This window comes from Erpetoichthys calabaricus, chromosome 4 (assembly GCF_900747795.2).
Source record: "Erpetoichthys calabaricus chromosome 4, fErpCal1.3, whole genome shotgun sequence".
Lineage (NCBI taxonomy): Eukaryota > Metazoa > Chordata > Cladistia > Polypteriformes > Polypteridae > Erpetoichthys > Erpetoichthys calabaricus.
Window position 1 is genome coordinate 41071337 of NC_041397.2, and position 288358 is coordinate 41359694.

Here is a 288358-nt window from a genome sequence, read left to right on the forward strand (position 1 = left end):
CATTGAAGGTGAAAGCGGGTGTTGACTAAACAGCAAGCCATAAAGCATCGAGAGATGAGCGCTCCGAATTGCGAATATAGGCATGTTTTGATGTCATTAGCGTTATATTTTTTCTTTCTTTCAACTTTTTTCGTTGTCGGACGCCAGTTCAAATATCGAATGTCGCATATCCTTATAACGAAAAAGCGAATAAATTAAAGACGAGCACAATACACGACGTTCCTTGTGGTTGTTTGCACACACGTAGCGGCTCTCCGGCTCAGAGTGCAGGGCGGCAGTGCCAATTGTGAGATATTTATTATTAATGCCTTTCAATCGGAAACATTGACGCTCTGATGCGCTTTCCCCTCACCTGTGCGTGCCTACCCACTCTATGGTGGTCTTACCTGTGGAGTATGGAGTGGGCTGGTGGTCCCTGAGGGCGCCAAGTGTGCAACTTGCTGTGCTCAGAGGTGGGCATCCTGGGTTGGCACCAAAACTGCTCCGGATTGGATTATACTGGAAAGTGTTCGCTTGACTGCACGAGCTGAAATCCGCGTAGGCCGACGCTTCCATCGCTGCCATGCAGGAGTCGTAGGTGTTCAGGTAAGAGTAATCCATCTTGTACATGAGAGCCAACACTTGAGCCTTTCGCTGTTCTCTTGTCCTTGCGCTGCTTTCGGACCCCTGACTTGACTTCCTAGACTTGGACTGTTTCAAAGCAAACGATGAAAACACGGACGAGATGTAGTTGAGATGGCTGCCTGAGCCGACTGCGGGGGCAGGTGCGGGTCCTTCTCACACAACCTGTGCTCCTCTTGGCTTCACGGAGTGTCTCTTGCCTGGCTGCGCAGTGTGCTCGTCAGTGCTGCTCCCGCCCGCACACACGCACTCCTCCCTCTCTCCTCTCTCTCTCGTCCCGACGCTCTGTGCTGCCGCTTGCGCTCCTTCCACCTTACTGAGTGCAATGGTCCTCGCGGACTTCGAGGGCTGTTTATAATAAACTTGGAAGTCGTGGAGACAATCGCGAGGCGGTGGTCTCTTTGCATGACAATATCTCCTCAGTCTATTGGGGGGCACTGCCAGAGGACCCCTCCCTCCAGTCCTTATGCATCACTAAGTCTGATTAACCCTTTCGTATTGGCCTTCCTCTGGTTGGACTCCTGTAAGCAAATCACTTCGCAATCTGATTTGCTTCAAGCGCGCAGCTGACAAAAATCTATCAAAATTAGTCCATCTGTATCTATGTTATAGAGCTTTTTATCAATCGATATTATATTTGCCGTCCATATGTATCTCTCTGTTCCCGTCTATACGGCCTGTCTGTATCTGTCACAGTGCCTTATTAATTCATACAGGGTCTTTCACGTGTATTTTGGGGTATGTATTACTAGTGTAGTGCTTTTCAAAATTAAACGCAATGGAATCGCACGGACATTTCCGTTATTTTCGTCGCCCGCCTCCTTTTGGACGCCTGACTTCGTTACGGTTTTACATTAAGGGGCTCGATTGTGTCAGACACGTCATCTATAGCAAAACGCGGGGTCGGGCGGACATGGAATTATTCGCAATTTGTCTTCATAACACAATAAAAAATAACAGTTGACTCCGTTTTTTTTTTTTAACTCTACAGTCTGCGCTAACGAAGTTAAATGCTTGTGGCGATAAGAATGTTAACTTTATCTGAGAAATGAACTGGGGAATTGTAGCATATTTGCCACTGCCTATAGATTGCCAGTTAACAGAACTTAATAACATTTTACTTTCCAAAATTAAGTGACTGACACTCTTGTTGCATTCCGGTGCCACAGTGAAATGATTTTTTTTTTCGCAAAACGATGACTCTTAACGTCGCACGGGCTCGGACTGTTGCTTTATTTTATTATCAAAGTAACATCACTAATATCTGAATTTTAATAAGGTTTGCTTCCTTATCTTGACCTTTAAACTGTATTATTTTGATTCATTTTTTGACATACTTTACCAGAGTGATTTTTTTTATACCAACACCAGCATCGTTAACATAAAGCATATTTAAAAAGATAGACTGGTCACCTCACACAATTATAAGGGCTAATTTACAACATGCTGTTTTGAAGCGTGTTTGCATATCTTTTCATTCTATAAAAATCATCTGGTGTTTTCGTGGTGTGTAGAATTCAGTTGTTATTACGCCGGGCATATAAAATAGTTTTTTTTTTCTTTTCTTATTATACTTGATGAGGGTAATAACGTTGGATATCTCAAATTAGCGCTCGGAATGTCCGCGACTCTGAAAAAGAAGAAGGGCGTTCACAAACAAATAACATTAACAGATAAAGATTTGGTATTTATTTATTTAACTAAAAACGCTGGGAATGCAAGAGGCTTCATACACCGTAATTGACCTGAAGCCTTTTAGATTCCCGTTATTCTATCCTTTCTTCCCCACTATAACTGCTCGTTTGGTCCTTTAAGAGAACACATATTTTTAGACCTAAGAATGGTTACTTCCCTAGACAGTTTTGGGGAAGGTAGGTCCTGTTCACCATTAGCTTACATGAGTTTGACCTCTTCTTTTAGTAATTTCAAAATTGATTTGAAAGGCATTGCATATTCTATAATTCTATACAGATATAAATTGCACAATACAATTGATGGATTGATATGAATGGCGATATATAATCGCTAGATGTGAACGGCTCTGCATACCAGGAAAGCGTGAACGGAGGTGTGAAATAAATGTGTGAAAGTCTTATAATACGCAATGATGCAAAAGGCACTATAAAACAGATTTATAAAAGGCATTATTGAATATATATGTCAATGGCACTAAATAACAAATAGCTAGATATGAAAGGCGCTATATAATAAATAGATTTGAAAGGTACTTTATCATCATATAATTATGTCGGTCTGGTGTGTCAGTTCAATTACATTTTAAAGTGCTACTACTCTAAATGGATACAGACATATCAAGTATTTATTTTGTCAAAGGTCGATTTCAAACTCCTACAGTCACACCCCGAACTTTAATATTCACGCCAGCGCATTTGTTTTCCCTCCTCGCGGAGTATAACGAGTCTCTGCTCCTTTCAACTGCATCCCCGCTCGTGCGCCCTTTAATTCAATTATCGGCCTCGGCCTGCGCTCGTATGTTCATCGCATCAGGTTGCACACGGCTGGCTGGCTGGCTGGCTGCCTTACTTACTGAGGCCCCCTGTCCCCTGCCCCTTTCCACATTTCGGCTTCGACTGGACGGGTACCAGTCGCATATCCTCAGGGCTGGGGAAGTGTAACCAGGTTAGACACGGGCTGCTTCCAATGCTGCTGCCACGGTTCATTTGGATAATTCGAGAGCAAATAGCAGGCAGACGTCTCGGACCCCCTACTCCGTCACATCCATCATTGAAAGAAACGCTGCTTGCACAAAACGGCCTGCACACACCACACACACACACGTGCACAACTGTACACCCCCCACCACACACACACACACACACACACACACACACGTAGTAGGGTTGACATCTTCAACTGGTTGAAATCCTTCCAAATTATTTAAACAACTATTTTTTAACAAATACTCTCAATAAAACCGAGTGTTTCTCTTGCTATTTAACCCGTCCGCTTCTTTCCCAGTCACTACCGAGGGATTAAAATGATCAGATCTAAAATAATAAGCTGTCTTTTATTTACCATTAAGACTTTCGGGGAGGTAGGCCGGTGTTCAGGAATCAGAATTAATTTAGCTTTTTACAAATCTTGAGGTTGACGTGACTTAAAAACTATATTTGTCTGATGAAAATGTCTTGGTTTTAGTTAAGATGGATTGCTTTGTGTTTATTAAAAAATACACAATACAGTTAGTTGTTACACAAAAAGAGTCAACTCTGTTAACCTCAATTTTCTGAACAAACAACGAGGTTTTTAATTTTTCCCAGACAAGGTTGAACGGGTTAGCAAACTAATTTATAAAGTCGTAATTAATTTAAATGGCAAGCCTATTTCAAATACTTGCTAACATTTTAGAAGAGGGGGGCTTTCGCGCACCTATTGGCCAGTTATCAATACGTAATACGAGAGAAGCCTTTGTTAAAGCGGCGTTACGTGACGGTAAGGCGACCAGCGGATGATTATAGGCAGCCCCGTTTTAAAATGTCACTGCTGCTTTGTAAGCCTTCGTGACACGTTCGTTAAGTCGTTACTGGCCACTAACGGGCTAATAGACTAAAGCAGACTGACCCATTCGAAAGTGTTAACCAAAGCTTTTAAAACTGAATTCACATTGGAATAGTCCGGCATTGCAGTTCTAATGACCGCCATTGAGATCTTATGCTTAATTTATTTTAAAGCTATTATTAGATATTATTGATAATATTGGTAAAAATTGTGACGCTTATAAATAGCTAGATAAATGGGTAAAAATAAAACACACTTATCAAAGCAATTAATCGTCTTATTGGGTAGTAATTATTTTTAACAAAATAAAAACTAACCAGTGTCCGCGACAACCTCAGTTTGTTTATGGAGGAGTAGCTTGAAATACAACTTGAATTAAACGTTCACTCGGAGACTACTTGGTATTTTGTTGATTGCACCTCTTAGAATAAATATTTTGAAAGAATTAGCTCAATTGCATTTTCTCTGAGAGGTTTGCTGTATAACTCGATTTTTTATCCTTCCTGCACGTTACCCTGCAGAGTGGACATCGCTATTGTGGTGTTTAGTCAACGGTATAATGTGCAAAGGAAAAGTGCATGAAGGAACGAAACAAAGCAACAACACAATATAGCATAACAAACACAATAGATCATAATAAAACACAACGGCAAAACAAAGCAGTGACGGTACAACCCAATTTATGAAATAATGAATAATACGACACGAAATATTACGCTTAACTCAAACATTCGTTGAATATTCTAATTAAAATGGAGTGTTGCTCTTGAGACAGAACGCAGATGTGAATCTCTTAACGGCGAGTCACTTTTACTAGAACGTGGCTACAAGTTAAAGTGCTACTCAGGGTCTTATTTAACACGTTTATATAACAAGAAGAATGAATCAAACAAATACACAAACTACTTCGCAGGTGTATAATGTATTTGATGCATTTTTTTTTCTTCAAACATACTTATCGAATGTAGATGAAAAAGAAAAAAAATGAATATTAACATTATGAAAGCTTCTCTTAACGGGCGTGCACAGGTATCGTCGCGCTGGTCAATTGGTGTTGCGACCTGCCAAGGACGCGCCTTCAAATCTTTCACAGCATTGAACGGTTATTTTGAAATGAATGTGAAACGTAAAGCGTTTGAAACGAGGAGCCTCATCGAAAAGATGAAACGGTAAAAAAAAAAAAAGAAATCCATCAAGCGGTTGAAATGCGCCGTGCTTTGTGGCCGCCATGCAAGGTGGGCAGCCCCGACTCGGCACGGTCAGCCACACCGCTTGTTCTCCCCAATGTTTTATTGCGTTTGATTTGCTTTACCCCACGTGTTTTCAGACTCCCATGGTGTGCGGGGTTATTTTTCAGCTACCCAATACTACAATTTAATTTTTTCTCGCTTAGCAGATAGTGAGCTGCACGTTCACCACCGGCATCGAGATCGGTGCTCACAGCTCAAAACGAAAATAAGGGTGAAAGAATATCTGAGCTGTGGAAAAGCCCCAGCCATTGCAGACTATCTTTTTTAACTAAATATCTTAATCTAATTCCAATTTACGGCTTCTCCGCAATAGAAAGTCTTCTGGGGCTGACGGCATACTGTCCCCTTGAAACTATTCCAACAACCACCTCACCCCACCCCCCAGTTCTTTAATGCGTACATTTTCACCCATTCAGCCCCTCATCTGTCTTTACACCAGTCTGGGTCTCTTTACTCATCGATCTCCCCACTGTCCTGTTATGCGAGGTAACTTGTATTTAATACTTTCTGGATTCACATCTGTCTATGTTCTGTCACAGTCCGATTTGCATTTCTATCCAAAGCAGGAGTCTTTTTGTCCGGCCTTTCTGGTTTCGGGGCAGTCTGCAGCTTGGTGCTGTCAAGCCAAAGGACGTTTCTGTCCTCTAAAGGATTGAGCACCGACATCATTTCTAACTGTCACATAAGACGGCCAATGGGGTGAGGGTTCGCCAGAGACCTGAACTATAGAAGGCGGTGGATACGATGCCAAAACATCGAATATTTTTAAGACGTATTTTAAAAATGAATTAAAGGATCAAGTCACTGCTGATGTTAACATAAACCCATGCAGTAGACTTTTGTGGATTTTTGTGCACGAGAGCCCCAGAAACGTTGTGGTGCAGAGGCCGGGCACGTCTTTAATAACCGTCAACTGAAAAGAGAATGTACACCTGTGTCAAACTCGAAGATAATGCTATACTTCATTATCTTTATCATCTAATCATGTAATTACTCATATTAAGCAAGATTCCTGCAGGATGATTACGTTTATTGGACGTGACGCATTAAAATATTAATAATATATATGCATGCAGTTTGCATGTTTTCCCTTAAGTGGCACGTACTCGGTGTTTCCTCCTGTATCCCAAAGAGGTATAGGTGTAACTTTACAGTCCCTGTGGGAGTGCCAATGTTTGCGTGCCCACTGGTGCCCCCTACTCAGCTTGCTCCTGGCTTGTGGCCGATAGTATCCCATAACTCCTATAGACCAAGCAGATATGATAATGTTATGTTGAAGAGGCAATGACGGTAATTATCGACCGCTTCTGAAAATTAAACGAATATAAGTCACAACGGTTTATTGGATCAATGAATTGAAAAGTGGGCGGTGAGGCCAGGTTAGTGTCTGGCAGAATGTAAAGTTCTTCTTTTAGTGTACCATCTCTAACCAAAACCGCCGAGTGAAGGCCAACAAAAGAGGAGCATTGTATTCGGAGAAAGGGGTCTCGCTATATTCCCTAGTTTGTCTAGTCATAGGCCTATTGATTCATGTATGTGTATCTTATTTAATACATTTCGTTTTCATATCTTTGCATTTCGTGAGTTATTATTCAATATTTGCACTTATTATTTTCTTGTGCTAACCCATAATTTTACGTTTAATTAATTTATCTTTTATATTATTTACCGTTTCACTTTTTAATACTTGTGGAGGAGCCTTGGGCATGGAGAAAGGCGCTCTGTAAAGTGTGTCACTACATATAACTGAGCTGAATCATTTATATAAAACACTGAAAGTGAATAGAAAACACAAAACGTGTACGGAACTTGCGCTTTTAAGTTGCAACGTGTTTCTCGAGTGGGTTTAAAGGCAGTCCGACTAAATGTTAATTTCCACCAGATGTACAAAACCGATCAGAAAGCCTTAATGGGCTCGAACAGACGAGCAACACCGGTTATCCATTCTTCATGGCCGCTGCCCACTGTCTCCGATTGATATTTAATGTCCCTTTCCAGCCCTTGGCTGTCAATCTCCATTCCTGGGAAGGCATTTTCTTTTTCACTTCTCTCTCCGCCTTTATTTATCTAAATCTTAATGAATTTGAATGGCAAGCTCCAAAGTTGCACTGATAGCCAATGAATTTTAAAGTCCAAGTTAAACCCCCTTACATCTATTCAGGTCCCTCACAAGAGGGAATTAGCTAGGATTAGTGCCCATTTTCACGACAAACACTTCGGCTGCAGTGGATTTGAAAGTCTAATAAGAGTCAAGGAGATACTTTCCCTTTGAGGGTATTAAAAAGTTTCTGTTCTCTGCTCGTCAAGTATCGAGGTCACAGGACAGCGACTTGTATCGGCCTCTCGCTCGGCAGAATCAGCGCGCCCACGTCATTAGCTTCGTCCGCACTCGACTTACTGAGAATGAGCAGACACCGTCGATTGTCTTCGATGGGCACTTACTTTTACAAATGAAATGCACCTTACGCGTGTCGTTTTATGCTTTTCCACTTACATTTATCGTCTAAGCAATAATCTGTCAAACACACAATCATACTATCTTTAATAATATACATACCCTTTAAAAATAAATCTCGCTTGCATGCCAATTTGCCAGTGTGATGGATCATGGAACCAGTGGGTCTATGCGCCCGTCAAGTGTGAAATGGCTTCGGTTATAGTTTTACAATGCAATCAAAAAAGCACAAAAGAGGATGCTATACGCCTAAGTTTATTATATTATGTTATGCTTTGCTGACACCTTTTTCCAAGGCTACGTTACAAATGTTTTTTTTCTCTTTTAGAGTTTGATCACCGACACACAATATGGCAAAGGCAGGAACTGAAAAGACATTTCAGCATATCGAGCACAATACGCCGCTTTCTTATTTTATAATAAACAAGCTAGCTCTTTTTACACTTCTCTTTAAAACATTATATACCACAGTATATGATGCTGATGTTTTTTTATATGTTTAATGACGACCTAGCTAGATGGACTTAATAATGTTGTGCCCTCCATCGCCTTCTAGGCTGCGTCTGTTCCCGATATCTCCAGTTCCTGAGTACTCCCAGTCCACGGCCGCGCTCGCTTTAAAGGAGGGTCTCTTGTGTGTTTGCCGCTCCTTCTCTGTTCGCTTTGACAAGAGCTCGTATACACGTACTGGTGCAGTTCTTCATTAAATGTATTATTATTATTATTATTATTATTTACATGTTTGCAAGTCCAGAAAAACTGCATTGTAAGCTTGCTGCACGCAACACACTTGGAAGTATTTACTAAGAATCGGCGGTGTGAGGACGAAGTAAAAACGGCACGCACTGTATTAACTGTTCTGTTAGGTTGCTTTACATTTCATCCATGACTGACATGGCTACTGGTGTGGCAAACCACGCATACAAAGTACTCTAAAAAAGATCCTATTTATCACATCTAAAACCAACAGTGTGCAGTTTTGATACAAATGCTTCTTACATTGTATTAAGAACGTTCGGCAAATATATCAAAAAGTCGAAAAGATTTTCGATGAGATAATAGGTAACAACATATTCATATCCTTTTAAATGAAGACTGATGAAAGGTAGTATATAATAGTTAGCTAGATATGAAAGGCACTCAACAACAGACTAAATGGTCAGTGGATTTTGCTTAAACTTACTGTCCGGGGTGGCAATTAACATTTCGATATCTTGCCGCGAAGATGAAGTGAAGTGACTGAAATGCGCTATACTTGTCCTAAACTGTAATACTAAAGGCAAACAGACAACAGCGTGCATAACGATTAAGCTCCATAGTGCATCTTCGAAAGGAGAAAAATAATCCGTACAAAACAGTAAATCATATCTACTGTTATTGATACGAATAAACAGTGTACCCTTTCTCTCACTTATATTACATATATAAATACGTGTGTGTGTCCATATTTGTAAAGTCTGGGGCATTATTTCCTAAAGCAGTCCATCACCCACCCCACCTGCCCCTTCTGCATTTCAGCTTTTAAACTTGAAATGATCTAGGGGAGAAACGGCAGCTTTTCCAAACAAGTTAATTAGATCAGAGGATCTAGGCTGTCCTTCTAAAAGGAAGACCCAACTGTCAGGGCTCTGGAGTCGAGGAAAGTTAATTGAATTAAGTTTTATCTAAACTAATTAGGAAGCAATCTGCCACGCGAGCTGTTTCAGAGAGTAAGGCGAGAGAACAAGGGTTTTGTTTCCCGAAAATGGAAAAAAAAAAAAGTTCACTTTAGGACACAGCGGTTTAAAGACGGCAATATTCAGCCTTTACGTAAAGCGTTCCCAGATTTTTTTGTAACTTTTTAAATATTGATCTCGATTTTGTTTTCCTTTTGAGTTTAATGATGCCAATGATTAAGAAAAATCTTTCAATTCTGTAATAAATATCAGGGCTTGAACGTTTGATGCATAGATAAAAAAAAATGATATTCATTCATTCGCGTAAATTAAAGCGCAACCTACAGTTGAATATAAACGACTGTATTCATGTCCACTAAAAAGTCATATTCATTTACGAAAAGAAGCCATATCATTCAGACTCAATAACACATAGCAGCAATTTTATTAAAAAATATCCTTACATCGATTTGAAAACGATAGTAAAATATCTTTAATGATCAGTTCTAGTAATCATTGGGATTCTACTGACTTTGCACATTATTATTCATTTTCGTCTTTCTTGACACTTTTATGACATTACTAAATAACGCGATTCAAATCGCCTGAGGAAATTTAGCGTGCCGAATCATTTTGAAGTGTGTGATGTAACTCTTACTGTACCCACAGCTTTGTATTTCCAGGTGAGATCGCTCTTTGCTTTAGTTTAAAGCTGATTTAATAACTGCCCAGTTCGTTTCATTTTGGCAGTAACCCGCTGCTGTACCCCTGGAGCTTCTTCTTTAGTGAACCGTCGCCTCTACAAACATTCGTCACACGAACTCGAAGACGCCTCTTGTTTTAATGGCAGTTCTTTACTTCGTGGATATAAACATTAATCAGATAACTGCGTGCGAATAGCAAACAATCATGAAGCTCGAATATTTCAAAATACACTGTACCCGATTACCTTCCCGTCTGTGAAATTGCAGTTTCCGAAAATTATACGCACATAATATAAAAATACATATATAGGCTATTCATTTCCAAAATAGGGTTTAAGCTAATGTTTGTGTTGTGACACTGGGTCTGTTTCAGTCCGCTGTTACTCATATAAAAATCATTCAATTTGTGTCATGAAACCCGTCTAACAGGATTTATGACTGGCCCTGCCTTAATTGTATTGGTGTCACACTTTTTCTTGCTGATATTAATATGAAATTTCATTTTCTGTGCTGTAAATATAAAAAGAGAGAAATGTTAGTAAGTCATTCTTTTATTCCGTTAATATTCCGTTAATAATGAAGGTACAGTGATCTTAAGGATATTAAAAAAAATCATAATTAAGAATTCAAAAACGGTCAAAGAATTACAATAAACAATACGAGGTATTTGGTCACTTTTAAACTTTTAACAATATTTAGAGTTTTAACCCTGAACTTAAAACCATTTTTAATTTTGACTTGATCCTAAACAGAACTTCTTAGCTTGATGTTTTAAAATGGAAGTTTAATAGTTAATAAAATAAAATGTATTAAACCTCAGTGCTACAAGTCTGAGAAGTGTGTCCTCTTAAACTGAATAAACAATGCGAATTTTGGACTTCACAATGTATTAATAATTTCAGAGCTATTTCCATATTTTCTGCTACTGTTTATGAATGAAGTTAAATTAACGATCTCCCGGCTGCTGTTGACTGTGTGGCCGACCTCGCGTTTGGCTCACCGCCTGACCTCCAGCAAGTCGCTTCACCTGCTGGCACTATTAGAGTGCGGGTCTGTGGCGGTGCCCTTTGTGATGGTAATGGCTAGGATTTTGTAATTATATACTACACGGTACACAGGAGTTATTTCATAAACTTAAATCTTGTTCCACCTATACACAGATGAACTACAATCTCTCCTACCGTAATAAGACTATGCTTTTGCAATGAGGTGGGCAAACTGGAAAGTTCATATATTTCAGAGAGCTCAGGCTCCACGACCTCATTCCAGTTTGCAGCCTTTCTGAAAGACAAGAAAAGAAAAAGAAAGCTTCCATATCAGTCTGCAAGTTGACTGCAAAACACCTCTAGGCTAATCGCATTTAGACATTTTCCATCCATCCATCCATCCATCCATTTTCCAACCCGCTGAATCCGAACACAGGGTCACGGGGGTCTGCTGGAGCCAATCCCAGCCAACACTGGGCACAAGGCAGGAACCAATCCCGGGCAGGGTGCCAACCCACCGCAGGACACATTTTCCAGTTCCTCTATAATGTTATACTTTTATAATAATATTTTAAAAAGACATGTAAATTTGTGGCCTTCTAGTAATGTAATGCATTTAGCCAACATTGTGGCTCCTGTGTAAGAACTTATTTGGCCAAATCGTCTTTGTTGTCTCCTTAGCCCTGAAGAATACATGGAATTCTTATTGCTGCATTGCTGATTTGTTTCTGTATATATCTCATATAAAGTGCAAGCATATATAATTCCTTGTGCAACTTTATGTATCTCACTTACTTACATATTATACTATTATCTGTATAACAATACGGAGTGGTGGCTCTGAGGCTAAGGATCTGCGCTGGTATCCCGAAGGTTGCGGTTTCGAATCCCCGTCAGTGCCAAAAGAGATCCTACTCTGCTGGGCCCTTGAGCAAGGCCCTTAACCTGTAACTGCTCCAGGGGGCGCTGTACAATGGCTGACCCCAAGAGGTATGCGAAAAAAAAAAAACTAACAAAGACTGTTGTAAGTCGCTCTGGATAAGAGCATCTGCTAAATGATGTAAATGTAAATGTAAATGTAATACCATATCTACACTGAACCTGTCCCTCTTGTATTTGTCTCCAGTGACATACCTGTGCCTGATTTGCTGAAATTCTGTCAGTCACTATAATAAAAGGGTGCCAAGTGACTCAGAGAGCCACCTCAAACTTTTCAGATTTATATTAGTTGCCTTTTGTGTGTTTCTGCATTATCTTCACCTACCAACCTTTTGAAATAAAAATCCCTACTATTGAGATCTCCACATTTCTTTTGACTCTACAATCCTTTGCCCAGAATACATTACACTCTACAGCTCAGTGCTCCTGGATCTCTTTCTCTGACTACATCATTCAGTCATCTCATTTATCAACTCTCTGACAAGCAATTTTATTGATATTCATGTGTGAAGATTATCTCTGATATTCTTGTTTCTATCACGATCAGGTCCAGTTATAAGAGTCTGGAGTCTATCTTGGCAGCACTGATATAAGGAAAGAGCCACACCAGAATGGAACACCGTTTGGTTACAAGACACACTCATTCATACCCCTGCCATTCAGAGGGGCTGATTAGTGTGAGTGGGTATACTCATGTGCCATAGGTGGGATGCCAGTCCTTTACGGAGGACACTCATGCACCCTCTCCATTTGGAATTGCCAAATAAATGGTACTCATGCTTTTAGGATGTAGGATGAAATCACTTTGTGTCCACGCAGATAACCAGAAAATTGCAGCAATTGATTGTTGGCCTCAGCAGATACAGTCTGTGCAGATGTAGAGTTAAATTCAGATTACTGCCATTGTACCATTTATAAGTATCATAGGAAGTGCTGCACGGGATTATCTAATGGCTCCATTATTATGCAGGGTAGGCCACAATACTCCAAAAGAGAATAACAAGACAATGAGATTCCATGTGCAAATGACCAACCTGGTCGGTCAGTACTTGATGGAATGGAACCAGAATTTCCTGAGTGTTTCATGTAACCACGAAAATACAGTTTCTGTCTAAACCGAGATTTAATCAAAAGGCAACCTTCACTCAGTGAAAGAATGTATAATCTTTTTTATGAGAACCAATGTTAAAATATGACATCAACTACATATACAAATAACAGAATGCCATAGAATACCAAGATCTGTGAACTGATCACATGAACACAATCCACATTTGCAAAACCAAATGCAACATCTTGTAGAATGCATAAAGTATTTACAGTACATACATTTCTATATAGCTCTCTGGACCCAGAGATGAATTAAAAATTGGCTGGAGGGCTATACATACAAAGATGTTTGGGTGTATTATACTGTTAATACTGTATATACTTCACTCACACACACACAATGCTTTCTATGTTCTGCTTAGTGCTGAGAATTGTGTGTGGCCCTCTAAACCAAAGTAATTAACATGTCATAAATATAAAGTGAAATTAGACATAGGAAAAATGCACAATTCATTTAGCCAAAAATTCAATTCAGAGCAAGGAGGAATGTAGGAAAGTAATAAGTATTGGTTAAAATATGAAAAAATAACCTTCCACAGACCAAAATCAGTTGGAAGGCAACACAAAATGTGCACGGCATAACTAAAACAAAGCGGTCTCAGACTTCTTTCTGTAGTTAAAATCTGATGTAATCCGCCATGCCAGTGTTTCAAGGATCCTCTTTTATGTTTACTTGAAGATTGCAGACCTGACTACTGTACACAGCAAGTGTACTGTAACCTCACATGAGTGCCATTGGAAGAGTTCAAATAAAAAGACAAGAACGATGCCACTTTTTGCACTGTCCTACCTGTAGACAAGTACTGTTTAACTGAGCTCTCATCCCAATTAATTTTGGGGGACAAACCAAGCAGGACGTGGTCCAGTGCTAAATGTGCAGAAGTGAAGCGAGTGTAGTGGGCTCCACAAAGGCTGGAGGGCAACGCAAAATGGCGGACTGTCTCCCGCAGTGTAAGTGCTGGAGTAATGTGCAGTATGGGTGGAGGTGGGCAGCTTGTGGCTCTTTAGTGTCCGTCTGCATCACTTAACTTACAAATCTACAGGAACCTGACCAAGCTGTATTCTTGAAGAGGATGCACGCCTTCATATCTTCTTATCCTGTTTCATGTCTAAAAAGAGTCACTGTCACGTTCAGAGAGCCCACAATGTTGCAATATTCTTTCTATTCAAAAGCCTTCTTCTTAATGGATTAGAAAATGACTGCTGACATCCCTTTACAGCATGACCTACACTTTTGCAATATCCTGATTCCCTGGTTTGTTTTGTTCCCGGAATTACGAGCTCTGGAGTGGCATGAGCTTAAATTGGAAATTTCCAATAAATTCTAGCTATCATTGAATTTAAGAAATTGCATTTTTATCATTTTTTTAATAAAAAAAGTTGAAAATAAATAGCCATCTGCAAAGGGACAGGGGAAAATCTCCCTCACGCATTTTTTTTAACACAATGCTTCTAAAGCTTCCTGTTTAGGAAGGGCAGGGGGAGATTCAGGGGCTGGGGGCTGAGTACATGTATGTGTCTGTGTTACTGGAGAAAGTGAGCTAACTGAATTACACTGGAGCCACGTGGGCAAAATGTTCATTACTAATTGAATTTTCCTGCCAGACAGTCTAATGTTTCTGGCACAAAGGCTTTGCTCCTTTTCTCTTGTGCTGCAAAGCTGCTATCTTTATGTCTAATGCATATGGGGTGCATTCATAATATTCATTTTGGCTGAGAAAAGCAAAAGGCCCTTCTTCATTCCTGACATTCATCTTCTTACTTGAACATAATCTAAAGCATCTCTTCTTGCCTTGGTCCTTTATTATTATTAACTGGGGCAATTGTTCATAGGCAGAGTCACTGCAATTTTCACTTTAGCCATTTTAGAAATGACCACCACCAACTGCGTAGTTTGATTTTAAGGCTCTCCCAATTTACAATGGCCATATTATCGTGAACAATTTTTAATCACAACTCACCTCCCAGATATCTCTTTTCTGAAAACACTATTTTTGCAGTACAGAGTTACAATGAACCTGAATGTTTTCTGTCAAAAGCCGGGCTTAGAGTAGGGTTCAGGTATTAGATGGGACATCAGAGCAGCACAGGACAAATGTACACACACACACACGTCAGGTCAAATTAAAAGGGTCAGTTCACCACATTAAAGTGTCATTAGACGGAGGGTGAAAAATGGACCCCAACACTAACACTCGCTGAAACCAAATGACTATGGAAAGACTACCAGTCTAAATTCAGAATTAGGTAGATAAAGTTTAAAATTAAGTGTCATGTGCAGTAAGGAAAATATTAAATGTAATGAAATAACAAGAGATTTGAATCTAAAAGGCAAACCTGGAAGAAAGGTTTATGGAAAGCATTCAGGGATCGTCGAATGATCCCAAATCTGAAAATATAATTATTTCAGAAAGAATTCTTACACGATTTATAGGTTTAAATTCAACCCATTCATAGCCTGTTTATAAACTACAAATCATCTTTAAATTGTCAAAACCATAAAAAAATAGTATATTATTATATACGACATCATATTCAGTGCCAAATAAACATGAAGAGAATCGTCCATGATTAACTCCACTAAAATGTCAAGTGAACGCCAAGTTTGGAGCTTTTCTATGAGGTGCACAGCCTGTTATGACACAGGAAACGGCCACAGCATTGATGTTATTTGGCATCATGGGCACTGAAATGACTGCAAAATCAAAATATATTGTTTGGTAGGCTGTGGCAATGGTAGTCAGTAAAGCAGGCAACCAGAAACACACAAGTAAGCAAGACTGGGCTGAGCCTACGCCGAGATACTTCCCACCTATCTGCAGGTTATATCCAAAGGGTACAACAAAGAACCCAAGCACAGGGAGTCATGTCGAATATGGGCATCCCTGTAAAGTCTTCATCACGTCGAAGCATACAGTATCGTTTTGTGAAGTCTATGAAATGGACGTTTTTCCACATCCGAAAGAGCGAGTGTCAGGGAGTCGAGAGAAGAGCAGATATTTACTTCCGGTACAGAAAATCTAGAAATGCTGGCCCTGTATTGTACCGTATTGAACTTTGTTTTTTTTTGGTACTTTTCCAGTACTGGTATACTGCGCAACCTTGGCATATACACAAATATCCATCATTTATAACTGATGTAATTAACATAAAGTAATGCCTTCTGTAAGTATTTCATCCATTTTTTTTTTCATATGTTACTTACGCCATGAAGATTGTAGTGATGGCCAAGAAAAAAATACAACGTTTATGATATAATAGAAGCCAACAGTGACCGAGGCTGGACAACAGCAAACAATTTCAAAAATGTCCATGACAAAATCTCATATTACTCACGTCACTGAATCAACAGTTCACGTCACCCAGTCATTTGTTCACAAGGTACAAAACACATGCATTTTATGCTAAAGTACTTCTAAAGAGCTACAGAAAATGTAGTTTGCACTTTTGAATTGAAGCCAGGACTCCTGACCAGTGAATGAAGGGAGAGGCAGGTCTTCAATTCAAAAGTGTGACCCCGTATGAAGGGGCTTCCTCTTTGTGGACTAGTTTCATTTTCTAGAGTTATTTATGTAACAATATTAGAGCAAAAAACACAGGTACAGTACAACTGGATATCTTGACGTGTAGAATAGGCGACACAAGATTTTTTTCATGGATGTTTTTGATATTGTTTGCTGTGGTCCAGTGTTGGTCACCATTGGGTCTAGTTTTAACAAGAACTTTGTTATGGCCATTCTCCAGGAAAATATGAGATTCGATTGTTTTCTTGGCCATTACTATAAGCTACTTAGGTGGATAAATAACATATAAAAATCCTTTGAGTGGAGTATTCCTTTAAGTGTTGACTGTCTGGTATATCCTGGTGTTCCGGGAAAACTGACATTAAAGAAAGGAAGTGAAGGCCATGTGTGTCGAGTTACAGCACACCTTCATTAGGTCCCATTTGAAATACTGGCTATTTTTGGTCTCGATGTTACAAGGTTATGCCTAAACCATCCATGTTGATATAAAACAAAAATTACTATATTTTATGTTTCTAACTCTAGTCACTTACAGTATCTTCTACATTTCTAGCTTCCAACAGCAACACACAGCAGATGTTTCATGTCCACCTCAGTAAAAGGAGGGCCACTATCACTCATTTGAAAACACTCACTGGGCCATCTTTATGTCAATCCCACGTTTCAAGCCATTAACAGCCAACTACTGCGATCTGAGTAATCTTGCAGGCATAAGTGGAAGGAAGCTGCTCTTACACTAGCATCAGGAAACTGGCCAAGCCTGATATTTTACTCCCCATTATTATTTTTTTTTTTAATTCCTGAAAACCATACCTTTGGCTGGTCATTGAGCGTTAAGTGTGACCCTTGCCAACCTGGGAAAACTTTAAACAAGGAGTGGACCCTTTGGATCACAGAACTGTTTTCTGCAGCCAGTGAGGAGACTGCAGTAAAGCTGGGGTGGGTCTACTAGGAAACTAATGAAGCTTAAGCTTCAGGGCCCCAGAAGCGACTTTAGTCCACATTGCTTAAATATTTTGGGTGTTCACTGTATGAGAAAGGGCTTTTTTAACTAATAATATTAATAACAGTGCAATTCAATACAAAATAATAGTTTACAATAACAAGGTTATTAAAGTATCATGAAGGCTAGCTGTAAACAAGAAAACGTTCAAATTAAGGATATTTCATTCTAAATATATTTAACAAATTATCAATAATTTATAACACTATTATCATTTGTGACAGAAATTAGATTTTTTTCTTAAAATTATTTAGCTTAGGCAAGCCATAATTTTAAACAAATGAAAGCACATTTCATTGATTATGGTCAGTGCAATGGTCACTTACTTAATTTTGGTTTTATTTTAATTATATTTACATGAACAATCTTATAAATACTTACAATATACTAAACATATAATACTATTGCAATAAATAACAACAACGTTACCAATGTATAATTAGAATACACTTAAATTAAAAGGTAATAAAAATATCTATAGATACAAACGGTAGAAGAGCCATACTGTCATAATGCTAATGTGATATCGCCTTTTCAATGTGATACAATATTTTAATTACCCCAACTTAAAAATAAATTTTATATTTAGAAAAGCAAGACAAGTAATAAGCGTGAAATATTGTTTGATCAGCCTAAGCCTATTGTTTTCATGAAGAGTGGTTATCCAGACCTCTTGCTGGTTGCAAAGGGGCCCCAAACATGTTGGTCTGCCACTGCAGTAAACCTCTGCGTTGGGTGCTTTTTCTCCACTCTCCTGACTTACTTTGAATAGTTTGGTCTTCTGAAATCCTTACTTTAACACACAAGCAGTAGCGAATGTTCTGGAATGCACACGTGCAAGCTCTATGTGCAATGCGATTTGGAAAATTCTAAAAAAACTAAAAAGGTGGCACAATTACCCCCACAGTAATGCCCTTCATATTAGACAGACTGTAGATAAAGTAAAGACCTGTGTGTGTATGGAGCAGTCTACTCTGCTCACGCTCAACCTCAGCCACTAGATGGCGCATGCATGCACTTTTAATGTTTTTCGGCGCTTCCATGCACCTGAGCTTTGTGGGACATGCAAGTTGTAAGTTCACACAACAAGCTACCATACGTTTACCTGAGACAGGCTCCAACCAGCCACAGCTGCACTCGACTACATGTCCATCATGGAGAAGATACAACCTGTCCCGGCCCAATTAGCAGACGCCTCTGCAAGTTCATCAACTTAGTAAAATTGCTTGGGGAATCTTTGGGTGTTTTTTTTTGTCCCGAAGACCACAAGCAGCTAGTCTACAACAAACGTTAAGTACTCGAACATCAAAGGCCTGTGTTTAACGCAGTTAAACTACAAGTAAAATCTGGGGTCAGTAGAAACGCACCCGACACTAGTACCTCAATTACACCTTAACTGACACATTTCCCTAAACATGGGTCATTCATATAAAGAAATGAAACGGAAATGCAAAGGGTGAGCGTCGAAACCTCTCTCTTTGCTGACACGCACCGATGACAGCTCCTCTCTTCAACACACAGTATGGGAACCGAAGGGGGTGTGGTCTCAGAGCGTGGCCGGAAGAGGCGTGGCCTTTGTGTAAGTCCTCCTTACAGCATCGCGCCAACAGCTGCCAGGATGAGAACGTTAGCTTTGCTTGACCCTAAAACTCGTTGAAATGGGTGGACCTAGGGAGATGGGCACCCTTGGGCTTGAACCATTGTTCAGCCCCCCCGTAAATGTTCAAAGGGAACCATGGAAAAATTAGAATGCAATATCAAAGCTTAGGAGTTGAACCCAGTCACAGGGGATGCACAAACCAGTGTGTTTCTTCATGCCTGTCCCAAGCCCGGATAAATGGGGAGGGTTACGTCAGGCAGGGCATCCGGTGTAAAATTTTGCCAAATCAATATGCGGACAACAATACAAATTTCCATACCGGATTGGTTGAGCCCTAGGTTAAAAACGACAGTCACCAGTACTGTTAGTCAACAGGGTGCTGGCGGAAATTGGGCTACTGTTGGCCGAAGAAGAAGAAGAAGGAGAAAAAGAGGGGGGAGACGTGTCCGGAGGCAGGAGGAGAGGAGGAAGGTAAAGAGAGTGGAACTGAGGGTAGGAACTTCGAATGTTGGTAGAATGACTGGTAAGGGGAGAGAGTTAGCAGATATGATGGAGAGAAGGAAGGTTGATATATTGTGCGTGCAAGAGACTAAATGGAAGGGGAGTAAGGCCAGGTGGATAGGAGGTGGATTCAAATTGTTCTATAATGGTGTGGATGGGAGGAGAAATGGGGTAGGAGTTATTCTGAAGGAACAATATGTCAAGAGTTTTTTGGAGGTGAGTAATTATTATGAAGCTGGAAATTGGAGGTGTGATGATGAATGTTGTTAGTGAATATGCCCCGCAAGTTGGATGTGCAATGGGTGAGAAAGAAGATTTTTGGAGTGAGTTGGATGAAGTGATGAACAGTGTACCCAAAGGACAGAAAGTGGTGATTGGAGCGGATTTCAATGGGCATGTTGGTGAAGGAAACAGTGGAGACAAGGGGGTGATGAGTAGATATGGTGTCAAGGAGAGGAATGAAGAAGGTCAGAGGATAGTGGATGTTGCCAAAAGGATGGACATGGCTGTGGTGAATACGTATTTTAAGAAGATGGAAGAACATAGGCTGATGTACAAGAGTGGAGAAAGATGCACACAGGTAGATTACACACTATGCAGAAGAGTGAATCTGAAAGAGACTGAAGACTACAAAGTGGTGGCAGGGGAAAGTGTAGTTAAGCAGCATAGGATGGTGGTCTGTAGGATGACGTTGGAGATCAAGAAGAGAGTGAGGGCAGAGCCAAGAATCAAATGGTGGAAGTTGAAAAAGGAAGACTGCAAGGTTCAGTTTATGGAGCAGGTGAGACAGGCACTGGGTGGCAGTGAAGAGTTACCAGACAGCTGGGAAACTACAGCATAAGTAGTAAGGGTGACAGCAAGAAGGGTGCTTGACGTGACTTCTGGAAATAGGAAGGAGGAAAAGGAAACCTGGTGGTGGAATGAGAAAATACAGGAGAGTATACAGAGGAAGAGAATGGCAAAGAAGAAGTGGGACAGTCAGAGAGATGCAGAAAGTAGACAAGAGTACAAGGAGATAAGGCACAACGTGAAGAGAGAGGTTGTGAAGTCTAAGGAAAAGGCGTATGATGAGTTGTATGAGAGGTTGGACACTAAGGAGGGAGAAAAGGACCTGTACCGATTGGCTAGACAGAGGGACCGAGATGTGCAACAGGTTAGGGTGATAAAGGATAAAGATGGAAACGTACTCACAAGCGAGGAGAGTGTGTTGAGCAGATGGAAAGAGTACTTTGAGAGGCTGATGAATGAAGAGAATGAGAAAGAGAAGAGGTTGGATGATGTGGAGATAGTGAATCAGGAAGTGCAACGGATTCACAAGGAGGAAGTAAGGACAGCTATGAAGAGGATGAAAAATGGAAAGGCCGTTGGTCCAGATGACATATCTGTGGAAGCATGGAGGTGTTTAGGAAAGATGGCAGTGGAGTTTTTAACCAGATTGTTTAATGGAACCTTGGAAAGTGAGAGGATGCCTGAGGAATGGAGAAGAAGTGTACTGGTGCAGATATTTAAGAACAAGGGGGTTGTGCAGGACTGCAGTAACTACAGGGGGATAAAATTGATGAGCCACAGCATGAAGTTATGGGAAAGAGTAGTGGAAGCTAGGTTAAGAAGTGAGGTGATGATTAGTGAGCAGCAGTGTGGTTTCATGCCAAGAAAGAGCAGCACAGATGAAATGTTTGCTCTGAGGATGTTGATGGAGAAGTTTAGAGAAGGCCAGAAGGAGTTGCATTGCGTCTTTGTGGACCTGGAGAAAGCATATGACATGGTGCCTCAAGAGGAGCTGTGGTGTTGTATGAGGAAGTCTGGAGTGGCAGAGAAGTACGTAAGAGTTGTACAGGATATGTACGAGGGAAGTGAGGTCTGCAGTAGGAGTGACGGATGCATTCAAAGTGGAGGTGGGATTACATCAGGGATTGGCTCTGAGCCCTTTGTTATTTGCAATGGTGATGGACAGGTTGACAGATGAGATTAGACAGGAGTCCCCGTGGACTATGATGTTTGCTGATGACATTGTGATCTATAGCGATGGTAGGGAGCAGGTTGAGGAGACCCTGGAGAGGTGGAGATATGCTGTAGAGAGGAGAGGAATGAAGGTCAGTATGAACAAGACAGAATACATGTGTGTAAATGAGAGAGAGGTCAGTGGAATGGTGAGGATGCAGGGAGTAGAGTTGGCGAAGGTGGATGAGTTTAAATACTTGGGATCAACAGTACAGAGTAATGGGGATTGTGGAAGAGAGGTGAAGAAGAGAGTGCAGGCAGGGTGGAATGGGTGGAGAAGAGTGTCAGGAGTAATTTGTGACAGATGGGTATCAGCAACAGTGAAAGGGAAGGTCTACAGCACGGTAGTGAGACCAACTATGTTATATGGGTTGGAGACGGTGGCACTGACCAGAAAGCAGGAGACAGAGCTGGAGGTGGCAGAGTTAAAGATGCTAAGATTTGCATTGGGTGTGATGAGGATGCATAGGATTAGAAATGAGTACAGCTCAGGTTGGACGGTTGGGAGACAAAGTCAGAGAGGCGAGATTGCGTTGGTTTGGACATGTGCAGAGGAGAGATGCTGAGTATATTGGGAGAAGGAGGCTAAGGATAGAGCTGCCAGGGAAGAGGAAAAGAAGAAGGCCTAAGGTTTATGGATGTGGTGAGAGAGGACATACAGAGCAAGATGCAGAGGACAGAAAGATATGGAAGAAGATGATCCGCTGTCGCAACCCCTAACGGGTGCAGCCGAAAGAAGAAGAAGAAGATCAAAGCTTAGGAGTCCCCTAAACCCCAGCCGCTACACAAGACATTTTGAATGAAGACAATGTAGAAGCTTAGAATTATACTTGGTAGACATCAGTGTACAGTCACATATTAAAAACAGAGTGTCTTCTCGTTTAAACTGTTTTGAAACAGAATAGAGAGAAGGGGAGAGGGAGGAAAATGGTTTTAAAACACTGTTCTGTCCCGTTTTTACAATATCAGGTAGTTTTAGCTGTTAAGGAAAAACTAAGAAAAGAATGAAAATAAAAATAAGTGTAAAACCTCAGCAGGTTTGGTTTATCACAAGTTTGCAGACTCGGGGCACTTTTGACAAACCACCAATAAACTTGATTTGCCGCTCGGTGGACATGGGACCAACTCAGCAGTTGTACGAGCTTTGTGGTTCAAGAACAACATTCTACTCAGGTATGTCAAGGGCGGAAAGTGATTTTCTTTTAAAAAAAGGATTTCTCACGAATCTCACTACTGTGTGATGTGACAAGTAAGTTGTAAAAAAAAATATATAAACACCTGGCAATTATAAGCTGAAACGCTTTCAACTCCTGGTTCATATCCTGGTTTGCGTTTTAAATATTTTCTTGATCAGTGCAATCAATCAGACTTTTGAATTATTATATACAAATAACTGCAATGAAAGACATAACTGTCTTCAGATCTCATGCACACCAGTCATTTGATTTCAGTTGCTGCGCACGTCTCAGTCACATTACATCTGCCGTACCGTCACTTACGAACAGGCTGAAATTCTATAAGGGGTCATTCGTACCTAATGAATGTGCCTTGTACTCTGGACATCGTTGCCAAAAGCTCTTGCATTCAGAAGTTGCGTCAGGGCTTCCTGATTATCCCAAATCATCGCCGTAGTTTGCCTTCCTATCACTAGACCTCGACTCCATAACGCTGTCACTGGCCATTGCTGACAGAACTGTCACTGTTATAACGCGCTTTCTGTATTCCCCTCTCCTGCTGCAGCAAATGCTGTCGGGCAAACCCCGTTGTCACTACGTGCAGTCTACTGGAGTCAAGTTCGCTCAACTATAATGGAAACGGGGTTAAAGAGAACGTAGCAGGCACATTCCTCTTTTTCCATACATCTCGATTAATTTCGAGCCCCCCGTAGCCTGGCGGACACTCGTGCAGAACTCTTAGTGGAAGGACAGATCACCAGTTTCAAAGCTGATGCCAGCCACAGTTCATCTACGCTGTCAAAGTCATAAATAAATTTAAAAAATATATGCGTATTCTTTTCTTGTGTCCTTGTTAAACGTCGCCAGGTGCGCCAAACACCCTGGGAGATATGCCTACCGTTACAATGGCAGGCAGGCAGGCATCATTAACTGGAGCCTTAACGTGAAATGCCAAGTGTTGCATGATTTGTGTTCCATGCGGCCATTCACCTCAGGACTCAGGACAGGGTGGGAGTTGCTTTTAAATTAGGTGGTTCTTAATTCCTGTCCTTTTGTGAATAAATATATGCATGTCAGCCACTCTTTAAAGCAGTGACCGGTTATTGCACACAGCGGGTCGTTGGTTTTGATGAGCTGACTTGCTGCTCTTACTAGTAGTCGAGGGTTTTACATCTTGAGAAACGTGGCCATTCCAGGATCATTTATAGGCCTGTTATTGTCACGTGTGCAAAATACGGTGACATTCTGACTTGGATGTGCTTGTCAACAAACAACACGTCGACAGTCGGTGGGAATTTGTACGATCAAATCTGAATGAGTGAAATGTTTTTATAGCACCTTTCTGATCGAACTGCACTTTATGTAACACGCAGGTTAAGAGGGCGAGAGTCGCCACGTTCGCTTCACATCATCAGCTGCCCAATGCCCGGGGGAGTTTAGAGGCGGACGCAGGTTGAAGTTCCATCTGCCCCTCGAGGGAGTGCGAGGCTTCTCGTGGGGCGCGATGGGCACTCGAGTTGAAGAGTCGACCAGACAGGTGATATCCCGGGGCACCTCCAGCACAGCAGGTGGACGTCACTCCGCTAGGTGTGGGCTGAAGTGCTGCACTTCCGAAGTGAATTCACGGGTGTAATTTAACTCTGAGATAAGCCGGGGCCGGCGGTCTGAAAAAAAAACAAACAAATTTTAATGCTTTATATAACGCATTACCAGGTGAGCCGCTCCAAATAACGTTCTGTAGACTCGGTATACATTCAGGGGGGGCGATATGCTCCGTAATCAGGGCCGGATTTTCCTATAGGCTAACCAGGCTTCAACCTAGGGCCTCAAGATCAAGAGGGGCCTACATTCAAATTGATAGCAAAATTTTATCATCTCTCATGTAATTTACAAACTTAAAAATGGAAGGTGAAAGGGCCTCATAAGTGGAATAGCCTAGGGCCTCTTTTCATATAAATCCGGCCCTGTCCGTAATCTATTAAAAAACTGAATTCACCCTGGAATTAGAAATGGGCCTGCCTTTCTTTCGTTCACAAAGGATATTGTAATCTTTTTAGTTAGCCAATAAAAGGTGTCATTTTGCTTGGCTTTTCTCTACATTCATAATGGCTAACACGGTACAACACCCCTAGTATTTTCGTTCACAACGAAATTGGACTTCCATAAAAAAATATTCAAAACCAGTGAAGCGATGGCATTTCAGTGATAAAGGTTGCCATCTGATCCCATTATTAACCTACTTAAGATCACAAACACCACTGAGCAAATGAGCAGCACGCCACCAGGCCGCTGTTCTATCAGGCTGCGCAACCTATCGAAATGTGCACCGACGCTGCGCGCGCAGTATAGATTGCATATACATTTACTCTAAAACAAGTCAATAATTAAGTTACTTAAATAAATAATAATAATAATTCATTACATTTATATAGCGCGTTTTTCAGTACTCAAAGCGCTAAATAATGGAAATAAAGTGAATTATAACAGTCTCTTCTAACATTATTATTTGTCGTTTAAACCATTAGTAGCACATTTATCCAATGCCTTTCCCATTTTAATGTTTTTTTTGTTCAGCATTATTGTGATTGTAAGCCGAAAATGATCGGTTTATGCAACCTTAGGACAAAAAGTTGGCTAATGGTAACACCATAAAAATCTTGTGTTCATTTAGACGTTTTGACTTATAAACGTGTAAATATTTGGATGTGTAGAATATTTTGATATGGCAGCACAATCGTCAGAACACCGGCATTTACGCGCATTGATATTCGAACATTATATTGCAAAACATACGGCAGACCCCCTAAATGCAGTTCAAGGAGCCCACTCGGCGTCACTGTCCATAAGGCAGGAGACATCTGTGGTTTGGATGCCAGTCCTGTGCTGGGCTCACTTTTTTCCTCGCACGCGCACGCGCATAGCGCCAAACTGGACAAAAGCAAATCTTCCGAGGTGCCTTTAACGTCTGTCCCTCTGTCTACTGCCCGTACCTACAGTGGATTCAGAAAGTATTCAGACCCCTTCACTTTCAGCACACTTTTTTGGGTTGTGGATTTGATTTTAAATGGATAAATCTGCCATTTTTGCCCATCGCTCAGTAAGTAACTCATAATGACAAAGTGACAGTGCACAGTGTCTCCTGTACCCCTGGCTGCCACACAACTCCAAAGCAGAGCAGATCCACCATCAAACTTCACAGCTCAGCTAGCAAGGTGTTCTTTTCTTCAATTGCTGCCTCTTATTTTCTCCAAACACATCTTTGTGAACTAAGAGTTTGATTTGAAGTTCCTCTGTCCACAGCACTTGACTCCCAAAATGTCTCGGACTTATGCAGATAATAATAATAATAATAATTCATTAGATGTTGTCTTGCACGCTTTGGGATCTCCCATGAAGGCCATTTGTCTGTGTAAGTAATGCTGCACCGCACAGATGGCACCAGCACTCCTTCCCCATCTACACCTACCTGCAGACCCCCATACAGTACGGTGGTCTTGCTGTGTCTTTCTGCACAGTACAGCAGCTGTTGTATCTGTGAGTTTTTGACCGCCATGGTTCCTCTTAACTGACATTTCGGACTGAGGACATGTTTGACACCTTTTTACATTGACATTGATTTGCTTAGCAGAGGTTTTTGTCCAAAGTGACTTACAAAAGAGGTGAATATAATCGAGTAGACATCAGTCCAGAAGACTGTTCAGGAACAAGAGCTACAGGACAAGATTACGATACTGATCATCACAAGTGAAGAACTCAGAACAAACTACAAGCTGGTTACAAAACCCAACGGCTAATATCAGCCTGGAGCCTCGCCCGGCGTTGTAGGCATCCGTTACTTTCATTTCCAGATCAGTTGATTCGAAGAGCCCATGGTTGTTGATCGACCGCCATGTTTGAAGAGTTGAATTTGTTACAATTCTTGACCATACTAACACCTAATGAGTTCTGAGGCCTTATAACTGGAGGGTGCCGAAGCCTTTGCAAATGCCTCATGTTTCAGTTCATCAAGTAAATCGTAACCGCATTTTCATAGACATGCTATTAATTTTCGTTCTTTGCTGTCAGTGTTGTAGTTAGTACTTTTTTAGTTCAAGTGTCAACAAAATGTACTGCTCGATTGGCATTTGGCAGAGAATAGCACAGTTGGCAGCTCCGCCATTGGCGCCCCATTCAGATTCACACTGAGCACACGTGACAGACATGTTGGTGAATGTCATCCAGCGTGACTGGTTTGGTGGTCGGGTCAGTGAGGGTCATATAGGGCAGGGGTCGCCAACTCCGGTCCTGGAGGAGCACCGCGGCTGCAGGTTTTCATTCTGACCCGTTTTTTAATGAGTACCCTGCTTGTGCTGCTAATTAACTTCTTGTGAATTCATTTTAATTGACTTGTTTTTTAAGATTTGTTCCCCTGAATTTCTTCCTTATTCCCCTGAATTGCTTAATTTCTTTCCTTAAATGGCACCCAAACAGAAATGAAATGTGAAGTGAGGGAGCCAACAGAAGACCAACTAAGTCAGGGCCTCAAACTCCAACCAGTTTCACTCCAACCAGCTGCTTAATGAGGTGCGGAGTCTCGTCTTTAATGAAACTCGTTCTTTAATTTCGTGGCTTGTTGCTGCTCTCGTGGTGCATTAGCAGACATTTCTGAAATTGTTGATTTTCTCTTTTCTAAGAGCTCTGGTCAAATGTTTTGGGGACTTGAGACCTTCATCTTTCTTTATTTTCAGATGTTGTATGATGGACACCAGTTGTTTTGGCTCATTTTGTATCTCATTATTGTTTGGCTGCTAATTAAGGAAAGAGAAACAATTAAGGGGTCTGAGTCTTCAAGAGCAAGTCAATTAAAATGAATTCAGAAGAAGTTAATTAGCAAGAAAAACAGGACACTCCTTAAGAAAAGGGTTAGAATGAAAACCTGCAGCCACGGTGGTCCTCCAGGGCCGGAGTTGGGGACCCCTGGTATAGGGTACCCTGACCGCAGAGCCATTGTCAGACCGTACGCTGGTGCAGTGGGCGTGCAGGCCTCATGTGGCAGTTCGATTGATGCCATTGGCTGGCCCACACGTTCTCCAGACCTGAATCCAATTGAGTACTTGTGGGATGTTATCTATCGGTGTATCCAACACCTCCAAGTAGTGCCACAGACTGTCCAGGAGCTCACTGATGCCCTGATCCAGGCCTAGGAGGAGACCCCCCAGGACCCCATCCGCCATCTCATCAGGATCAGGCCCAGACGGTGTCAGGAGTGCATACTTTGATGTTGAATCAGCTCTCAATGGGTTGGTGATTTTGGTTTTCATTGACTGTTGTTGCATCGTTTTGTTCTCAATGGATTATCAGTAAAGATTTTCCACTTGAACATTTTGATCATTGAGATCTGAGGTGTAATTTAAGTGCCCCCTTAATTCTTTTGAGCAGTTTATGTAAGGTGTGTCCAAATGTTTGCATACAACTCTATCTATGTAGTGCGTTCAGATTTTATAGTGTCCTTCACTTCTGTATATTTATTATGTATATCTATTAGAATATTCAATATGTATTCCATTTATCCATCTGTTCTACCTTGACATGACATATGCCATTCACGTCCTCGTAGTCTCCTTCATTTTTATAAACGTGACTTTTCACGTTATTATATTTATATAGTGCCTTTCACGTCTATCTCCCCTGTGTCCCTTCTTATCTATCGTCTATTATTAATCCAGCTATTGCGCTCACACATCCACTTAAGAGCTCGTTTGAGAGTCAGTCAGTCCCCAGCGCGTTAACGGCATCTGAGGTGCGCGATAATGAGAAGGGACCATGGAATCGATCCAGGGATCATAAATGCCGTAATTGACAGCCATCGATCTAAAGAAGCCTAATTGCAGGGTTTCTGCGTCTTTGCTTGCGAGAAACGTCACTCACATGCCGGCAGGACGAGCGGCTCCCTCTGGCTGTCCACCGTGAGATGTCGACTCCGCTCTGCATCTACAACGTTGGGTATAAACGGTGCTTTAGACAATTTCGATTAAAAACTTTCTTTTAATATATTTTAATCATCAGACACTTAGTATCCTTACTCGAAGACACGATTTCTTCGTGTGTTCATCTTTTATTAAATTTGATCATTATGTCAGAAAACGACTAATTCAGTTTAAAACAGTGTAGCCGTGCAATGACTCTGTTAGAAGAGAACATTAAGGACAACGACAGATGTGCGCCTGCACAGAACAGGCGGGTGCGGCCAATCGACAGTCTGCGCAGGCGCTCTGAGGCTCATAAGCCGAGGCTGACAGAGTCGTTCGCGTCTCAGGAGCTGCACACCATTTTGACTTGACAAGAAACACCGAAACTTAAGAGATCTGGCAAATGAGAGGAGACCGTTCAGTCCATCAAGCCCGTTTGTTTTGCAAATAGCTAAGCTATCCCACCTTCTCATCCAGGTAGTTTTTGATTCTTTAAACTCAGCGTCATTTTGTCCATTTTCTGCTGCTTTGACTTGAGTGTCTGTAAGTTCATTACTCTCCACTTAATATTAATATTTTACTCCTCAAAATAAAGGTCAGACATTTTCAGAATTTTTACACCTCGAGATTCTACTTTTATTGTATAGATATGCTGTATTTCAGCAGAATAAGTTGACTAAGGATTTTACTAAACACATACACTTTGTTATTCTTATATCCATACATGTTGGAATAACCTTCCAAGCAATATTAAAGTGTATCAGGAACACCATGAAAAAAGTTGTTATGAATATCTACAAGTATATATCTAGTTTTACTGTTTTGAATCGGTACAAAAGACAATTTTTTCTCCACTTTTACTGTTTTCAGATAAGTGTCCATAGCATACATACTGTATCTACTGCATTATTGAAGAGCAAAGGCACTGCACTATTCTGAACGGCAGGTCTTACTGTCAGATTATATACAGTATAGTTGGAAAAGAAATGATGCTGTGTTTCCAAATTATAACGCTAATTGTTCCACGATAGATTGTGGCGTCATTTGAAAGTTGAAACTCATTTCGCCGATAATAGTCTGTCCATCAAACTGTACACAATTGAATCAGGATGTTCAAAAAAGCCAATTGTTTGAGGTCAGGTGTTGCAATGTGGCATCAGAGTATGCAATGTAACATTTTAACAGCAAAACACTGTACTTTAATTATTGTAATGAGGAAATTTATCATTTTTATTACTCAGTCCTGCCGGCTTGTCCAAGACAATGGCTCGGAGTTTAAAGGGTTAAAGGTTGTCAACTCCACGTCTCGGTATTTTGTTCCAGGGTCTCACAACTCTTTATACAAAGCAGGGGCTTCCTGGCTTCAGTCTTAAATGCTCTTCCCCTTAATTTGCACGGAGGTCCTCGAGTGTGGGATTCACCCTTACTGTAAGCTGATTGAGTGTTGCTGAATGTACTTCATCAGAGCCTTTGAGGGTTTTAAATACCTCGATTAGGTCCCCACGCCGTCTTCTCTGCTCGAGACTACACAGATTTAAGTCTCCGAGTCTGACACAGTGGGACATGTCCTTAAGTCCTGGGGTGCGCCTCACTAGCCGGGGCCCCCGATGTTTCTGATGCCTATGTATGTTTCTGTTTTGCAATCAAAACGGGGGCACCAGCGCACTACTTTGGCCCAGGGGCCTATAATGCTGTTAAGATGGCCCCCAATGGTCGTTTTCCTTCGCTCAGCTTCAAGTGCCGCTTTGTCTTTCTTGCACTGTGGTGACCAGAACGGCACACAATACTCCATGAGACTTCCTCGCTCTGTCTGAGCCCTGATGCCAGTCCCAATTCCATTTAATGGGAGCTGACCGCCAGTCGATCGCACACACTGACACGCAGACTTTGAAGCAGCTTGCTTTCTGTGATGTTCTTCAGCATGCCGCCATGTCCAACTGACCTTCAAAATGTCCAAAGCAGTGGCGTCATTAGGGAGCTTTAGCCCCTGATCTTTGAGAGCCAAGTCCTTCTTCCTCCTGTTCTGTGTTCCAAATAATTCTCATCAACCGCACGAGAACTCCACATTTCCATCTAACAGATTTTTAAAGTGGTAGCATGATCAGAGAGGCGGGGGCTAAGCCCCCCATAATTGCCACAGCTAGCGATGCCCCGGTCCAAGGTAACTGCCCTGCACCGAGAGCCCCAGCTTTGAAGAGTCAGGACATTGGGTTCATTCAACACCACCAAATGCACACGCATGTTTTGTGATTGATTGCTGTGTGGTCACGGATTGTGTCGGTTCCTGTCCTGCCCAGTTCAGAAAACGACGGTATGTCCATATTTCCAAAATGACCATTGAAGGCTACTTTTTTTAGGAGTTGCTTACTGTGCATAACGTACAAAATGTAACGTATGTTAATAGTCTTTGATGACACCTCACATAAATATAAAAATCTTTGGAGCAAAGAAGCAAGTTTCATTCACTGACCAGCACAAGGGTCTTCTAAAAGTGAAAGCCACAGCATCAGAGAGACTAGCCGGACCTGGTGGAGGAATATGACCCCGGGGTCCATGTTATGACCATGAAGTTGTCAGCTGTGTACAACTACCTCTCTGTATGAAACCTCACCAAGCAGAAGGGACAACGGTTGGCTGGAAGGGGTGAAGAGTTGCAGGCCCCATTCTGATAGTCCATCCAAAGCAGGGTGAGGTGGTTTACTTAATTGGAGGCCACACACCAGTGCCATATCTTTAAAGATGAACCACAGCCACCTCAAAAGTGTATCTGCATCCATGGAAATGAGTAAGAAAGCAAAGTGATCTGGGGAAACTTTGGATGATTCTACTTGGTTCCATTTTGGTTTCCATCTCATCTCATCTTTTGAAAACCACTTTTCCTGGAGGGGTTGTAGTGGGCATCAGGCTAAGTCGGACAACCCACAGACTTTCCTGTCTCCAACTACAGAGTCTAGCTCTTCCTGGGGAATTCCCAGGTGTTCCCAAACCAGCTGAGAGATAAAATCCCGCCAGCATGTCCTTGGTCTGCTACAGGGTCTCCACCAAGTGGGGCATGCACTGAGCAGATCTAGGGGGAGCTGTAGGGTGGGGTCATCCATATGGCACGTCCAAGCCAAATCAACTGGCACCTCTGAATCCAGAGGAGCAGCGTCTCCCAAATCACCGAAGTTCTCACCCTATCATGATGTGTCAGCCCAGCCATTCTGCAAAGAAACCTCATTTCCGTTGCTTGTACATGCAATCTCATTCTTTCAGTCACTACCCACAGCCACTTGTGAGGACAAGGATGTCAATCAACCAGTAAACCAAAAGATTCATCTTTAAATTCAGCTCCAGCTTCGCCCCCATGGACTGGTACAATGCCCACAGAAGAGATGCCACCACTCCAATACGCTTGTCGACCTCATGTTCTCTTTTTCCATTACTTATGAACGAGATCTTTGGACACTTGAACTCCTCCACTGTTTCCCCCCACCACCTAGAGTGAGCAATCTACTATTTTCTGAGTGAAGACCATGACCTCAGTCTTGGAGGTGCTGATCCTCATCTCAGCTACTTCACACTTGGCACTGAAGTGCATGCTGAAGGTGGTCATAGTCAGGTGAGGCAAAGAGGTCAACATCAACATCCTCTGCATAAAGCAGCAATGGTACCCTTAGACTCTCCATTTGGACAACCTCACATCCTTGGGCTTCACCTTGGTATCCTGTCCAGGAAAGCCACAAATAGGAGTGGCGACGAGTCACGGTCTTGACAGAGCCAGACACCCACTGTAATTTACTTCAATTCAATGCCAAATATTCGGTCAGAGCCCTCAGTGAATTTGTTTTCGGGGACAATTAGCACGCAATAGTGACCCCTGCGGCACCTCCCACAACACATGCTGAGGGACGCATTCCCCCAATAAACACATGTAGACTGTGTGTGGTTTCCATTTTCTTCCTTGATAAGTTTACCACCGCATTGACCCTTTAGGCCCACAGCCAGTCTTCACAGTATATACACTGACCAGCATGTCAATTGGGAGGGAGCTGGCCACAGGTGCCAGCTCCCTAGTGGTCATTCATTAATCTGTTGTATGCCCACTAAGTGGGCCAATATGTCACCCAAAGTCAACAAAGCCGACCTCAGTAGTTTGTGACTTTTAATGGCATATTGAGGGACAGTAACAAGGGGGATGTCAGAGACACTCCGGCCTGTCACAGATTAGTGGATTGAAGTGGACTGGCCAGGTGGAATGGTTGGGGCAGTCCCACTACAACCTTTAGAGGAATGTGAAAGCCAGCAAAGCTAAGAGAACTGAGAATGCTGGGATAGACCCAGCCAGAGGTGAATGGACAACAGAGGATTATCAGACGTGACAGGTACAAAGAATCAGGAGAGCCCGTGAGGCGGGTACAGAGCAAATCAATACACCGCTTAATGGAACGTCAGCAGCGATCAGACAGAAATGGGAAGAGCAAATCGGATTTGCCTGTTCTTCAGGGGCAGTGTCATTTGGTGCCATCTATCATCTGGGTTAACCATTTCATGAGAGAGTAGCTGGGGGATGGCAGAAGACATTTTGTGATACTTAAACAGGCCGGAATGGGATTTAGAAACGAATGTGTCGGACAAAGTGAGGGTGGCGTCTTCATCGGACCGTTGGACTGGATACTTCTGTAAAGAATTAATTTGGCAACATGGTGGACAGCACTGCAGCTTTACAGCCTCAGGCCACTGGGAGTGAATATCAGCACATCCGATACCTGAGTGGGTGTTCTCTCCGGGTTGGACAATTTTCTGCCTGTGGGTCTGGCTGTTGGTTGACTTGACATCAAATGAGGGAGTATGGGGGCGGGGGCTGTGCCTTTTAATGGGATGGTGCCCCATCCAAGCTTAGCGTTGCACTCAAGCCTTCTGTGGTAGACTCCCGCTCCCTGCTCCCCAGACTGGTTTAAGTGGGTTTCCAAAGGGATGGAAAGATGGACACATCTTGGGGTATGTTGGACTCTAAAATGGATCAGTCGGTACAACAACACATCCTGATGTTCCCGGACTATCATGAGCCGTAATTCAAGCTGTCTTGGATCTCCTGATGACCGAGTGGCAGCAGGTCACTCAGTAGCAAAGATGTCAGATACCCCCAGAAAATGAGACCTGGCCTTTGGACACTTAGCCCCCAAATTGGAGTGCATGTGCTGTACAGGGTATGGACATGCAGTTGGGTGAAAGCGAGACGCCCTTATTTAGTTATACTCTAGGGAGCCCGTAGAAGGGCCACATTTTTTAGAATAACACAACAGCGGGGGCAACAATTAAGAGGAGGGTAGAACAACCAAGCAATGGCTTCTTACTGTGGACACTGGTAAACTGTAGTGCCATCCAGGTGAGAACACCGACTTAGGTCAGGCATAGAAATGATCTCTGCTCAGGATGACCCGGGGGTTTGCAGGGGGTCTGTGGCTGTAGGAATATCCGGCTGTTGGCTGGTAGCCCGAGGGAAGCTGCCTGAGATCAGAGGGACTGGCACAACAGCGCCAGAGATGGCTCATGACGGAGCTTGTTATCCATCACTCGGGTGAGCTGGAGGAAAGAGATGAAGGGGGCTCGACGCATGACGGAGACAGCTTCGGCGCAGCTGGAGGTCCGGGCCCTCGACTGTGGGAGGCCTCTACAAAATGCAGGGCTTTCCGATGCTAATGCAGCCCCACAGGAAGAATTCCTGTTCTACATATGTATGGAATGGGGCAGAGAAAGGCTGGAATGCGCTCCTCCACATTCCTCTTTCTCCCCCCAATTCTCGCTGCACACACGCTGACATTTGGTGAGACGTGCTCATTAGATTTTTTCCCAGGCAGGCAGCCTGGGTAACTGCTGTCGGGTGCCAACTGGGGGAACTCGAGTGCACACACTTTGACAGCTGGGACTTCCCATTGACTTGCTTCACTTTCTTGTTCCTCTTGTACTGTAATCACATAAAGAGCTTTGTGACAGTACTCACTGTGAAAGGCATTATATGAAACACTGATCTCATGGCGGACCCCCAACTCAGACATCAGTCCATTGTCTATTATAAGCCGATAGGTTCATATGGTCAATATTGTCATGTGTGCTAATCAACATGCAACATGTCACCACTCTCCAGCACTGTGATTAGTAATGAGTCCGTCTTGGGGTACTGCCAACACACACTTAGGGAGCCAGTCACTTCTCAGTAGGGGGAACATGGTTAGCAAATCAAGTTCTTCATATTGACGTTTTCATGTTACAAAGTGAGGATGTGTTCACAGACTTTATAAAATGTCCTGGTGCAGTGGTTGGCAGAGCTACAGGAGCCTGGGTTCCAGTCTTGGCCTGGTTATGGTCAGCATGAGTTCCAGTTTGTATGCAAGTTGATTAGTTGGGGCCCACAATTTTCTGAGCACCTTGCGCCAGACTGGCACCCCATCCATGGTTAGTTTCCTTCTAGCATATTCCCTGCCCCTCCAAGACCCTAAAACTGGATTAAGCAGGTGCTTTATTTTGGATGGCTGCCCTACATTGTCAATGAAATGGGGTGCCTGATCTATGGGGGTTCAAATATCTAACCAATGTGCGGACCTGCTTGACCTGGACATGGTCCCTCTGTAATGATTCAATGGATTCCAGATTATCTGCCCATTCACATATCTTGGTGTTATCTGCAGACTTAACCATCTTGTTACTTACATTCCTATCTAAACCATTTATATATATATATATTAAAAATAGCAGCGGCCCCAGCTCTGACCCCAGTGGGACACACCTTAGCATCACCTAATTCTTGTAAGGTTCCTCGCACCATCACCCTCTGCTTCCTGTGTCTGAGCCAATTCTGCACCCTTCTAAAAACATCACCCTGAACTCCCACTTCTTTTAGTTTGATGCCCAACCTCTCATGTGGCACCTTATCAAATGCTTTCTGAAAGTCCAGATACAGTAAATAATATCATCTGCTCCACTTTGATCGCATCCTCATAAAATTCCAGCAAGTTGGTAAAACACGACCTCCCTCTTCTGAACCCATGCTGACTGTTCAGAACAACTCCCATACTTGTCATGTGCTGCTCAATCTTCTCCTTAATAATTCCTCCCCCTAATTTACTTGGTTGTTAAATGTTAACCTTATGGGCCTATTGGTGTTTGGATCTGCCCGATCACTCTTTTTATATACACGGATTTGTCATTTTCCATTTCTTTGAAATTTCCCCAGTATGCAGAGACTTTCTTAAAAATAATATGCGTCAAGGGTGTATATCAATATGTACTCCCTAACTTCCTTAAGAACTCGAGGATAAATATTATCTGGTCCTGGTGATTTGTTTGATTTCAGCCTATTTAATCTGAGCAGCACTTCTCCCTCTACAATTTCCAAATCCCTCAGTACCTCCTTAGTGGTCCCTTTTACCGCGGGGTGCTTCTCCACTTCCTTCCATGTGAACATCTGCTATTTCACGGACTGTATTTTTAAATTTACTATCACTTCACCTTCTCTTTGACTGTTCTTTTACTACTAAAATACTTAAATATCTTACTCATTTTCATTTTTTTAAATTATTCAAAACAAGTTAATGGGTGTACATACTGCAAGTTTTACTCTTGTTAATTATATACGGGGATTAAATATGCAGTTTGTGAAAGCACATGCCGGTAGTTTTACCCCTTTGTTTCATCATCTTTTTAATCTTTATATTACATTGGCTTTTTTTATCTCTCTTTGGAAAACTGCCCAGATTTTTTATGACTTTTAAAGCAGAGGATCCAACCCTTGTCTCAAATTATACTGTACATCTATTTCTATTCTCCCAGTTAGTATCTAAATTATTAGGGGGGGGGGGGATCTTGCTAATCAATTAACTAAACATGTTGAGCACAGGAAATTGCTGGCTGAATTTCAATATGGGCTTCCATTAAATTGATGTACGATGTCTGCTTTATTATCCTTTACTGAACAAATTCACACCTCTCTTAATAATGGTCATATAACTGGAGCTATATTTATTGATTTTTGGAAAGCTTTTGATATACCCTGACCATCAAATTCTTCTTGATAAATTGCGTTTTTTTTCCACTCTCCCTGTCTGCTGTAAAGATGTTTTCTTCATATCTGTCAAATAGGACTCTGGTGGTTAAAAGTGATCTTCTCCGGCTGTGTGTCATATTGGGGTACCGCGAGGCAGTTTGCTGGGTCCTTGACTCTTTCTTTTGTGTATAAATGATATTCCATCAGCTTGTAAATATTCTAGTTGTCTGGCGTATGTTGATGAGGTCAACATGTTCATGTTATTAACTCAAAACTTTCTTTTCATCTTTGTGTTTTTTGTATGACTTGCTGCAGCTCAGTCAATGTCTGTTCATGTAAAGGTAACTGAAGGTACGTATCTTCAATTCTCAGACAAATCTCTATCAACGTCTTTGCAAATTAAGTTTTAACAACTACAAATACCTTGGTATTTAACTTCCTTCTCATATTACCTTTCAGATCAATATTTAAAAACTTATTAAGAAACTCTTTACAATAAAATTAGTTTGTTGCCCATATTTATCAAGCATCTCAGAGTGGAAAAACGGTCGTAACTGGCACAAAAATCTCCAGGGTGGTGCAACTTTAGTCCTGCTCTTAGGAGTCCAAAGTGAAAACATTTTATCAATTTGCTTAACGTAGGTAACTACTCCTAACTCCACCGGGATTTTAGAGCGCTTGTGAGCCATCCTAACTCCCTAGGAGCCCCCAGAAGATGGCGTTCAGGCAGAGGTCAGCTGGGAAAGGCAGAATGTTTTGGAAAAGCTGGACCATGATGAACTCGTAAAAAGATATTGATCTGACAGGGATGGGATATTATTTGTAACAAATCTTGTACGTCAACTGGGAAAATGCAGCTTTGCAATAGCAATAATTTGGATACGTCACAACCAACCATTGAAGACCCTTACAATGTGCAATGTAATATGCAGTATGACCAGCAGGGGGTGCTGCAGCAAACCCAAACCCCCCAGACAACGCCACACCAAAGACAAATCCCAGGCTCAAACACAAGGTTTATTAACCTCAATATTTTACAAACCGATGTTGTTTTTCTGTCTTCTCTCTGTCAGGTGAGTGTCCAGCTCCTCTCCTGACTGTAACTTAATCTGAATGAAGCAGAGCTGCTCCTCTTATACAAGACCCGGAAGTACTTTCCGTAGCAAGACATTGTCCATAGGAAGTCCTTCCGGGTCAGCCACCTAAAAGTAGGGAGGACAAAGCCCTGCAGCACCCTCTGGTGGCAGTGTGACGGTGCGGGCCTGGCTCCAAGCTCCCTCTTCCAGTTTTGGGAGCCTCTTGAACCCGCCACTGCTGGATGAGCTGGCAGGTGGGGACAAAACACTCCAAGCAACACGATGGTGCACAGTGCAAAAGTGCTTTTATTAAACAAAAGAAAAATCAAAACAGTTTGTTTCCAAAAGAAAGCGCAGTGCTCCTTAAACAAGGAAAAATCCAAATATTTAAAACAAGGCTAAAAACGAGAATAAAAGCCAGCAACTGTCATTGGATCAAACGAGCCAAGCACAAGTCCTTCCATGTGTCCCCAGCTCACCCATGGCTCGCTCAACTGGTGGAGACTTCAGCAGCCACTGTCCTCTCAATCCAGACCGCCATCTTGGCTACCTCGGCCGGCATCTGCCAGACCATTCGTGGCCGGTTGTCCTCTCGTCATCCTTCACGCCCACACAGTTGTCCCTCGGATCCCTGGAGAGGATGCCCCCTCGATTGCACCCACTCCTCAGCACAACTGAAGCAATTGAGGAAGATCGCACCCTCATGCGCAGGTGCGACTCGCCCCAATTCCCTCATCAACTTCCTGCAGCTGTGCAAGCGTGGCCACGGAGACTGACACAGGCAAATGGATTATTTATTAAAAACTGACCATTCGCTTGGAACCACAGACCCACTATATCACAGGCACCCCCGGAACCTAACAGGGCCAGTCCACAGAACTACAGCTCCCAGGATGCCCTTCAGGTGTCCGTACAGGTACTGTAGTCTGGGGATGCTGCCATCTAGTGTCTCAGGGAAGCAAATAGCACACATAAGTTATGTCCCCGTCGTTGCAGCATGCTGGTTTCCTGGCAGGGTAAGGATCCTAGACTGAGTGTTTCCAAGATGGCAGAATCTCCACCCTGGTGCTGCCACCTTCTGTCAATCTCCTGGTTGAGGCAGGGAATGTGCTTCTTGTCCAATTAGTGGTCTGATCTCCTGGCTGGGTAAGGAATCTTGAACAATCCCGGCTGGGACGCCAGCCCATTTTTGTCATCCTTTAATAGCAGATTTATACAATTCCCCACCACACCATGTAAGGTAATATTAAATCAAGCTGCATTCATGCAAATCATCAGGCACACAAAGATCATTGCCCCAAGTGTAGAATTGCGAGTAATGGCCAAGGATACAAACTGTATTGTTGTAACCTGCAATGAAGATATGCAGAGCTGGAGCTGGGTGAGTGATAACCGCGAGATGTCACAAAGGTATGCTGAGCTGTGCATTCCATGACACCCTGGAATATTTTTTGTTATACTTTACAACACCATGAAGGTTCAAGGCGGCAGGTGGTGGCCTACTCTGGCATTGGATAAATGTAACCTCACAGAAGAGAAGTGAGCATTCACAGAGATGGAGAGACACATCATGCGACTCTAGAAGACCATCAGTATCACTGGAAGACAGAGTGCAGGAATAGCCGTGGTTAACTTCAGTAACTTATTTTACAAGGTGTCTACCATGGAAGCAGGAAGGGGATTCTACTGGAAGTGCAACGGTCGATCACTCTGTTACATACATGTTCCTGTCATTGGGCTTAACTCTCTTCTGAAGTGTGTGTCTTGGGCTATCCAACCTGATGCTCGCTCTAGAATACTTCATGAGAGTGGCCATAAACCTTTAACTCGAACTTTAGAATGTTCACAGAGATGTGATAATTATTATTTGGTGTAGCCTTATTGTTAGTATCAGAAACTACAAAACATCTTCATACTGTTGTGCTTGAAAGTTTGTGAACCCCTTAGAATTTTCTATATTTCTGCATAAATATGACCTAAAACATCATCAGATTTTCACTCAAGTCCTAAACGTAGATAAAGAGAAACCAGTTAAACAAATGAGAAAAAAATATTATACTTGGTCATTTATTTATTAAGGAAAATGATCGAATATTACATATTTATGAGTGGCAAAAGTATGTGAACCTTTGCTTTCAGTATCTGGTGTGACCCCCCCTTTGCAGCAATAACTGCAACTAAATGTTTCCAGTAACTGTTGATCAGTCCTGCACACCGGCTTGGAGGAATTTTAGCCCATTCCTCCGTACAGAACAGCTTCAACTCTGGGATGTTGGTGGGTTTCCTCACATTAACTGCTCGCTTCAGGTCCTTTCACAACATTTTGATTGGATTAAGGTCAGGACTTTGACTTGGCCATTCCAAAACATTAACTTTATTCTTCTTTAACCATCCTTTGGTAGAACGACTTGTGTGCTTAGGGTCGTTGTCTTGCTGCATGACCCACCTTCTCTTGAGATTCAGTTCATGGACAGGTATCCTGACATTTTCCTTTAGAATTCTCTGATATAATTCAGAATTCATTGTTCCATCAATGAAGGCAAGCCGTCCTGGCCCAGATGCAGCAAAACAGGCCCAAACTATGATACTACCACCACCATGTTTCACAGATGGGATAAGGTTCTTATGCTGGAGTGCAGTGTTTTCCTTTCTCCAAACATAACTCTTTTCACTTAAACCGAAAAAGTTCTATTTTGGTCTCATCCGTCCACAAAACATTCTTCCAATAGCCTTCTGGTTTGTCCACATGATCTTTAGCAAACTGCAGACGAGCAGCAATGTTTTTTTTGGAGAGCAGTGGCTTTCTCCTTGCAACCCTGCCATGCACACCATTGTTGTTCAGTGTTCTCCTGATGGTGGACTAATGATCATGGACATTAGCCAATGTGAGAGAGGCCTTCAGTTGCTTAGAAGTTACCCTGGAGTCCTTTGTGACCTCACCGACTATTACACACCTTGCTCTTGGAGTGATCTTTGTTGGTCGACCACTCCTGGGGAGGGTAACAATAGTCTTGAATTTCCTCCATTTGTACACAATCTGTCTGACTGTGGATTGGTGGAGTCCAAACTCTTTAGAGATGGTTTTGTAACCTTTTTCAGCCTGATGAGCATCAACAACTCTTTTTCTGAGGTCCTCAGAAATCTCCTTTATTCGTGCCATAATACACTTCCATAAATATGTGTTGTGAACAGCAGACTTTGATAGATCCCTGTTCTTTAAATAACACAGGATGCCCACTCACACCTGATTGTCATCCCAATGATTGAAAACACCTGACTCGAATTTCACCTTCAAACTAACTGCTAATCCTAGAGGTTCACATACTTTTGCCACTCGCAAATATGTAATATTCGATCATTTTCCTTAATAAATAAATGACCAAGTATAATATTTTTGTCTCATTTGTTTAACTGGTTTCTCTTTATCTACTTTTAGGACTTGAGTGAAAATCTGATGATGTTTTAGGTCATATTTATGCAGAAATATAGAAAATTCTAAAGGGTTCACAAACTTTCAAGCACAACTGTAAGTGCCATTTTGTGGACTGGAGTACTGAGAACTGCTGTGTTCCTTTTGAAATAACATTTTCACTGATACACATCTACCTTTACAATTGTTATTCTAAATACTGAAAAATACACACAGCAAACAAATTTACAAAATCCCACGCTGTAACCCAACATCCAAATACATGGATTACAATACAAAACAAAACTTAAGCCACTAATTTACAAATAGCAATAATAGTAATGAATTAACAGTCGGAAAAAATTAACATTCCAAAGAATGAACGTTTTCCTTAATGTTTGTTATTGTGAGGGTTTCGGCGAGCCATACCTCTAATCCAGGGAGATATTGTCTTCCACACAGGTCCACCAGGCTCTCTTCCAAATTCACAATCAAAAAGGAAAAGGGTCCTCTATTTCTTCAAATCCTTTTGCCTTCTGTGGACATGAATTGAGGTTCACCTGATGGCTCACTGTAGGTGTAGTAGTTTCCCCAAATTCAAGTGACATCCTCTCGTCTCTGGTACTGAAATTCCTGTTGTCTTCTCTTTTGCTACTGTTCTTTAACCTCCCTCTTTTAGCCTTCTGAGCCAGGTGCTCCTTTGAAGGTAGTTAATTGGTTTCCAATGCATATTCAGATTCTTTATTATTTACAGAAATGATGAATGGTACAGATACGGAAACTAAATACACATGACAACTGTTAAAAAGTCCACGCCTGAAACCCCCCTTCGGTTCAGAGTAGGGTTTCATGTTGGTTATGTGGTGTGTACGTGTTAATGTCACTGTCAGTTTGCCATTGAACTTGGTAAGGCTCTAATTGTTTGAACTTATTAGCTGGACCAAAACCTTGGAGAGGTAGTATGTCCCCTTCAGAATATTTCACACTCAGTGCCTATTATAAAACTTGGCCTGTTTGGCCCTGGAACACACCAACATTTCCCTAAAAAAATCCTTTTAGTTTTTCAAACGACAAAACTTTGAGGTATTGTGATGAATCACAAGTTGGAGGAGTGACAAGCTACTCTTGGGGACCTAATAATATGTATCTTCTAAAAGGCAAGTGAGCAGGCAACTCACCAGCGTTCTCTGGTTACGCCGAATTTAGTGCCGTTCTCAACTTTGCAAGCCACTAATCCCAGTCCTGGTGGGGTATATCAACATAGGAAGCTATCATCGTCTTTAGCGCCTGATTATGGATTACTCCCCAGTGCTTTATGAAGACCTCAATCACCAAGCTCATAAACTGCTGACCCCTGTCGGAAATTATGAGGACTCCCCAAAAGGTAAACATCTTATTTTTTTAGGTTGCAGTAGTTCAGTTGTGGAATTAGGCAATGCAAAAAGTTCCACCCATTTGCAGAAATCACCACCACCATCACCACCAGGATAGTCTATCTTGTACTATCTTAAAAAAATGTTTTGGAATTTGTCTACAAAGAAATAGAAACAAAATTAAGGTCATGTTTATAAGTTGGCTGCTTTGAGAATTGTACCACACAATGACAAGAATATTAAATTCATGTCCAAAAGAACGCTAAGTTCACTTCTAATGACCTGTTGATGTTACCCATTTTTAAACAAGCTAAATAGCACTGGCATTCAAGGGATAGCTGCCTGAAGACCAACTAAGCTCTTAAAAAAGTATATCCTTGCTAGCATTAGGACTGGAAAATATGGCATGAGGGGATCCTACGGGTTGTTTTAACAATATAAGAAGTTTGACAAAAGAGTGGAGAGCATTCGTTCCATCAAGCTTGTTTGTTTAGCTAATAGCTAAGCTGTCTCAATATTTTATCCAGATACTTCTTAAAGGTTGTCAAGGTTACTGCCTCTTGGAAGTTAATTCCAGATCCCTACAACTGTTTGGAAAAAGAAGTGCCTTCTGTCTTTAGTTCTAAATGCAGTTTCCCTTAATTTCCACTGCTGTCCTCGAGAATGCGATTCTCTGTTCAGCTGAAGAATTCTGCTGGGTCTACTTTATTAATACCTTTGAGAATTTTGAAGCCCTGGAATAGGTCTCCACGCAGTCTCCTCTGATCGAGACTAAACAGGTTTAATTCTCGGAGTCTGTCAGGGTATGACATGTCCTTAAGTCCTGGGATGCACTGGTTGCTCTCCTCTACACAGCTTCAAGTGCCACTACATCTTTCTGGTAGGGTGGTGACCAGAACTGCCCACAATACTCCAGATGCAGTCACACTAGGGCATTATGTAGTTTGAGCATAGCATCCTTTGATTTATATTCAACAATTTTTACGGTATAACCTAACAATTAGCTTTTTCAATTGTTTTTGCACTTTGCTTAGATCAAGGGTGAGCAATGTTGGTCCTGGAGGGCCACATGTGCTGCAGATTTTTGTTGTAACCCACTTTCTTAATGAGAAGTCAGTTATTGCTGTTGAAGCACTTATTGCTCTAGCAACATTTTTCTGCTTCATTTTAGTTGTCTCACTTGTTAAGATTCCCTACCCCTAATTGCTTATTTTAGTCTTAAACAGCTACATTCACAGCTTTTAATTGCTCCTTATTACCAATAAGATGAACATGACAAAGGAAGTAACAGTTCACTATAAAATGTGTTTCCATTTAGAACTATGTGAATTCAGTGTTAACTATCTTGTTTAATAAAATATCTGGAAGGAAGTCATTTGGATGATACCATTGGAAAGGAAAACATCTACGATATAAGAATGACATGACATGGCAGAGTTAAAACACTAACAAGCTATTAAATTAAATAAGATCAGTTATTGGCAAGGATTAGTTTCTAGTTAAGCAACTTGGTTGGAATAAATGCCTACAGCCACTGCAGCTCTCCAGGTCCGATGTTGCTCACCCATAGATTAGTTGATAAAAATGTGGTGTCAATATAAACCTCTAAATCCTTTTCACAGATTGCTTCCTGTAGGGCAGTGTCTCCCATCTTGTATCTATAATTGATGCTCCTTTTGCCCACATATAGCAGTGTTGTACACTAAACTGCATTTTCCAATTGTTCGCCTAGTTCTGAAGCTTGTCCAAGTCCTTCTGAATTGTTTATGCTACATCCTTAGGGTCTGGCAGTTGTGAAATTTAATGCAAAACAAGTTTTCCCTGAATGGATTTTAAACTGATCTTTTATTTGACAACATAAAATGTCATTTTAGCAAACATCTAACACTGCAGAGCACATGAAGCTGTTTGTGAGATTAACTAAAAATATCTTTTTATCAGCATAAATAATTTCAGCAAATTGACCAAAAACTATAGAAAGAAATGTAATGTTCTAGAAAAATTGCTTGCAAGACCCAGCCTCAGCCAAATAGCAACACAGCCAACAAGTCAATGGCAGGTGCAGTGTTTTAGTGAGAAACAATAGCCAAAGATTCCTGAAAGTGGACGACAGCGAATATTCAGGAACAATGGGAAGTGTTTGACTGCTGTCATGGCTGTTGAAGGATGAACCACTGCTTATTAAATTAAAAGGATCGCTTACTTCTGGACACAGGGATTGCTGAATTTCTTTTAAAAATGTGTTATTCAATATGTAATGCAATAATATAGCTTTTTGTATGTTTAACCATTATATGGGTTGTCTTCATTATATAGTGGAGAAGAGATGCAAGTTGTTTTTCGTTATTTATCTACTAATATGAAAAATGAAGACTTCACATACTTTAACATATAGATAGATAGATAGATATGCTGTAATCAGCAGAATTACTATGTGTACATTCAATGTTTTATGGTGTTTTTCTGCTCTTTCACATTGCATTGTTTTATATTTCAATGCCTTGAGCTTGCAAGTGAAAAGCGATAAAACAAAAAGTATACTAAATGTATAGAAAATCAGTAAATAATATTAAACTAGTGATCTTTTGTTCATTATTTTACAAACAGTTGAGAACAATGTTTAAAATATTGCCTTCATTGTGTTGCTGGTAAAAATCCCAATGAAATAAGACCCAAACATCAGTCAACAAAGAGTGACAAGTCCTTGGCTGGTGGGTGGTGAATGTTTTTATAGCCATTGAAATTAAGCACTTACTTACCTAGAACAGGTGTCTATGAGTTGTTACTTTGGGAGTACAGCACAGTATTAATAAAGTATCCCTGTTAAATTTAGCAGTGCTTGAGAAACAAAATCATGAAACAGCAGTGAAGATTGGCTCTACCTCATCTATGAGTTGAATAAATATTTTGAACATTCAGTTTTAAGCAAAAGCATAGTTTAAACAAAGCATACTTCAATATACCTGTAAATCACAACAATTTGGATTTAATCTGTAAAGTTACTGATAGTGCCCATGATCTTCCAAAGCCACTTTAATCCAACAGATGATGCACATCCACATGTTTTACAGAATGCCTATAGTCTGGAATTCCTAATAATATGGAAGGTAGCATATACTTGAAGAATGTGCAGGTTTTAACATCAGAGGGAGAACTGCAGTTCATCTGGGTTCAGTGGAGATCTAATGTCCAGTTTTCGGGATGTACTATCATCTCCCACAATTTCAAGGTGCAAGCTAGGACTATGAGTGTCTGAATTTTTGCCTCTGCTACCCTGAAGGTTTTGCTGGTCTGTGTAATCCACTGTGACACGAAGAGTGCAGCCATGAGGAAGAAGTTCCTGTTCATATGCTGCGGCCAACTGATTCACAATCCGTCGTTCCACCTTTGGGAGAATAGGTAGAGAAAATATAATTTTTAACAAATTCCATCTCAGTACTACAATATATCCAAAATATCTTTGAGTCTTATATAATTAATTATATAAACATTAAGGGCCCCGATTTGTTAGAACTGAACATTTGTAAACACCATTTATTAGTGCTTCACCTTTAGTTGTTTAATCTATTTTGCATTTTAGGCTAAGAAACTACCATACATGTCAAAAACATTGAAGGGCTGCATGAAGAATTCTAGATTTAAGCATGTATTCAGTATTTTAGTTATACTATAACCAACTGCATGGTTGCATTTACTAAAGATTATAATGATTCAGTATTTCTCTGACACTCTCAGCAAAGCACCACAATGATCTGCTACCTATCATGGCTGGTCATAGCCAATAATTTTAGTTTAAGGCTTCAGGCCAGATTTTAAATATCCAGTGGGTATTTCTTTTAAAAATTTGAAATTTAAGGAATTTGAACTCCAATTAGCCACAGGCCCTTGACATTCAATAGCAACTAGCAATAGCACATGAATCTTTTCATCACTTGAGTTGATATTTGCTGTCTATGAAAGCAATTTTAGCCAAATTATTTTTGTTAAAATTATGTCAAAAACATTTTACATACACCATTAGTTGATGCAATTCATTTTTTTCCCATCACTGTTATTTCTGAATAGCACTCACTGGTAACAAAAATTTGCAAATGTCAAAATTGTGATAACAAGCACTTTAATGAAGTGACTAGAATGTAAAAATACTCCAACTTTCAAACAAGCAAACCACGTCTCTTAATACACCTGAATGTTACTCAGGTGTACATTTTCTGATTTACTCTGTTTTGCTTTCCTTTAATGACTACTTTTGAACTTTTTATCTCTAGAAATTGGTGTCTGTGGTCATTTTGGTTTTGAATCCAGATGATAAATATTTTGTCTTTTCTCCACATTTGTTACATACCTCGTGTTTGATAGAACGTGCACCATAATGCAGGTTGTAGCCTCCTGCTAGCACATCCATTACTTCTCTGTCCCAGAGCAGGGTGATGTTGTGTCTTTGTTTTGCCTATGGAACAATATGCACAGAATTACTTCCACTTAACTGCAGTAAAAAATTATGTACTGTGTATCAGTTGTACTTGTACTCTAATTTGAGATGCAAAACTTTAAGCAACACAGCAGTAGATCTGTTGCACTGTAGAGTTAACAATTGAATCTTGACTTTGCTTATTGGAGGGCAGGATCAGAAGCTGTTGAATGTAGGAAAATTTCTATTACTGGAATTAAAAATTATTAAATAAATGATATTTTAGTTCTGGATTTACATGGACAGAATATCAAGTCAACAGAAAATTCACCTTTTTGGCCCAAAAGTTTAACTCCTTATTGACCAACTGTATGAGCTCTGGGTGGCTGAATGGAAGAAAGTAAACAATCTCGTTGATTCGACCAAGAAACTCATCTCTGCGAAAATGGGCCTGAAGTGAAACACATAAATCTGTAAACAGGGTGCAACATCAGTTACATAGATGAGTCAAAGAGAATAGCATTGGCTAAATTTGCATTCAATATAGCAATGTCTACCTCATCCAATTCTCAACAGTACAAATTCCATAAAATACATAACAAAAGTCCAATTCTTTTCATTTAGAAAACCAGACTAAAACATTTCTATAATACAGTTTCATAATATCCAGATTTTGTCCAGTAGCAATTACGTCATTAAATATTCAACCTCATAGTTTTATATTTTTCTATCCCATTCACATTCTCCACACTAAAGATTCAGAGGCAAGACAATTTGAAATATCAATAATATTTGCATATTTACCTTCAATATGGGGCGAATAACATTTTCCTTGAACTTTTTGGATATTGCAATTTTATCGTTGATCTGTATATCATCTGTTTAAAGAAAAATAATTGACAGATAAATGTAGCAGAAACCCCAAATATATAAAGGCTAGTTTTTTGTGATCAAATTTTTATTAACAAAGTATAAATTGTAAACAATTGCAATAGCTCACAGAAAGGTACACTATAATATACCAATAAAACACCGACCCCTCCCATCACAGGCTTTATATGAACAAAGATAGCCCTAGAGTAGAAGACACAACAGAAAAAGAAAAAAAAACTAAACTAAATAAATAAATAAATAATTTTTGGTATGCAGTTTCCCTCTATATGACTTAGGACAAGTTGCAAGGCTGACTGCCAGTTTAAAATACAGGTGCTAGATAAACCATTAATCTGTGCTGCAGATAATTCAAGCAAAATGAAATTAAAAAAGAAGGTTTTCTATAAATCAAAAGATAATAAACTAGACGATTTCCAGCAAGAGGCTAAGGCTAAGTTTGCAGCAAATATGCCTAGAGAGAATAACCTTTGCTGGAAAGAAGAAAAGTCCAGAAGAAGAAATAATTGAGATAATAAAGGCATTTTATAAGAGATAATAGATAAGAGAAATTTTGACACATTACCCAAAAGAACCCTAACGGTGGGACACTCCCAGAACATGTGTAGAAATGTACCTAGGGACTTACAAGAACAAAGGGAGCACAGCGGGTCAGCTGATAAACCTCATAGCAAAGCATCTGCAGGGCATTAGATACAAACGGTGTGCAAATTTGAATTGAGTACAGTATGTTGATAATTGAGGTTCTTAGATGCTAAGGTAATTTTCTTAAAAATTATATTCCAGTCAAGAATAGTAAGAGAGGGGGGATCTCATTCCCAAACCAAACTAACAGGTAATGTTTTAAGAGTGGCTTTCCGCAAAGTTGTATATAACGTAGGGACAGACTTTGTTTTAGGAGACAGAGACTGAATAAAGGAAAGCAAAGGATGAAAGGGTAAAGAAGAAGACAACAAAACACAGTGAGACTTAAGAACAGACCTAATTTGAAGATAAAAGAAAAAGGAAGAAGATGGAATAGAGGACTCAGATCTTAGTGAATGGAGCATTCGGAGCCCATAGCCATTAAAATATTGCCAAGCGTGTAAATACCATACTGCCTCCAGGCTGGGAAAGCAATAGGGTTGCCGCCAATAAGCATGACTGGATTTTGGAAAATGGGAGTGAGGGAATGTAATTTTGGGCAGGGGCCTAAATGTTTCTCCACGTTACGCCATATAGTGAGAGCATAAGTAATTAGAGAGTCCAAATTTAGTGATAGCTGTCTCAAACTCTGATAGACAAAAGGGAGAAGTAAAAGAGATCTGGGAAAAATCAATTTGACTTCAACTGGGAGCCATGATGGAGGGAATACTGGAGGGTTCCAACCAAAGCCAAATTGATCTAAGTGTAAATGCCCAATGATACATCTCAAAATCTGGCAAGGTAATACCTCTAACCTAACACAAATTAATGTGGAATGTGTAATAGAAGGTTTTTACCATTCCAAAGAAATCTTGATAAAAGAGATCTGACACCAGACCAAAATTTATTTGGAGGCGAAAGAGGGAGCAAAAGAGGGAGCATGCTGCTAAGACAATAAACAAAACCAGGGTGGGGACAATGTTCATTTTAATAATAGCCTGGACCTGAAAGCTAGAGGCTGGGAGGACCTGGAGGAGAGGGAGTCCTTAGCACTCCTGAAGATATGTTTATAATTTGATGCCGCAATGTCATGAAGCGAAGGGGAAGGGGAAATATCAATCCCCAGGTGTCTAATAGACTCTGAATGGGGGACTGCTAAGGAGGAGCAGGACTGATGACAAGAAGATTTACGAGGATGGAGAGCTTGAACCAACTCATTTCATAACCAGACACAGACTCATAAAAGTCAAATAAATTAAGAACATATGACAGATCAGAAGGGATATCACTGAGAAAAAGCAGAATATCATCAGCATAAAGGGCGACTTTGTGGGGAGTACCATGCAAGATTATGGGAGAGATTAGGTGTGACTCATGTAAAGCAATAGCTAGAGGCTCGAAAGAAAGATTGAAGAGGGGAGGGCAAAATGTGCACCCCTCTTGGCTCCTTCAAAATGACTGTGAAGTAATTGAGTTAGTGAGAATAACAGCAAATGGAGATGAGTAAAGTGTCTTCACCATATTGATGTAAGCCTCCCCAAACACCATGCAATACATGACTTGCCAAAAGAAAGACCAGGTCATTTGGTCAAATGCCTTTTCAGCATTTGCTAAGTACAGCAAAACTGGGACACGGGGAAGTTGGTGCGCTGTGTCAATAATGTGGTGAAGGTGTCTCATATTGTCCACTGCCTAGCCCGAACGAATAAAGCCAGTCCAATTGGGGTCAACTAGCTTGGAGATTACTACCTTAAGGCAGTGTGCCAAGCGTTTAGCAAGCAATTTTGCAATAGGAAAGTTAGTTAAAGATGGGATCAGAGGAGCTCACCCAGATTCTCAGCTATTCTTCTTCGGCTTATTTCTTGGGCTTCCTGTCTTAGCTGTAGAGCATGCTGGGCAATTTCATCACTGGCTACATTAGAAGTCATTATAAATATAGCATCTTTGCATTCTATAGTTTTTCCTTTTCCATCTGTTAGCCGACCCTGAGATAAAGAGAGAGATAAAGAGCAGTTTTAGCATTTATAAATTAAAATCTTTCCACCTGTGCATTATGTAGCATTAAATAAATGATCAAGCAATCACTTACTTGTTACCCATTACTTTACTACACTTGACGCTGTCAAATAATTAGCTCAGCTAAGTATTGTTTACTTTGCAATACCTCTCCAAATAACTGACCTTTTCAAGCCATCTTTCAAAAACTGCACATTTAGGATCTTAGAATACTTCTGATGAAATCTATAACATAAATAAGCATGCATCTATGTGTTATGTTCATACTGCAGCAGAGGTTCTTGTGTTCTGCTGCGGAGGATCCCTTTGTTGGAGAGGCTTTGTCCCAATCAGCTTCTAGTTTTAACTGGACACCTACTTTAATTAAATATATTGGTATTTCCCAGTTACAAACTTTTTAACCTTAATGAACAACTTATAAATTGGGTTTGTTAAATTTGATATAGGAATGTACCAAAATGTGTGTGACACAAAAGGATGAATATTTTTCTACATATTAACCTAAACGTAAGTATAATTCATGCTTTTTAAGATTTTGCTGTCTTTTATGAAATGTTCTGATTATTTAAGCCTTTTCCTTCTTCCTCCTCTTTATTGTTTCCCACTTCTATGTGGGGTTGATGTGCTTGATCAACCTACCTCATACAGCTCAGTCCTACACCTCTTCTTTTACTTTATCTGTCAACCTCCACTTTGGCGTCCCTTGCTTTCTCTTACCCTGTACATCCATTCCTATTACTTTTTTGCCCACATATTCATTGTCTCTCCTTATCACATGTCCAAATCACTTCAACCGACTGTACTTTCTTAGATATTTCTACCACTTTTGTTATACCTTTAAATTGTCTCAATTCTTATTCTGTCCTTTTTTGTAACTTCACGCATCCATCTCAACATTCTTTTTTTTCGCCAAATCCAACATCTTCTCCTGCCTTCCCCCTTTACTATTCAAGTCTCTGTTCCATACATCATTGCTGGTATTATGGACTGTCTTAAGAACCTTACCTTTAACCTTTGCCTTAATTTTTTGATCACAAAATACTCATGATACCTTCTTCCATTTATTCCATCAACACTGCACTCTATGGGTTATCTCTGCATCTAATTTTCCTAGATATTGAAATTTATCTGCTCATCAATAGCTCTCCCTATAAGCTAACTTCTTAATTCTGATCATCTATTTATCTTTAATCCTTTATCTTCCAAAGCCCTTCTCCATTCTTCCAACTTCCTCTACACTTTCTCATTTATGGTGCTACACAACACAATGTCGTCAGCAAAAAGCATTCTCCAGGGGGATCAGTCTCTTATCCCATGACTCAACACATTCATATCCAGATCAAAGAGGTAAAGACTTAAAGAAGATCCCTGGTTCAGACCTTCTCTAAGTGGGATCTTGTCGGTTACACCAACACTGCTTTTAACCTAAGTCTTTACTCCGTCATACATATCCTGGACAATACCCACATATTGTATGTCTCTGGTACTCATTCTTTTCTCATGAACCTCCAGATCTTTTGAAGTGACAATCTATCATAAGCCTTCTCCAAAACAATAACCTTTGTTTTTCTCGTTGCTTCTCTATAAGCTGTCTTAATGCAAAGACTGCATCAGTTGTTCCACTCCCTGACATAAAATCAAACTGTCTTCACCTACGGTGGTGTCTTCCCTAAGCCATCTCTTTCTAACCGTTTCCCAAATTTTTATTGTGTGTGCCATCAGCTTTATCCAGCTATAGTTTTCATAATCCTGAATATCACCCTTCTCCTTATAAATGGATACAATCACACTGTTCCTCTTCTCCCTAGTTTTCTCTCCTGGTCATAGGTATTCTGCATGAGATCCCACTACATATCTATTTCCCTTTCTTCTAAACTATTTCACACTTCTGCTGGCACTCCATTCCCAAATACTACACTTGGATTTTCTTCATTCAACAGCTTTTCAAAGTACCTCTTCCATCTATTCTTGATCCTATCATGCTCACTTATATATATATGACACTGAAGTCATTGTTTTAGTTTAGAGTATTATGTTATTTGAGCCCCTGTCTAATCAGCTCTGTTCTAAATATCACAATTTGTACTAAATTAAGCAAAAAAAAATCACCAGAGGGTAAAAAATAAAAGGAACAAAATAACAAAATGATGAAAGAGTATAATACAATACAATTACTAAATTACTTATAAATGTAGTTCTGTATGTACCAATACAAAGGCCTGGTAATTAAACAAATAATTTAAAATAACAACTCACTGATTGTGAAACTAGTCGGACAAATCCCTGCATCTACGGTGTCCCCAGTGGTTGAATCCAAAAAAAACACTGTCATAGAGAGTGAAAAGTCATATTGCAGTTGGACTCATTATAGCTTTTATCTGAGCCATTATGTGCTGGAGGCTATTTTTTTTCTTTCTTTTATTTCTTGTTCCTTCTTTGCACCACAGGTTTGAGCATAGCAAGGGATCAAGTATTCTTTGATCTGCAAACCTATTTATTTTCACATGGAGTTACAGTTTCAATGCAAAAGGACGAATGCAAATAGTAAAATACTCTCTTTGCTTTATTACTGGTTCAGTGAATTCTCATAGATTACATATGCAGGATTGCTGTATATTACTTGTCCCTTGTGGTTTGGTTCCAATAAGTACAGTAAACAGAAACTAAATAAATCTTGGATTTCTGGAAATAAATGTAAGTTTTCTGAAAACTATGTATTTTTAGCACGAAGAACCTAACTATTCATGAACAATTACTGAAGCAATCATTGTAGGATGAATAATAATTTATTTACAGAAAGATAAAGCTATAAGACATACTATAGGTTATAAGGTGATTCCTAAAGCCCCAGAGGAACAGGCTTCTAGAGTTTAAACAATGTGGAAAGTATACCTCCACAAATCACAAGGTGCATTATTGCTCTCATAAAAATGACTTTGAATACAGCAGTAAAATGGAAATGAATAAAACAACTATGAAAACATTATAAAGTGGCTATGATAGTATATCTTAAGATAGAGTATAGCCAATAACATCATAAAGTCATCTGGCATACCACACTATTAAATATTTAAGTAACAATCTGAATAATGTCAGAAAGTAGCAACACACTAAAACTATACAGCGACAGTAAAGACGTGTCTTTAATCTACAAATCACAGCTCCTCTTTAACTATTTGATCTTTTAACTATTTGAACACTGAAGACACAGGACATTTGCTATTTCTGGGAAAAATAAAATAGTATCAGGCCTTGAAATGATCTGTGACCATAGAAAAGAGATGTCCATTTGGTTTAAGCACTAAATCCAGGTTGAAGACCATAGTCTAACATAGCTCAAGTCGTTAGTGTCCAGCTGTTTATTCTGTATTAATCATGTTTCCCTGTCTTTACTATACACACAAACTCTCTAAGAAGAACTAAAAATGTTTGATTTTGTATTTGAGATTTAAATGAATAGGCTTGCATTTTTTACATTCCCTATAGACTGACTGCACTGTGATCATGTGAATAGTGAGTATTTTAGAAGAAAAGTCCAGATTCACTTAATAGCATCTTATCAAAGAATATTGTGATTGTGCTGTGATCTATGAAAACTCAATCAGATAAGTGCATATATCTGAAAAAAGCCAACCAACTAAAGTGACCACAGGTAGCCTCCATTCAAATTATGAAAATACATCACAAGGAAATTAAATGCTTTTTAACCCAGTCCCAGTTATCACAGTATGTAGCCTGAATAGCGCAAAACATTTCAATTAATTATTTTATATTACATGCAGAAGTGTTACAGTTGTTCCATTTCATTTTATTATTATTACAAAGCAATTTCTGTAAACAAATATTAAGACATGCCATATAAATGTCTGACATTTGTAATACCTCAGAATGTGAAAATGTCTAATGGACAGGACATTGCTGATCTATTAACAATTCAGCCCTCTTACTTGGTTATTGGTTAACCTTCTGTCTCAAATACTGATCTTTCGACCATACGGAGCCAACACAAAACAATAAAACTGACTTTGACACATGTCACCGTTCAAACCTTTTCGAAAATGCAGTTATCCAGAATCTAGCCACGGGGGATGCACAAACCAGTATGTTTCTTTGAGCTGGTCCCCAACCTGGATAAATGGGGAGGGTTATATCAGGAAGGGCATCTGGTGTAAAATTTTCCAGATCAATATGCGGACAACAATACAAATTTCCATACCGGTATAGGCCTGGGTTAACAATGGCCGCCACCCGTACTGTTAGCCAACAGTGTAATGGGGGATATTGGAAAAATGTTAGCCAAAGGAGAAGGGGAGGGTGTGTCCAAAGGCAGGAGGAGAGGAGGAAGGGTAGAAGAGTGGAAGTGAGGGTAGGAACTTCAAATGTTGGCAGTATGACTGGTAAAGGGAGAGAGTTGTCTGATATGATGGAGAGAAGCAAGGTTGGTATATTGTGCATGCAAGAAACAAGATGGAAGGAAAGTCTACCCTGAAGGAACAATATGTCAAGAGTGTTCAGTATGTCTAGTATGTTGTGGAGGTGAAAAGAGTGTCGGACAGAGTGACAATTATGAAACAGGAAACTGAAGGTGCGATGATTAATGCTGTTACAGCATACCCCCGCAAGTTGGGTGTGTGATGGATGAGGAAGAGGATTTCTGGAGTAAGATGGATGAAGTTGTGGAGAGTGCACCCAAGGGAGAGAGAGTGGTGATTGGAGTAATTTTCAATATACATGTTGGTGAATGGAACATGGGCGGCACGGTGGCGCAGTGGGTAGCGCTGCTGCCTCGCAGTTGGGTGATCTGGGGACGTGGGTTCGCTTCCCGAGTCCTCCCTGCGTGGAGTTTGCATGTTCCCCCCGTGTCTGCGTGGGTTTCCTCCGGGCGCTCCGGTTTCCTCCCACAGTCCAAAGACATGCTGGTTAGGTGGATTGGCGATTCTAAATTGGCCCTAGTGTGTGCTTGTGTGTGTGTTTGTGTGTGTCCTGCGGTGGGTTGGCACCCTGCCCAGGATTGTTTCCTGCCTTGTGCCCTGTGTTGGCTGGGATTGGCTCCAGCAGACCCCCGTGACCCTGTGTTCAGATTCAGCGGGTTGGAAAATGGATGGATGGATGGATGAATGGAACATAGGAGATGAGGTGATGATTAGGTATGATGTCAATATGAGAAATGCAGAAGGTCAGATGATAGTGGAGTTTGTGAAAAGGATGGACATGGCTGTAGTAAATACCTATTTTAACAAGAGGGAGAAACACACAGGGTGATGTACAAGCGTGGATGAAGATGCATGCAGGTCAGTATGAACGAGACAGGAGACTCCAAAGTGGTGGCAGGGGAAACCATAGTTAGGCAGCACAGGATGGTGGTCTGTAGGTTGATGTTGGACATCAAGAAAAGGAGGAGAGTGAGGGAAAAGCCAAGGAAGCTGAAAAAGGAAGACTGTAAGGTGGAGTTCTGGGAGGAGGTAGGACAGGCACTGGGTGACAGTGAAGAGTTACCAGATAGTGGGGCAATTACAACAGAAGTGGTAAGCCAGACAGCTAGAATGGTCCCTGGTGTGACATCGGGACAGAGGAAGGAAGACAAAGAAACCTAGTGGTGGAACGGGAAGTACAGGAGAATAAACAGAGGAAGAGGTTGGAGAAGAAGAAGTGGGATAATCAGAGAGATGAAGAAAGTAGACAGGAGTATAAGTACAAGGAAATAAGGCATCAATTGAAGGGAGATGTGGTGAAGGCTAAAAGCATATGATTATTTACATGAGAGGTTGGACACTAAGGAGGGAGAAAATGATCTGTACTGATTGGCTAGACAAAGGGACCGAGCTGAGGAAGATGAGCAGCAGGTTAGGGTGATAAAGGATAATGATGAAAATATACTCATAAGCAGAGAGAGTGTGTTAAACAGATGGAAAGAGTACTCTGAAAGGTTGATAAAGAGAATGAGAGAGAGAGAGAGAGAGAGAGAGAGAGGGTTGGATGATGTGGAGACAGTGAACCAGGAAGAGCAACGAATTAACAAAGAGTAAATGGGGACAGTTTTGAAGAGGATGAAGAATGGGAAGGCTGTTGGTTCAGATGACATACCTGTGACTTTTATAAATTATTTCCTGTTATTAACTTATGCGTGATAATGCTAATTTGACCAAGGTATTCTTTTTGGCCATGAAATGAAACATCTGAATCAACACCAACCGTAACAGACAAAGATGACGACTGGGACAGAGTGGATGGCCAGTTAACATAAGTCAGACTGATTTGGACTTTACTTATTCTAAGGAACCACTGCATATTCTAGGTGTTTATATTCCAGGGTCACTGTCAACTACACCTTTGTTTTCCTTTATTCTGTCTTCTGTTTCTACTTACTGAATATATGTTTTCAAAGTATTTTATTTAGGAAGAACAAATTAAATATTGTAACAACAACAAAATATTTAAATCTTCTCTCTGAACATCAATACAATCAATCACATATATAACTATGAGATGCATGTAGTTTATTAGCATGTTTATTCAGCAAAAACACAATGATTCCCACATGCAAAATTGAGTGAAGTTTATACAGTTCAATACGTGTTGGCACATTCTTTAAGAGTTTCACACTCACTAAACATATTCTTATAGTTACTAATTGATCACTCACATCTATTTTGAGAAATTACTCCCAGTCTTCCTTAGAAAAACCTTTTCAGCTATTCAGTGTGCTTATCCATCTTGAAAAAGTTATGCTTTTATGGATGTCAAGGATGAAATAAAGACAAGTAATTTCTGACCTTTTTATTTTGAGAGAATAAAAAAATAAAAAACTCCAACTTTTACAAGTACCATAAATTTACACCGGCTATTACAGACTCAAATCAAATGTATGTTTTTATTCTATAATAGTAACAATAAGAGCAGCTCACTACTCAAAACAGATGTGCCCGGAATCGAACCGGTGACCTCTTGATTATGAGTCAGTAGTTCTTACCACTGCACCACCCAAATGGCTGTGTCAGCCTCGTACCCTAACCTGATTTCTTTTTCTACGGTTACATTCATGAATAAAAGCGCACTTGTTTTGTTATACTGTATTTGTACCTTTTGTGAAAGTGTTTACAGTCATCTGAAAATGTTTGGGAACCCCTCTCAGACTGCATAATAATTTACTCTACTTCAAAAAAAAAGATAACAGTGGTATGTCTTTCATTTCCTAGGAACATCTGAGTACTGGTGTGTTTTCCGAACAAAGATTTTTAGTGAAGCAGTATTTAGTTGTGTGAAATTAAATCAAATGTGAAAAACTGGCTATGCAAAAATTTGGGTACCCTTGAAATTTTGCTGATTTGAATGCATGTAACTGCTCAATACTGATTACTTGCAACACCAAATTGGTTGGATTAGCTCGTTAAGCCTTGAACTTCATAGACAGGTGTGTCCAAACATGAGAAAAGGTATTTAAGGTGGTCAATTGCAAGTTGTGCTTCCCTATGACTCTCCTCTGAAGAGTGACAACATGGGACCCTCAAAGCAACTCTCAAAAGATCTGAAAACAAAGATTGTTCAGTATCATGGTTTACGGAAAGGCTACAAAAAGCTATCTCAGAGGTTTAAACTGTCACTTTCAACTGTAAGGAATGTAATCAGGAAATGGAAGGCCACAGGCACAGTTGCTGTTAAACCCAGGTCTGTCAGGCCAAGAAAAATACAGGATCGGCATATGAGCAGGATTGTGAGAATGGTTACAGACAACCCACAGATCACCTCCAAAGACCTACAAGAACATCTTCTTGCAGATGGTCTATCTGTACATCGTCCTACAATTCAGCACAATTTGCACAAAGAACATCTGTATGGCAGGGTGATGAGAAAGAAGCCTTTTCTGCACTCACGCCACAAACAGAGTCACTTGTTGTATGCAAATGCTCATTTAGACAAGCCAGATTCATTCTGGAACAAAGTCCTTTGGACTGATGAGACAACAATTGAGTTATTTGGCCATAACAAAAAGCGCTTTGCATGGCGGAAGAAGAACACTGCATTCCAAGAAAAACACCGGCTACCTACAGTCAAATTTGGTGGAGGTTCCATCATGCTGTGGGGCAGTGTGGTTAGCTCAGGGACTGGGGCCCTTGTTAAAGTCGAGGATTGGATGAATTCAACCCAATATCAACAAATTCTTCAGGATAACGTTCAAGCATCAGTCACAAAGTTGAAGTTACGCAGGGGTTGGATATTCCAACAAGACAATGACCCAAAACACAGTTCGAAATCTACAAAGGCATTCATGCAGAGGGAGAAGTACAATGTTCTGGAATGGCCGTCACAGTCCCCTGACTTGAATGAATATCATCGAAAATCTATGGGATGATTTGAAGCAGGTTGTCCATGCTCGGCAGCCATCAAATTTAACTGAACTGGAAAGATTTTGTATGGAAGAATGGTCAAAAATACCTCCATCCAGAATCCAGACACTCATCAAAGGCTGTAGGAGGCGTCTAGAGGCTGTTATATTTGCAAAAGGAGGCTCAACTAAGTATTGATGTAATATCTCTGTTGGGGTGCCCAAATTTATGCACCTGTCTAATTTTGTTACGATGCATATTGCATATTTTCTGTTAATCCAGTGTCACTGCTGAAATACTACTAATTCCATAAGCATGTCATATATTAAAAGGAAGTTGCTACTTTGAAAGCTCAGCCAATGATAAACAAAAATCCAAAGAATTAAGAGGGGATCCCAAACTTTTTCATATGACTGTATTTGATATTTGGACTTCAATCTTCACACATTATACACTTCATGTCTACATTTTGTCAATTATTACTAAAATATGAAAAACATTTCTTTTTTAGTTATGTGTTCAACAATTCCTGCCATCCTACATTTACATAGACCATTGCAGACATGGAACACACATGAAATGTATGTATTCCAAAAGATTAAACATTATTTACTCTCTACAATTCCAGGTACCTCACACCCAGATAAAGAGACTTTAGCTCTGAGAATCTTCTCTGCGTTGGTGGGGGGGATGGGATAGCAGATTGCTTGCTGCTTGTGCTGATCGACACATTTACAAAACAAAAGACGCTAATGGAGAGGTGGAAAGGAATTTCAGGTGGCCCGGAATTACGAGTTTTTTTCGTAGGCTTCAGGGATTCTAGTGTTAATTTACTAGGAAACAGAACTTTACAAACATGCACAGAAACCTCTTTTTTCCTCTTGTACCTACAGCCTCATTCCTTTGGTCAATACCTACCAATGATGGCAAGATGTGTTAAGAGTGGCTTATGCAGATGGACCTGAGTTTATTTCACTAACAACCATCCAATAAAACCCCACAGCCTGCTGCCAATGTATTAATTCATTTTCAATTTCACAATTAACTTTACCCTAATTTGTGAAAGACATTCTCAGAAACTTAAACTCCTCCACTTGGGATACTGCCTAACCAATACAGTACAAACTATTCTAATCAAGGACAACATCTCATTGTATGCAAACAGTTTGACGGTGCACTAATCATACTCAGATGAAGCTTAAAGGACTAAATTTTCCAAAATTGGAAGACATAAATCCATAGTTCTGAAGCTGGATACTCTACAAACCTTGGGTGTTACTTTATGCCCTACCAAGAACATTATCAGCAAGAAGGGAAACAATACATACCATTTCAATAAGTCATATGCACATTTTATACTAGAGAAACAAATATCATAAATCTCAACAAATATATAAAATAAACTGTGGCTTTTGAATCCTATATTGCTGCAGCCCTTTCAGTATGGGGAACATGCTCATAAAGCTTCTGCCAGTCTAGAAAAGATAATGCAGATGAAAACGATAAACTTTCACCACCCCAGAAATATCTATGTAAGGACAGTTCACTGTTCGTTAGCCAAGATAGAATCTACACTGTTTATTCTGAATCCTAGAATTAATTAATCTGATTTTCTTTCAAGAATAATGGATTTTCAGGAAAAATTAAACAGATACCCAAATTGTACATTCAGAAGTATTACTAATGTTTCAAACAACATATACTGTAAGTGGCATGCTATTCAAGACATTCTAAATACTTTCAACTCCTTCAGTATTTCCAATTGGGTCTAATTCATTCCCAAATTCCCCTGCCAATGTGGACGTTTTTAAACACTGCAGTGACTTCAGCCAAAGAAAGGGTCCCAGTCCCACCAGATTCTCCTGGATGTCCAAGTTCACGAGTTTAACTATTTCTTAACTGTTTTTAGGTGAGTGACTTCAGTGTTGTTGAATATCTATTCAAGAGCAGTGTTTCTACTATAATTTCTTCTGTGATTTGTTATTTGTGCATTACTCTAGGGACCTGTGCCAAGTTATTAGTACTAAGGTTATTTTACAGTAAAGCTTCATGCATTTAAGTATACTGATCGACCTGTGTCTTGGTTTGTTTGCTTGCTTATGGACTAGTTTTGGTCCGTTTAACAAGTATCACCCCTTACCTTTTGTTGCTAGTTGCTTGATAATCACAGCAGGGCTCAATTAACTGCTCTTTACTTAACCAGATCTAAGTGTCAGCCTTTGTGTGCAGCCATACTGTGTAAAGACTGCAGGTCTACATGTACAAGTTCATTGAACAAAGACAAAAGACAAGGCAGCAGACATTCATACATAACAAAAGTACTGTTTTTTCTTGAAATCATCATCCTATCATGTGCCCATAACCCATTCCTGTTGTTAAATAAAGATGTTTCTCTTGCCAGCTTACAAGAAGATAAAGAAATGCTGACTATCTTCATCTGCTTTGTCAAGCTACCTCTTTAGATACCCTCTTCTCCTTTGGATTGTCATATTAAATTAAGATGGATTTAGAGACTAGAAGTGTTAAAAAAAACTTTAGTACAGAAAAAGACACTTAAATGATTATTAGAGTTTCAAAACAAATTGTGGCCTTAATCGTTACATATTTACTGAAGCATTCAATCATAAGACACAACTAAAATCAGTTATATTTTGTCACTGTACAGCTGGGAAAATTATAAATATACAAATGTTTCTTTTACGTCTGATAAATCTCTGATGTCACTGTTTAGAAACTACGCACTGTAAGCACTAGACATAATTGTGATCAAAACAAAGCAATGGTTCATAACCAGAATTTTTCTATAAAACCAAATTTCTTCAAATAGGAGCAATCTGATTTTACAGTCAGAGAATGCAGAAGTCAGATCAAAAGAATACTCAACATTCATGCTTTAAACAAGGTAAGAAACCAGTATTCCAACCAGGCATGTGTTAAAGTGAGAGTTATTAAAGTAAACATATGTCAATCAAGATGGCAGGGAAAACAAAAACAGCAATCATATTTTAGATGGAGAGCTGACTGGACTGAAACAAAACAGTTGCCACTAGACTGAGGATTGACTAGCCACATTGGTAAGAGTAAAGTAATGGAGCTGCCACTTAGGTTATGAATCAGCTGGCTGTGCTGATAAGGCATAAACAAAACGGCTGCTACTTCAGTTGGATATTTGGCCTGCTGCACAGACAAAACAGTTGCTATTTTGCTGAACATAACAGGTAGTTCTACAGTAACAATTTCCATGAATGCATGCACATGTACATAAACAAAGTGTGTGGCATGGTAATACACACCCACACTGTACTCAGGTGACAATCTCAATACTTGAACCTGTGGAAACAAATAACACAACCCAAAACAAACAGTACCCAAACGATGTTTACAGTTACAACTTCTATAACTTGATTAACGAAATAAATCATATTAGTAGTGCAGTAAAATCATACCAGTAAAAGCAGGTATACTTTGTTGTTATTTTAAATCTCAATTTAAATATATTAGAATTGTAGATAATACAGGTTGATACCTCTTGTTTATAAAAAATTGGTTGTCTTAGACATGCAGGACTACACCTGCAGATCTTTATTACAATGGGTTTTTATTTATATTGGCTATAGCGTAATGTATCTTGGCATAATATTGTCTGTATTGCAAAACAGACTCTTAGGTATCGATTTCCCATTTTCTACTCTTTTTAATATATATGCACAACCTTTAAAGAAGAGGCAGTGTTATTAATCCTCAAAGTTGTCTGTTACTAAAATGACTGAAGGTAGGCACAATTACAGCCTTATGTCTTACAATTCCCTTAGCTAGGTCAGCCTTTTCCTGATTTACATGAATTTATAGATTCTTTCTGCCAGAGGAGAATATCAAAGCTCTTCTTTCAAACATGCCAGATGTGAATGATACTTATTTTTTATACGGATAGTTAAGGTTTGGAACTACTTAAACCTGTTCTATTGAAGGACTAGTCATTTAGCCCGTTACAATAACAGGCGCTAGAACAGTAGTGCATAAACATTAGTAGGAACAGTCTATATTAAATGGCAAGGGATTTTGACCTCATTCTTTTTGTTGGTCGTATTTTTCTTTCTTTCAGCCTTTCTTTTGTTGATGTTTACTTGCTGGGCTGACCGTTCTTCGTGGGCTGCCGCCATGTATTGTGTGTCTTTAATTTTCTGTGACAGTAATACTGTCTTGTACGTCCGTAATATACCTTTAATTTTCTCTGGCGGTAATACAGGCGTGCGTGTCGGTAATATGCCTTTAATCTTCTCTGACAGTAATACTGGCTTGTATGTGGCTGTAATATGTGTCACTGTATTGTGTACCTTCAATTTCCTCTTGCAGTAATACTGGTTTGTATTTCCGTAAAATGCCTGTAACTTTCTCTGACAGTAATATCGCGCATTGCACCGTGCCCCGCTCATGCGCACTTCACCAGAAGCCCCGCGCATGTGCACATCACCAGAAGACACACACACACGGACACCTGGACGCACAAAGGGATTTTATTAAAGAGGATTGTTTTGGCACTTTAACATCAGTGGGATAACGAACTTGCAGGTTAGACTAACTTAATACTACTAAGTTAACCACAGTACATACATAAGACAAATAATTAAATTCTACACTTTAGTTCAAGGACTGGACTTAGCAATTTAGTGGAAAAGAAAAAGAGAAGCAATTGTAGCCTTCTCAAGAATTTAATCTACAATATATCTTTAATATTTTAAAGATCTCAAATATAACAAAAATACAGGAATGAAACTGAGGAGCTATTTCTATTCAATCAATATCAGTAACCAGGCAATCAAGTCAAATTTCAGAATCTTTGAAGCCTATTATTGGTTTAATTATTAAGATTGGAATTTTAATTGTCAAACTTGTAGACAAAGACAGCAAAAAACGGTTCAGAAGAACAGAAATAAAACAACACTACAATTGGGTTCAATGTACTTATGTGCATCACCTGTAATAAAGTGACACATTGCTAATTTTAACAAAAGACAAATGATAATAGTGCATGAAAACTATGAAAATGTTTTAAGGAAAAATACTTAAAAGCCAGTAGATTAAATATTGGTAGATGTAGATTAAATGCCCATGAGTGTGACCAGTTAGATCGGACTCCCAGACTCTTGACTGTTTCTGTCTAACTAACCATGGACCATCCAGCTAGACAGGCTAGATAGACAGATAGAAAACTGAAATATTTCATGATAATGGGACCTCTCATCTTGATGTCATCTTGCTAAAAAGAACACAACATACAACAGTAACACTTTCATATTATTGGCAAATTCTGTAAATTATACAGTGATCCCTCGCTATATCGCGCTTCGCCTTTCGCAGCTTCACTCCATCGCGGATTTTATATGTAAGCATATTTAAATATATATCACGGATTTTTTGCTGGTTCGCGGATTTCTGCGGACAATGGGTCTTTTAATTTCTGGTACATGCTTCCTCAGTTGGTTTGCCCAGTTGATTTCATACAAGGGACGCTATTGGCAGATGGCTGAGAAGCTACCCAGCTTACTTTTCTCTCTCTCTCTCTCTCTTGCGCTGACTTTTTCTGATCCTGACGTAGGGGGATTGAGCAGGGGGGCTGTTCGCACACCTAGACGATACGGACGCTCGTCTAAAAATGCTGAAAGATTATCTTCACGTTGGCTACCTTCTGTGCAGCTGCTTCGTGAAGCGACATGCAGCACGGTGCTTCGCATACTTAAAAGCACGAAGGGCACGTATTGATTTTTTTATCTGTCTCTCTCTCTCTGCTCCTGACGTGTGAGCTGCTGCCTTCAACAGCTTTGTGCCGCGGTGCTTCGCATACTTAAAAGCAAACAGCCCTATTGATTTGTTTGCTCCTTTGAAGAGGAAGATATTTTTGCATTCTTTTAATTGTGAGACTGAACTGTCATCTCTGTCTTGCCATGGAGCACAGTTTAAACTTTTGAAAAAGAGACAAATGTTTGTTTGCAGTGTTTGAATAACGTTCCTGTCTCTCTACAACCTCCTGTGTTTCTGCGCAAATCTGTGACCCAAGCATGACAATATAAAAATAACCATATAAACATATGGTTTCTACTTCGCGGATTTTCTTATTTCGTGGGTGGCTCTGGAACGCAACCCCCGCGATGGAGGAGGGATTACTGTATTCAGAAAAGCATCATGGAAGTGGACATTTCTAAGAATAACACAGTCTTTTAACAGTCATTAATAATTTAGAGGAGAGAGGGCATAGTTAGAGAATTCAACAGTTACTTCCCTGCACATAATGTACAATTTAATTAATTCACAGTTACAAATGAAGGTAGTGAAGAAAACACATACAGTACTGTGCAAAAGTTTTAGGCAGGTGTGGAAAAATGATAAATATTATAAATAATGAATGTTTATTGTTATCAATTTACAAAATGCAAAGTGAGCAAACAAAAGAAAAATCTAAATCAAATCAATATTTGGTGTTACTACCTTTTGCCTTCAAACCAGCATCAATTCTTATAGGTACACTTGCACAAAGTCAGGGATTTTGTAGGATTCTAGTCAGGTGTATGATCAACCAATTCTACCAAACAGGTGCTAATGATCATCAATGTCACACGTAGGTTGAAACACAATCATTAACTGAAACAGAAACAGTTGTGTAGGAGGCTTAAAACTGGGTGAGGAACAGCCAAACTCTGCTACCAAGGTGAGGTTGTGGAAGACAGTTTCATGTCATGGCAAGATTGAGCACAGCAACAAGACAAAAGGTAGTTATACTGCATCAGCAAGGTCTCTCCCAGACAAAGATTTCAAAACAGACTGGGGTTTCAAGATGTGCTGTTCAAGCTCTTTTGAAGAAGCACAAAGAAACGGGCAACTTTTAGGATCATAGTCGCAGTGGTCGGCCAAGGAAACTTAGTGCAGCAGATGAAAGACACATCAAGCTTATTACCCTTCGAAATCGGAAGATGTCCAGCAGTGCCATCAGCTCAGAACTGGCAGAAACCAGTGGGACCCAGGTACACCCATCTACTGTCCGGAGAAGTCTGGCCAGAAGTGGTCTTCATGGAAGAGTTGCAGCCAAAAAGCCATACCTCCGACATGGAAACAAGGCCAAGCGACTCAAGTATGCACGAAAACATAGAAACTGGGGTGTGGAAAAATGGCAGCAGGTGCTCTGGACTGATGAGTCAAAATTTGAAATATTTGGCTGTAGCAGAAGGCAGTTTGTTCGTCGAAGGGCTGGAGAGTGGTACAATAATGAGTGTCTGCAGGCAACAGTGAAGCATGGTGAAGGTTCCTTGAACGTTTGGGGCTGCATTTCTGCAAATGGAGTTGGAGATTTGGTCAGGATTAATGGTGTTCTCAATGCTGAGAAATACAAGCAGATACTTATCCATCATGCAATACCATCAGGGAGGCGTATGATTGGCCCCAAATGTATTCTGCAGCAGGACAACAACCCCAAACATACAGCCAAAGTCATTAAGAACTATCTTCAGCGTAAAGAAGAACAAGAAGTCCTGGAAGTGATGGTATGGACCCCACAGAGCCCTAATCTCAACATCATCGAGTGCGTCTGGGATTACATGAAGAGACAGAAGGATGTGAGGAAGCCTACATCCACAGAAGATCTGTGGTTAGTTCTCCAAGATGTTTGGAACAACCTACCAGCCGAGTTCCTTCAAAAACTGTGTGCAAGTGTACCTAGAAGAATTGATGCTGCTTTGAAGGCAAAGGGTGGTCACACCAAATATTGGTTTGATTTAGATTTCTCTTTTGTTCATTCACTGCATTTTGTTGATTGATGAAAATAAATGATTAACACTTCCATTTTTGAACGCATTCTTTGTTTACAACATTTTTTCACATCTGCCTAAAACTTTTGCACAGTACTGTAATTTGAGAAAAATGACAATAGTTCTATAGAATATGTAACAACATATCAAAATTTGTAGGAAGAAGCATTGACTGTGGGGTCTGCATTAATTTTCCCTGATACTCTGGTTTCATTCCACATCCCAAAGATGAACAGGTTAAGTTAATTGGGGACTCATAAATTGGCAAGACCTAAATGTCATGTGTTCTGTGGTAGAAAAACTTCATGTTTAGTGTTGGTTTTGCATTGTGCTGAAAGTTCCAGATGCCTACAGCCTTGCATTGGATTAATTACGTTCAGAAAAAAGACACAAACAACTTTATTTGTAAAAAGAGGAATAGGAAATTCATTGTTATAGTGGTTCATGTTTGCAGGGTAAAAAACACACACATTTTAGGGCCAAATTAGCAATGCCAATTCACCTTACTTGTATGTTTTTGGGATGAAACTGGAGCAGATTGAGGAAACCCACAAAGACATGGGAAGAACTACAGTGGTTTACTTTTCCTCTTACACTTTATGCCTGTTAATATTTGTTTACTTTCAGAACCTAGATTTCAAATAAAGAAGACTAATTACCTCAAGACATTCTAAGATGCTACATACTTGGTATTGACAATGCAAGATAATTCATTACCTCATCAAATAGTTGTAGCATGATTGTCAATACATCTGGATGAGCCTTATCAACTTCATCAAATAGTACAACTGCATTTGGACACTGCTTCAGACGTTTTGTTAGCTGTCCGCCTTCATCATAGCCTATATAACCTGGTGGGGAACCAATGAACTTTGCAACCTGATAAATATAGCATATGTGAAAGAAAATAATGTGTTATATCAGTGTACTTAAAAGCAAAATTAATTTTGTAAAAACTGGTTTCTGAATTGTAAATCTAAAACATTATATTAAGGAGGTAGTGAATTTATTCACAGAAATACAGATTTTTATTAGGCTTATAAATCAGCATAGCTAGTTGGAAAAACACATTTCTCTAGTATTATAATAATATATGTTACAGTTAAAACATCTTCATTTATTCACTTGTAGCACTAATGTAAAATGTACCCACAGTTCAGGAATCAGCTATTCCTTCGCAAATCTGCTTAATCTATCAGGTTTGTTAGAGACATCACACAAGAGTAAATAATTTGCAAACTCATATACTGTGCCTTGAGCATGGGAAAGGCGCTATATAAATAAAATGTATTATTATTATTATTACTGTCACACACATGCGTTTGGGAGGCAGGCTAAGAGCTTAACCGAACACAGGGATTGACAAAGCGTACTAACCTTTCTTCTTTCTCTTCTGCAGATCTCCTAAACAGAAGCCCACCTAAAACTTCACCAGGTCCTGCACTCCCTTCCTGACCACACCTTCCCCTGACTTCACTTCCGGCCTGATCCCTCACGGACCCGCCTCTTCCTCCCCAACAACTATAAAAGCCAAGCACCTTCCCTTCCTTGTCTGTGCCTATTTGGACACTGACCCAGACACTACTCTGGAGCAAAACCGTTTTTTCTGTTGTGGAATTGTTCACAATATACGGGATGGACCCCCAAGTCTTTTTCTGTTTCCTGTCTCTTGTTTTACAATACATTCAAAAAGTTGTGCAGCAATACCCATTTACTGTTAATTATTTCCTTTTTTTAAATTTCCTATATTTAGGGTAACTAACATGTTCCCTGAAAGGTCTCAAACTGAGTGATATTGGTGCTTTAAGAGGGATACACATATTTACAGTATTGCTTTAGGTGACTGATGTGATTTGAAAGTTTTGCCTTTTAACATACTTCATGTTTTTCCTGGAATTCTGACATGTCCATTCGAATAAAGCCCTGCAAAAAAAAATGGAATAAATACACTGAGTAATATCAGATATATCTTGGATTTTAAAGCATTATATCAAACCTGGTCAAAGTGATGGAAAATTTTCAGAAGACTACTTATATCTCAGAAGTACAGTGTAGGCATAAAAAGATAATCCAGAGCTTTTACTTTATTATTTTTGAGTTTCATCAATATCTGCATTAGTTATAGTTACTTATTTATTTAAAGTATGAAACAATTACCTGCCCTGGATTATAACATCATCAGAAAATATGTAAAGTCACAAATATGCTAGTTCTATAGAATGTAATTCAAGTAAATTAACATGATGTTGCTTTTGTGCAGGCCTATTTGTATAGTGCCAGTATCATTCAAGCCATGGTATTTTCACAATTTACCTGTTCAGTCCAGAGTATTTTAAACTTTATCAACTATTTGGAGCAGAAAGATAGGCATTAATTATATTAAAGGATTAGGAAATGGCATAAAAGCCAAGCTTCAGTCTGACAGTCAAAGCTCGAAGTTTGCTCTTTACTCCAAGTAAAAATAAAAGAGCAAAGACCTAAGTGAATGTCAGTGGATCCAATCACTGTTCTGTACAAAAATAAGATTTTCTTGAAATTCTGCTTTACCTAGCCATAACTGAACTGTAGAGCTGAACTTTGGGAAGGATCAATGATACAAAAAGCATACTTAACCAGCATTAGTACACATGCTTAAGGAATCACACAGCCTATCTTTTGCTTGCAAGTATACAGAACAGGGCTACTGGTCCCTAGTGACAACCCATTCCATTGGCTGGGCAAAATGAAATGTCTTTCCCTTGCATGACACATTTTAAAGTTAAAGAGCATTCTGTGGCTTCTTCTACTATTTTAGGCAAAATGTTTTCAGTTTTCTTTAAATAATATATATTCTTCACAGTTAGGATTTCTCATACTTAAGGGTGGGCATTTTCTTTTTCAGTTCTGACCTTGCATGTACATTTTCCAAATACAATAAATATATCATCTACAGGAAATCAACGTATTAATATTTAATCCAAACTAAACGGTCAAAAAAAATGTTCACACCTTTTTGACATCTTTATGCATGTATCTCGCCACCTGCTTCGCTAGTTCTGTTTTACCTGTGCAAAAAAGACAATCTTTTTAGACGTATAAAAGACAAATAACAACCAAATACCCAAGCAACCTCATCGTAACTATACTGTACCTCACATAACCCAAACCCGTTGTATAGTGTTCATAGTTCTGAGTGACAAATGAGGTGCAGTACACATCAACACCAGTAAGGAGATAACAAGCAGCTGTTATGAGTTTATATAATATTGCACAGAGGTACTAAACTTGAACAAAGCTTGTGAAATTATTTCATGGTAACTTGCACATTTATCTCTTTGAAAAAAATTCATTAGTATAACTTTATTTTTGTTTGCTTTGTAAAGTACCTTATGGTAAGAATCATGAAAAGGTTGAATGACTGAAGATTCCTGACAAAATTATCCTACTAAAAGACAATAATTCAAAATAATTTACAAGAATAAATTAAAACAGTAGGAAACTTTTAATTAACATGTTAAGTAAGCAAATTGTGACAAAAAAGATAAAAAATAAGACTGATGTATATAGAAATATAACATCATTACACTGTGTCATGACAGTACTATGGTTAGCACTGCTTTTCATGGATCCAGTATCCTGGATTTGAATCCCATGCCCATGACATGCACTGGTGCCAAGGCTCTTTTCTTCCTTGTTCCCAGTGCTGTTGGGATAGGCTTTGGGCATACCAAGACACTGCACTGAAGTACATGGGTTTGAGACAGCTAAGTTTTATCTAGCCATCCATTCATCTTCTGTGCTTATTCTAAAGATGATATTGGATTAGTGAGATTACCAAGGTAGAGTTGGCAGATTTTCAATTGCCTAGCTGTGAGTAAGCACATGTAGTGTTGTCTTTGCATTCCCCATAATAGTCTGGGATCGGTCCCTCTGTTGCCAAGAGAAAGGTTACTGTGGCTAATCATGTTAAGGAAATGAATAAATGAATAGATGGATAAGAAGGTTAATATTAAAATACCACCTTTGTTGAATACTTCAGAGTTTAAATATTTCACATGTAATTTGTGAATCAAGATTTACAATAAGTGCGCAGGACTAGTTTAACAAAAATAAATTTTACTAAGGTAAAAACAGAAAAGGCAGCTAGCTAATAGATATCTTTAAAAATGACTAGTAAGTATAAAATGGCTTAAAACAGTCTCAGATACTGAGTTATTTGAATACTACTCTGTATAGAAAGTATTTTTTAAACTACAGTATACACATATAAATAATTGAAAACTAGGTCTACTGTAGCAAATAGCTTTGTGCATTCAGGTTTTTTCATGTAAAAGCAGTGTATCTTTTCCAAATAATATGTAGTAAACATGTAATTTAATGAAAGTAATTTCCCTTGGCTTTGTTTAGGTTTTCCATTATATTAGTGAGATATATACATAACTGTCTAGTCTACTGCTACATTTAGCTGAAGAATATCATTCTTGCTGCTTTTAGTTATAATGAAATGACTATCACTCACCAGCCTTTGTGGTCTGTGAAAACAGTAGCAGTTCTGAACAGTAAATGTAAAATATTCTCCTTATAAATTTTAATATACATATAAGGAAAAAGGAAGACTTGCAGTTGCATAGCTGTTAAATATTCATATCCTCTGGCAGCCTGTTCATACATTGCCAGGGGCTAGGAGAATATGAAAGCCAGACAATTTCCATAAATATCCAAGAATATACTTGCAAAGCCCTTAACAAGCTAGGGAATTGGTTAACCCTTTGCCAAACAGAGTTACCTGAGTAAATTCTGTACAAGTTGATGAGAACTTGTAGTATAGCTAAAAGTAAACAAAGTGAAAGTCTTAATTGTCATAATAACTGAACATTTTAAGATAGGATGAGCTTCAGGCCTTTTTAAGAAAGTGGCTTTTTTATCTCATTTTATGTAGACTTATTTTGAATACTCATTGCAATAGCATTGCTGATGTTTGGAAAAGAAAATCTCATGGTTAAAAATAACTTTAGAAGAAGGAATACTAGAAACTGATTGGAATTTGGAAATGTTCAGAAATGTCATTAAAAAGGTATACTTCAGAGCCTAGTAAACATAAAATTAGGTGCTGAATTCATGTAATGTTAATGACACTGCATATGAGGCATTAAAAGACAATTCCTGGTTGAAAGTTTTAATACCAAGTTATTAATAATCTTTTAAAAGTATGCAGATGTGGTGGACATCACATCATCTCCTAAACTAGCTAACAGTATAAAAGCTATAATATGGGCACAAAACAACAATAATGTGAAGTACTGTATTTAATAATGAAAGAACTAGGCTAAAAAAGTGTCTGGGGCTACTGGTGTAGGTATTCAATAAAGGAGGACAGGACTTTTTAATTGCATGGTGAATATACTTATTGGCAAGCATCATAATTTATAATTAATGCATTTATTATATATTTTAGTCTATTTAATAACTCTTGATTCAATGCAAAAATGTACATATTTCTTTTTAAAACCAAATCAGAAGATGAAACATGTAAGAAACATAAGATAATTAAATTTTCAAGCAACTAAATTTACTTCTAGCACAAGTTCCAAGCTGTGTTTGCTTATTATGAGATACAACAAATGTGAAGTTAAAGCTAAGGCTAATTACACAAATTTCAGAGAGGATTGTATACTGTATATTTTGGGACAAATCAGGTTAAAAACAACATATTTGAATATGATTTAGGACTGTAATTTTTACTTATATGTAACATATTAATAATATTGAAATCATTAAAATATCACATCATGAAAAATATTATGAAATGATTTAAAACAAAAATAGGTATCATAGAACACCTCATTCCCAAAGATGAATACAATATGTTACATTGACAGGCAACTCTTTTGGCCCTAATTAAGTAAGTGCATATGTGCAACTACCATGGACTAAGATCCCATCCAGGGCTGGCTCCTTTCTATAGCTCAATGCTTTGAGGAGGGGCTGCAGGGCCTCCAATAACTTTTGAAAATGGGATGATAAACTACTTGGTCGTTAAATTAACATACAGGTAATATTATCATAAGATCATAAATCAGAGAAGAGATAATAAGATACTTGTTTAAAAAAAGTTTACAAAAATTGTGAAAGCCACAATGATGTATACATAAACTGACAAAAGCATAGCAGACAATTATATACTATAATCAGTATATTAAAAATACCTTCTATACAGTGGCATACTTTTCTTTTACATAATAAACTTGCCTCACACAATAAAGAGTCATGATGTGGCAGAGCTTAGCCTGGCAGCACTGGGGAAGTTGGTAGCAGGCCTCAAACACATTCATACGGACCCAGGACCAATTAACAATTGACAGTTAAACAGGACATCTTTGTGGATGTGGGTGGAATACCAGAGCACACAGAACACAACCTAAAAAACCATGAGAAGAACTTGCAAATTCCACATGGACAACGACTAGATGGGGGATTCATATCCAAGGTTCTGGATCCATCACAAAGAAGTGCTAATCACTGTACCACTGTCCTACCTTCTTCACTTTCATATTGTTTATTGATAAAAATTAAACTTCTGAGTATAAGATTTAATGGGATAATGAGAAAAAGGCACTCATTGAAATGGGAAAAACATTTTACATGAAATACATTCAGAGGATGCAGAAAACTAGTTTGGATTTAAACCCAAGTAACTGGAGTTATTCATGCCAATGGAAAACAGAAAAGTTAAGTATATTTAGAGAATTACAGGGATTTCCTGGTACTGAAAAGTGAAATACCCACTTTGGCAAAGAAGTCCAAAAGCACACTGGCCAAGTGATTCATTAAAATGTTTCAAAATGTCATCTCACCTATATCTTGCTGGGGAAATGAGAAAGAGGGAAGTAGAAATGTAGACAAGATATGGCGATATGAAACAAATGCAAAGAAATACCAGGAAAATTACCCCACTTGATGAACAAACTCCGCACTAATGTAAAGAGCCCAAAATGTATGTCTTTTTTATTGTTCACTATGCTTCTTTACTCACTCTTGTGAGTGATAAGTGGTACACAATTGTTTAAAAGGAGAAAACTTCTTTTTTAGAAATAATTTTCTGTCTCTGAGACTATGCTGGCTTACAATAATTTAAAGATTAAATAAAATGAATATTTAAATAAAGACAAAAAAAATGTCCATTGATAGTGGCTTGTTGGTCTATACATACATACTTAACACAGACACACATCATATACACATAAAGATAAATTAATTATTTTTCTTATGAAACAATTAAAATTACCAATTCCAGATGACCCAAGAAAAAGAAAGACTAAAGGGTGTTCTTCATCATACCATCCATTCTCTTTTCTCCGGATTGCTGTCAAGAAAAAAGCAAGAGAAAATCAAAAAATGAAAGACACACAAAAAAATCCCTATAAAAATACATCAATGACACAGAAGCCCAGATAATTATCGCAGACTCGACACGATGTTCTGACTGCTTTCTGCCTCCACTCTCAGTCATTTGGACCATTAGCTTGCTGTAATTTAATTAGCCATCCCGGCGCTGGAGGAACCAAATTGAGTTAGCATGGATCTAGGAGAGCAGCCCAGGGAAAAGGGTTCGGATAATGCTGTGTTGCTCTGGCAACAAGCTTGGAAATAAAGCAGAGTAGTAATGACAAGGTAGAGGAAGCAAAAAAATAAAAATAAGTAATTTAGTTTTACACAGGTATTAGTTGGAACTTTTTAAAAATGAAAATTATAGTTAAATCTTGTCACTTTAATTAGAATGTATTTAACACTACAACATCTGTTTTTATAAAAAATATATATATTTATATAATATTATGAATGCTTTTGGCTTTACGAAAAATATAGCCTGCAACAATTCTGTTCCTGATCCAAAGTATTTGTTCAGATTAGGAAAGAGAAGAAATTTTTAATGGCCTTAAGCTACTCATATTCCTTTGACTTAAAGACTGCAGACTGCCATCATCACCGTCAACTAATGTACATTTTCATAATGTGATACCACTCACTTACTGCTTGTCACTGGAAAAAGCTGTAATATTTTATTCCTATGTAATCCTTTCTCATGCACAGCAAATATGCAAGTATATATATATATATATATATATATATATATATATATATATATATATATATATATATATATATATATATATATACATACATACACACACACACAGTATATTTGCAATTCAACTATTTAAGTGTCAACCACTAACACCCCACTTTTTCAATTATTTTTATTTATAAATTTTTAACAGAAATACCACAACCAAGGAAATAAAAAATGTTAACTTTCCACATGGGCTTTTGCAGAATCATATTTATTATTAAAACAATTTATTTGTAGGAGGGTTTCCTGTTTGAAGTCTTAAAAAAGAAAACAGTCAAATTAGCAATAGTTTCATTTACCTATAATGAAATGATGACTATAAACTGGAGTTTTAAGGAGAATGCGGATTTCACTGTTTTTTTTATTTAAATTGAAAGGAGAGAACAACTGTTTACACATTTCTATAACTGACACACTGAAAAGTAAACTGGGGCTGAAAGAGAATAATTGGTGGGGAGTGAAATGACAGACTTGTGCTGTACATTTCAAACACTTTGGCCAATAGCCTACACTGCCTATAATGGAATTTTGTTTAGATTTAAGCTATAGTAACTGGAACAGAGTAGAGAAAAGCAGAAAAACTATTTCAAAGATGAGCAATTGTGAACAAACACATTGGGAAAATAGTCTTTGCAATGTTAAGTCAGTATGTAAAACATGAATGCTGAGCACAACAAGTCAAGCAAGTTCAGGTGTCTGAAGTAAAGTTACCTTAACAAATGACACAATTACATCAACAGTTTACATCTGGATAGCTGTAGTTTACTAAATTGCAAATTACACCCACCAGTCTTGATAAAATCTCTCACTATTACAGAGAACTTTAGATTCTTTAGATTTAGAACTTTAGAATGGATTCCAAGAAACTTTCAAAACATCTCACAGATAAACCATGGTTCATTTTCCTTAAAGAGTGTCAATTACTATAAAGTGGATGCTGAATTGTACCCATCAAACCCTGTCCAAATCATGTCCTTCATTTGAACCATGCAGCCAGCTTTACACTAGCACTAATATACATTTTTACAATAAAGGTACATGTCTCACTTTTCACTGCATCTTATAAAAAACAAGTTGATAGTTACAAAAAAGAAGGTACTACAAAAGATGCCTAAGCCAGGAGAAAGTGTACAGGACATATATTAGAAATAGCCACTAGAGTTAAAAATGAATGATAATCTATTGCCATCAATGTAATTGAGAAGGTCTTCACTCTTTTTGGTCTCAATTAGTGTTTAAAATAAAATCAGTCGGCAAAAGGAATGAAAATTTTAATTCTGTGTAGCTTTCTGTGTCATGAATTTCTCCCACATACATCCATACTCCTGTTAGAATGATGCTCAGGTTAACACAAAATTGTAAAACTACAAGAAGTAACAGCCTGGTTTGAAGTGCAACCATTAGATCAATTGCAATGTTGAAAAATGATAATATTAAGAATCTAAAACTGGGACAGGACACACTCTAAATAAAATAGGCTAATCTGATATTTTATAAAGCATCATTGAGTGACAGGTTAGCAAGCAATAAATTTTAGACTTAGCATGAAGTGTGTGACAATGCACTGAACAGCTGACACTGTTTTGTGGTAATCTGAGATAAACTTTGAACTTTTTGTTAAACCATTCTCATTGGCACAACCTAACACAGTGCACCCCTTGGTCAATATTATGTTTACTGTTTAGGGAATGCATATGAATGGACCAGTCAATATATGAACCTCAATCCACAAAAACAAAATGTGTTTGTGCAACAGAGGGACTTATTAAAGAAAGAATCAGAGAATTCTGGACAGTTCACTGCTTTTTGATTTTTCTTTAATAAGTAAAGAGAAGTTCCATGGAAGAGGTTCTTGGATAACTGAAAGGAAAGATTTATAAAAGCTGTGTAAGTGGTAGTGTTATGGAAGGGAGTGACATGTGATTAATGAAACTGGAAAGGCAAAGATCATTTGAAACTCAGCCCAACATACTGTATACATTATATTTCATTAATACTAAAAAAGATCAATCTTTTAAAAATGTCCCAATTCACAGTTACTATTATTTAACAAACTGCTATTTTTGTGAACTGCTCTGATTTACTTTGATTCCTGTAATCACAACAAGCAAAAAGCATTCACTCATGGATGTAATAGCAAGAAGGCATTTAGGGGTAAAATTCTATATGGCTATTTTTCACTTTGAAATCATCATGGTCAGTTTTATGCTGCATTCAGGGTCATTATCATGCATAATAAGACTGCTGCCAGTTAGTCAGATGCCAGATGGTATTGAATGATGGATCAATACATGTTAACATTCAAAAGTATTCACAATGCTTTTGATTGTACAAACATTGCGTTTTCTGTACTAGAATATCATAGTCAGTCATTCTTTGTTTTTACAGTATGCCTCATTGTGTACACTATAGGAACCTTACACTTGATCTGCTAAAATAACTACAATGATACTACGTTATCATCTACTGTAGCAAATAATGTCTTGAAAAACCATTTCAACATTTAATTATTTTTATGTAACTATTTAACATCTGTAAGAATGTATACAACATCATTCCATATATTTTGTTTAAAATTTCTTATCTGCCTGCTTCATTATGTGTACATGAGTTTTGTTGTAGCACAGCATTAACCACTTCTGTTTATAGTTTCATTGATCTCGGTTGAAATGCTGGCTATGTCGATGCCTTATGTTTTCAATGGATACTCAGATTTTCCTCATACATCTTAAAGACATGCCTGTTATGTTGGTCAATGACTAAAAGTTTGCTTGTGTAAAAGCTGATTCAAGGCAAACAAACTGATTGTTTCAAACTGTGTCCTACAGATTTCATAATACATTCCATTCATACATGAAATTTTATAAAAATAAAAAATATATACTGTTAACCTAAATTATTTTACTAGTATTAAAATGACTTTTCAATAATGACAAAGCACAGTCCTTGTGCAGTTTTAAATCACTGGCTACAATGTTGGGGTTATCTGATAAGAAACTATTTAATGAAGAAAGCCACCCTTTATAAAGATTTCTCTCTGTATCTATCTATAACAGTAACTGTAAAAAAAACTTTTCCCATCTGTACAAAGACATATGTTCTAGTAATTGTCAACTCTAAATTAGCCCTACATAAATGAGTGTGTACATGTCATGAAATAGATGGTGCCCTCTCCAGAGCTGGTTCTTGCTTTGTTCCCAGTACCATGGGATAAGCACTGGCTTTTTGGCAGCCTGAAATGTAGAAATTGGTTAAAAAATGGATGGATATAACAATCTCCAGGGAAATTTGTCAGGTACTCATCACAGTGCTGGATATTTATACCCTTCTTCATGTATAATTAACTTTTCTTAAATTCATGTAACAAACCATTAAAAGTATACAGCTAATCTACACCCAGTGATGCCAATGTGGTAGCACGTTACTTGCAGAAAGGTGACACAGGTCATTAATCATTTAAACTCTACTTGGAGATGTGAAAAACCTTGGTTCATTTCACTCAAGTAGCAGCCCTTTCATAACTTGTGTTAATATCTTAAGTAAATTGGTTCATATAATATATCCTACAAGGATACCAAATATAAAAATAAAATATCCTGTTATTACCTATACAGAATGCATGTAATACCGGTATAGTTTTGAATAATGGACTGTCTTAAAGTATAAGATAATTATTTACATAAACAAAATAATATTTATGTTGTATAAATTATGTAAATTAATGATATACCGAACAGGAAAATGTTAAAAAAGACTAAATTTAGTTATATAGAAAAGTTCTTTAGTAAAAGATGCTATTTGCTTCTAATGTGGAACATATTAAGAAGTAACAATACAATACCACTCTTCACTACTCACCCACATTTAGGTTATCCATTCAAACTCAATTTCACTTCTCCTCTGGCAAAGGTCAACTAATAAAATTAGAATGGCATAATGGTATTCAATAACTTTTAACTCCTAAAAGCTAAACAGACAAACAAGATGTCTTCTTACATGTTAAAACTAGAAAGATATATGTGGGAGGGATTAAACAATTGTGACCTATATCTACAATCTAAAACTTAATTACAGGCTTACTTGTAGGACAATAATTGGACACCCAGGGGAATATGCATATGAACAGCTTTCAGTATAATCGATTGCCAAATACAGTTGTAAACTTCACAGCAGCATCTCACCTGTTATGTTTTTTGTTATAACACAAAGCAATATTTTCTTGTACTTAGAGAGCATAACATCCATTTTACAGGTAATAGTGTAACCGATCATTACTTGAAGTGGATGCTTAGCTATAAATGAAATTACTATAAAGGGAAGAGACTTTACAGTAGCTACAGTTCAAGCTATAGTTAAGAAACTCTGTAATGATCAAAATAAAAATATAAGAGACACCCTATCAGTCTTCCCATTTAAATCAACACTTAAGATTTGATATTTTAGCATATCACAGTCTTGTTTGAGCTGCTGGTGGGGCTTTTCATATTGCTTTTAAATGGCTGTACCAGCTCAATTGATTGGCTGTTACTATGTCTTTCCTACTCTCTTTCTTTAATTGCTATCCTGTGGTGGCACTTGGCATCCTTGTGCATTTTTCTGAAGATACTCATCCTGATGTTGGAATGGTACCTTGTAGTAAAAGTATTATCATGATTTCACAGTTTGTACTGTGCAAAAGTGCCCCATAGCAGGACTGGATATCTGACGGACTTAAACTGAAGACATATGTAACTATAAATGTGGCATGGCTCTTTAGGAAATCATTTAATATGTTAAAAAAAATGCATATGTGTTTATGTTATTGCATCAATACTGAAAGGAGCATTTATGCTAAATATTATGTTTTGTTTGATTTTTATGTTGCCAGTCACTTTTCATTGGAATTTATTTGTATTTAATACTTAATAATGTATGGTATTATGGAATGTAGAGAGTTGCTGTTAGGGTTTAGCTTGCATATTCTCTTCATTTTGCTCAAAGAACTCTGTTTTTTCTTCTACAGGTTTAGAATGGGTCTGTGCCTATGTAACAGAACCCTGTCTAGGGCTGTTTCTTGCCTTGTGGGATGCACATCATGGCCTTTGTAGAGAGGCCAAGTGTATCCCATATCATGCAAGAATCAAGGCTGGAACTAACCTTGTTTTAGTACTATAGAACTCATCAAAACCAGGGTACACCCATGTACAAGCTCACTCATATACAGTAAGGCTAATTATGTAATAATCATAAAGAAAATTCAAACATTAAAAATAACATATACAGTATGTGTTGCACAGTCTATAGGCTTGCTCAATAATACTACAAAACATTTACAGTGTTATAAATACAGGTATAATTTGCTTATAAATTACTCCATAAGTTTCCAAAAAAAATCTACAAATATGTTGTATTTTCAAAAACAAAACAGGATTTGAAAGCCATGACAGCACTGAAAACTATTACAGTAGTAAGATGTTAATGCATATGGATTTAAATAAGGTACTATGATGACAGCAACACATTTCAGATCTAATGTTGCATGTTGATCTCACAATACACTCAGAGTTATTACTAGAAAAAATACCGATGATCATGAAAAGCCCAATACACTCTTTGAAGACACCTAAAGTGAAAGAAGTATTTAATACAATTAAATGACTGATTTCATAATGAAACACAATAAAGTGTAAACTGAACTTAAGTCAATCTGACATGCAAAATTACAAATAAGAAACTAATTATAGCAATAGATTAAGATTATATTAACAAAAACGTTTGTAATGTTTAAAGGATATAATTTGTTACAACAGAAGTCAAGGAAATCTGGACAAGATAAAAACTGTAAGAAGGCTAAATGTAGAAAACTGATGTATAGCATAAACTGCTGGAAAATTAGTGAAAGGGCAAAAATAAACATCAGTATAAATGAAAAAATAGGAAAAGTCAGTAAATATCTGCCAGGTACTTTTAGAACTGCAACTAAAAAATATGTAGGATAAACATAAAATTAATTATCACTAATATATGTTAGTTCAGAAGCCATGAACTGTCTTAAAATGATGAAAGGTTAGAGGTATTTCCTAATCTCAGATTTCAGTTATACTTCCCTGCAGATTACAAAGACGTCAGATCTCTTTGCTATTTTTCATTCATTATAATTTTTTTCTGAATGAGAGTGTGCCAATTATGCATAAAGGCGATGATGATTATAATAATAACAATACCAACAATAAATAGACAAGTGACAAGAATGTAACGGTCATGTTTTGTTTTTTTTTCCACAGGCCTAAGATGTAGGTTCTGTCTCTTTAACTGGTCAAAAGCAGAATGCTACAGGGAAAAGAAAGAGCAATTCCCTATAATTTAATTACAAAGCAGCACAACTGCCCCCCCCCCATCATCATCCCACCCCACCAGCTTCACCAGCCGGCAGCAACGCACGCAGACACTGCCACCTGTGTCATACATAGGGACTACCCATTAATCACAATTAGCCAATTAGCCAGCATTGCCTGCCCAGTTGAGACAAAGTGTGGGCTTTGGATTGAAATGGATGATTAACCTTTAAAGTGCATGGATTTCAGAGAGAAAATACAGAGAAATTCAAAAGCAGAAAGCACTAGAGGAAAGAAATGAGTTTAATATGAATAAATAAAAATGGTATGAATTTTAAGAAAGATTAAACAAACCCAACAGTTTCTTTATTTCTTTAAAAAAAATAATTCGGTTTTTACAAGGAAAGTTTTAAATCCAAATTCTTCATAAGCAGTGCTTAGTCTTGTGACCTTTTTGAAGTGTTCATACCAAAAGAAGTCATTGGCAAAGTTTAAGAGGTAATTTATAGTTTCACATCATCCTAATCTGAGCAGAAATATCATATTGCTTCCTCTACTAGTCCTCTGGTTTGGAATATACTTGGTATGATGCACAATCTAATATATATATATTTATATACATATATATTATATATAAAAGAATCAGAATAAACAGAAGTCACAAATGGCTGACAAAGCCACTATAGAGGACCAGTGACCATGGCTGTTTAAGCAAACTGTCCATGTTATATTTTGCAAACATGATTTGGAAGATCTAAACATAGACCAAGGCAATGGAGAGGTAGGTGATCTTTTCTATAAATCATCATACTATTAAATACAAATACTCAAGCATGTGTACAGAACAAATACAGTACTGCTGATGTGGACTTTACATAAACACTGATTTCCCAGAGATTCCCCATGTTCCCTTTCTGTGGAGGGAAGGAAAATGACAAAATTAAATTCATAAAGTGACACTATTGCTCATAATCTGTTGTAGCATAAACTCACAAAATAATTAATTTCAAGTTTTAAAATGAAAATGTACTCACCTCCTGTGAGTGTGACACAAGTGAGGAACTAGGGGTAAAAAAGGAATAAAGACTAGACCCATTTGCTAAAAAAATTATTAACACTGGGTAAGTTTTATTTCTGTGCTCTGTATAGATGGTAGTGCAAATATGTAATGATTTTTCCATATTATTTATTTTTAATCAATTCGCCATTATAAATCATCAGGCTCTCATTTAATGTGTCTTCCACATTAGAACTTGGTTCAGGCTGAGTAAGAAAATGTATTGGGAGGAAAAACTTGGGCCAAGTGTATTTTTCAGAGTCAAATAGTGTTCATCTTTGGAGCTATCCTGAAAAGCAAAGCATTATATTTAATGTGCAACAGTGAACACACAAAGCCACTGAGCTAGATGGGGGAAAGAAGTGAATCAAATTATAATAATTACAATTTTTCTGAATTGGTAGAATTTGGTATTTAATTATTAGTCATAAAATATGAAAAACAATTCTATAATGTTTGATGATTATTGCTAGATAGAAAACGGTATTTTAATGAATAAACTGAAAAAATGAAGCTTCACATATTCATTATTCCTTCTTTTCATTATGACAGAAATACCTAACATTGTATGAGTATGTTTTTAAAAATGTTACATGATATTCATATGGATGAATACATATACACTGGGTCCTCTTCATCTAGGTGGAACCGCCTTCACAGGTTGCCTTCATTGGGTTCCTGGGATTTGAACTGGGGTCTGCACCTGTCTTAGACAGCTGTGCCCAAGCAGAACTCTGTTGGATAAAGCTGCTAATTCAGCTTCTGTCTTAGTGCAGATTTACAATACTTTACCAAGAGTGAATATTAGGCTGGAGGTTCAATAAAGTTATTTTGTTGGCTGCAGGCAGATGGTAGGTTAGGCTAAAAAAGAGATATTCTTGATATTTTTTGCCTGCATTTATTTTTAAAATTTTTCCTTCATTTTACAATCACTAGACTATATTCAGTGTTGTATATTGGGTTTTTCATTAATGCAGCCTCTGCTTGGCTTTCAGCTTCCTGAGTACCAGCACTAAAATGTGGTGATGCATTGTGTAGAATGAAGTCCGTTTGTATATGCAATCTCAAGTAAACTAAAAACTACTGGAAAGAGCACTACTGGTTTAGTAATGTAATCACGAATCATCCTTGATGTCTGCCTGCTAAATTTGTTCTGGCAATGACCCTGACTGCTTCACTGTGTGAGGTTTTCAGTACATTGGGTTACAGTTAAGGTGTATACAATTTGATATTTAATTTGTCTTATAATGTACAGTTAAAAAATTGTTAAGTGTTGCCTTTAAAATTTTGACAATTTTGCAATATTTACATTATGATCACAACATATTTCTAGCTATTATTATTTTTGCTGCATTAGGTTTCAATATTACTTCATTGTGGTTGTGTTTTACTTTGAATTCAAAGCAATTTTACCATCTTCCAATGATCTTAGGACTTTGTTACTGAAATGTCACCCTAGTATCTCAGCTTATTATAGGTAACTAAAGCTTCCTGTCTTAGCAAAAGGTTTCTCTTGGTTCACAACATAAGATGCTTTTCCTTTCTAATGAATATTAAGGAAAGCCTTTGAAAGTAACAGTGGATGAAACTATACTCAACAGATAATGCTATAAGAACTTAGTATTCATACACTTACAGTTATTTATAGTATGGATACAAAGTCTCTTTTCATGCAAGAATAAAATAAACGACACTGATTAGAAATAACTTTCCAATGGCAGAAGAACTGAAATTAAACTTTTATGAATAAAAATATGAATAATATAAGACAGAAATGTTAAAAAAAAATAAATCTTTTGTAACAAGGACTGTCTACTAGAGGGTAATGATTACAAGTTACTGTCAAACAGGGACTGACAAATTCCTGAACCATCAAAAATATTGGGGTGGAGATTCATTCACTTGTTACTTGTTCCAAACAGCCAGAATGTCTGTCATGAAAATTTAGAATATTTACTAACTTCAATCCATGAGTCAGAAAATGCACTGTTTTAATTAATTTTGTAAACATATAACCAAAAGGTTTAAGAGGTGGTGAATTACTTTAAAATGGTTGAAATATATTATTGAAAGGTGTGTACTGTTCAAAAACATTACAAAAAGACAGTAATGAATTGCATTCGTCATGATAGCAATTCTGCTACAAAAGATATATACATGCAGTATATATTTTTTTCGAGCAGGTAAAGCTGAATAACTTTTTGAAAAATATCTATATGTGTGTGTTTTTGGTGGTACAGCCCAGCAGGTGCCCCTGCTTTCAAAAGGCTGCTGGTGTGCTCAGGGCTACTGATCACCCTATTGTCAACACTCATCAATCTCTCCTTTGTCCTTACACTCTCTTACTCTATCCTGGAGGCCTGGATAACCAATCGTTAAGACAGCACATATCTAAGAGTAGATGATTAATCACTAAATATATGAATCTCTTTACTTCCTCCTCTGCTGCTGCTGTCTTTTCCTAACATACTTGAATAATCTAAAACTTTTCACTTAATGGTTAGATTTGGTCATTGCTTCACTCATTTATTTGCCGATTTCTTTGAGTTTGCTGTGAGACATTGCACTATAATGCTAACTATTAGACTGCTGTGAGCATAAGGTAATTAATTATCCATTATATAGAATAGAATAATTTTTTTATATTTTATTTTAGAATAATGTATGTTATACATCCCATAAAATGTTTTTAGTTTGCAAGGTTTGCTACTCCCACCCATAAACAGAAATACACCAAAAAGTCCAAAAATAATAGTATATTTAATTTAAATTAAACAAAATCAAGACTGTCAAACTGAATCCAACACATTCATTAAACACTTTTGAAACCCTTTAATTTATATGAAAATTAACACTGTTTACATTTCTTTTATATCAGCTACTACTTGGGTACATTTTAATTGTAAAACCAATGTAGCCAATGAATTCATAATCTCTCAGTTATAAAATAAAATTGTGGAAGGTTGTAAGGAGACAAGACGTGATTTTCTCACAGAGACACTTTCATGTCCCGCGAGACGAGTCTTTGTGCCAAGAGATTTAACCACGCCCAGGGCTGGAAATAAAACAAAGAGTAGATGACAAAGTAGAACATTGTAAAGAATTCAAAAACGTTGGCACGGTACACATGCAGAGCAGGTTAGAGATAATGGAAGGACGAAAATTCGAAAGACTCAAAAAAAGGACAGTAAAGATCACATTAGTGCAAACAAACGGAAAATATTACTCGGTGAACTAACGGAACAGTGAAAAGAGATCAAATATATTGTTCAGATTTAAACTAAGTCAGAGACTTGTAGACTGTCTAGTTCGTGTTGCCATCAGGGGAAAAAAAAAGTACTGTTTCTTCCCAATGAAGAGGCGTATCCACGAGAATTAAAAGATTTGTTGTTTGGTGAAAGTGAAATCCTGCGAGAGAAATCATTTCTCATTTGTGTGAATGCTTTTGTCAGACATATTTCTTGTAGAGAGAAAGAAACGATATTCACTCACGGGCAATTATATGTTGCGTTGACACAATGTAATTCCAAACACGGAATCAAAATTCAAAGCTATATCGATGAAAAGGTAAAAGCGAAAAGAGATTGAACATATGGACATAGGTGATATGACAAAAGTGCGCCGCGCGAGATGCAGATCACGCGGCATGGCAGCAGAAGCAAGCCAGCAGCTGATCGAGCAAAGAGGAGGTAAAATATATATATATATATATATATATATATATATATATATATATATATATATATATATATATATATATTTGTTTCCCATTGTATCACTGTTTAAGAGGAGGTTTCGGAAGGAGTGACCTCGTCTCCTTGGGGTGCGTTCAGCCCCCCTCTTCACAACGCGAGCGGCAGAGATGGGGGGGGGGTTGGCAAGTGAAGTGAGCAGGGGGCAAAGCACTGCCATGGCGGGGGTGTTCAAGCAACATGTACATGCATTTCCTTCATCCTTGAAAAGCAACAGCAAATTACAACCTGGACATTAAGTAATATCTCTTAGTGTTACTAAAAACCTGGCAAGTACTCAGTCACTACGTGCATGTGCAAAAGAAACACTTTATATATGTTGGTTGCTTCAAGTTGCCTCTATGTGTCAAAAAGTATGTTGACACCCCTCCAAACTATTATCGGGCACATTAAATGAGGCATACCGTATAGCTATGCAATCCCTACTGACAAACACTAGCAGTAGAATGGGTTGTACTGAAGAGCTTACTTTAAACTATTATTACTTTAAACATGGCGCTGACATAAGTTGACACCTTTACCACAAGTCAGTAAATTAAATTTATGCTGTTAGATCTTCACTGGTAGCTTCAAGAAATGGGTTCCATGGCCAAACAACTGCATACAAGCCTAAGATTAAATTATACACTGCCAAGCATCAGCTGGAGAGTTCCAAAATGCTACTGGTAACAAAATTAGAACAAAAACTGCACATTGGGAGCTTCATGAAAAGGGTTTCCATGGCCAAACAGCTGCATACAACCCTAAGATCAAATTGTGCAATGCCAAGCATCAGCTAGAGGGTTATAAAACACACTACACTGCCATTGATCTGTGGAACAGTAGAAACACTTAAACTGAGTGATGAATCATGCTTCACTCATTATCTGCCAGTCTAATTGATGAATCTGGGTTTGGTTGATGCTAGAAGAACATTACCTTACAGACTGGATAATGCCTACTGTATAATTTTGTGGAAGAGGGATCATGGTCTGGGGCTGTTTTTCAGGGTTTGGGCTAGGTCCCATAGTTCCAGTGAAGGATATTGTTAATACTACAGAATGCAAACACATGTAGATGAGTGTATGCTTCCAACTTTGTGGCAACAGTTTAAGGAAGGCCCTTTCCTGTTCCTTCATGACTATGCCCCTGTGCACAAAGCCAGGTCCATAAAGACACAGTTTGAATGTTTCATGTGGAGGAAATTGAGTGGCCTGCACAGAGCCCTAACCTTAAATATACTGAACACCTTCGGGAAGAAGCCAGAACTTCTCATCCAACATCAGTACCTGACCTCAGAAATGCTGTTTTGACTAAAGGGGCCCAAATTCTCACAGACACGCATCAAGATATTGTGGAAAGCCTTACCAAAAGAGTAGAGGCTCTTATAACCACAATAAGAGTGACAACTCAGTATTATTGTCCACAGTTTTGGGATGGGATGTCCAACAAGCTCATATAGGTGTCCACAAACCTTTTTCCATATACGGTATACTGGCTGCTTCCAGATAAATGCTTTCTAAATAAGGTACTTTGAATATACAATTTAAATTTAAAACACTTACAAGTGCTTTAAGGGATAAAATCACAGTAACTGTGGAAGTGAGTTACCATTATGACATGTTTTCACTGAAAATCTAACTTTGTGTTAAAATATGCAGGTGATAGCTTTGAGTCTTTACTTAAATACATAAACTACTGCATTCAACTAATAGAGCACATACACATGCAAATTAGGCAGATTTACCTACTCCACAGTTTGATTTCTTGTTACTCTTTTGAAAAAAGAGAAAATAAAAGAAAAATCAGCTTTTCCTGTGTAGGACTCAGTCATTTCTATTAAATTCCTTTTACACAAATTACATTGTTCAGTGATATAATGATTGCATCCTTTTCTGTTTCAGGAAATCGACCCATTCCATATTGCATGTTTTATCCAATTACATATGAGATTAAATTCCTTGCACACCTATTTTTTGTTAAAGGGTTTCTTATAATTTGTTCCAAGTCTGGCACTATATGACTGTCTACTCCACAAACACACATTTTGACCAAAAAACATTTATGGTTAAAAATGTAAATAAAAAGGATTGACATAGATTATATACAAATATGTAATAGTTTTTAATGACAAATTGGATTTTTAGCCATCACATAATATTTTTCTGTTAATCACATAATTATTTTCCTATCACCTGCATGCTAAATTGCACTGTCAAGTTAGTCAAATGTCAAACATTGTTTGTTATATTAGCAGTTTTAAGTAAGTAAATTGAGAATATAATCACTGATACTTGACTCACCTCTACATATAATACTGGCACTTTGGGTGGTTGCTCTCTTACTGTGAAGATGATACATAAGGGAAGCCCAGAAGGAATACTCAAAACCTCCAACTAGTGTCTGTAAGTTTCTACTGATTGATGAGAGTGTCTCCTCAATGTGGCTTCAAGTAGAGACAAATGTTTTTTAGAAAGTAATTTTGTATTAGGATGCTTCAGCACTAATGTTAAGAATGACAGAGTTACGTAAAGAGGAATGGCCTGAGCTATTTAAATATTAATAGTAAATTGTTACTTGCTTTTGGTACCAGTCATGGGTAAAGTAGGAGCACATTTTAAAGAATAAAGAGCCAATCCTTTCTCTCTGGAGAGTTTTTTTCTGCATCTAAACTGAAAATTACCCAAATCGAGACTTCAACCTAGGATCACATCACTGGACACAAACAATGTGGGAAGCCATTAAGTTCAAAAAAAGAAGGATGATAAAGCAAGTGGGTCTCCAAAGTGGCCCAAGGGATACTAACATGGAATGAAAGTGGAAGCTGTAGCTATGGCAGAAGTGAAAGTGTGTGTGTTGGGAGAGCTCAATAAGGTCATTAACAATGATTCTTAGGTGGCTCCAGTTACAGTTCTGAAAAACTACTTGTTTACTCCTGAAGCTGGAAGAAGGGTGTGTGAATATGATTGGACACTTCCACCACTTCACGCACTAGCTCAAAGGTATCTGCACTGCACTTATGTGTCTGAATTCACTTGTCCAAATAATATACAGCTTATATGCACCATCCTTATGGTTATGGACTACAATGTCATTTTACCAGCATTGCTCATCTCACTTCTTTTGCACAACAATGGAGGAGAAACATGAAGTAGAAGCACACAAGGCCAACATGCAAACCTTGCCTTTTTTGCCCCATGCTTCATTATTAAAGTATGCCTGTGTTCAATTGTTTGGCACTGTATGTTCAATATACTATGAAAAGGAAAACAAAACAGATTAGTATCACTGACTAAAGGAGAGACAACTTTTGGAAAACAAAAAGTTTTTATAAGATGTATAGATATGTAGCAATATTTGGAAAGGGTCCTATATAAAATGAATTTTAAAAGCTTTCACATTTTAATCCCTCATGTATTTGTTGTAAGCACTGCTGTCAATAACTGCTGTTAACATTTAGATTTTGTCAAGTTTAAACATACATAAAGATTTTTCAAAGCTTGTTATCTTGGGAATAAGTGTTCATTTGCTTATGAAAATGCCACATTTCATTAAAATGAACAGGAAATAAAAAAAATAGATACAATAAAAATTGACAAACATTTTTTGCATTTATAAAATATGCCGGTATTTTATGTGGCGTCCCTGCTTTGAAACACTGCTACAATTCCACATATACTATACTATACAGAGAAAGAGAGAGACTTAAGTTTAAAATAGGATACAATATGGTACTGTCACATAATTAAGAGATATGACAAGTTTTTGCATGTAATAACTAACACAAAGCATTTAGAAATGCTGAAAATCTCTGGGAAGTTAAGTATTTTGGGGCTAAAAAATTCACAATTGTACATGATTAGGAAAATGTTCCTATTTTACATGCTGAAGAAGTGAGTGAAATCAAGGAAACACACCTGAAAGCAAAAAGGTTTTCTAAAATTTATGTTTTGTCTTGTAGATCTTAACAAAAGGATACTTAATCGTATATGCAATTATAAGTAATTTGGAAGACACCTTTCTAATACTACATTGAAAAAGCAACATGGCACTTCAGGTATGTGCTTGGCTAACAACAATAAAAGTGTGAAGCTACTGTCAAGTGCAATATGTTCCATGATATTAGCCAACAAATGTTGGACAACTGTAATCCTAAATCATATTAAAAATATCCATCAGTAATTATCTCAAGAGGATAAAACACTTTTAATGTTTGGCATGTACAGGTAGCAGTGAAGACCAATCAATATTTAGTGCATCACTGTGGTCTGTGAATTTAACAACTTTGAACTCATAAATAGCAATCCTATGAAATATTATTTCATATACATTTTATTTCTATTTATTATTATGATTATGTTACTTTGATTTTCCTTTATGTATTCTTGCTTTTTGTTTTCATTTTTACATTAAACGTCTGTGAGGAAGTATTTTTCAGGCTCTTCAACTAGAAACACAGACATTTCGTTGTGAAAAGAAAAACTTGTAGTTGCACAATGATTAGTTTATTGTACAAAAACAAAATTGTGTTAAAGTTACAAAAAAAGAATTACCATACTCTGGAATTTTGAATGGTGGTTCTTCATAAACATCCACCCTACAAACTTTTCTGCCCACTATGTAACATGTTAACATGCCTATAACAAATTAATTTACAGCAGGGAATCCATTATATACTTAGAAATAATTAAATTTGTGGCACCCAGCAAAAAAAAATATTAGTGTAAGTAGCTTTCAAATTAAAACAAAGAAGTAAAAATAAGCAAGTACCAAATTTACACATTAGGACTGAGTCCAATTAAATAATAGCATAAAGACAAGAGTTACAGTGACTTGGGCAACCTGCTAAACATGTAATAGATAGGAGGAATAAATGTATAATTAAATAAAGTGGATTAAAGTGATATGATGATTAAGATGTGACAAACTGCATGTATATTACCCAAAAGCAGCATCAACACAATTGATTGTTTGGGGACTGGTCACGTAATGTCTTGACTACTGCAAATCGTTATCGGCAGGGGATACCACCATGCTCTATAAAGCCATTGTACATGCTCCAAAATGCAGCAGTGTGTCTACAACCAGCTGAGATTTGCACATGTGGCTCCTTTTCCCAGATCACTCCACATGCTCCCAGCAGTAGCATGCATCAAGTTCAAATCACTGACACTTGCTTATAGAGCAGCCAGTAGTTCTGCACCTACTTATTTCTGAAGATACCATCATAATTGCTTATGGTCTTGATGCTACGGTCTTGTGTAGTTAAGATATTATTAATTAGTTTTGTGGTTTTATTTTATTAATGGTTGCTTACTTCTAAGATCTACAGAACTTTTCACTTGTTTTGGTGAAGTTTGTGACCTAGTCTTGTAACACTTGTTTCAAAACAGATCTTGTGTCATGCTGACCTCATTTGTAAGTAGCTTTGGGTAAACGTATCTACTGAATGAAAACATGTTATTGTTAAAAGGAGCATAAAAATGGCAAAAAGGTAATATTTAGTCTGAACAACTTTATTGTTTGGGCTACCTGAAGCCACGGTGGTAATAGCACCCTCCTGACCAATAATGTGTTCTTTCAATCTTCGCTCCAGGGGGAAGCGTCTTCTTTCCTCTGCTTCTCGACGATGCTGTAACTCCTGAAACTAAGGATTAAACAGAAAGTGAAAATTGATTAGGTGTGTGGTATTACTTTTCAAGAACATAAGAAACTAATATAGTTCTTAATATGTTTTCTATCTAATATTAGAAATATTGAGATGAGATATATATGTCTCCAAGCGGCTACACTCAACTAAATGACTTGATATCTTATTTTATAAATAAATAGTTCTTTGTGGGGAAAATTTTTGCAAAATGTACTGCAAGATGAAAAGATTCAACTCTTTCAATTTTACTTTCCAGATTATACCCCCTTAGTCCTTGAATTGGCATATAATATTATCTCTTTCTTCACGACTTCTACTACTTTTATATCCTTTTTGAACTATGAAGACCAAAAGTGTACATTCTATTCCATACGTAACCTTGCCAGTGCATTAGAAAGTTTAATTAATCTTATAAACATGTTATACATTAAAACAAACAATTTTCTTTGTTAAATTACTTGAGTAAATGGTCTAAATCTGGGCAGCGGCAAGTCCAATAGGACTTCTAATCTGTTTTCTATCAGTGCTTTTGCCTCTAGATCCTCTATTGTGGAATTATAGTTAAAGTATTTGATTCCTGTGTGTAGGCTTTTAGATTTACTTATATTAAAGTATAACTGTCAGATATCTGCATTACAATGAGGTCTACCTGTAGATATTTTACCTATCCTAGAGTGTCTACTAAATTAAGATTTGTGCAATCTGTAAACTAAATCTACTTTGATTTCTATGACCTCCGAATCATTTAGTACCTAAAGTATTAGTATTAGTATTGAGATTTTAATTATATTTTCATATAAAAAGAGAAATAAATGGAGTATTAGGGTATTTCCTTTTCTACGGATTTTATTCCTATCTAATTATTTTAATATATTACAGGTCTACAAATATACTGTAGATTGTTTTCTTCTAAAATGGTGAAAACCATTAAACCTTCTGTGACTATTTTTTTGGCATTTCTAGGTTCCTTTTCCAAAATTGCTATCTAGTGCTTATAAGCCCTACTATTGACATGGAAGCAATTTTTCCAATTGTAATCATCATAATGTTAATTTTTCCAAAATCATTTCTTTCCTATCACCTTACACATTCACTGGGGGAAATCTCTTTTAGTTAATATTGCTTCTAACTTATGGAATGAACTTTAACACTTTTCCTTTAACACGGCAAAGACAAGTAAGCAAGATTAACTAGTTACTCTAAATTGGTTTGGGAGAATGAGTATGTGAGGGTGCCCTGGCACTCCGCACAAGGCTGAAAGCTGTCAGGATAGGAACCGGCTTTCTACAACTCTTAATTGAATAATTGGGTTAGATAAAGGGTGGATACATGCTCCTGATCTACAGATACGTCAACATATGTGTCCCAATTTATTTCTTTAAGGCGTTTTACAGTTTTTAAAATTGGTTTGTTCTGAAATTTGATTAATTATATTTTGGCAAATTCAATCTGGCAAAACACAGGGACAGTTCTCTTATTATGATCGTTTCACATAAAAGTCCTATACCTTTACCGACATATTCCATAAAGAATATTAATGGAGTGCAAATGAATTTTGTTTTTGTGCTGCATTGTTCATCATATCTGGATAACATATTAACATGTTACCAAACCAAGCAGTTATTCTTCTAGAAAAAAATAAACAAACTATGTATTACAGAATGGACCAAATCATACTCAGCTGGCAATATTAAGTATTAATGTCTAAAGATTAATTTACTTTGTTTTATAGACGCTTTAGAAAGTTTAAAAGAGATAAATAGGTGAGGAAAGGCAGAAACATCCCATACTCCAAACAAATGTGCTACTCTTCTTTTTGTATTTCATGCCTTAAATATTTTGTCCTATATACTCTTAGGACTGCTGCTGGAGTAGCATCATTTATAGATTCAAGGTAGGTGAAGGGTCATTCAATGCTGAGACAAACTCTATAGTAAGCTATCATTTTCTAAATCTCTCAAAATACATCATCTAAAAAACCTTTGAAAACTCTGACTATTCTTCCAAAGGAGGCATAGTACAATATTGCATGAAACTCACAACAAATACAGAGAGCAACAGGTGATGGGTGTGGAAGTTTATAACTACTAAAACATGCATGGTATTAATATCTCTCATTATGCTCATGGAGATTATTGTTAGTATTGATGTTTAGTCATGCAGTTGTTGCTTAAATGGCTACATTTTTTTCATATGGCAATAAATGTAAAAACGTCTGTAGCTCATTTGAAACCAAAAGCAGTTTAACCTAGCATCCACAACATGATCAAATTAGACTGATTAGTGAGTCTAAATTGGCTCAGAGTAAGGGACTGTCCGAGTGTACCTTGTATTACTCTGCAGTGTGATGAATTGCCAGCCTGTTGAGAGTTGGGATCCTAAATTGCACACAATGTAGCAAAGGTACTCTTCTACTCCCAAAGACTCAAAAAGTGGATATTACAATATTAAGCAAACCACAATAAGGTCTGCCATTTCAAACCAATTAATCAGTCAGAGTAATATGTAAGGATGAATGATCTCTCAATATATCTCTAAATGATCACTGCACAAAATACAGTATGAAAGCATGCCTATTCTGTAAAACTTATTCTCTTTGATTTTCATATGTCTAATTTTTAAAATGGCAATTTTTTACTGACCCAACTATGCTTGTATTTTACTTTCTTGCTCCACACACAGAAGGCCAATTGCTAAAATGAAGGGATTGATTGTTTTTAAGGGTGAAATAAGCTGGCACTCAGGAAATAGTTATAAAACACTGAATTATTAAATAGAAGTATTTAAACCTTAACTGTAATTTTAAAAGAGTTTGCATTACAATAACCTATCATTTGTTAACTATTTTATTGTATTACAGAGTCAGAGAGCTGGAGGCTATCCAAACAGCATCGAGAGGAAGGAAATAAACCTCCATGATACATGTGCTGTAGAGAAGGAAAATGTAGGCAACATTGACAGTTTAGCAATTACTGGTGTCTATACTCAATAATTACTTAAATTTAGTGGTTTCTTTAAATAAACTGAAGGTCAACTATAAATATTATAAATATAATAAAAGTATATTTTAAAATAGGTTTCAGTTTTACATTAGTATATATGGAACATTAGGTTACAAGTTTAAGTTTATTAATCTTTTACTTGTCAAAAAAAAAAAAGGATATAATGTAATTTAAGAAATAGACATTTATTCAGTTTTAAGCACCACTGGACCCAAGACTAGAAATCAGCTCTGGAAGGAGTGCTAGTTCGTTGCAGAACATAAACACATCCACACTTACAGTGCCATGAGAACGTATTTGCCTCCTCCCTAATGCCCTCTCTGAATGGCCTTGGATATTTAGACAAAATATAAAATTAGAGGAAAAGGGTAAATACAGAATACAGTTTTAAATCATTTCTTTCTTTACCAAAGGAACAAAGTTATTCAACACCCATATAATTGATGTAAAAACGTAATTGTGCTCATGGTTTCAATATCTGGCTGCAGCACTTTTAGCTGCAATAATCACAAATAAACACTTCCTATAATTTGATATCAGTCTTTCACATCACTGTAGAGGAATTTTAGTCCACGCCTTGTTGTAGAATTGCTTTAATTCAGACACATTGGTAGCTCTGAGAATTTGAACTGTTCATTTCAGGTCCTGCCACAGCATCTCTTTTGAGGTCAAGTCAGGACTTTGACTACTTTCTACTATAAAATTTTTATTTTTCTTTTGAGCTATTTAATTATAGACTTGCTTTTTGTTTTGGGTTATTCTGCAGCATAATTCAATTAAGCAGCTTCAGGTCATGGACAGTTGACCAGAAATCTACTTAAGTCAAGTTAGTTTTATTTATAGAGCACATTTAAAGCAACCAAAGTGCTGTACAGCTTCCATAAATACATCAATACATATATACAGGGTCAGCCAAAATGAAGTACCACATTTCTCAAGGTCATTGCGTGAGGTAGAGGGAGCTGAGTGGGTTGGGGTGGGAGTCTTTTGATAAGTGATCTCTTGTAGTTTTCAGTTGGCAACATGCCTTGGTCTGGTGCACACCTTGCTTTCATTGTCAAAGCATTCTTCAAAAACAACGAATCCATCATCACTATGCAATGCGCCTTCCGAATGCACTTCAGCATTCCTCCTAACAATGACGTCCCAAATCGGAAAACATTTCTTCAGTGGGTGGCTAAATTTAGGCAGATGGGTACAACATTGAACAGAAAATCTCCAGGCCATTCTTGGACTGTACGAATGCCTGAAAACATCCAGGCTGTTAGGGTATCAATTTTGCAGTCTCCTAGATGTTCAGCATGCACACATGCTTCTGCCTTGGGTATTTCTAACATGTCTTTTTGCATGAGGACCTTAATTTCCAACCATACAAAATAATGGCAGTGCAGGAACTCACTGAGAGATACTGGGAGAGCCACAAAGTTGTGAGCGAACATTGTGCAAACCATTCATCGAGATGTCATCGTCATGTACAGCGATGAGGCACATTTCCATCAGAATGGTTGCGTAAATAAGTAAAACTTTCTCTATTGGGCTGAAACCAATCCTCGTGAACTTCATCGGAGACCCCTGCACAGTGAGCATGATACAGTTTGGAGCAATGTTGCAGAATTTGGCATTGAAGGCCCTTACTTTTTTTAAAAATGGGGGAAGCAATGGTCACCGTTACTTCAGAAAGTTACATTGGAACGCTAAGGAACTTTCTGCTGCCCCAACTGGAAGAAATGGATGTGGTGGATTCCTGGTTTCAACAGGATGGAGCAACAGCTCATACGGCACAGAGATCCATGCAAGTTTTGTGGGAAATGTTTCCGGGGAATCTGATCTCCCTGCATGGAGATATTGGGTAGCCTTCACATTCACCTAGACTTGCTACGTGCAATTTCTTCTTGTGGGGCTATCTCAAATTGAAGGTGTGTACACACACCAACCTCAAAACCTTGAAGCCCTCAATGACGCTATTCTCTACAAAATCGCTACTATTCCCCTTGAAATGGCTGAATGAATCATGAGAGCGTTCAGAAATCGTCTTGTGTCATAATGAAATTTATTTTATCTTGCAGTGTTTTTGTAGAATAAATATTTGAAATGGGGTACTTCTTTTTGGCTCACCCTGTATATAAATATACATATATATTCATATACATACATATACACAGTAAATAGCTACTTTCACTAACACATTAAAATGGAACAAGCACATCACCTCCAGGCAAGAAAGCCAGGCAGAGATTATATTTCCTTTGCCAACTTAAGAAGCTTGGTTTAACAAGGTGTATATTGTTAAATTTTCACTCAGCCATTATTGAGAATATTGTGACAACCTCAATCACCGTTTGGTTTCCTTCTGCCTACTCCATTTCTAAGAGTCAGCTGCAATGGGTGATTTGTTCAGGGTCAATCACTGGCTGTTGTCTCCTAGCAATAAAAGATCTGTTCATTGCCAGAGCAAAAAAAAGAGCACAGGAAAGACTACAGCTGACTCCATTCACCCCAGCAGCCATTTCTACACTAAACTGCCATCAATGAGGAGGTACCGATCTATCATGATCCGAACTACACGCTATCTCTGCAGCTTCTTTCCTCAAAGCATTCAAATCCTAAATAAACTTACATAGGGTTACTCTTAACTGATTTTACAACATATAACTGTGCTGGTTATCTGTTCATAAATACTTCATACTTTATCAACTTGTACTATTTGATAGCTATATTATTTTGTAAAATTTTACTATTTATTTGACGGTGCTATTGAAGTTTGTAAATGTATTTGTTCAAGAAACTTGTATTTGTATAGTTGTTTGCACAATGTCAGGTTAATGGTGGGTTGAAATTGTGTTGTCTTGAGTGGGTATTGTCTGATATCCCATGTTTCTGCACCTGACCAAAGTCAATTCTGGTATCTTTCACATGCTAGCAATAAAGTGATTCTGATTCTAAATACACCAAAATAAATACTCACATACAAGTTTAAAAAGCTAAGGCAAAAAGACAGGGTAAGGCAAAAAGATCCATGTAGTCAAGGTAGAAACAAATCTTCACACAGACAATGATCATAGTTTTGAACTATCAACACTTCCTGATAGATGTAAATACTTTATTGTATTTGCGTACTTTTGGTTAAAGAAAAGTTTTGCTAAATAAGAATAAGTAAACATTAAGTATTTGATCAAATAACGTTTATTGAATATTACATTCAGTTTCTTGTTTTGTTATCCTAAACAGGTTACGGCTATTCTGGCAAGATGCCAAAGCTTATAATACACATACCAGGATATCAATTTAAAATTTAAAGAACTAAACTAAAAAAAGTATCAAATTTTATTCTTTCTCAATAAATACTACATAATAGTCAACATGGATAAAATATAATACAGTATTAAACTAATCTCAGCAAAATTAATCCAGCAAAAAGAAACAACTTTTATTGTGTGCTTGTTTATTAAAATAAACCTTACTAAGATGACTAACAAAAGACGCAATGAAGTAGTACTTCACTTCATTTGCAATTTGAATATCTTACATATGCCTGAATCCTTAAAGTATTGACACGTTCTGATTCTGGGAATACATTCTGTTTTCCACATTACTTAGTAAAAATGTGTGACAGATTATTCTTCAGCATCCATACCATTTTATTTGTACTCTTAAAAGTTTAATTCATCCAATTTTTGTTCCTGAGAAAGATCAGGCAACTGTGTCCCACTATACAGACTTATTCTATGATCTGATTTAAAGTCATATTTAGTCAATGACCATCCCAAAACACTTGTAAATGTGTTACATGTATTTAGGCTGAACTTTATTAATAAACCAAACAAGTAAATGTGATAGGATGTGTCTTTTTTGGCTTTCAGTGTGAAGGAAGAGCATACTTCCAACAGAAATACTACTCATATGGACAGATAAAAGAAAGTATATCTGAATGCAAACTATTTTCAGATTAATAAACACTAAAGGCTTTAATGTATTTACTGCTAACTGAAACACACAACATTTTATCCACTGCGAATATTTTTAAAATTGTAAACAATGACATAATGCTTTTGTAGAGCAGCTTTAGTATCCATGGAATATTATTTGTGTCCTATACATCTTTAAATTGAATTAAACAGTAATAAAATACTTTTGTTAAACAGGAATCCCCATTTTACTCATTCTTGCTAAATCTGAGAATAATTCAGTTTTATAATGTCTGCCTGCTTCAGTCATGACATTGCCCTTTAGATGCCTATAATTAAAATAAATAAAAAACAAAATGGCCACTAGGTAACCAACAAATCATCTATCTTTCAATGAGAATAAATCTTCACCCATTCTCCCAAAATTACTGCCTTGACCTGTACATTAAGCAGTGATTTCTCAGTGTCTTGACTGAAAATAAATAAACAGCAATAAATAGAAAGAAAGAAAAATGGCAGAAATAAAGATGAGAGTGTCAACATTCCTTACTCATGACTGCCTTTAGCACAGTTTTCCCTGTTAGGATTCTGGCCCTGACAGAAATAAGACAATAAATTGGCTGGAAATGCAATTTTCTAATGGTGTCATTTGTCTCACCCTACGAGGAACGATCCATCCAAACCCCTGCTTCAAATGAAGCAATAAAGTTTCACAGTTCTGCCTCAAGAGGACTATGGGTTAAAAAAAAAAACAAAAAAAAAACACTTGCCTGCCACTGCTTCACCACTCAACCACTCAGCATTCACTAGCCTTCAGGGCAGAAATATTTCATTGTTTCCTTTTTTCTTTAAACAGCTGCAGGATAAACAAGACTCAGAAGCTTGACCAATCCCATATCTTTAAAACAGCTGATTGTTTTTTTTTCTTCTCATAATATCTTTGCAAATCTTTGCTCAAAGTTCTTTTTTCACAGGGGGAAAGTCAGGAAGCAGTGGAAATCAATATTTTCTTTGTACTGATTGTCTTCTGCAGAAGACCAATTAAAATATAACAATCAACCATCATTGCAATGAAACTGTTAATTAATTGTAAGAAGTCAAGCCATCTACAATGAATATAACAATAAAGACTTTTAAAGTAAAATAATATTAATCTATGGTCAATACCTCAACTGCTCAGTGTGATGTTATACCAAAATATACAATGAAAAATGTTTAAAAAACTATTTAAATGAGGCTTAAAAAATATGTTTAGTGAAATGTTGTTCGATTTTTATGCAATATCAAGCAATAGTGGACAGATTACTAAACGGACATACCCCCAAAAAAAAATCATAACTAATTAGTGGTTAAAGGATTGGTGCTATTACTTCATTTTGATAACCACACACTCAATAAACAAGCTATACAAACTTTAACAAAATATATTCATCATCTGTGGATTTTTTAATTTTTTTTTACATTTTGGCTTTTTAACACATGCAATGTAATGTCCACAAAGAAATGAAGTATTCAAGGCCAAGACCTAATAAGGATTTTTATATAGATTTTTACTGTATTGTTACAGACACTTGATGTATGATCATATAAAGTTCTACCTCTTTATAGAACTTCTCTAGTTCATCCATACTATGTTTAGACATTTTTTCTTTACCCATATTTAAATCATAATTCTTCGAAAACATGAGGATACAAGGTTTGAAATATATGAGTTCTATTTCTACCAACACTCAAGATATTTTATTTTTCAGCAGTATGTCAGCATTCATGTTAGCTTATTTCTGTATAAATAATCTTCCTTTTTGTTGAATTGACTTCTGCTTACCCCTTAATATAATATTACATATTAATATCCTGGCACCAGGATGAGAAATGTTAGTCTGTCTTATGAAAATGTAATTGCAGTCCCTTTGTCAAACATACTAACAATCATTTTCAAACAAAAATCGACGGAAGGGATGTCGTTTGTGAAAAAGATTTTTGTAAAAATGACCCACAATGAAGGCTTATATTAATATCAGACTAGTTTGCTTTATTTAATAAATTTCTAGCACATTTTCCTCTAAAGACATTAAAACATCAGTTTTAAAAATATTGTACTTTAGTGTGCTATATGTATATAAAAAGTAAAAGCTGTGGCTCCTATGCTGTCATTACATTCCACAAGCACAAGACTATCTTGACAGTTTATAGAAAAATATTTTAGGAATGTACTCCAACTAAATCATGAAAGAACATCTGGTCACAACCGATTTATTAATTGGTCAATTTTACATTAAGGTCCATCCATCCATTCATTCCTTTACTAAATGAGTCTAACTGAATTTTAGGTTTTTTGAAAGTAGGAACTTACCCTGTCAGCACTGGACAGAAGGCAGTATGTGCCATTCCAGAGCAGGTGTGTGTATGTACATTGAAAATAGAAAACTAAATTTGTTAAGGTTATTTTAACTACTACACAATGAATATTATCAGTATCTGTACATCAAACAATATTGATTCTGCAATAGGTTTATGATCATACATTAGACTACATTGTGAAAGTTAATTGTATATGTGGGAGTTGTAGCACCAAATGTACTTTTTTAGGAAATAGTTATATGCTAAAAAATACATATTGTATGATTTGTGTTGTTTTCAATTAATATAACAATAACTAAAATACAAAAAAGTTGATTTAAAATGGTCTCACATTTTCTTACTGCTCATCTTTATTATATGTTTTATAATCATTTACATTATTTTCATAATTTCATCATAAATGAACAAAGATAGAATGTAAGACCACCCCATTTAAATATAATATCTTAAAAAGCAGTAATTAAAAAAGACAGTATAACTATATTACAGTACATTGACATGTCATGTTTTTCTACAACTATTTACACAGACAACCCAGTACTAATAAAGGATAATACAGACATACTAAATCCAATTAATATTTGTTTATTCTGGCCATGTCCATAAAGTCTTCTTCACCAAGTGTATACATACAGTATTGTGCAAAAGTTTTAGGCAGGTGTGAAAAAATGCTGTAAACAAAGAATGCTTTCAAAAATGGAAGTGTTAATCACTTATTTTCATCAATCAACAAAATGCAGTGAATGAACAAAAGAGAAATCTAAATTAAATCAATATTTGGTGTGACCACCCTTTGCCTTCAAAACAGCATCAATTCTTCTAGGTACACTTGCACACAGTTTTTGAAGGAACTCGGCTGGTAGGTTGTTCCAAACATCTTGGAGAACTAACCACAGATCTTCTGTGGATGTAGGCTTCCTCACATCATTCTGTCTCTTCATGTAATCCCAGAGACACTCGATGATGTTGAAATCAGGGCTCAGTGGGGGCCATACCATCACTTCCAGGACTTCTTGTTCTTCTTTACGCTGAAGATAGTTCTTAATGACTTTGGCTGTATGTTTGGGGTCGTTGTCCTGCTGCAGAATAAATTTGGGACCAATCCTACGCCTCCCTGATGGTATTGCATGATGGATAAGTATCTGCTTGTATTTCTCAGCATTGAGAACACCATTAATCCTGACCAAATCTCCAACTCCATTTGCAGAAATGCAGCCCCAAACGTTCAAGGAACCCCCACCATGCTTCACTGTTGCCTGCAGACACTCATTACTGTACCGCTCTCCAGCCCTTCAACGAACAAACTGCCTTCTGCTACAGCCAAATATTTCAAATTTTGACTCATCAGTCCAGAGCACCTGCTGCCATTTTTCCGCACCCCAGTTTCTATGTTTGCATACTTGAGTCGCTTGGCCTTGTTTCCATGTCGGAGGTATGGCTTTTTGGCTGCAACTCTTCCATGAAGACCACTTCTGGCCAGACTTCTCCAGACAGTAGATGGGTGTACCTGGGTACCACTGGTTTCTGCCAGTTCTAAGCTGATGGCACTGCTGGACATCTTCCGATTTCGAAGGGTAATAAGCTTGATGTGTCTTTCATCTGCTGCACTGTTTCCTTGGCCGACCACTGCGTCTACGATCGTCAACGTTGCCCGTTTCTTTGTGCTTCTTCAAAAGAGCTTGAACAGCACATCTTGAAACCCCAGTCTACTTTGAAATCTTTGTCTGGGAGAGACCTTGCTGTGCAGTATAACTACCTTGTGTCTTGTTGCTGTGCTCAATCTTGCCATGACATGAAACTGTCTTCCACAACCTCACCTTGGTAGCAGAGTTTGGCTGTTCCTCACCCAGTTTTAAGCCTCCTACACAGCTGTTTCTGTTTCAGTTAATGACTGTGTTTCAACCTATGTGTGACAATGATGATCATTAGCACCTGTTTGGTAGAATTGGTTGATCATACACCTGACTAGAATCCTACAAAATCCCTGAATTTTGTGCAAGTGTACCTATAAGAATTGATGCTGGTTTGAAGGCAAAAGGTAGTAACACCAAATATTGATTTGATTTAGATTTTTCTTTTGTTTGCTCACTTTACATTCTGTAAATTGATAACAATAAACAATCATTATTGATATTTCTGAAAGCATTCTTTGTTTACAGAATTTCTTCACACCTGCCTAAAACTTTTGCACAGTTCTGTATATAAACACACACACACACCCATATACATACATACATACAGACACACCCATATATATATATATATATATATATATATATATATTTTCCCCCCATGTAATTTTTTTTAGTACAAATTTGTCATTAACTGTTTTTTTCCACAGCAAGATCAAAATAAGTAGATTTCCTCCCAGACTTCTTTCACATTCACTTCCTCAGTTACGCATACTTAAAGAGCATAAACTAACTTATTAAAGTACTGTATGTGAGGGGGTGCCCAGCTACAATGAGTCTACCAGGGGACAGCAAAATAGAAGAAAGTTCCACAGATGAACACCACTGGAGATATTGGAAATGATATTAGCAAAATAGCAATAACAGAAAATACCAGTTTGGAAAGACAGGGACTGCAAAAGATGACTGAACCCTGTAAAGCACAGTGCTCCTGAAAGGCAAAGGGTAGTGACAACAGTCTGATCTAACTGGACCCATGTTTGTTGAGAGTTTAAAGGTTTGATTTTTCTGGAAACAACACATTGTTCCTTAACTACTGGAACATATTGTGCAACCATGTAGTGGTTTATACCTTTCTGCTCTGCTGTAAATCTTGTTTCTCCCACAGATGATATAGGAAACAGACAGGTAGCAGATGTTCTACTGTTCTTTATGAAGTAAAAGAAATGGTCCTGGTCCTCGTCCTGGTATCCCCTTTCTTCATTTGAACCATACATCACAGAAAACAGCAGAATTGACTCCCAGGAACACAGTGCAATGAAAATGACACTTTTCCCAGATATTTTTAGGAATTTCTTTTGATTGTGGCATGAAGTGCTTCTTAAACACATGTGTTGACAAGTTCACTCCGACTGTGAGGACTAATTTAACTCAAATTTATATGGAGAATGACAAAGAACTTTATAAGGAGTACTATAATTAATGCTTTTTTACTTGGCTTAGTTAATAAGACTGCAGCAACTAGTATGGACCTATACTGCTTTCAAATGACTCTAAAAATTTCCACTAGTTCCACTTGTGGCTTAAATCAGCAAGATGTTTGAGCTAAAAGAGAAAGTCCAGATTACTTTATGGAAAAAGAAAATAGATTATACCAGGATGACTTCGATATTAGCTAAACAAACGAGCCTAATAGACTGAATGGTCTCCTTTTTGCTTGTCAAATTTCTTATGTTCTTAGAATTCACGCAGTACGTATATTTTAATAGTCTCCTCTTGTTTGTCAAATTTTTTATGTTCTTAGACTAAACAAATTATGTATATTTTATCAGTTTTAGCCTCTATACCTAAACTGAACAACAGTTGGCCTCTAATTTTCTCATTTGGCATTAAAAGCCAGTTTAAAATTGCAATATTGTCAGAATCACTTTAAATTAACTTTTACAAGTATATTTACACTAGCCAACCCGCCGCATAATTATGTGTTGATGGGTGAACACTTCCTGAAAGACACAGTTGTCCAAATGGGGTGGGTTTCAGGATACAACTGTAATTGTATGAAAAGATGGAACTCTGGAGAGAGCAACATACAATTTTCCGTTGCCTTTGCAATGACAATTAATAACAGGAAATTGTCTGCGTGTAAACGTAAAAGGCAAATTTTAATCTGATGGGGTCAGGGATTCTCTCTCTCTCGCGCCTGTGTGTGTGTGTGTGTCTCTCTCTCTCGTACGCGCACCTGTGTGTGTGTGTGTCTCTCGCGTGCGCGTGTGTGCTGTAAGTGAATGAAAAGATGGAACTCTGGAGACAGCAACATACAATTGTCCGTGACTGAAAACTGGTTTTGGCAGATACAGGCATATCTTTTTGAAAGTTTGTCCCTGCGCCTTATTAATTGTCATTTCTGCGTGTAAAAGTAAAAGGCAAATTTGAATATGATGGGGTCATGGAAATCCGGGGAATATGAACAGTTTGTGAGGTAGGAGCTGCGATTATTTTACACTCCAGTACATTGCGGCGAATGCTGAGAACAGTCAGTCTAGTGCCTTTACAGAGCCTTCTTGCTGGCATGAGGTTTCTGAGAAGCATGATGACTGAACCAATTTTAAGTTTGACTTTATACGGAGGCATGCGAGTGGGAGTAATGGCTGCCCGGTGGGTCATGGGAATAATGCCGCCAGATTGCCAGTCGGCATCGTTTATGGTCGGAACTACGACGGTATGTGATCTTCTTCGAACCTCCGACTTTCGTTCTTGATTAATGAAAACATTCTTGGCAAATGCTTTTGCTCTCGCGCGAATTGTTGGCTCTGTAGTGCGTGTGTCTTGCTTGCCATGGACTTAGTGAATTATATATATAGATATTGGCCTTGTATTAGTTTGTGTACTAGAAGTATATGTTTGAGAGTGTCCGGGGATGGACTTGCACCCAAATTCAGTGTTTCATCTTGTGTCCAATAACTGACAATACAATAATAATAACAATTTATTATTTAGTGCTGCTCCCTCATGACATAAAACTCTTGGCTCTCCTGGCCTGAGCAATGTATGTGTGTTGAAATGGATTTTTTTGGGTACTCTGGCTTTATCACGGGGTGGCACGGTGGCGCAGTGGTAGCACTGCTGCCTCGCAGTTAGGAGACCCGGGTTCGCTTCCCGGGTCCTCCCTGCGTGGAGTTTACATGTTCTCCCCGTGTCTGCGTGGTTTCCTCCGGGCGCTCCGGTTTCCTCCCACAGTCCAAAGACATGCAGGTTAGGTGGATTGGTGATTCTAAATTGGCCCTAGTGTATGCTTGGTGTGTGGGTGTGTTTGTATGTGTCCTGCGGTGGGTTGGCACCCTGCCCAGGATTGGTTCCCTGCCTTGTGCCCTGTGTTGGCTGGGATTGGCTCCAGCAGACCCCCGCGACCCTGTGTTCGGATTCAGCGGGTTGGAAAATGGATGGATGGATGGATGGATGGTTTTATCACGCATTCCATTGATATACAGGTTACACTTACTGGAAACTTGAATTGTTGTTTATAAATACTGCACTTTTGTTCTAACTTGTAGAAATGTTTAATCTTTGTACTTGTCATTTACTCCATTTAATATACTTTTTCCATTCATCCATCCATCATCCAACCCGCTATATCCTAACTACAGGGTCACAGGGGTCTGCTGGAGCCAATCCCAGCCAACACAGGGTGCAAGGCAGGAAACAAACCCCGGGCAGGGCGCCAGTCCACTGCTGGGCGTGCACGTACACACACACACACACACACACCCACACTCACACTCACACTCACACACCAAGGACAATTTAGGATCGCCAATGCACCTAACCTGCATGTCTTTGGACTGTGGGAGGAAACTGGAGCACCTGGAGGAAACCCACGCAGACACGGGGAGAACATGCAAACTCCATGCAGGGAGGACCCAGGTTCACTTCCTGTAAGGCAGCAGCGCTACCCACTGCACCACCGTGCTGCCCTAATATACTTTTTAATGTTGTTATACAAAGTAAAGACTGACAGTTTGAAGTCTTTTATTTTGGTGCCCTCTGCTCACAAGGATAAACCATATCATTTTAATCAGCTTAAAGGACATATAAAGAGTAAATGAGGGAAAGTTTAATGAAAATAAACATGAATTTCTAATTAATATTATAAGGGAGTTATAAAAGTAAATTATGGCAGATACTTTTCATTTCAGCAAACAATTACTTTTTTAAACTTCTTTAAACAAATCTTTTTACAATCCACCCTACTCTCAGTCTGAATGCAGAATTAAAGATGGGCTACTGGGTATGATTTAATTAGAAAAATTTCACAGTTCTGTTCCCTCAATTCTATTAGTATATTTTTTTAAAATTTAAGTTTCATCCTAATTGCAATTTTTAATTCAAATACACTAGTGGGATGCTTTGTGGTGCAGTGGTAGACCCTTAATGCTTCACAGCTACTGATTAGTGATGAGTGAACACCACAGAGTTCGCTTGCTGTGAATTGGGTGAAATCACACAAATGTATGGGAACTTCATGAAATGCACTGAAGCAAACAGAAAAGGAGGAACTGGACTAGTTTTAAGTGTGGATTATAATGGTGCAAACGTCTTTTAAGTGTCCCTGAAGGCTAAGGAAGCATCTGCCAACTATGCTGGGTAAACTATTGTGGCCAAAAATGTGGTCTGTGCAGTCCTAACTACTGTGGCACCATGTCTCCAACAACAAAAGACGCAGGTGGAATGATAACCACAAACAAAATTCAAACAAATAGAAACAAACTATTCATAAGTAAAAATGTTCACATATATAAATGCGCTCACAGAATTCCAATCATGGAGAACACATTGGGTGGCAGCATGGGACTGGCTCATTACAGTGTTTGAAATCACAGCTCTGGGAGCAGCTGGAACATCTTTTTTGTTTCCCCATATCTGTGCAGATATTTCACACATTTTTCTTCCATCAAGAAGAAGCACCATGTAAATAGTTGTAAATCTTTCACTATTATTATTTTATAGGGTATTCTGTGTTCTCTGATAAGGAGAGGGGGAGGGCTCTTGTAAGACTTATTTAGACTTCTAGCTGTAGCACATGGCTAATTATGCATGCAAATTAGCAATGCGGCTCTAGGCTGTGAGCACAAGGATCAGAGTTACCTATCCAGTGGTAGTACTCATGATTTTCTAATTATGGTAATATAATGTATCCCTCAAATGAAAACACTGCAAGTTTTTTTTTTCTTAATGTATACTAGGGGGCTCTGCCCCCTGCTCACTTCGCTCACCAACCCCCGGGTTTGGTCCTGTGGAAATACAATTTAAAGTGTTTTTTCTTTCATGGGAATTTTACATATGCATTATGTTCACTTTTGATAATGCAACGTATAACTGGTTCTGAGTGAATATCGTTTCAATAAAAATAAGACTTTCTGATAAAACAATCTACTTATGAAAGTGGGAACATTCAGAGCCGATGTAGCCAGAGCTGTGGAGTCGAAGTCAGAGTCGAGGAGTCAGTGACAATTTTGGGTACCTGGAGTTGGGGTTAGAGTTGGCAAAAATGTACTGACTCCGACTCCTAATAAATTTAAATTGTAATGAAAAAAAATACAGCAAGTTCAAATGTCCCATTTCACAAGCAATAGTCATAATTAAGAACTTCTCTGATGTAAGAATAAAGCCCAGTGCATAGTTGTGTTACTACTAGTATGAAGTTCAGCTGAGCTATTATACAACCAGACGTTCACATATTGTAATCTGGATTATGGTACATTACAAAAAGTGTTTTCTTGTTATTTCAGATATAATGTGTTTAACAAGTTCATTTGAGTGTAAACAAGTGTAATGATGTAGGTGTAGGTGTGTGCTATGGTCTGATGTGTGTTCTGGGGTTCTGTCTGCACTCTCCACATATGCACCCACCAGGGCTGAACTTTAGCACAACTTTGCATCTGTTCTAGAAGGTTTTGAAATTAAAAAGAAACAGATTCTATGTATTGTGACAGATAATGCTTCTAATATGTTAAGCACAACTGAGAAAATGAATAAAGTAGATGAAGAAAGTGACAAACAGATATTAGAGGAAGACAGTTCTGTAAGTATTAGAGAAAGTGAAACCGAAAAGAATAGTGAAATTTTGGATAACATTACTGAAGAAGCATCTAAGCTTACTACTATTCAACATATGCATTGTGCTGTTCATACTCTGCAACTTGCAATAAGAGATGGACTGAAAGATTGTCATGCAGCTACTCTAATTGGCAAATTGAGGCAAGTAACTGTTGCAGCCAGGGCCAGTAAAACAGATATCATTTTGAAAAGATGTGCAGGAAAAGGAGCCATTTTGGATCAAACAACACGCTGGGGAAGCACTTATTTGAAGGTAAAGCGTTTGCTTGAAGTAAAAGACTTTCTTGAAGAACTGGAAAAAGAAAACGTTTTATTAACTGAAAGCCAGTGGGCACAAGTAAAAGAACGGGAAAGTCTACTTTCTTACCCCTTTACTGTCACCAAGAGGTTGCAATATGAAGATTTAACACCCGGTAAATTTTTCTTGGAATGGAAGAGCTTGATATATTGCCTGAACAAAAGTGGAGGGTTAACAGCTGATAGCATCGTATCTTCAATGAAGAAAAGTGAGAGTCTCTTACTGGATAATCAAATCTTGTTACAGTGGTACCTTGAGATACGAGTGCCCCAACATACGAGTTTTTTGAGATACGAGCTGTCACTAGGTCGATTTTTTGCCTTGAGTTACGAGCCAAACTTTGAGATACGAGCCAGCTTCGGTGACGTCACAGCCAGTTGCCGTTGATTCCAGAGTCTTGCGCGTTCAGTTCACGTGTTTACCTTGCTGGAGAAGCATTTCTGTCGTGTTGAGTTTTAATTTTGTGTTTTTTTTTTATGGTACAGTTATTTAGCTAATTTTTTTTCGTATAACCATGAGTCTGCGGTGGGTTGGCACCCTGCCCGGGATTGGTTCCTGCCTTGTGCCCTGTGTTGGCTGGGATTGGCTCCAGCAGACCCCCGTGACCCTGTGTTCGGATTCAGCGGGTTGGAAACTGGATGGATGGATAACCATGAGTCCTAAGAAGTTGAATGTAAAGAACAGTGGCAAGAAAAGGGAAAAGGTAATATCCATGGAATTAAAGCATGAGATAATAGACAAACATGAGCAAGGCGTAAGAGTAATAGACTTAGCAACGCAGTACAATCGCACTACTTCTACGATATGTACTATTCTGAAGCAGAAGGACTCGATAAAGGCTATAACTCCAGCTAAGGGCGTTAAAATTATTTCAAAGCTATGCAACTCTGTCCATGAAAGGATGTAGAACCTGCTGTTTTTGTGGTTGACAGAGAAGCAGCTCGCAGGAGACATTGTGACAGAGACTATAATTTGCGAGAGGGCACGAGCCATTTACGCAGATTTGCTGCAGCAGACCCCAGGTACTTCAGCACAGGAGGCTTCACAAGAGCAGTTCAAAGCCAGTCGGGAGTGGTTAGAAAATTTCCGAAAAAGGACCGGCATTCACTCCATTGTCAGGCATGGTGAGGCAGTGAGTGAAAGAAAAAATTAATACAATACGCTAATAGGCTCTGCCAACATCTGTTTATTTCTTTAGATTCTATTATATGTATTAGGTTTTATTTTGTTTGTATACAATATTTGTTCATTATAAATACATTTTTCTTATGTTGAAAACATTTAACAAAAAATGGGGATGGTTTTTTGGGGGCTGGCACGAATTAATCTCCTTTCAATTAATTTCAATGGGGAAAATTGATTTGAGATACAAGCATTTTGACTTACGAGCTTGGTCACAGAATGAATTAAACTGGTATCTCAAGGTACCACTGTAGCTGCTATTTATATTGATCCAATGAGCCGAATTTTGTTGAGCAGTGACCAGATTGCTAATGGATAAAAGGCACTCTATGATGTAGCAGTTCACATGAAGGGATTACTACTACCTGAAACACCACCACTGGATGAAGCTATAAGCACTGGTAACTCAGGATCATCATCTTCAAATGAAGAATTAGACTGATTCCTACTTGGACAAAATGGAAGTTTCAAAAGCAAACCGACATCACCTATGCGTGAAAGATAAATGACCAGTAAATGTTCAAATAAAGAGATTCCAGCAGGAGTTTTTTAAAAAATTAAAAGAAGTTGAAAAGTATGATCACTCATCGAAACTGACTGTAGAAGAAGCCATCCTTGTTGATCCAGAGATTATTAGTGATGTGGCTAGAACTGTAACAGCAATGCCACCCACCTGTCAGTGTTGAAAGACTATTTTCAGCTCTAAAAATAATCAAGTCAGATTTTAGAGCTTCTATGAAAGAGGATCTGGCAGAAGCAATTCTGTTTCTTAGAACACTGCATTGAGTTAATTTTAGATTGCATTTAATGCTATTCTACTCTACAACTGTATTCCAAGTTTAATATGTAAACTGTTTTTTGTTCATGTAGTTAAGCTTTGTTTTTGTTTTAAAACTACCTAAGAATGTGGTTTATATTTTTGGAACTGGTAAAGTTCTTGTTCCTGATTTTTATGCATGCTGCTACTTTATAGCCACTTGATAAAAACAATAAATAAAACCTTATTGTTTTCATTTTTTTGTTTAACTGGCCAATACGGTAGAGAGTCAGCTTCCTAGCCAGTAGTTATGTGGTTAAATGACGTGTATGTTGCCTTCCTTCAATCAACATGGAAAATACATTAGCATAATAAATACAGAGGAGTCAGAGTCAGAAGTACCGGAAACTAAGGAGTCGGAGTCGAAGAACTTATCTACCGACTCCACAGCCCTGGATGTAGCCGGTGGCATTGTTCTCAAGAAGCTGCAGATTTCTGGCCATTATGGACTGCACATCATTGAAATAAATCTGGTTGACCGATAGTTCTGGATATTGCCATTGCATCATGATATAACTGTTGCAGTGCTCTTGGACTACCTTGATATGATGATGGTAATATTACTGCTGTACCTATTTTGAATTTGTCTGAACTATTGATATTTGAATTTTGAACATGATCAATGAGACCTTGCATATATTCCGTTCTAAGTTTAGCTTGATTCGATTTAATAAAGAACAGACGATTAGCAGTGACTTTTACATACGCATTAATAATGTAATGTCGTGATAGACGTTGAGATGATAGAAGTGGGTTAAATACATGGGAACGCATCGCTAATTTTGACCCGAAATATGGTGTGGGTGTTATTCGTTTTGCTCAATACGTTTGTTTCATATTGTATGACCTGTTTCGCCACCTGGGAAAAGCAAAGGAAAGAGTAAAGGGTCGGCATGTGCAGATGTATTTGACATAAATGACGAAGCATGCTTTTCTTTTGGATATACACGAATATCCACTCTGTCTTTGATATCTCCGTCTTTCAAAAGTATTACCACTGACAATTCATCACATGTGGGTTTACTATAAATGTGACTGTGACCTTTCAGATTCATATAGATATCCAAGAAAATGTCTTTGTCCGTGTGTCTGCCAAATTACAAATGCTAAAAATATAAATGAGACTAAATACTTTAAAGGGGAGTCAAACATAACCATCCTTATCTTCTTCACAATTCACATAAATTATTATTTCAAGATTTGAACATGGGGAGAGAAATACGCCAATCATGAAACATAAAGATGAATTACAAGGTATGAATTCACCTGATTAAGACATAAACTAAAATAAAAGATGCAACCTCGCTATACCCTGAAGACTGAATCTGCGAGTCAGAGCAGCTGTTTGAATAAATGGTTTAAGAAAAATTTCACCATTTGTTTAGACTTTTCATTTTATTTTAATTTACCAGATAGGGCAAATGAAAATGTGACAATCTTTTTATTAAGAGTTTGAAAAGTAAGGCTTCCATGCAAGCTATTCACTTTACTAACTTTCTCAAAATATAATTAAAAAATATAAATGCTTGAAAAATGTTATGCTGATTTCATAATAATAATAATAATAAAAATATTAATAACATATGTTATTCAAATGTGTTTAGTAACAGTTGTTTAGAACTAATGTAGTGCTTGGCAAATATTAATTTGTCAGCTTCCACAAATGTTTTAAATGTGTGCATATAGTACAGTACCTTCACTTCCCATGACTTAAGCAACTTAAGTAGCTCTCCTTCTTTAGCATATGCTGCTGGAGTGTGTTCCATTTCATTGAACAGCAGGGGGTTAGCACCTGGAAGAAAGAACAAGAATCAGGGAGAGAAAACAGGTCAGAGGTTAAGAAGTGTTGACTTCTCGTCCTTTTTGAGGTCAGTTAGTTGCAGTTATCAGTGCATAAAGAAAAATAAGAAACACATGGAAACAATAGTCATAGGGAGGAGTCTTTTCAGACTGCCCACTGAAATTCTGAATGGTGATAACAAGTGAACAATGACATTCATGTCAAAATAAGTTTCAGCATTTTTTATTCGTTTAACAGAAGATACACAGAAAGGTCACAGAAGTCATGAATATCCAGTTACAACTTTGGTAAGGAAAAGCTTTTTGATGCTTAATAAAGGAAGATGACGCAAAGCCATTGAACCTGTATTCATTGGGCCAGTCTTGACCTTGGCTCACTCAGTCATAGCAGTATTGATTTGCAATTAAAAAAGGGTGCCCATATATATTTAGATAGCCTGAAATCTAAAATCTCTACTAATGCTTTAACAGTAATGTTTGGAGTAACACAAGGTGAGATAATGCTGTGCTATGGGGAATCTATTGTAGTATCCTATACCCCACTACTTGCAGGAAGATTTGTCCATCAGGAAGAATCCTAATCCAAGCTCTATAACTCAGTGGAAAAGTGATGTTCTATTTTATCTCTATTAGGGAAAAAAGTCTTAATTTTCTTTAAAAGGACACCTTCAGAAGTTTATCAGAATTTGGCAGATTCATTAATTTAACTGCAAAGTAAGCACTCCACGCCTGTGATGAACCTCTGTATTTGTTTGCTGTTTTATTCTATATGAAAAAAACACTTTAGATGGGGTTCTCTTGTCATATACTGCAGCTATCCAATTTTGTTGGGAGCGGAGTACTCTGTTCTGTTTTATGGATTGTCTCTGGAACATATTATTATTGCACTTGCTTTGTTTTTTCTTACTGGATTGTGTTTTCTTATTGCATTTTATTCTTTAAATAAAAAAGAATTTAAGACTAGATCTTAAGACTAGAGGATAATAAATAAATTTACTAACTAGAATTTTTTCAGAATTTTGACCAGAAACTGTAATATGTTATTAGTTATTTGTAAGACAGTTAATGAATACACAATTACCTAATACCTAATACAGAACCAGACCACACATCTTAAAAATGTATTAGATTTACTTAAAATATAAAAAGCTTCATACTGTAAGCATATTTTAAAAGCTGGAGTATTTTCTGTACATTTTAGGCTGATGTAGCATTACACAAGTTCTAGTTGCTATGCCAAAAATGAAGATGGCCAAAACATTTCTTTTTAAATATGACTTCCAATCTCCTTTTGTACTATGTCCAACTTTACTACACCACTTATGTCTTCTTCGACTCATTACAATGTTATGTTGTGAATTTCCCCTTGGGATTAATAAAGTATCTATCTATCTATCTATCTATCTATCTATCTATCTATCTATCTATCTATCTATCTATCTATCTATCTATCTATCTATCTATCTATCTATCTATCTATCTATCTATCTATCTATCTATCTACAAAGCATAAAAACAAATTACTGAAGTAAGTAATCCACCTCAGATTCATTGTAAATGGTGTTATACCGTCTTCATTTCATCCAAAAAAAAAAAAGATCATCTGGTAAGTCTAGCACTATGAAAAAAGGATATGGTATATACTGACACAGGGTCCAACACTGGAACAATGGTTAGCCCTACTGCATTACAGCTTCATAGTCCTGGTTTACTACATAGTCCCTTGTCTGTCTGGAGTGTCCATGACTTTCCTGTATTACTGGTGTCTTTACCTATGTACTCTTGCTTTCCACCTAAATACTATAAATCTGTTTGTGAGATATTAATTGCTGACTCAAATTTGGCTCTGCATGAGTCACTTTGTGTTAGTGTTTATGAGTATGTATTACGACAGACTAGCATTAAATCCAGAACTGGTTCTGAAATGCACCCAGTGTAGTTGTGGATGGGATTAATTACCCATGACCATGAAGTCTCCTAGAATGATTCAATTATGGATGGATGGACATATACTGACTCAACCATAACATTTGCACATATAATATAGATAACAGAAAAAAATAAAGGAAATAGTTTATAAAATAGGGTTACAAATAATATTGAAAGCAGATGCATGTTCTGTGCATTATGATTCCATTATGTTCAAAGTCAGGTATTAAATGACAATGCAGCTTCACATTATGCTATTAACAATGGCTTGAAGAAGAGATCTCTGTAACTTTGACGGAGGGCTGAACGTTAGATGTTTGGGGAGAACTTCAGAGATGAAGAACACTCAACTGATGATGCTTCATGAGGAATTTGGTTAAACTGATACTGGAATGGAAAGCAGGGAAATGGAGGAACTGTGAATGAAGCCACCAACTCCTTGACTATAATGCTTGTGTACTGATATAAGTTACAAGGAGAGGCATACAAGTAGCTATGGATCTATTGACTGCAATACTGACCTAGGATGGCAGCATAAACATTCATCAAGTAAAGACTGTCTGGAATGTTATAATTGATATTATGGTGTAGATGAATAATACACTGTTCTCTGTAAAGTGGTGTAAAGAACACAAGGAATCCAATAATTAATAATTAAGGTGATTCAGGTGAGTCATGCTTTATGTAGTTCCCAGCAAGCAGACAAATAGTTGTGTGATATGCACCCAAAGAACTTGATTCTCTTAGAGAGCATAAATGCCAATAAATACAAAGCAAGTTAATCGTTTAACTTTTTAATGAACCACTAAATTTTAAAGGTAACAAAGCTGCAAAAAAATTTGTGTACCAACTAGGGTATAATGCTTGATAAAGAGGGATTGCAATTTCAAGGCAAATATTAAACCACTGCCATAGTAAAATACCCCAACAACACAAGTCAATCATGCCATTAAGGCACTTGAACCCAGAATGCATTATCAGAAGACACAAATATATATACTATTACTAGCAAAATATGTGGCTCCAATGTCCTAAAATAATAATAAAAAAAAAACAAATTAAAAGTAAGGAGCTATTGATGCTTGTTTTCTAAAGAGTTACATCTTTCATTTCCTCTAGAAGTAATAATGTATTACTTCTGGTTGTTCAGTTAGAGCATGCGGAACTTTGTTCCCAATACTTCGATGTAAGGATGCAAAAGCAATGCTTGCATATGGTTGAAAGTTTGACTATTTGAAAATCTAATCAATTGCTGCCTTGCATTACTGTACTGCTGTCACTGTCCTGCTCCACTGATAGACTGAGGAGATCATTCCTCCCCCAAACTATGCGACTCTTCAATTTCACCTGGGGGGGTAAACGTTAACATTATTCAAAGTTATTGTCTGTTTTTACCTGCATTTTTATTACTCTTTAATTTAATATTGTTTTTTGTATCAGTATGCTACTGCTGGAGTATGTGAATTTCCCCTTGGGATTAATAAAGTATGTATGTATGTATGTATGTATGTATGTATGTATGTATGTATGTATGTATGTATCTATCTATCTATCTATCTATCTATCTATCTATCTATCTATCTATCTATCTATCTATCTATCTATCTATCTACTCTTGCATCCTAAAGATGTGCATTTTAACTAAAAACTCTAAGCTGGTCCAATATGAGTGAGTGCAGCTGGGAATAGACTGGCATCCCGTTTTAGGCTGGTTTCTGCCTTGTGGCAAATATTGCCAGAACAGGTTACAGCTTCTTGCAACAATGTAATGGAATAAGAGGATTAAAAAAGGAATGGTTGAAAGATGAGACTATAATATGATTTGCACATAGTATGCGATTTTCAATAGATTACTTTTATACCAATGAGGACAAGAACCACCGACTAGGTGGTCTTTCTTGAAGTTTTGCCTGAGCCATGCTCTAGTGTAGGTAAGACTTAGGACATCAGAAGATTAAACTTTATGGCTCAAATCATGGTGTAGGTTAGAAGGACACAGATTTATAGGACATTGAGACGCCTTCTGGAACAGCGGGGACCTGTTCTGCCATGACAGTTATATATGAACCTGAGGAGCAAGTTAATTGAAGATTGTTTAAACTAAGGTAAGGGGCTGAGAGTAGTATAAACACAAATATAAGAGATAACCTCAAAATTTCTAGACCAAACAAAAATAAGTAATACATTAAAAATTACTTGCCTAAAGGCTAGGGATATCAAGAATAAATCCAAAATATTACAGCAACAACATATACCTGGGAAAATCTGAAGAGGTATCAAGGATAAAGGCCTGATGTTGGCAGTGTGTTATATTAAAAATCAATTTGAAAGGAGGGCATTATAGTCATGGGGAATTTTAATTACCCCCAACATAAACTGCAGAGCACAATAACAGTAGGTTTTGAATGTAATCAGCTACTGTTTAACATGGTATATTAAAGCAGCAGCGAGAGGGGAAGCCTATCTAGATTTAGCCTATAATAATGATAATAAAGTAAATCTGATTAATCTTTTACACCAGAAGTTGATTTACATGGTGCTGGTAGATCATAGCTTTGTCTTTAGCAAATTAAGAACTGCTGCACCACAAACCTTGATACTATACTCTATTTAGCTTTTGTTTGACTGGTCAGTTTTATTCTTGCTCCTTATTTTTAAAGGGAATTCAAGAGTCTTAATAAGCCATTTTAAGACATGTGAAATCTGGCCACTTTGGTTAGCTTCCTCAGGGCTATAAAGTCTTATATTTTGTCCCAGCAAGTGCAATCGATAATTGCATTTAGGTGGGATCAATCTGATCCCTGGTTTAATAGCAGCCCAAGAGCTTGCTTGACTAATTGTTGTAATCATTGATAAAATCTGATGTTTTTTTCGTGGCTTTCAATCGATATCAGAGAACATAAAAAAGAAAAGCAATAAAAACAAAATACCCCTCCTGCTTTCCCTCTAACATAACAAATAGCATCATTTGCCCATTTAATATCAAGGACCTTTGCCCTCTGGCAGAAGCACTTTAAAAAAGATCAAGACGGGCAGTGCTCAACACACATTTAAAGTCCCCTGTAGCCTATCTGCTGTGTTAAAGAGAAAAGCAGCTGTTCTTAGTCTATACTGTCTTCTGGACACTGCTCTATACTTTCTGAGTAATCAGATGACCTCAAAGTCCTAAAGGGTCTAGGCAATTAGTCACCTCCCACAAGCTGTCATTTCTAAGAATGAAAGTTTAGTTGAGTGACACCTTAGGCTGTGCATGTGTGAGAAAATCCCTTGTCCGATCTTTGGGGTTTCTGCATGACAAATGAAGGTGTGCATCCAATGCCCTTCAGAGGCCGAAGAGCAGACCATACCAGTTAGGTCACTCACCGGGGAAATAAGCCACCCATTCTGCCTATTGGAAAAAGTTTAGTGGATGACAGCGCTCAATTTTTCAAATATTATTAAAACCTCATAGTATGTCTATTTTGTCATCTTATTTTTCTCATCATTTTCCTGCTGTTTTTTGTAGGAATACTGCTCACACTCTGTTTTTACCTAAAATACATTTTATTATCCAAAAAATAGAAAAAAATTGAGACTACTTCACTTTGGATGAGAAATATTTGCTGAACCAATAGCGAAACATACACTTACTTGCATTATAAACATTGCAAACAGTAACAAATACTATTACTGATTGTTTTATTCTTTAATTAAAAAATATAAATAACAGCCTGACAAAAATGGTTTGCAAAACAAAGGATAAAGATAAGTAAAATATATACTGATTGCTTTCTGCTCAGAAAATTTGACTAAACCATGTCAGTCTGTATCCCATGCAGTCCACAAAATAAATAAAAGGCCCACATGTGATATGACATGAAACCAACAAATATTTTCCATGTGGCAATATTTAGTTTTAAACATACATGCTTACATTGGTTTTAGACTTCCAGGGACGATTTGTGTTTTGTGCGTACAACAGCAGTGTTCCACCTGCAGGTATTAAAAGTGGCTTTACCTGTCCAACTTTTTTACCTTAAAGTATGAATTTCACATTTATATGTATAAAAACCATGTCATAATTTAAAAATTCCAACCCCTTACCAGCTAACACAATATTTGCTTCCACAGAATGTGTCTATTGCATAGTATCCGATTAAATAAAATATTTGAAAAGTAAAAGGTCTGAAAAATATATATCTGCAAAAAAAAAAATTTTGATGGACCTCTTAGAAAATAAGGAATTGAGCAGTTTTAGAAATGGTAGCACTAACACTGATAAGGGAAAAAGAAGCAATTAAGGACTTTGCATATTAAAGAAAACAAGTGAAATTAAAATTAAGCCAAAACAATTATGTTCCATTAGCAGCAGTAGTTGGTTTCTGGTTAAGAAAGTGTCAGAAACAAAAACCTTGCAGTAACTACATCCCTCCAGGATTTGAGCTTAACACTTCAAGTTTTTGGTCACTCAAACATGGTAGGCAGTTACTTAATACGGTTGAATGAAAGCTGTGCATAGTACGAGTACATACTTGATAATGCTTATTTTTGAGGAAAAAGACAGCATTAAGTTATTTTTACTTTTTCAATAAATTGACAAGTAAAGAAGAAAAGATCTTACAGCTAGCACACACTAACCAAACCGAGCTGCACTGTTGTGTTTGCTGGCACCAGATACTTCGACACGACAAACCTACCATGCCCTCCTCTGTGCTTATGCAGAAGGAGTTGGCAAAATATAGTAATACTAGTCATTTAGCCCGTTACAATAACAGGCGCTAGAACAGTAGTGCATAAACATTCGTAGGAACAGTCTATATTAAATGGCAAGGGACTTTGACCTCATTCTTTTTGTTGGTCGTATTTTTCTTTCTTTCAGCCTTTCTTTTGTTGATGTTTACTTGCTGAGCTGACCGTTCTTCGTGGGCTGCCGCCGTGTATTGTGTGTCTTTAATTTTCTGTGACAGTAATACTGTCCTGTACGGCTCTATTCAATAAGGGTGCATAGATAATTTAGTTCAAATGGCTCTGGAATATGTGAAGAGCAACAGGTGCAAATCTTTATTTACGCGCGCCTTTATTCGCTGCGCCCAATTGAGGTCGTCCTTTTGAGGATCGCCTTTTTGTGCGCGCCCTTATTGAAGGATGCCTGTGCGCGCCATTATTGAAGGATACCGTCTTGTACGTCCGCTGGCTTGTACGTCCGTAATATACGTCCGTAATATACCTTTAATTTTCTCTGGCGGTAATACAGGAGTGCGTGTCGGTAATATGCCTTTAATCTCCTCTGACAGTAATACTGGCTTGTATGTGGCTGTAATATGCGTCACTGTATTGTGTACCTTTAATTTCCTCTCGCAGTAATACTGGTTTGTATTTCCGTAAAACGCCTCTAACTTTCTCTGACAGTAATATCGCGCATAGCACCGTGCCCCGCGCATGCACACTTCACCAGAAGACACCCACACATGGACACCTGGACGCACATAGGTATTTTATATATATAGATACCCTCTCAGATAAATCATGCTTTCAAGTATTTTTTTCACTACTTTAAAGATGAGCTTCATGCTCATCATTTTGACAGGATTGAATATGGTATGGTGGCTTCAATGGAGACTTTCGATGTTTTCCCGGCCTGTTTCCAGCAAATATATGAGAGATAGCAGAAGTGTGTACTAACTAAAGGGAACTTCCATGAATAAGAATTTCTGTTAGCAATGATCCCAGGATTACAACCTATTGATAGTAATTTATATATATTATTATATTACTACAAGTTGTGATATCTCTTTTCTTACAAACCTGGCTCGAAATTATGGACACTATTCCATTACATGCACCCTCAATTTACAATTACATTATATATACTAAGGACAGAAGAGATGGACTTGTGTAATTTTTAAAGGTCACCTACGGCAGGATGGTGACCTAAAAAGTTGTCTATGTTGCATTGTTGAGATACATTTGATGAAAGACTACCTCCACATATGATAGATCTTAAAACTAATCTTTCTTATGGGAATATTCCACTCAAAAATTATATTTAAAATTATATTTTTTATATATTACTTACCACATGTACTGTATGTTGAAGTGAAAAATTTTAAACTCATGTTTCCATGCAGAACAAGAGAAAATGGCAACAAATGTTAAAAACATCCATGAAGAAAAAAAAAAAAAAAAAACAATTACCCATGACGCTTAATCCACATATTGCTTATGCAATCATATGCTCAAAACTTGCCAAACACATTCACTTCTTGCTAAATTATTATTAACAGTTATTTCCAAAAAAGTACCATACATTGCACTTTTGAACTGAAGACCCTAATCTCCCACTCATTTACTGGTCAAGAGTACTGTCTTCAATTGTGGATTATGCAACATGACTAACTTGAGAATTTTTTTTTCCCATGGACATTTTTCATATCATTTGCCATTGTGTAGCAAGGTTACCATTAGGCTCCATCATATCATCAACTTTTTTTTAAACTCGCTCTGCATGAAAAAAATGAGAATAAAAATTTTTCTTGGCCATCACTACAAAATATATGGAGTAAGTCACATCAATTGCCACAAAGCTAAAGCTAGCGGTTTACTGGAGTAACAATAGGTTAACAATAGCTTTATGTGTAACATGTTGTCACTTTGATATCCAGTGCTTAACAGATACTGTATTATCTAATGTTTCAGTACCTAACTGACACATGATGGGTAATTATTTATTACCACCATACAGACCTCATGACCTATACATGTTGTTAAAGGCTGCTAATGCTGGTTGATATATTAAGTGCTGTGAGTGTTGTTGCATATATGTTTTTAAATTTCACCAACACACAGACTCACTTGCTTACTAGTTGTTTATTGCCTGAGTTGTGGAAAAACACCATGCAAGCAATTTTGACACACAAAAAGAAAAATTAGCTCAGATTAACTTCAATAGTTGGTTAATTTTATTTGTAGCTAACATTACTGATTTAGTTAATACCGTATTGCTATCTGTGGTCATTGAAGGACAAAATGAAGTTCTGATGAATTCATAAATGTAGGAAATACAATCACATGATATTTCTTTAAATATCTATTTATCTTCATTCTGACCCTATAGTTTTAAGCATGCTTAGTAGTAGTATTAGTACTTTTATTTTATTATTAGTAGAAATAGTAGTAGCATTGGATATATTACTATTATTATTAACAGTAGTAGTAGTAGCATTGTATATTACAAATATTATAATTATTAGAAATAGTAATATCAAAATAGTTTTTGCCGTCGATATATCACATTTATTAAATTAAAGTTATTATATGAAATACTAAAGTAGTTGATTCAGGGAGGGGCAGCAGAGGGAGTTTGGGTGGGGGCCAAGAAAATAATTCTGCTTTAGGGCTCCAGTTTGGCTAGGAGCAGCACTGATTAAAAGAGAACAAGTTCAGACCTTTACTTTTGTAATTAAAACAGACACTCTTTGCCTGAGTGTGGATGGTGAGCAAGTTTGTGTTTAGTGCAGCAGCTCATACTTTTAATGAGAAAAAGAATCTGTCTAATATTTGTTAGGCATGTTAGCCTTATATTTTCTTGATAGCCACAACCATTTTTTTAGAATTGTGGATTCTAATTATGACAAGAACCTTTATTTTCTTTAATGCTATTTTTATTATGTACAAATATTTTTGTACGTGTTTTTAAGGGATTTTACTTATTTTAGTATTTTTATGGTTGCTGAACAATCAGCCTACAGAATTTATTGTTAATAAAAAATGTGGTCTGCAGTTTAATTACAAAAATACCACTTCATATAGAAAATAAGGTTTCTACATTGCTGGTTATGCAGAAGCTAAGAGGACACAAACAAACAAAAAAAATTGGTATTGGAATCGGCCAGTTCTAGTAAAAAGAAACCAGTAATTGGTATCAGTTCAAAAAAAAAAAATCTGATCTGAGCATCCCTAAATATAACAGTAATAAGAATAACAATGAGCGAACTACATTATATAACAATTTTGTAACAATCCAAATCTCTATCAAATACTGCACAGGGAAAAAAAAACTGTAGCATTTGTAAACACGTTTTGTTACGAAATACCCAAACCTATAACATTTTTAAATAAATTAGTAACTTCAAGTTCTGTCCAATATTGCACACAGAAAAAATAAAACACAGTGCAACACGGTTACATGTTACATTTCCTCCGGTTCTGAAAGCCCTCTCAGATGGGAAGCATGAATCAGGGATATACGAGTACATTTTTGCATGTTTCCTCAATTTGGGTAAATGTACTTCTTTTGTTTTCCACTTCTTTTGGATTTACATCACTGTCACATCTCTTTTTCTTTATGGAAATAAAAAAATCCATTTGAACAGATTTTTTTTTTTTTGCCTGACACCTATGGGGCTCTGTATTTCTCGTATGCTGACTGTACATGCCCAAGTGCGCACCTTGTACAGGTGCAGTAGTCTATCCTGATAGGTACATGAGACAGTGGACACATTGGCTCTCCACGCACGTTTTAGAAAGTTTTCTGCAAACTGAGAGACATACTTGATCAATTCAGCTTGCACATCGTTAAAACAACAATAAGATATTATCATATATGTTACATATTGCACACTCCTATTTGTAGAGACTGTAGTGTTTGTGCAACCAAAATGGAAAGACTCTCTAAAAAACATGTTACATAAAAAGCCATTTTTCACAAAATATATAAAAACTAGACATTAAGCCCGTTACAATAACGGGCGCCAGAACAGTAGTGCATAAACATTAGTAGGAACAGTCTATATTAAATGGCAGCAGATTCTCCCCAGCAACTGATGTAATGTGTGGCGTGCAGCTGATAATCGTGCCTGTGGTGTCTCTCCAGCAAGTACTGTGCAGTTCCCCAGCAAGTATTTTAATCTGAGCTGCTGTGCAGCTGATTATTGTATGTGTGGCGTCTCCCCAGCAACGGATTTTATGTGCGCGAAAATAAATCTACTTTTAAAAGTCATCCTATACAATATCATGAAAATTCGTATATTTAGGAAAACCCCTTCAACAACTGACACTTTACCGGGCCAAGCTTCTTAATCGCAAATGTGACATCCTCAGAGTGAACACTTGCACAACAACAAACACTAATCCCACCTCTTTGGGGAAGCTGGTCTCTGCGTCTCAGTATCCGATTGGATTTTTCGTGCCTTATGTTTTAGGTCTTACCTCATTTACCAATCCGATTGGATTGGCCGCGCGATATTTTATAGGTCCCGCCATCTCTGTCTTGTGTGACGCGTCAGGCGGCCTTTGAAGCATCTGCTTTGAAGCATCGCACCGTGCCCCGCGCATGCGCACTTCACCATTATTATTTTTATCATATCACTTGTCGTCTTAAAAATCCTTACAATAACAAGTAAACTTTTTTGTTAAATTAATATGTTTAATTTAATCATTTAACTGTTACATTTGAAAATGAAACCAAACACTTGTTTTACTGTCAATCAGTGCAACTGTATTCAAGATGTTTTACATTAAAACTCTACTGAGAAAACCTGTTGTACCCTGAAATGTACTTAATTTTAAACCAATTTTAAACATATCCCTTAAATCTGAAGTCTTTCACAAGCAATAGCCATGAAACTTTAGCACTGTAAGATATAAAAGTTTCAGTCTGACTTTCACACTTTCAGTAAATTATCTACCCATAATTCAAAACACTGGATGAGTAAATTATTTTTCCTTCAATTTTCAGAAATTCTATCAGTAGGTTTCTGTGACAAGATTCTGTTGACTTTAAACTCAGATTGCTTGAATATTAGTTTGGAGCAAAGGCAATGCTAGCTTCAGCACTTATTAGAGTATTACCCCCTCCCCAATAATACCATTACTTGCACATTTGTACTACATGTAAAAACTTCTCCCCATGGAAATTTCACACAATCAGAGAATTTTGATCTCCCTGTGTTTTCATACAGCCATCCATACATGTCAGAATGCAGAATGGAAGGAATACGTGTTAGTCTCTTGAAAATTGGGGCTGGAAGACTAAGTCCACTGGATGGGTTGCAGGGGTGTTCTAGCCCTGGAAGATCCTTTCCATCTCCAACATATTGATCCACCCTTTAGGATTTATATTTACACAATGCCAAAGAACTATTTTTAAACTAAAAAATAAAGCCAAATACTGAAAGGTAGTTCACTCATTAGTTTCTGGTAGAATTAACTACTACAATTAACAACTAACTATTTACATAAGCGGTTTAATTCTTTCTAATTCCAGCATGCAGTTAATTCAAAATGATATCACAAGAATCATTAACACAAAATTCCTACTTTTACTTCTCTGCACTTCTATTAATTTAAATTTAGGATCATTTTCAAAACCTCCCTTCAAATATATTAAGCTGTCATTGGTTTCAGCTCCCTTCAGCAACAGAATTTCACATTATTTACACTTCATAGTTTAAACATTTATTGAACACAGGCCTTTGGAAAATTAAAAGGATTAATAGATGGTAAAACTTTTAGCAACAGGGCTCCCTAGATTTGACTTGCTTACTAGTGTAGAGGATCCTCAGGATAGCTTTATAACAACTGTTAGTTTATATTGCAAAAACTTCTTTTGAGGTCTTCTTTAAAAAAAAAAACAAAAACAAAATGATATCAACCTTTAAAATGGCCACCTTCCTTTTTTTTCTGGTAGTACCCATAATTGACACTTGTGACCACTTCTTCACTAAGCCAGCTTCTCCTGTTAGGATTGCAGTGTAATGACAAGAGTGGGTGTGAGCCTTTGGCACCAACAGATACAGCATAAAATACTGTATCATACTATAGGTGCACAAATATAAACATTAGGACGTACCATGCCATAGTGCAGAATGCCCAAGTGAAAGTGGGTTGGTCTGATGTTTTAAACCGCATCTGACCACCAATTTAAAACCAGAGGAGAGAGTGATTCAGAGTAGTGTGGGAGAAGTGAAAGACAGAATGCACTAATTTGAAAGCAGACTTCTAAATAAATTGGAGAAGTTGAATACCAGTTGCAGGACTGCCTGCAATGAATGAATTATATATATATATATTTGGAGTTTTGTTTATTTCCCCAAGTACATAAGAAACAGTCAGCTTTTACACATGATACAGCTGCTTCAGCTATTTTGGTTTTCATGAAGTTTTTGTATGGCTATACATTTTTATTATATGTTCACCATTTTTAATTTAATAAAGTAATAAGGGCTACAAGGAAATAAAAAGAAAAGGTAAGTTTCAGAATGAACTGTACTGATCAAAGCAGATGGGACGAGGTCTAACGAGTGTGTACATTTCACACTATAATAAAATAAATGTTAGATTATTATCTGCAAAATAATACAGACCAGAATGGGTTAGGGAGGAAAAAGCCACAGACACATAGACATCCTTAATTGTATAATGGACTAGTCTGCACAAACAACTTCTTATCGAGTTATATGCAAAATATGTACTTTGTTATGTTTTAATTGTCAGATGTTATGCTGTTAATTTGCCTGGGGAGTTTTAATTGGTGAATTTTTTTTAAACCAAAAATTTGACTGAAATTATCATGTTCCTCTTGCTTTAATATGAATACTTATGATTCTGACCAATTAAAGATGGTGTTTATGAGGGTTGTAAAACAGTGGTATTTGTCCCAGAAAAAAAAAAAGAAAAAACACATATAAAACACTATTTAGACTACTTCAGCCTAATGTTAGACAATAACTTGCTAGATTATTGATCTATTAATTTTGTTTATATTGATTTCAAATTTGACATTTTCAACAACAAATGTGTCTGCGGGTGTTTAAACACAAAAGGTTCCCTGCCCCTGAGGCCTTTGGCTATCTGCAAAAGCAAAGTGCTTCCTATCTCTAAAAACAATGCTTTACTGATTCATTGGTTTTCATCTTTAACAGTCAGGCACTACTAGCTCATTAGTCTAGAACAGGGTGTTGACTGCAGCAATGCTGACAAGGTGATTTTCAAAAGACTCCCTGCAGGTTGTGTGATAAGTCTAAGATGGAGTGCATCTTTCCTTTCATGGCTGAAGGCCTTTCCTGTCAGCTGGAAAACAGGCAGGTGGGCATGTCAATCTGCTACAGACATCTTCACCATGTCTGATACAAAATGTTTTTACAGGTGGTAGACAGTCAGCTGTTAAGATTGTTTATTTATAAAATAAGTACAACCCAATTGGTATTTCTTCATTATCTTTTTTATTAATACTAAAGCATAGATGTGTTCTTTTTGATCATCAATTTAAAGTAAGATTTAAAACAGCATGTAAACAATGGAGATTTACAAGTTAAACTCCTTCAGTATTTATACAAAGATAAAAAATGTACATAAAACTACAGCAAAGTCCAAACAAGGGAAAAAAAAGTCACATAATAAAGACTCAGTATTCTCGTTTGCCCATTTGTTTTGTTAAAAGTTATCTTTTTAAATGTACCAAAAGTATAATATAAAAAAACACTGTGCACCTGCCCCAGTTCCACTTATATCACCCTCCTTCCCACTCCCCACTACTGACTGGCTAAGCAAGTGACGCAACAACAGATTCAAAAATAAAAATCTACAAATGTCACTGCTTCTGTATAAATAAAAATAAATCTTCATGGGCCTCACTGAGAGAAACACCCATTGGCTTCTAATACTTTGAAGCTAGCTAAATATGGAAAGGGGGAGAAAACACCTAGGCAGCTAACAAAATTTTAAATGTTTTGGTCTAGCAAAGTGAAACAATAATTAAGTAATTTTTTTTATCTTTCTTCATTACAGTACATGACCTGTTCTAATATAACTAACTTCCTACCAAATCACACTAAGTCCCGCCTGTAGTGAATCCATTTTTTTATGAATAATATCTGCTTCCCCAGATGAATCTCCTCAGCTGAGCAGGGCATCTTAAAGTTTAGGTTCATATTTAGGTAAACAAGGAGCTTTCTACAAATTTCTGAAAAACACTGTTAAAAGATAAACGGCTGGAGATATGATGGCATCTTGTCAATTTTTTCACCTATTTGCAGAAGCATTCACCTATATACAGTACAGTATTAAGAAGAAATAAGTCACTTGCTGTTTTTAGTATGTTTATTACATTGCCCTTCACCTATTGCAGGAATTCTTTCCTATTGTTGAATGATTAAATCTTTACTTCAGTCAAACATCTAAATTACTTTTTACATCAGATCAAATTACCACCTTAAAAAAATGGAAGGGTCTTCTGTAAGGATGAACAAATTCTTCTACTAATTATAAAAACAATAGGTCCGAAATATCTACTTATAGCATCAAGAAAGCATTTTATATTTTCTTCATAACTGTGTACCTCAATTGTAATAACATAAAGCACTGCAAATTTTGACTGTTTGCATAATTCATTTGTAAGATAAAAGACACTGACACTTAGTTTTGCAATAATAATCAGGAAAAGGTTATTCAGTAATTAACAGTACAGGTTCACTTTAATTATATTATAGGGGGATGATCTATGTATCATGGTACTATAACTGCAAAACACTTTAACTGTCACAGCACTGTACCTCCAAAATACCTTAGGAAAGTGTTTATTATAAAAATGCACTATTTAATAATAAACTGATTTGTTAGTTTTTAAAAATTTTGAGAGTTTTGCTTAAAACAATAAAAAATAAAAATGATTAGAACAAATTATAAACTGAATCATCTGGGTTTAACTTAATTATTTAAACATTAAAATATAATACTATATATGATTTAATATAGTAGACAGAAAAAATGGGGAGAACTAAAAAAGTGATTGTATGTTTTTCTGATTTATGCTTTTAATAACATGGCCTGACTCTTGCTGTAAACATGATCATTTTGAAATATTTTGTGAAGCCAAATAACATTTTCATGTATATTTTTTATCTCTGTGCCTTACTTGTTTAAGAATTCAGTGCTTTTGTTTATTGTACGAACAACTGTCAGCTGTAAATTATTAGACAACAGTGTAACTTTGATTCCCTTAGGTCATACAGTTATCATTGATATAGTGGAAATATTATGTAGCCTACGCCAGTGACAATGAAACTAAATAACCTTTAAGGACTACCTTCAATTTAAAATGTATAGGACTAGAAACATTGCTGAAGCATCTGATTCCAGGTTGAAAGTTATTTTAAATTTTATACAATAAAATTTAAAAATTGTTTGAGTTGGATAATTAGGTAGTACAAAACAAACAACTGAAAAATATGCAAAATTTGTCATATGCTTCTTGGAATGGTGACCGTATGTGTTTTAAAGAACATTACTTAAATCAAGACTGTGGGTTTTTGGCAACAAGCAAGTCCCATGGAGTGAGAAACTAGTCTCAGGCAGGAACACACTACTGCTTTGGTATCAGGGAGAAGTGTGGCATTAGTCCTGTCTTAACCACGTAGTGATTAACAACTGGTTCAGGGAACACTTAATACAAAGCATTTAATGTGCTACATCTGTTATGACAGGGTTTGAGAAAATCTGGTAAATTAAACATTGATTTTAAAAGGAGATTTACAACATGGCAAAGTTAAACTAGAGAGAGAAAAAAACAAGGGTTTAAAGTGGAAATGTCGACTTTAATCTCGACATAAACGGTGAGAATAAAGTGGAAATGTCGAGAATAAAGTAGAAATGATGACTTTATTCTTGACATACACTTTTGTTTTTCTTCACTGTGTCCATATTTTTTTTTCTTCTCTGTGGCCCTAATACACTGCCGTTGATATCCCATGTCTGCTTTTGTACAAAATAAATCTGGTACTCCTGATTGCAATCATTATTTATCCAACCCGCTATATCCTAACTACAGTGTCACGGGGGTCTGCTGGGGCCAATCCCAGCCAACACAGGGTGCAAGGCAGGAAACAAACCCCAGGCAGGGCGCCAGCCCACCGCAGGGTGAACGCACGCACACACACACACACACACACACACACACACACACACACACATCGCCAATGCACCTAACCTGCATGTCTTTGGACTATGGAAGGAAACCGGAGTACCCAGAGGAAACCCACGCAGACATGGGGAGAATATGCAAACTCCACGCAGGGAGGACCCGGGAAGCAAACCCGGGTCTCCTAACTGCGAGGCAGCAGCACTACCCACTGCGGCCACCGTGCCGCCCAATTATTTGTCAAAAAATGTAAATTCAAAATAATGCAATGTAAATTATTTAAAAGAACAGAATAAAGTTAGAACACTAAAGTGCTGCCTTTTTCAAGGATTGGCTCTAATGTCTTTACAAAGCAAAATGTCATTCAGTAAGTTTGCAAAGTACATGTATCAAATGGATTCATCAATGAAAAAGTATGCCCAGGCTGCACTAACCGTTGCTGACAAGTCACTTACAGGAGCGAAAATGTTTGGATACAAATATAAGAAAAAATCATGACAAAACGGAAGATGTCTCTGAAACGGTATGTGATGGGTAAATTTTGATGTGATACTCGTGATCAGCACCCAAAACTCTATAAGAAACACCCAACAGCATTCAAGAAGCAAAAACTTTGTTGTGAAGTATAATTAAGTGTTTGTGCTCAACTATGAATGGCTGTAGTGAAGACAAGGCATTGCATGATAATTATAAAGGCATATAATATTGTGTTAGCACCTCCATATTAGCTTACTTAAATTACTTTAATTCTTGTATGAATGAAACAACATTTAAGACACTTTGCATGATACCAAATCACATTTTGGATGTTTTAAACTTGAAAATAAGGAGGTGATGACCCAGGGTCAAGTAACACAGTATATGTCTACTATGATGTCAGAGGTCATCTAACATTATGCACACGGAGACTTCTGGCATAAACATTTATTCGAGTCACTTGTTTAAGTAAAGGATGCTGGGCAGACCAAAACAGTAACAGAAAGGGGGACAGGGAGAGAACTTGTAAAGACACAAACAGACAGTTATCCAAATGCAGTAATACTAAGAGGACAGGAGTTAGCAATTGGCCATGTAAGAGCCATTTTCCTAGTTATATAAGATTCATAAATATTTTACTAGATGACAATGCATAAACTATGGGAGGTTCCTAAGGCCCCCTCGTGGGTACTATCGTATTGGTATATTCTTGCCATTTCTAACAGCTTTAAGTAAACATTATTCTTCAGTTAGTGACAGCCTTGCCATGTGTAAGGTGTAAAGGCATATAGTTTTTAACCGTGCTCATGATCGTGCACATGACAGTGCTCGATGGCCTACAGGCTCTTTGAAGGTGTGAAGCAACACGTAAAGAAAACTTGTTTATTTAAGTGATGTACCGTACACTTAAGGAGTATAGAAGAAGAAATTAAGAACTTTTAGTATAGAAATAGCTAAAGTTTCTCAAGAAAAGCTACAGTAAGTTTACAGAAGATAAATTTTTCCTTTTTTTTTGCCTTTTATTCAATGTGTGTAACTATTTTTTTTTATTCTTGTGTGGATTATTTATCTTTTAACTTTCACTACATATTTTAAAACGAACTTTTGGACTGTGAGATTTCTTTCGACATGCGTTTTACCCGTGCTTGAAAATGCCTTACGCCTCGGCGGCTACAGGCCACAAGAAGTAAATCAGAGCACATGTATTGGACTAAATGATTTGCTATTTACAAAACATTTTGCTCGATTCATTCAAAGATTTAGCAACATTTTTGTCAAACATACATTATACTCCTACTCTATGTAAAGGCCAGCTACACAGTAGCAGTCATTAAATTCAAATCAAGTTTAATATTATACTGGTAGATTGTAATTGTTTTCATTAAAACTATTTACTGTATATCACAAACATATTTTTAATTAGGAGAAAAAGGCTACTTAATAATGTTGTTATATGTCAAGCAGTGAGCTAGGACTTAAGATTTTCTTTTCTGTATAGCATTACTTAGTTATACTACCTGCTCATTGAAACTAAAGTACAAAGTGGTTATGCTAATAGGATTAATAATATAAAATATTATTAATTCACTCAAGCTGCTTACTGTTGAACATGCTACACAAAGTCCTTGGTGGTGTTTCTGTGAAACAGAACAGCAACAGAATTGCATATTAAAGTGGAATTTGGTAATGTTATAAAGGTGGTTTAAAGCTGATTGATTCAAAACTTAAAACTACTAAAAATCTTCACTCCTATTAGCATTAAAGCCTAAATTAGTTCTGCCTCACTCAACAGTGGATTTGAATGAATTTCTACCAACAAAAAATACAAAAGTTAATTTTACTTAAAAGCAGCACCCCATTCTCTTCTTATCACATTCTGAAAAAAAACATCTCCATCTGCTAAAGAAAAAAGTGTGCTTCATTTTGTCCTGTCATGACTCGGCTCCATCAATTGATTTGCAGTGTTTTTTTTTCTTTTTTATTTCCTCTTTTTTTAACTTCAAAAATCATTGAATGGTATTGTACCAAGGTTATATAGAGGGGATGTGATTTATAGCAGATTGAATTCCCTTCACTGCTGGCTAGAAACTTGGTGTGCAAACAAAAGCATAGCGTTTTTGAACAATTGGGATGATTTTTGGGAAAGGCCTGGATTTTTCAGAAGAGATGGTCTTCATCCTAACTGGAGGGGATCTTATGTATTATCCCAAAATATGGCAGCAAAACTGCCTGGTTGACTGATTAGAGCACCATCCAGGCCGCAGTCATGTGATCTTAAATCACAGGCTGTTGTTTATCCCACCTGTTACTTTCCTGAAGCTGTTACCCATAATCCTTGTCTTGGGGCATCCAGTAAATTTAGTCTTGATACAAACCTTAAATTAATTGATAACCAAAAATAAGGTGTATAATTAGACCAAGGGATAAAACCAGACCCTCCACCAGGGGCATCTGTAATAGAAATTTACTAAAAATTAAAACAAAAAGTTTATCACCAATTCAGAAAGAAGCATACAGTTTTAAATGCTGCTTATTGAACATTCGCTCTCTTGGCACTAAAGCTGTTTTGGTAAATGATATTATATTAAGTACAAAATCTGATCTGTGTCTTCTCACCGAAACCTGGCTTAGTAAATGTGACACTGTCCCCCTAGCTGAGGCGTCACCAGATGGCTACTCGTTCCTTCATAAGTCTAGAGATTCAGGTCGAGGAGGAGGCCTTGGAATAATTAATTGTAACAAAATGCAAATCACTTCTAAAAATTTAGGCAACTTTACATCCTTTGAGGCATTCATTTTAAATATTAAAACAGATTCCAACACAATTATAGTGCTAGTCTATAGACCACCAGGGCCGTATTCATTGTTCATGTCTGAATTTAGCAACCTTTTATCTGACTTGGCTATAAATTATGATCACGTAGTACTGATGGGAGATTTTAATGTACACATTGATGTGGGAACTGACACTTTTAGCAAATGTTTTACTTATTTGTTAAATTCAGTAGGATTTTGTCAGAATGTCAGAGGTCCAACTCATAATCATAACCACACATTAGATTTAATTATAACTTACAAAGTTGAAATTCAAAATTTAATTATTACTCCATTAAATGAAGTTATTTCCAATCATTACTTAATTACATTTGATTTAGTCCTGCCCCTGCCAGCAAACTCCCAGATTAAAACAAAGACAGTGCGACATCTAGATTGTAATTCTGCTTCAAAATTTATAGATACTTTGAGTAAGTCGAGTGTAATTGTGGAAAACCATTTAGATCAGTTAACATCAAATGTAAACACGGAAAACAATTTAGATGAGCTAACATCACATTATAATGTGACCTTGAGAGATGCTCTGGACACAGTGGCTCCCCTTAAAACAAAAGTGGTCAAAGCACATAGAAACTCTCCCTGGTTTAATGAAAACACTCGAGCTCTTAAATTAGAGTGTCGAAAACTGGAGCGCAGATGGAGAACAACAAAGCTACATGTCTTTCAAATTGCATGGACAGAGAGTGTTAATAAATATAAAAAAGCCCTCTTTAAAGCTCGGTCAGAATACTATTCTACATTAATAGATAACAATAATAAAAATCCTCGGGTACTGTTTAGAACAGTGACTAAATTAACAAATGGAAATTCAGATCAACAGTGCAAAATACCAACAGACATTAGCAGTACAGACTTTATGAACTTCTTCAATGAGAAAATTAAAAATATAAGATCCCAGATCTCTGCATCACAGTACAAACCAAATACTAGCTTAGCAGACCCTGTCTCACATTGCACTCAGCACCTTAGTAATTTTAATCCTGTAACTGAGCAGGAAGTATTAAGTTTAATTTCTAAAATGAAGCCCACTACTTGTTCCCTAGATCCAGTGCCAACAAAACTAGTAAAAAGTGCAATGGATGTTCTTGCAGCGCCTATCCTAAACATTATCAATAGTTCATTATTGCATGGCACAGTACCTGATACACTAAAAGTGTCAGTCATTAAACCATTACTTAAAAAGTCAGACCTTGACCCACATATACTAAATAATTATAGGCCTATTTCAAATTTACCGTTTCTCTCTAAAATACTAGAAAAAGTAGTCGCCAGTCAGCTTCAGACACACCTTACACATTACAATTTATTTGAGAAATTCCAGTCTGGTTTTCGCACTGGTCATAGTACAGAAACGGCACTAACACGGGTTGTAAATGACATTCTGATATCCTCTGAAGTCCACTGTAATTATGTTGCTGGACTTAAGTGCAGCATTTGACACCATCGACCATTCTATTTTACTGCACAGGCTAGAAAATGATGTTGGGCTTACAGGCACTGTGCTCGCTTGGTTTAGTTCTTACTTATCAAATCGATTCCAATATGTACAGAAATGTGCTGACAGTACTCCATCATTATACACAGAAGTTCAATATGGTGTCCTGCAGGGCTCAGTACTGGGACCTTTACTGTTTTCACTTTACATGCTTCCACTGGGATCTCTCATTAGGAAACATAATGTTAATTTTCACTCGTATGCAGATGACACCCAGTTATACCTTTCATTTAAATCAGATGAAGTTTCTCCAATGCTGTCTTTAATTAGTTGTGTTAGTGAATTAAAGGAGTGGATGAATAAGAACTACTTGTCTTTAAATACAGATAAAACAGAGATGTTAATTGTTGGAGGGAATGATGCTGATCACAACAATATTTTGTCATCATTTAACTCAGTGGGAATCCCAGTCAATTTTACTGAATCAGCCCGCAATCTAGGAGTTATCTTTGACTCTAGCATGTCATTTAAAGCGCATATTACAAAGTTGTCCAAAACATGTTTCTTCCATCTTAAAAATGTTAGGAAATTAAGGTGCTTTTTAAATAAACAGGATTCTGAGAAACTAATTCATGCATTTATCTCTAGTAGGATTGACTACTGCAATGCGGTGTTCACTGGATGTTCAAACTGTTCTTTATACAGCCTCCAGTTAATCCAAAATGCGGCTGCGAGAATTATTACAAGAACAAGAAAATACGAACACATAACTCCAGTTCTTAAATCCTTACACTGGCTCCCGGTTAAGTTTAGGGCAGATTTCAAAATCCTTCTTTTAACATATAAAGCATTAAATGGTCGAGGTCTGGCTTACTTGTCTGAACTTATCATGACTTACAAACCTGAGCGCACATTAAGATCTCAAGATGCCGGTCTGCTTATGATTCCAAGGATTAATAAAATAACAGTGGGAGGTCGAGCTTTTAGTTACAGGGCCCCTAAACTGTGGAATGGTCTGCCTGCTACTATAAGAGATGCCCCTTTGGTCTCAGCTTTTAAATCCCGGCTGAAGACTCACTACTTCAGTTTAGCATATCCTGACTAGAGCTGCTGAATAACTGTACAGATTGCATCTCTGTTGTTAGTCATTAGCACTTAAACATAAGTAACTTGACAGTTATAATTGTATACTAACCCTCACTTATTCTGTTTTTCTTCTCGGTACTCAAATGTGGCACTTGGTGCCATGGCCCACCTGCCAAGTTGTTTTGCCTGCCTAAGGAAAAGTCATCGCAAATGGAGGATCGCAGGAATCGTGGGAAAGAGGGGTCCTTTCATCGGATTGGCTGGCCCAGCACTATTTCAGCCGTGGAATGGCCAAATGGGGGAGGCAGCTTGAAGGATGAGGTCTCCAGGACTCTACACAAATCCAAATCTTATCATGGGATATATCATCTACTGTTAAATTCTGCTCTGTACTTCTAAAATTTATATTTTTTATTTCTTACTATATTGAGGAATTGTTCTGTTCTGTGAACTGCATTGTATTGTATTGACCCCCTTCTTTTGACACCCACTGCACGCCCAACCTACCTGGAAAGGGGTCTCTCTTTGAACTGCCTTTCCCAAGGTTTCTTCCATTTTTTCTCTACAAGGTTTTTTTGGGAGTTTTTCCTTGTCTTCTTAGAGAGTCAAGGCTGGGGGGCTCTCAAGAGGCAGGGCCTGTTAAAGCCCATTGCGGCACTTCCTGTGTGATTTTGGGCTATACAAAAATAAACTGTATTGTATTGTGAAGTTAATGTTGATACGCAGGAAGACAGTGTTGTTTTTTTTCAAAAACATAAGTATGCATTGATAAAAAAATGTAGTGCAAATCAATTTATCTCAGATTTGTCATACGTGAAACACTCCTGGTCTGCCGAGGCAAACTGATAACTCTGTGTGGTATTTTTCCCCATTTCTACCTGTGCTTATTCACCAGGTGGACCACCCTCCATCTACTCTGTGAATCAAGCTCGATTCAGGAAGGGGGAACCCCTCTACCCTTCAAATGTGGTCTGTGGGTTGTGAAGGAACTGGGTCCTAAGGCCACAAAGGTTGAGAAACACTGCTTTAAGATAAATGTTGTAATCCAGCAAGACTGTACTTGTTATTCCAAAGTGGTGGAGGAAAAAAAATTGGAGGGTAAATTATATTGAATACCTTTCTTACTGGACCAGTTGTGCAAAACTGATTACACTAACAGCCATAGCATCAGGCACTTTCTAAATATGTCTTCTTTGAGCTTTCAAGAAATAAAAAATGTGTTGGATAATTTCATTTGTTTCTACTTCACCTAATTTCAATCAAAACCATCAAGACATTTTTGAGATTATGGGTGTTTAGTTTTTCTATATATTTATTTCCCTATTATTGATATACTGTAATATCCTTTCTTAGTGGATAACTATGGAGCTACATGTACCATCCAGCTAAATTTCAGGTTTTTAAATAAATGGGAAATAGTGTTTTTATTGAGTGAGTCAACTTTACATTTCCTATATACAATATATAAAATATAAATATATACACACATACATACATACATACATATAGATACATATATATATGTATAGTATATACTTATATACATACACATACATACTGTGAATTTCCCCTTGGGATTAATAAAGTAGATAGATAGATAGATAGATAGATAGATCGATCGATCGATCGATCGATCGATCGATCGATCTATCTATCTATCTATCTATCTATCTATCTATCTATCTATCTATCTATCTATCTATCTATCTATCTAATGTATAGATGAATGTAGGGCTGTCATTGATTTTCACTCAAATGTACAGTTCGTTCTTGTCTTTAAACTGTTATTACTTGGTTGTCTGCCTTGTAGAAATCACCAAATGTCTGTGACCAAATGTATATACAAAGACAGGTCTTACAAGGAGTTCTTGAAGTGAATCCTAGCAGTAGTTTTTTAAGGTGATTCAGTGCCATTCCATCAAAACGTGAGAGTTTTGGGGGGTCCCGTGAAGATTCTTGTAAAGTTACCGGTACTCACTGTTATGCTAACAAATGGTAACGTATGGTGAAACATTAATTGTTGCATTACATTGACCGTCAGTCGAATAGTGGGGCCTGGCTGTGTTCCCCTTAATGCTTTGAGAGTCGGGATACATAAACATTCAATGGAAAAGAGGTAGGAAGGTGTTTTTTAGTCCCCATGAAGATTCACAAAAAGGTGCTAAGACATGGTACCAGTACTTAATAGGCACTTTCCCAAAACAGGGAAACTCAGAAATGTTTGTACCATTCCCACTGCAATAACTCAGGTCATTGTTAGTTACTGATGGGCAGTTTCTGGTACAAATCTGTTAGTAGCTTGGATTTTGGAGAGTTATTGGTGATGATGGAGGCAGCACAGAAAGCAAGCATTGCCAGTCATTAAGAGAGCATCATTTAAAGATTGATTGCAGTATAAATGAAGAATGGCATGTTCAGGTGCAATGAACTTTCTACCCTGCTACCTACAGAAACTAATAAAGAGAACTGCAGAAAAGGGTAATGACCCCTGATCTACAACCTTCACAAAACTGTCAGTTTACAAAAACAACTTTAATAAAAGTAGCCCCCCCCCAATTTGGTTATTAATACATATTATGTGTTTACTTTTTTTTTTTTTTTTTGGAAAAACACAATTCCATTTACTACTCCAAAAATGAATATGTTGGGATTGAAATCTGATGCATGGACAGACACAGAACGTCACAGACATTACAAACCCAACATTCAAATACAAGTAGGCAAGCTAATATAGACAACTTTAATCTATTGCTAAAACTAGAATCCCCCAGGATGTTGTTTCAGTCACAGCTTCAACAAGACAGTTCTCCGTCCAGAGTGCTTCTGTACAAAATGTTCAACAACAGTATTCTTTTATTTGGCTACTGAGCTGAAAAATTGATCGCAGAGAAAAGGAAATAATAGAAGATGCACCCCAGAGGAACAGAGTGAAGCAAGCTGAGGTAATCAATTTTACAAATCTCAAAATTGCAGCCCAGGTTTGCTGTGGGGCAGGTGACTGCATAGCTATATAAAACAAATATTACAGGCAACAGTCACAATTTCAGTTCACTGTACTCAGGATACAGATTGGTATTTTTTCCTGCAAAAAAATGCAAATACATTTCTCACTTTGAAATTGTATATGGCAACTATTCAAACAAAAGTGTGAAAAGATCTATGTATAACAGATCTTTATAATTATAATGTGTAACATAAAGAAAGACAATGTGTAAAGCATTAAAAGTAGCTTTTTTACCTTTTATACGAATCTCCATTTCCACTTAATTTAGTAAAGGAAAACTCTCTCTCGCAGAAAATAAAATGCACTTACATTAAGCTTTGTAACTTCTACACCTTGATATTTGCTGGTACAATATCAACTGTCTTAAAAGTATTGAAAAGAAATGTCAAATAAAAAATTAAGCAGAGATTCCCAAATGCAAATATTTTTAATAATAGGATAAACAGCGCTGTACATCCTATGTATTATAATTTGTAACAAATCAGCAATGACTAAATGGTGCAATGTAAAAAGTATATATTAAAGGTATATCTTAATAGTAAAAAAAAAAAAATAGTACAATTAATGGTTAAAAATGTATTCAAAGCCAAATAAATACATGCGTATTCAATCAACTGTTTAAAAGTGCAAGAATATTTAATGGATTAAATATGCCCCTCCTTTAACCGCCACCTTATCGTGGTGGAGGGGTTTGCGTGTCCCAATGATCCTGGGAGCTCTGTTGTCCGGGGCTTTATGCTGCTGGTAGGGCCACCCAAGGCAAACTGGTCCTAGGTGAGGGATGAGACAAAGAGCGGTTAAACAAACCTTCTATGATGAATGAAAACTTTGGACGACGTTTTCCCTTGCCCGGATGCGGGTTACCAGGGCCCCCCTCTGGAGGCAGGCCTGGAGGTGGGGCTCGATGGCGAGCGCCTGGTGGCCGGGCCTGCACCCATGAGGCTCGGCCGGGCATAGCCCGAAGAGGCAACGTGGGTCCCCCTTCCCATGGGCTCACCACCTATGGGAGGGGTCAAGGAGGTCGGGTGCAGTGTGAGTTGGGTGGTGGCTGAAGGCGGGGACCTTGGCGGTCCGATCCTCGGCTACAGAAGTTGGCTCTTGGGACATGGAATGTCACCTCTCTGAAGGGGAAGGAGCCTGAGCTAGTGCGCGAGGTCGAGAGGTTCCGGCTAGATATAGTCGGACTCACCTCGACGCACAGCTTGGACTCTGGAACCAATCTCCTTGAGAGGGGCTGGACTCTCTACCACTCTGGAGTTGCCCCCGGTGAGAGGCGCCGAGAGGGTGTGGGTATAATCATTGTCCCCCGACTTGGAGCCTGTTCATTGGGGTTTACCCCGGTGGATGAGAGGGTAGCCTCCCTCCGCCTTCGGGTGGGGGGACGGGTCCTAACTGTTGTTTGTGCGTATGCACCGAACAGCAGTTCGGACTACCCACCCTTTTTGGAGTCCCTGGAGGGGGTGCTAGAGGGCATATCTTCTGGGGACTCCCTCGTACTGCTGGGAGACTTCAATGCTCACGTGGGCAATGACAATGAGACCTGGAAGGGCGTGATTGGGAGGAATGGCCCCCCTAATCTGAACCCGAGTGGTGTTTTCTTATTGGCCTTCTGTGCTCGTCGCAGATTATCCATAACGAACACCATGTTCAAGCATAGGGGTGTACATATGTGCACTTGGCACCAGGACACCCTAGGCCTCAGTTCGATGATCGACTTTGTGGTTGTGTCATTGGACACTCGGGTGAAGAGAGGGGCGGAGCTGTCAACTGATCACCACCTGGTGGTGAGTTGGCTTCGATGGTGGGGGAGGATGCTGGTCAGGCCTGATAGGCCCGAACGTGTTGTGAGGGTCTGCTGGGAACATCTGGCAGAGCCCCCTGTCAAAAGTAGCTTCAACTCCCACCTCCGGCAGAACTTTGACCACATCCCGAGGGAGGTGGGGGACATTGAGTCCGAATGGGCCATGTTCCGTGCCTCTATTGTTGAGGCGGCTGACCAGAGTTGTGGCCATAAGGTGGTCAGTGCCTGTCATGGCGGCAATCCCCGAACCCGTTGGTGGACACCGGCGGTGAGGGATGCCGTCAAGCTGAAGGAGTCCTACAGGACCCTTTTGTCCTGTGGGACTCTGGAGGCAGCTGATAGGTACCGGCAGGCCAAGCGGAATGCGGCTTTGGTGATTGCTGAGGCAAAAACTTGGGTGTGGGAGGAGTTTGGGGAGGCCATGGAGAACGACTTTCGGACGGCTTCAAGGAGATTCTGGTCCACTGTCCGGAGTCTCAGGAGGGGGAAGCAGTGCAGTGTCAACACTGTATATGGTGGGGATGGTGCACTGCTGACCTCGACTCGGGACGTTGTGGGTCGGTGGGGGGAGTACTTCGAAGACCTCCTCAATCCCACTAACATGCCTTCCAATGAGGAAACAGAGCCTGGGGACTCGGAGGTGGGCTCCCCCATCTCTGGGACTGAGGTCACCGAGGTAGTCAAAAAACTCCTTGGTGGCAGGGCCCCGGGGGTGGATGAGATATGCCCGGATTTCCTCAAGGCTCTGGATGTTGTAGGGCAGTCTTGGTTGACACGTCTCTGCAACATCGCATGGACATCAGGGACAGTGCCTTTGGATTGGCAGACCGGGGTGGTGGTCCCCCTCTTTAAGAAGGGGGACTGGAGCGTGTGTTCCAACTACAGAGGGATCACACTTCTCAGCCTCCCTGGAAAAGTCTATTTGGGGGTTCTGGAGAGGAGGGTCCGTCGGATAGTCGAGCCTCGGATTCAGAAGGAACAGTGTGGTTTTCGTCCTGGTCGCGGAACAGTGGACCAGCTCTACACCCTTAGCAGGGTCCTGGAGGGTGCATGGGAGTTTGCCCAACCAGTCTACATATGTTTTGTGGACTTGGAAAAGGCATTCGACCATGTACCTCTGGGAATCCTGTTGGGGGTACCGGACCCCCTGATAAGGGCTCTTCGGTCCCTGTACGATCGGTGCCAGAGCTTGGTCCGCATTGCCAGCAGTAAGTCGAACCCGTTTCCAGTGAGAGCTGGACTCCGCCAGGGCTGCCCTTTGTCACCAATTCTGTTCATAACTTTTATGGACAGAATTTCTACGCCAGGGCGTTGAGGGGGTCTGGTTTGGTGGACTCAGGATTGGGTCATTGCTTTTTGCAGATGATGATGTCCTGTTTGCTTCATCCGGCCGTGATCTTCAGCTCTCTCTCGATCGGTTCGCAGCTGAGTGTGAAGCGGCTGGGATGGGAATCAGCACCTCCAAATCCGAGACCATGGTCCTCAGCCGGAAAAGGGTGGAGTGCCCTCTCAGGGTTGGTAGCGAGATCCTGCCCCAAGTGGAGAAGTTCAAGTATCTCAGGATCTTGTTCACGAGTGAGGGAAGAATGGAGTGTGAGATCGACAGGCGGATCGGTGCGGCATCCGCAGTAATGCGGGCTCTGCATCGGTCTGTCGTGGTGAAAAAGGAACTGAGCCGCAAGGCGAAGCGCTCAATTTACCATTCGATCTATGTTCCTACCCTCACCTATGGTCATGAGCTATGGGTAGTGACCGAAAGAACGAGATCGCGAATACAAGCGGCTGTAATAAGTTTCCTCCGTAGGGTGTCTGAGCTTTCCCTTAAAGATAGGGTGAGAAGCTCAGTCATCCGGGAGGGGCTCAGAGTAGAGCCGCTGCTCCTCCGCATCGAGAGGAGTCAGATGAGGTGGCTCGGGCATCTGATCAGGATGCCTCCCTGGTGAGGTGTTCCGGGCACATTTAACTGGGAGGAGGCCCAGGGGAAGACCCAGGACACGCTGGAGGGACTATGTCTCACAGCTGGCCTGGGAACGCCTTGGGATTCCCCCAGAAGAGCTAGAAGAAGTGGCCGGGGAGAGAGAAGTCTGGGTATCTCTGCTCAAGCTGCTGCCCCTGCGACCAGACCTCGGATAAGCGGAAGAGAATGGATGGATGGATGGATGGAATATTTAATGGATAATTCTTGTTTTTTCATAGGCTTAAAATAAAGGGGACTTAAAACACAGAATAACTGTAAAAATAATGTCTCTCTTTTATAATAAAATCTTGGGATGAGACGTGACTTTATGAAGAGACTTTTTGGAATGAAGTCCCATGAGACGGAGACTTTTAACATGAGATTCTTTCAAGTCATACCATACTTACAACCATTTTCAAACAAGACCACAGTCATCTAACCTCTCAGTCGTGTGAATGCTTTTGGCAGACACACTTCCTGCGCTCTCAGCTCTTATAAATTTTATCAGGACAATAATTTTAAAAGTTGTAGATGACACATCAATAACTAAGCAAAGAAGAAAGAGCAGCATGTTGAAAAGAGACCAAAAAGCATCGGAGAGAAAAGAATGCAAAAAAGAAAAATTAAAATCTATGTGCAAATTCTGAAAATAAGAAAAGTAATAATCAGCCCGGACCAAGTGGAATTGAAAACCTCGCAGGTCCAATCGGGGTCTGAAATAAAAGACAAAGAGTAAAAGACAAAGTAGAACTTCATAAAGACGTTCAAAAACATTGGCACAATACAAATGCAGAGCAAGTTAAAGATTATGAAAGTAGTAAAATTCGAAAGTATCAAAAAACTGATAGTAAAGATCGCATTAGCGCTAACAAACAAATTATTACTCAGTGAAATAACGGAACATCAAAAAGAGACTGAATATATGGACATAGGTGATATGTCAGAAGTATATAGATATTGTTCGGCTTTAAAGTTTAATTCAGAGACTTGTAGATCGTCTACAGAGACTTGTAGATCATCTAATTCATGTTGCCATCAGGGAAAAGAAGTGTTTCGTGCCAATGAAAACGCATATCCATGAGAATTAAAAGATTTGTTTTTGGTAAAAGTGAAATCCACAAACACTACAGGCAAAATATCTGAATCTACAATAATCTGCTTGTGTTCGCATCATTCAATGCTCAAAACATAGATTTACACAATAATGGACCATACGCTATGAGAATCTATGGTCCTGCAACAATTAAAGCTACGACAAGTTTAATTTTGAAGAAACCACAATTCGGTCAGGTGTGTATTTATGATCATGGAGAAGCGATGCAACATGGAATCAAAGGAGTTAAATGATCAGACGTATTAGAAATTATACAGCCAATAATGGATACAAATCAATATGTCCAAAAGTATCGCACTTTACATGAAATTTATCTGCAAAACACGGACAAAAAAATTTCTTGGATTTCTATATGAATCCGAAAGATCATGATCGCATTTAAAATAAACCAACATGTGATGAACTGTCAGCGATAATAGTTTCGAAAGACGGAGATATCAAAGACAGTGTTGATATTTGTGTATATCCAAAAGCAAAGCACGATTCAAAAGGAGATCTTGATATGCCATTCGTATTAAAACATTAACAGTTTCCCGTGAGAACAGCTTTTGCTATGACAATTAACAAATCACAGGGACAAACATTCAAAAAAATCGGTTTATTTATTAGAGAGAAAGAAACAATGTTCACTCATGGGTAGTTATATGTTGTGTTGTTACGATGTCCAAACACGGAATCAAAATTCAAAGCAATCTTGAAGAAAAGTTAATTACAATTATTGCTTTTACTAAAGTGTTAAAGTAAAAGTGAAAATAATGCATATATAACAATTCCCATGAAAATAACAAACACTTTAAATTGTATATCCGATTAACCAAAACCAGGGGGTGGGCAAGCAAAGCGAGCAGGGGGCGGAGCCCCCTAGTACATAATAAGAAAAAATGTAAAATCCATGTAGTGTCATACATTTCTGTCATTTAGTTTTTTTTTCTTATATTATATTCTAAAAATAAAAAATTCTAATACTAAGCACTTTTTAATATTTAATGAAAAGATCTACAGTATAAATAAAAGAACACAGATTTATCAGTATTTCATATTTAATTAAAAGTAATGCCTACTAAACCAGTATAAGCAATTTAACCAATACTGATCTTTAATTGATATAATTCAGTTATAATATGAAAGAAATTTTAGGTATTTACTGCATTACTTTTACAGTACATATATGAACAGTACAGGATGGACTATGAATATGACTGTTTCCCTATGGTTGAATGATTGGAATTCTTTTAAATTATGGCAAATTCCATTAGTAGTTCTAAAACTCAGTGGTACCAAATCCATGTGGCTACAAAATTTTTCCCCACCAGTTTCACAATATTAAATGCTGAAAGGCTGCAACTACTTTGAAAGTCAGCCACATTAATGTGTTCATTTGTAAGTAATGAAAAATTAAAAAAACAAAACAAAACAGAAAAACAGAAAAATCTAACAATAAATGGTTCCAATTAACACACCAAAGTGCCTAATACATTCTAATAAATTACTAAGCAGCGTTTTATTATTTTTGCATTGACTGCAAAAACAGCTTGCTTCATTAGACTAGGAAAAAAACAGAATTTGATGGCCAACAAAAATCTGCAGCCATCACTGGACTACATTTGAAATATAATGTAACATTGTTAGATTACAGGATCCTTATTCAAGCTTGTTAAAATCAGTTTTACTTTTTTGGTAAAATAATAGGACCCCAGTAAAATCTACATATGCATGGAGGACCATAACTTTAGATACCTACTTCTCCATGTCATGCCCATCCTCCTCAATAATGAACAGTAGGTCAAGAAAAGTAATCAGAAAACTGCTCTCTGATATTTATATAAAAAAGCCACATAAATTAAAGTGATCACTAATATGTTCTTATATTTTATATTAATCACCTCACAGGATGGGACAGCAATTTCTTAGAAATCAAGTGTATACATATTGTATTGACTATGAATGTGATGGGTACTCTCTAACACTCTAGACTAAAATGGACAAGAGCCAAGAACTGTCCCTCAAAATCTGTAAAACTAAGATTCTCTATCAACATCTCATTAGCGAGGTAACGTATCTGGACAAATGTAAGATTATTGATCATGGCAAGAAAACTGGTACAGCTTTGGTTTAAAGAATCACAGGATAAACTACAGGACTGCTTTGATTGTATAAACTGGGACATGTTCAGGTCTGAAGGGGTATGCAGATATTGCAATGGGATTGATCAAAAAAAAAATTGGATATCTGTGTAAAAACAATATGTCAATTTTCTAATAAGCTGACATCGGGAATTGGATGAAGACATATGGCAAAGAATTTTGAAACAGTGAAATGAAATCATACAAGAACTATAGATATGAACTCAGAAAAGAAAATAAATTGTCTAAACATTACTATAGGATTAAATTAGAAATAAAAATTAGCACATGTAACAATCTGCACAAATTCTGGAAGAAATTAATAATGACGCATACAAACAATAAAGTAAACTCTAATCCAATTTCATCTTCATTTTCACTTCCAGACCAATTTAATGTTTAATTTAATGTTCCCTTCCTGCCAACAGTACACAGCCACTGTTACTCTCATCAGTAGATTTAGGGATAGTTTCCAGTTACAAGACATAGTGTTGCAAAGCACTTGATCATTCAATCATTGTAACATAACAAAACAGTGTGTGTGTATTTTTACAAATATATATATAAGGTTTCTAAACTCTTTTGGGGCTCCCCTCAACGGGACGACATGCCGAAGAGCATCCCAAAGTGCGATCGCCGCGTTTATGAAAGATAGCCTATTGGTTGCCAGGACAACTGCGGGCTCCCAGTGCTGGAGCAGTTCGCCGCAAAATAAATCCGAAAATATCGCAGTCGTGCTATAAGCACCTGCCGTCGATAGGTGATGCAAGGAACATTGTAAATGCAGGGAACAGTATTACTTGGCCACTAACATGACCCTGCCTGATTGCTGTGTCTGTGTATAGGAGAATGGTAGATCCCATTACAATAAATAACCGTATTGTTCCTGTTTCAAACTGAATAAAGTTGGTTTTGCTAAAGTACTGAGACTCGGCCTCATGTTTTGAGGTGCAAGACAGTGACTCACATGTCACAACATATATATAAATAACATTTTTTTACATTTACCGTATATACTTGAGTATAAGCCGACCCGAATATGAGCCAAAGTACCTAATTTTACTTATAAAAACTGGAAAGCTTATTGACTCGAGTATAAGCCTAGAGTGGGAAGTGCAGCAGCTACTGATATGTTTCAATAATCAAAAAAAATACCAATAAAATCACCGTACATATAATTGAGGCATCAGTAGGTTAAATGTTTTTGAGTATTTATTTCAAAGAAAAACAGTAAACTAGCTCTGTAAGTGGAGAAGAGGGTCAACAAAAACAATATGGTATCTCTGTCTTGCCTGACTCGAATATAAGCCGAGGGTGACGTTTTTCAGCATATTTTGCGTACTGAAAAACTAGGCTTATATTCGAGTATATACGGTACATTTATTTGCTTATCAGATGCTTTTATCCAAAGTGACTTAAAAAAGAGGTCAACGTAATCTAATAAACATCAGTCTGGGGTGACTGTTTGGGGGACAAGTGTTACAGGACTAGGGTACAAAATTGTTCACCACAAGTGAAGAGCTCAGAAAAAAATACAAGCAAGTTACAATTCCTAGGTTACAAAAACTAATAGCTAATATAAGTTATACAGAAATTCACTAAACAAAAGTCTTCAAACGTTTCTAAAATACAATGAAAGAGTCAGATTTTCAAAGGGAGATAAGGCAGCTCGTTCCACTAACCAGGAACTACATGTGAAAAGAGTCTGGACTAAGAATTCATACCACACATAGGTGGAATCACTAGATTCTGATCAACAGGTTCAGAGGTTCAGAACTGTCACATGTAGATAGTGCAGTGAAATTCTTACTTGGATGTGCTAAACCGCATGAAATACAACTTCACTTTCAGGTGCCATGATCAGTGAGTCTGACACCTTGCCTCAAAACGTCTGTCTTTTTTTACATATATTGTATTTATGCACATGTGCAAATATATAGCATACATTTGTGTAGAATCTTTTTCAATTTTTGTCTCACATTTCAAATATGTAGTTCAGGTTAAAAGGTGACCCTAAACCTGAATGCCTATTATAAGCAGAAGCAAAAGACCACGTAAAGTCACAGAGCAAGGTCAACAACTGCTAAAGTGCATGGTGCATAAAAGTAGCCAACATTCTGCTGATTCCATAGCTGAAGAGGTCCAAATTTCCCCTTGCATTAAAGTAAACACAAAAGCTGTGCAGCGGGAGCTTCATGGAATGGGTTTCCAAGGCTGAGCAGCTGCGTGCAAGCCTCACATCACCAAGTCTAATGGCAACAACAACATTTATTTATATAGCACCTTTTCATACAAAAAAATAGCTCAAAGTACTTAAATCACACTGCCACTGGACTGTGGAGCAGTGGAAACGTGTTCTATGGAGTGACAAATCACACTTCTCTGTTTGGCAGTGAGATGGGCGAGTCTGGGTTTGGCGGATGCTGGGAGAAAGTTCCCTGCCTGACTGTATTGTGCCAACTGTGAAGTCTGGTGGAGGAGGGATACTGGTGTGGGCCTGTTTTACAGGGTTTGGGCTAGGTCCTTTACTTCCAGTGAAGGGCTTCAGCATACCAAGACTTGGACAACACTATGCTTCCAACTTTGTGGAAACAGTTTGGGGAAGGCCTTTTTTCTATTCTAGCATGACTGTGCCCCAATGCACAAAACAAGGTCCGTAAAGACATGGCTGGAGGAATTCGGTATGGAAGAACTTGACTGGGATACACAAAGCCTTGACCTCAACCCCATCAAACACTTTTTGGATGAACTGGAACATAGAACGGAGATTGCGAGCCAGACCTTCTCGTCCAACATCCGTGCCTAACCATATTTTATATATGGACAAATATATGTGCACAAATTTTTGACATGCTGAGAGTATAGTTATTATTTATTACATGCCTCAAAATGCTCACATAAACAGTCATATTACATTGATTTGCTTGGCAGTTTCTGGCACTCAATCAGGGAAAAATGTCAAGAAAAGCTCTTAACCATCCACTTTCTATATCATGACAATTTTCTTCCACACACTGCATGGGTTTCAAAGTCTGTTCTGTGAAATTAGAATCAAAAAGGATGCTCATGAGTCTGATTCTCGAAGGGTTACCTACATGGGATGGACTATACACGTTATGAACACAAAATGGTTGATCCAGAATATTGGTTCGACAAGCAACACATGAAGTTTATTTAAACAGGCACAACAACAATAGTATTAATGTTATGTTAAAATTAAAACTTATTTACTAGTATACTGGTATCTATCTATTATATATATATATATATATATATATATATATATATATATATATATATATATATATAGTATATACACACAAAAAAACATAATATTATAATTTAAATTTTTAAAACTTCACATAAGTGACCACAGTTTGTGATTAATTTCACGCTGTAATACGGCAAAGGGGGCTTTATCCAAAATTATGTTGAGCCAGTATGAATTCTGCATTACACACAGATGATTTTCCACTAAATGGGTTTTATAAACATAATTGTAAATCATAATCATTTACCTTGTCTGTCAGCAGGGCTGGAAAATGACTTTAATTCATTTTTTTAAAATGTATATGGTGATTATAATTGTTATTTCATAGCTTCCATATCAGACACTACCTGTATAGTGCATATTCTCCCGTCTTTACACCCAAGCCAAAGAATTACAGATTATACTGATTGGCAACAGTGAGTGAATACAGGGCTATTTCTTGCCTAATGCTACCCTATACAGTATGTATTTTAATAAAATATTCAATTAGTGAATTAACTGCACAGTAACTGAAAAATCCCACCCTCGGTTTGACTGCCAGTACTTTATCGTGAAAGTACAACAGATTAACATTTTACATGTCAACAGAAAGCACAGGTGATCATTTTAAATTACATAGTTCAAACATCTATTAATAATTATGATGTAACACTTACTGTAAATGTCTGGGTACACTCAGCATGCTTAGTAGTTGTATGCAAACTTATATATGTAGCTCACAGCTAGCATTGTCCATATCTCAGTAACATTCCATTTTAATATTAAACTCTGTACAACAATTCTAGATAGGCTTGGTAATGGTATATTCATTAAGGCAGGAATTTTTTTTTTGAATACAGTAAGTACATAAATACATAGATGACAGATGAGCCATACGATCAACTAACATACATTAAATCTTACACCAAATCTTACACATGACTACATATATAGTAGCTATAAAGTTTGACCTTAAGTAACATATTATAATGAAACATTCTAAAAGGTTCTAAGAACAGTTTAGTCTGAAAAATAATAACAGCTTTTCCCACAAAAGTAAAAGTGTGCTGCATTATTTTCCATGCCTACAAATTCAACATCCTATAAAGAGATTATTTTTAATTTTCCAGTACCAACCCTTTTGATTTTTTTTAGCTGATGTGCTTCACTCCTGTCTGAAAGGTGTTCTATCATGGTAAAAGCTCAGGAACGGTTGTTACTATATGCTGACAATGTATACTGCAGCACTAAATGTATGTCTCTGTGAAATTAAGAGAGAGAAAAATGCCAGAACTAGTTTGGAAGTGATATTTCATTGTGAATCTGAACATGAATAATAAATAGTGTTAATAAAAAGAAACATGTAGATGTTTCAGTTAAAATTTCTAAGAAAGAAATTAAACTCAGCAATTCATCAAGCAAACTATAATTCAACAAAAAAAATGTAATCGATTACATAGCTCTTTCAAAATAGTCTGAAATGTACCCCAAGTTAAATCCAACTTGTGAGCAATGTCATCGAGTTACTGCATTGCTACTGCATATGTTTTGCTAATAGCCTACACAAATTACGCATGTCTCTTGGATACCGATGGGTTTAAAATCACTCCTAATGCATTAACAGGGGTATCTGGAATACTCCCAGACAGGACTAAACTGAACTATGAGAAATTGGTTGTAATACAGTATGCCAAAGATTCTTAAGTTCAGTCTTCCTGGGGGCCCCCTGTGTCTGCAACGTTTTGTATTAATTAGTTTCACAATCAGTAAGTCATTTTTATCTTGAACTAATTTAATTATAATTACCTTTCCTCATTATGTCTTCTATTATTTTGCAGGTAGAAAAGTGTATTAGTGCTAGTTTCACATTTCTAGGAAATTCAAAAACATCTGTACTTTTGCCATACATTTCAATGCTTAATTTGTACGTTGTCTTTTCATTAACTTTTTAATTTACTTTGTCTCTTAATTGTATCTGGATATGGTATGCAATTAATGACAAGCAGGCACCTAGGCATTTTACATTGAATGGTAAAAGTCAGCTATTTTAGTTTTACCCACTTCTGTACTTATTAATTATGTCATAAATGACAAGAAAATGAAACAGATCAAAACACTAAAAATAAAAATTCTTGTACATCTAAATTCCTGCCTAATTCAGTAAAAAAAAAAAAAAATTAGTAACCAGTTTGTAACTTCTGAATTGATACAAAACTCACAAACTGGGAAGTAACAGTTTGCCTGATTAATGTTGGGAGTCCAATTAAAAGAAATCACACTACTAGCAAGTAGACTTATTTTGTTCAACTGGAAAAATGCCAATCCTCCTTCTAGTACTCTGAGGGAAAGATATGCACTATATCATTTCAAATTGAAAAAAAAATCATAAAATGGTAAGGACTAATTATTATAACCTTAAAATAAGCATGGCTTTATGTAGCTATTTATTCTGCATGCCGTTTTCATATATAAAGAACTACTTCAGATAGTATTGCTGTTTTTAGGTTGAGGCTGAATGCCGAGTTTTTTTTTTTGTTTAATTGTGAAGCATACTGTTGTATTTGCTATGTTAATTTTGTTGATTTGATTGAGAAGTATTATGTAATAAAGTTTTCTTCTCAAGAAAACAAAAATGAAAAACTAAATAGTTAGGTTTGATGAAAAGCAGTTATTAATTATGTTATCCTATGCAAACATCCAGAGACAATATTTCTGCCTGGAAAATGTAGGTAATATCAAAATTAAGAGACAAACTGCATTTTCAGTAAATATTAAATATAAAAAAGAATTACTCAGTATACTGTGACATTGTTGGATAAATGTTTACCTCCTTCCAGCAGCGTCTGAACAGTACAAAAGTCATCTGCTAAAACAGCATAGTGAAGTGCAGTGCAACCACGAAAACTAGCCCGACTATTCAGTCGGTTACTAAACTCATCTTCCCTGGTCACCAGAACTGAAATAAATAAAAACAGAAAGGAAAAGTCAGCTATCATATTTACAAGGCTGTTTCACAAACTAGACATAACATGAACTGAAAAGTAAGAAGTTACACAGAGAAAGAAGGTCAATTTTGTGGCTAGTGCATTAAGTATTCTTCAGCATGTAACTGTGAGAAAATGCATATGATGAGTTCACTGAATAAACAAAATATTTTCCATTATTTTGATAAAGACTTTGAATATTTAAAGCTAACAATAAATTGTTTATAGTGAGCTCATACCTTGAGAGTGGCAGTGGTGGTGAGCTGCATACCTGATAATAAGTAGCTATTTATTTTTGTATACTGATTGCTGAATTTAGAATAAACAGTTTGTGTTTAGGTACTGTATTTCTGTTAGGTTTTTTCTTTAAAAGAATTCCACAGAGCAATTTCAGATTAGTAGAAAAGCAAGTGAATGCTTAGCACCAAGATCCAACAGCCTTCAGAAAATGTATCATTTGGCCAAAACAAATTATCTGCAAATACATAACAAAAAGCCAAAATTGTAACTGGTAACCTTATTTAAATTGAAAAAGGTACAATAAAAGTGTAGCTAATGTAGTTACAGTAAGTAAAAGGTGCACAGATATATATGAAAGTACCAGTTAGGGTGTCAGGGCTGCTGATACAGCTTTTGAGGTTGTTTAAAATAAATGTGTAAGTACTAATAGCTTGTTACTATGAATGTAGGCATAGTGGCATAATTGCCATGACTCTGGAGTTTAAACCACAAGTCAATGGGTTCAAGGTCTGAACTAAATTCACTGTTGGCTAATTTAATGTCCATCTTCAGTTCACTCTGAGCAAATCACTTAAGCTGTCTGTATTTCAACTGTATACTGTTATATATAATTCATATATACACACAAATACAGTATACTTATACACTATACATATACACATATGCATGCATGTCATTGTACATATGCAATTGTATTTTACACAATAAATACTTCAATTCTAAAAAGAGAATAAGGTAAGAGAGACCACGTTTTGGCTGTACAGAGTAACGCTCTATCTTGTTACCATCTTTCCATGAAATATATATATTTTTTATATAAATATTTATACATGGGTAAATAAAAAAAAAGTAAAAGGTAATTTTAAATTACATGTTACAGTAACAGACAGAAGCTAATGAAATACAACATGTTTGTGATGGCTTATGGATAGTTTGAACACACTGAGCTCAGCGCTTTGCCATTAGTCTAGTTGAAGCCAAAATTAAACGAACTTAGATACTCCGCTACGGAATTGCAATATTGTTGAACAACACAGCGTATTGAGATTTCTTTGGGCAGAGGGAGTGACCCTGCTGAAATTCACCAAATTCCCGTTCAAAGTAAGCAGATGTGCATGTAAATGTAAACGGCTTTAGAGTGCTAGGTGAGGATTCCCATTCAAAGTCAGTAGATGCAAATGTAGATTACAACGGAGTAGCTCATGGGGGACCGGTTAAGTTTAACCTTTCATCATCTGTCCCTCACATCTCTTGGATCAGTTCTGGTGAACCAACACCTATGTTCACAGCCATAGTGTCTTGTATAGTACACTTGCCAACCAATGTGCTTCGCTGAGCTTTTTCTTTTCCACCCAACTGGCAAGTGTTGCTGTCAATTGCTTTTTCTGCGTTTTTCGTTTGCATAAAACCCCGTCACTGCTACGCAGAGCATGTTACTCAATACCGCTATAATATTAACGGCTGACAATTTTTTTATATAGTCACCAAATTATAATCAAATCAGTCAAAGCGTCTTTGGAATTTTGGGGTATTTTAGTTTTTCTATGGGGGCAGGGGAAGGTTTACTCGTAAATATTTATGTATGGGGCGGCACGGTGGCGCAGTGGGTAGCGCTGCTGCCTCGCAGTTGGGAGATCTGGGGACCTGGGTTCGATTCCCGGGTCCTCCCTGCGTGGAGTTTGCATGTTCTCCCCGTGTCTGCGTGGGTTTCCTCCGGGCGCTCCGGTTTCCTCCCACATTCCAAAGACATGCAGGTTAGGTGGATTGGCGATTCTAAATTGGCCCTAGTGTGTGCTTGGTGTGTGGGTGTGTTTGTGTGTGTCCTGTGGTGGGTTGGCACCCTGCCCGGGATTGTTTCCTGCCTTGTGCCCTGTGTTGGCTGGGATTGGCTCCAGCAGACCCCCGTGACCCTGTGTTCGGATTCAGCGGGTTGGAAAATGGATGGATGGATATATATATATATATATATATATATTGTTTGTGTAATTTTTAGGGAATTTGGTATTGGTTTCCTAAATATTATAGCAACAGCTGGGAGGTAGGAAGGTGTCTGTTGGTCATTGGGTAGTGTTTTTGTTACACAAAACTGTTCATTAAGCTTATATTTATTTATATATACATACTGCATTGCAAAAGTATTTGTCCTGTTTAGTTGCATTACAATATGTAATTTAAAAGAATTTTCATTTGGATTTTATGCAATGACTTAATAACTTAATAGCATAGTCCAAATTGTTCAAGTGGAATAAAAAAAAAACCGTAACAATTGACAAGTTATGAGTGCATATGTATTCATTCCCTTTGCTATGAAACCCCTAAATAAGATCTGATCCAACCACTTAACTTCAAAAGACACAGTAATTAGTTATTAGGATGCGTCTGTGTGCAATCAAGGAGTCACATGATCTGTCATTTGATATCTATATAAACAGACCTGTTCTGAAAGGCCCATGACTCTGCAACACCTCTAAGCAAGCAGCTCGAAGACCAAGGAGCACTATAAACAGGTCAGAACCAAAGTTGTGGAGAAGTACAGAGCTGGGTTGGGTTATAGAAAAAAATCCCCACATTTACCTTTAATGACATGCAATGTTTGTTGCTGTTCGTACTTTATTTAAACTTCATAGGTGCTAATAAAATTACCAAAAGCAGTACACTGGCTAATGGGAATTGTAGTCCTCCTGTCATCATCAGGTGGCAGACCTGTTTTACTGGATGAATTGCACAAAACTGACTGCGTTCACAGGCACAGCGCCTGCCAATAGCACATAGTTCGCTTGCTAAATGAGTCTTCTTTGAGCTTCGCTGAACCTTCCCCCTCTCTCTTTACATTTGCATAAAGCAGCACTCATATCTCTGTGTGACTGCTGTCAGCGTTGTGGGGACACAGTGCATTATAATGTCCCAATTGTTACAGCATCATTAATGACAATTATCAAAAAATAAATACGCATGTGTCAGCTATTTTTCTTTTTCTATAACATTAACACATTTAAATCAAATCACTCAAAGTATTTTTGAGATATTGGGGTATGTACTTTTTCTATTGTGGGTTTTTCTTTCTACAATTAAATACTGAAATATAGAAATCTCCTTTCTTAGCAGATGCCTACTGCCCTGTACAGTATATGTGTGTGTGTGTGTGTGTGTATGTATATATATATATATAAAAAGAGAGAAAGAGAGATTCAGTGTAAAATAGTTTTAATGATGGAGGAAATCACAAAGAGGGCTTTTTCATAGCACTGTATATATAAGTAGTAAACTGCTGTGGCTTCTGATCTTCTAAATTGTATTGGTGAAATACTGTATGTCACCCAAATATACAATAATAACAACAATCATTTGTTATTCTTATTGTCTGCTTATTTCTGTCAGTCAGACTCCATCAGTATTACCACTTCAATCAAGATGTTACAAAGCAGACCCGTTACCCTCTTGCATTTTAAATCTTCAACTCCTGCATACAGTTATAATGTAGACTATAATGTACTGTTTGAAATATTTTACTGCCTATTAATATTAAATGTATTGCTTTATGTTCTGACTAGATTCAGGGACATTTGCAAGCTCCACTCATAGCCTCTCAATATCTTCTGTTATCATGTGCCGAAACTACTCCATTCTGTTTATTAAATGTTATTATTATAACTGTACTATAATGTTGTAACCTTGCCCATCCATTCATCCATTTTCTAACCTGCTATACCATTTAGAGTTCTGGAGGGCCTCTCATGACCACTGGGTACAAGACAGCTGCCAACTTTGGAAGTAACACCAGTGACATCACATACTTCAGTACACATCTACATTCACACTTAAAACAGAGTGAATTTAGTGTCACCAATTAAGCTAAAACATAGGTTAATTACTAGCCTTGAGAAGTTTTGATTACTGTTAGCTTGTTTGCTTTCTAAAGCAATAATAATGGAGCTCGTTGTGAAGGATGTTGTATAAACTGGATGAATAAATTTATGAATAATTATATCCTTACTAACATTCAGCACCAATCCGGATTTTAATCATGTGACCATGCTGAGCAAATCTAAATTATTTCAAAGCAGGATAAAGGAAGCAGTGTTACTGAAGACTGACATCTGTTTTGGGTTAACTTCCAACATCAGAAGCCTTAGACACAAAATTACCTTGATATTAGGCATTTATTGCACATTTTATACATATTACTAGAACACCCAAAGAAGAGATGTACAGCAGGTGACCTTGGTCTTACAGTGGTTTTGCTTAAGTACAAACATAGAAAATAGCTAATCATTTGTATGTTTTTATACATACGTGGCAAGAAAAAGTTTGGGCATGCTTGTTTAAAATGTCTGTTACTGTAAATAGTTAAGTGAGCAGAAGATGAACTGATCACCAAAAGGCATAAAGTTAAAGATGACGCCTTTCTTTTCGGCATTTCATGCAAGATTAGTGTACTGTTTTTGTTATTTACAATTGTACAGTGAAAAAAGGAAAGAAGGACCATGCAAAAGTTTGGGCACCACAAGGTACCTGAGGTCTCAGATAACTTTTACCAAAGTCTCAGACATGAATTAGCCTGTTAGGGCTATGGCTTGTTCACAATCGTCATTAGGAATCCCCAGGTGATGAAAAGTGCAAAGCTGACTCCTCACACCTCGTCTCAACAATCAGAAGCCATGGACTCCACTAAGCAGCTGCCTAGCACTCTGAATATTAAATAAGTGATGCTTACAAAGCAGGAGCTGTTTTCTCAGTTCATAATATTATTAAAAAATAGCTGTTAACAGGAACAGTGGAGGTCAAGTTGAGGTCTGGTAGACCAAGAAAACTTTCTGAAAGAATTGCACGTTGGATTGCTAGAAAGACAACTAAAAACCCCTGTTTGACTGCAAAAGATCTTCAGGAAGATTTAGCAGACTCTGGAAGGGTGGTGCACTGTGGTGTGTGCACTGCACACTGTATTGTGCACTGCGAGACACCTGAACAAATATGACCTTCATGGTAGAATCAGCAGAAGAAAAACGTTCCTGCATCCTTGCCACAAAATTCAGTGCCTTAAGTCTGCAAATGAATATCTAAACCAGCCTAATGCATTCTGGAAACAAGTCCTGTGGACTGATGAAGTCAAAATAGAACTTTTTGGCTACAATGTGCAAAGGTTTGTTTGGAGAAAAAAAGGGTGTTGAATTCCAACAAAACTACAAATCTCCAACTATTCAGCATGGGGGTGGATTGATGGCTGCTACACAGGCCCAAAGCATCAGTGGCACAGTTAACATGTCACTGGTAGAGGAAAGAATTGATTCAAATAAATATCAGCAAATTCTGGAAGCAAACTTCACACCATCTGTAAAAAAGTTGAAGTTAAATTTAGGATTGGTTAATGATCTGAAACACATGAAGCCGACAGTTTTGCCATAGCCCTCACAGTCCCCTGACCTAAACATCATTAAAAATCGGTGGATAGATCTCAGAAGAGCAATGTATGTAAGACGGCACAAGAAGCAGGACGAATGCGTGAAAATACCCTAAGTAAGAACTGAAAGACTCTAAAATCCATATTACTAACCGGGAATGCTAAACCGGATGGACGCAGGGACATCCGGCCATGGGCCGTAGCCGCAAAAAGACGTACTGCGCAGGCGCCCCAAGAAATGAGGGGCCGCGAGAGGCGGATGAGGGGCCGCGAGAGGCGGACAAGACCACAGAAAAAAGGAGTCAAAGAAATGAGGCGCCCCGAGCACAGAAAAAAGGAAAAGGCACAGAAAAAAGTAGTCAAACGCAGGCGACGCACAGCGGCGCACGAAACCCATTGCACACGAAACTAGCACACATAAAAAAAGAAGACGCTCGCGCACAACAGCAAGGCACCCCCCCCCCCTACAGGCACCGGACGGGACACACACCAAGAGGGGGATTCAACAAGCCCCTGGAACACAAAAAAAAAGAACACAAAACCACCCCACAAGCAACGGACGGGACACACACAAAGAGGGGGATTCAACAAGCCCCTGGAACACAAAAAGAAAGAAGACGCTCGCGCAACAACAATCCTCACACCCCCCCCCCACACACATCAATAAGAAGTGACACCCAAAGCCACATTTCTAAAGGAAACGTCCATATTAAACATACGTCATCTCAACACCTTCACACTAGGCAGCATAGGTGTCAGCATAGGTGGATCTCCTTACAATAAAGCACTATTAACCGTTCAACTGCAGAAAAGGCTACATATTAACAGTGAGTGCGATCCTCCTTATTACTTATCCATATTTCGCATGCTGAGGAACAAACAAGTCATGAATACACGGTCACGGGTACAAAACGATTCGGATCGGATAACGGGACCAAACACACGAACACGAATGAAACAACAAAATACACGCCGGCGCATACAATGCGCTTCGGAAACTCCGGGAGAAAAAATGTCTCGGATCAAAAAACGCAAAGCTCAAGTAACCCCGTTACAGAGACGTGCCCAAATGGACAGACACAATGAACGTAGACGCATACAGCGCGCGTCTCAAAGTGCTGCATCGAAACAAGCACGATTTCAAACCGAAAGAGCTTGCGTCTCAGACATACAAAAAAGGGAGCGAAGAGACAAACTAAATGAACGCAGACGTGTACAACGCAAATATGAACTGCCAGAAAACAAGCAAGCAAGACTCCAAAAGCAGAAAGCTCAACTGACCGACATACAAAAACGGACAAGGCTCGATACAAACAATGCACGACGTAGACTGAAACGGACTTTTCGCGAAGCGGAGGCGAATCAATTAAAAATCCAAAATAGCGCGTCACAAATAATGGACATACAACAACGCGGCACTCAAACGCCACAAGCAAAACATGCCCGTCGCGGACATCAACGCCAGACACCTGCTAAACGCTTACGCCAGTTGGCTGACAACGCCTTCAATAATGAGTCCACTATTGAGGAAAATTCATTGGGATTAATGAATGTCATTTGCAATCATTGTCATTCACTTAACTTCCCAGAAGAAACAACTGGCAATACAAATAATGAATTTACACGTTGTTGTCAAAAGGGGCAGATTAGACTGCCTCCTTAACATTCATATCCTGAATATCTACAGAAGCTTCTAACTAACGATGTGCCTGAAAGTAAAAACTTTAGGAACTGCATTAGATCCTACAATAGTTCATTTGCTTTTGCATCTACCGGAGTACATATCAGGCCACCAAAAGGCAATGGCCCATACTGCTTTCACATATGTGGACAAATATTGCATCGCATTGGAACAGTGCACCCTGAAACAAATCAACAACGCAAATATGCACAGGTCATTTCATTACTTCCTGGAGAGACACGGCTCTTTCTAAGCTCTGACAAAGTTGACTCTGATGACGACAATGAACATCTGAATTTCCCCTTAGAATATTTGAACACTATTAACCCGGCCGGATTACCACAACACAACCTTACCCTTAAAAACGGAACAATAATCATGCTACTAAGAAACCTTAACACTAAACAGGGTTTATGCAATGGCACACGGTTAGTCGTCAACACCATGACACACAATGTTATTCAAGCAACAGTTCTTACAGGATCACATGCTAACAATACTGTTCTCATTCCTAGAATTGACCTTACGAGTTCTGACCTAGAATTACCTTTTACATTGAAACGCCGACAGTTCCCCATTAAACCTGCATTTGCCATGACCATCAACAAATCACAAGGACAAACCATGGACAAGGTTGGCATCTACCTCTCTGAACCCGTTTTTTGGACATGGACAACTTTATGTTGCCTTCTCACGTGTTCGACGTTAATCTGACGTTAAAGTTAAAGTTATAAATGATCCATGCCAAGGAAGACTCATTCAAGGACAAGACACCATCTTTACTACTAATGTTGTATACAAAGAAATATTCCAATAAAATATTACTCTATGCCAAACACTCTATTTTTTATTTCTATAGGCATCATCCAAACCTGCACACTATTCTATATCTAATTCATACATCTCACTCTTGCTAAATGCTAAAAAGCATTTACAAGCTGTAATACTTGCCAAGGGGGTGTTACTAAGTACTGACCATGTTGGATACCCAACCTTTTGCTTCAGGCCCTTTTAATTTTTTTGGTATTTTGTACCTGGGAATGACAGAAATAAAAATAGAATCTAGCTCAAAATATTTAAGGAATGCCTCATATTTAACCTTATTCCTTTTGGTGACCAGTTCATCTTCTGCACAGTTAACTACTCACAGTAACTGACAGTATAAGCAAGGGTGCCCACACTTTTGCATACTGCCGTACTCTTTACTGCATTCTGTGCAAACCTTTTGTGAAAGGCATTATATAAAATAATCTGGATTTCACTGCACCTTTAAGCCTTGTAACAACCCACTCCTAATTTTAAACATTTTATCTCTAAAACAGGAGCACTAACACTGTTGTTATAGTGTCATTGTTGGGTAAAACAGTATGCACAGTATTTTTTATTTAATTTTATTTCTAATTCTGAAATCGTTAAAGCAACACTATATGCTATCTATGTGTCAGCCTCTACACAGAGGGAAAAACATTTTATAATGAAAGATCAACAACATTTAAATAAGAAATGCTTCAGGCAGTATCATTAAAAAAGTGCCAGTAAGGTTGTTAAAAGTATTCTGTAGATTAAGAAATGAAAACAGATTGAGCAAAATGACATAAATATCAAGCTGTACAAATTGTTGTTCTTGTCCCTTCCGCATCTCCCCCCCTGTTTGTGCAAGAAGCCTGACAGGCTAGTCGTCATTGGAAACAAATGTCCGAGTGCTGGATAATCATCGCAAACTCAATAAAATGTCAGTGAGAGGGCCTGGCCCCATCCATCAAAGTGCGTCTGGGAAATCTCACCCTTCCCATCACACGAAAAACTGCCAACAATATAAATGTCTGTAATATACATATCATATATAAATATGTCTTTGGCTTTTTTTGCTGCTTCGTTTTCTTTTTTTTATTGCTTGGGACACAGTTATGAAAAATAAATAAAGAAGTGAAATGAAACAGAAACAAATATGTAAATCTGGCACCAAAAAAACACCTTGATGTCTAGAGTTAAATTTATATATTTAATAAAACAATAACCAATAACACTTTTTCAGCAGTCTATCCTCAAATGCAATGTTGTGCAGGTGGCAGCAATATTTGATGAAAAATTGTACATTTTTATCACTTTGCAATAAAAACTGTGAGATTTTTATTTCTGCATACATAAAATGGTGCACATTTCTTTTAAACATTTGGTGTTGTAAAAGCTTTTATATATATTAGACAAATATTAAAAATGTTCCAATTACTGAGAAATATTGGAATACTTCATATCACACTAGTGTGAATGCTAAGGCACAGAGAAGAGACTGGGATGATGACGTGGCTGTAAAATATGCAGAGTCAACTTTTAATGTTTATATAGAATTGCCAGACTAATTGACTGTCAGCATTAATGCACAAATAATTTCACTATGAAAAAAATTATAATTTGAATAGGTTTAGAGGCTTGGGATGTAATACTGTCAGTGTAAAAGTGTCAGTTCATAGAAGGCCATGAACAGACACTGGATATATGTAGGGTTCCAAAATGATGATTCTAACAAAGTTTTCTGAGTCTTCACTGATATGGGTGACCATTTGATAATGTGCTGTTTTTTAAACTCCTTCAACACTTTACGTAAATTTTCTAAAAAGGTTACTCATTGATACACTTCAGCTAATATGGGCGTCTTAAGGCGGAGTGGTGGCTCTGAGGCTAGGGATCTGCACTAGCAATCGGAAGGTTGCCGGTTCGAATCCCGTAAATGCCAATAGGGACTCTGCTCTGTTGGGCCCTTCAGCAAGGTCCTTAACCTGCAATTGCTGAGCGCTTTGAGTAGTGAGAAAAGCGCTATATAAATGCAAAGAATTATTATTATTATTATTATTATTACTGCGGTGGGTTGGCACCCTGCCCGGGATTGGTTCCCTGCCTTGTGCCCTGTGTTGGCTGGGATTGGCTCCAGCAGACCCCCGTGACCCTGTGTTCGGATTCAGCGGGTTGGAAAATGGATGGATGGATTATTATTATTATTAAGTAGTGTTGTCATGATACTGGAATTTTTGTATTTCATACCAACACCAGTGAAATTTTACGATACTAGATACCTTTCAATACTAATGGAAAAACAGAAATGCCACTCAATGGCTTTTTAAAAAAGCACCTTCATTACTGAAAGTGAACAATATTGTGCCTTTTTCTGTAATACATCATAAAATATATTAATAGTAACAGTATTAACAGCTTTAAAATGCAGCTACTGTATATCCAAATAGTTGCCCAACGATTATTTAAGTAAACAAGTATTGGAATTCATAAATATCAAAATATAATGCAGGGCTTGAACTTTAATGTGTGGCAGAGAGTGGGGATCCCACCAGTGTAACAACAAATCAGGGGTTTATTATCTTGGTAGAGATTTCAGCATAGACTTTATAAGAATGGTATTACCATAAACTACCTGATTTATCTTAGCATGTGCACATTCAAAATTTTTTTCTGACATTTCCTGGCCAGTAACTGAAAAATATTGCTTAAAATTCATACTAAAAATAAACATTTCAACATTATAATACATGTAATGTTGAAGTAGTGAACACCAAGGTAATTCAGAATGTTTTCAATTAAACACTCGTTAAAGCTGTCTTTGTTGCAACATACTTTTAAAGTCTGGTTTGTCAGTGAACCACTCTGTTAAGTTTGTGATATCTGTTATGCTAAGATTTTATATATGCATCATTAGCTGATTAAAAATATTAATGAAGACTAACATTTAAAAGAAAAATCAAATTAATTCCAATTTCAAATGTCAGGAACCTATGGTGCTTTAATTTTCCATATACAATATGTCCCTCTTTTTTAACATCTGTCCCAACTTTAAAGCTTCCTGTGTGAAATCAAATTGTTCAGTATTACTTGAATCCTTATTTCAGAGCTCCTGTTAAACAACCTTTGTTTTGACGTTTTCAAGGTTTTTTGGGCTGGTAGTCTTACTACACCCCACAGTCCTATACACATAACTGTAGATGCATGAAAGTTCTACATCCTCGATCTATGACACTGAACTGCATGCAAACTGAATGGATGATTGGACTGTTAAACATCTGTCAAGTGCTCATTACAATCAGTGAATGAATGCAAAGCCTCCATTAATTTACTGTGACTGTGTAGGACATTATTAAAAGCAATTAATCTCGTTATTTTTCACCTCCTCTTACAAATGTGTAACAACACAAATTAAACAATTACACCTCATATGATCGGTACTGTTATTTTGCTTTCAAAGCACAGACAAATCAGTTTCATAACTAGTTTTATAATGGGGTAAAAGGGGCAATAATGTGAGCCTGTGTGTGTTTTTTTGTATTTTTTTCTTTTTCAGAATGGACTTCTGCTGGTTTTCTTTTTGACATGTGATGATGCGGTACTGTAGCATCACCATTGCTAGCCACTTTTATATGTCATTTTTACTCATTTTTTTCTCATATATTATTGTGCCTTTCAAAGTAAGTCTTCTACTTGCAGTAATGCATGAGCACAGTATCGACTGTCTCGGAACTATTAATACTGCAAAAAGATGGTACTATAACATTTTCTAATTGCCTTCATGATTCTGAACACTCCAGTCATGGTATTTCTTAATATCTGTTTGATTAAACTGGAATTGCTTAACTCCTTCAATCTGTCGCCATAGCTCATACATTGCAGTTATGGTATCAGATTAGTTGTACCTCTCTGAACTTTCTCTAGCATTGCTTTGTCTTTTTTATAACATGGAGACCAAAACTGTACACAGTAATTGACATGAGATCTCACTAGGAAATTACAGATCTTAAGAAAACTTAGATTGTGTGGTGGAGTGACATCTAGCCTATAAGCCGATAAATATTTTGTATGTCTTTGTTTGTAAACTAGACAAAAAAATGAATATTAGTGATTCAGGAGGCATGTTTTATTTAATTGACGAGAACAGCGATGCTTTGATGTTTACTAAACCAAACCCTCAATCTTTTGGACTTGACTCAGGATGTGAAATCAATGGTCTGGCCTGGTGGAACATGTATCAAGCCAGCTTGGCAAAGGTTACTGAGTTCGAACTTAGAGCCTATAACCCATCCCCTGCAGAATATTCACACTGTATTCTGATTCTTTAAAATTTGTGAGAATATAATTAATAGTACATAATTAAATGTGTAACTTAACTCCTGTCTATTTACTTGAGCTTACAGATGTAGAAGGGAAGGGGGGAAGATGTGCTAAAGTACCTGAACACAAGGTAGTAAGTGTATGGCTAATATCGTATTAGCGTTTTTAATTTTTTGTACTGTCTCTAGGTGTAGATAATGAAAAGTTCAATACAACTCCTAGGTCCTTCTCTTAAAGGCTACATCCGGGTTTTAAACCTCCAGTTGTATATTCTAACGTTTTACTTATTGATTTAATACTTTACATTTATTTATAATACTTTGCAGTTATTGTCTATGTTGAACTATACCAACCCTTCTAGTCATACGATACAAGGTGAGCTTCAAAAAAAACAAAATTGTTCAAAAAATGCTGTTCAATAGTGTGCTCTTTCCATTGTAGTCCAAATTCAATCCACATTTTATTATTGACATTAGATATTCCCATCTCTTCATATAGGTACACTGCATTTGCCCTACTAGATGCACAAGAGAGATTTACAAAATGATATTTATTCATGGTCAAATAAACTATAATAAATGAGTTAAACAGAATGTTTCAGAATTCTAACATAAACTATTTTTGTTGAGGAGAAAAATTAAATGGTAATGAAAACGAATTTGCTTGTGATATTTCACTATCTGCAACCATATCCAGTCTGGAAAGAAACAAATTTACATATTTGAAATGGAGATTTTTCAGTTATTTTCAGAGAACATTGTTATTCCTGTGATGCAGTTTGATATTACTCAAGTTTATTCCATGTTTTCTTTTCTATCCAGAAATTTAAATAATCAAGACATCTCTGTGGTCTGTGTTTTTGGTGTCTCAGGTTTCCCTTCGCAAGCAATACCCTATTAATAAGCTAATCGGTGACTTTAAATTAAGAGCGTAACATAATTTAACTACAACACAAAGTCATTTTCGACAAATTATCAGCTAACTCCTTCTAAGTATGCAATTTCCTCCTAGGTCTGCGCCTACCCTGCATGTTCAACCTGCTGCCTTCTAATCCACTTCATCTACTAATAGTAGCTAATTTATTAGTGTGCTGTGAATATGATGTTTTCCCCAAAAAGCCTTAAAATTTTTCTCATCAATGAAAATTATTTCTTCCAATACAAAAATAAAATAAGTATATCATCCATCCATCCATTCATTATTCAACCCGCTATATCCTAACTACAGGGTCACAGGGGTCTGCTGGAGCCAATCCCAGCCAACACAAGGCACAAGGCAGGAAACAAACCCCAGGCAGGGTGCCAGCCCACCGCAGGGTGCGCGCACACACACACACACACGTACACACACACTAGGGACAATTTAGAATCGCCAATGCACCTGCATGTCTTTGGACTGTGGGAGGAAACCACAGGGCAGACACGGGGAGAACGTGCAAACTCCACGCACGGAGGACCCGGGAAGCGAACCCGGGTCTCCTATCTGCGCGGCAGCAGCGCTACCCACTGCGCCACCATGCCGCCCTAAGTATATCATAATATCCATTAATCTGAATAAAATGACATTTAAGACAGTTTATCAAAATGCCTGTGCCTATGCTTCAGAGGTTGCTATTTTTTGCCTGAACAATCACTGTCTTCATCTTTTGGCAGAGACATAAAGAATGACAACTTTGTCCCCTTAAATAAAGGCTCAGTAAAGTGACGATGTACTACTGGAGTGAAATGAGTTAAGGGTGTTATATGCATTATGTTTATGTCTGGTTTGCGATTGTTTTAATGTAAAAATGGACAAAAACCATTCATCCTTTTAGTAATAAAAACAAGTTCTTTCTTCTTTTCCTTTCATATTTTTTAGTCCAATCATGTGGCATGGAGAGAGAAATTAGCTAAATTATCTGCGTTAGAAATAATAAATATGTGCTTATACACAAGATTTTTTATCATTATTCCATTTAGATAAGCCATAGTACTAACCCACCCTGTTTCTCCAGTATGTTTAATAAAAGTTTTGGGGATTTTGAATCCCATGTCTTGGCTTTGTTTCGTCATATGTACTACAAATACCTTTGGGTCCTGGGTCTCATAAGTAAAGAATAAATTTTACTATATCTGTAAGCTTTTTGTAAATTTCTAATCACTCATATTTATTCTGTATTTTACCCACCTATACCCTTCTGAGCTACTAAAGTACCTAGAGAAAAGTGTAGAAAAATAAACAACACATATGCTTTTAATGTAGTCATATGACTGTTGCTATATAAAGACCCTTTCTGATATCACTGAATGTAGCAGGGAAGAGGAAAAAAATTGAGCATACACACTAGGAGATAAAGTAAAATAAATCCTCATCAATCATAACCACAGTCTGTGCCCCTGCCCAACTATACAATGAACAATAATGTACTTTTAACGTTTTACTTTGATTAAATTAACTTGTTGCACCCAAGATCAGATGTTAGACATTGGTTTCTTATTGAGATAACAGAAAAAAGTAAAAAGAAAGTAAGTTTATCTGCTTGTTGTAAATTAATGAGTTGCTGTTTCAGATAAAATGACTTTTTAAAAATTTTAGTTTATATCCTTACATAATCAGTTGTAAAAAATAAACACTATATTACCTTCTAAAGAGTGAATACTTTTCTGCCTGGACATATCATAGACATTACTGAACTCATCTCCAAGGTCTGGATCTGCTCCAGCTGCTAATAGTTCTTTCACCACTCTAAAAAAAATGAAATAAAAAGCAGCCTTAGGCAATCGAACTAAACTTTTATTACAAATATGAAAATAGACAAAATTTAGTAGTTTCCTTGAGGATCTCACTAATTCGTAAAGATACAGGACACATTGAAGAGCATATTGACTAACTGCATTATACAGTTAGGTCCATAAATATTTGGACAGAGAACTTTTTTCTAATTTTGGTTCTGTACATTACCACAATGAATTTTAAATGAAACAACTCAGAAGCAGTTGAAGTGCAGACTTTCAGCTTTAATTCAATGGGGTGAACAAAACGATTGCATTAAAATGTGAGGCAACTAAAGCACATTTTTTAACACAATCCCTTCATTTCAGGGGCTCAAAAGTAATTGGACAAATTAAATAACTGGAAATAAAATGTTCATTTCTAATACTTGGTTGAAAACCCTTTGCTGGCAATGACAGCCTCAAGTCTTGAACTCATGGACATCACCAGATGCTGGGTTTCCTCCTTTTTAATGCTCTGCCAGGCCTTTACTGCAGCGGCTTTCAGTTGCTGTTTGTTTATGGGCCTTTCTGTCTGAAGTTTAGTTTTCAACAAGTGAAATGCATGCTCAATTGGGTTACGATCAGGTGACTGACTTGGCCATTCAAGAATGTTCCACTTCTTTGCTTTAATAAACTCCTGGGTTGCTTTGGCTGTATGTCCATCTGTATCATGAAACGCCACCCAATCAATTTGACTGCATTTAGCTGGATTTGAGCAAACAGTATGTCTCTGAACACCTCAGAATTCATTCGGCTGCTTCTGTCCTGTGTCACATCATCAATAAACACTAGTGTCCCAGTGCCACTGGCAGCCATGCACTCCCAAGCCATCACACTGCCTCCACTGTGTTTTACAGATGATGTGGTATGCTTTGGATAATGAGCTGTTCCATGCCTTCTCCATACTTTTTTCTTGCCATCATTCTGGCAGAAGTTGATCTTGGTTTCATCTGTCCAAAGGATGTTTTTCTGGAAGTATGCTGGCTTTTTTAGATGTTCTTTAGCAAAGTCCAATCTAGCCTTTCTATTCTTGAGACTTATGAGTGGCTTGCACCTTGCAGTGCACCCTCTGTATTTACTTTCATGCAGTCTTCTCTTTAAGGTAGACTTGGATATCGATATGCCTACCCCCTGGAGAGTGTTGATCACTTGGATGGCTGTTGTGAAGGGGTTTCTCTTCACCATGGAAATGATTCTGCGATCATCCACCACTGTTGTCTTCTGTGGACGTCCAGGTCTTTTTGCGTTGCTGAGTTCACCAGTGCTTGCTTTCTTTCTCAGGATTTACCAAACTGTAGATTTTGCCATTTGTAATATTGTAGCAATTTCTCGGATGGGTTTTTTCTGTTTTCGCAGATTAAGGATGGCTTCTTTCACCTGCATGGAGAGCTCCTTTGACCACTGTAGCAGTATAGGCCCCTATCGACCTCTTGAACCCTCAGGTACCACGCCAAACACCAGGTAAAAGTACAATTAATAATAATAACGTGTGCAAAGCACCCTCCTCTCTACACTACTCATATAACTCAATAATCAATAAACAATCACCAATCCTCCTCTCCCAGACACTTAGCCACCCTTTCTCCCAGCTCAGCTCACTCGTCTGGGGTTTCCCAGAGTCCTTTATAGTCCCTGACCCGGAAGTGGTTCCAGCCCTGCAGTCCATGAGTCCTCATCACTTCCGGGTCAGATTAAAAGTCCTTTTCTTCAACCCAGAAGCACGTCGTTCCTTCCGGTCATGTGATCTGGACGCACTTCCGGGTTATAGAGCACGTAGCACTCTGCAAGCCTCCCTACAGCGGTTCCTGGTGGTCCCCATGGTATCCAGCAGGGTTGTTTATAAAAACTACAATGTCCATAAGGCCCTGCTGGAATTCGGGGAACTTCCATGCTGCTGGGAGGGCTCCATCTGGTGGCCTGGAGGTGTGGGCCGGAATATTTGGTCGGCCATCCCTTACACCGCATGTTGTCTGTTCACAGCAAAATCTTCTACATGCAATCACCACACCTCAAATCAACTCAAGGCCTTTTATCTGCTTAAATGATAATGACATAACGACGGACTTGCCCACACCTGCCCATGAAATAGCCTTTGAGTCAATTGTCCAATTACTTTTGAGCCCCTGAAATGAAGGGATTGTGTTAAAAAAAATGCTTTAGTTGCCTCACATTTTTATGCAATCGTTTTGTTCACCCCACTGAATTAAAGCTGAAAGTCTGCACTTCAACTGTATCTGAGTTGTTTCATTTAAAATTCATTGTGATAATGTACAGAACCAAAATTAGAAAAAAGTTGTCTCTGTCTAAATATTTATGGGCCTAACTGTATTTAATGGCAACAAGATTCACTGCTATGTAGCAGTAGACAGGAATATCCAAGTTTATCACTGGATTCATGCTACAAGTCATACAGTATAATACATGTATGTACATATCAGGCATCACATACCACAACAACAAACTGTTGGTCCCAGAAATCCAGAAAATTATATCGTCTTTTTTGGATTTGGAAATAAAATGGCAATACATATTTAACGTAATGTGGGGATGAGTTCAGCATGTTTTAAAAATTAGATGGTTGATGCTGTTTAAAACAGAACTAGCATTGCATTGGAGTAGGAGATTACATCAAATTACATGGCAAACACAAAAAAATGGGTGTCCTACATTTTATAGTCAAATTGTCCAAACTTTAATTACTAACCACAATGTGCACCAAAAATGCCTTCTTGAATCGTTTTCTCTGTCATCGAATAGATCTATAACATAAAAGCACTTATAAGCCTGTTTCACACAGAAACTAGGCTAAGCCATGAATTTACTTGAAATTGCTTATTAAGTCATTTCAGGGTGACATGGAAACTTCCAGGATTAAGATTGTTCACAGATCTGGTAAAAGTACTGTCTACATGAAGAAAGGTTGGCAAGGACCAATGGACACATTTGAGACATAGACAATACAATGAATTAAAAAGAAATCCAAATGCAGAGCAACAAGGATCCAGATTCATATGCTCTGTACCATTCCCAAATACAGGTAAAATTCCATTACAACGAACTTCCAGGGACCTAAAAAATATTTTGTTGTAATGAAAATTTTGTTGAAATGAGATTCTGTATTTCTAGCTATAGTGCTTTCTTTAACTTGCATCCAGGCGTCTGCAATCAATTCAATAGCTTATTTTGCGTTAATTTTACTCTTCTCCTGTGTACAAGTTATGCTGACGAGAATTTTTCTCAGCATTTCCTTGCGATAATACACTTTTCAGGGTGCGAATGATGCCCAAATCCAATGACTGAAGCACTGCTGTGCAATTGGGTGGGAGGAATTCAACGCGAACATTATCTAAATGTGGAAGCATGTTGTGGGCAGCACAGTTATCAATCAGAAGCTCAATCATCCTTTTCTTCTTCCTCATATTGTGAGGTTTCTGAACTCTTTTGGGATCCCCCCAATCCCCCCATTCAATGGGAACGTCACACTGAAGTGTGTCCCGAAGCGTGATTGCCACGTCTGTGGAAAATTGTTTGTCCGTTGCCAGAGCAAGGCAACAGCAAGGTCACAGCGCTGCAGTGAGGCGCCGCAGAAGCGAATCCTAAAAGATCGGGGTTGCGCTATAAGTCCCTGTCTTGCACCCCAAAACATGAGGCTGAGTCTCAGAACTTTAGCAAAACCAGCTTTATTCAGCTTGAAACAGAAACAGCATGGTTATTTATTGTAGCGGTATCTGCCACTCTCCTATAAACAGACACAACAGTCAGGCAGGGTCGTGACCAGGTTAGTGGCCAAGTAATCCTGTTCACTGCATTAACAATATTCCTTGCATCACCCATCGAGTTTGCTTTGGCAGAGAGACGCAGCAGAGCTCTGAGCCTGCTGTTGCCCTGGCAACATATAAACAGCCTTCTACAGAGACGGTGATCGCACTTCGGTATGCTCTTCGGCGTGTTGTCCAGTTGTGGGAGGTCCCAAGAGAGTTTACAAACCTCACATTTCTTGAATAAATGCCGCATTAATAGGAATGTTTCTTGAATGAGCTGAACCATATAAAATTGCTTTTTCGACGTCTTCAAATGCAGCAGTTCACATACATTTGCAACCCGAGATTTTTCTTCTTTTTTTGCTCAGTCTTTCAAGAAAGTTGACAGCATCAATGGCGAAATTCTGAATTCACTGGTAACGTCTTTTTTCTTTCTGCCGCAATTGAGAGCTGCAAAAATGTAAAGTTTTTTTTCTAATATGAACTGTTATCATTTTTTCGTGTGTGCCATTTTTCTAGGAGGGTGACAATGAGTTAAATTCCAATGGATGTTTTTCAAATGTTGACAAGCAATAAGCAAAAGGTATCACTAAAAACCACAGAAAATGAAAACAGCAAAAAAACAGTATGAGCAAAGTTCAAAGAAAGAATTTTTTTTTTTTTTGCAATGTTTCTGTTTGGGGATCGTTGTGCACAACTGAGCTGTGACCACAGAAAAAACTGCTCTGTGGATGATTCATTCAGGTATTTCAAGGTCTTTTGGGCACTTTGTTGTAATGCAAGTATCTGCTGAATGTACTTCGTAGTAAGAAGATTTCTATAGACTCGTGTCATATGGGGAAACTGTCGGGACCATAAAAATACTTCGTTGTAATGAAAATTTTGTTGTAAAGATATTCGTTGTAACGGAATTTTACCTGTATTGCAATATATACTGTATATTGTCATGTGTGTGCGTTTGGGGATCAACTTAAGGGCTTGGTTAATTATATCACTCTCCAGGAACACATGAGGGCGCTAAGCAATAATGATTTCTCTTCTCCTTTCCCCAGAAAGAAAAGATTGACTTGCCTCCAACCATGATGTCACTTCCAGGGTTACACCACCTGGACCCACCTCTTCCTCCCAGAAACACTCAAATCCAGAAACATAGCCATCTTGTGAAGACTCCCATGAACTTCTCAAGAAGTCTCAACAAATGCACTTTTTCAATATACGGGGTTCACCTTTTGAGGTGCCCCAGACCCTTTATAATTGCCTGTCTTGTCTTTACAGTGGCATTGTCAGCAGGATCAATCAGAAAAATGACGGAACCCCAGGACATCATAGACTTGCTTCATAGGATGGCTGTGGAAATTTAGGTGCTAGAAGTCCAGATGGGGAAACAACAAACCCAACTCTCCGAGACAGCGTTATGTAGCCAAACACAGGTCGCTCTCCAGAAAGACCTACAGATAGGTCCATCACAGGTAGTAAATCTGGATGGGGATATTGAAATATACTTTCTAGTTTTCTAGAGAACCACCACCCATCATCACTGGAATCATGCCGAGTGCATACATATACCGGCACCATTACTTGACTGCCAGCAGAGCAGGCTTACTACGACCTTGAGGAGACCGATGTAGGTGACTATGATCAGTTAAAATCAGAGGTGCTGGGATGGGATCACTCCTGACCAGCAGGCGAGAGCTTGCTATGAGTGGACCATCGACCCTGATATCCCAGCCAGGTCCCCAGGTTACGAGATCTGGAGATGAGTGGGCCGATGGCTGAAACTGTAAACCAACTCTTCCAAACAAATTGTGGAGTCTGTTGATTGTGATTTTTTGGTACAAGCCCTTCCACAACATCTAGCCTGTCCGGCCTGGAGGCAAGAATATAACAGCATGGACAGCCTGATTGCAGCCATCAAACATCACCACGTCACCTTCCAAGTAGAGAGGGCCAGTAGACATCTACAAGCCTCATCAGGGACATTTCGGTCCTTTGGAACCCGCTTGATGCAATATTGAACCTATGGTGTGACAGGAGAGATCCTCAACATCACCCTGCTGCTACAAGTGTGGGGAACTTAGCCATACCATCCTTAACTATCCCCGCTTCGGTGAGTCTCTAAACTGCAGCTGGGCGAAAGGAAAGAGGTATTGGTTTTTTGCTGATTCATTGTCTCTACCTCAAGATGAGGTAGTTGTGGTTAATGGTCATAAGGTGTCAGCTTTGATTCATTCTGGAAGGAACATTTCCATTGTCACTTGCTGTTATATACTTTCCGAACAATGGGAAAGCAGGATGAGTAGTCTAACCAGTATTCACTGGGAAACTCGTTGGTATAGGTCTGCCTGGTTAATTATTATAAAGCTTACACAGAAAATTCAGGTGGCTATGCACCTTATCCAGTAATCCTTGGGCGGGACTGGTCGAATTGTATAAGGAAAAGTATGTAATCCACCTCTAGGCAGAAACCAGGACTAGTTACTGTTGGTGACAACTCGTCACAAGTTGTTCCCATGCCACGTATACAGCCAGGTGGTGACCAAATTTATAGCACTACTCAATGGGACGAGAGAAATATACAGTGGGTACGGAAAGTATTCAGACCCCCTTCAATTTTTCACTCTTTGTCATATTGCAGCCATTTGCTAAAATCATTTAAATTAATTTTTTTCCTCATTAATGTACACACAGCACCCCATATTGACAGACAAAAAAAAGAATTTTTGAAATTGTTGCAGATTTATTAAAAAAGAAACACTGAAATATCACATGGTCCTAAGTATTCAGACCCTTTGCTCAGTATTTAGTAGAAGCACCCTTTTGAGCTAATACAGCCATGAGTCTTCTTGGGAAAGATGCAACAAGTTTTTCACACCTGGATTTGGGGATCCTCTGCCATTCCTCCTTGCAGATCCTCTCCAGTTCTGTCAGGTTGGATGGTAAACGTTGGTGGACAGCCATTTTTAGGTCTCTCCAGAGATGCTCAATTGGGTTTAAGTCAGGGCTCTGGCTGGGCCATTCAAGAACAGTCACAGAGTTGTTGTGAAGCCACTCCTTCGTTATTTTAGCTGTGTGCTTAGGGTCATTGTCTTGTTGGAAGGTAAACCTTCGGCTCAGTCTGAGGTCCTTAGCACTCTGGAGAAGGTTTTTGTCCAGGATATCCCTGTACTTGGCCGCATTCATCTTTCCCTCGATTGCAACCAGTCATCCTGTCCCTGCAGCTGAAAAACACCCCCACAGCATGATGCTGCCACCGCCATGCTTCACTGTGGGGACTGTATTGGACAAGTGATGAACAGTGCCTGGTTGTCTCCACACATACCGCTTAGAATTAAGGCCAAAAAGTTCTATCTTGGTCTCATCAGACCAGAGAATCTTATTTCTCACCATCTCAGAGTCCTTCAGGTGTCTTTTAGCAAACTCCATGCGGGCTGTCATGTGTCTTGCACTGAGGAGAGGCTTCCGACAGGCCACTCTGCCATAAAGCCCTGACTGGTGGAGGGCTGCAGTGATGGTTGACTTTCTACAACTTTCTCCCATCTCCTGACTGCATCTCTGGAGTTCAGCCGAAGTGATCTTTGGGTTCTTCTTTACCTCTCTCACCAAGGCTCTTCTCCCCCGGTAGCTCAGCTTGGCCGGACGGCCAGCTCTAGGAAGGGTTCTGGTCGTCCCAAACGTCTTCCATTTAAGGATTATGGAGGCCACTGTGCTCTTGGGAACCTTAAGTGCAGCAGACATTTTTTTGTAACCTTGGCCAGATCTGTGCCTTGCCACAATTCTGTCTGTGAGCTCTTCAGGCAGTTCCTTTGACCTCATGATTCTCATTTGCTCTGACATGCATTGTGAGCTGTAAGGTCTTATATAGACAGGTGTGTGGCTTTCCTAATCAAGTCCAATCAGTATAATCAAACACAGCTGGACTCAAATGAAGGTGATCTCAAGGATGATCAGAAGAAATGGAAAGCACCCGAGTTAAATATATGAATGTCACAGCAAAGGGTCTGAATACTTAGGACCATGTGATATTTCAGTTTTTCTTTTTCAATAAATCTGCAACAATTTCAAAAATTTTTTTTTTGTCTGTCAATATGGGGTGCTGTGTGTACATTAATGAGGAAAAAAATTAATTTAAATGATTTTAGCAAATGGCTGCAGTATGACAAAGAGTGAAAAATTGAAGGGGGTCTGAATACTGTCCGTACCCACTGTACCTACGTCACAGTCTGCTGATGTAAGTGAGGCAGAAGACATGATGGTTCAGGGCATAACTCCACCCATTGAGGTCACAACCGATCCTCTGAATTACATTTTCAGTTTAGACAAACCCTGAGCTTGTTTAAACGGGAACAATGGAATGATGATTCCTTAAAATTTGCTTTGAATGCCATTGTTCTGATTGATGGTGCTACAACTTTGTTTTGAAGAATGATTTGCTCTATTGGGTAGCCGAACATGAGTGTGAAGGAAGGTCAATGTTGTTAGTACCACGGACTTTCTGGTGCCAAATCTGAGAGCTAGCACACACCCACCTTATGGGTGCGCATTTAGGTGCAGGGAAGACACTTGAGAGAATAAAACTCCAATTTTATTGGCCAGGGATCAATGAGGAGATCCACCGCTTTTGTGCCTCCTGCCCAGAATGTCAGCTGCGGCAGATTCCTTGGAAGGACCGTGCTGCTCTTGTTCCTGTCCCACTCATTGACAATCCAGTTGAGTAATTAGGGGTGGATATTATAGGACCTCAGAAACCTTGGCCAGAGGTCAAAAATATATTTTAGTTATGGCAGATTATGCTATCTGATACCCAGAAGCCATCCCATTGAGAGTGGCTAATTCAAAAAAACAATGCACGGGAACTTGTCAGGGTCTTTGAGAGGGTCAGCATCCCTAAAGAAATCTTAACAGATCCAGGGATGCCATTTACCTCAGATATGTTCAGGGAGGTGTCCAAATTACTCTGTATTAAGCATGTGAAAACCTCTGTGCATCATCATCCCCAGACAGATGGTTTAGTGACGCGCTTTAATCAAATGCTCAAATAGATGCTCAGTAAAATGGTCAACAAGGATGGAAGGAATTGGGATCACTTACTTCCCCTCATCTTGTTTGTCTACTGGGAGGTGCCATAAGCCTTCACGGGTTTCTCCTCCTTTGATTTATTATATGGAAGACAACCCCAGTGTATTTGGACATCTTAAAAGAAGGTTGGGAAGAGGAGACCAATCCTTCTGTAAACATTCTGTAATATATCACACAGTTACATGATAGATTTGGTAAGATCAGGCCCATCTTAAAGGAAAACACTGAACATGCCCAATCAATGCAGGTTCGTTATTACGACCGGGGTATGACCCTCTGAGAGTTTCGACCAAAGGACTGTGTTATGGTTCTTATTCCCATGTCCCACTCTAAATTATTGGCTCAACAATAATTAAAAAAACAATTAGACAACCAGCCGAGTGAGTATATCATGTCAAACTCCTGATGCTGTGGAAGAAAAGGGATTCTGATCACTACTCCACTTCACCTCGCTCCTTCTTTGTCAGTTGTGTCCAATAATTTTAACTTATGTTCTGATTTAACACCTATACAAAGACGAGAGCTTGAAGAAGCTATCTCGTCCATTCCGGATGTTGTGAAGGAGAAACCTGGAAGAACCTCCTTGATTGTGCACATTGTTATAGAACTGGGTGTCATCGTCTGAGATACGCCCATATTGCCTCCCAGAGGCCAAACATGCTGTTGAAATAGAAATTAAACGCATGTTGGACTTGGAAGTAATAGAGGAAAGTTTCAGTCCTTGGTCCAGTCCCATTGCCTTAGTCTCTATGCCTGACAGAAGCTGGCACTTCTGCAATGATTTCCGCCGGCTTAATCAGGTATCTCAGTTTGATGCCTACCCGATGCCCCAAGTGGATGAACTCCTTGAGAGGCTCGGACAGGCAAAGTACTTGACCACTTTAGACATGACAAAAGGGTACTGGCATATTCCCTTAGTGAAATCTGCAAAGGAAAAGTCTGAGTTCAGTACCCCAAGGGGTCACTGGCAGTATACGGTCCTTCCATTCGGTTTGTACGGGCCACCCACAACTTTCCAGCATCTGATGGATAGATTGCGCTTGGGGATCAACTTAAAGGCTTGGTTAATTATATTACTCCCCCGGAAGATAAGAGTGTGCTAAGCAATAATGATTTCTCTTCTCCTTTCCCCTCTGCAGACAGAAAGATTGACGTGCCTCCGACCATACCTTCACTTCTGGGGTTTCCTCCTCTCAGAAACCATCAAAGCTGGAAATGTAGCCATCTTGTGCAGACTCTGTGAACGTCTGAAGTCGTCTCAAAAACTGTGCTTAATATGCTTTTTTTTTTTTTTGCTCCTTTTACACTTTTTCAATATAAGGGGTTCACCTTTTGAGGTGTCCCAGACCCCAGGCAGATGTGCTGTGAGGCGCCTATCACACCAGCTGTTGACCATCAGAATCTTGTCTTTTGATTAGGTTGTAACTTTGGGTTTGCCACATTGCTTCCTATCAGCATTTCTTCCAGTTTCCAGTTGCCTTTGGATTGTGTAGAATACCATATTCACTGACATTTGGATTTTTTCAATTTCTATACATGAAAGGCCTACACTTCCAAGACTAACAATGTTCTGCCTCATTTCATTTGTTAATTTCCATTTTCTTGCTATTATCACTGGAATATTGTCCAAGTAGCATTTTATAGGGTGTAGAAACACAGTCTGTTCCAACACTGCTTTAAGACAGACAGAGGGTTTTTAAGTAATCAAAAGAGGTTGGGACACCTCAGCAAATTGTTTGCTTTAATTGCTGAAGAACATCAGTAGGTTGTAACCTAATAGCTGTTCCCTAAAGAAGGCCCATTTGTAATATCCTGATATTTCCTTTTTTTGCAGTTTTTGGTAACCTAAACTTTAAACTTAAATCTCTGGCAGTTTAGGTCATTCATTAAGTTTGAGAAAAAAAAGTGGAAAAACTAAGGTGTTCTAAAACTTTTATCTGGTAGTGTACATACAATGCACATAACACACATTTCAGTCATAGATTTTATCTTTACAAATCCAGATGTACACTCTTCAATTAAAATTACAGCTACATCTAAAGCTTGTGCCATGTAAAACTAGAAATGCCTTTGTCTCATGCCTTTATCTTACACATGGTATAACTTCATATACTATATAGAGAGTGTACTGTATTTGCTTAGTGTTCACCTTTTTAAGATTTGAAGGATGAATACAACTATTGCAAGGCAGGGATTTTAACTAGAAGTACTTTGAAACTTTGGAATGACATACCAGCTGATGTAAAAGATGTCCCATCAACCCCAGAAGTTAAATCAATTTAAAGTATTTTTGCAGTACTAGGGTGTTGTACAGTGTTAGCCATTATGAATGTAGAGAAAAGCCAAGCAAAATGACACCTTTTATTGGCTAAGAAGATTACAATATGCAAGCTTTCGGGGCAACTCAGGCCTCTTCTTCAGGCAAGATGTAATCAATCAGAAGTATTTCTGCAGATAGCAGATACTATTGTTTGTGTGTAACAACCTGATATTTAGAGTTTTAAAATACAGAATACACATCCAGTTATACACTGAACCATAATTAACACCATTAACAAGAAGAAATGGTACAGTTCCTGTAGCAGTATTTCCTCTACGAACATGCTTAAGCATTTTCTTTGTATCCAGTGAAAACTATCAGTGGGGGTCTTTTATTGTGCAACGGGGATACTTTTTTCATTGTCTGGAAGGAGACCTACATATTATAGGGAATAGGAGTTGCTTTGCTAGATTTCCACAGATTCTTAATACCTACCCCAGAGTGTCATGAAGGCGGAGTAAGCATTGTTGAAATGGGTCTGGGCAGTGATCCGAGAAGAGCACTGATCCTAGAAAGCACTTCTACAAACAAAGGCACCCCAAACTGGAGTGACATTAGAAAGGCAATAAAGAACAAAAATGAAAGGAGAAGGCGGCTTTAATACAAAACTAAAAGTAAGAGTTGGGAAGTAGACCTATGTCTTTCCATGTCTGTTTATTCTAATATTGTGTTTTTCTTTTCTGTCAATAAAAATATAACTAAAAAAACATTCTAACCTCAATTATCACAACTATGTCATCATCACAGAATCACTTAATACTATATATTTTTAAACATATATACATGTTTATATTACTACTTCTCTGCCCACATAAATTACTCATTTTAAAAAAGCCAAGATTTTCTGCATGCTCAGCTTTTCGATTAATACATTTTTTGAGATTACAAATGATTCAATTTAAAGAACCACATCTCTGCATGATATAAAAAGTTTTAAAAAACAAAAAAGAATTAAGTGAAAGAATTAAGTGCTCCATATGTAAAATGTAGCATTTTTAAATTATATCTGAATGATATCAATTAGACAAAATTGAGTTCTGACTTCAATCAGTCTTAAACATCAGTTCCTTGCCTTCTAAACTACATGGGCCCAGCGTGAATAAAATCATTGCCATAGGTCTTCTGCTCACAAAGAAAAGTGCTTTACTTCACATAAACCTTTGTGACATCAGTGACATTTTCCCTGTTCTAGAGTCTCATCTCTATGGTACTCATTTTCTTGAACTCTGTTCAGTTTACCTGTAAAACACTTTCAGTCCTCACTTTTAAATCAAGGATGTGGAACAAAATGGATATTCCTGCTTTAACTATATAACATTCGTTTCTGGCACTTTATATTGTATTATACTGTATTCTGAACTATGTCTATTACCGATAACAGTTTTCATTCAAATTGATATTTCTTACAGTTGTATGTAAGCTAATGAAATGGTGATTTTCTTTTCCTCCTGAATAAATAATAACTAATAAATCTTAAACAATAAGAAATATCTACAGATCTCTAAAATAAAAAAAATCAGAATGTGACTACTTAGCTGTTGTATTCTACCCATATGATGGGTGCTAAACAGACCACGGTGCAAGCAAATAGCTTTCTAAATTGTACAAACAGTAGCATGGAGTCAACTTGTTTTTTATGAGAACAGTACTTTATTTTCAATTTACCTAGTGCTTCCAATGTATTGTTGCTTCCAGCAAGTGGCTAGTGGCTCTTAATTTCTTTCTTTAGTGCTGTTACTGTGTGTCCTTTCTTGTAATAATGAACTGACCTCAACTGCGAGTTACACAGCTTTTGCATAACTTTTAAATTGTTTTTGTTGATCTATTGACTGAGTGAAAGAGTGAAGAATACAGCAGAAATCTAATCATAAAAATTTGCACATGTCCAGGTTAGACACAACCTAAATCTGTGAAGTCCCACCACTGGTTAGTAAAACTTCTAAAAGAAAAATTCATCATGTGGTTAATGACACACTCAAAGCAAATATGTTATACAGTAACCCCTTCACATTTGTGGTTTCAGGTTATTCGTGGGTTGGCCATGAACAATAAATGGGAATATTTTTGGAGCTTGCCAAAAGATTGCAGAAACTTGAAAATGATGTGTAAGCCAAAATATATAAAAATAATTTCTATCAAATAAAAATCATATACTGTATAAATACTAGCCAAAGTACCCAGCGTTGCATACAAATATCTGCAAAATGGGTTAAGGAAAGAAAGCACCTATCATCCACACTGTCTCTCCATCAATACTTCTGCTTTTGTGAATTTATTCTTTAGGGTCCAACTGGATGCTAGAATTGTGGTAACTCCTTTCTGGGTCATAACCATAAATGTTGTCATGTTTGGTTCATCCTCTTAGTTCAAAGTGGACAGTCTGGAGTGCTTAAATTATGAAGAAAAGCCCACAAAACAGTAGTTAAAAAACAACCCTTTATTTAGACAGACAGACAGACTTACTTTATTAATCCCAAGGGAAAATTCACATACTCCAGCAGCAGCATACTGATAAAGAAACAATATTAAATTAAAGAGTGATAAAAAATACAGGTAAAACAGACAATAACTTTGAATAATGTTAACGTTTACCCCTCCGGGTGGAATTGAAGAGTCGCATAGTGTGGGGGAGGAACAATCTCCTCAGTCTGTCAGTGGAGCAGGATATTGACAGCAGTCTGTCGCTGAAGCTGCTCCTCTGTCTGGAGAAGATAATGTTTACTGGATGCAGTGGATTCTCCATGATTGACAGGAGCCTGCTCAGTGCCCGTCGCTCTGCCACAGATGTTAAACTGTCCAGCTCCATGCCTACAATAGAGCCTGCCTTCCTCACCAGTTTGTCCAGGCGTGAGGAAGCGTGCTAGCTGCTATGCTGCCTCCCTAGCACACCACTGCGTAAAAGAGGGCGCTCGCCACAACCGTCTGATAGAACATCTCCAGCATCTTATTGCAGATGTTGAAGCACGCCAGCCTTCTAAGGTAGTATAGTTGGCTCTGTCCTCTCTTGCACAGAGCATCAGTATTGGCAGTCCAGTCCAATTTATCATCCAGCTGCACTCTCTGCACACAGTCACCTCTGATGATCACGGGGTACAGGAGGGGCCTGGGTCTCCTAAAATCCACCACCAGCTCCTTGGTTTTGCTGATGTTCAGGTGTAGGTGGTTTGAGTCACACCATTTAACAAAGTCCTTGATTAGGTTCCTATACTCCTCCTCCTGCCCACTCCTGATGCAGCCCACGATAGCAGTGTCGTCAGCGAACTTTTGCACGTGGCAGGACTCCGAGTCATATTGGAAGTCCGATGCATATAGGCTGAACAGGACTGGAGAAAGTACAGTCCCCTGCGGCACTCCTGTGTTGCTGACCACAATGTCAGACCTGCAGTTCCTGAGATGCACATACTGAGGTCTGTCTGCAAGATAGTCCACGATCCATGCCACCAGGTATGAATATACTCCTATCTCTGTCAGCTTGTCCCTAAGGAGCAGAGGTTGGATGATGTTGATTGTTATTGTTGATTGTTAATTCTCCTTTGTGTTGCACTGCACTTTCACCGTTGATCAAGCCTCACCCAACACCACCCTGCAAAAGCGCAATGTACTCCCTTTTTATTACAGTAGACAGAAGCAACATTGTTTGGGTAAGCAATGTTAAGCTCTAGTCAGTTCGTCTGCTAGTATGACTTTAGTCTTTTAGGACGTTTTACTTCCTCTGAGCCAGCAGGTGGCACTAGCATGTGAACTGCAGCACATAGGATAAAAAGACCAAGGTCAAAATTTTGGGTTCCAAAGTAGTCTACCTTGTCCTTATGGTCGTAGACAGCAACTATGCAAAATTTGAACTGGATTGGTTAAAGGGTGTAAGATTATAAAGTGAATATACGAACAAACAGATATTCTACCTGAATATCTGGGAAAGAATCATAGCAGAAACATGCCAAACATGACCAACTGTTAAGTATCTGGTCATTACATAGGAAGCAATGCGAACACAGAATAAGCTGACACAGAAATGCATTAATTGTATGTTTATCTATAATAGGAGACACCAAAAAAAAATCTTAAGACTGAGTGAAGCATGCACACACATACTGTACCCACTCACTATCCTTTATCCATCAGTCTCACTCTTAGAAACTCACACATTTACTTAAGAAGTTTTGCCTCTGTAAAATATTTGTAGCACTTGTTAGTGCTGCCTTTATTGAATTCTGTAAAAGTGTAAAAACAAGTGGTTTACTGTCTCCTAGAGACTAGGAGCAGGAGTATAGCTTCCATTAGAAGGACAAACATTATTATAATAGGTATGCTTTAAATTCAAAGCAAAACATTACATTAGCCATTATACTATTAAAAAAAAATAAGAAATTTTATTTTTTTAATTTCTTTATAACTTCTGAAAATGAATTATTATTAAATAGTTTTGTAAAACTATATCTTTTTCAAATTTAAATTATCTTTATCCCCTAAATATTCATCCTTCATCACCTCTACCCTCACACCCTTATTGGGGTTTTTTTTTTTTTTTTTAACTCCAGGCTAAGTTAAGTTTTTTGCCCCCACACCAGTCAATCGGAACAGTCAACAACCGTTCCACACCACTGAAAACTACTGTTTCTGTCAAAGGGCCAGAGAGGAAGATAGGGACTCCACACTCTGATATAGTGTAAACAAAAGCTCCCATGCTGCCTCTTCTAACCACCCCCTATGTACTCTACATCAAAGCAAGATAAACAGTGTACTCCCCTTCAAAAGATGGGAGAGGAGATGGGAATGAACAGAGGGGCTGACTGCACCAGTGCAAGAGAGGTCATGACTTGAGCTTGTCAAGGCAGGCATCAAGTCTGCACCACACACAAACTCGGCACACGAGGGCACATCTTTCAAGCCTGAAGAAGTACTTCTCTAGTGTAGGAAGCAATGTGTTCAACCCTTCTGCTTCAGTATACATGACAGAAAGGGCAAGTGGATGGCAATAAAGACATAGAAATGTATTTAGAAAAATGACTACAAGACTAAAAATATTACCTCAAGGTAATATAACCATGGTCTATAATTAAAGTGAAATGAAAAACGACTTTGAGAAAGTTCTTGAAAGCACATAAACTCTATTAACTGATCTGGATTTTGCTGCTTTGAATCTACCTATACTAAAAATGCAGAGCAACTGTGTATAAAGTTTAGTCAAGAGTGCGACTCATGACTTTTGACCCCTCTACTCAATGGCAATCGTACTGTTGTGACAATACATGGCATCTTCTGAAAGTAAGCATATCAAACTACTCACAATTAATTACAATTTAATGTTGGGCATTTACCAAATGAAAATCTGCAGTTTCACATTGCATTTCACTAAATGAATTTTAAAGAATGCTTAACTAAAACACAACAGCATATTTCAGTCTAGAGAAGTGCATATCTTCCATTAAAGGATATATCATTGCTAATCTGAAATTGTGTTTAATTTTAAATTCAAATTGTATTTAGGGTGCACCAAGTCTTGAATTCAAATTGTGAATTAAAACTTACACAGCATCAATATGTTGGCCAGAGGTGCTTTAAAAAAAAAAAAAAGTTCACTGTATACTTGAAATTGTCTTAAATATTGGTAGTGGGCAGAAATGTCAGAAAAATACAGTATATGTAATTTTTTAGACAACAGTAATAAGTTGAATAATTATTTAATTAGCTTAAATTTTACTAATTTAATGTTCTGAGTGAAAACTTACAAGCCTCTTCCTTGAAAGTTTTAAAATCAAGTTAAACAAAGCATTATGTAACAAAAAAAATGTATAGAATAGGAAAGACTCCAGCGAATGCCTATCATCAGGCACTACTAAGGGTTAATTATCATAAAGATGACGCCATGAATAGATTTCATGGTCTAATCCATCCAGTTATGCAATCTAGGAATTTACAAGTATGCTCCTTATTTCTGACCCTGTCTATTTCCATATCAGGTTTGTAGGAAGTTAAACTCTACCCAGTGGCTTCTGGTGCAATTCAGGAAAAAAACCTCTACAGAGCACTATTCAGTACAGTGCTCACTCATCCATATATACAGTATGTACAGTATATCCCCACATCATCACACAGATCTAGTGTAGCCTTGGTAATTATTATAAGTACAACGTTTTGAGGGGAGCATACAAACTTCAGAGTAACCTAACACATATCTGACATAAATTTAATATATCAGCATTAATATAAACTGGACCAGGGTCAAACCCAGATACTTCAGACTGTGAAGCTATAGTAGTATTCTCTTTAACACTTGTAATTGTCATTTTGCCTTCAAAAAGTTTCCATTTCAGATGTTTCTAAAATTTTTGGAACAGTTTTAAAATGCTATTAGGCATTATACATATTGATTCTCTGATTTATTAAGTGAACCCATTTTTTTCCCCATTTAAAGCTCTAAGGGTGATGAAGCTTAGCATGGTAAAGCTAAGTACATGGTAAGAAACTGTTCCAGATTCCATGGCAATCCACCCCATTATTCAACTGTGTCCACAGAAGGGCTGCAATGATGGAAGGTTTCCATAGTAACAATTCCCTTAATACGAGGCAAATTCATGGTTGTATATGGACTTCATTCAAAGTGTGACATTTTAGTTTTCTGTTTTAGCAAGCACTAGATCTGTGAATTTACAAATAAAGTTAAATGACATGTATTAATACTGTGTGTGTTACCACAAGTCTCTTTACATGGGCACATTCACTTTCACTGTGTTTGTTAGAATTTGCACAATTTTTCCAAAACTTTGGGCAATTTGAACTGAAGATTCCTAGGTTCAAGTGACAATAAGTAAAAATGAATGAGACACAATATATGGACACTTCTGTGGAAAAGTATTTTCCCACTTCCTGATTTCCTCTATTGATACTTATTCATAACATTTGTTTCTCATCTCCAAACAAATGTAGTATAATACAATACATAAGACATCCTGAGTAAACATAATACAGTTTTAAAATGATTTTTTGATTCATTTAAGGAAAATGTTCACCAACACCTATATCATCCATTTGAAAAACTAATTGGCCCGCCTGAATTTAATACTTGGTTGTGCCACCACTAGCTAAATTTGGGCCTAAAGAGGACTCTTCTTTTTGCCCCCCCTCCCCCCCCCAACTGCTCCTCCATGAATTCATTACATTAATATTTCATATAACAGCTATAATTTGAACAATAAACAAACTAATAATAAATACATTACAAACTTAACTTAAAATTTTTATCCATCCATCCATCCTTTTCCGCTTATCCGAGAACGGGTCGCGGGGGCAGCAGCTTGAGCAGAGATGCCCAGACTTCCCTCTCCCCGGCCACTTCTTCTAGCTCTTCCGGGAGAATCCCGAGGCGTTCCCAGGCCAGCCGGGAGACATAATCCCTCCAGCGTGTCCTGGGTCTTCCCCGGGGCCTCCTCCCAGTTGGACGTGCCTGGTACACCTCACCAGGGAGGCGTCCAGGAGGCATCCTGATCAGATGCCCGAGCCACCTCCTCTGACTCCTCTCGATGCGGAGGAGCAGCGGCTCTACTCTGAGCCCCTCCCAGATGACTGAGCTTCTCACCCTATCTTTAAGGGAGAGCCCAGACACCCTGCGGAGGAAATTCATTTCAGCCACTTGTATTCGCAATCTCGATCTTTCGGTCACTACCCATAGCTCATGACCATAGGTGAGGGTAGGAACATAGATCGACTGGTAAATTGAGAGCTTTGCCTTATGGCTCAGTTCCTGTTTCACCATGACAGACTGATGCAGAGCCCACATCACTACAGATGCCGCACCGATCCGCCTGTCGATCTCACGCTCCATTCTTCCCTCACTCGTGAACAAGACCCCGAGATACTTGAACTCCTCCACTTGGGGCAGGATCTCGCTCCCAACCCTGAGAGGGCACTCCACCCTTTTCCGGCTGAGGACCATGGTCTCGGATTTGGAGGTGCTGATTCCCATCCCAGCCGCTTCACACTCAGCTGCGAACCAATCCAGAGAGAGCTGAAGATCACGGCCTGATGAATCAAACAGGACAACATCATCTGCAAAAAGCAGTGACCCAATCCTGAGTCCACCAAACTGGACCCCCTCAACACCCTGGCTGTGCCTAGAAATTCTGTCCATAAAAGTTATGAACAGAATCGGTGACAAAGGGCAGCCCTGGCGGAGTCCAACTCTCACTGAAAATGGGTTCGACTTACTGCTAGCAAGGCAGTAAAGAGGGGGACCACCACCCCGGTCTGCCAATCCAGAGGCACTGTCCCTGATGTCCATGCGAAGTTGCAGAGGCGTGTCAACCAAGACAGCCCTACAACATCCAGAGCCTTGAGGCGTATCTCATCCACCCCTGGGGCCCTGCCACCAAGGAGTTTTTTGACCACCTCGGTGACCTCAGTCTCAGAGATGGGGGAGCCCACCTCCGAGTCCCCAGGCTCTGCTTCCTCATTGGAAGGCATGTTAGTGGAATTGAGGAGGTCTTCAAAGTACTCTCCCCACCGACCCACAACGTCCTGAGTCGAAGTCAGCAGCGCACCATCCCCACCATATACAGTGTTGACACTGCACTGCTTCCCCCTCCTGAGACACCGGACGGTGGACCAGAATCCCCTCGAAGCTGTCCGAAAGTCATTCTCCATGGCTTCCCCAAACTCCTCCCATGCCCGAGTTTTTGCCTTTTAAACTTTTTAAATTCAAATAAAATTACATATTTACATTAATCAAATTTGGAAAGTGAACGTATAGGGGTTTCTTCAGTCTCTTTGTTACATATCACAACAGCACACGTCTACATTTTATGGAGAAAATGTAATTTATTAGGTCTTCTGTGCAAGGTCTGTGTTGATGCTGATGATAGCCAAGCTGCTCATAAGTATGTCTTGATGAACTTAGGGTTTTGAAAAATTCATAGATTTAGACTTTAATGGTATTTAATGATAATGATATACTAGCTGATTTGTTTCCTTTATAAAATCCTAAGCCTAAAAGTGCAACGATTTTATGTAAAGTTTTTATGTCACGTTTTTTGTCACGCTTTAAACTGGGCTTATTTTAAAACCTACATATATATATGTTTGGTTATCATTCATTTTGGAATTTATCGAACTTTAATGTGATGTTGTTAGATTTTCAGATTCTTATTCCGTTTTTAAATTATAAACTATAAAATATCAAGAACTCACGTCCCAACATTTTGTGCCAAGACATTTAACCACTCCTATGGCTGGAAATAAAAGACAAACAGTAAATGACAGCTGCTGTACAGACTTTTAAATGTTTGAAGCGCCGCACAAGATGCAGATCACATGGCAATCCAGCAGCTGATCGAGCAAAGAGGAGATAAAAGAAAAATTGTATTTGTTTCCCACTGTATCACCATTTAAGTGGAGGTTTTGGAGGTATGACTGCGTCTCCTTGGGGTGCGTTCAGCCCCCCTCTTCACAACACGAGCAGCACAGACGCGAAGCGGCTGGCGCATAGCGCAGGCCAGGGGGGTTGGCCAGCGAAGCGAGCAGAGGGTAACCCCCTAGTAATAATAATAATGGTCAAGAGTATCAAAGTGCTTTTACTCTTTGTTACTTAATATAGCCAACAATATCACGCTACTACTAGTAATAACAACATAAAATACAAATACTAATAATAATTATAATAAAATAAAAACTACTAATACTACTACTGAACATGCTTAATAAACAATGCATTAAATTCAGGGTTAAAATGAAGCTGAATATTTAGATATTTAAAAAATGACCATGTTAATATATAATAATAATAATAATAATTCATTACATTTATATAGTGCTTTTCTCAGTCACCTACACTTAAAATTTATCTAAACTTCATTCTGTCATTCCAATAACAGCAGATAACAATAAGACAATAACTGTAAATCAGTAACGTTAGGAACAAATAAAATTAACCAACAATTTGAAGTTAATCTGAGCTAATTGTTCTTTTTGTATGTCAAAGTTGCATGAGTGCAATTTAGCCAATAACAAACTAGTAAGAGTATGTGTGTTGATGAAATTAACAAATGTGTTCTCAATACAACACATAGAGCATTTAATATGTCAAATAAGGTTAGCAGCCTTTACAATGTGTATAGGTTCTGAGGTATACAAGACAGTAATAAATAATCCACAGCTATGTGTCAGATAGGTATTGTAACATCAGATAATATCTATTAAAACACTCAATATCAAAATTACTACACATAATGCTATTGCTACTCCATTGTTACTCAAGTAAAAGGCTCTACTTACTAACTTACTTACTGTAACATTAGCTACCTTACTGGAAGTTGGGCAAATTTAAATTTCTAAGCACACTTGCAAGTGCAGTATGACCCAATTCTTCATGCTTTTGCTTTTTTTTTTTCTTCTCTGTGCTTCTGACTGGTGCTGACTTGAAGCCATCACTTCATTAATGGAAAATGAACACAACATCATCAGCGACATTAATCTGACGATTCATGAAACAGCAACAAGCCTAATAGTGTCAAGCTGCGAACCTTCAGAGCTCTGCTCCGTTAAGGAGGTTGCTGCTTTACATTATACTTCAGTAATCTTACACTATACTTAAGATTACTTATACTTCGATCATAGACCTGACGCACAGTGTGTAATGTGCGTACAGAAAGGGCTGGCTCCAGTGCCCACTATTAGCAACAACAACTGCAACTGCAGCTTCTAGTAATAGGAGATCAGTCTTTCATCACAGTGAAGAAATGCTGGCCCACTATTTTCTACAGAATTGTTTTGATTCACGCATACTGAAGGATTTTTGACCATGAACTGCCCATTTAAGGTAGAGAGCTGAATTCATGCTTCCCTCAATTATGGCAGATGATCCAGGCCCTGAAGCAGCATTTCATCCCCATACCATCACACTTCCATCATCATATTCGAGTGTGGGCATGATGTTCTTATTGTGGAAAGCGGTGTTAGCTTTACACCACATGTAACAGGACCAATGTCTTCCAAAATGTTCCACATTTGACTCATCAGTCCACAGAACATTATCTCAAATGTTTTTGGGGTAATCAAGGTGTTTTTGGCAAATGTTAAGAGAAGCCTTTATGTTCTTTTTCTTAGCAGTGTTTTTCACCTTGCTGCTCTCCCATTGATACCATTTTTGCCTAGTAGCTTTCTAATAGAACGACCATGAAAGTTTACATTAACTGAGTTAAGGCCTGCAGTTCCTTAGATGATTGTCTAAGTTCTTCTGTGACTTCCTATAACAGTGTTCTATGTGCTCTTGGAGTAATTTTGTTTGGCTGGCCACTCCTGGGCAGATTTTCCACTGTTCCAAGTTTTCTCCACTTGGAGATGATGGCTCTCATGGTGGTTTACTGGAAATTCCAAGTTTCAGAGATTGCTTTGTAACCCTTTCCTGACCTATTTTACATGTCTCCTGGAATTTATTTTGATAGAGGCATGGTGTGCTGTTTGTTAAAACCTTTTAGGGTTCTGCTTAAGTGATGTTTAAATTCAATAGGGTTTACAAAGATTGAGCTTGTGCATGTCTAGTCTAATTTAACCCGCTTTCATTTAAATTTGGTTCATTGGTTTATTTGGTTCATTAATTATGAGGGAAATTACTTTTCACATGGATGATTTACGTGTATGTGAACTTATTTCCTTCAATAAACCAAATTATCTTTTAAAAATGTGTCTCAGAAAATACTCATTCCAAATTTTCTGTTTCTATGCACACTGCTTATCAATGTACTTGACAAAATTAAATTTTAGCAGTCCAGTGTGAAACAGTTCATTATTTTGCTCTGCGAAAATTGTATTATGAATGTATTGCTGTTTCTCCTTGAAAAAAATCACTAATTTTTTTCTGTGTAAGATATCACCAAAGAAACTTTTATTCTAGAGAAAGGGCAATATTTTTGCAACCACAAGATGGAGCAGTAAGTCTTTGGGAGCTCTTTTGTATACTGGCAATGTCTCATTTTACAATATGTAAAAGGTGAGAGAGACAGTTAGTCTGCAAAATTGAATATCCAATATATTACGGGTTGGTTTGAAAAGTTAATTTTCAAAATGAAGTACCCGTGGAAACATAAAAGAGTAACATACATAAGACTCAAATCATTATTATTATTATTTCTTATTTATCTTATGCCTTTATCCAAGGTAACAGCATTTCAGATACAACTGGTTACTTTTCTTTAGTTTTTCGAATCGGAGCTCAGGCAGATGAAGTGACTTGGGCATGCCAGACTGGTTACATATTATATATGGAATGTTAGACAATGTCAGAAATTGCAAACAAAACATCAAAAAACGTATTCACTTGTCAGATTGTGCACCTCCTTGGGATCTCATAGTAATAAAACTACTATCATCAAAAACTGAGTTTTAACATTTTGGGAACTCTGTTTAAGCAAGATTTCAGTGTGAAATATTACATAAGAGCACTACAGGATATTTCTGTGTAACAGATGTAAATGGATCAATTACATTTTTTCAGTGTATACAGAAACTTTCATATAGAGTATGTATCATTATTAAGAGTACTTGTTAGAGGAAAAAACCCTGATATTATGATTATTTACTACTAATGCATGAATACTTGGCTCAGTAGTGTGATATTATTATCCAGAAATAAAAGCAAAGAAAAAGATGCTTTATATACAACAGTCATGCAACTCATTGTTGCAAAGGCATACAAATGTCTTTGCCAAGTGAATAATTAACATATGTACTATGAAGAGTGCCAGAAGAACTTATTATACAATTGAGAGGCAGCTACAATTTAATAAAATGCTACCGTTTGTGTGTGTGTGTGTGCGTGTTCCATCCAAGCAGTTTGCCTTTGGTGATGTGACTGACAGAGAAAGTGCCAGACATGAGTAGTTGAGACACATAAGGAGGGGTAAAGATGTAGAAGGCCTACTGAGAGTAACCTTTAATGACTGGAAGTATTCACCAGCTCATCTAGCATTGGCTGTTATTAAAAAGAAAAAAAAGCTGACAGGAGATGAACAAGGTGCCTCAAAATGACAGAGTCTGCAAAGCAGGTTTTATGGGTATGCTAGAGACAGAAAAAGTGCCAGACAATAGAGGTTAAGACATACAAAGATACCGAGGAAAAGCTTACAAGGAACATTGAAGATACATGAACGGCAATAGATATCAAATATTTTTTAAATGTAATCGATTAAATATCTTTAACAGATAACGTGGCTAGTATTTTGTAAAAAAACATCAAATGTTAACAATCATAAAATTTTGCAAAACAAGTTATTAAGTAAGTTTGTTTATTATGTAAGCATTATAAAGTTGAGATTTTCAAATCTGCACTTCTTCTAAAGCCAAATTACTTAAGGCAGATCCATCCATCCATCCATTATCCAACCCGCTATATCCTAACACAGGGTCACGAGGGTCTACTGGAGCCAATCCCAGCCAACACAGGGCGCAAGGCAGGAACAATTCCCGGGCAGGGCGCCAGCCCACACACAGGGCATACAGAGACACCCACACACTAGGGACAATTTAGGATCACCAATGCACCTAATGTAGTATATAAATGACAAAACTTTTTGCTTATTTTTAAAAATAAGCTATTGTTTATTATTTCTGTTCTGAGAGCTATCCCAAGTTTTGCATGAAGTTAGGCATACAATTAGAAGATACAGATTTTAATGACCCTTAATAGCTTTAACTTTGTTCACTCTTCCCATATGAAATAAAAGTATTGATTTATCTATATAAATAACATTGTAGTCCAGGATATTTGTTTGTTTGTTCGCTAATCACACAAAAAAGGCTAAATTTTCACTAAATTTTGCATGTGCCTTGCAGTTGGTCCAACTTAACATAGAGGCTATATTTCATATCGGGAACAGGTGGACACTCAAAAACCAGCACTGACCAGCGCTCTGAAGTAAACTAGGTAACTATTTCACTGTCTTGGAGGATTACAGCTATTGCTAAGAGTAGATCTTTTTGTCTCATTATGAGTTGAGTTTAGCCATGGTGAATTTCCAAAACACAGTTTTTCCCCTGTTTATTCATACCCAAGTAATGCTAGATACTTTACCTAGTTTAATCTAAAATGTTAACTGGAGTAGGCAAAGGCAGAGAAGGAAAGAGCTACTCTGTTAGTCAGCATGAGCTCTGTATGTGTTCTGCATGGCATAAATATTACAGCAACGTTTACTTAAATGCATGCTATTTTACATATTTGTATGCAGAAGCAGTGTGGATCCCATATCTGTGTGACCATTCTTTCAATATCCATCACAATATTTTACTGAAACTCCCACATAAAAACAAACAGCTAAAAAAAACATGACAGATCTGACGGAACTGTGGCATAGCAATATACTGTAAATGCTGTATGTACAAAAATTCCAAGCTAGGATCAACAGTAGGATGTTTCCAAATATTTACCAGTATTCCTGCTGTCATAAAGCACACTTTCTTGGCACTGAGTAAAATTTTAAACTGAAAATTGATCTAGCAGCAAATTTTTACAATGAAACTGGTGATTCTTGAGAAAACACAGGAAGTGAGCTCAAGCGAAGCAATGATGACCGTCCATTCTAGAAACTTAATTACCCATTTACAGATAATTTTGTTATTGTTGTTTCTCTTTGTTTGGTGATTTTGTGCTCGATTCCATTTTATTAAACAATGCATTTGTAGGCTTTACTTAGTTCTGTGAAAAATAATAGTTTAATATCTTAGTTTTGCATAAACTAATATCCAGTTTTCTGCATTTGGATAAAAGCAAACACTTGAATTTAGATGCTAATTAAATAGAATTGCTATTTGCTATTTAGTTTGTGAACATTCAATGGCTACAAGTACTCTCTTAATTACTGTGAATCCAAACAAACATACCATTTACCATGGAGAAACGCAAATTACAACACTCAGACTTCAGATTACTTGCTGGATGGTGTCCAATATGCTCTGCCAAAAATGGCTAAAATATATGACAGAACTTCTCTTATTTCAAATCTGACAATGAAAAATCAACTAAGAGCAAAGTTTTGTTTTCATGCTGTATATCTTAAGGCAAATTCTAAAGTCAAGCTCCTGATTACAGACCAATTAAACAGAACTAGACCTCAAGTGTCAAAAAAAAAAAACACCAAGATGTTTCTCCTTTTCGATCAATAAATAAAAGCTCAAGTTAAGATCTTCAAAAACAGAACACTAAATTCTGTTAAATTAGAACACTGATTATTCAAAATGAAAACAATGAATTTACACTTCTTATGAAATGCTAAACTATGCACCTTCATCCTTCCATATGTGTTTTTCTTTTTGAAAGACTGGGGGCTGTTCTATGGTTAAATTCAAGATTTGTCCAAATGGCTTGTGTTCTTAAATTGGATTCTCTCTTCATGTTTGCAATGGAAGAGGTTAATTAAATTTGCTCATACATCTTTTGCTGCCTGTTGAATGCACTCAGTGGTGTGAAAGAGACACTTTGCACTTCACAAGAAAAAGATACTGAATTCTAAGCCCTTTGCTATATCAATTTAACACTATTGAGACAATTCTGTCTGGCTCTGCTGGGCACCATAGACCATTTTAATGTCTTATAATTTATTCTATTTCTCTTTAAAATTAAGAAACTCTAAATCATAGCAAATGTAATCTTCAAAATGTGCTGTTACACATGATATGATCAACAGTTTTAGATCCTTTAACCTCTCTGACTGAAAATACTGTATGTATAGTGTGCGGAAGTCAAAAATTTTCTGTGATGATCAAGAACAAGCTCATACCCTCAAATACACAAAATGGTAAATGCATGCTTAACTGTGGCTAAATATTTAAAGACTACATTTAAAAAACAAGCTAAAATAGGTGCTGTAATCCTTAAATACAGATAGAATAAAAACTGACCGTAAAAAGTTTAAAGTCCCATTCTTAATACAGAAAAGTATGTTAAATATACAGATATGTATGATGTACACAATAAGAACTACATACAACGGCAGCATGTGCATAATTTTATTGTGATTGATACTTGATTATTGGACAGAAAGATGATGAGACAGAAAGAAAGGGCTCCGCTGTGGAAAGTACACAGATAACAACATCCTTTAGTTTCCTAAGAAATTTAATTTTGGTTGAGGTGGGTGTTCTATATTAAGTGTGCAGTCACAGATGCAACTCAGATCTGAGAGCTGGAGTGAATATGTTACAAGACAAAAAGTGGCCAATGTTACTAGTCCTACAAAAATCAACAGAAGTTCTGCTGCATAAGCTGCACAATTAATTTGTCATGTCACATCTGGAATACCATGTGCAGTTTTGGTTTTCATATTACAGTGCCAGAAAGGTCCAGAGGGTGATGGATTATCAATTATGAGGAACGACTGAAGGAGCTGAATCTATTTCTTTAAAGAAAACAGAGAAACATGATGACATAATGGAAATGTTCCAAGTTATGCACAAAGTCAGTAGCCAGGTGGATGTCACACTTCATACAACTAACTGTTCAAAAAGAATACTGGCATAGAGATGGAAACCTTACATGGGCAAATGTCACACAAATATTAGGGACTATCTCCTAGCATCTTCAAACCTTCAGATATATAGATTTCATATTATGGAATCATTATGTGAGTAGAAAATGAGCTTTTTTGAGTGAAGCTGCCAATTTTAATAAAAGCTGTTTGTTTCTTATTAGCCAATTATCATAAAATAATATTTCTCATTTGGGAAGCAATTAGTGGTGTATTTCAGAAACTATACTATCATTGATAACTGCTGCAATATTTAATTTAAATAAAACATATCTAAAATTAAACTGCTAAAAAATAAACTGTTAAATGAAATTATGCACATACTGTGTAAGAATTGTAACCAAGTATAACTTCAACAACAAAGTCCTGGGTAAACAGATACCACTGCATTAATAACAGTGTGGTAAAAATGTTATTTACATAGATCAGAGTTCAAGGAACAGACAGGAAAGAATATGTACAGAAGAGGCTTCAATGATGATGCCCTACAAAAGACATTCTATGTATGTTTTTTTCCTACTGTACTCATATAAGCAAAAACAAGATACTTACAAGGTGCTGCGGTTCATTGCTGCTACCATTAGCGCAGTCCAGCCTAGGCGATGACGATAGTTCAAATCAAGTCCTTCTGAAAGAAGCCTGCCAAGAAAAAAACAAAATCCCTTAAAATAAGAAATTTTTTATGCCATTGCATCAGAAATTCAAAGCTTGACATGAGTGGAGTGTACTGTATATACTTCAGCTAAATATAACTGTATGTTTGAGAACGGGTGAAGGTAAAATACATCTTACAGAATGTAGGTTGTGCAGCATTATTCAAAAATCAAAAATTTTGTAATAGCAAATATTCATTATGCTTTTGTTATTTGTAAATTCATAGCATTTCTTCCAACTGTGTAGACATTTTGCGACTCTAGACAGAAAACTTGAATTTCATTTTGGGAAGCCTACTGGTATTGATGCATATAATATTATTGAAAAGAAAATGGATTTAAATGAAATGTGAGTGATGATTATGAAGTTTTAAAAGTGACCACAGATTACCTCCTGTGCAGAAAAATACTTGCGTGAACTGAAATTCTTTAACATTTCTAATGTACTATATATTGTATGTGTATTGTTTTTGCAAAAAGTCAACATGATTTTGAAGTTTTCAATATCCAAGTATTGTGCTATCATTGAATTTCTAATGTAAGGGAACAATACCTCTTTGGAGGTTCATTCTTGCCTAGTTAACACATACCAGAGCCAATTCTCACAGTCAATAGATGGGCTACAGAATTAATTTGTTGCGGAACATGTCTTGAAGAAGACGCAAGGTCTGGCTGGACTTCGACAGATGAAAATGTTGCCATCTTGAAGCAAATTGTAAAGCAGAATTGAAGACTGTTGGCATGTGAGACAGAGGACACTATAGGGACTAGTTCTGGGTCAGTTCTACCTATTCATTATGGGTAACTGAACACGAGCAAGGTCTGTGTAAGCTGATTGCCCAGAATGTTGACTCCTAACGCCAAGCATCACTTCATTCAGTGTTCCAAAGAGAACTTCAACCTAATTAATTAAGACAAAGAACATTTTAAAAGCTTTTCATATTTTTAACATTTTGGACATTAGTCTGACCATTTAATTTTATTAAAATCAAACTAGTCTTTATTTTTTTCTTTGAAATATTCCATTTGTATTGCAGTTTTCCAAGAATGCCATCCTGACATTTGCAGTAAACAAATTCATTGCCAGTCCTCCGCTTTTTTATGCTTCTCGGTGCCTAACTTCATAACATACCATTTTAAAAAGGGGACATTTACATTTTCAAAAGCATTGAAGCTTTGAGACAACACATAATAAAGAATCACCAGAGACTTAGTGCTCATACAATAAAAAGTAGTTGATAAATTGCTAGGGTATACTTTAGTTTTGAATTTGTTTCATTTTGATTTTCACTTTTGGTTTTGGAGCAAGATATTATTAAACTCACCTTGCATTCTCTTGATATTTCTGTATGGAAAAAAAGTCTCATTAATAAAATGTCTGCTAATTTATGCTGCACTATAAATAACATACTGTTTGATCAGACTTTACTTTGTATTTGACCAGACAGGGAATGAACCCTGGATACACCATTATGATTCAATGTTCAAAGAACAATCAAAACAATGGAAGTATGGTGATTGTCCAACACCAAAGAAATTTAAGATCATGCTCATAATATTTATAATGTGGTGGGTGTGGTCTATATTGATTACAAGCCTCAAGACGTCCACCTAATTTAACAACATAATGACATTTTGTTTTGCTGTTTGTGCCATGGAAAAGTGGTAAGGATAGCAGATGAGCATTCTGTTATCTGAGAATGCTCACACTCTCACTACACAGGTTAAAAAGACTATTCTGTGAAACTGTGGATGTCGCACTTACAATGTTCTTAACACTTAGCCTTATGTAACAACACCCGTTTCTCATTCTGAAGGACTAATCTATAGGAAATGCAATGCTTATCATAAAAAAATCAACTCTTTGTCTTGCAGAAGCAAGAGAAAATGTTTTGTCTGAGTTAGAACATAAAAGCTTCATGGACACTTGTCACAAATATATTTGTATTCACAGGATTGATATTGAAAAATAAAACCTGTCTGGCTTGGTTTTACTGGTATTTCTCTAAACAGTTCAGCTCAAAACTTTCTGATCACTACCAATACCACATACAGGAAGCTAGAAATGAGTGTATAATGAGCTGGCATATTCTATTGTTTTTTGCCATACAGTCATTAATATATAGGCAAATGCTGGAATGAGAAATCAACATAATCAATGAGATTTGATGTGTAATTGTTTCATAAATAGTACACATGCCATCTAGGACCAAGAAGGAATAAGAACACTTTTGGTTTTTTATTTCCAGTATAAACTCCACAATGTGAGAAGCACCAAGTGAGTTGTCTTTAGTATTCTTCACCTCATGAAATAAGATATATATGTTATCCTCATCGATGTAAGTAACAAATGCTCTCTGGTTTTGACAGTTAATGTATTGATTTGAATAATCCTTAAATGCTTTAGAATGTTTTTTAATGCTGATTAGAGTTGAGAAATACTAGCAGACAAACAATACATTTTCATGGAATAGTGCAAGCCTTTAACGACAGTAATGGAAACCTAAACTGAATCTGTAAGTATTTTATTAATTATCTTTATTAACAGGTTTGCCCAAAAATTACTCGGTTTCTCAGAGAATGCTTATACAGCTTTTATCGCTGTCCCTTGTGAAATTAAACTTCTTTCTTTTTCCTTTTTTAGTCCCCCACAATCCCGGAGATTACAAAAGAGGTACATACGGGCTGTGTTTATTGTAAACACAGGAAGAGACAATGCTCTTTATTTCTACCTGTCTGCTTTTTTAAACAGTTACAGCCTGTGTGGATGTAACCAAACCACTTAACATAACAGTGTGCAGCTGCCAGTTGCAGCAGACATATGGACAGGTAACCTTTCCAGAAGTTAAAGAAACCTTTACCTCTGAAATGGCAATGACACAAACTATACTTTGTCTTTCTCCTCTTGCAATGAATAATAAACTAGAGCTGCAAGTGAAAATCTGAAATGCAAATTGTTATTTAAATCAATCAACATTTATAGTACACTTAACGTTTATTTCTCTTCAACTGCAATTAATAATATGTTACTCCCATTTACTATATAATTTTGGCTTCTGAATTTTTTATAAGTTGCTTGTGTCTATACACTAAAGCTAAAAATTTAGGATCAAAAGCAACTCAGAGTGTAAATATACTGTAGTTTTTTGTTTTTTTTTTGTTTTTGTTCTTTATTTCGCCTTATACAATTTCTTGTATTAGGAATTTGTTAGTTTTCGCATACCCCTTGGGGTCAGAGCGCATGGGTCAGCCATTGTACAGTGCCCCCGGAGCAATTGAAGGTTAAGGGTCTTGCTCAAGGGCCCAGCAGAGTAGGATCTCTTTTGGCAGTGACAGGGATTCGAACCGACAACCTTCGCGATACCAGCACAGATCCTTAGCCTCAGAGCCACCACCCTGCCCTACCTAGTTCACAGAGCAGCCTGACCTACTAATTGATGTTTTTTTTCATGGGAGTGTGTACCTCCTCTAAAGAGAACATTGTTGAGATAAAACATGCAGTTTAAAAGGAAAGGAATTATATTTGTTTAACAATTTTATTTTGGATCTGTTTTTATAAGTTTCACGTTACATTTGACAGTTCTTATCCATACACTGAATAACACTGAGTATATGTACATATGCACAGATGATCTGTATTAAATTTGCCATTTGTAAGGATGATAACCTAATGGCCTTTGATGAAATAACCTTTAATACCCTTAAAAATATTAGATGTGGATGTAATGTCCATTTTTTAGAACATGACAATTAAACTTCAGGATCATGTGGACCGGGCCAATCCATCACAAGTCATGCTTAATTACTTTTACAAGCAAGCCAATTTAGACAATCAGTTTTAAACTGTAAAAGAACTCAAAAATTGTAAAAGAACTAAAAAAACTGCCTGAAAAGAGGGGTCATTAAATTCTTTCAAACTTAAGGACCTAGTTAGAAGTTAAGCAAAATGACACCTTTTATTGGCTTACTAGAAAGATTACAATATGCAAGCTCAGCGCATATTGTAAGCAACTCAGGCCCCTTCTTCTGGCAAGATGTCATTTTGCTTCACTTCTCACTATATTCATAATGGCTAACATGGTACAACACCCTAGTACCACATAACTTAAGGACCTAAATCTCTTAGGATGTGTATACAAATGCTAGTGTTTTCCAGGTCCCTTTTAAATTTCACAAAACCTAGCCTGACATTTCTACCAGGTGAAGTGACAGAAAACAGCTGGGAGCAAAATGCTAGCATAATTTGTGATGCTTTTGACAGTTTACAAGACAATAACCTTAATCTTTTTTTCTTACATTTTGAAATGGCAATGCTGAGGACATATGAACAATATGCTGATGATTCACTTGCACACTAATGTAAAACTCCATCAAAGTCATAATCTAAAGGTACAAGACAGAAGTAAAATAAAGTGGTACAATGATGCCGTGCTTCATGGCTACAGAAGACTGTGTTTAAATCCTAGCTTGGTTGATATGGTAATTGTAGTTTTCACATTCTTCTTGTTACCGTGTAGGTTTTTTGTTTGGTACTAGCTATCGTTCCTCCTGCATCTCAAACATATACGTTAGGACAATGGGAGCTCTAAATTGGCCACAAATGGGAGAATGAAGAGATATGTATGTGTGATTATTCCTTGCAGTGGACTAGTGACACATTCAAGGTTCCTGGGTTCATTTAATACAGTCAGAATAGAGTGCAGCCAACATGACACTGAAGAAGATTAAGGGAGTTCAATAAAGGACAGATAATTTAAAATTTAGAAGTAAAGGAGTCATTGGCATATTTTTATTAACATAAATAATTTTTACATTTATTTCAAGAAGTAACTTTAAGTTCACGTAGTCTGTATACTGTGTGACAAGCTCCATTTAACAAATATGAGATTTTCATAATGCTTTGACTTGTTATTTTTTCTGATAATAAATACAGCTCTTCTGATTGACATCTAAAACATTACTTTGTGAACATGTACAAGTTGTAATAGCCAAATAGTCTCCCCTCACCTATGTTTTTAGATTCTGTTCTTATAACTAAACAAATCAGTCATTATTTAAAAATATGAATTGCAATCTGTAATGGCCAGATAGCTATGTGGATATATATATATATATATAGATGGTTTCTGTTGTATACAGATTAAATGAAACCCTCTATTAACACCAGAATATCTGCAGGAAGATATAGAGACCAGACAAGAATGTGAGAAGATGCTAGACAGATGGCCGAGTGCCCCTCCCTTTCCCACAAGTTCAGGGTGACTAACTTGGTGACACTGTTGCAAAGTGGCGGATCTCTAGAAGCCAGAGGGGCATGTTTGACTTTGTGCTCAGCTTGAGACAAAACAGCACTGCATCGACAGGTGGGGAGAAAGGCAATGAGCTTCTCACCCTCAACAGTGTAGCTTGACCTCTCATGTTCACTGGGTATTGCGGTTTTACTTCACTGCTTGGTGAAGCCACTTTTCTAGCTATATTCTGAAGACATGATATAAAAGACTGGTGGCATGGGAAAAGAAATGTTTAACTTCTAACATAAAAACACTTGCTTCATATCTGAATAATAATAATAATTTTATAATAAAGACATTTGTTTTGTGTGTACTATAAAAAATACAGGCTAAAACATTATAGGAAGATTTATTTTAATTTTCTTCAGTTCTTGGAATACTGTACTAACAGCTGGCACATTCACCAAATGCATTAAAACCACTGTTTTGAAAAAGATCAGATTATAGTTTCCTATGGCAAAAAGCAAGATCACTGTTGTGTCACCAACAAAACATGAATCATTTTAAAAATGCCGATTAAAACACTTTTTAGTCATTTTCCCCCCCATACATTTTTTTATATACAATTCTTGGGAAAAAAAAAAGAATTTCTAAAATACTTTTTGGGTATAAATGAACAATGACTTTCAATTAAAGATGTTGGCTTGTCTACCCTCTTTGTCCTTGCACAAATAAATGGAATATGTATATGATCATTGTCAGAAAAAGCAGACAAAAATAATACATATCATAATACTTGATTACAGGATTTGCACCATTACATAAAAAAATGCATTTTTTTCTCTCTGCGTTATATGTTTTCATAGAACCCAACTACAGTTTCCTATTGTTCCAAGAATCTCCCCTTGACAAGTACCATACATATACTGCAGATGAGGCACTAAATATCCAAGAATATCCATAGATTGCCTTAGATTATTATGGAACAAATGGAGGCACTGACCACCTAGGCTTGCTCAAAGAAACATGTTGATAACAAGGAATGACTAACAACTGAGCTTTTACTAATTTCCACATTACCGGTCAATGCCTACATTGTTTTTTGTTGTATTAATTGAAAATAAACAATAATTAGAACAGGTGAAAAACTAAATAAGATTTTCCTAGGGCAGATTTATACTAAATTGGAAAAATCACACATTCATAAAAAATGACACATCTTTTAGACTAGGAGCCTATACTTATTACAAATTTACAAATCAGGTATAAGCGCACCTATAGCCAATGTTACAGTTATGTCTCAGACAAAATATTTCTAATACAAACAGTATACCTATAAGAAGGACTGATACATGATATGCTCATAGTATTCAAGTGTTCTGCTTTCTGACCTTTTCTTTGTTGCTATCTTTATGCACGTTCTGGTGATTTATTAATATTTTCCATGCAATTACAAGCCATGAATGACTTACTTTTTAATCAGTGCCTTGCACAAGTACACACACGGCCAAGTGTCATGAATGTAAATCTATCAAGTACAAGACATTAAATCAGTTTCCTGACAAAGCATGGGGTCAAAAAGTATACTGCAATATTACGGAGGAAAACCTTGACACTGTTGCAGTTCTGGAATTAAGCAGGTGTGCTGTTTGTAAAAAAGGACAAAATACATCAGTGTTAACAAGTATGTAGCTTCACTTGACAGTGCTTAAATTGGAAAAAACAAAAGAAATGTAACCAATTTTATCTGAAATGATGTAAGGTACCTTGGATAAAGGAGTTAGCCAAATAGTAAGTAATAGCAAGTAATAGTAATAATATAAGCAGCATCTAAAACGCTACCTGTGCAAAGACACTTGGTTAACAATAGGTCAGATCAGGTTGAGGATCATGCACTAGTACTGTGTGTTGCTGCATGCACCACATGATGAAACAGCTCAGGATCCTGGTTGTCAACCTCCCCAGGCAGACACGTGGTCCAGTCCTACCCCAAAGAAATGACCATCTATCTGCCACAGCCAGGTGTTACGTGGGAGTCCCTTTGGCCAGGTTCAGCCTCTCGGGTCCTCAACAGTGGGGATCCTGCAAGCCGGATCAACCTTGGAGAAATGCACCACATGGATGTAGTGCTGTAACTGACGCTCCCTCACAATGCAGGTAAGATGTCTCATTCGGGACTCTGTGAGCAACCACTCACTTGACACAAAGTCAAACCAGTGGTACCCAAGGATTCTCAGAAGAGACACAGTACCGAAGGAGGTTGCCTCACACCCATATAGTAAAACAGGAAGCACCAGGACTTTAAAGACTTGGACCTTTATCCTTTTGCAGAGATATCGGGAAGGCAACACACCCCTTTTCAGTGACCTTATTACCCCCTATACCCAATCAATCTACTGACTTCATAGAAAGAGTCAACAGAGACATGAATGTTGCTGCCGAGGTAAGTAAACCTCTTGATGAGGTCGACATGCTGCCCGCAGACAGACACACTGCTGACGGCGCTGCCAAAGAGGCCATTAAAGGCCTGGATCTTGGTTTTTATCTGGGACACTCACAAGACCAGCCACTCTGACTCCTCATTCAGTCTCTTGAGAGCCCTACTCAGAACCTCCATTGGCTCTGAGAAGATCACAGTTTTGTCAGCAAAGTCAAGATCAGTGAATCTTGCTTCACTAACAAATGCCCTATAGCCACTGGACCCCAAAAGATTGCCCAACACCCAGTCCATGAAACCAGTCCCACTGAACAGAGTTGGAGCACCCCTGATGAACCCAAGAATCAACCTGGGAAAATGCAGAGGTTCTGCCTCCACTCTGCACAGCACTCGCAGTACCAGTGTACAGGCTGCCCATGATATCCAGCAACTTATGATATCCATGATATCCAGGGCAGCCCGATCAACTGAGTTGAACACTTTATGAAAATCAACAAAGGTTGCAAAGAAACTCTTCCAATATTCGCGTTTGGTCAACAACTCCCTGCCTCAAACACCAGGTCATGACCTGGGAACTGCAGTGAGGCTTGTGAGAACTGATCAACCCTCAAGCTGTGTCACCTCAATCTTGTACACCTGGCATAGTCGCTCATGGGAAATAGGCCTAGGAAGATGGTCCTAATAAACAATAATCCAAAACTTCAGTCCTTAACAGCAGATGAAAACATTAGTTTCAATGAAGAGAATGAGTAAACCCCAAAAAGAAAGGGATATAGCTGAGACTTAAATCAAGGTCATTATATATAATGTAGAACATGACACATTTCCAAAAGACGAGAAAAATTAAACACACACAAATGACTTCACCTGTGATAAACAATAAGCTTTTTTGTTATCATCATCGACAGATCAGATGGTCAGTTACAGTATGAATGGTAGTTATCACTTGTAATTTTATTTACAAGAGCTAAACAAAGCCCTAGTACCCTAAAAAGTCAGCGGGGGGCTGTGGAAGTAGTGTCTATGTGCTGCAAAAGACACATATGAATGCATTTGAGGAGGAGCAGAAAAATATGCGCAAACTGAGCTATTCAATGAAGTTAGAAGAAGCATAATCCTTATCCTATATAATGATTCTCAAACATGGAGAAATTAACTCAAGAAAGGACCATCTTCTTAAAGAAGTGAAATATTAATTTTATGCTTAATTTGAATGAAGAGTACATTTCTTTATGAACACGGTGTAGAATTCTTCTTGAATGCATGCCTTGGTATGTTTTCCTCCAAAACAATCCACCTTAATATATCCGTTCAGTTACCAGGTTTTGAAAAAAAAATAGAAAAAAAGATAATAAAAAATACCAGGTAAAGGTCTAAAAATAAGAAAACTGGTCTTAACGGCTTATTCTGATGTCTGACATTATATGCAGGCAACAGCAGCATGGTTGTGACTTTCTTGCACCCACTTGGGCCATGTGAACAAGGTTTACAGCTATAATGTCAATGACTGATAGTGGGCAAAGGATGAGTGAGGGAAAAAAATAATAATAATAATTTGACGCGAATGTTGGGAAACCCCCAGCACAACTAGGCTAGAGTCGTTAAACCAGGCCAATGCGGTAGACACAAACGCTGCATTTTGCCAACAAAACACTTCAAATATGAGAGTGGTCAGTTCAATGAGTGATGCCGAGAAGAAGAAGCAAAAACAGGCAGCTCTTTCAGAAGAGGAAAAGGCCACTGTGAGGTAAAGGGATTGGATACATATTACTATACCAAAGCAAGTGGACAACCAATGTATCAAATAAAAAAACATAAGGCCTATATTGATTACTTAGATTTCAACACGTCTTAGATGGGTAGAACAGCCAGTATCCATATTACTAAACGAGAATGGTAAACCGGATATGGACGCAGGGACCTGCCCGTGGACGCAAAAGACATAGTGCGCAAGTGCCACACAAAGCCCCCCCCCCCCAGAGTGAAACGGGAGAGACTACGCACGTGCGCAGGTGCCACACAAAGCCCCCCCAAATGAGCAAAACGGGAGAGACTACGAACCGTCAGAGTAGGAAACAAAGTAAAACGTCATAAAGAGGTTAAAGAACAGGGACAAACACATGAAGAGCAGGTTACAGAACAAAGCCCCCCTCCCCAGAGTAAAACGAGACAGACTACAAACCGTCTGACATGCCGCAAGCAGGATAAAGCGAGGTCAGAAATAAAACACAGAGTAGGAAACAAAGTAAAACTTTATAAAGGAATTAAAGAACGGGGACGAACACATGGAGAGCGGGTTACACGGAGTCCACAAAGGTTCATACACCAAACCCGAGATGGTACGGGCACGCGTCTGAAACCGCGGAAGCAAAACTGTCTCGGCCAAAACCAAACAGCTCAACAACTAACACAGCTTCGACACCGAGCCTGCGTGGACAGATCTAATAAACGTGGACGCCTACAACGCGCGTCTCAAACTGCGTAGGCAAAGCAGGCACGGATTCAACACGACACAGCTCGAGTGACCGAGATACAAACACGCGCCTGCCTAGATATAATTAATGAACGCAGACGTCTACAACGTGCGTCTGAAATGCCACAGACCAGGCAGGCACTGCTCCAAAAAGAAAGAGCTCGACTAAACGAGATACGAAGTGAAACGGGAAACACTACAGAGTCCGCACTGCTCCACAATGCACCACATGATAGTTCGGAAAGAGCTTCGTAGTAACAGTGGGGAGACCCAGAGTGACACGGGCGAACGCTCTATATTAAACATATGTCATCCTCACACGTCCAAAATATACAGCATAGGTGAATCACATTACAGTGATGCATTATTAACAGTACGATAAACATCACAGTATCGCAAACAAATGAAAATTATTACTCGAAAAAGGGAAAATATATTCACCACGCACCAGGTGTCATTGAAACAAAAGCAGAATAAAGCGAGATCAGAAATGAAAGACAGAGTAGAAAGCAAACTAAAACGTCATAAACAGGTTAAACGAGGGGGCCAAACACATGGACAGCAGGTTACAGATAATGAAGACCGGAATTCAAAAGCTTCAAAAACAAAAGCTCGGCTGACCGGGATACAAACTGAAACGGGAAACACTACGGGGTCCGCAGTAGTCCACAATGCACCGCATAATAGTACGGACGGAGCTCCGTATTAACAGTGACGGGCCCTAGAGTGACACGGGCGAACGCTCCGTATTAAATGTGCGTCATCCTCACACGTGGCTGCCCAGCGGGCACGGGTTCAAAACGCCGGGGGTAGGCGAGCGAAGCGAGCAGGGGGCGGAGCCCCCTTGTTACACATAATTTAAAAAAGACAGAGAATGCGAAAGAGAAATGGAAAACGATCTCTTGAGCAAGTTTGAAGCAAGTAGTGCAGCTAAAGTCTAATTAAACTTTGTTGACTGCAGAAATCTTGAAACAGTTAATATGGAAAAATATTTTGTAAACAAGTATTAAAACGGCAGAATAACATTACAGTATATGCAAATATCTGCTTAATCCAGTTTAAGGACATGAGACAAGAGTCTATCCTGGTGTCAACAAGTATAAGGTAAGAAAAAGTAATGCTCTAGTTGTTTCTATCCGACGCACCGCCACTGTTAATATATGTATCATAATGCAATAACAGCTAGCATCAGTTGGAAAACAAACTACCCATGGAGAAATCACCATGGGCATTTTATTTTTTTTTTTTACTAACTTTTAGTGTATGATCCACCACTCCTCCTAAAAAAAAATTAAAAAATCACAAGAACTGAAATGTATTAAACCAATGTCGGGCAACCTGCGCCGTGGAATTTTCTAGGGGCGCCGCGAAAACTTTTGTAAAATATTTAAAATTGCTAGTGTTTTTGAACTTTTGGTTGATTAAAACGAACGCTCTTCAATCGAGGGTTTTTTCAGCTCTTTGCGAAGCAACGGATTCTGATTACAAGACTTTGCTTTATCACACTGAAGTCCGATGGCTATCGAAAGGAAAAGTTTTAAATCGGTTTGTTTTCATGGAAATTTAAATTATCTCATTCATTGATACCGAAGAAATTGATTTTCCTTTCCTGATGAGTGATGTTTGGTGGTTGCGAGTTGCATTCTTGAGTGATCTTTTCGACAAACTAAATAAAGTTAATTTAAGTTTACAAGGCGCTCAGGAAAACATTATCACTATCTCTGGCAAGTTAAAAGTGTTTAAGGAAAAACTTGGCTTATGGAATTTAAAAATCAGCAACTCAAAATTTGCATCTTTTCCGACGGTTGACCAGAATCCTTTAAAATTCCTTATCAAGCAAGAAATCGAAGAAACTTTGAAGTTTTTATCAGCATCTTTTGTGAAGTATTTTCCTAATCTGGATGCTTAGGAAATGGAATGGGTAGTGAACCAATTCATGGACTGTGAAATTAAAAATCTTGAAGGAGAGGAGGAAGAAAATTTAATTGATTTAAGAAACGATTTGGTTTTCAAAGGATTATTCACTGAAAAGGAGCTGGAAAAGGACTTTTGGTTGTGTTTGAGCAGCAAATTTCCTAAACTCAGTAACAAGATCGTCGAATCACTGTTACCATTTGGAAGCTCTTATCTCTGTGAGCAAGGTTTTTCAACACTTACGGAAATGAAGTCTAAGAAACGGGAAAGACTTCAAATGATCGACAAGGAAATGCGCGTCTGTCTTTCGAAAATTGATCCTCGCATCAATCTCATATGTGCTGAAAAACAATGTCAACGTTCCCATTAATTACAGTGGGTACGGAAAGTATTCAGACCCCCTTCAATTTTTCACTCTTTTGTCATATTGCAGCCATTTGCTAAAATCATTTAAATTAATTTTTTCCCTCATTAATGTACACACAGCACCCCATATTGACAGACAAAAAAAAGAATTTTTGAAATTGTTGCAGATTTATTAAAAAAGAAAAACTGAAATATCACATGGTCCTAAGTATTCAGACCCTTTGCTCAGTATTTAGTAGAATAGATAGATAGATAGATAGATAGATAGATAGATAGATAGATAGATAGATAGATAGATACTTTATTAATCCCGATGGGAAATTCACAAAAATTCACATACCGCTTAGAATTAAGGCCGTTGGCGGTATGTGTGGAGACAACCAGGCACTGCTCATCACTTGTCCAATACAGTCCCCACAGTGAAGCATGGCGGTGGCAGCATCATGCTGTGGGGGTGTTTTTCAGCTGCAGGGACAGGACGACTGGTTGCAATCGAGGGAAAGATGAGTGCGGCCAAGTACAGGGATATCCTGGACAAAAACTTTCTCCAGAGTGCTAAGGACCTCAGACTGGGCCGAAGGTTTACCTTCCAACAAGACAATGACCCTAAGCACACAGCTAAAATAACGAAGGAGTGGCTTCACAACAACTCTGTGACTGTTCTTGAATGGCCCAGCCAGAGCCCTGACTTAAACCCAACTGAGCATCTCTGGAGAGACCTAAAAATGGCTGTCCACCAACGTTTACCATCCAACCTGACAGAACTGGAGAGGATCTGCAAGGAGGAATGGCAGAGGATCCCCAAATCCAGGTGTGAAAAACTTGTTGCATCTTTCCCAAGAAGACTCATGGCTGTATTAGCTCAAAAGGGTGCTTCTACTAAATACTGAGCAAAGGGTCTGAATACTTAGGACCATGTGATATTTCAGTTTTTCTTTTTTAATAAATCTGCAACAATTTCAAAAATTCTTTTTTTTGTCTGTCAATATGGGGTGCTGTGTGTACATTAATGAGGGAAAAAATTAATTTAAATGATTTTAGCAAATGGCTGCAATATGACAAAGAGTGAAAAATTGAAGGGGGTCTGAATACTTTCCGTACCCACTGTAAACTTAAGATTTATCCTTTGATACCTTTATTAATAAAATGTCTTTCAAACTTGTAAAATTAACTGTTTTTATTGGCGATTGTCCATAGATTGTGTCATCACGACTTTATTTATGGGCAGTCCCTCAGGTGCGCTGCGAAAGAAAATTTTTGGACTTAGTGCGCCGCAACTCGAAAAAGGTTGCCTTTCAGTGTATTAAACTATAATGTCTGCCTTAATTGTATTCATTAATTTATTCCATCCACTGCTTTTAAATTATAGCAGAATGTACAATTATTAATTTCCCAGCTTCTCAGCAGGTCAATAGAATAAAGGGCAAAAAGCAAACATTCTCTGACTCTCATTGACATGCATCACGCTTATACAGAAAACAAAACACAAGTTTTTAGAGTTGTGAATGTTTTGGACTTCAAAATAACTTTAATCCAATAACTCATCGCACACTACAATTTTCAGCCTCTTCTCCTTTCACAGGCATCTTAGGCATATCAAGACTGAGATTACAAAGTAGCAATTCACAAATTGTGAGATGACAACACTAGAGTATTTTGAGCAACATACTATCTTGTATTTTTATTTGCCATATAACATACCTTGGAAGGGGCATCTCTTTGTTGAATGCACCTAGGTGTTTTGCTAAGTTTGAAGTTTTTGGGCAATGACACTTTTGTTTTTTTTGTATATTTGTATTCATGTTTTATCTACACGAGCTTCTCCAAACAACTTCTGTTCCTAGAACAATAAAGTATTATTATCAATGAAAGAGACTTGAACTTGCAAAGAAAACAAGAAGAACAGGGAGAGAGAGGTTCAAAGATTCATTTCATCCTCTAGCTTACCAAGTGTCACAAATGTACATGCACCGTTAGTTGCCCTCACCTGCAAAGATGAACTGAATTGAGTAACTTTAAAAGTGAATTAATAGAATAGTTCCCCCCTCTTTACTAGTAAAGCACTAAAAGTGTGTATCAATTTGTATAGTACCAACCTTCTCACTTCCTGGACATTGTTGGAGTGGGCAGCCCCTAAAAGAGCTTCACCTGTAAAAGAAAGATAACATATCACTGAGTATACCATTTGTTTGTAATACTAGTCATACAGTGAACATCACTTGGCTGAAAATGCTAACAATTTTAAAACTGATCATGTTACTTTAATGATTTGCTGTAAATACAGAGAAAACAAAAAGCTCCATTGCAAAAACTTTTGATTCCTTGACAATACAATATACAAACTCTGATTGGTATCAGCCCAAAAAACACCTGCCCAGCAAGTACTGATTATTTTCAGAGTGGACGTATATGCTTTGCACTATTTGGGAATCCTGTGGCTCATGCGTATGCTCAGAGTTGTGAAAAACTGCCCAGAACATGTGCAAAGCTGCTAAATTCTACAAACTCCAAATTCATCATTAAGAGCCTCCATAGGAAGTGTCTGCTGTAAATGTGGCATTTGATGGCCGAAAGTTTAAGTCCAGTGTACTGATGATTCGAAAATTAAAAAACAGCATGTGCTGGAGCTCGCCCTCTCAGCTTTGACAAGTGAAAGTGACAGTGTTAAATTCAAGTCCTAGATCATGTTGTGTTTGGAGTAATATTACAGCAAAAATTAAATAAATAAATAAATAAATAGGCAACAAAAACATATTAGGTGGCACATTTCTCAAGTATCGTCTTTAATTATTCTTGGGTGTTTATGAATTTTAAACACCTGGTATCCCGATCCAGTAATGTTAACTTTGCCTTACACCAAACGCAGCTGAGCTGGAAACAGGCCCCCTAAACCCTCACCTGTATAAGCATACTGGAGTAGAGTTGGATGGATCAGCTTTGAGCACTAGCAGGGAATTCCATACATTCTCACTCACAGATTTGTTATACCCTTTTTGGTCACTGTTTATGGACAGCAGGTTCTGTTACAGAATATGTAATGTGATACCAGGGGGAAAATTTCGCTCAAGGAAATTCTGTCATTTTTTAATCTTAAATCATTCATGAGATTTTTCTGTTGGCTGAAGGGTGATTGTTCTGGCCTGGTGCCAAAATTCTTTAACCCAGTACTTGTTTGTATTTTAATATATCTATGTTGCATTTTAAGACTGAGGAATTTCTCTAGTTCACTATGCATATGTGCTAGATTTTGTTTGTTATAAATATATTGCTTTGCATTTTTGCCAGAACTTTTGATTTTACACTAATAACAACAGAAAAAAGTTTTCAAATATCTCAAATTAATCCATCAAATGCTGTCAATATTCAAATGGACTTTTTAAAGTAATCGATTTCTTCTTCAAATATAGGATGGTGTTGTCCAGAATTCCCGATACTGCTCAAGAATACACTTTTACTGTCCTCTCAGCCACTCAGCTTTATAGTTGATTAGGTTTACAGTAGCTTCTTTCATAAGGCTTCTTCATTTTTGAAGAAACTCCCTTCTAGCTAAGGTGTATATATGATAAAAATTATATTTTTTGACTCTTAAAAATGAAAGCTAAATATTATAAATAATGGTAGGGAAATCGAAGGTTTAGTTTCTACCATAAATAAGCTCCTCCAAACTTCATATTTTCATTAATTCACTCTTATTCTACATTTGTAATATTATTAGTTATTTACACAAGAAACTTCAGTCAAACTATGAACCATAGCCCAGGTGCTGGGAATACCAGTTTTTAATTCCAGACAACCAAACTACAGACTCACAAATTTCGGCTGACTACCAGATGTTTCGGATCTTTAGTACATGCAATATTTTCCTTCTTAAAAACAATTTGATAAAAACAAAAGACTCAGTTCTTAATGTACAATCTAATAATAATAATAATAATTCTTTACATTTATATAGCGCTTTTCTCACTACTCAAAGTGCTCTCCACACAGGGAGAACCCAGGAAGCAAACCCACAATCTCCTTACTACAAAGCAGCAGCACTACCACTGCACCACCGGTGAGGTGAATCTAAACTTTGGTGTCACTTTTACAGACAGCTCCTTATAGCATGCCAGACTGCCATAATCAGCATCTCAAGTCTGGTTTATACATGAAACTAGCCATGTGCGCCCAACTACGTTGCGCGTGTTAAAGTTGTCTGTGAAGGGCTCCCTGTTTAAACGCGGCTGCCAGTCGTGAACTGGGCCCTTCGTCGTACAGCATTATGATTTTTTTATAAGGGAAACAAAATTACAAAACAAAACCCTTGGACATTGATTCGATAGGAACGGCCTACTCGGAATCACTGTCCGAACAGTAATTATGTGGTGGTGGAGGAGCATTTCTGCTTCTCTCCGTTCACAGTCCGTCTCGTTTTCATGACGCTGTCGTTTCCTCTCACAATCTCTTCTCAACCTTTCTCCAATCTCGCAGGTTGCTTTGTGGCAATCCAAAGAGTAAGGAAGAACCAATGCTTCTTTCTTGAACTCCAAACGCCAACTGATGGAAAATCACAGAAGTGTGCCCGACTTATATACTCTGACCGCCGACTCCAAGAAGTGGGTGAACATTCGATTTGGACAAAGTGCTGCCAACGACGGTCGATAGAAACACAAAAAACCACAGTCTCGACAACAAAGCAGGTGTCGACACCAGATCTAAACACAAAGCACGGTGTTGACGCCACATCTAAACACAAAGAGTGCTATCGACAGTGTTTGTAAACAAAAGTAACAACCAAGGTGTTGTGTATTCAGCCAGTACAAACAGCACGTAGTCTCCTTTAGTTCAATCCTCTTTAATCACCACACTCCAACCTCATCCAACGATCCTCCCCCTCACTTCCTCTCCTCCTCCATCACTACTGCCCTCTACTGAACACAGCAGGAACACCACACAAGGCAGTGAATTCGCGGACAAACAAAGATCAAGATCCAAATGAAGATTATATATAAAGATGTCAGCAGTGGTTGTGAGCGCAGGGCTGAATATGATGCAACAGGTCATCAAAGCAAAAAGAAGACATGCAAAAAATATTTGAAGTGCACCTCTTCATCATGTACATCATCCACTCATGAGAATTTTACACTTGACCTCTCTTTGCTGCTTTTGGTTAATGGGTCTGTATGCACACACATGCTATTGTGCAATATAACAAAATTGTGCAGCAAGTCTATATTGGGACAGCAAGGGTAAGAATGCCAAAAGTTAATTATCATTTGCTGTGACATAAGTAATAATTAACACATACTTTGTAAAGGAAATAAAAATAAACCAGTTACAAGTGAAAATAATTATAATTACATATAGAATTATAATTAACAGAAAAATAACTTTTCAACTGGAAGAACTTTTTTTAGTAGATTAAATATGGAGGATATTTTTGCCCAAAGAAGCAATGGCCTCAGGGAAAGGACAGTATCTCAACAAAGTCAGAGAATGTAGTGTGATGTATGCAAAGGGCATCCTGAAACTACATATAAAAGACACCCTTTATCCTTTGTTTTCAGGCAAAACTAATTTAAGGGTTGAAATGTGAATGAGAAGTCAGGCAAAAAGACACCTTTTATTGGCTAACTAAAAAGATTACAATATACAAGCTTACGAGGCAACTCGGGCCCCTTCTTCAGGCAGTTAGTAATCGAGAGTTGAAAGGTGAGAAAGCACAATGACATTAGACTGTTTAGTATAGTTGTTGGCCTGCAATATCTAACCAATGCTGATGTAGTGCCAAGCGACTTCATGAAACGCAAAACATACAAACAAAAATGAACATTAAGGCAGGAGATAATGCTTTTCAACTGAAAAAGCTGGTTACCACAGAGAAAATGATGTAAAATATTTAGCAGCATATTGATCACATACAGTGCATCCGGAAAGTATTCACAGCGCATCACTTTTTCCACATTTTGTTATGTTACAGCCTTATTCAAAAATGGATTAAATTCATTTTTTTCCTCAGAATTCTACACACAACACCCCATAATGACAACGTGACAAAAGTTTACTTGAGGTTTTTGCAAATTTATTAAAAATAAAAAAATTGAGTGGATGTGCAGTGGGGATGCCACCACTTTAGGTTTAACATAAAGTAAGATTAACAACTAGAAGAATTAACATAAATTGAAAAGTTTCAAAATATACAACCCTAAACACAAATGTGAAAAAACTCAGCAAGGCTTAACAAAACCATGACCACAGAAAAATCAAAATTCAAAAAGAATAATAAGATAAACACATTTAACAAAAGAAAACAGAGACCAGAGACAGAGCCCAGTGTACTCCATAATAACTGGACCCAAATCCTACTGCTTTAACCAAGGCTTGTATGCCTGTCATGTGTACTGAAATAGTATTGTTATTTATTTAGCATGTCATTTATATGTCTCTGAAATCTAATAATGAACCAACTGTAAAATGACAACTGTTACACTGATTATAAAAATGCAAGGTCTTAACCATGACAGCTGTTCTATTTAAAAATGATTCTCAACCTTCCACTCTTAGCTAAAGTCCTGGCATATACTCTTCCATCATAATTTCATACATGCAAATGTTCTAGATGATTTAACCTTAGACCTGTTTAAAGGTGAAGCACAACACAGAAACTAACCGGGTGAAGGTTGTGAATGATCTTCTTATAGTTGTTGCTAACACTAATTATTCTGTATTTGTAACTGCTGTATTTTTCGCTGACTTTTGAACTTTGAAGTGCTTATTCAAAACCTTGAGACATTTAAAAGGTTTACAGAAGAACCTGTGACAGGGTAAAATCCTGTTGAAAGGCAGCAGTTTGTATGTACTAACAGTGATACATTTTCACCTAGCCCTCTTACACAAAGTGATCTACAGGGCTTATTCTAGTACATGGCCCAATGTCATTTGTTATTTAACTTCCCCCTTTGTCTAGGATCATTAGATAGTATGGACCAAGATTGCATTTTGTGCTGGTTTGTAACTACACTTAGCCTATTTGTGACTATACGATTCATATTAGCTTTTGGCGGGATTAAAACTGTTTAAAGCTTAATGGAGACAAGCCAGTGGTCTTGCTCATTATGATCTAAGACTGGTTCTTAAAAATGTTTGAAACGTTAGTACTGACAGCAATGGCTGCTCCATCTTCTCCTCCTTCAGAAGTCAGCAAACCTGGGTGCCATTTCAGACCGAGTGTGGGACTCATGTTAAGAATGTACCAGATGTTTTCTTTCCTATTTTGAGAATTACACCTTCTCATAATGAGGCTCCTGAAATACTTTTGTGACTTCTCACGTTGACTGCTAAAATGTTTTGCTTTTTGATGCCTCAAACAAAGTACTAAATAGATTACAACCTGTGTAAGATTCCTGCAATTAGAATTTTAACTCACTCAACTGCTTATCTCGTGTCCTCACACTAGCTACACATTAATATGTATACCTAATAAGCTTCTTTTGCATACATTTATTAAAGTTCTGCATGACAGTGATCCTATTTTTCTATCATTTGATATTATTACACACCATGTCCAAATGTGTGGCCTGTGATTGAGGAGTTACTTGTTACTGGCTGCTCAATCATTTTGCAGTACCACTCTCACATTATAGAATTTCCTACCTCTTTACATTCAAAAGTCTTCTACTATCTTTTACACAGCATTTTACATGATTGTAATAGATTGTTGTATCTTTTCTGTTATTTACTCTTATCTTATTTGTGTGTATCTGTTTCAAACTTAAGTTTACTTATTATTATTAAACAGTGGTGTTTACTAGAACATGCAAACAAACTTGATGCAATCTGTATTAATTTTTAGTGTTCATATCTTTATAATATTATCAATAATTTTCTGAAAATATTCTTTGGTCTTTATATAAAGCAATCCAACAAATGCTAGGTTAGATGTATGTGGACTTGTTTTAAATGATGGCTCACTGCCCTGTCTCGCGTGACATTGTAAAAACAATAATTGTCCTTTATTTCCGGCCCCGGGCGTGGTTAAATCTTTTTCTTGCAGGACGTATAATGCTGCTCGCGTTGTGAAGGGGTAGGGGGCTGGTGCTGTTGCGCTGCCCTTCGATCATTTTAAAGCCTATACAGCCGCTGTCCTTTTTGCCACTTCGTGTCTCTGCTGCTCGCGTTGTGATTGCTTCTCCGTGATCATAAATATACACCTGACCGAATTGTGTTTTCTTTGAAATTAAACTTGTCGTTGCTTTAACTGTTGCGGGACCACAGATTCTCATAGCGTATATTCCATTATTGTGTAAATCTATGTTTTGTGCATTGAATGATGCGAATGCGAAAAGACTTTTGTTTTCTACTCTTTGCCTTTTATTTCTGACCTCACTTTGTCCTGCTATTTTTTCAATTACACCTGGTCCTGATGATTAATTTCCTTTTGTTTGCGCTAATGCGATCTTTTAGTTGTTGACGTTTCATTATAACGTATTGTCCTTTATACGCTTTATATGCACTGAGACCCCTGTATCTGTGTGTGCTGTGTGCCTTTACACTACTGATTTTTTTTGCTGGCCGTGCTCTGTTGCTTGCTTGTAAGTAGGGTGTGTCTTGCAAGAATCTCATGTTCTATATCCCCGCGAGATGCTCCGTGGCCATTCTCTTTTGGTCTTTTATTTGTCTTCCGTGATCTTAACGTGAAGATCACGTATCGTCTCCTAGTCATTCCCTCCCACAAGATTTTTTTTTATAATTAAGAGATATTCACTTCTATTAATGCCAGAAAAGCATTTGCAAGAAAGTGTTTGCCAGTGAGCTGCAGATTTAGAATATAAAGAGAAATGTGTTAAGGATTGCATGTACTGATAGTAATGAGAGTAAGGACATTTGTAAGAAGGACTTTTTTCTGAATAAGATGTGAGAAAATAGGAAGACTGTGCTATATGGAGGCAGAAAAAGTGTAGAAAAAACTAAAATGGTGTCACATATGTGCACTTGGGAGTCAACCAAAGGGACCAGGAAACGACAATTCCACGTCAGGCCAGGGGGCAGTGGGGTGCAGTGAACCACTCTCTTTTTTCTACGCAGACCAAACACGAGAAATCCTTCCTGTCCCGGCCCCAAGGACGTCACTTTCTGTGATCCAGCTATAAAAACCCCTCATCCTCCATTCTTAAACAGTTCTGTTTTGGATTCTAACCAGTACACATTGTACTCTACTTTAAAGCCTTTTGCAGCAAGGGAAACTATATGGGTGGCTGCCCCAAACCTTTGTTGTGTGTCTGTTTCTTTCACAATGGGAAAAGCATTGTGCTCAACTGCATTGATGTTGGAAATCTTGAAGGCAGTGTAAGGTACTGTAGTTGACTGGTCAACACTATGATTGTAAATGGAAAAGTATTCCAGTACACAAAATAAAGTACAATTGGATAGTATATCATCTTGACCGATTAAGCTTTTATAACAGGTGATAAAAGTGGTACAAGTGGAAAAAAAAATCAAAAGAAAATTAGTGAAATATAGGTTGGTTTCATGTCTGGGAAGGGACCCACAATTCCCATTGCACAAACAGTAAACCGGAAAATTAAATTAAATCGTTCCTGAGGTGCAAACAATAAAACCTATGAAAAACATTGTGTGTGCTATAAGGTAGTACATCAAAATTGTGAACCCTCTCACACACTAATTGTAAATGTTGATATCAGCAATTGAGTTGCTTTAGAGAAAGTTCTGCTACTTAGGCGACATGTGCAGACAGCGGTATGGACATAGACTTCAATGTCTGGTCAGGAGTGCAGGTATCATATCCATTATCGATTAATCCCTCTTGGTTTAACTCTAGGCAAAGAAAGGCTTTAATTATTGCTACATTTACCCCATTCTGAAGTAGATCAGAAATAAAAATACACACCTTGTGTTTGCTTTAATAGTGAAATGACCCGAGTTGTGATCACTTTAACTTGTACCATGTCTTTGAATGAGTTAAAAAATGATACATTTTGCTGTCATTTGTATCACGGTACCATATATAACCACAATAAATTAATGGATGCTTCACATCAATCCAAATGTAATGAACATGTTTACACTTGTCTGTTGAACTACTGCATCCATCCATTTTCTAAACATTCTCATTTGTACCTGTCACTATTCTACAAAATAAGCTGCTCCATATGTTCATTCCAAAAATGGTAGTGAATGGTATAAAAAAGAATGGAATCTCATCTTCAGTCACAAGTAAGTACTGCAGGTACGACCAGTTCAGTTCAATGGCCTTACTGAGGTCTGTCATTTCAGTGACCAATGGACTAAAAAGAACATCTGCTGTAACGTGCGAGTCCCTGTCTTGCACCCTAAAACATGAGGCTAAGTCTCAGTACTTTAGCAAAACCAACTTTATTCCGCTTGAAACAGGAACAGCACGGTTATTTATTGTAGCGGGATCTACTACTTTCCTATTCACAGACACAGCAATTAGGCAGGGCTGTGGCCAAGTAATACTGTTCCCTGCATCACCCATCGACGGCAGGCGCTTATAGTGCGACTGCAGTTGGCTCAGATTTGCTTTTGCTGTGAGCCGATGCAGAGCTGGGAGCCTATGGTTGTCCCGGCAACAGATAAGCAGTCTTCCATAGAAGCGGCAATCGCACTTCCTGATGCTCTTCGGCATGTTGTCCCATTGGGGGAGTCCCATAAGAGTTTACAAACCTCACACTGTATAATGCCATCATTCAGAAATGATCAGCCATCATGACTGATTTGCAATGAAACGGTCACTATAATAAAAAATTCGGATTTGAGCATCAGTTGGCTTTGCTTCCTAGGAATCAAGTTATCTGGACTATTCTATAACATTTCTGTAATTATTTACTGCTCTGATGCTGATCTTTCTGATCATAAAATAGCTCACTATGATAGCAATTGATGAGAAGAATTCATAATTAATTCCAGAATCACTGTATTTGCCATAATTCTCAAGATATTATCAAAAATTCATTTGAGGATTCCTCTAGAGTGGCTCCTTCTCTTGCATGATTTGGCTCAAAAAAACTAATCAGCATATTGCAATCTCATAACAGGTTTAAGTTTAGAGTTTGGTATTTTTCCATCCAGCTGTTTAGCTCTTGACCGTCCTCAAGAAACTGTGACACACACAGGCCCATCATCGAGATATCGATGTTTTCTGTATCAAGGGACCCTAAAACATTGAGATCCGTCAAAAACCAGAGCTTGAAATCTTTGATTGCTCCTCCCCCATAGACAATAGGTTATGGGAAAAACTCTTTTGGGTCTTCCATGTACACACCTGCAGGGCTGCATGGGAGTTGTAGTTCCAATGAGCAGCCGTGCTTGGTTGCATGGTAACCACCAGGGGGAGCAGGTGGGTGGTGGTGTCTCCAGTTTAGGGAAGTTCCACGTGACTCGGAAGTGCTTCCTGGATGCAACATGGTGACACCTGAAGTTCTCCCGGGTCCAGTATAAAGGAGACTGCTCCACTTCTCCTGAGGGAGCTGGTGTTGGGTGCAAAGGAAGAACAAAGCTTGCTCTGAGGAGTTAAGGGTACAAGATTAACAAGACGTATTGTAATATGTAGTTGAGAAGAAATAATTCTTTGCATTTATATAGCGCTTTTCTCACTACTCAAAGCGCTCAGCAATTGCAGGTTAAGGACCTTGCTGAAGGGCCCAACAGAGCAGAGTCCCTATTGGCATTTACGGGATTCGAACCGGCAACCTTCCGATTGCTAGTGCAGATTCCTAGCCTCAGAGCCACCACTCCGCCCGAAAGAAAGAAACCTTGTAAAGTTAATTATGTTAATAAAAGCATTTGCTTGTACGGGAAATCGTTGACTATGCAATTGTCTGGAGTTTGGGGTGCTACTACACTCCCTATGGGCCACATGATATTGTTACTTTTTTAATCTGGGCAAAGAATCTTTGGTCGTAAAAGCTCAGTGCCCTGCTTCTTGATGATGCTGAATACACTTAATTTCACAGCATCAACATACAAACCTTGGAGCTTAAATTAAGCATTAACAATAAAAATACAAAACCACATTGAAAATTGTGGTTCATTTCTCTTTTAGACAGGTAAGTGAACAGCTGTCAACATCTTTTAAAATTTTCACGCACTGTCCTTTAAGTATAAAATGTAACTTATGCCAAAATTTCACATGCAGCTTCCTCAGTAGTTTTAATGCCTGATGACATAATAGTGGTAAAATATATTGACCAGACGCTGTTGAATTTGAAACCTCTGAGAAAACTAATTTGCCAGACTTTGCTTTCCAGATGAAAGGGTGATGATGCAACAGAAAGAAAGAGAGAGGGAGGAGAAAAAAAAATCTGTTTATCTGCCTCGGATGGTACAACCACAGACCACAGTTGTGTATGTGATACATGGATAGTGAGTCTGATGAATTTAAATGCTGCATCAGCTATCCCATCTAACAAACACTACAGTTTACCCAGTTTCACAAAAACATACAGAAACCAAACACTCTAGCTGTTACTACTCATTAGTGTTTATTTATTTTGTTTTACGTTGAAAACCTCCAGACATACCAGCAGGCTGCATTGCCACACGTGCTTCATGGACAGCAGTAGCCGAAGCTGCACTCTTCCTGTTACTGTCATGTAATCTGCTTCTGTAATTTGCTTCATGCCCAGCAATGATGTCACCTTCTTGATCAGTCTGCCTATGCAGTTCAGAGGCAGGAACTGTCATTTTTCAGGCTCATGCTCAGCAGATATCGTTGCTGTTTTTTTAAAACTTTGTTTCTTTCCTACGGAAAACTGATCAAGAAAGCACAAACAGCGAAAGCTTTACAGATGTTGCTGCTGGCCACATTTTTTTACTTCACAAGTGTGCATCATGTCATAAACTTGTGACGTGTGAGTTGACGTCTTGTACCCAAAAGACAAAGCTGAGTCTCTGTACTTTAGCAAAACCAGCTTTATTCAACTTGAAACATGAACAGCAAGATTATTAATTGCAGCGGGATCTACCATTCCACTATACACAGACACAGCAAACAGGCAGGATCTGTGCCAGGTCAGTGACCAAGTTATAACGTCTCCTTCATCAACCATCGGGCGACCGTCATTTTGTACATGGCAGCGGTCAGCTTGTAGTTGTTTCTGTAGCACTGCTAATCTGCAGTTGCCTCAATGACGGACATGCAACCTTCAACAGACGTGGCAGTCGCACTTCTGCGTGACGTCCATTGGGGAGGGTCTCTGAGGGTCTCTAAGAGTTCAGAAGTCTCACAGCTTTCAATTAAAACCAACATCAAGGTTGTAGATCCAGTGGTTTATGAGTAATTGCGTGACAGATATATAGATTACTGTAGAATGGCAGTCCTGTGATTGGCCTGTACAAGACTGATTCCTGCTTTGAAACTTGTTACCAGGACAGGCTCCAGCCCCATGTAGTATTAAACTGAATTATGCAGGTCTGAAAATGGACAGATATTACAATTGATAGTGAAAGGCTCAATAGCAAGAACTTCCAGTTCAATAAATTAAAAAGTTAGCACTGCAGCACAATGAAATATGAAATAATGCTGGTGTGAGGAGGCTGTATGTTTGACAAAGGGTAATCAACTAACTTCATAAAATAACACTTTAATGCAATTTAATTGCAGGCTTTAAGCCAACAGAATCCAGTGAAATTTTAAATGCTGCACATTTTTTGCACAACAGATGCACAAACCTGTATCATAATCCCCATTTTTACTTGAGTCCCTCATTTCGACTTTTAAGACATATTTTTAAAGGTTTATCTGTTCTTTTTTAAATCATTGATTTTTATTTTCTGAAGGTTGAGTCATACCAGATTTTTCGATATATTGCCAATAAAACAGCCGATTACTGATATCACAAATGTTAACAACAAACTGAATAAGTAGAAGGCATTCAAAAATGCGTCTTATCACTGCATGCAACTTGCCCTGTTAGCACACAAGTAAAGAACAACACTAATGAGCAACAGTCCTGTGGTATCAAAAATATAAGTGCTGATATTTTAGAGGACATTTTATGTTCCTAAAATAGGTAACAATAGAGGAACTGGACAACGAGCTCTAAGTAGTCAACGATTGTCAAACTGCAATACTTGTGGCCACCTCGACTCCTCTGGGCAGTTTGACTGTCCTGATTTCATAGGCAGAAATTATGACTGCTGATAAAGTTTTTGTGAATTTGTGAATTTCCCATCGGGATTAATAAAGTATCTATCTATCTATCTATCTAAAGAATGCCAACCAACAAGATAAAGCTATTCACCATTTTAACTGACGTATTCAGCAAAGCCCGAAGGTTTAAAGTGCATTGTTTACCTTTGACGTCCGACTCCTTTTTCAGACAGCAAGCCACTCCAATTAGAGACAAACTCGCCGCCCAGGCCCCTCCTCTAGCGGCGCCCGTTCGCCATTGCTGCCAATGATCGTAATGCTTATGCTTCCAGCGCCCTTCAGTGTCCGCCTTCGTGCATTGCAGAAATACACTGCCGCGCTCTTTCTCAATAATCCCACATGGTTGTCCTTGCGGAAAAAATGATACTCCAGATGTGACAGCTTGCTCGTTCGATGAGAATATAGCACACTGCGCTTCACGCTTGCCGGTTACACTGCTTGCTACCCGGAAAGTGTAACGTTTAGTCCTCGGATGCGCCAGGCCTACATCCAAGTACAAGGAACACCGATTAAGCAGCTGTCTCCCGGCTGCCGACATCCACATGCTTTGCATTGCTTGAAAAAATAAAGTTAAAGCTTATAAGCTGATGAAGTTTCAAGTACCATGAAAAGCTTTAGCGTTATTTAGGCTTTCTAAATATCAGAAACCAACGTGGAAACAAATAACCCAATTAACTTACATGCCGTAAGACGAATTGTAACATGGGAGATGTAGTTTCATATGGCACCGCCCACTAAGAAGACCGGAGAAGGGAGATGATGTATGTGAACTACAACTCCCAGAAGCGGTTCACTATCACGACCGGCTGTTAAGGTAAACAGCTATAGCTAAAGTTCTGTCGTTCTGGACTTAACATTGGTCATAATAACTATACATTTTGTGTTGTGGACATTGAAACTACACATACCGTCTGTTTTTCTCGTGCCGTTTTAGTAATATATTTTGGAATGATTTATTAGATTGCTTTCATCCATAAATTCCCTGACTTTCCCCTTTTACCAGAAATGATGCAATCTTTGGGATTCTAATGAGGGAGAAGAAACTTCAGTGTTTGTCGAATGTCCTCCTTATTTTTGGAAAATGCTTTATTCACAAGTGTAAATATATCCAAACTAAACCTTCATTATTGTTTTTTTATCAAAGAATTTACATTGTACTGTAAATTATTAAAATATATGGAAAAGAAATCTGGGAAAAAATTGCAGTTATTGATTTTAAATTATATGAAGGGACCCCTTAACTCTCTTTTCTTCCTTCTTCTTTCTCTTCTTTTTGTGTGCTCTGTTTAATTACAAAATTGTTTAGGTATGACAATTATACTTTGCTGTATTGTTGTACAGTACTATGAATTTTATGTATGTATTGCACTTTTGCAATTCATAAATAAATAAATAACATTTATGTAATTCGGGTATAACATACGGTAATCAAATGGGAAGAAAGCATTTGGAGATGATGGCAGTTAAGGGAAACTGCCGTTAAATTTTAATAAAGCCATCAAACTTGTCTTCCAGTAACTTGACATGCAGAACCCCTCGGTCCATTTTTGGATAACAAAAGAACCTTTATATATTTAGGCCTGTAAAAGGCTCCATAAACAATTATCAATAGATGGAAGCAGATTTGCAAAATACCGACAGGTTTATGATTTTAAAAGGATTATTTCTACATATAATATCACAGACTGAGTTTGGGTTCTATTGATCTATTGTGTCCTGAAGGGTGTTGTAGTGATATTAGAAGTTATTGTCAACTGTTGTCAGTAACACATTTAGTATTCAGTAGTATGAAGTTATCATGAGAATAGAAAATGGATGTAACGAAGGAATAAAGAAGTGGCAGCAATTAACTGTGGTTATTTAGAAAATACGAATTAAAAAGAACATTGCTTACAGTTACCTACTATACAGTACATTAAAGATTTACATTTTGCCCACATGTTAGCAACATTTTCAAAGCCCAAAGGACCAATTAAATATTCAAAGTCCCCTTCCCAGAATGAAATGGCTTTTTGTCAAGTACAGTAGTGGTTCTATGAGGAGCCACACAACCAAGTAAAGGGTCATTAAAGAGCCAGTCTTTTTAAGAGTGTAACTGATAAGCAGTAAGTGGAAAACTCAGGCTTAGGAGCAGAACATTTTTTAGTACCAGTCCTTACTCAAGTCAACAACTTAAGCATAATTTTCCTGTTTGTTCTTTTCCAGTTTCTCACAACGTTGTTTATGGCACCATTGTTTTTTAACGATCCTTGATGACAGATTTTGGTATTTATGCGTTGGAGACGGTGGCACTGACTAGAAAGCAGGAGACTGAGCTGGAGGTGGCAGAGTTAAAGATGCTAAGATTTGCACTGGGTGTGACGAGGATGGATAGGATTAGAAATGAGTACATTAGAGGGTCAGCTCAAGTTGGACGGTTGGGAGAAAAAGTCAGAGAGGCGAGATTGCGTTGGTTTGGACATGTGCAGAGGAGAGATGCTGGGTTTATTGGGAGAAGGATGCCAAGGATAGTGCTGCCAGAAAAGAGGAAGGCCTAAGAGAAGGTTTATGGATGTGATGAGAGAGGACATGCAGGTGATGGGTGTCACAGAACAAGATGCAGAAGACAGGAAGATATGGAAGAAGATGATCCACTGTGGCAAGCTCTAACGAGAGCAGCCAAAAGAAGAAGAAAAAGAAGCAGCATGCACCTTAATATTTGATGGCCTAATTTGCTCTCAGTCTGTTGGCTACAGTGTCACAAGCAACACAGCCAGTTTGTCTGCTTAGTCTTCATCAGATTCAAATGAGAAAAGACTTTTTCAACACACAGTAACAGATACATGAAGCTAGATACAAGTCCAAAGTTTGGCTTCTGATTACCTTTAAAACTTGCTTAAGACCATTCCGGTGCCTCAAACCAACTAAGTGGCCAACAGTTTCTCAAGCAAATTGCAGTATCGTCCGTTGTTCTTCTAGTTCATCTAAAGCCTCTTCTGGTATCAGTGAATAACTCAGTGCCAAAAAAATGCAATGCAAAAAGATTACCACTAGCACAAACTTTGAAAAAATGGCATCTCACAAAGTGACATGTTCATGCACATATTGTACAGTGCGCACTATGCAGCATGTAGCATCAAGACAAGTGTCACTAATTACCATGCTGCATATAGTTTGGTGATGTGTAGACTAATATATATTGTAAGAGATGGCTGGCAGCTCATCCTGGCCGGGACATCCCTGTGGTGGAAGGATGGGCGAAGGCAGCTTTTCAAGGACACTGCCTCCCCCAAGACGCAAGATGGCAGCTTCCCTGGACTGCAGCGGTGCACCGGATGCCCGCAGGGCACTATGGGACTTGGAGTTCGGCAACACAGCCCTGCTGGGTACAGTAGGTGCAGCCAGGGGACACTGTGGGAAGATAATGGGAGAACAAATTCTCACCTAGCCTGGAACTACTAATGGATTATGACAACGGAAGCCCCAAAGTACTTCCAGGGTGATTAAAAACCTGAATTCTCCAGCTGACCCGGGTCAAGGACTATTTAAAGGACTGCTGGAAACCCAGCAAACCAGCCAGAGTTGGGAGGTGTGGAAGAGAGAATTGGAATTATTGGAGAGAATTGTGCTGATTTATTTGCTTATTTACTGTGGCTGTGGTGCTTGGAAGCAATGAAAAAGAAGGAAAAAGGAAATACAGTAAAATACAGTACTTGTGAGTGCTTTTACCCTGTGTCTTATTCATCTGTCTGTTGGGTTTAAGGGGCAACAGTGCCACCTAGCGTCCACAATATGTTTTAGTGATGCGTGGAGATGATTATTTTTTGTTAACATGTAAGAAACAATAAATTAATTACACAAGAAATTGGCACTGACAGTGACAAGGGAAACATTTGAAACACTGTGAGGTAGAAGCATTAGCCAATATGCCATCATGCTAGGGCACCCAGGGAGAGATTTATACAAACATACATTCTGTTCTGTGTATTGTATTGCATTGTATTGTATTGACCCCCTTCTTTTGACACCCACTGCACGCCCAACCTACCTGGAAAGGGGTCTCTCTTTGAACTGCCTTTCCCAAGGTTTCTTCCATTTTTTCCCTACTAGGTTTTTTTTGGGTGTTTTTCCTTGTCTTCATAGAGAGTCAAGGCTGGGGGGCTGTCAAGAGGCAGGGCCTGTTAAAGCCCATTGCGGCACGTCTTGTGTGATTTTGGGCTATACAAAAATAAACTGTATTGTATACATACGTAAATCCATCCTAATCAAGTTCAGGCTCATGGGGGGCTGGGCCTATCATAGCATTAAGGCAGAAACCAAGACGTGACACCAGTCCATTGCAGGGCCACTTCTGACACACACGCACAGCCACAATTACCAACCAGGGCACTTGGTCCGTGAGGCAGAAGCACACACCATTTAGCTTTTTATGACTATTTTTGTTTCCAGTATAAAAAATAAAAGAACAATGTCAAAAATTTGGGATACCTTGTTGCCATCCCCGTATAATTGGAATAATTGAATTGCAAAAGAAAACGCGTCTACAACATAAAAAGCGAGTCATCTTGACTTTCATCTCAGGTAGACTACCCAAAATGGCAGCTCCAGATTCCAGGCATTCTGGGAGGAAGAGGCGGGTCCAGGGTCCAAGTTCAATGTGGAAAATGTACATTCAGAAGGTCACTCTGTTTACAGTGTTGCCTCAAAGCCATAACAATGACAAAATAACCACAACAGCTATAAAAGTAATCACAAAACAAATGTTTCTATACATAGCATGTATTAAAGTATTGTTCTGAATACAGTCCACATTATTGAATGAGGGAGGTTAGGATGCTTTTGGTGTCTGTCTGTCTGTCAGTCAGTCTCATCTTCTTGCTTTCTGTGTGTTAGATGAAGCACTCCTGGTACACTGGCGAATATCCTGTTGTTGTAGCAGCAGGCAAAGAAGATTACAAAGAACCACAATTCAAAAGTCCCATGATTACGTAGATCAGTGGCCATGGTGCTGCAGCATACCCAGGGTTCAACAGTGGTGTGGTTTTCAAATGTCAGTATGTACTGAACCTTCTTATAACTGCAAGATAATGTTGTTTTTGTTATGGCTTATGTATGTTTTTTGTTTTTTTTACCTTTTTAAATATTTCTTTATATTATGTTATTCTCTTTTTTTTTTTGCTTTGTGTTTATTAATTACTTCTCAGTGCTTGTATCTACATACTGCTCATGGATAGATTTCACAGATTTGAATCTTGCAGATATATCCCCAAGCAGCATATGCTGTAGCCTAAAACTATGGAACATGTGGACTGGAATGAATTTCATGCATGCATTGATTATAATGAACACATGGCAGAAATTCTAATTTGTAACTCCTGTATAAAGAATACAGATTTTTTGGTTAATGCAAATGTGTGTTAATAACCGTATTCCTGCATTCATTTTCTTAGTACTTTTCTGTATCCAAGGAAATGTGCCTTTTTCTCCATCTCCATTGCTGGACCGACTTTAGATACTATTTGCATTTATTGTTGCAAGTTTTTACACATGGCCATGCATATATTACACGGTCTAAAGCAGGAGTTTCTTCAGGCCATAAGCCTGCCTTTTGAGTTGGGGTTGGGCTGCCAGGGGTGATGGCTACTCTGTGGAGCCAGACCTAGGTGAAGTATTTGCCTGCACTGTGTTTCTTTTTTCAGGCTTGCAATCACTTCTCTGCTATTTTTGAATGGCAGGAATCTCACTCTGCTCTCACTTATGGATGGATGTTGTTGTGTGTAATGTAGGTCCAAGCAAATCAAAAAAGGCCTATAAATTTCAAAAAGATTGAGGCCTGAAACTCTTCACTGGCCTGCCACCCACACTTTTTAGGAATAGGGGAACTGTATAAATGTCTTCTCCCTAGCAACACAACAATTATTTATTTATTTTATTAAAGTAAAATAATAATAATAATAATACATTTTATTTATATATCACCTTTCCCATGCTTAAAATGCTTAAAACAAAATGATACAAATAGTTTCTGTACAGAACAATAAACAAATAAATCCAGGATATAGAAAAGCATTAAATAGAATAAAGGAAAGAATAAACCAGAGTATAATACTAAATTCAGTACTAAAAGAAATGCCTAAACAAATCAAATAATTTATGATATAGCATGCACACAAATTATCCTGATCATCTGGATGGAGAGGTAGACTGAAAGAAGAGGCAGAGAGTTATGTTAAGGTAAAAGTCTTCCTGAACAGATGAGTTTTATGTTTTAAATTGCTTTATAAAAGAATAAATGGAGTCAGCTAATCTAATTAATTTTGGGAGGTCTGGACTCAATACAGCTGAAGGCCCTGTCACCCATAGAGCGCAGGTTAGTGTGGGGTGCAGCAAGATTGCCAGAATCAGAGGACCTTAGTGGGCAAACAGGAGTGTAGTGATGGAGAAGGTCACTGATGTAGTCTGGTGCAAGGCCATTTAAAGTTCGTAGGTTATTGATAGAATTGTATACTTGATCCTGTAAGACACAGGGAGCCAATGGAGGCAAAGCAGGAGGGGTGTTGCTTGCTCGCTGTTGCTGGTTCGTGTTAGGACTCTTGCAGCAGAGTTTTGAATTAACTGGAGATATGATATAAGATTTGAAGATCCAATTTACCAGTAGGGATTTACAATAATCAATGTGGTATGTGATAAAAGCACGGACAGGTTTCTCAGCATTAGAAAAGAAGAAGAATGAGCGAACACAGGATATGTTACGGAGGAGCAAGTACTGTAAGAAAGTTTCTTAATGTGATTTATGTGGGTGAATTAAGAAAGGGAGGAATCAAAAGTGACACAAGATTCCTTGCATTAGAAGAAGGTCTGATGAGATCACCGTCATGAGTAGGGATGGGAATTGATAAGATTTTCACGATTCCGATTCCATTTTCGATTCTGTTTAACAATTCGATTCTTTATCGATTCTCCTATCGATTCTTATTTTTAAAAAAGAAGAACACACAGGTCGATTAGCTTAGAACTTTGTTTTATATCTTATCTTTGAACAAGACAGAAATTTAGGAGTAGCATGACCTTACAAACCCAACAGTGAGATCTTAATTTGTAAATGTAAAATAATAATAAAATATTCTTCTGTAGCAACAACAAAGTATAACATAAATAATTCTGTGGCAATTACACAAGAATGTCCAGTAACCTTTACACTCTCCTTTTTAAAAGTATATATGAGCTGAGCACTCAAAAATAAAACTACATCAGCCAGCAACAAATACAATCAACTCAAGTCCAATGGAACTGTGCACTGTGCAATTCTGCAACCATCAACTATGGAGAATTAACAATTCTTTTGCAGAAATATAAGCATATCTGCTTTTTCAGGAAGGAATTTTTACTTTTCCCCGCCTCTGTGAAAGGAGAAGCTACCGGTAGACTGCAGCGAGAACTGCCAGCATCTAAGCCAGCCAGACTCTGTCTGTCTCTCTCGTCATGGTCATCTAAATGCAATGCACAGTAATAGCAGGTTTTGCAATAAGGCAAATCGCGCTAACATAATATGCAATGTTAGTGGATTAGTTACCTGCCGTATTAACGGGAGAGGACGTGCAAACGTTACCGCTGCTGCTGGGTTGAGATTCATTAGTCCGGAGCGGATCAAAAACACGACATTCATTTAAGATTATCGCGTGAGCAAATGCTTTTGCATATTCGTAGTGTTTTCTCCCTTTGATGAAATATCTACTTTGCAAGTATTGCAAGTTGCCCTGTTGTCATCCTTTCTCGTAAAGTATAACCAAACTTTTGAGTGTTTGTGCCGCTTAGGCGCCATGTTTCCTGCTGGGTAAATGACGCTACGCAACGTGGTGACGTCATTCGAGGCGACTGGAATCGATAGGGGAATCGTTTGCAAAAATGGCAAACAATTCCATGGAATTGAAACAGTGGGAACCGGTAGAACCGGTTTTCGATTCCCATCCCTAGTCATGAGTGACTGAAAAGGAGCTCATTTCTTTAAGTTGCACTTTGGTGTCAATTTGCAGGAGTTCAGTTTTGTTGCAATTTAATTTTAAAGAGTTCTACTCTATCCAGGCTTTAATTTCACTGAGGCAAATTGTGAGCTGAGAAAACTCTGATGAAGTTAATAATAATAATAATACATTTTATTTGAAGCGCCTTTCAAAAAAGTCAAGGTCACTGTACAATCAGATTAAAAAATAAACATTCAATAACTAGAAAATTTAAAATCCAAATAAAACATCAGATAAAACAGCAATAACAGTTACAATGAATAAGCAATTTTGAACAGATAAGTTTTAAGATTAGCCTGAAATTGGTGAAGGGTAGTCATATTCCTAAGATAAGCAGGTAATGAGTTCCATAAGGAAGGTGCCGATCTGCCAAATGCGCGATATCCCATCGTAACAAGACGTGCTGGTGGATTATTTAAGTTAATGGAAAAAGAGGATCTGAGCATACGAGAGGGTTTAGTGACTTGTAGGAGCTGTGAGAGATATGTGGGGGCAAGATTATGAATGGCCTTATATGTAAGGACTAAAATTTTGTAGTTGACCCTAAACTTTATTGGCAGCCAATGAAGCTGCTGAATAACGGGTGTAATGTGATCAGAATAGGGTGTTTTAGTAATTATACGAGCAGCCGAATTTTGAACAAGTTGAAGTTTATGTAGTAACTTTTGAGGCAGACCAAAGAGAAGTGAATTGCAATAGTCCAGGCGGGAGGTGACCAAACTGTTGACTAAAATGGCAGTAGAGTGATTTGAAAAAAGTTGCACCTTTAACATTGAAATAGAGTTGAGTATCATCTGCATAAAAATGATAACTCAGTCCAAAGCTATGAATATTATGGCCAATGGGAAGCATACAGATACAAAAGAGCAGAAACATCCAAATGCAAAAGAAAACCCCAAAAACAAGTAAAAAAATACGATAAATGTCTAAAAATTCAAGTGATACAAATATTCCAAAAATAAGGAAGAAAAACAAAGCTAAATACTAATTCTTCCTCAAAAGGAGAACAGCAAACCAAATATGTACTTTAAAACTCAAGAAAATGGGCAAAATATTTCAGGCAGGCAGTGTGGTGTAGTGGCTAAGGCTTTGGACTTCAGTTTCTAAGGTTGTGGGATCAAATCCCGCTACTGATGCTGTGTGATCATGAGTAGGTCATTCGAAAACCAAAAGAAATGTAATCAATTGTATCATAAATGTTGCAAGTCACCTTAGATAAAGGCCTCAGCCAAAAATGTAAATATCACAGAGCAAAAATACAAATGAAAAAATCAGAGACTAACAAACCCTATTAGGAAAGGATCAAAAGGTGAGTAGAAAGTAGTACCTGAGACAAGGGAAAAGACAAAAAACAAAAACAAGAAAAGGCAATTATTGAATAATAAAGAGAAATTAGAAACTGTAATATAAAGATAATTAAATATTATATCTTTTAACAAAATCAACAACATATTTTACAAAAAATAATAGAATAAACAGGAATAAAACAGAAATCAGAGGCAGATCCCATACCACAATAAACCGTTCAGCATCACCTCCCTTCTGCCAAAAAACTCCGGAAACCTGAACTTTCTCAGCGTTTCTCTGAGTTAAAATAATACTTTCTCACAGACTGATACAGTATAGCATAACAGTGAAAACAAAAGCAAACAATGTAACATATTTACAATTAAGTATAAATGAGTATAAAAAGTACACATAAAATGTGTATCGCATATGTTAGAATAATATTTCATAAGCAGGATATGTATACGAGTGCAAAGCCCATTAAGTAAACAGACACACTGAATGCTGACTGAAATTCATTGATGTCTGCTCTTTCAGTTTCTTCCTAATTACTACTTCTCTTACTAGTGAGCCATTTTCTCATTCCTGGATGATCTAGTGTGCTGGTCTTTTGGCGTCACATACAGTAGCTAAGGATGTCATCTGCAAACATCATAGTCCACGGGGACTCCTGTCTAATCGGCGCTGTCAACCTGTCCATCACCATTGCAAATAAGAAAGGGCTCAGAGCCGATCCCTGATGTAATCCCATCTCCACCATAAACACATTCATCAAGCATGGAACAAACAGATGGCCCCTCCAGGCAGATCCAGCTTTCACTACACCTCCTGACACGAGTCTCATGTGAAGAAGCAGCCAGGCACCCAAAAGCCATGCACACCTTACTTCAGAATATCCCTGATGAATCTACTAGGAAAAGGATTCCAGCACATTAAATATAAACAAATGAAGATGAAGAGGTGACATTACTGAAGTTTTTAAAATTATGAAAGAATTAGTACAGTGGATTCAGGCTGTTACTTTAAAATTAGTTTAACAAGAATATGGGAAATGGTGGGAAAGTTGTTAAGGATAAATTTTATATAAATATTAGAAATTTGATCTTTGGAAACTTAAACACAAATAATAAATAACCAAGCAGTGTAGTAGAGGGTAGGATTTTAGGGACCTTCAAGATCTGACTTGATGTTATTTTGTTGGGCTTTATGGCTCAATCTCTTCAAATGTTTTCTAAAGTTCTAATTTTGTTTATCTCCATGTGCAGCTACTGTATATCTGTGGCACCCACTGTACATGACTGGGACACCACCAGTTGGTGTATGTGCACTAAACTATGCGCTACCTGCCCATTATGGTGTTCTTCTAGCCTTCAGACCTCTAGCTCCTATTTCATTGCTTCAGACTGCTTGCATTTCTTGTTGTAAACGGTTAGAGTAAATTTTATTTAAGATGCACAGTGCCTGAACAAACATATCAGAAAAAACTGCTCCATCATAGAACACAATGGAAGCAGTTGTGTTAAAGAGAATGGTGACAAAATCGCATGCCAATATGAAAATATTCTCCCCGTCCCCTCCAGGAGTCGCTATCTTGGAGTAACAGACTCATTCTTCCACTGTGTGCTAAGAAGCACCTCAGGAAATCTTTTTCTGCAATTCAATGTTTCCTTCCCACCCCCCACACTATGTACTTGTACTCTTTAATTTGCTATACCTGCACAATACACTTTTATTATTCTTTTTTTATCTACAGTAACTATTGATTAACTGTATTTTTTCCACTGTGAGTCTGTATCTTTATTTTTTATGCTTCTGCTGCTGCATGCAACTAAGTTTCCCCTTGAGCTTAAAAAGTTAATCTAAATAAATTTAATTTTGTACATTTCGTAAAAATTAGCACATAATGGACATGATTCCTTGGAACATGTAAATCTAATAATTGAGATTATTTCTGCAGGCAATTTCAATTTATTGCCAGAAGGTGGCTCCAAGTCTGCATTGCAGTTTCAGTTACAGTTGAACAACACTGTGGCACCAGATACTGTTGCGTTGGTCTCAGTCCAGCAGGAGCTGGAAACGGATGGAGGCACTGATAAACAAAGAGGACTTCTAAAATTCACATCATTCACTCAGTTCCTATGTCCAGATGGTTAAAGCTTGGGGCAAACACAAATATTTCTTAATATGTTAAATCTGACTTCACAGTTTTTAGATTATTTACACTCCCAGATAAGGGATGAATGCACACTTATTTTCTCTAATTTTTTCAAAGAATACTGTTTTACAGCAGAAAATGTGGGTTTAACACTGATAATTATGTGATGGTGTGTGAACACAGGACTCGCAAGTTCATAGGTTCATAGAATCAATGTCTCAAGTACAGAGTACAGTAAAATTCTTACTTGCACATGCTAATTAACGTTCAACCCTCCAGTGCCATAATCACGGAGTATTACTACCTTACTTCAAAAACATCTGTCTTCCGTATCTATAATACTGTAACTACCTTACCTCAAAGCTAAAAATAGAATGTGAAATTAAAGTAAAAGTATTCACTCCTGTTAGATTTTTCCACTTTTTATTGTTACATGTCTTTATATATAATACACTACCATGGCTGTCCATTTGTCTGTCCAGGATTTTAAATCACCTGTAGCTCACAAACTGTTTGACCTGTTGACCTGAAATTTGGTACACATATACTAAGTGACATCTACTATCAGGGTGACGATTGACCTCCAAGGTTATTCCTCTTTTTATTTTTATTTTATTTTATTGTAGAATCAACTCTCAGCAGCGGCCAGCAGAGTGGCCGTGTGGCACATGCATTCAGGTGCCGTTCTCATTCCTACTACCTTCGCCGTCACTTCCCCTACCTTTTCATATCTTAAATCATTCTTAAGGCAGATTGAAGACTTAAGTGCCAGCTTAAGTGAAAAAATAACGAAAACGTACTAAGTGATTGCAACACAAACACCAACTTAATCAGTTTTAACGCAAAAAGATGCAGACGAAAGAAGAGAAGAAGTGGGCCGCTGAAGTGGAAAAAAGAAGAGCTGCTCAGGAAGCAGCAAGCGCAATCAACCGCTGAGCAAACAAATGATAAACATACAGAGAAAGAGGATAAAAACTGTGAATGTTCAAGTCAAGTGTATTCACTGCATGTTATCATGCAGTGTGCCGTTACTGGTGTAAATATATATATATATATATATAAAATGCAAAGTTGACTGACTGACTCGCTTGTCAACAAAAACACTATTTCCTGTTTAGATCAAAAGCTAATGCCCTCCAACCTGCAGGGAAAAACCTGGGGGTTGGTGGCAGAATTGGCACTCCAGCCACCATAAAAAACCTCATTATTATCATTATTATACCTCACATTATCGTGCAGTGCGCCATTACTGGTTACCACATAACACACAAGTTGTATTGTTTTTTCTGCAAAAGGATAGGTATAAGGCAAGAGACAGGGCCAAATGAATATATGGGTCATAAGAAGAAACGTAGTGAAGCCTTTCCAAAGGGAAATTTTATTATCTCAGCCCAAATCATTTGTCAGTATTTTAAACTTTAACCAGAACTTGTCGTCAGTAATAGAAAAGCTGGTTAGCATCCACTAAACAGTGTCATCTCTAGACAGAAGAGCAGCTTCAGCAACAGACTGCTGTCACTGTCCTGCTCCACTGACAGATTGAGGAGATTGTTCCTCCCCCACACTATGCGACTCTTCAATTCCACCCCAGGGGGGTAAACGTTAACATTATTCAAAGTTATTGTCTTTTTTACCTGCATTTTTATTAATCTTTAATTTAATATTGTTTTGGATCAGTATGCTGCTGCTGGAGTATGTGAATTTCCCCTTGGGATTAATAAAGTATCTATCTATCTATCTATCTATCTATCTATCTATCTATCTATCTATCTATCTATCTATCTATCTATCTATCTATCTATCTATCTATCTATCTATCTATCTATCTATCTATCTATCTATCTATCTATCTATCTATCTACCTACCTACCTACCTACCTACCTACCTACCAAAAGACCGTAAACAGAAGCACTTGCAAGTTGCATGTAAAATATCTCAAAACTAGGCTAAAGAAAGCTTTGTACTGCTGACTTATATATTGTCATGATGATGACATCATCTGACATGACTTCCAGGTGATTGTTACCTAGCAACCCTCATCCACATTCACGGCTTTTGATGCATAAAATGGTAGTGCTGTAAATCCGAAACAATAATTTTATGAACACTTTATGATACACGCCGCTGTTCACTGAGTGCAGGCACAGAGTGCTGTGAATAATTTGTCAGTTAAAATTCAAGTATAGATTATACTTATTAGTAAATACAGAACTAGTACACATATTCTATACATACAGATTTGTTAAAACACACTGAGAACAAGTTGTAAATTGATTAAACATAAATGGAAACCATCAATATCTGTCCATTAACTGACGAACTATGACCAGTTGACAATGGAGGAGATTAAAATTGTAAAAGAGAAAGTCAAAAACAAAGTCACAATCCGAGATCCTGATGAGAGAATGTTTCTATCCAATGATTCCAACACTTCTTTAATAGTAAATAATAATGGTTTGATCATTACCATTTGCAAATAATCTTCCTCTTCATGTTTTTCCCACTTCTATTTAGGGTCAAAGTCTTACAGATTTCAGGGTGATTTTTACAAATATTCCAAATCCTTGAGTTCAGAAATAGGGGAATTATGCATAACTGGCAGCAAGAAACATTTCTGATGCTAGTAAAAAATCAGCAAAGTTCTGAATTCACAATAAATTGTCAGATTAGATCTGGGCGATGTGTAAAATTCTCAGGTTGACCGTGGTCTTTGTAAATATTGCCAATTGATGATATCTGCATGGGGTTTCCTCCAAGTATTCCACGTTTTCCTTGTAGATGCCCCAAGATAAGTGGGTGAGGTGAATTGGCAACTTCAGACTGGCTCTTTGTGGGTGTATGTTTTTGTGAGTGTGGGCCCTGCAATGGCCTGAGCTACTTACTGTCCAGGGCTGTTTCCTACATTGCTAATGCTACTGCTAAGATAGGCTCTGGCCCCTCACAGCTCTTAGTGAACAAACCAGATCTGAGGACGTTGTGTTAATTGATATTGAGTTCATGACTTTTAAAGCATGTTTTATCCTAAGGTTTCAGAAATTAAACCTCATTAGTAGATTCTGGATGATATGGGAATAATGCTGTAAATCCCAAATACTACATATTGTGACAAGCCACATCTTACAAAGGGGACCTTCCAGTGTCTGAGAAGTTAAGAGACCCCATGTGGTGAGACTGATATTGTCCTTTGTCAAATGCTGCAGACAATTCTCTTCTAAATTCCACAGACTATTTTTATGACAAGAGCCTTTAGGAGATGATACTTTTCATGACCATTTATTTGATGTCATTTGCACAGTCATGAACTTAAAAGGTATTTGAACCTATTTTGCTACATGATGCTTTATACTCACAAAAGTCACTTATAGCAAATAAAAAAAGCAAGAGCTAGCAGCACAAATGTAATCTGGTCAGGTAGCTCCTCCTGAAATCTGCAAAAATTTAGTGAGGTGCTATATAAAAAAGTAGTGAGAACCAGCCAGAGTGTTTTTATAGATCAAACATAAAGACTCTATTCATATTTCTGTAACTGAAGCCATTTCTCTTGAACTCACAGTGTTTAAGTTTATTGTTTATAAAATTCTACATGTCTCCCTCAGACTAGTGACAGTACTAGAATACCAACTACAGGCCAAAAAATATCAATATCAATATGCACACCTCACTGCAGTCACTCGACTCCCTCATACAGTAACATAACTCCTCTTGGCACCCAGCCAAGATGCCCAAAAGATGGAAGGATGGAGCAAGGTGGCTGCTTTAGAGCACTGCCTACCTCAAAATACCAGATGGCAGCTCCCCTGGTTTACAGTGATGCCCCGGATTCCCACAGGGCACCATCAGACTTGGAGTTCGATACTGTATCTCAGCCCTGTTGGGTACCATGGGTGCTACCAGGGGTTGCTGTGGGAGAGACATGTGGCATGACGTTTCCACCTAACCCGGAAGTGCTTGTAGACCACGTGGATGGAAGTGCAGAAGCACTTCCGGGTTGGCCAATATAGAAGGACTGGACCAAACTCACAGAAATGAACCAGAGTTGGGAGGTGGAGGAGTGGAGGCGATGAAGACAAAGAGAGAGAAAGGACTGTGTATCATTATTTGGTGTACTGTACTGTACTGTGCTGTGAAGTGGGGAGCAACAGAAAACGCTTCCCCACTGAAGAATAAAACGTGTGCTGTGTTGAACTTGTGTCTCAGCCTGTCTGTGTTGGAGTTTGGGGAGTGGTATGCCCCCCTGGTGGTCCACACCACATTTCCTCCTCTTCATAGCTTCTTTCACTTCAGCCTGCTGATCCCTGGCACTTCATGATTTATAGCTCCATTTTATCCAACCTACACTTTCTCTTATTTTCTATATTCAGAAATTCTTCAAAGTACTCCTTCCACATTTTCAACACATTCTCCCCGCTTGTCAGAAAACTTCTGTCTGCATCCTTTATCACTCTGACCTGCAGCACATCCCTCCCCACTTGGTCCCTCTGTCTGGCCAATCAGTACACTTGCTTTTCTCCCTCCTTTATGTCCAGCTTCTCATATAGCTCAGCATATGCCTTTCCCTTAGCCTTTGCTATCTCTCTATTCACCTTGCATTGTATCTCTTTGTACACCTGTCTGCATTCATCATCTCTCTCGTTATCCCAATTCTTTTTCACTAACCTCTTCCTATTTATGCTTTCCTGTACTTCCTCATTCCACCACCATGCCTCTTTGCCTCCCTTCTTCTGTCCATCACACCAAGTACCTTCCTAGCTCTCTCCCTTACCACTTCAGCTGTGATGTTCCAATCATCTATTCAGCGCCTATCTCACTTCCTCTCTGAATTTCATACAATAATCTTCGTCTTTCTGCTTCCATCACCTGATCCTTGGTTCCAGTCTTGCTCTGTTACTCTTTTTCACCTCAAAATTTCATCCTGCATACCAGCAATCGATGCTGCCTAGCTACACTAACTCCTGCCACGACCATACAGTCTCTAATCTCTTTCACATTGCATCTTCTACATAGGACATAGTCCACCTGTGTACACCTTCCTCCACTCTTCTATGTCACCCTGTGTTCCTTTCTTTAAATATGTATTCACCACCACCATTTCCATCCTTTTTGCCAAGTCAACCACCATCTTCCCTTCAACATTTCTCTCCTTGACAACATACTTGCTCATCACCTCCTCATCACCACTGTTCTCTTCACCACCATGCAAGGTCCACTCCAATCTGCACACTTTCTTCTTTGGGTATTCTCTACACCATGTTGTCTAACTCACTCCAGAAATCTTCTTTCTCCTCCATGTCACATCCCACTTGTGGAACATATGCGCTGATGACATTTAATATTACCCCTTTGATTTCCAACTTTATGCTCATCACTCTGCAGACATTCTCTTCACCTCCAAAACACTCCTAACATACTCTTCCTTCACAATTACCCTTACCCTGTTTGTCTTCCCGTTCACGCCATGGTAGAACAATTTGCACCCTTCTCCAGTGCTTCTGGTCTTACTCCCGTTCCACTTGGTTTCCTGTACACACAGTACATCTACCTTTCTCCGCTCTATCATATCATCTAGCTGTCTCCCTTTACCAGTCATAGTGCCAACATTCTTAGTTCCGACTCTGAACTCTACACTCTTTCCCTTCCTTTTCTCCCATTGTCTTTGAACCCTTTTCCCCCCTCTTGTGCTCCATCTTTGATACTGTGTCTCTTCAGAGAATCCTTGGGTACCATTGGTTTGAGTTTGTGTTGCTCATGGAGTCCCGAATGAGGCACATTACCTGCATTGTGAGGGAGCGTCAGTTTCGGCACTACGGCCATGTGGCGCTTTTCCCCGAGGGTGATCTGGCTCATAAGATCCTCATTGTTGGGGACCCGAGTGGCTGGACCAGGCCAAGGGGTCACTCACGTAACACCTGCAACAGATAGAGGGCCATTTCCGGAGGGTGGAACTGGACCGTGTGTCTGCCTGGGGCATTGCAAACCGGGATCCCGAGTTGTTTCATCATGTAGTGGGTGAAGCAACGCACTGTACCAATGCATGCTCCCCAACTTGACTTGACTTGACTTGTTCTCCATCATCTTCCTCGCCCAGCAGTAGGATAGTCTCCACCGATACCCTGCTGAACAGCAGTATTGGTGGCGGTTGTTGGTATCCCAGGCCTCGACTGACCTGGTATGGACATTCTGTTTCTCATCTGCATGTTTGATTTGGCACAGGTTTTTTGCTGGATGCTCTTCCTGATGCAACCCTCCTCAATTTACCGGCACTAAGACTGCACTGGCTTATGTGGCCCAGGTGGCTGGGTTTTTAACCAGCTTGTCTACTACATTTTTAATTGAGCATTTATATGCAATAAAATGAGAAGTGGCCTCAGTACTGATTAGATATCACTTTAGATATCAAATAATTCTGAAAGCAATCTGTAGTTGATGCCCATTCTGCCTTCTACAGTGCTTAGTGTCTGACTGGGTACCTCATCAAGAGCTTTTTGAAAGTCAAGATAAATATTACGGTCTACAGCAATCGCACTCATTGTTGGCTCACACGTCTGTACTCAATCCATGCTTTTTTACTTGTCATTTGCAATTGTATATATTAATTTACACATCCATCTTACTAACCGAAGGTTGTAAACTGGACATGGACGCAGGGCGCTGGGCACATCGAGGCGCACGCGCACTGCCGCCCGCCACAGAGCAAAAAAAGAAATGAGAGGATTTGAAGGTTGTATTACAGTACGGACGGAATCCCCACAGGTCCATGCTGTGACAACGTACGCACCTACAACGCGCTTGCGAAAGGAGTCACGGCTCAAACCAAAGAAAACACAGAAACGAGACTACGACCTGTGAACTACACCTGGGGTAAAGTGTGCATGCCAGCCGCCCGGACGCGACCGCCCACACCACCGCATATACCTTCCATGATATGTCTTCACGCAGCGGCTTCCCACCGAGTGCCCACCGCATATTGCGCTGTGGCGCTCGCCCCACAGTCAGACGCAGTCTATATAATCTCCAATTGGATTAGAAGGATATATAGTAAAGAGATGCCAGTCACTACACAGTTATGTGGGGTGCATCTTGTGATTGACGGCTGGCAGGATGCTAGATGGCATCTTCCCTGCAGCCTAGAGGTGCCCCGGATTCCCGCAGGGCATCATGGAAGTTGGAGTTTGGCTTCACAACCCTGCTGGGTACCCTGGGGGCCACTGTGTGATGCTGCAGGGAGACAAGGGGATTTTTGTTTCCCGCATAGTCTGGAAGTACTCCCAAGTCACGGGGACGGAAGAACAGAAGTACTTCTGGGCTGAAGAAAAATGGAATTCTCCATCTGACCCGTAAGTGTTGACAAGTCACGTGAACAGAAGAGGAGAAGCACTTCCGGGTCAAGGACTATATAAAGGACTATGGGAGACCCAGCAAGGGAGCCGGAGTTGGGAGGGAGTGTGACGGAGCTGCTGGGAGGAGAGGAGAATTATTGTGTTTGATAGTGTGCATTTATTATTAGTGATTACTTGTTTATGGTGGTGGAGGTGCTTTGGGGCACTTTGAAGAAGAAAATAAAAATACTTCTGGGTGCTTTTAAACCATTGTCTGCATCTGTCTGTTGGGTTTCACGGGACAACAGCACCCTCAAGCATCCGCTTATTGACAACCTATAAACTTTGTTTCTGCTATGGCTATAAAAATCTAGACTGTTAAGATTTTGCCTGCAGAGAAAATTACAATAAAATGTCACTACTGCTCCAAAAACAGATGTTTATTGGTGAGAATAGTAGTGCCTTATGATATCCTCAGGACTCATTTAGGAGTTCATTAGCCATTTTTGAATCCACTTAATAGATTATGTGCCTTTACACTTCACATTCTCTCCTGTTTCAATCCTTTATCTAGCTAACAGAATATATTGAATTTTCCAATGAATTTTTAGGCCTAACTTTTGTGTTGGTATTGCTTTGGTTCACTTTAATTTCTTTGGTGTCAAGTGACAATAAGCAGTACAAGCCTTAGTTGGGGTGCAGATCTGGGTGAGTCATCAAATGAAAAAACACAACAAAGTAGGTTTTTAGTTAGTGGTTTTCTATATTTAGAACATTAGAACAACTGTGACGAGAACAGGTCATTTAACCCAACAAGCCTGTCATTTCTATTCACCAAGTATGGAATAAACAACCGAGACATGTAGTCGAAGCAGAAACCTCGACAGCCATTAAGAAGTATCTGGATGAAATGTTAGGACAGCTAACCTAGGAGCTAAACAAAGCAAGCCTGATGGACTGAATGGTTTCCCTCTCGTTTGTAAAATTTCTTAAGTTCTTATGTTTAAGGGTGCCACCATTCTGTGTTTTGGATCATTATGATGCTACATGATGCACATGTCATGTGTCCTGTGATGTCATGAGAGCCATGAGATACAGTATAAGATGGCCACCTACTTGTTGTGTCTGAATTTTATTAAAATAAGTGAAAACTTTGAAATAGTCTTGTATTCAAGTAATAAATTATTATTGTTTAGATTTTGGTTTGGCTTTCCCTTAAAGATAGGGTGAGAAGCTCAGTCATCCGGGAGGGGCTCAGAGTAGAGCCGCTGCTCCTCCGCATTGAGAGGAATCAGATGAGGTGGCTCAGGCATCTGATCAGGATACCTCCTGGACGCCTCCCTGGTGAGGTGTTCTGGGCACGTCTAACCGGGAGGAGGCCCCGGGGAAGACCCAGGACACGCTGGAGGGACTATGTCTCCCAGCTGGCCTGGGAACGCCTCGGGATTCTCCCAGAAGAGCTAGAAGTAGTGGCCGGGAAGAGGGAAGTCTGGGCATCTCTGCTCAAGCTGCTGCCCCCACGACCCGATCTCGGATAAGCAGAAGAGGATGGGTGGATGGATGAAGATTTTGGTTATGCTACTTGACTTTTTAGGACTTCAGAACATTAGAAAACTTGTGACAGGAGTGGGCCATTCAGGCAAGAAGTTCGTCCATCTTATTCACTTACATTGTCCAAAATAACACCAAATCAAGATTTGAAGGTTCACTAAAGTCCTCTTCTCCACCACACTACCTGATAATTTATTCACTGTGTCTATGGCTCTTGCATGAAGAAAAACCTTTCAAATATTTGTATGGAACTTGCCTTTGACAAGCTTCTAATCATGTCGTATCCTAGTTGAAGAATTTATTTTAAAGTATCAGCTGGGATCCACTGTACTAATACGAGTCTTAACTTTAGACACTTCAATCATGTCACCTCTTAATCTTCATTTACTTAAACACAAAAGGTTCAGTGCCTTTAAACTCTTCTGACGGCTCATACCTCTTAGTCCTGGAATCAGCCTGGTCACTCTTCTCTGAACTTTCTCTTTCGCTGCTTTGTCTATTTTTGTACCATGGAGGCTGAAAACGTATACAGTACTCCATGAGTTGTGAGTTATATAACTTAAGCATACCGTCCATTGACTTGTACTCTACATATCGTATTATATGACCTAACATCCTACTAGCCATCTTGATTGTTTGTGTGCTCTGTCTGAATGTAGATAGTTATGAGTCCACTATGACTCCTAAATCCTTCTTAAGAGAAGCACTTTCAAGTTTCAGGCCTCCCATTGTGTATTCAAACATAACATTTTTACTTCCTACATGTAATACTTTACATTTACTTACATTAAATTGTCTCTACCACAAATCTGTCCAAGCCAAGTATGCTGCCCAAGTCCCTCTGTCACAATTTAGCTGATTCTACTCATTCTGCCCTTCCATCTGCTTTGGTATCCTCTTCAAACCAGATTTAACCAGATTATGTATTATAGTTTTTTCCGGATCGTTAATGTATATCAAACAGAGCAGCAGTAATGTAAAATAAAAATATGAATAGAATACAAATATTAAAATAAAGTATAATAAATCATCATTCACTAAGCTTCATCAGACTCTAGAACTCCTCATCCAGCCAATCATCCACACTAGAAGATCTTTCCTTTTTCTCTAATGGTTATCCCAGTACATTGTCAGCTACTTAGATGGGCAATAACTTGTCTGTTCTTCTTACGTGAATAACTTTTTGTTCTCAGAATGTACAATATTTTCATTTAACATGTAATATCCATCCATCCATCCATCCATCCATCCATCCATCCATCCATTATCCAACCTGCTATAGCCTAACTACAGGGTCATGGGGGTCTGCTGGAGCCAATCCCAGCCAACACAGGGTGCAAGGCAAGAAACAAACCCCGAGCCGGGTGCCATCCCACCGCAGGGCACACCCCCACACACCAAGCACATACTACGGATAATTTAGGAACACCAATCCATCTAACCTGCATGTCTTTGGACTGTGGGAGGAACATGTAATATTATTATGTGAAATACTTCAAGCTCAGAATGCTCTTACTGTCTAGTATACGAGGGATTTTGTAAGATACTCACATGCATAGCATTTATTGTATTTCATTACCCTGCACCTGTAGAGCTCAATGAATGAAGATTTATTGTACTTTATTTTGGGATTTATATTCTGTTTATATTTTTATTTTGCATGCTTATTTTTTATACTTGCTCTTGGTGTTACTTGTTCTGTTGTCCTTGTGTACAGTTGTAACATAAATAATTTCCCACTGGATTAGTAAAGTTTTCTGATTCTGAAATTCTGGATCTAGAGCTGGACTCTCTTTATAGTGTTAAGTCGCAGGTTAAGTCAGACCCTGATAAAGGAGAATAGTACTGAAATGTGTCAGCTTTGATAGACAACAGGAGGAAATTCAAGGATTTCCACTTTGGTTGTGGATACTATGGCTTTACTGGCTCGGAAATACACAGAATGTTTCAATCCAGGATATTAACTTATTGTTTGTAAGCATTTCTGTGTAGCTTTGTCTTTATGCTTCAGCTTATTATCTTGCTGGATGACAAATCTTCTCCCATTGCGCAGGTTTCCTGAAGATTGCATCAGATTTTCCTCCTGGAATTCCCCATGTTTTACTGCTTTCATTTTCCCCTCTACCCCTACAAGCCTTACAGGATCTCCTGCCGATAAGCATCCCCACGGTATGATACTGGCACCCTCATGCTTCCTAGTGGCGATGGTGTGCTTTTCAGTCATGTGTTATGTTTACAGTGTTTTTTCATACACAATATTTCTGGCACTTTTAAGTGGTACCTCATCCAAGGTTAGATTATTTCATGCACCCAGTATTGCTGGGTTATTCTTCACATTTCGTGGACTCATTGGGTTTGAAAGATGGGCCATATCTTTAAAGCCTCCAGCCGAGAACCCACTAATGTTCAATTACTGAACTGTAACCAGCCATGAACTTCAGCCGATATTTAATGAGTCACTGTGGTCCGTGTATTGGTAAGTTATGCACCATATAAACTGGTAATGACTGATTATTTTTTCTTGAACCATATATATTTTATTTCTACTTCTTATTAATATGTTACATAGCTTGATTTTACTATTTGTTGTACATTCTTACTTTTTGTTTTCATGGTTCTGCTTTATCAATCTGTAAGGAAAAATATTTCTTGGGCGCTGCCAAAAGGAACAGTGAGAAAGTTCTATTCTCAGAGATGTTCAAGTATGGGAATAATGAAGTGTCTTGCTTAACACTGATTGGTTTATTGTATCTAAACAGTGTCACGTTAAAGGTAAAAATAGAGCCACCACACCCTGGCATTGAGACCCAACAATCGTTAAACACCAGAAGTGCTGGAGTACCACAGCTGCTGATCTGCTGAACCCTGGGACTTTTGAGTTGTGGCCCTCTGCCTCATTCCACCCTTCAAACTTCTCCACTTTCCAAAAGCATTTGGAGAAGACCACTGAGAGCATCTGAGCTAACTGCCGCCTTCATCTCTATCCACTTTTTATTGATGCTTTTAGATTGGCAAGCAAAAAGGTCCTTTGATACAAGCCAAGTATGAAATTATTATATGTGCTGTGATTGATTTGTGTTGCACTTTTGGCTTTGAGGAAGCACTGTGTAATAAGCATAAGTTTAATATGTCACTGTACTGTGTGCAAATATATCTTATAAATCTGCCTTTTTCTGCTTACATGCACAGTTGTCACAGAGTCAGATTTAGCACAGGGGTTCACCATATAGAGCTGCTAGGCAAGCGTTAAAATATAAGACAGATAGAGACAACTAGAAACGTGCAGTCAGACTGAGGACTGTTGTATACTATTTTTGTCTGTCAATAGCTAAGTTTCCATCCAGTTTTTTGTGACGTTTTGTTATCGACAAACAGAATATACGTAAAAAAAAATGTGCGAAATTTGCTGTCTCCAGCCTGTTTCCATCCAACTGGCTTTTTATCGATAAAATGGTGTGCGTGATGACGTCATCCCCCCCAAAACGAACTGTCGCATAACTTTTGTTGTATCGCGAAAAAAATCTGCCCTTGAGCCGTTTCCATACATAATTTTGTGTATGTCGCAAATTATCTACCTTTTGTTTTCCACGTTACACCCCCTCCACTAAACAAAGAAACAAAGAAATGGAGAGATTATTCAGACAGTTTTTTGAAATTTGCCAGCTTACTGTTATTTCAGTTTCACAAATAATGGGAATTGTACATAATATCCGAAGACGACAGCAGAATGAAGCAGTTGCTTGTCTGATAGCCCTAGAGCTCGAAGAAAGTACCCCAGTGCGACGAAACCCACGGGTATGGGAGAGACGACGGAATAAGACCTTCTGGGAGGAGGTGGTGGAGAGACACTTCACAGAAAAATCTCTGGCTGCAACATTTTATAATGACACGGCCGATGTTTGAGATGTTGTGTGGATTCATCAGTCCTGATGTTGCGCCCATCACAGGTTGCCACCGACCACCGGTTCCAACCCAAAAGCGGATTGCCATCGCCCTTTACAAGCTGGCAACCTGCGCCGAGTATAGAGTAGTTGGAGAAACTTTCGGGGTTAATAAAACTACCGTCCATCGATGTGTATATGCTGTGTGCACCGCTATTAAAGAAAAATTAATGCGCCGTTATATCAGACTTCCGACTGTAGCGGAGGCCAATGAAATTGCATACCGCAATTCCTTGGTGCATCTTGTGCCACAGATTTACGGTGCGCTGGATGGCACGCATGTGCCTATTCTTCCCCCGACGGAAGGCTACCGCGATTACATTAATCGCAAAGGGTGGCCATCTATTGTTCTCCAGGCCCTTGTTGATGACAGGTGCATGATACGAGACATTTGCGTTGGCACTCCTGGAAGTGCCCATGATGCAGCTGTGTTTGCAGCATCGGATCTGTACAGGTGAGCCTGCTTTTCAACATCCCTTCTCAGTGCGATAACAACTGAATTAACCTGCTTCCCTTAAGGTTTTTAATTAAAACTGAAATTTTAATTAATACAAAATAACGACGTTTAATAAAAAAAAAAACTCTCTTCATCAGACCATGCGAACCGCTCCGCCATTCTTGTTTTAATTGCACGTGATGAAAATGTGACACATTTATTTGTGCTAAGCCCTTTTTTCCGACAAAAAGTGTTTCCAATGTAGTTTTTGCGACATCTTAAGTATCGATATGGAATTTATGCGCTAAAGTTAAACGGAAAAATATTATGTCGACATGTACAACATTTTATCGATAATTAGCATTTCCATCAGCTATATCGGTAAAAAAATTTGAAGCGCTAAATATTTTTTCGCAAAAACTCCTTGGATGGAAACCTGGCTACAGTCAGCATGAAACTGTATCCTCTTTTGCCTTGTTTGGAATGGCATGATTCACTTAAGTGAGGGCCTGCATATGAGGGCCACCTTTGAAGCCGATCGAAGAATGGGAGATAACGTTACCTGATCCTGAAAATCCTTCCACTGCACCAGTGAAAATGGCAGACTCTACACATCTGGCCCCCACTCCCGAACTGGGTTCTTGCCATTGGCTTCCTTCATCTGCTATGCAGCATAAGCTGTCATTAAACAAAGCTAAGTTATTTCTCCTATGTGATTTCTTACCGCCATATCATTAAGGGAAGGGTATCACCTTTTTATACTATATATGTACTATGGGGCTCTGCCCCCTGCTTACTTCACTCGCCAACCCCCAGGCAGGCACTACGCGCTAGATACTTTGCAGCTCTGCTACTCGCACAAGGGAAAGCGATTGTACAATTTAAACAGATTGTTATTTTCATGGGAATTGTTACATATGCATAACAGACCTAACTATTTTACATTACAGTGAGTAATAGTAAAATGTTATAAATTGAAAAAAAATTATGTTTCATGTTGCGTTAGAGGTATTCTTTGCGTTATACGTTTTTGTTCTGTTTGGCTTTGAAATTAACATGCAGATACTTTTTAACTTACACTTTTATTGTAAAACTTCAGTAAAAACAATATTCGGAATTAACTTTTCATCAATATCACATTGAATTTTGATTCCGTGTTTGGACATCGTGACAACGCAAAGTATAACTGGTCATGAGTGAATATCATTTCTTTCTTTTGATATTTTCATTCTTTTCGAATGTTTGTCCCTGTGATTTGTTAATTGTCATAGCAAAAGCTATTCTAATGGGAAACTGTAAACGTTTTAATACGAATGGCATATCAAGATCTCCTTTCTTGTCACCTAAAATGTTAAAATTTTACATGTCAGAATTGTTCGATCAATTTTGAATACAACTAATCTTGTCCTATTACATAGCCCCTCACTCATACATAAATTATGCAAAACCATTATGATACATCCTTCTTTCAACCGTAATTCAGCCAGTGGAAGACTGGACGGTTGTAGATATTCTACGGAATATTGTAAGTTGATATTTTCATCTTCTGCACCATCACCACCAACTGTTTCAGCAGAGTCTATTGATATGCATCTTAGATAGATAGATAGATAGATAGATAGATAGATAGATAGATAGATAGATAGATAGATAGATAGATAGATAGATAGATAGATAGATAGATAGATAGATAGATACTTTATTAATCCCAAGGGGAAATTCACATTCAAATTTACCAATTTACTGTGTAACCGATCAGCAATTTTCGCGTTAATTCGTTTGCCTTCATTGTTTCTCAGTGCTAGGATTGCCTGTGTACTCATTTCTTCTGTTGATAACCCTTTGGGATGAAATTCTTCAATAAGATCTGGACATAATAAGTCTTCTTTTATTGGGAACTTGAAGTGAAGAAAACGTAAAAATTTATAAGAGCTGAGAGTGCAGGAACTGTGTCTGACAAAAGCATTCACACGAATGAGAAGTGAGAGGACCGCAGGCGTGGGCCGTTAACCAGAAATGGTTGAGAGGAGTGCGGGATTTGTAAAAATCTCTTGGCAATAGTCTTGTCTCATCTCAAGATTTTCTTTTATAATATAGTGATAGTTTCAGGTTATGCAACATGCCACAATTACAAAAGAACTCATTCCCAGACAGCACACTGTAAGTGGAGTGATATTTCCACTGCATTTCCCAGCACTGATCCTGGAGCACGCAAGGAACAAACAATACCTCCTGAACACATTACCATTTTATCACTTATAAAGAAATGTACAGCAGAGGGCACCAGAAATGTGCTGGGGAAGCAGCTTGTCTTTTCTTCTTCTTGAAAGGACAGGTTCATCTTAAGAGAGTATTGCCAGCAACTATTTTGTATGTTCTTCCTCAAAATCCTTTTGATTAAAAGTAGGAGGTCAAGTTTTCATAGTTCCTCCCTCCAATTTGGGGAGCCTGTCTGTCCTACCTTATGAGCTATCAGATTGTGAGTGTATATTAAGGACTGCGACTAAAGTATAGAGGGGGTGGACGAGGCCAGAGTCAGGTCTAATGGTCCAGGTCGATGAAGAGATTATGAAGAGGTAATAAATAAGCACACTAGGCTTACAGTTAGAAATTGCACCCCGTTGTGTATCCCCTTGAATTTAGAGTCAGCTCACAGTACTCACACTCATGACACATTATTTATAACATTTACCACATCACATGGTTCAACTGACATAAGACGACAATACTTTCTCTTGAGGTTGCCAGGCCATATATAGCAGCTGTTCATAGTTTTTGTTTTCCAGATTCAAGTTTTAGGCCAGTGGCTGTCCATGCATTCTATTTGTCTGTCAGAGAGGCCATCAGCGAGGAGTTGGCTAGCTTGGATATACAGTACAGGGCTTCAGCAAGGCGTTTAAATTCTGCAGTTCAAAAGGTACTTAACTAGCAGACCAAACTGAAAACTCAATTGACATTTCCCCATTGTATTTGCAATGCAAATTTAGTAATGTTATGCTTAAGAAAGCTTAAAGCAAATAAAACCATGGCATGTTTTTTTTTTTTTTTTTGAAAATGTAAATTGTTCACTCCACAGTAAAAATACCAGTTTAGGTATAAAAAAGCACGTCATGCCAAGACAGATTAGGAGCTCTCAGTGTAGGAGAGGAGAATAACTTTATATGGAAATGGAATGGCTGAACTTGTTAGGTTGATTTGTATTCAGTAAAAATGTGACATTTACTGGAACATCAATCTTCACCAAAAGCAACAGAACTAAGTTCCATTACTTTTTAAATGGCAGGTCTTTCTCATTTGCAGTATGGTTGAAATATTTAACTTTCCAATTAAGTGATGTGGGCTCTGCATCGGCTTGCGGCTCAGCTCTCAATTTACCAGTCGAGCTATGTTCCTACCCTCACCTATGGACATGAGCTATGGGTAGTGACCGAAAGAACGAGATCGCGGATACAAGCGGCTGAAATGAGTTTCCTCCGCAGGGTGTCTGGGCTTTCCCTTAAAGATAGGGTGAGAAGCTCAGTCATCTGGGAGGGGCTCAGAGTAGAGCCGTTGCTCCTCCGCATCGAGAGGAGTCAGATGAGGTGGCTCGGGCATCTGATCAGGATGCTTCCTGGACACCTCCCTGGTGAGGTGTTCCAGGCACGTCTAACCGGGAGGAAGCCCAGGCGAAGACCCAGGACACGTTGGAGGGACTATGTCTCTCGGCTGGCCTGGGAACACCTTGGGATTCCCCCGGAAGAGCTAGAAGAAGTGGCCGGGGAGAGGGAAGTCTGGGTATCTCTGCTCAAGCTGCTGCCCCCGCGACCCGACCTCGGATAAGCGGAAGAGAATGGATGGATGGATGGATGGATTAAGATTATAGGCTCTCTTGTGTTCTCTTGTGGTTCTTATGCTATTGGCCATTTAGCCCATGTGTTCCTTCATTTGAACAACATACATTACTCTTTCCAAACCACATTCTGTTCCCTACTAGTCATTTGTCTAACTACATACTGTATTTGTTTTCTCCAGGGGACAGTGGCATGATGGGGCATTGGTTAGCCTTATGACATTATGGATCCACTACACAGGTTTGAATTGTGCTTCTTGTCAATGTTGGTGTGGAGTGCCTGCACAGGCATTTCTCACACATCTCCAAAGACATCCTCATTGGGTTAATTGGGGACTATAAATTAGCTCTAGTGAAAGTGTGTGTGTTGTGTGTGTGTGCATGTGTATGTGTGTGTGTGCACCTAGCGCCTAGTAACATATCCACTGCTGCTGGGATAGGCTTCAGCTCATGTGATCCTGCATTACACAGAGATGCCAAGCTGCCATTTGAATTAACAACTCAAGAGCTGTGAGACGGCAGCACTAATTGTGGGACAGTACTGCTCATGTTAGTACAGTATACATGTAAGATAGATAGATAGATAGATAGATAGATAGATAGATAGATAGATAGATAGATAGATAGATAGATAGATAGATAGATAGATAGATAGATAGATAGATAGATAGATAGATAGATAGATAGATAGATAGATAGATAGATAGATAGATAGACCTATAAATACCTGGGAGTGCAGCTGCATGATAAATTAGACTGGACTGCCAATACTGATGCTCTGTGTAAGAAAGGACAGAGCCGGTTATACTACCTTAGAAGGCTGGCGTCCTTCAACATCTGCAATAAGATGCTGCAGATGTTCTATCAGATGGTTGTGGTGAGCACCCTCTTCTACGCGGTGGTGTGCTGGGGAGGCAGCATTAAGAAGAAAGATGCCTCACGCCTGAACAAACTGGTGAGGAAGGCAGGCCCTATTGTTGGCATGGAGCTGGACAGTTTGACATCTGTGGCGGAGCGACGGGCGCTCAGCAGGCTCCTATCAATTATGGAAAATCCACTGCATCCACTAAACAGTATCATCTCCAGACAGAAGAGCAGCTTCGGCGACAGACTGCTGTCACTGTCCTGCTCCACTGGCAGACTGAGGAGATCGTTCCTCCCCCAAACTATGCGACTCTTCAATTCCACCCGGGGGGGTAAACGTTAACATTATATAAAGTTATTGTCTGTTTTTACCTGGATTATTATCAATCTTTAATTTAATATTGTTTTTTGTATCAGTAAGGTGCTGCTGGAATATGTGAATTTCCCCTTGGGATTAATAAAGTATCTATCTATCTATCTATCTATCTATCTATCTATCTATCTATCTATCTATCTATCTATCTATCTATCTATCTATCTATCTATCTATCTATCTATCTATCTATCTATCTATCTATCTATCTATCTATCTATCTATCTATCTATCTATCTATATCAGTAATGGCACACTGCATGATAACGTGCAGTGAATACACTTGACTTGAGTTTTCATCCTCTTTCTCTGTATGTTTATCATTCGTTTGCTCAGAGGTTGTTGATGTGCTTGCTGCTTCCTGAGCAGCTCTTCTTTTCTCCACCCTAGCAGCCCGCTTCTTCTCATCTTTTGTCAGCACCTTTTCACGTTAAAACTGATTGAATTAGTGTTTGTGTTGCAATTATTTAGTAAGTTTTCTTTAACTTTTCACTTAAGCTGGCACTTAAATCTTCAATCTGCCTCAAGAATGATTTAAGATATGAAGAGGTAGGGGAAGTGACAGCGAAGGTGGTAGGGAATGAGAACAGCACCTGTATGCATGCGCCGCACGGCTGCCCTGCTGGCCACTGCTGAGAGTTGATTCTACAATAAAATAAAATAAAAATAAAAAGAGGAATAACCTTGGAGGTCAATCGTCACCCTGAAAGCGGATAGTTGATGTCACTTAGTATATGTGTACCAAATTTCAGGTCAACAGGTCAAACGGTTTGTGAGCTACAGGTGATTTAAAATCCTGGACAGACAAACGGACAGCCATGGTAGCGTATTATATAAGAAGATATATATATTGTACTTTTTAGTCTTGGATAAGTAACATTATGATGCCCTACCAGAGAGCCTAAGAACACAGATTGTGAGCTGTTTTAAAAAGCAGCTAAAGACTTTTCTATTTAGGAAAGCTTATTAACAAGAATGCTATAATTATTCTTGCTTTGCCTTTGTTTAACCTTTTTATGTAGCACTTTGAGATTTACTGCTAATGTAAAGTGCCCTATAAATAAAATGCATTATTTTTATTATTATTATTATTATTATCCATCCATCCATTTTCCAACCCGCTGAATCCGAACACAGGGTCACGGGGGTCTGCTGGAGCCAATCCCAGCCAACACAGGGCACAAGGCAGGAACCAATCCTGGGCAGGGTGCCAACCCACCGCAGTATTATTATTATTATTATGAAAACACAGTAGCCTATGATAAAGTAATTAATGGATTTTGTTATTTAGAATTTGGAACATAACATGACTAGGAAGCAACAAAGTAACATGAAGTGTTTTTTAGGTAATCTAATCTGTTTAACTTGCTGCTGTGCTGCGAATGTACAGGACTCTGATCATCAGCAAGTGTATTCAGTTCCCAAAAAACATTAGGCTGCATTAAAATAAATGAAGTAATAAGAGTGCTTCTTCAGCTAGCCATGGAGTACTTTTTTTGCAAGATTTGCAAAGCAGTAATATTTCCTGACAATGCAAATGATTTACAGCTGATGTAAAAATTACCTTTAAATAAGCAATCAGCTACCCGGCTTTCTTGATCTCAGAGGTGCTTTTTCCATTGTCAGTTTGCAATCTGCTGAGGGTGAATTTACATGACTTGTAACACTGTTAGCTTTTTTTTTTAACATGAGACCCAAGAGTTTAGTTTTGTATTTAATTCATGACTTCATCTGTTCATTATCAGAACCAGCTTATGTAGATTCAGCCTCACTAGGTGCCAGCAGCACTCAGTACAATGTAGGAATGAACTCTGAATGAGACAGACATAAAGAAGGTTAATACTAAATACAGGATGGGAGACCCTGCCCTATAGGAAGCAACCTCTCAGAAGGATTTAGGGGCTCATGTTGGTACAACATTCTCTCTATCAAGGGAACGTACAGATGTAATTAGACAGGTAAATAAAATGTTAGGTTACATTGTGAAAATGCAAAAACATCAAAGGTCTTTACAATATGCTAGTGAGCCTGCTTTAGGAGCTCTGTAGGTAGTTGTCATCACCACACTACTGTACAAAACAGACATAACAGGTCTAGAAGGCTTGCAGAAAACAGCAGTCAAATGCATTCTGGGATCAAAAGACTTATCCCTAAGGGTATTAGTAACTGGAGGAGAAGGAGGTTGGGAACATGCACTCATACAACACGTTGACACACCCAGGGTATTAGACAGACAGGTACATGTAGGGACTTAATCCATGTCTCTAAAGATCCAAAAAGCATTGAAAAACCTGATCTGTCAACATTTTTTTTTACTCAAGAATACTGGTGCAAATTGGGAGGGAGAGCTTTAAAGACCTACGCTAGGACACACTTCTTAACACAGAGAGTCCTACGTATTTGGAACAAACTGCATTGTAATGGATTTGAAGTGACAACTTTTAGAAATGAGATACTGGGCCAGCTTAGCCATTAGCCAAAAAAACAAGCTCAATGAATAGTGGTAAGTGAAAGAGGCAAGTTTCAATTCGCATACAGTTTTATGAAAACTGATGCTAAAATTAATTTTGCTCTTGATTTCACAATTGTGAAAAGTAAACTCACTAATACCTTGCACATACCCTTTCCAGTTTCTGGATTCCTGCAGGAGAAGGTGAACACAAACACATTCCAAGTGTGTGGACTTCAAGTCTCTTTTCTGTCTCAGACGCATCTTTAGGATTGCATTTACTAATTTTATCATCATAATTGGCAAAGTGGGGTTTGTACTACGAGAAAACATCTAACTGTTCAAGAAAATGTCTACATGTGCCAGGAAATGAGTCTGGTGATTTTATTTTTCTAGTATTCTTTTTTTTTGTTTAAATAATCCACTAAATGACAAGCAGATGCATACAGAATTAATACATGCTAATGCCTCCTGACAGGCGACAAAGACACACATTTTACTGGAAGTTTTCAAGAATTAAATTTTGCACACATCATTTTGCTCATCACTAATCCCAGATCTCAGCCATACACACAATGCCAATTTTGTTCCACAGTTTGAGAAACCAGAAAAACACACAGGCATGGGAAGAACATGTAAGCTGCACACAGGCAGTAATTGGAAATTCAACCCAAGTCTCTGGAGCTGTGCGGCTGTGGCAAAAGCACCTGTGCCATAGGGCTCCCCTTTTAAATGTTAGCTTTATTTATGTGTATTATGTGACTGTATGGGGGTGCTTAACCAGCCTGCGCACAAACTCCTTAAATGCAGACACAATTTTGTCTAGGGTGTTCACAGTCTTGTTTCTATTTTATCCCAATAAGCTGAAATCATAATAATAGAATAGAATAATAGAAATTCAAAGGTCAAAATGTCCGATCGTGATGCTTTCATCAGCCTCCCATGTTCCTGATTGCGAGGGCAAGACAACACCTTTTATTCTGCTGGAATCCAGGCACTTCCAGGCAGGTGACGCAAGTGCATTGAGAAGGGGGGAGACTACACTGAGAACTTGTTTTTTAAGTCTGAATCGCAATCTGATTATTGGGTGGTTACCTACCAAGTAACACTTATGGTTGGTTGGTTGACCAGTCAGCAAACATCCGTCACATCAAGGTGTATGAACTTTTGCACTATATATATATGTATTGTGGAAGCTAGAGGGCGTTGTTGCCCAGTGAAACCCAACAGACAGATGCTCTGAACACAAGTTTAACAGCACCAAGCAGAATTTTACTTCTTATCTTAAATAAAGTGCACAAAACACCACAATCGCCACAATTCTCAATAATCAATAATCACAATACTCCAATTCTCCTCCCAGCAGCTCTGTCACACTCCCTCCCAACTCCGGCTCTCTTGCTGGGTCTCTCATGGTCCTTCATATAGTCCTTGACCCGGAAGTGCTCTTGTCCTTCTGTCCGTGTGATTCATTAGCACTTCCAGATCAGATGGCGACTTGTATTTTTCTTCAGCCCGGAAGTACGTCTGTTCTTCTGTTCCCGTGATTAGGGAGTACCTCTGGGCTATATGGGAAATAAACATCCCTGCATCTCCCTGCAGTGTCACACGGCGGCACCCGCGGCACCCAGCAGGGCTATGAAGCCGAACTCCATCTCCCATGGTACCCTTCGGGAATCCTGGGCACCTCTAAGCTGCAGGGAAGTCTCCATCTAGCGTCCTGGATGTGTTGACCGGGTTGACCTGCTGGCCGTCCATTACAATACATACAGTATTGTATATATATATATATATATATATATATATATATATATATATATATATATATATATATATAAAGTAATGTGGGAGCTTCTGTGTGCCAACCAAACCTGGAAAATGATGTGACACAAAATTCAAATACATCAAAAAAGTGGTTTATAATCACAGGGAGAACACAAAATATTAAATCCAAACAACACACAATGGCCCGAAGCTACCCCACTATAGAAGGCCTGTTCCTTGCCTTGTGGGTGGAGTGGGCTACACATTTTGCAAATGTACCTTATACATCAAACTGTTCTACTGCTCTGCTACTAACCTCCCCCTCTTCTGACTCTTTCAGTATCTCCAACTGGACCACCTATCTGTCAATTTAGCCCAACTTCAAGCACAATGGGTCACTTTCAGGGAGTCGCCTTTAAACCTGACTCAGCGTTGACATCTAGGATCAGGAATACCCATCAAAATTTCTTGGGCCAAACATCCAAAGTTCTATCTAGAGCTCCAAGTGTTCCTCCACTTCTGAGCCAACAATTCTGTGTTAAAGGATCTTGTAGACTCCAAGTTGCCTGTGTAACTGAGTTTGGATTTCCTTCACAGCACATTCCCATTTGACCTCCCAGGTCAGGACTTTGGATCAGCACTCCAGGCAGAGTGCTGAAAATGATGATGACCATGATCCATCAAGCCAGAGCAGAACACTGTTGGCCCAAGTGACTAATGATGATTCTTAGCAGTAGGCTCACTCTATTTGAGGTCTTCTACACCTACTCACCATAAGAGGCAGCTGGACCTCACCTGCTCCATACATGAAATATCCGCTACCACCAATGAGTTTAGTGAGGAATTATTCATGCCTTCTGCTGATTCTGTATGACTTCTCTACCTCTGTTTGTCATCAGGTTCTTATGAATAATTAGATCTGGGTCATCTTCTAAACCCTCTTCTCCATTAGAGTATCTCACATGTAACAGCATGTCCTGACACCATTGGGTACAAGGCAGCAACCCTTTCTGGATGGTGTACTAGTTCACCATAGGGCACACTAATTACTTTAGAGCTGGTAGCTAAGATGCATGTATTTAGAATGTATTTAGGATAGGGATGGAAACTGTAATATTTAGAAAATCCAATACTGACATTTTAATATGCTTTTAAATATTTAAAAAATGAATGTGCCTTGCAGTTAGGAGACCCGGGTTCACTTCCTGGGTCCTCCCTGCGTGGAGTTTGCATGTTCTCCCCGTGTCTGCGTGGGTTTCCTCCGGGTGCTCCGGTTTCCTCCCACAGTCCAAAGACATGCAGGTTAGGTGCATTGATGATTCTAAATTGTCCCTAGTGTGTGTGCTTGGTGTGTGGGTGTGTGTGTGTGTGTGTGTGTGTGCCCTGCCTGGGATTTGTTTCCTGCCTTGCATCCTGTGTTGGCTGGGATTGGCTCCAGCAGACCCCTGTGACCCTGTAGTTAGGATATAGCGGGTTGGATGATGGATGGATGGATGGATGGATGGATGGATGGATATAGCTTTCAATTATTCCATAACTACAGTTTATACAGCACAAATGTTCCTTTCCCAATTTCAGTACACAAATTATAAATTGAAAATGGTGAAAACAATGAGATGTAAGGCTGTGTTTGCTAGGAATGAGTCATGGTGAGCCTGGAGTTGCACATTTCACTGTAGACCGCACATAGAACAATTAAGAATTTGCATGTGTTGTAGTTTAAGTGCAAATGCATCAGTCTTTCAGTCTCCATTTTAAACATGATGATCCTTCAAGAAAGCCGCATAATGAAAATGCATCCTTCTCCAGGTCAGCTCACAGCTAACATAAAATGTGATTATTAGAAAACGTTATGTAGAGGGATGAGTCAATCAATAGGTTATTACCATTTGTTTATGATAAAAGGTGTGCTTTTTTCAGAGAGCCAGCATGTAATTGTATTTTATTAGCATATGTACAGTCATGCAGGATGAAAATGAGCCTGAAATCAACTACAACAAAATCCAAACGAATAAGGGAACATACTTAAAAAGGATGGATGGATGGATGGATGGATGGATGGACTTAAAAAATACCATTGGTATGAACAGAATCCAAAGGAAAATGTGATCTTTTATTTAATTATGCACCTTACTTTTCTTTTTATGTCAAAAATAATTGTTCTATGTAGACAAAAGTAATGGCTAGAAAAGGTTTGTGAACTGTCTAAAATTATCTGTATTCCTGCACTGAATGTGTTCAGGCCTAATCCATATTACTAACCGAGAATGCTAAACCGGATGGACGCAGGGACATCCGGCCATGGGCCATAGCCGCAAAAAGACGTACTGCGCAAGCGCAAAAAGAGGCCGCGAGAGGCGGATGAGGGGCCACGAGAGGCGGACAAGACCACAGAAAAAAGGAGTGAGCACAGAAAAAAGAGAAAAAAGGAGTCAAAGAAACGCAAAAAGACGTAGTGCGCAGGCGCGAAAAGAGTCCGCGAGAGGCGGATAAGGAGCCGCGAGAGGGGGACAAAAGAGGCCGCGAGAGGCGGATGAGGGGCCGAGAGAGGCGGACAAGACCACAGAAAAAAGGAAAAGGCACATAAAAAAGTAGTCAAACGCAGGCAAAGCACAAAACACATTGCACACAAAACTAGACCCAAAAAAAAAAAAAAAAAAAAAAAGAGGCTCGCGCACAACAGAAAGGCACCCCCACCCCCCCCCCCTACAGGCACCGGACGGGACACACACCAAGAGGGGGATTCAACAAGCCCATGGAACACAAAAAAAAAGAACACAAAACCACCCCACAGACCCTACAAGCAAGGGACGGGACACACACAAAGAGGGGGATTCAACAAGACACAGGAACACAAAAAGAAAGAAGACGCTCGCGCAACAACAATCCTCACCCCCCCCCCCCCCCCCACATCCATAAGAAGTGACACCCAAAGCCACATATTCTAAAGTGAATGTCAACACCTTCACACTAGGCAGCATAGGTGTCAGCATTGGTGGATCTCCTTACAATAAAGCACTATTAACCGTTCAACTGCAGAAAAGGAAACATATTAACAGTGAGTGCGATCCTCCTTATTACTTATCCATATTTCGCATGCTGAGAAAGAAACAAGTCATGAATACACGATCACGGGTACAAAACGATTCGGAAAGGATAACAGGAACAAACACACGAACACGAAAGAAACAACAAAATAGACGGCGGAGCATAAAACGCGCTTCTGAAACTCCGGGAGAAAAAATGTCGCGGATCAAAAAACGCAAAGCACAAGTAACACCGTTACAGAGACGTGCCCAAATGGACAGACACAATGAACGTAGACGCATACAGCGCGCGTCTCAAAGTGCTGCATCGAAACAAGCACGATTTCAAAACGAAAGAGCTCGCGTCTCAGACATACAAAAAAGGGAGCGAAGAGAAAAAATAAATGAACGCAGACGTGTACAAAGCGCAAATGAACTGCCAGAAAAAAAGAAAGCAAGACTCCAAAAGCAGAAAGCTCAAATGACCGACATACAAAAACGGACAAGGCTCGATACAAACAATGCAAGACGTAGACTGAAATGGACTTTGCGCAAAGCGGAGGCGAATAAATTAAAAGAAACAAATAGCGCGTCCCAAATACTGGACATGCAACAACGCGGCACTCAAACGCCAAAAGCAAAACATGCACGTAGCGGACATCAACGCCAGACACATGTTAAACGCTTAAGCCAAATGGCTGAAAACGCCTTCAATAATGAATACACTATTGAGGAAAATTCATTGGGATTAATGAATGTCATTTGCAATCATTGTCATTCACTTAACTTCCCAGAAGAAACAACTGGCAATACAAATAATGAATTTACACGTTGTTGTCAAAAGGGTCAGATTAGACTGCCTCCTTAACATTCATATCCTGAATATCTACAGAAACTTCTAACTAACGATGTGCCTGAAAGTAAAAACTTTATGAACTGCATTAGATCCTACAATAGTTCATTTGCTTTTGCATCTACCGGAGTAAATATCAGGCCACCAAAAGGCAATGGCCCATACTGCTTTCGCATATGTGGACAAATATTGCATTGCATTGGAACAGTGCACCCTGAAACAAATCAACAACGCAAATATGCACAAATCTACATCCTAGATCCAGATGAGGCAATCTATCAACGAATTAACCTTCCTGAAAACAAACAATGCACAGAGCTTATAATGAGAAACGTCTCTCATGTCATAAACAATCACCCATTAGCTAAGTCTATAAAAATGCTACATGAAGTTGAAAAGGAGGCCAATACAAAAGCAAATGCAGAAGGTATAGCGGCAACTACAATTGCTTTGGTCTTGATAAAGGACAAAGAACAAGATCCAAGACTAACCCGGCCGGATTACCACAACACAACCTTACCCTTAAAAACGGAACAATAATCATGCTATTAAGAAACCTTAACACTAAACAGGGTTTATGCAATGGCACACGGTTAGTCGTCAACACCATGACACACAATGTTATTCAAGCAACAGTTCTTAGAGGACTAGGGGGCTCTGCCCCCTGCTCGCTTCGCTCGCCAACCCCTGGTGTTGGGAATGACAAAGAGCGTGATGTATGAATGAGATATAGAATAGTGTGACGGTGTAGATGATGCAAATAGAAAGCAAACAATAAAGTGTGTGGCACAGTGTAAAGGTTTATTTGAAAATTTCTTTGTACACGCCGTTTAAGTGTAAAAGGTAATTCCAGCTCAGAACTTGTAAGGTCATTTAAGATGGTTATTGTTGTGATCAGTCAAGTTTGTCAGAGCTTAGAAAGAGTTGTGTCTCTCCAGGAAGTAATGGAATGACTTGGGTATTAATGTTTTCCACATTAATATTTTTTGGACATAATATAGTGCGTTGTGTTAAAAGGGGCATTTGGTCTAATGAGATTGCTGTTCCAAATCTCTCTGTAACTAAGTCGTCGCAGATAAAGGCTTGAGGAACTGTAATAATATGTGGCTGAAGTCCATCTGTATTGGTGAGTGTACCATCTCTCAGTTGTAATAAGCAATTGTTATGATCTGGTTCTGGACATCGTATCTTTTTTACTAACTGTATCTTTTGAAAGCAATGCCAATTGTCTGCGTATTTTAAGGTGCACTGAACAATAGCTGAGTGCATGGCATCTGGAAGAATAGCTAATCACTGTCTAAAATCTCCTCCTTATAAAAGTACCTTTCCTCCAAATCGAATATTATTATTCATAAACGTTTGTAGAAGTTTATGAATGGTGTTGAGTAAGTGACTTCATGCCATTGAACATTCATCAATAAACAACATTTTTTCAAGACGGATGTCACGTGCAGTGCCACCGTTAATGTTCATAGTGGATACCGATTTGTAGGATCTAATGTAGTTGATAAAGATTTCACTTTCAGGTACATCGTCAGTGTTAAGCTTCTGTAGATATTCAGTATATGAATGTAAAGAAGGCAGTCTAATTTGATCCTTTTGACAACAACGTGTAAATGTATAACTTGTATTGCCAGTTGTTTGTTCAGGGAAGTGAACTGAATGACAATGATTGCAAATGACATTCATTAATTCGAATGAATTTTCCTGGTGTATGTTTTCCTTGTGCCGTTTGAGAGGCGCGTTGTTGCATGTGTAGTATTTGGGACGTGTTGTTTTGGAGCTGTAATCGATTTGCCTGTGCTGTGTGAGAAGCCCGTTGTAGCCTTCGCTGCCATTAACGTATGTCTGAGACGGGAGGTGTTTCGTTTTGAATCCGTGCCTGGTGCGATGCAGCACTTTGATTGATAGTTTGCGTCATGTGGATCTAGGATGTAGATTTGTGCATATTTGCGTTGTTGATTTGTTTCAGGGTGCACTGTTCCAATGCGATGCAGTATTTGTGCACATATGGGAAAGCAGTATGGGCCATTGCCTTTTGGTGGCCTGATATTTACTCCGGTATATGCAAAAGCAAATGAACTATTGTAGGATCTAATGCAGTTCATAAAGTTTTTACTTTTAGGTACATCGTTAGTTAGAAGCTTTAGTTGAGCTTTGCGTTTTTGGAGTCGAGACATTTTTTCTTTTAGAAATATGGATAAGTAATGAGTATTGCACTCACTGTTAATATGGAGCCTTTTCTGCGGTTGAACGGTTAATAGTGCCTTATTGTAATGAGATCCACCTATGCTGCATAGCCGTCTATTTTGTTGTTTCTTTCGTGTTCGTGTGTTTGTTCCTGTTATCATTTCCTTTTCGTTTTGTACCCGTGACCGTGTATTCATGACTTGTTTCTTTCTCAGCATGCGAAATATGGATAAGTAATAAGGAGTATTGCACTCACTGTTAATGTTTCCTTTTCTGCAGTTGAACGGTTAATAGTGCTTTATTGTAAGGAGATCCACCAATGCTGACACCTATGCTGTCTAGTGTGAAGGTGTTGATGTTCACTTTAGAATATGTGGCTTTGGGTGTCACTTCTTATGGATGTGTGTGTGTGTGTGTGTGTGGGGGGGGGGGGGGGTGTTGAGGATTGTTGTCGCGCGAGCGTCTTCTTTCTTTTTGTGTTCCTGTGTCTTGTTGAATCCCCCTCTTTGTGTGTGTCCCGTCCCTTGCTTGTAGGGTCTGTGGGGTGGTTTTTGTGTTTTTTTTTGTGTTCCATGGGCTTGTTGAATCCCCCTCTTGGTGTGTGTCCCGTCCGGTGCCTGTAGGGGTGGGGGGGTGCCTTGCTGTTGTGCGCGAGCCTCTTTTTTTTTTTGGGTCTAGTTTCGTGTGCAATGTGTTTCGTGCTTTGCTTGCGTTTGAATACTTTTTTATGTGCCTTTTCCTTTTTTCGGTGCTCTTTGCGCCTCATTTCTCCATTTTTCCTGTGCTCACTCCTTTTTTCTGTGGTCTTGTCCGCCTCTCGCAGCCCCTCATCCGCCTCTCTCGCCCTCTTTTGTCCGCCTTTCTCGGCTCCTCAGCCGACTCTCGCGGACTCTTCTTGCGCCTGCGCAGTACGTCTTTTTGCAGCTACGGCCCATTGCCGGATGTGCCTGCGTCCATCATCCGGTTTAGCATTCTCGGTTAGTAATATAGATCACATGCTAACAATACTGTTCTCATTCCTAGAATTGACCTTACAAGTTCTGACCTAGAATTACCTTTTACATTGAAACGCCGACAGTTCCCCATTAAACCTGCATTTGCAATGACCATCAACAAATCACAAGGACAAACCATGGACAAGGTTGGCATCTACCTCTCTGAACCCGTTTTTGGACATGGACAACTTTATGTTGCCTTCTCACGTGTTCGACGTTCATCTGACGTTAAAGTTAAAATTATAAATGATCCATGCCAAGGAAGACTCATTCAAGGACAAGACACCATCTTTACTACTAATGTTGTATACAAAGAAATATTCCAATAAAACATTACTCTATGCCAAACACTCTATTTTTTATTTCTATACGCATCATCCAAACCTGCACACTGTACTATATCTAAATCATACATCTCACTCTTTGTCATGCCCCAACGCCAGGGGTTGGCGAGCGAAGCGAGCAGGGGGCGGAGCCCCCTAGTAGATAAAGATATTCAGTTTAAACATTTCTTTATCGAACACATTGATCCAATATTCAATGCATTTGCTAGAAAAATACCATTTACTGAATCTGTTTATCTAGCTAAGGATCTGTAAGAAACTGGAGTGAATTCTGGGGGACACTCACCGTTATGGGGCCAATTTAGATAGATAGATAGATAGATAGATAGATAGATAGATAGATAGATAGATAGATAGATAGATAGATAGATAGATAGATAGATAGATAGATAGATAGATAGATAGATAAAAAATATTCAGAAAATTGGTACCAGATAGATAGATAGATAGATAGATAGATAGATAGATAGATAGATAGATAGATAGATAGATAGATAAGGCACTATATAATAAGATAGATAGATAGATAGATAGATAGATAGATAGATAGATAGATAGATAGATAGATAGATAGATAGATAGATAGATAGATAGATAAGGCACTATATAATAAGATAGATAGATAGATAGATAGATAGATAGATAGATAGATAGATAGATAGATAGATAGATAGATAGATAAGGCACTATATAATAAGATAGATAGATAGATAGATAGATAGATAGATAGATAGATAGATAGATAGATAGATAGATAGATAGATAGATAGATAGATAGATAGATAGATAGATAGATAGATAATATTTTTAGTAGTCTCTAATTAATCTAAAATGTGTTTTAGGGCAAATCTGCAACATCCACAGAAAAACCCACACAGACAGGGTTAGAGACCATTAATCCATTCATTATCAAACCTGCTTAATTAATTTCTGTATTGGTGTTGATTAAATCCACCTTTTTAGCGGTGACTTCAAACAAACATTTCATGTATTTGATGATCAAACCAACATATCAGAGTTGGAGTACTCTGTGCCATTTGGGCCATTGGGGTGAAACAAATGGTGCAATCCTCTGAGGTCCTGACTTCCTGTGGTCATGAAAGATCCCTGGGCATCTTTCAGAAAGATTAGGGCATTTTTTGATGTCCTAACTAAACTCCCCACCATGGCCTTGTCCATTCTGGCCTCCTAATCATCCTCTGTCACCACCTAATAGCTCATGTGTGGTGAATGGACTGGCCCAAGAATGGCTGGTGTTGCATCATCCAGGTGGATGTTACACATTTGCGGTTCCTTGGATAATCTGTTAACTTTAGTCATGTGTAGCCCTCTCAGAGTTGCCCCTATGCAAAATGAACTTAGTAATTACAGTATATTCTCCTATTTATTAGATCTAAGGCCTTCAGCTGTATATCGCCCAGACTCTGGAATGACCTACTAAAATAAATTAGATCAGCTGACTCCATGAATTCTTTTAAAAAACAACTCAAAACTCATCTGTTCAGGAAGGCTTTTAGTTCTACTTGACTTTATTACCCTTCTCTCAGTTTACTTCTCTGTCAAGATGCTCATGTAACCTGTGTGTGTGCGAGACCATCAATTATGTTGTCTGTTAGGCTTTTTTTTCCTCTGAATTCACTGTCGTAATCTTCTTTATTTATTTATCTGGTTTGTACAATGCTATATACTGTATACCCTGTCATTCTTCTTATATTCTGTAAGTGCCTTGAGCATGGGAAAGGCACTATATAAATAAAATGTATTATTATTATTATTATATTATTATTATTATCTACTAATAAATTACCTAAAGACTGGCTTCTGCTAAAAAACACACATCCATCTTCTCATATAACATGTAAATTTGTCAATAAATAACAACAACAACAACAACAAAAATGCAAGCTTGTCATTATTGCCATTGTATGCCACTATACATCAGGCATTTACTTGTCAAGTCAAGTGTCTCTATTGTCATGCATACACCATATTCCAGCATACAGTGGCATGTAATAACGTTCATCAGGACAAGACAAGTAAAGAACAATACTATAAATTAATAAATAATAGTTAAGTGAAAAAACAGTAATAATTAAAAAATATATAGCAATACTGTGACTAGATGAAAGCACTAAAACATGGACAGTGAGGGACTTACTGGCTGAGCAATATAGAATAGTATGGAGCAAAGTGAAACAAATAAGCGAAGCGGCTTCAGATGACTGCCTGGCAATTACAGCTGAAAGCAGGGGATGTGGCCAAAGGCAAACTGAAAGTGGAAAGTGCGGCTGAAGGCATGAAGAAGAGCCTAGCCAGATGCCCACAAGTGCATGTCATCCTGGCAAACTTACTTATTTTCAGTACATGAAAGTGCAGCTTATTGTTTTATCACTTGTATAAGGCTCCAATAAACTTTTTCTTCTTCTTCTTTCGGCTGCTCCTGTTAGGGGTTGCCACAGCGGATCATCTTCTTCCATATCTTTCTGTCCTCTGCATCTTGCTCTGTTACACCCATCACCTGCATGTCCTCTCTCACCACATCCATAAACCTTCTCTTAGGCCTTCTTCTTTTCTTCTTCCCTGGCAGCTCTATCCTTAGCATCCTTCTCCTAATATACCCAGCATCTCTCCTCTGCATATGTCCAAACCAATGCAATCTCGCCTCTCTGACTTTGTCTCCCAACCGTCCAACTTGAGCTGGCCCTCTAATGTACTCATTTCTAATCCTATCCATTCTCGTCACACCCAGTGCAAATCTTAGCATCTTTAACTCTGCTACCTCCAGCTCTGTCTCCTGCTTTCTGGTCAGTGCCACCGTCTCCAACCCATATAACATAGCTGGTCTCACTACCGTCCTTTAGACCTTCCCTTTCACTCTTGCTGATACCCGTCTGTCACAAATTACTCCTGACACTCTTCTCCACCCATTCCACCCTGCCTGCGCTCTCTTTTTCACCTCTCTTCCACAATACCCATTACTCTGTACTGTTGATCCCAAGTATTTAAACTCATCCACCTTCGCCAACTCTACTCCCTGCATCCTCACTATTCCAGTGACCTCCCTCTCATTTACACACATGTATTCTGTCTTGTTCATACTGACCTTCATTCCTCTTCTTTCCAGAGCATATCTTCACCTCTCCAGGGTCTCCTCAACCTGCTCCCTACTATCGCTACAGATCACAATGTCATCAGCAAACATCATAGTCCACGGGGACTCCTGTCTAATCTCGTCTGTCAACCTGTCCATCACCATTGCAAATAAGAAAAGGCTCAGAGCCGATCCCTGATGTAATCCCACCTCCACGTTGAATGCATCAGTCACTCCTACCGCAGACCTCACCACAGTCATAATAGTGCTTCAAAGAACTATAAGATAATTTATGATTTAAATAATGTATTACTTTTGTGCAGTACAGCCAAAATAGGTTTCAGCTCCACAACCCAGAATCTGACATGAGATAGGGTCTTCGGGAATATTGTGATTGACTAATGAGACCAAAAGATAATAATGTTAGAAAGAACTGTAGTCATGCCAGGCAAAAGGTCAAAACCAGGAAATCAAAATAAATCAAGCAAATAAAACAATGGGGCAAAACCAAAAATCAAAGTCAAATACAAAAATGAGAGCCAGACAACACAAAACAAACTTAGTACTTGGCCTACATGGAAAGAAAACTAACTGACACTAAGAGATTTATTATTTTATTTATTTGCAACCGATACAGGGGGAAACTGGTTATGTCATCAATATGATGATTTGCAGTAACATGATCTATCAATCATGGTGTATAAATAATAAGCAAAACTCAATAAGCACAAAAATAATGTGTATTATAATAGGATTGGTTTGAGAATATATGTATCTATGTATTCATTTGAACAAGTACAGTGGAACCTCGGTTTGCGAGTAACTTGGTTTACGAGTGTTTTGCGAGACGAGCAAAAATTTTTAATAAATTTTGACTTGATAAACGAGCGAGGTCTTGCAGTATGAGCAGTATGTATACTCTTTGCCTGCTGAGCGTCATGTGATCACAACTGAGCTGATGGTTCTTCTCTCTCTCGCTGCAGGATTGTGGGCAATCGTCTCCTATTCTCCGTCTGAGTCGGCGTGCTTCACTCATAGTAAACATACGTACGAGCGTATACTGTTTACTGCAGCATTAGCATTGTGACTGTGTGTGCGCGCGTGCGTGTGTGTGTGTACGTGTGTGTGTACGCGTGCACGCTCGTGTGTGTGTGCTCGCGCGTGCACATGTGTGCTGTAACGTGCGAGTCCCCGTCTTGCACACTAAAACACAAAGCTGAGTCTCAGTACTTCAGCAACACCAGCTTTATTCAGCTTGAAACAGACACAACAGTCAGGCAGGGCCCTGTGCATTTATAATGTTCCTTGTTCCTTGTATCACCCATCGACGGCATGTCCGCGATCTTTTCGGATTCACTTTTACGGCGAACTGCTACAGCGCTGGGAGACTGCGATTGCTTTGGGACGCTCTTGGGTCCCGTTGGGTGCAATCCCACAACAGTTTAGAAACTCACTCACACCAGCCATGATTCTTTTCAAAGGTAAAGTGCAGGTTAATTTGTTTTATGTATTTTTACTTTATATTTTGTATTAATCATTTTTATATGAATAGTTTTGGGTTGTGGAACAAATCATCTGAGTTTCCATTATTTCTTATGGGGAAATTCACTTTGATATACGAGTGCTTTGGACTACGAGCTCGCAAACCGAGGTTCCACTGAATTACTAAAAAACACTAAATAAGCATACAACAAATAAAAGAGAATCGTGAAGACAGCTTGGCAAGGAATGTCAAGCTTGGACATTACTGCCATGGTGAAATTTGTAATTTGCTGTAATCGGCCCAATTGAAGTTTGCAGATTAGCAATAGAGACTTGACCTCAGTTTGATAGCATTATAGGACTTGTAAATGCTCTGAAAAATGATTCTTTACTGGTTGTAAAGCACAGTGTTTGATCAACCTCATTCAGTGTTTGACTGGGATTAAAAATTGATCATGGACATTTTATTCAGACAGGGTTGTGACAATCAGAGACTGGGCACCACCAACCTTTTACCCACTACCACTTCAGCGCATGCAAATGTGACAGTCATTACTGATTTGTAAGTTGTACTGCTCTGAATGAGAAAGGCAGCAATAGTGTTAGAAAAGGACCAGGAGGTAAGACATGAATCAATCGACAGGCACGATTTGCAAACAGGAAGTCAATAACACGATCATCAAAACAAATCCTAGTCAAAAGCTGTTGCACTAGAATCATCAACCAAGAAAACTCTCACAAAGTACACGCTGTCTATTCTCTTTGCTTTCCTCTGCAAACATTATCACCTTCATACCTTTTACAATCGCTCACTTCTGGGAAGTTTACCTAGCATCACGGTGACAAATGCTCCACAAAGTGGCAGCACTTGTGATAAACAGCAATATAGCATCACATAAATGACGATAAAATAGTGTTTACTTTTAAATAACACTTTGTGGATGTTAACGATGGTAAATCTAGATCTCATGTGTTAAAACTCCCCTAAACTATTTTTTTTTTCAGAAATCATGTCAAGAAAGGCCCAAAAAATGAAAGGAAGAAGCAAATCTATCTTAATAAAAGGCTAAGTGTCTGGGTGTCTGTCCAGTTGTTATGTTTCTGTCACTCCAACAGATGGTGCATTACAAACATTAACACAGCTCATGTCAGTGGTTCTCAATCTTGGTCCCAGGGACCCACTGTGGCTACAGGTTTTTGTTCCAACCAACTTCTGCTTTTTATTGGACTGCTAGCCTAATGAAGTGATCTGTTATTACCCAGTTTCTGAGTTTTGGAGTCAATGTAAAAATTACAAAACTAACTTTGTAGAGAAAAGCCAAGCTAAATGACACCTTTTATTGGCTAACTAAAAAGATTACAATATGCAAGCTTTCGAGGCAAATCAGGCCCCTTCTTCAGGCAAGACGAAGAGGCCTGAGTTGCCTCGAAAGCTTGCATATTGCTAACACGGTTCAACACCCTAGTACTAAAACTAACTTCGGTTATCTTGATTACATCTTGCCTGAAGAAGGGGCCCGAGTTGCTTTGAAAGCTTGCATGTTGTAATTTTCATAGTTAGCCAATAAAAGGTGTCATTTTGCTTGACTTCTCACTACAGTATTTTACTAAAACAGCATTCTTACATGAAGAACTATCATAATGGACTCAGTTTAAAAGATTCACTTAAAGCAGTGCCCAGCTTTGACTGTCCTCTGTAGTGAGGATCATTGATGTCACTAGGGTTGGTGTCACCCAGTGAGGTAACCAGGGCTGAATTAAAACCCCCACAGATCCCTGGGTGACTTGATGAATATAGTTCCTTAATAGACAGTTGATCATACTTGGTAATTCCCTCTATTAATGGTGTGCAGACACTCAATTGTTTCATAAAGCGGGGTGTGGGGTCCCCCTTGATGATTTCAGCCTACAGACACTCGATCGAGCGTGGGGTAGGGGGTTCCCTAATGGTATTGACACGTGATCATTTCATCAAACAGAGTGGGGTTGGGGGGTCCCTTGATCTCTTGGTGAATTTAGCCCATGGACATTCAATCGTTTCATGGAGTGGTGGAATGGGGACCCCCTTGGTGATTTCAACCCAAAACACTGCATAAAAACTTTATAGACAGTTATTTGGGTGTCATCTCCTCTGATGGTGTCACCTGGTGTTGTCCCCCCACACCCCCTAGTGATGCAACTAGTAAAGAATGCTTGAATAGAAAAAATGCCTTCTATGGAGAGAAGAATGAGTTGTAAGAGAACATGCTGATGGCATTCAGGAAGAGCTGTGAACTGTTTATCCTATACTGTAAATTTAAACCTTTACTTACAGATGTTTCATTCTTGGGGCAATGGCCATGGGACTCTGCATTTTAGCTTAGTACATAATGTGTATTTTGTCTCAGTGTATAACTCACTATCTAATTCTGGCTCCATGTTGCAGCACACATTAAGTTCAAATCCTTGATGCTTGCCTGCAGAGTAGCCAATGGGTCAGTGCTTGTGGAGACACTTGTGAGGCCCTATGCTCTTTCTCGATCACTCAGGTCTGATAGTGAACAGCATCTGGTGATGCCACCTCTGCATGGCATCAAATCTCAATCCCAACTCTTGCCACGTATAGCTCCCCAGACTACAGGCCTCCTCACTGTTTTTATAAAGCTTTTGAAGACTCTTGTTTTGTGATTATCCTTCTGACTGGTAATGGTTATGGCATGTATGCTAAGTGAATAAATGTAAATGTAAGCTGTAGTCAGTTTATAACTCAAAGGCCAGATAAGAAGTATCCAGTCCCTACGGAACGAGAAATAATACAGACACATACTCTTAACAGGGTAAGGTGTTCGCACATACATTCATGATTAACACTTTTAGGCTGAGCCATCCACCATCAGGGAGATTAGTCATTTATCTGTGAGTAACATTCTGGGGTCTAGGACCCCACATGGGGAACATCACATTAAAGACTTATCACCTGAAGCTAAAGGAGAAGAAAAATGCCTGTCTGCTTCTTTAAAATGGCTGAAAGTCGCCGACCAGGGTGAGGCACAATGGCCCTAAAATGATTCCACCTACAACTCCATCTCACTATATCTCCAGCTTTTAACTGGGTGGGAGCAGTTCACTGTGCATTTTCTCACAAGTGCAGCAGTTACCACGGGCAGTGTGCTCCTGGGCCTACATTACCAGCCATAACCTCAGTAATAAATGTCAATTCTACACAAGCTTTATTTTATTTAAAAAAGACCTGAAAGCATGTTGTTTTTACAATGTTACAATTAAGATGGGGAAAAGGAGACACCTTCCTGGTTTCTGAAAGCTCCCACTCACACATAAGTGAAGCTGGTTAAGTGATGTGCAGCCACACTCACTCTGACAATATGGGCATCCTTGCTTATTGGTAGTGTTCACAATCATCCTAACAAGTGACGCAAGCTGCTTATGAATCACGAGTTTCAATATGGCTATATTTAAGAAAAACAATCATCCATCTTCAGGAATAACTTTTTCTGTAACAGGGCTGCAAGCAGAAGAAGCTTTGGTTGCAAAACAGAATCTAACTCTCAATGGGATGCAAGTCATCTCAGAGCTCACCCACCCAGAGTCACCAGTTAAACCGATCCTGCCCACTTTTGGGGTGTGGAAGCAAAGCAAAGAAAAATCCACACAGACACATGCAGATTGTGCAAACTCCCCACAAACAGCAACCAGTGACGTACGGCAGCAGTGCTAAAAACCACTATGCCGGCATTGCCAAGAGCAAATATTACTTTAAGAAGAGGCAACATAAAGTTACAATTAAAGTAGGTGTAAAACAGGATTATAAGCCTTTAAGTGACAAACTGACTCATCCTGAAATGCAATTTAAAAACCTGCAGACACACCTGTGGTTTAGTATGCAAATTCCCAGGAGCTGACTGTAACACAGAATCACGCTGTTTAGTTGTGCAAAGAGATGCAAGTGAACCTTGGGTGAAACTCCGACTGGTGAGACAGGTTTGTACAGTTTCCAATTGTTCCCGGCTTAGCTCTCCCAAATCCCTGTACTTCAGATCCGTCTAACCTATAAATGGCTTACACACCCAGCAGTGCTTAAATTCCATTTTCTTTGAAACCTTGATGTGCTGAAACATATTCTTATAGCGACTTGAGTGAAAGGGGGCTCATATTTAAGACTGAGTCTTAAAAAGGGGCTCATAGCTTATTTAATGGAGGATGCTAAGAGCAGCATAGAAGTGGTGGTAGTTGTGCAATAACAGATAGATAGATGTGAAAGGCACTGCATGATAGATAGATAGATAGATAGATAGATAGATAGATAGATAGATAGATAGATAGATAGATAGATAGATAGATAGATAGATAGATAGATAGATAGATAATTTATCCTCAGCAGGAAATATGTAAGATTAAGGGAATACTTCACCCAAAAATTATATTTTTGGTATGTTACTTGCCCCATATAGTTTGTAGCAATGGCTCAGGCAAATTTTTAATCTCATGTTTTCTTCCATGAAAGAGAAGAGAAAAAGAGAGAAAAAGTTTATGACATGGTAGAAAGCAATAGTGACCAATACTGTACAACGGCAAACAATGTGAAGAACATCCTTGCAAAAAAGAAAAAGAAAACATCTCATGCTACTTTGGTTGCATAATCCACATGTCAATTATCCAGTTGTATGCACAAAATGTGAAAACACATGATTTTTTGCTAAAATATTGTTAAATATGTGCTTCCAGAATGATCAGCACGCATCATAAACAGGAAACTAAAGCCTCACGGGAGTCACTTTTTAAAGTGAAGTCCCACCTCTCCTCTAATTCACTGGTCAAGAGTTCTGTCTTCAATTCAAAAAGTGCCCCGCCCCAACCACTATCCAATCTACTGTTATTAAATCTAGATGATTGAATATCGAAGGAGGACCAGCACCTTTGATCTAATGTTAGTAAATCTAGACGCTTGAGGGAACCACACTCTCTGATCTAATATTAGTAAATCTGGATGATCAAATGGGGAAGGAGGACCAGTGCCATCAATCTAATATTAGTAAATCTAGAAGCTCAAAACTCCCAGAGGGAACAACACTCTCTGATCCTATCTTAGTAAATCTGCGTGAAAAACTGTCTAAGGAGGTCCAGTACCTTTGATCTAATGTTAGTAAATCTGGATGACTGAATAAATGACTGTGAATTTCCCCCTGGGATTAATAAAGTATCTATCTATCTATCTATCTATCTATCTATCTATCTATCTATCTATCTATCTATCTATCTATCTATCTATCTATCTATCTATCTATCTATCTATCTATCTATCTATCTATCTATCTATCTATCTATCTATCTATCTATCTATCTATCTATCTATCTATCTATCTATCTATCTATTGATGGAGGACCTGCACCTTTGATCTAATGTTAATAAATCTAGACGCTGGAAACTCCCAGAATGAACAACTCTCTCAACACTTCAGTCTAACAAAGCTCACCAATCCCTGTTAACTAATAAACATCAAGATGGGTTTTGAAAATTCTAACAGTCTTACTGTGTATCTTACAATTTGGTGTCTTATGTCATGCATCTCTGTGTAATGTTTATGTGAAATTCACTCTCAACAAGTTTCCATCTGTGCCTTCAGGTTATTGTGGTGAAGTTCATTTTAAAGATCAGTAACCTGATCTTAATCCAATTGAGCATGCATTTCACTTGTTGAAGACTAAACTTCGGACAAAAATGCCCACAAACAAACAGCAACTGAAAGCCGCTGCAGTAAAGGCCTGGCAGAGCATTAAAAAGGAGGAAACCCAGCATCTGGTGATGTCCATGAGTTCAAGACTTCAGGCTGTCATTGCCAGCAAAGGATTTTCAACCCAGTATTAGAAATGAACATTTTACTTCCAGTTATTTAATTTGTCCAATTACTTTTGAGCCCCTGAAATGAAGGGATTGTGATAATAAAATGCTTTAGTTACCTCACATTTTTATGCAATTGTTTTGTTCACCCCACTGAATTAAAGCTGAGTGTCTGCACTTCAACTGCATCTGAGTTGTTTCATTTAAAATTCATTGTGGTAATGTACAGAACCAAAATTAGAAAAAAGTTGTCTATGTCCAAATATTTATGGACCTAACTGTATGCTGCTCAAACGGTGTGAGCCCCAGAATTCCAATACTTTCTCCAGTGATGTTGACACTCTGACAGTGGACTGTGACTTTTCATATTGACTTTGATATCTGACCACTTCTTTTTTATTTTGGACACTGTGCAACTTTCTGAACTTTAACTTTTGAGTACCTCTGCCATGCTGTGCCACTCCATCAGTTTCCTTTTGTTACTTATACCACTGTTTAAGCCACCAAATAGTATGCTTTTCCTTGCTTCCACTTCACTGATCAAGACCTCCATATTGTATTTGCTGAAATTCTCCTTTTTTTACACATGCTTTTGCTATTGTCTTAAAACAAAACACTGAATGGAAGATGCTATTTATATAGATTTGCATTTACAAATAGGCAAAATTCTGGGAGGAGTCGGGGTGGGTCTGTAGGGCTATGTATATGCGTTACAATTCATGTTGATTGGGATTTATAAAGGGAATGTGCATAGAACTTTTCTTACAAAGTTTTATGCATCTGAATTTCTTTGTGCGTATGCACATTTCTAGCTTTGTCTGTACACCATGTCTCAGTGTGAATTCTACGCAAGGCGTTATACATGAGGCTCCAGGACTTCAGGCTTTAACTACTGTGCTACTGTACTGCTTTGTAGTGCTGGGTATTGTTCAGTAACTGCTTATCTTTACAGCTAGTTCCATCAGGGTGCTTGCTCGTGTTGTATGCTTCATGAACGATTGTCCTTCATAGTCAAAATCTAAATTTAGAATGTACATGTGTGATGCAAACACATTTAATAAAATTCATAGTTGTGTGATAAACAGAAAGTTATAAAAAATGGAGAGATGAGGCATGTGTAAGAACTAAAGAAGCATCCTCACAGGATTTCAGTATAAAGAGGGGAGTCCATCAAGGAGGTGTCATGCCACCAATACTTTTCAACCTATACAGCAATCATCTTATGATGGAAGCTCTTGAAGGCTTGGATGGAGTAATGATCGGAGGAGAAACTATTAAGGTATTCAGATATGCAGATGACACCACACTGCCGGAGGAAAGTGAAGGTGATCTTGAGCCACTGTTACAGGCTGTAATGATAGTAATGATAGTATCCAAAAAAGAGGTTAATACGTGTGACATTATACTAGAATGAGAAAAGCTTCAGCAAGCTGATAAATACAAATATTTAGGGAGCTGGATCTGCAGTAATAGCCAACGTAGTCAAGAGATAAAGGTAAGAGTTGGCAGGGCAAAGGATGCTTTTAGGAAACAAAGGTACCTGATGATAGGAGATCTAAATTTGGGCCTGAAAAAGAGAATACTGAAATGTTACATCTACTTGGATCTGTGCTGTGGGAGTGAAACCTACACTGTAGAGAGGGAAACAATGCACAGGATAAATGCTTTTAGACAATGATACTAGTGATGGATTCTGAAAATAAGCTGGGTACATGAAATAACTAATGTAGAGGTCTAAAGAAAAATAGATGCAGTAAAACATCTCATGAAGGATGTAATTGGGCAAGTTGAAGTGCATAGGACATATAATGTGTAGGTCAGGAGGAAAACTGCCATTCCTGTTTCTAAAGGGAAGAATGGATGGCAGTAGAGAAAGAGGAAGACCAAGAAGTAGAACCTTAATGGAACACATCAGTAAGTGGTCACAATTAAGGCATTACGGCCAAATCAAGAGGCTAGCGGAGAATCACAGATCCCGGAGAGTTATGCCTGTTGTCACACATGTGCAAGTAGAAGACAACTAAAGGGCCTGAATAACGGTAATTCCATACCTGACCAGGAGGCGGTGGGGTACACTAACTGTCTTTCCCAATCCCTTGCAGACCATTCTCGGGAAAATCCTGCATGGTTCCAGCACCTCATATGACGTCACATCCGGCTCTGGCGACGCAGATGGCGTCACTTCTTGTTCCAGCGCCTCAGATAACTTCACTTCCGGCCCCTTAGATGATGTCACTTCCGATGCTGGCAAATAAAGACGCCATCTTTTACTGTCAAGCTGAGTTCAGTTGTGGACTCTGATCTATAAAGATCCCCTCAAAACCCTAACCTTTTGCAGCCAGGATATAATATACGGGTGGCTGCCCCAAATCTTCTTGATGTCTTTGTGTGCTGTTTGTGACACTATAAACTCTCTGATGGAGGATGGCACTAATTAAGGATAATAATAAAAATGGTTATTATTTGGTTAAAATATGTTCAGAACTCATCCAAGAATTGTGAGCACTACCACTTCATACCTTAAAGAATGTTGGTTTAGTTTATAGCCTCACTTCTGTTTTGTGTGTCCACAAAGTTTCTGATGGTATTTGGGTTTCCTTTAGCTTTTGTCTTAGTGTTTAAGGCCAAATAAATATATTCTGTATGTTGGTGATAATGGTAATGTATTCTGAGAATCTGAGTGTTGGTTCACAACTCTAAAATGGCCAGTGAAACGTGACTTGGGGTGTATGTTGAGTGTGCCCTTGAAGGACTGACATCTGGTCTGCAGCTGGATCTTGCCTTGTGCTTTATGCTACTAGGGTGGACTCTGGTAACTTGTGGCCTTGTAATGGAAAAATTAACAAGGATGGATGATGGAATTTAATAATATGGGCTGTGCTCTGTAAAGAATATGTCAATAAGTCAGTGTTTTTACATTTCTTTTTCTGACAACCCAATCTTGCCCTACTTAGTGTCTTCTAGACCCAGTCCATGATGACCGTTAGATTAAGGGTGTCACAGCCCAACATTTATAGACGGAGGGGGATCCCCTTTGCCAAAAATCTTAGTGGAGCCTGTGATGACCCATCACAAGGCACTTTGCAAATGGTATGAGACCCTTTCCCACTGAATACCCAAAGGGCAGCACCACACATCCCATTTTGGGGTATGGCCTGTAGGTTAAGAAACTATGCAATAAATTCTCTCCTTTCTTGGATTACCCTTTGAAAAAAGTATTCCTCTCTTATCTTAGGTAGAAATTCCAGCTGCCAAGTAAAATTCAGGACCAAGATTTAACAAAATAACAGAGAAGGGAATGAAAGTCAATAAGAATAAATGTTGTTATGTTTCAAAGATAGCAGTTCTTTATCTTTTTCTCACTGTGTGCCCACTCTATCGTGCTCAACTAAACAATCCCATTTTTTGAAATGAAATGGCCACAACGTCTTCTTTTCATCTTTCATCATGACAACCTTATCAGTTCTTTTACCTTAATGATTTAAGAGAAGTTTCATTTTGTCTTTTTTTGCTTCTATTGCATATAAGATAAAATGGGATTGGGTTTCCAACTTGAAGATTTCTGATTTAAATTTGGAATGTGCACTTACATTGTTGCTGTTCCCTTTCCAAATCCTTTCTACTGAAGTACATACCATGATGTTGTCTCCTATAAGAAGCACTGGTCCAGATCCAAGAAAACGATACACCAAAACCTTCTCTTAAAGAGTTACTGAAACACAGAACTTGATAGACAACTTTGCATTAGACAGAAAATAAATCATGAAATAGAATGAGGAAGCAGACACAGTAGTATGCCAATAACTGATCAAGCTTGCTTGCAGAATTAGAAATTAGAAGCAAACTGGGGCAGAACTGCTCAATTTATTCAAGACCAGATTGGACTGATCTTGTATCAGCAGGCTTCACATGGAGTATATAAACTCAGTGCAGGAGGGAACTCATCTTAACCCAACCACACAGCACCGCAAGTCATATCATCAGAAAAATAAAAAACAGACTTTGTATTCACCTTCAAAATATTTCTTTGGCAAGAAAAAAAAATTCAGTGATTTTGCAATGCTGTGGAACCTGTTGGTTAGATTTTCAAAAGGTGGCAAGGTTTCCTCAAAAACAGCAAGGTGTCATTCAGGTCAAGTGACATGGGACTGGTATTGGGCTGAGCTGGGAATGAGTCATCATTATCATCGCTTGTCACAAATTGCACAATGAAGTTTTCTGTGACATTCAAAGGAGCTTTGATGAGCTTCTGTTGGGAGGAACAAAGAACAGATGAAGTCGGGATTGTTGACCTTTTATTCTTTTGAAAAGCATTTATTAAATGTAAAGAGTTTGACATTGAGCCTAATTTATAATTCTTATGATATTGCACAGTACAAAAATTTGACAAAGCTACTATGAAGTGTTAGCCCTTAGGTGATAGAGGCACGATAGGGACAATACTAGAAAAGGAAAAAAGCAACACTGGCAATCAGAGAGCATCTCTATGATATACTGATGTGAGCAGACACACTTAGCTTTTGTAAGAGAAGTACCGTATATACTCAAGTATAATTCGGGTCTTGAAACCTGAGAAATCAATCATAAGTTTTGTTGCAGCAGTGCAGTTACCAATTTCTTTCGCTACTTCAATGACTTTTAATTTAAAACCAGCTTCATATTTTCGTTTGATCGAATGTTCCATCGTAGATAAGGGATGCTCTTAAAATAAAGGTGTAAGAGGGTGTGAGATACAAAAAACACAAAAGTGTGCAAGCATAGCTTCAGAATAGTTTGGGTATTACCATGTGGTCACGTAGGCACAATAGTGTGCTCTGTGGTTACTCTCTCAGGTGGGCATTAGCAATAGCTTGGAGCAATAGCGTGAGTTTTCCACATTTGACTTATATGACCGACAATATAAAATACTGGAAATTATATGGTAAAATCAAGCCCCGACTTATCTGCAGAAGAAGTTAAATGCAAGTAAATATGGTAGATGCCCTGGCATTGTGGGGTTGGGTCTTGGTGACTGGGAGGGCACTGACAACTGCTACAATTAGAGGTGCTTTGTATCAACAGGGTTGGCAAAAAGTCTCTAGTTTTAACAGACCTTCTGATTATAGAGGTCAACACATCCCAGGAGAGCCGTGGGGGAACTCTCCCAAGCTTGCATGACAGGTATTTTAACTGAGAAAAAATAGATAGCTAGATAGATAGATAGATAGATAGATAGATAGATAGATAGATAGATAGATAGATAGATAGATAGATAGATAGATAGATAGATAGATAGATAGATAGATAGATAGATAGATAGATAGATAGATACTTTATTAATCCCAAGGGGAAATTCACAACCCTTTGACACAGGTATCCTAAAGGATGTCATGGAAGCCTCACCCTTTAAGGAAAAACCAGGGCTCAGGACTGTGGCGGTCTCTGCACTGTGCCCTGCAAACTCTGAGACTTAGCTGATGTGCCACTGTAGCTGGAGTTGACTAAACTGCTCCCCGCCCTACCTGAGCCTTGACATGCTATAAGATAAGTCGAGCAAAGGCTTACTTGTACAAAGAAAGGTCAGAGATTTGAAACAAAAAGAAGGAGGACACATCATAGAAAGACAGAAAAAAAATTAGAAAGAAACAAACTACTACTTTGTAATGTTTTAGGTGATGGGATAGCCACCCCACCAGTTTTGTTGCCTGATGTGACTGAACATTAGAACAATCTAGATGAGAACAGACTATTCAGCCGAACAAAGCTCGCCAGTCATATGCATTTAATTCTTCCGAAATAACATCAAGTTAAGCTTTGAAGGTCTCTTAAGTCCTAATGTCTACCACACTACTTGGTACATTATTCCAAGTGTCTATGGTTCTCTGTGTGAAGAAAAACTGCCTAATGTTTGTGTGAAATTTACCCTTAACAAGTTTCCAACTGTGTCCCCGTGTTCTTGATTTTAAAGTCACATCGATCCACTGGACTAATTCTCTTCATAATTTTAAACACTTTTAATCTTTCCTCATTCCCTGCAGTCCTGGAATCAGCCTAGTCGCTCTTCTCTGGACCTTTTCTAGTGCTGCTATGTCCTTTTTGTAGCCGGGAGACCAAAACTGCACAGAGTACTCCAGGTGAGGCCTCACCAGTGTGTTATAAAGCTTGAGCAGGACCTCCTTGGACTTGTACTCCACACATTGGGGCGCTACATAACCTAACATTCTGTTAGCCTTCTTAATGACTTCTTAACACTGCCTGGCAGTTCATAGAGTCAAGTCCACTACGACTCCTAAATCCTTCTCATAAGGTGTACCCTCACATTGTGTATTCAAACCTCACATTTCTACTTCCTATGTCTGTAGTACTGGGGTGTTGTACCATGTTAGGCATTATGAATGTAGTGAGAAGTCAAGCAAAATGACACCTTTTATTGGCTAACTAAAAAGATTACAATATGCAAGCTTTTGAGGCAACTCAGGCTAGGGCTGCCAGACATCCTTATTTTCCCGGACATGTCCTCATTTTTAACGTGCTATGGACTGTCTGGGAAGAATTTATAACATTTTGAAAATGTTCCGAGTTTTGACTCCTAAAACTGGAAAATCTCCATATCCTTATCATTGGTAAAAATTGAAAGCCATGCACCAATCAGCATTTTTGGAAGTGGTGTGCACACTTTTTTCCCAGAATCTATATTTCTATTCCGGTAGTAAACAACGCAGATATTGACGAAAGTAGTCAATATCTGTACAATTTGGCTTTTTCACTTCATCTTTTGAATTCAGCTTTATCTTCTTGGCGAGTAGACAGTTCATTATAAATGATGTTCCTATACTTAATTACTCGTAATCCTAATTCACTGTAACTAAGTGAATTTATTCAAGATCGAAATTACAATTTCACATTTTCTATGTGAGATCTTCTTTTCGATTCTTCTTCCAGCAGCTTGGTTAAGCAAGAAATTTCATACATCCAGTTACAATCCATCATATTTAAGTGAAAGTAAATAATGCTTTGTAATATTTTAATGGAAAACATTGTTATTACCACTCGTTCCAAAATGGATTTTATAATTGTAAATGAATGAGTCAACTATTAAAATTTAAGTTAATTTAAAAAATTACATTTATTCTGTCATATAAATGCAATATCTTTTTAATTATCAGTTGATCAAGTAATAAGTCACTGCTTTAAGTAATTTAATAATATTTTCATAATTCTTTCATTTACATAAATTCAGGAATACCCATTAGGCCGAAAAGAAAGTGCAAGTTCACAGACTACTTGAACAACAAATCTTCTTGTTTTCGAAAGGGCAGAACAGATTCAATTAAGGGGCTAATGCTCACAAGATTCAATTTCAGTAGCATGCTATGTAAAGATTTCTGTTCATATTTATCCAAGAACCCAGATGTACTGCGAAAAATAGCTTCAGTGGAAAAATATAAAAGAATGCAGATAAATGCAAATAAACTAAATTGAAAAGAATAAAAATATTTTTATTTTACTAGAAGTGAATTTACCATGTGTAAATTTTTTTTCAGGTTTATGACAGTTAAGCTATCCAAATAAAGAATGGAAGGAATGAAGTCTATTAATTTAAGAGGGTTGAGATATTCAAAATATTTAATGGGTTATTAGTTTGCCAGTAACTGTGACTGTGGTCATCATATCATAATTATAGTGATAAACTGCTACTAAAGGTTTATATCATTTTAAAAAACCATAAGACAGTATAAAGGTGTATTATGTCATCATAGGATAGGGAAAGGCGTCCTCAAAAGTCCTGATTTTTCAACCCAAATGTCCTCATTTCCAGACAAAGAGAGGTGGCAGTCCTAACTCAGGCCTCTTCTTCAGGTGTTTCATCTATTGTTCGGTGTTCTTGAGTGTTTAGAAAGGCACCTACGAATAAATAAAATGTATTATTATTATTATTATTACATCTTGCCTGAAGAAGGGGTCTGAGTTGCCTCGAAAGCTTGCTTTTTGTAATATTTTTAGTGAGCCAATAAAAAGTGTCATTTTGCTTGACTTCTCACTACTTCCTATGTGTAATAACTTACATTTACTGACATTAAATTTAAATTTTCCACAAATCTGCCCAAGCCTGGTTGCTTACTAGGAAGAGTTACATTCAAAGCTTCATTAAATGCATATTAGTCAACAGAGATACTGCTGTACAATAAAATTCCAAATATAGCTTAAGTATTTCGTTGATACCATGTGAGAGGTACAGTGGTTAGCTCCCAAGACTTGAGGCCAATTTGCAGCTTGACAGACTTTTTGTATTCTAGTGTTCTTCTGAGGTTTCCCTGGATTCTTTGGTGGTTCCTCACATGCCTGAATTTCCCATGTTAATTTAACCAGTGACCCTAAATTGGCCCAGTTTGAATGACTGTTTTAGCAGGTTGGTGCTATTTTTTTTCCCATTTTAATGGTACGAAATTAACCCAGCCACAGAGGATGCACAAACCAGTGTGTTTCTTCGTGCCGGTCCCAAGCCCGGATAAATGGGGAGGGTTACGTCAGGAAGGACATCTGGTGTAAAATTTTGCCAAATCCATATGCGGACAGATGATCCGCTGTGGCAACCCCTAACGGGAGCAGACGAAAGAAGAAGAAGAAGAAGAAGAAGAAGAAGAAGAAGAATGGTACGAAATGAAATGGGGCTTCCTCCAGGACCCCAGTCCTCAATCTTGGTTCTTTTTTCTTATAATAATAATAGTAATAATAATAATAATACATTATATTTAAAAGCACAACAAAAAACAAAACAAAACCATAAAAATATACAAAGTTAACAGTCATGGTGCAGTCATGGTGCTCCAGAGGCCAGAATCTTTTACCCATAGTGCAGAACCTGCACAATGGAACATGTAACAACATGGTGTCAGCTGAACAAAGTGAAAGTGATGGGGTCTATAGTTTAATTAAGGAAAACAGGACCTTAAAAAGCTAAAAGGAGTTTATAGTGAATGTGAAAATGAACAGGGAGCCAGATGTAATTACCGAAGTGTGGGAGTAAAATGTTATCAAGATTTTAAATATGTGAGGACCCTTGCTGCTGAAGTCTGTTTAGGCTCCGAGCAGAGATACCATACAGGACCGCATTGCAGTAATCAAGTCGTGAGGTGACAAAAGCATAAGTAAGGGTCTTGGCTGCAATATCAGAGAAATGGGGACACAACCATGAAATCTGCTTGAGACAGAGAAAAGCTGCCTTAGTGATGTTATTAATATGTGGTTCAAAAGAGAACGTGGGGTCAAGAATGGCACCACAGTTTTTGACCCGTGTAGATAAAGATGTAATAAAACCTGGGATTGACAAAGAACAATTGTCCATCTTCCTTAAAACACCCAGGGATGAGAGGATTATAGCTTTTGTTTTTTCACTGTTTATACTAAGAAAATTATTTGTCAACCATAGCTCCACAAGCCAGACAGGCAACTGATGCAGGAGGTGGTAAGGTTTGCATGGGTCCTTTATGTAGATAGACTTGAGTATCATCAGCATAGCAATGAAACCGTAAACCGTAACATCTGATAATAGCGCCAAGGGGAAGCATATACATAAATAATAAAGAGAAAATGGGCCAGGAACGGAACCCTTAGGAACACCGTGAAACAGATAGGACGGGTCTGACCTAAACCCACTGACAATAATTTAAAAGGTTAGGAATTACTTAGAGAAACTTAGAGGTCGCATAGGGGTCATATAGTTATTGTGTATGAATTGTTTTGGTATGCTTTCATATTAAAAAAATATTGCATCTATCTTAGAAGTAGCATAAAGTGTTGACAAATGTCAGAAACTTGTTCAGGCATATCAGGAAAACCAGATAAAAAAAGGTTTTGGGCGATGGGTTCAAGAAGTTGACTGATTATCATGTACCCAGCAAGACTTGACAGATGTCTTGCATACAGGATCTCAAGAAGTATAGAAAAGTATTATAAGGATCAAGAATGTAGTAGAAATTAGACTTTTATTTTGGGGTTTGTGGGCTGGTTGATGGTCTCTGCTAGAACACCTCATATCTTTTAGCCAATCAGAGTGAATGCAAGCTAGTGAATCAATCAGAGTAAGCAATAATTCACTACTATTATGTAAATTCTGATATATATAAATATATCTTTCTGTCTTTACTTTGTGACCATTCCATCACAGACTCCTGTGAGGGAGTGTATTCCTCTTCATGATGAGAAATAAAAGACACAATGGACAAGCTTCCTCCTGCGTGGTTCTTCAGGTTGATTATTAATGTATATATATTTATGGTAAGAATTTTTACCACACAATATTTGCTCTTATGATTGACTGTTCATCAACCTTACGACTTTTGGGTGGAAACTGTCCCTGAATATACTGGTTGTGAGTGCCAGTGGCCCTGTACCGCTTGCCAGGAGTGAGGAGTGAGAAAAGTGGCTGTGCTGGATTGTAGAATTCTTTAATGATCCTGTTTGTTTTTTTAAGGCAGCAAATGTTATACTGTATATGTCTTGAACAAAAGGTAGCTGGTTGCCAGTCCCATGCCATCTCCACCACACACTGCAGTACTTTACAATCTTAAGGTGTGCAACTGCAGTACCAGGATGTGATGCATAAAATGAGGATGAACTCCACTGAGCACCTGCAGGAGCTAGTAAGAACAGATGGAGAAATGCAAGCTCCTCAGACACTTGAGGAAGTAGAGATGCTGGTGCGTCTTTTTTGACAAGGGCCAAAATGTGTTGTGCCCATTTAGTCTGTCAGTTATGGTCACTCCAAGAAAATAAAAGCTGCACAGTCTTACGACAGCAACCCCTTCAATGTAGATATCAATGTGGTGTGTCTTCTGTTTTCTGAAGTCTATGGCCAGCTGCTTGCTTTCTGGGACATTAAAGTTGAGGTTGTTTTTCAGGCATCACTAAGTCAGCAGGAAGACCTCTTCTCTGTAAGCCTTCTCATCATTGTTGGCAATCAGGCCTATATTGGTGGTGTCATCAGCAAATGTAACAATGGTATTGGAGCTGTGTCTGGACACGCTGCCAAGAGGTGAACAAGGAGTATAGACAGGGGCTTGGCACACTACCGTGGAGTGCCTGTGTTGAGTTTCAGTGTGGAGAATGTGATGCTACTAGCCCACATGTGCTGAGGTCAGTTGATCGAAAAGTTCAAGATGCATTTGCGGACGGTTTTGTCAAGTTTTAAATTGAGGACTTCAGTGGTCAACTTTGCTGGAACAACAGTATCAAATGCCAAACTGTTGTCTATAAATAAGACTATGGCGTCCATCCATCCATCCATCCATTGTCTCCCGCTTATCCGAGGTCGGGTCGCGGGGGCAGCAGCTTGAGCAGAGATGCCCAGACTTCCCTCTCCCCGGCTACTTCTTCTAGCTCTTCCGGGAGAATCCCAAGGCGTTCCCAGGCCAGTCGAGAGACATAGTCCCTCCAACGTGTCCTGGGTCTTCCCTGGGGCCTCCTCCCGGTTGGACGTGCCCGGAACACCTCACCAGGGAGGCGTCCAGGAGGCATCCTGATCAGATGCCCAAGCCACCTCATCTGACTCCTCTCGATGCGGAGGAACAGCGGCTCTACTCTGAGCCCCTCCCGGATGACTGAGCTTCTCACCCTATCTTTAAGGGAAAGCCCAGACACCCTGCGGAGGAAACTCATTTCAGCCGCTTGTATTCGCGATCTCGTTCTTTCGGTCACTACCCATAGTTCATGACCATAGGTGAGGGTAGGAACATAGATCGACTGGTAAATTGAGAGCTTCGCCTTGCAACTCAGCTCCTTTTTCACCACGACAGACCGATGCAGCGCCCGCATTACTGCGGATGCCGCACCGATCCGCCTGTCGATCTCACGCTCCATTCTTCCCTCACTCGTGAACAAGATCCCGAGATACTTGAACTCCTCCACTTGAGGCAGGATCTCGCTACCAACCCTGAGAGGGCACTCCACCCTTTTCCGGCTGAGGACCATGGTCTCGGATTTGGAGGTGCTGATTCTCATCCCAGCTGCTTCACACTCAGCTGCGAACCGATCCAGAGAGAGCTGAAGATCACGGCCTGATGAAGCAAACAGGACAACATCATCTGCAAAAAGCAGTGACCCAATCCTGAGCCCACCAAACCGGACCCTCTCAACGCTCTGGCTGCGCCTAGAAATTCTGTCCATAAAAGTTATGAACAGAATCGGTGACAAAGGGCAGCCCTGGCGGAGTCCAACTCTCACTGGAAACGGGTTCGACTTACTGCCGGCAATGCGGACCAAGCTCTGGCACCGATCGTACAGGGACCGAACAGCCCTTATCAGGGGGGCCGGTACCCCATACTCTCGGAGTACCCCCCACAGGATTCCCCGAGGGACACGGTCGAATGCCTTTTCCAAGTCCACAAAACACATGTAGACTGGTTGGGCAAACTCCCATGCACCCTCCAGGACCCTGCTAAGGGTATAGAGCTGGTCCACTGTTCCGCGACCAGGACGAAAACCACACTGTTCCTCCTGAATCCGAGGCTCGACTATCCGACGGACCCTCCTCTCCAGGACCCCTGAATAGACTTTTCCAGGGAGGCTGAGGAGTGTGATCCCTCTGTAGTTGGAACACACCCTCCGATCCCCCTTCTTAAAGAGGGGGATCACCACCCCGGTCTGCCAATCCAGAGGCACTGTCCTTGATGTCCATGCGATGTTGCAGAGGCGTGTCAACCAAGACAGTCCTACAACATCCAGAGCCTTGAGGAACTCCGGGCGTATCTCATCCACCCCCGGGGCCCTGCCACCAAGGAGTTTTTTGACCACCTCGGTGACCTCAGTCCCAGAGATGGGGGAGCCCACCTCTGAGTCCCCAGGCTCTGCTTCCTCATTGGAAGGCATGTTAATGGGATTGAGGAGGTCTTCGAAGTACTCCCCCCACCGACCCACAACGTCCCGAGTCGAGGTCAGCAGCGCACCATCCCCACCATATACAGTGTTGACACTGCACTGCTTCCCCTTCCTGAGACGCCGGATGGTGGACCAGAATCTCCTCGAAGCCGTCCGAAAGTCGTTCTCCATGGCCTCACCAAACTCCTCCCACGCCCGAGTTTTTGCCTCAGCAACCACCAAAGCCGCAATCCGCTTGGCCTGCCGGTACCTATCAGCTGCCTCCAGGGTCCCACAGGACAAAAGGGTCCTGTAGGACTCCTTCTTCAGCTTGACGGCATCCTTCACCACCGGTGTCCACCAACGGGTTCGGGGATTGCCGCCACGACAGGCACCGACCACCTTACGGCCACAGCTCCGGTCAGCCGCCTCAACAATAGAGGCACGGAACATGGCCCATTCGGACTCAATGTCCCCCACCTCCCTCGGGACATGGTCGAAGTTCTGCCGGAGGTGGGAGTTGAAGCTACTTCTGACAGGGGGCTCTGCCAGACGTTCCCAGCAGACCCTCACAACACGTTTGGGCCTACCACGCCTGACCGGCATCCTCCCCCACCATCGAAGCCAACTCACCACCAGGTGGTGATCAGTTGACAGCTCCGCCCCTCTCTTCACCCGAGTGTCCAAGACATGTGGCCGCAAGTCCGACGACACAACCACAAAGTCGATCATCGAACTGAGGCCTAGGGTGTCCTGGTGCCAAGTGCACATATGAACACCCCTATGCTTGAACATGGTGTTCGTTATGGACAATCCGTGACGAGCACAGAAGTCCAATAGCAAAACACCGCTCGGGTTCAGATCGGGGGGGCCATTCCTCCCAATCACGCCCTTCCAGGTCTCACTGTCATTGCCCACGTGAGCATTGAAGTCTCCCAGCAGAACGAGGGAGTCCCCAGAAGGTATGCCCTCTAGCACCCCCTCCAGGGACTCCAAAAAGGGTGGGTACTCCGAACTGCTGTTCGGTGCATACGCACAAACAACAGTTAGGACCCGTCCCCCCACCCGAAGGCGAAGGGAGGCTACCCTCTCATCCACCGGGGTAAACCCCAATGTACAGGCTCCAAGTCGGGGGGCAATAAGTATACCCACACCCGCTCGGCGCCTCTCACCGGGGGCAACTCCAGAGTGGTACAGAGTCCAGCCCCTCTCAAGGAGATTGGTTCCAGAGTCCAAGCTGTGCGTCGAGGTGAGTCCGACTATATCTAGCCGGAACCTCTCAACTTCGCGCACTAGCTCAGGCTCCTTCCCCTTCAGAGAGGTGACATTCCACGTCCCAAGAGCCAGCTTCTGTAGCCGAGGATCGGACCGCCAAGGTCCCCGCCTTCGGCCAACACCCAACTCACACTGCACCCGACCTCCTTGGCCCCTCCCATAGGTGGTGAGCCCATGGGAAGGGGGACCCACGTTGCCTCTTCGGGCTGTGCCCGGCCGAGCCCCATGGGTGCAGGCCCGGCCACCAGGCGCTCGCCATCGAGCCCCACCTCCAGGCCTGGCTCCAGAGTGGGGCCCCGGTGACCCGCGTCCGGGCAAGGGAAAACGGCGTCCAAAGTTTTCATTCATCATAGAAGGTTTGAACCGCTCTTTGTCTCATCCCTCACCTACGACCAGTTTGCCTTGGGTGGCCCTACCAGGGGCATAAAGCCCCGGACAACAGAGCTCCTAGGATCATTGGGACACGCAAACCCCTCCACCACGATAAGGTGGCGGTTAAAGGAGGGGAGACTATGGCGTAATAGTTTTAATTATCCAGATGTTCCAGGATGAAGTGAAGTGCTACTAGAGATTCGGCATCCT

The 288358-nt window shown here is 38.6% G+C and overlaps 2 protein-coding genes across 2 annotated transcripts in view; both read right to left on the reverse strand.

The window, feature by feature from the left end:
• phox2a (paired like homeobox 2A) overlaps positions 1–1282 on the reverse strand; it is a 6431-nt gene extending 5149 nt beyond the window's left edge. Inside the window, exon 1 of the mRNA XM_028801244.2 lies at positions 387–1282. Coding sequence (XP_028657077.1) covers positions 387–609 — 223 coding nt within the window. The 5' untranslated portion in view covers positions 610–1282. The remainder of the gene's footprint in view (positions 1–386) is intronic.
• Positions 1283–45838: 44556 nt separating this feature from the next.
• Positions 45839–222601, reverse strand: clpb (caseinolytic mitochondrial matrix peptidase chaperone subunit B). Its single transcript, XM_028799382.2, has 16 exons — positions 222029–222601; positions 209811–209862; positions 195193–195279; positions 166843–166946; positions 151638–151766; positions 112801–112898; positions 91679–91793; positions 74199–74276; positions 69923–69978; positions 68813–68857; positions 67652–67813; positions 50627–50783; positions 48088–48161; positions 47615–47734; positions 47218–47322; positions 45839–46257 (listed from the first exon to the last, which is right to left on the reverse strand). Exons 1-16 carry the CDS (start codon positions 222435–222437, stop codon positions 46015–46017), a joined length of 2034 nt encoding a protein of 677 aa, XP_028655215.1. The 5' UTR covers positions 222438–222601; the 3' UTR covers positions 45839–46014.
• Between the last annotated feature and the right edge of the window lie 65757 nt (positions 222602–288358).

Coding starts and splice junctions, on each gene's coding strand:
- clpb (XM_028799382.2), bottom strand. CDS start 222,437: ATGCAAAGCATGTGGATGTCGGCAGCCGGGAGACAGCTGCTTAATCGG. Junction 151,767..166,842: donor AAGTATTCACTCTTTAGAAG/GTAATATAGTGT, acceptor TATTTATTTCAG/TTCTGGTGACCAGGGAAGAT. Junction 74,277..91,678: donor TATTACCACCGTGGCTTCAG/GTAGCCCAAACA, acceptor TTTTCTTGACAG/CAATCCGGAGAAAAGAGAAT.